This window comes from Falco peregrinus, chromosome 8 (genome assembly GCF_023634155.1).
Source record: "Falco peregrinus isolate bFalPer1 chromosome 8, bFalPer1.pri, whole genome shotgun sequence".
Classification (NCBI taxonomy): Eukaryota; Metazoa; Chordata; class Aves; order Falconiformes; family Falconidae; genus Falco; species Falco peregrinus.
This window is the reverse complement of record NC_073728.1, coordinates 42,639,398-42,879,438: the sequence shown is the minus strand read 5'-3', so window position 1 is coordinate 42,879,438 and position 240,041 is coordinate 42,639,398. Positions and strand designations below refer to the sequence as shown.

Here is a 240,041-nt window from a genome sequence, read left to right as displayed (position 1 = left end):
TCTTTCCCTTCCGTAGGCTAGATGTGGGCGAAGATTTCATGTTATTAATCACAGTATTACAGTTACAGAACTACAATGGTCTAAGGGGAGCTATTTCCTTCTAATTACTGAAATGAAAAACAAAATTAATTATTGATTGGGGGGGGCAGACACGATGTCACACAAGCAGATTGACAACATACTTGATCTGTCACCCATGGTGAGGTAAGGAAATAATGTAAGTGGAAAGGAAAATGATAGACATTTAAAAGAATGTCCTCCCTCATGTGAATGGTGTTGGTGACAAAAACACCCTGCTCTCAAGAAAGCACTGGAAAAAGTTACTTTTCCCCAGTCAGGAGCCCCAGACTGGTAGACATCCCTGCTGATTTCATTACACTGTAGCTGCAGGACAATGTGAGAAGACCCAGGAACCAACTGTGCCCTGACCTCTAATTCCTCCTGATGTCCGTGATGCTGTTCCCTCCATGCTCGCTTCTCGACTCAACCCAGATCTCAGCAGCTACAGAGTTAGGAAGGAAAAGCCCAGAACACACATTTCCCCATCCAAACCACAAGCCAATTTTTTTTTTCTCTGCAATTCAGTGGGCCGTTGATACAAAGAGTCCTGCCACCAGGATGGGAGGAGGCAACGATGCCTGGCAGTGCAATGAAATGTTTACTGGGATGCAAAGCCACTCAGGAAACCCATGTGGGGATTTCCAATTCAAATTCAAATTGAGATTCTGAATGTTCTTGGGTTGCAGAACAGAAAATTCCACCATGAATCATCAAATTAGTTCATAAGCAAATGTGTACCAAAATCAGAAACACAGCTAATGCTGCACGGTGGGCTGAATTTCTGCGTCCTGAGCGGCTACCTAGCTGCACCGGCTTCCATGTCCTGTTGTCATGTTGTATGGATGAGTCTGAAGGGGGCAAAAGCCCTCCCGTTGAGCCACGAGGGTCAGAAAGGACCCCCTTGCTTCCTAAACACCTTCTCAGAGAGGGGTCTCACTGTGGCTGGATCCAGTCCTAGTCCTAGACGTGGCCAGCGGTTCAGGTCTAAAGGACGACGTGTAGAGCCACTCACAGCGCTGCCGTTGGCCTCTTGGAGTCCTCGCATGGGCTTTCATTGAGACACCCACGCAAAGTTGAAAAGGAAAGATGATTTATTAAGGCAACAGATAGAAGAAAGTCAGAATTTCCGTTGATAAATGCACTCACTGCAAAAATCGAGCTCCGGTTAATAGTTCAGTGCTTTTGCTAAGAACACTTTCCCGGGTAAACTCTGATGTAGTCAGGGGTGTGAGTCCTGCCAAAGAGGCGTCCTTGCTTGGGGAGGAGAGAGCTCCTGCCCCCACCAACCTGAGCTCTCCTCCTCAAACTCAAGGGTTCTAAATGCCAGGTTTATGCTCGTGTCGAGGTGGGACTCAGTCCGTTACTGCGCCCACTGGCCATAGCAAGTGTTGTCAGTTCTGGAAGGCCCTTGGGGACTGGTGGTCCAGTGCAGGGCAGGGGATTCGGTGCACATGTATGGGGAGATCCCCACTGAAGCAACACGGGGCTGTGAGCCCCCCACCTCACCCTGGGCATCACTCAGTCCATTGGTGCCTGTTCTGCAAGATAAACATGTTGTCCAAGTCAAACCCCGCTACTCCCTGCTGACTCACAGTAACATCTGCATTGGGCATCCACAAGCCCGGTGTCACACACCCATGGCACTGGTCATGGAGAGTCCAGCGTCAGTTATCTCGGAGGTCAGCGCTGGTTACGTTACACTGCAGCAAGTGCCCTCTGCCTCCTGGTGCACTCCCTGCCACGGGAACAACCTTTAGCTCTTCCTCTAATCCTGAAAATGAAACTCACAAATACAAAAGCCTGCTAGCCACAGTGGGATGCCACCTGCAACAGATACATGGGACGTGGTCCCAGGCGCCCTGCTGCAGCAGTGGCATTTTGCATCAGTGCACTGAAGTAAGGGATTTGATTCCTTACTTCCTAAGGGATTTGCAGGAAGCACTGGGTAAATCTGGAGAAAAACCCACGCGGTGAGAAAGGATGTTAAATACAAGAACAAGTGTTATGAATTATTCTGGTGGCCTGCCTGAGAAGACCCTTCTGGACTGTAACGTTCAACTTAACCATATGAACATGATTGTACCATCCTGGCCATGGTCATCATCATCATCCTGGTCACAGTCCATCATCGTGGTGGAATCACCATCCCTGGAAGAGTTTAAAACACATGTAGATGTGGTGCTTAGGGGCATGGTTTAGTGGTGGGCTTGGCAGTGCTGGGTTAGCAGTTGGATGCAATGATCTTAAAGGTCTTTTCCAATCTCAGTGATTCTATGACTATCTGTTTAAACATCTGGTATATCTGAAGGCTCAGAAGGAAATCTGGAAGTGAAGCTCTGATGCTTTTGAAGTCCAAGGCCACTGACTGCAGCCAGGAAGGTTCAGCTGAAGCAGAAAAATGCAGGAGATGTGTGTTGCTGGGTCTTAGAGAGCTCTGGGAAGGGGCAGGATATTCCCCTCCCGCTGGCATCTCCAGCTGCCGCCCAGGGCCATGTTTCTGAGCCTTCTCCTCAGGACAGGCACTGCACTTCACATCTCACTTCTTCCCCATGAGGCAGAAAACTGCGGTAACAGCAGCATGACAGTAATTGAAACTGTTTTGCTTACAACGCCTTGTGACAGCAGAAATACGGCAAATGAACTCGTTTGCAGCAGTGCTCACAAACCAGCAGTGATGGCACAGCAAGTTCAATCAGCATCTCATCATCTAAAATACAAGTCACGTCTCACATTAATTCATTTATGCTACACGGCTCGTGTTGGAGGGGCCAGGAGTTATCCTCAGGAGCCCGGCAGGATCATGCTGCCCTGCTCCCCAGCCACCCAGACGGCTTTCAGGCACATCTAATTCTGCTGTCTTCAGAGGAGCTCCATCTCCATGATTTTTCTCCAACTAATGTGTAGCAACAACAGGCTTCAAAACTTTGAGCTGTCAAATGCAAATGGACACAAACACTGGTTTTTTTCTCCCCTGGTATTCTCAAGCTAACATCAGTTTATGGTTACTGGTAAAACTTGGCAAATTAATAATGCCTTGTAATCACTTTCCAAAATTAGAATATTTTTATCCAGTTTCTGCTGGGAGGAGAAGGCAAATGAAAGATTTTTCTGAAAATCACAGGTACCCTGCCAGAAGGATCATTGCCTCCTTTGCATCCCACACAGGTCTGGTTTACTCCTTGAATTTTCGGAAGGCAGGAGCAAACAGCTGGCCAATGGATGAGGCAGGGAGCCCAGCAGCAGCTGCAGGGCTGCAGAGCCGGGGAGGACTTTGCTGCGGCCACTGGAGAAAACCAAAGGTGTCCCACAGCTCTCACAGCAAACCCCCAGCTTGGCCCATGAACACATGTCGTCGTCCAGTGTTCTCTCCTCCCTCACTTCTAATACAAAAAAAAAAAAAAAAAAATAAAACCAACAACCTAAAAATTTGTCTTGACCAATATGGTAAAAATATTGGTCAAGTACAGTCTTGACCAAAACAGTACTTTTTCCAACGTGGAGGGTTTTTCTCCTCACTCATGCTGCTTTCAGGCTCTTTTTGCAGGTTTGAAATGAGCTGCTGGCTATGCCAAGGCTCCCCTCAGGTTTCCCCCATTACGAGGGCAGCGTTGTTTGGCTGGAGGAGGCATCAGGCTGCCCTGAGTAGATCGTCAGAGCGATTGATTTTATTGAAGTGTGTGCATTTGCATTGGCACTTGGGAACCTTTGCTTTAATGATCGATGTCCATTTGCCACTTGGTTCTCCTGAGGTCACACACAGACCAACATCCAAAGGGGGGAAAAAATAAAAAGGACGTGTTTCTTCACATGCTGCATATGCCAACCCTTGCTGCCCCATGGGACTCCTCACAGGGTACCAGGAAAGCTAAAAATATACCTGGGTTCGATAAGCAACGGGGGGAAACTGGGTGAAGATCTGTCCCAGAGGAGCGGGCACAGAGATGCCACCTCCAATCTCCAGCGAATGGGTTTATTTCACATTTTGAACTCAAAATAGTTCAGAGTAGAAGTGGTGCCAGAACAATGTCAACCAAGGAATAAGATGCAATTCCCCTGTGAGGATGCTGCACGGGACGTACATACACTAATTACCAGAAAGCATCCCCAGAACCATATTTCTTCCAGTGCACTGTGCTTAACTCTCCTCGTAAATCCAAATTATGATATCATCAATTGAATTTTTGACAGCCATCATGGTTTCTGAAATATTTTCTTTCCTGTAAAAAGTGCAGTGTGTTTTGTGCAAGTTCTTGAAAAGTTGCAGCTGGTGTCTGCCAAGATTTAGAGGCTCAGGGCTGGACTAGAAAGATTAATAACTGAGTATCTGCAGCAGCTCCTCTTGGTTCCAGGAGAAGCCATGGATGAAAAAGGTGTAAGCAGGGGTATTAAATTTACAAAACAATACCATACGTAGAGGCAGTACAAGAAGAATGAGGACAAAAGTAGTATTTAAAATGTTTTGACAAATTGAAATAATAATTTGGAATTAAAAAAAAAAAAAGTACAATTCAATAAAAAGAAATTCAAAGTACTAGACCTGGGGAGGAACCTTCAAACCACCACCCACAGTGAAAGAGCGACTACAACAGTCCCATAAAAGAAAGACAGTGTGGCATATACTTATAACTAACTCCAGTTTAGAGTAATGGTTCAGCAAAATGCACGGGTAAAGCTGGCAAGTTATAGAAAATTATGGCTGTGTTGATCAGAAAATCAATCTTCATTTCAGATAAACAGTTATGGCAGAAATGCAGCAAACAACTTTTTCTGCGGAGAATAAATGGCTATTAGCTGAAGACAAGCACTCAAGTAGTCTCTACATTTCCCATCTGTGCTATTAGCAAACGAGTATTTTCCCCATTTTTCCTATAAACCAAGTGCAAAACATGACAATAAAATGCTGTTGCTATCAGAAGTTGTTACTGGGGCCGGAAAACATTTTCTCTCCTGCGGTCGGATGGGCAAGCTGCCGCTCAGCAAAGAGCACCCACCTGGGGCCAGAAATGAACCCTGCCGCCCTGCCCATGGGCAAGGACAGCTGCCATGCTCCTGGAAATGCACCTGTGGGAACAGATAACCGGGAATCCCCTTTATTTTCTTGTTGCTCTCTCCCCTTTCCATCATAAAGAAGGTCCCAAAGGTGGGAACCTGCTGGACGGGGACCTGGAGCAGCCCCCTACCCTGCTGGTGCCAGCTTCCCCTGTTCCCCAGCCAGCCCCAGCTCCCTTTGCTGCCGGGCGAGTGGCCGACTCTTTCCTCAGTGATGGCTGGAAACATCCCTGCTTTCAGCTCTCTCTTCTCTCCTCATGGAGAAAAGTCCTGGTAGAGGCAGAAAAAACAGGGGAAGTAACCTAGTAAAGAAGTACCTGGATTTTCCTTGCGCAAAAAAAGCCCCCAGAAAGCAAAGAAAAAAGAAAAATAAAAACCAACCAAGCAACCAACGAATAAAAAACCCCAAAAGCCAACAAAAGCCCTCTGGAGGTGGTTCTTTCCCTGTTCCAAAGATGTGATGTTGAGCTAAAAAAAAAAAAAAAAAAAAGAACAAAAAAAAGAAATGAAGTAGTTTAGTATTTTGACATGAACTGCTCCGGCAGTTGGACTAGATGATTGTTGTAGGTCCCTTCTAACTGAACTATTCTATTCTATTCTATTCTATTCTATTCTAATTTAATCTAATTTGTTTTGTTCTGTTCTATTCTATTCTAATCTAATTCTGTTCTGTTCTATTGTAATCTAATCTAATTCATTCTGTTCTGTTCTGTTCTCTTCTCTTCTGTTCTGTTCTATTCTGCTCTGCTCTGCTCTGCTCTGCCCTGCCCTGCCCTGCCCTATTCCATTTTTGTGTTTTTTCATGGTTTCAGTTTCAGGGCAAAGACAAGGAACCCTGAGGAGCCCCAGGGATGCACACAGACAAGAGCTTGAGAGGCCCTTATGGGACCCCTGGGTACAAGAAGTTGTGTCAGCAAGTGGTAAAAGGATCTCTGCTCCTGGGGGAGGATGGGAGCCCCAAGCAGTGTGGCAGCGGTCACTGTGCTGTGTAGTTTTCTTCCAGTAAATTAGTCTTAATTAAAGAAACTAAAATGTGCTACTGTCTGCTTTGTATTGTACTCACCCCTGGGGCAAAGGAAAGATCTGCTCCATCGCAGCATTTCAGCTTGTCTTGTGTCCTTCCACCACCAAATCTTGAAAAAAATACTGTATTTAAATCAGCATACTGCAGTAAAGACAAGAGTGGAACAAATAACTTGTGCTAGTATTAGAGCAAAAGTTCTGGCAGTGAATCAAATGAAGGAGCAAAAGCTAAGATTAACTGTGCAGCATTAATACAGATTGGGAACTGCAGATTATACTTTTTTTTATTTTTTTAAAGTGTGATCCACTTTTGAAAAAATTTCTATCAGCAACACCAGCGCCAGCCTTCCCTTGTGCTGCTACCTTCTTTTCAGACAGTAAGGCTAATTTATATTCTGCTATTCACTGAATGTCCAGGAGACCTGGAAGGATCTGCTCTATTGTGAGGCTTTTGTTTTTCATGCTAGGTTGAGACGTCTCCAGCCTAGCAGTTAAAGATGCGATCACAAGTCTAACACAGAGACCTGTGCATTCCTCCAGAACCTCAGATCAAGTGGTACAGCATGGCACCGCTGGGTAATGAATTAGGGGATGCCAAAGCAGTACCGGCTTTTCTCCCACGGAAGAGCACAGCTGTGAGTGCTAAGGGCAGCCAGCACCTCGCACTACCCTGGGGTCTGACCCAGGTGCGGGGGTGCCGTGCTGGGATGGCTGGGGAGGCGGGCGGCCGCCCGAGTAGTAATTCACTATTATACCCCATCCACTAAATCAGATCAGGCAATGAAGAGCTGCTTGCAGGAAAAAGAAGGGGTATGTAGCCTCAATTTGCATAAGATTAAATATCATCGGACTATTTTAAAGCCATACTAAGCAGAGTGTATTACAAGAGCTTGTATTCCATTAAAGAAAGAAGGACTGCAAGTGACCTCCAACGAATATTACCAGTTTCTGCTGCAACATGCATAATACCTTTCAGCGGCTTCAGGCTAACACCCATTCGTGACAACTACATGAATGAGGAAAGCTGGATTTGTTCTGTTCTCCAGCAGCGTTTAAGGTACAAACCCAAACTACACACACACGTAAGTAACTGCCTATGAAATGCATGCCTCAGCAGGGTTTCTTCCAGCTCTCTGGTGCTGATCCCTGAACTGCGCCCATCCAGATGGTTTAGGGGCAGGGGTTTGCAGGGATGCTGCAGCGGCTGTGTGCACGCCTGCATGGGCCCTACAGACGTTTACATGGATGTGCTGAGGCAGAGGGATGGGAGAGTGGTTTTGAGGTTGGGATGGGCAAATAAGGGAGTCCTTCATGAAAAAGAAATGTTCCCATTTACGCACCACCAGCCCTCCATGCTGAGGACCCTACGGATGTGCCTATGTGCTACCCGCTATTATTCCCAGTCTGAGCTGCCTCGATTCCCGATACACCCACTCTTTAAATGAAAGGCTAAAATCTTTGTGCTCCACAGCAACAAAACCTGTCCGATATGTAACAGCAGCAGGTTATGATGACTTATTTTTGATCTACCTGCCATGCCTCCCGTTCCTGCGGCAGCTGTTGAACTCCTGCATCCCCTTTCAACCCTTCTGCCACTCATACTGAAGTTTGCAAGACACAGCAGCGACATTTGATAGAACAAAAAGATTCATGCAGTCTACAAAAAGGGAAAAAAGTTTTTTCCAGCTCTTTGACTTCCCTTATAAATGTTTTTTCAAAGTTACAGTGCCAGGGAGTCGACCCTAGGTCATTTGTTGGCTTTTATGAGCTCCCTATTTGAAGTCTCGAATCATTAATTCTTCCCCAAATAAACTCACACCTTGCAAAAATGTGCAGATAGTTCTGTTTCTGCTGGAATGTGTACCCAATTATTTCTGTTTGAAATGTCAGCACAGACAGGTCTGGAAATAATTCCCTTCCCATCACATCTTAAATAAACTAGCCTAGTTCTCCTCCGTGGAAGAAAGTTTTATTTGCTCCTGAAAGCTGAGAGAGAAGTGGATGTGAATCCTGGCACAGGGCAGGATACTTTGAAAAGCTTGCAGGGAGAAGGGAAAAAAAACCCCTGAGTTTTGTGGAGTAAGCTGGCCTCTGTCCTAAGTCAGATTTCTTGAACGTATGGATCAAAGGAGCTGTCTGGGCTGCAGCACCCCTGTGGATTGCAAGGACAGGTGGCAGCAAGAAAGGATGGGCTCCTTCCCAGGTGGGGGCAGGGACCCCTTGCTAGGTCAGCATCGGGCCACTCACACCCCACTCCTCACAGCCACAGCAAAAATCACACACACTAAACCCACCAAAACATTTATATATATATATTTATATATATGTATGTGTGTGTGTATACATATTTATTTTTTTTCTTCACAGGGAGAGCATGTGTGCTCTCTCCTGGGACTAAAACCACTGTGTGGGGTGGGGAAGAGGAGGAATCACCCTTTTTGCAGGAAAATCTCTTTTCTGCTTCTCTACATCTTTTCCAGCTGTAATGCGCCCCGGCTGTAACCCGCCTGCTCTGCTGCTGCCCCATCCTTGGTCCCGTGTACTCAGCTCTTAAGTCAGGATGAGGAACAGAATCCTAATATCAAGAAAAACCGGTCAGGCTAAATGCAGCTGCAAACCCCGTCTTAGAGCAGCTCGAGAAAGAGCACAGACGGTGCTGGCTGGTGGATATCTGCAAAAATCGTAGTGACTTAATTCGAGATGGAGAAGCTGCTCATTTACATTTTATCTGATTCAAGGCACTGGCTTTCCTCGGGATCATGCTCAGTTTAACATAATGGCAATGCTTCAACTTAAGCCTCCCATGTTTAATTTATATCGAATAGGCGTTTTTTAGCATTTCTCAGCCGGGCAGGCTCCTGGTGTAACACCCCTTTGGGATGCAATTGCTAAAGCCTGTAGAAGGCAGCGAACCTTCCACGCCGTGCCTCAGTTTACCTGTTGAAAAGTGAGTTTTATCAGCTGGTGGTCCAGTTCGCTGGCCATGGAAGAAATTGTATTGAAAGTGCCGCTCCCTGAGGCCGTTGCTGAGGGGATTCATTATTAATCTCAGCAAGCATTTCCTTATGACTGTGCAAAAGTCTGTCCCCTCCAGCGTACATTTTGGCTGCTCAAAATATTCCTGCAGACATTTCTCTTACAGCACCTCCCAGCTCCCCCTTTTCCTCACTCAGTACCTTCTGTTAGCATGCCTGAGGAGATAACATCACACTAATAGCTAATATCACATTTTATGGAAGATCTAAGGGTAAGTTTACAGTAAAACAGAGCCAAGTGGAAGCAGCAATGGCATTGCAGCCGAGCATCGGGGCAGCTGCAGCACTACGCAGCAGCACCCCAGCTGTTGTTTAAAGTGTCACTCTCAGAAAACCAGAAGTATCCACCAGAAAGATGAAAGTGTCCTTGTGCCTAATTTAAGAAAAAATACCCTAGAAAACAGCTCCCGCTGCACCTTCAATAAAAGGCTGCATCCCAGCCCTATCAAACCGCTTGCCCAGGGCATGCATCTCACAAGTTATCTGGGACCAGAGCTTCTGGCTTCCAGCTGCCCGGCACTGCTCGGTGCTGATCACTGCAGTTATCATCTCTGTGCTCAGTCCAGAGTTCCATTATTCAACCTGCCAGCTCATCCTGTCAACAGTTTTCAGCTGCTTCATCATTCAGACAATTCTAACTGCTATGATTAAAGATTGCCGACGCTAAGTGTCCGCTGGAAGTGATCCATTTAAAAAGAAAAGAAAAGAAATAAAGCCAAAGTGAAATATTTTCTAAAAAATATATTAAGAAAATATACAGTTTTGTACAATACATTCCTGGGAAGCATATGTATTTTACTTGCATAAATCCTTCATGCTGTTCATAGGCAGGGTTTGGCACAGGAACATGAGGACTGTGACTGCTTCTGCTGTGACATTGTGTTCAAACATCATCAAACACGGGAAAAGGAAAAAAATCCCAACCACAAAGAACAATTTGTGCCTGTTACTTAGATACTTACCCAGTGTTAATGGGGGAGCGTTTGCAGGTGCTTGCATATCGCAGCTTGCCCATGATGGGACAGGGGCTATGCCAACATAAACCAATAGAAGATGTGAGAAGTTGCTTGTCCAGAGTTCTGGTGGGATATGAGGGGTGCTGAGGGTGTGGGTGTGGGTGCCCACCCTGCTCTCACTGGGGGCGGTGGGAATCACATCCCCAGGGAGATGGGATCTGGCGCATAACCCCAATGCCATCATAAAATTATGCACTTAATTAGAAAATGCCAGAAATTAACATGTTTATGCAGCCTAAGTTTGCTCCCCCTCCTCTCTCTATAGCAGTACAATGTCATTTTTCATTATAAGACCCCGTGATGGTTTTTTCCCCACTCCTGGCTTTCTGTGCAGCAGTGCTTTTGTCCCTTCCTGTTCAATGTCTTGCCAGGCTTTATTTATTGCACATAACTCAAACTTTATTCCAGACAGAAAATTATAAATTTCCCCCCATGTTCCTCTGTCATGCCTGTCATTACGTTATCAGTGAACTTTGTAAAAGCTAATTGGTTTTCACCAAATCCCAGGAAGGCAAGCAGATTTTATCTTCCCCTAATTTTACAGGCTGGAGCTTAAGACAGAGGAATTGAGGTCGAAAATATTTTGAAAGCCCCATTTAAAATATCACAAGAGTTCTCTTTTGCACTTCTTTGCACTGTCCTGCATTTGATGTGGTCAGACAAGGGCTTCACCAAGGCCAGCTGCAGCACTTCAGCAAACAACACTTTAGTGCATCAACCCAAGCCCACAGAAACCAGGAGAAAAAAAGTCCATTTGACTAGAATATTAAAAATTTCTCCTGCAAGGAAGAAATCAGACTTCTAAAGCACTGAACTGGCGATACTTCTAAAAAAACTCAGGGTGTCCCAAAACCCACCCGATGCAGTGGGGCAAAGCCTGCCCAGGCAACCCCGAAACCTCCCTGGGCACACGCGAAAAGCACAGCAGCACCTAACTGGGCTTGGCATCCAGAAATTTGGGTAATAGAAGGGAAAAAAAAATGAATGGGTTTGTTTCTGGCATCAAAGAAATGAACCAGTCGTATTGCCACCAAATCAAATTCATCCCATGTAGAAAAACAGAAAGGACTTTTGAACGTTAAAATTATTCAAATTGTGTTGGAAGCCTTTATCACAGATTTGAACCCAAAATTCTATTTCAACCCTATATCCATTCAGTGGAGGTCTGCAACCACAATGCTGTGTCCCCTTCAGAAACCTATCTCAGAGCGCTTTGCCCATGTGGCACAACTTGCTGCGCTGCCTCGCACAGCTCCGTGTTGCTCAGGGTCAGAAGAGGTGCGACCTCTTCTGTTGACCATCGCCTGTTGGTGGGGTCAGCAGTGTCCGCTCCCCCAGGCTGTGCCCTGCGTCCCTTCACCACGGGGAACGAGCGGCTGGAGCTCTGTGGGTCAGTCGTGCCCGAGGCAGCTGGCCGGTTGGATGCCCGGCTCCCCACGATGCTCCCAGGGCTGCAGGCGGAGCTGCTGGAGGGGAACACACCCAGGCAATAGGTAACCCAGAAAGGACCCCAAAGTGCCTGGGGGAGCCCTAGCACTGACGCAAAAGCATAGAGGGACTCGCAGCCCTGCTTGAAGGAAGCAGTTGGTGTCCACTCGGGTCCTTCAAGACAGTGATTAATTATTGTTGCTGCTGTCTCTGGCAGAAGGAAGAGACTCAGCATTTTCATTCGCTTGAATATTTTTTAAAAGAAATATGCCTTACCTGGCAAGGAAGGGCTGGGCAAGCCACTTGGGACAGTAAAAGGGAATGCCGTGTACTGTGGGCTGCTCCTCGCCGCTCCCCGTTCTCATTTTAGCACCAGACACCATGAATCATGCTGCTGCATGCATATTTTATGACCACAACCATCAACGCAAAAGCACAGCCCCATAAAGCCAAGCGGGACTTGCAGAACATCCTCACCGCCTCCACGGATGGACCGAGGAGGGTGAAAACCCAGCCTGCTGAGCTACTGGGAGGACCGGGACTGCCTAAGCTGACTTTAAATCCATGGAATTGATATGCTCCATCCCTGGCAGTGCTCCAGGCCAGGCTGGATGGGGCTGGGAGCAGCCTGGGCTGGGGGGGTCCCTGCCCGGGGCAGGGGTGGGAACTGGGTGGGCTTTAAGGTCCCTTCCAGCCCAAACCGTTCTTTGATTCTATAATTCTCATTGAGTCTCAGCACTTCTGTGACAAAAGGAGGAACTTTTACCTATCTTGTATAACAGCACAATCACATGAAGGCTTGTAAGCTCTCAGAAGCAAGTGACCTGAGCAGGACATGGGGACTCAGGAGTCAGAGGCTTTTAGACCATCTCAAAATCACTTGCAAACACAATGGGAAGGAGAAAAGAGAAAGTGTTTCTTTGCACAGTCTCCACACAAATTTAAAATGTGCTGATCTCTTGCAAGAATAGTTTGGGACTATTATATGCTGAGACGGTACTTTTTGTAAGAAGCATTTAGAACGCTACTGCAGTGAACAAGCTCACCTGCAGGACTGAGGGCAATTCGCTCCTGGAACGATCTTCCCACCAAAGCTCCAAATCAAGAGCTGATGCCTTCTTAAAATGCATTTTACCCAAACACAGGAGAAGTGGGCTGATGCCCTCCAGCCTATGCCGTACTAGCTAGCCTGACCCTTACTCTAACGATCCCTGCTTGCCAAAAAATCTGTGAGTCTCTGGGGGGGGGGGGGCAGTGCTACCGTTTGCTTTTAACAGCTGGGTAAATGGCCAGAGACAGCAGGGTGCTGCTCAGGCTCTGCCTGGCAGCTGCGAGGGCAGACCCCGCGCGGAGGGTCCGTAGGGACAGCCTGGCTCCCACCCAGTGCCCGCCGCACTAATGCCAATCACTCCAGCGCCAAGAGCAATATTTAATGGGATTTGAGAGTTGGTGCCAAACCAAATACCTAATTGATTTTTCTTCACTAATACCACACTACAGGCCTAAGTAAACAGCTCAAAGGCAAACGTGGGAAAATGAGAGCGCACCATCAGCACCGCTGCGGGCTGCAGTCCTGCTGGCCTTCGCAATCCGACTTAGGCGAACTTAGTATGAGCCTTCACATCTTGACAGCTCTTTCCAAGGAAGGGAAAGCCCTGCTAGAGCATTGAATCATCACCTACTGGATCTGGATAGGAAAGCCCAGCTGGTGAGCAGCTTGTCCTCTGGGGAGGGATGCTCTGCTGTACCCCCTGCATCTGGGAGCTGCTGGGCTATGGCTGCAGGAGCACCATGACCAAGGGTCCTGTGCTGCTGAGCTTGGTTCCCATGTAAATAACACTGTTATTCTGCTAAACTCTGCTGTTTTTCAAAATTAAATCACTTAAAAGCCATTACTAGAGGTGTTTTCATGCAATATTCATAAGACCATTTATCTTAGAATATGCTGAAAGCAAAGCAAGTCACCTGCGACAGTAACATTAGCAGATTCCCTCAGCTTTAGTTTGACCTTCAAAACAAATTCCAGTGAATAGTGCCAGCATGTATAAAAACCCAAGATATGAATACAAAGCATAATTAATCCTCTGACCCCCATCAGGAAGAATTAAATGGCCCCAGACCCATAAAAGACTTTTCTATTTTCACCAGAGGTAAGGTGACACAAAAGACAAATTCAGTTCAAATTCACTTGACTCTTTCCACTTTTTTCCTTTTGTTTACATTATACTGACCTAATTGACTTTAATTACTGTGCACATTATACTGACCTAATTGACTTTAATTACTGTGCACATCCCCCCCCCCCTTTTTTTTTTTTTTTTTTTTAGGAAATAAGAGAGCATAATGTAACTAACAGAGGAAATACCACAGTCAGAACGGTGTGTTCACAGTTATTTCTGATCACCCAAATCAGAGGCTCTAAGTGATGTAGAAACCCCTCCAAGCCAGGGAGGGGGTGAATATGCAAACTGTCTGACAGCCCTCGGCAATATCGATCCCGAAGTCACTATTTCTCAAGGAGACCCCGAGAGAGGAAAGTAAATTAAAAACAGGTATTTTGTTGCATGGAAATACACCATGAATGAAGCAAGCCCTCGATGAATCCATACCTGGGTTTGGTCCAGTCTGCCCAGGGTTTGAGCAGGAGTGGCAGGACTCCATCCTGTGGATGAACCTGGAATTTAATTCATTTGCTCTCCAGAGACATATAATTCCTTTCTTTAATGTTCGGGCTGTTTTTGCAAAGAAATAAAACTTTTTTAATAGCCACTAGCTATTATGGCAAGGCAGGAATTAGGAATGCATAAACGGATTAGAGGATAACTTTGATGTGAAAACGAAATGCTACGTATCCCAGGCTAGCTGGTATTTCTGGGCACGGAGCAACGCACTTGCGTTTGGAAGAAGCAGATCTCCTCGTTTGCGTGGCTCAGAGCCGGGCTTAGTCTGGGAACTGCAGACTCATGTGTGCAACTTGGGCTCTTCCAGTTTTCTCACACAAATTTTCACCCTTTTCCTTTCAAAGTTATTGAGAAGTTGGGGGTTGGTTTGGGTTTTTTTTGGTTTGGTCTTGGTTTGGTTTTTTTGTGTTTTTTTTGTTTTGGTTTGTTTTTTTGTTTGTTTAACACAACTTGCTGAAATTTTTGCTTATCCACATCTATTCAAAACTTGTTGCCATGTTGAACTATTGACTCCACGGTGAAACACTCACCGGCTCAAGTGCTTTTGGTCTGCCTAGGAAGGAGGGCAAAAGACCACTGGTGGCCAGGACAACTCCGCGTTTTTTAAAAGCCAGGCAACTTTATACTTGAATGTACTTAGGATACTCTGCCACGTCATGGAGCCACAGCCCTCCCAGCAGGGGCTTGTGGCTCCTGGTGGCTTGTGGCACAGAACAGCAAAGGACATGTAGGGCAGGGAGACTATAGAGGAGATGCAATAAAGTAAAATAAAATAAACACAAACATAAAGTAAAATAAAACAATAAAAAATAGAAAATAAAATAAAATAAAGCAAACTGTTAAAACTACAAATATGAAAAATCCCCCATCACTTATCTTTGCTAATTAAACCCTCTGAGTCCAACTGGTTCCAGCACTGTTGCAATGTATGGTTGTTTAGGGAAACGCTTGTCCTTTGGTATTGATCTTTTCCAAGCCACTGCTGCAGTGCCCCATTTCCCCCACACCAAGCACACTGGTAACAGCTTCCTCACATGAAATTTAGTGTCATGGGGTTGTTCTGAACACCGTGGGCCAAAAGTCACCCTATAATTTCTGCAGAATTATGATGACAGCCAGTATTTTTAAGTCTCCTTGATGGATGCATGGATGTTGAACAGTGAGCAGCTTCCTACTGGTCAATAGGGAGAGCCGGGTTTTGCCGAAGGTGTCTCATCCCAACGGACATGGATTTGCTGGCACTTGTAGGCAGCAAACAAGACCAGGGCAATTTAAGGATGGCCAAGAGGGTGGTAAATAGGGTCTTACCTTACGTGAAGCCATGCTAGCACAAAGGGAAAGTCTTATCCTCACAGTTTTCCCACCAGATTAGTGGAAACTCTGTTTTTCCATCCAGTGTTGGGTTGAGCTGAGCTGAGCTGGGGCTGGCCGAGGAAGGGGAACAGGAGGAGGTGGCTGCCGAAGCCCAGGCAACACTGATGGGAATGATGGCAAATCAATGAAGCCACATTTTCCTGGGAAAAGAGGCTGTAAAGTAATTAATAAATACTCCTGTTAAACTCTGAACGATGTATACCTCCCAGCACTGACAGCTTACTTTATGGACAGCAAATGGTCTTCATTCTGTAACAGAAAGAAGTTTTTGGTATATCTTCACATCCTCACAAAAATCCCCTGTTGCTCATCTGAACCTATAAAACACCCATTGCAGGCATAGGGTGGGTATGCATCATTGCAAACACAGAGAATTGTCCCAGTGTCCCAGCTCCTGTGCCCTTTATTTCCAAATGTCACCCTTTAAGCTGCACCCTCCCGCCGTGCCTCCAGCACCTCTCGTGCCTGTGCCGCACGGCTGCCGCAGCCGCACGCTCCATCCTGGTTGGATGTGTCACCCCGGAGTGGCAGCAGGGTTTGAATTTAATCCTAAATTTTAAGCATATGCAAATTGTATATCCAGCTTTAGTAACACATTAAAAGGGCAATTTTGTCTCAGATGTTTCACAGTGCTGAAACGCAGATCTCATTAAATCCGACGATAAAATGATAAATCTTCCAGTGACTTCAGTAAGACCAGCGCTGGGCCAACAGACCTCATTGAACAGAAAACAAAAAGTAAAACCTACTTCTTTTTTTTCTTTTAACTACAGCTTTACATCCACAATTATGTGTAAATTGGAAGTAAATATATTAATTTGATCTTTTTCTTGGGAACGGCATGGGGAAAACAGCACTTCAGCTTGACAGGCTCACAAGCGGTGCCAGGATTACTGCTCTGCATCCTGCAAATTAAGAGTTATGCAATCAAGTAAGTTATTAAGCAATTTTCTCTCATGCTAATGCTCAGCCTGGGGAGGCATATTTCCTTTTGCATGCCTGGATTCATCAGCACTGCTTTCATGCGTGTGGAAGTCGCAGCACAAGCAGCAGTGACGGCAGCTCGTAACAGCAGAGGCTCCGGCAGCCTTGCCGTGGGCAGGGGACAAGATGCTGCTGCGTCAGTGCAGGCTGACACCAGCCTGTGCACTTCTCCTGCAGCAGCACACCGGGAGAGGGTTCCAGAGAACTTGGGAGTCTCCACGGCTGCATCCATGGAAATGTGCAGTATTTTGCTGCTGAAGATAGCCAGGCACGATTTTTTGTTACAGCCCCTGAGCAATTTGAAAGAGATGCACGGTTATTTACTGGGGAAATATTGATGTGAAATAATGACAGAAACAAGGGACTGACGCAGATGGGCTGGACAACACACCAAACTGAAGGGCACCGAATGTGCGCCAGCCTCCTTGAGGCTACCCAGAGATGGGAGGGCACCGGGCAGGGAAGGCTCCTATCATGGAAAGGCAAATCAGCGACACAGAAAGAGCATTTTACATCCACAACAAAGTCGAATTTGTGCAAAACATGCATGCCTCCCTGCTTGCATGTGATTCTAATCCTCCTTTTTATTCAAGAAGTTGCCTCTGCAGCAGCACCAATGGATTAGGCTCCACTTCTATTTTTAGGAGAGACAATAATAATGACATCATTAATAGCATATAAGGTCTTAATTTACCTAAGACATGCCTCTTTTATTTCCTTGCCCTACCACAAGCATGCTAGGCTCATGAAGAATTATCAGGGCCTAGCCAGTACACCATATTAAAAAAAAAAAAAAGAAAAAAAAAAGAAAAGATATTTAAATTATTTTTAAGGCTAGAAAGCTGGGGATGTGGGGTGGGGGGAAGGAAGAAAAAACAACCCCAGAATCAAAACCTGTCAACATTACAAAACTACACCTGTAATCTGGAGGGCTGCTGGCAAGCTTTAGCCCATGCAGACAAGGTGGGACTGTAAAAGCCCCGAGCAGCAGCTCCCAGGAAGGCAAACCCAGGCGGTGTGCATCGGCACACGTAAGTAGAAACATCTCAGGAGAAGGAAAATAAATGAAAAGTCTATTAGCATGTGGGAGCTTGCATGTTTTGCTGGCTTTGGGGACAGCATCTATTGCATTTAACATATGAGGGATCAAAAGAGACAAGTCACCTGCCAGGTTCTGCTGTGGATGTCCTCCCAGCACCCAGGGCAGCTCTCACTCATTGTTCCCTAAACTAATCCAGCCAGGTACCCAGAGAGCCTCCAGTCACATGCCTCCTTATAAATATTTCAGTTGCTTCTGCAACTCTTACTCCTTGATTTACCAGAGGTCACTGTATTTCCCTGCTGCCTGGGTGAGCAGGGGCAGCCCAAGGCTGTGGGGGCTTGGCTGGCGCACGGGGAGCCCCTCACCTTGGCCTCGGGCAGCTCACGGCGTGGCGAGCAGGACGTGATGGACGTATGGCTGGACATGCTGCTCGCACAGGAGTCACTCAAGGAGCAGACCAACTGCAAGGAAAGCCTGCGAGGTGCTGATCTGGCTGATCCCGTGGGAAGCTGGAGGATTTCTGACTGCTAATGACTTTTAATGTTGATGGTCACAGCAGGAGGGAGTGGAGCAGGGAGGAGGCACCAGCACCACGGAAACACAACCTGAAGGACACGTCAGTGTGAGCAGCATTTGGCAAACCTGGCACTTACCCAGAGTTCAGGATGGCACAGGCAAACAGCCACCGTGCCCCAGCAGTCATCTTGCACATAAAATGCTCTACAAAGCCAGTTTCTCCTAAGAGGGGGGGTTTGGCTGCCCTTGCTGCCAGTACATGCTTCCACACCATGATGCTCCCAAGGACTGCAGGACCATTTACAGCAGGTAACACCACCCTCCCCCAGCCATCCATGCCTGGCAGCCACGCAAGATGCTGTGGGGCTCCCATCAGTGTTGGGTTCCTGCCCAGCTGACAGCTCAGCAAAGACACCAGTGCTGGGGCTGGCAGTGTTAGAATCATACAATCACAGGATGGTTTGTGTTGGGAGGGACCTTAAAGCCCACCCAGTTCCCAGCCCTGCCCCAGGCAGGGACACCCCCCCCCCAGCCCAGGCTGCTCCCAGCCCCATCCAGCCTGGCCTGGAGCACTGCCAGGGATGGGGCACCCACAGCTGCTCTGGGCAGCCTGGCCCACCGCCTCGCCACTCTCATGGGGAGAACTTCTTCCTAATATCTAATTTAAATCTCCCCTTTCAGCTTAAAGCCATTCCCCCTTGCCCTGTCACTACAGGCAACACACGAGTATGTATCTGGTGTACCTGAGGATGGGTCTGAAGGGCCATGGTAACTCATGTACAATGACAAAGCAGGGGCACCTGCAGCCAGGGAGATGCTTATGAGCCAAGGTTATCCTTCCCAAATGGATAAAAACCAGCTAGATGACTGGCTTCAATTAATTAGTAGTTTACCAATGGTCCTAAGAGGACCTGGGCTAATAGTCACTGGCTGGTTGGACTTTCTAGGGTTTTCTACATTCATTGGAATTTATGTATACAATGGAATTCTACATACCTTTCTTCATACATTGGCCAACATCCAGCTGAGTTTCGGTTCCCCAGATCTCGGTGGTAGCTCTCTTACCATCACCCTTGCCTTGTGCCTTATCCCACTCTGGTCCAAATTTCTGTTCAAGGCATCTGTGGTTGCAAAGAGACCGGAATGGGTCTGAAACGAGCCCATGGCTTGAAGAGCAGCAGATGTGTGTGTGCATGTGTGTGTGTGTGCTGGGTGTTTGCTTTAGGACCAGTGCGCTTTGCCAAGGATATGGGCTGCAATGTACAAACCTGGGGAACAAATTTCCATTCAGCTGTGCCTGCAGGCTCACAGCAGTCAGCTGCCAGCATGGCATGCCCTCTCTGACTCCTGAAGCAGCACTGGTTTTTCACTCTCAAAAGCATTTACAGAGCTGGCAGAGGTTCAAAGAAGAGAGATAAAAGTGACCATCAGACTGGGAAACAGCTTACTTCCATTCTTATTCATTTGAGAAGTTTATTGGTATAATTACATACACTTAAACTGTTCCTATATCATTCCTTGCTTATTTTGGTATTTAAGACTGTTATCAATGAGAGCACATTAAGACTGGGGTGAAGCACTCAGCTTGTCCAAGTCTGGTGTGGGAGACTGCCACGAAACCCCAGCAACAACAGACTGCAACATACAAGAGGATGGAAAGATCTGGAGCAGACCCACAGCCTCTGAGGAGCTGACATACGAGACAGAAAGGGTAATTACCACCACCTACAAGCTTAAATGCAGGTGCACAATGAGACCAGTAAAGGCTAGTATCACCTTCCACAATAGATCTATAAATACATCTATTTCAAATAAATCTCTCTCTCTTTAGCATGTCCATTTTATCTCACAATAAATTATATTCCATATCCCCTAACTCAGGACAGAATGAAGAGCACAACCAGTGAAACAGAATTCATCAAGGTGAAAAAAAAATCTTGGCTCACAAGGATGATCAATGTTCATACGGATATCAAGAACATACAGCATTAAATGTAACATTGGTATCTTTTAGAAGAAACGCAATCTGTGTGCTAGGATGTGTGCTATGTGGAAGGCTGCTTTTCTTGCCTATGCCTAATGCAGGATTTCTGAGACATTGATGGGGTAAGTTCTTACACTCGTGGCAAGAGGGAAGAGTTCAAGTAGCAGTTTTCTTTTTCCTTTTAGTTTAAAATTAAGAGTAAGCACTGAAGTGCAAACGCACAAGGAAAGAAACACATGCCTCGTTAGCTCCTTTTGGTCCTCACAATTTCAGAGCTTTCAGAAACATTTGTCAGGTTGTTTTAAATGCACAGGATATAAATCCTTCCTTCCTTTCTGCTGCTGCATCTATGAAATGCCAAAATTTTTTACTGTACTTCAAAGGCGGATGATTTAAAATACGTTTTTCTTACATCTCAAATGTGTTCTGGAAGCGCGCAGTTCACATTACAGCTCCTGGGATTTCATCATCGCAATAAATTTTCACTCCTGCGTACACAGGTGTGACTGGAAGCAAGGAAGGCAGGACCGCCGGTTCCCTGGCTGGGGCAGCTGGGGAGCCAGCTGGCAGGGAGAGCAAGAACTGGTCCAGACCAGGTAGCAAACAACTTTCCAGGCCAGCTCTCTGCACCTTAAAGAATGAAAAGGAAAAAAACCCCAAGGTCATATTCTTTCTAGCTGCTCCTCGTGACAGACTCCATGAAGGGCTGGCAGGCTGCGGAACCGCAGCGGTTCAGAAAGCGCTTTGTGTTACGGGTGGTTTGAAGCAGCCCCCGGGAGCGGGCTGAGAGGAGATGCAGGCGTAGGTTTTGCCCTTCATTTTGAACTGAGTTCATCTGGGGTGGGAATGGCTTTGCCGCCCTTGCAAGCACTCAGCCTCTGTGTCTCACAGAACCGCAGCCCGGTGGGGGCTGCAGGGCAGGCGGAGCCCCCCCAGCCACCCCCCGGCTGCGGCAGCTCCCCTCGGGCAGGCTGCACAGAGCCTGGGCTGGGGGGGCTGGGCAGGAGGAGACTCGCTGCCCAGGGCTCTGTGGGTGACACACTAAAGAGTGTTTCACCTTGTCTCTCCCATTCCTCCCTCCCCGAGCTGCGTTGACACCAGCAGAGCAGTGTGCCCAGCAAAGCAGCTCCACCACCAGTCCCCACCACCAAGGCACGAGGTCCTCTCCAGAGCCTTTCCACCTGGGATGTGCTCAGCCAGCAGCACTGCTACTGCAGCCTGCGTCTGGCCTCTGGCAACGTGGGGTTAAGTGAGGTGGACAGTACCAGCACCCAGGTCTTTCTTCGGGTACCTGCTCACCCGTGGGGAGCTCACCACCTCACCACCGTACCAGAGAAACCTCTGCGACCACTCGCTCTTCTGCTGCCACCCCCACGCCGGACTCCAGCTCCATTTGATGTTTGTGCTTAAGCGATCAGAAGAAATTACAGCAAACTTCGAAGGCAAACCCAAATGGGTAGTGTTGGGTCTTGCTTGTTTTCCCCACGAGGAACCCCACACGGAGAGCAGCAGGGCAGTGCCAGCACTGGGGTCCCACTGCCCCCTGCTGCCCCGGGACCCCACAGACATCCCCCCCTTCATCCAAACCCCCCCATGCCCTGGGGCACAAGCTTTGTCAGGGGAGGGTTTGCTTAACGGATCAACACCACCATGCATTTAAAGCCAGGTGAACAGTTTAAAAAAAAAGGACATTTGTGGACAAATAGTCCCAGCCAGTCAGTAATTCATTTACTTTCTCACTCGAGAGGCTCTCAGGCTTGCTGGTCCAGGCTTTTGTGCTTCTCTCCTCAAGAGCTGGCTGTAACGCGGCTGAGGATGCACCCCCAGTGTTAAAGGCACTTTAGTGCACAGCGGCACGCTCTGCCCACTGGTGCTGTGGGAACAGCACTGAGCTGTTAAGAAACAACTGGCATCACCATGAAAGCTGACAAAAATGTATTGCTTTATCAATATATAAACTTACCTGTGCAGGGCAAGCTGCACTTGATCTGTTAGAGAGAGAGGTTTCATATTCATAGGGATTTCTTGTCTTTTGAGATTTCCTTTTGATACAGAAAAGATCCTTCATGGAGAGGAGCTCCATCCAGCCCAGCCGCGGTGGGTGAGGTTACAACCCTGATGCTGCTTTGCCAGACTGCTATTTTGCAGCCAAATCCTAGATGAAAGTCCTGTAGCAGCCCTCGCATGGGGAGATGGAGACTGAGAGCAGCACAGCATCGCACGAAGCACGATGAGCAGTTACTTGCAAAAGAGCAGCAAGGGTTCAGCAAGAGGTCCCCGCTTCTCACATCCCAGCCCTGAGCAGATGGGTTTACAATATGCTTATGACAAACACTGCTATTTGCATGTCTGAATTCTGTCTTCTCTTACATGGTGAAGAAACGCCAGGATATTACAAAAAACCCCACAGATTTTCTAAGATTAATTATACAATCCCTCTGAGAACAGGATTTCCCATTGAAAGTCACTTTCCAATATGATTTACATCCTACGGAACTGTAGTTTACTGGGATATAAATCTGGTAATAGTCTTCATTAAGCAATATTGTAAGAATTAAAAGAGGTTAATGAAAATGTTACTAATCCCTCTAAGTAGCTAGCCATCATAATCTCTTCTTTATACATGGCAGGTATAAAGAAAAGAGATTTCAGAAAATCTCAAAACAAACTCGCTAATCTGAACAACGTGAAATGCTTTGCCCTTTCTCCCTTTTGCTAACAAAAATGGAAAAGGTTACTTGTCGTAACTGTGTGAACAGCAGCCTGTTCTTTCCTGAACTGAAAATATCTTCAGTCAAACTTCAGCCTGGAGCAATATGCAGCAGGTCCATTAAAATCCTCTCAAAACCAACATCATTTAAATATAAAACAGATATGTGTATATACACACATATAAATATGTTTTTTATATATATACACATTTATTAGAGATGGAGAGCTCTATGAGGTTATTCAGTTCATCTACTTTACAAATTTAAAAGGTCCCTACAGTATATTTTTCCAACTCAGTTTTCAAAGCCTTTTTAGATTTTTTGCCAGAAGATGATGTCATTCTGCAAAACTCACCCGGCATTTTCCAACCTTAACATCTCCTTAATATTTTTTTTTCCTCTTATCTCAACGTTTTCTATATTTCTGTCTTTTTACATATGCCCGAACAGTGCAAAGAACTGCGTGAAGCACTTACCTAGTAAAATGGACTTGTGGGTTTCCCTGGAGACCTTCCGACCCCCCTGCTGCAGCCAAAGATGCGGTGGGATGCTTTCAGATACCCAAATCACCACACATCACCCCATGATCCAGGCCAGCAGCACTGCTGCTGCTTAGGGTTTTTTTCTGTGTCACAGAAAGATATTTCGGAACTGGGCAAGTGGTAGATCAAACGAAGCATCCTCTTATTCAACCAGGAGAGGCAGATACTGATCTTTTTTTTCTGGAGTAACACATAATGTGTGTGGGAGTAGAGGCAGGACTTACGAACGTAGTGAAACATGGCTGTGTGACGTCGGTTTTGTACATTTCTGATTCTTGCAGCCTCAGTTGTGTGACAGCAGGAATACCCTGTGCAGGCACGCTGCTACATCCTACCAGCCGCAGCTTTGCAGAGCACGTGAAAAGCAGAGTGAAACAATCTTCATTTCCAAAAGGAACAAAGTGATCTGGTACAAATAAGCCATGCCCCTCTTTCACAGCTAAGAATCTTACCAAGGTCCTGTTATTTTTAAGATCTTGCCTTAAGCGGGAGGAAGGGTGATGCTCTGGCATCTCCCCTAACGGCAGGCTGGGTCCTGGCTGGGGCTCGGCACGAGGCACCACAAGAAATTAAAAATATTGCAAATACGTAGGTTAATCTAAGACAACAATTTTCTATGACCTTTAATTACATGATGGTTTAACATACACTGTGGAGCATGTGGGGTCTGGAGGGACGATGCTGTAAGATCTTTCTGTCCTAAGTGCGAAGCTCAGCGAATGTGGAAAGCAGAAACCTCTGTCAGCGCTTCTCCCAGCCGGAGGTGGCCCCCGGGTGGGAGCGGGCAGGGTGGTGGTGGGCTGCTCCAGCTGCCCCCCCTCCCCAGACACCCTGCAGTACCTAAATGATGCCGCATAAGCCCACCCTGTGCAGGGAGGGAGATGGGCTGAGACCCCTGTTCGAGGTCCGCTCACCCACGCAGCCCTAAAAATATCCCTGCTAGTGGGGGAAATTGTGTCCATATTTCCAGATTTTAGGGAAAGAAATGCCGAATACCAGGATTTTGAAAATTCAGGGCTCAGGGTTAAAACTAAAGGCTGTTGCAGAAGAACTTGGTTGCCATTTACAGTCTGAAATCTGGATATTGGACCTCAAAGCTGCCTGGAAACTCTGGACAAGGGAGACACAAAACAGTTCTCAGAAGGTGCTGAACACATCTTCCTCCTGTGCCCATGGACAAAACCACCTCGTTGTCTCTTTGAAGAGCAACAAAGCAAAACACCACACTGAGCCAGGGGTCAGAAACACTCCTCTGCGGAAAAGAGAATCCAGCCTCTCTGTTTTGGAGAATAAGCTGCCACTACTCAACACCGTGTATTTCTAAAGATGCCACAGCTCTCAGGCAATACCACACACCCTACAGCATGATCCCTCCTTGCTGGTATCGCATCTTGAGCCTCCCACTCTGGTAACAAGGAGAAAAAGGCAGAAAATCAGCCAAGGCAGACACTCTCCTACAGACGTCCTGTTTCCCTACACATGTTAAACCTGTTTTTTAACAATGTTAAAACCTGGTTTTCTGTAGGAAAAAAAAAACCACCCCATACTCAAAACAACAAAAAAAAGGACCCGGGGGAAAAGCACTTTCGCCTGGATGAGTACATGAAGCCTGTGTTACGTTCAAGTAATAGGTGATCTCATGTGTTTGCAGAAACCCCCTTGTATCTGAAGCAGAAGAAAAGTCCCCCGAAGCCACCCTGCTGCCAAAAATACACCTGTGAGAAGTCGCTGCTGGAGCCGGTGGAGGATGTCAGCTTGCAGCCATCCCAGGAGAGCCAGCAGGACAGCCACCAGCACAGCCCGGGGTGAGCTCCCTGCCAGGGGGCTGCAGGATCCAGCCCCCAGCTGGGCTCTGTGCGGGTGCGGGGACCAGGCAGCTCGACCCCCTCCTGCAGTCCTCAGCCATGGGGTCATGGTTTCCATCACCAATGGAAAAGTAAAATTGAAAGATGGTAGATTTTAAACAAAAAAAGACAGATGCAGATCAGTTATCAGGAAGAACCTCTCCCCGTGAGGGCGGCGAGGCGGTGGGCCAGGCTGCCCAGAGCAGCTGTGGGTGCCCCATCCCTGGCAGTGCTCCAGGCCAGGCTGGATGGGGCTGGGAGCAGCCTGGGCTGGGGGGGTCCCTGCCTGGGGCAGGGCTGGGAACTAGGTGGGCTTTAAGGTCCCTTCCAGCCCAAACTGTCCTGTGAGTCTGTGATTCTTTGATTTAAAGAAATTTCACTGACAACATTGAGCAGTTGCAGTACGTAAGCTGCTAGCAAGAACAGCTTTTTGTAAAGAAAGAGCACAGGCAGTTGTTAAAATACCCTCCCTTGACACCACTTTTTGTAGCTTTTTTAACAGGCTTATACAATTCAAGTCAGATGGGACCTTGCGGGGTCACCAAGTCCAACATTCTGCTCACCCTGGATTTATTTCCCTCTAAATCTTTATACCTTAGGTGAGAAGATTTGTATCTTTAACAATACAAAATTTGGTATAATCCTTGCTAAACAGAAAAATTAAAACACTTTTCAATAATGCCATCCCATCAAAGAGACTTGACCCAATTTCCAGCTACTCGCAATTGCCAGCAAGCTTGGTTTCTGCCTGAAGCCCACAGGGCTGGCAGGCTGCTGTACTGTGTTGGGGGTGTGTGTGAAAACACTAGGAGTTTGTACAAGTCCAATTAAATATCGAGGCAGGATAGAAAAAAACCTGCTAGCAAACTTAGATGGATGTTCTTGTCAGAAACTAATATTATTATTGTGCTATTACACCCTCTCTCACTGGGGTGAGCCGGAGGGTCTGCAGGAGAGCATGGCCATGGGCATGGAGAGCAGAAAAGGGGTGAGATGGGGCGTGTGGGCTCGAGCGAGCTGAAATCCCCACCAGGGCCACAGTGTCCCCACTAGCCCGACACACCTCCTAAAGGTGCTGTGGATTCTGTCTCCAACTCATTGGCAGAAACAGGTGAAAGGTGCTGTGGCATCGTGCCATAAACGCTTTCGCAGCTCCTTACACGTGCCAGCCCCAAATCCACAGAAAGATCATAGAGATGGTATTTGCTCTTTAAACATGAGGGCTCCTACCAAAATTAGGATTTACCATGCACAGGGCAGGAGAAGTTACTCCATTTTTGGTCTATAACCGAAGCCGACAAGTTTGTCTCATTTGAAATGCAACGTTTCCCGGGGCTGGAAGCTGAATTCCACTTTTCCTGCCAGCACTTCCTGGGACAAAACACATAAAACTTACTTAAATAATTATTGTGGCAAGGGAGGAAGGGCTCAGAACAGTAAGAAATTTCCATTCACCTGGGAGTGGCTCTCTTGGCACTTGTCCCTGACCCATCACAGGTTTGTCTCTGGTGATGACCTGCTTACAGGAGTCTGCAGCGGCTCCTGGTGCGCCAGGGCTCACCTTGGATAAAAGCATCTCCTGCCAGCAGGACAACCCACGCAGGGCTGAGCCATGGGAAGCATGCTGGAAGGAGCGGCACAGCCAGTGGTTTGCTGCCTGTCTGGTTGCGCCGTCACCACAGCTCTACTGCCCACGCTGCCACAACGCCCCGCTGGAAGCATTACGTTGGAACTCGCACATTTACTCTGCAGCAGGCAGAACGCAGTATGTTATCCAGGGCTATTTACACAATGGAAGGATAATGGTTAAAGGGAAAAATTCTCTGTATTAATGAAAATTGAATTATAGTGCACCCATCTAACCCCTTCCTGTATGAGTCAAGCCTTGTGGCAGATTCAGCCCTGCAGGCCATGTGGGTGATGTTACCAGGGCAGCAGCAGAGGTGAACTGAATTGTTCCTGGTCAGTGCCTATGACCTTCAAGCAGATGAATTACATCAGATGTGCAGGACCAAACCTGCTACTCATGCGTTCCTAGCCAACAAAACAGCACCATCTGCAGCGCTGGTGGGCAGAAAGGGGGACATCCATATGGAACAGCCTCCTCCGCAGAACCTGAACTCCCTTTGCCTGCTGTGTCCATAGGTGCCCTTTCTCAGCAGGCTTCCACCCTTAGGAGAGCCTCGGCCATTGCAGGGGTAGCCAATGTGAGTAAGTTCTGCACCAGCGTACCCTCTTAACGATACAGCTTTGTGCCACCAACTTCACGCCAACAAGCCGCGTGACTTGGCTCGGCTTGAATGAACCCTGCTAGCCGAGGCGAGAGCAGGGACCCCTCCGCATCCCCTGGCACAGCACACCCTTGCTCTCCCTCAGCGGCTCGCTGGATTCCCCAGCAGAGGAAAGCCCAGCTGCCGATAAGGACCTTGCAGCAGTGCCGTCAGTGACCCCCACTGCTGTTTGCCCTCCAGGAAAAGGATCGCCTTTTCTCTGCTGGTTTCTTTGAAATTCAAAACCGGTTAAAATTTACAGAATTTTCCCGCTTTTAAAGCTCTGTTCCCTTTTCCAGCGATCCCCTCCCGTGGCTGGGACACAGCTGCATGCACACCAAGTGGTGCTTTCCCTCCGCTGCCTCCCCGGCCCCGCACCACCAAAGCTCCAGGGAGGAGCACGGGAAACCCAGGAGCGGCCCCAAACAAACCGACAGGCTGCGGTGCTGCCAGCACTGGTTAGTGCTCCCAGGGCTGAAGGTCCTAGGGCGAGGGACACAAAGACGCACGTTATGCGGGAATAATGGTAAACGGCATCTCCCACCTGCCAGCAGCCAGCTCTGCGACCGCCCGCCTCGTGTACTGCGGGATGCAGAGAGATCAGCGTCAATTAAAATGCACCGTAGTGGCAAAGCAAACACAGGACATTAAGATGCAGCCCATAAACATTTAATTCACAGGTAAACCTGGAAAATAATTAGTGTTATTCTTCTGAATGTACTGCAAGTGGGATGACCTGGAAACAAATAAAGAAAATAACTTTTTTTTGAAAAGTGAAATAAAATGTGGTCTTCAAATTGAGGTTTTTATACTGTTGAGATCAAAAATGTTTGCGTCAAGTAACAGGAAGAGATGCTTTGTAACCATTGAGGTTACACAGCCAACAGAGATTTAATCAGCTCAGAAATCTGAACGTTTGTGTCTGCTTGACTTCACATCCAAACGTTTCACGTCAGGTTTCCCCACCTGCCCACCCAATGACACAAGACATCGCCAGTAATAGCTCTGAAAAAAGCCAGTGTCATAATAAAATGATTAAGCCAATTACTTATAACCTGAATTTACAGAAACAGTCCCAAAACTTGTGATACCCAGTCCCACTGGCTGGCAAGCTGCCAGCACGTGGGTTTTAGGGCAGGTCCTACCACCTTTAGTCTGCAAAAATCCTTCCCAGTTCAGGCTTGAAATGCAAGCCTGAGCGGGTGGCAGCGGTGCCGAGGCACAGGGCTTGTCCTTAACCCCCAGCGGTACCTGGCGGGGCTTCATCCGTGGCTGGTGGCTCTGCAGAACCCTTAAACAGACCTCAAAAGAACCGATAAAATCACAGACAGGTTTTAAGCAAAACAAGATGTAGGTTGTTCCCCTCACTGTAATTTTAGCTCTATAATCAATCCTAATTATTAACATTTCTGAGAAATGCAAAAAAAACCAAACAACCCAAACCTCTATGTCTGCATTCATTACTCACAAATAGATTATTTTATGATTAATTTAAATGATTCACATACTATAATTAACATAAGCTCTACAGTTAATTGCTTCTGTGCAAATTTGTTTAATAATCAGAGTAGAAACTTGACAGTCATTTTTTTAATCGCACATATGCGACGAATGTTTTATATCAACTGCAGTTCATCAGAAACAAATACACAAACACCTATTTATCTGAAGACAACCTGAAGCAAATAAACTTTGATAAAAAGGTTTTAAGTTTATTTTTCTTTGTAGTTGCAGGAGCAAGGATGCTACTCTGGAAGGACATAATATTGTTAAATGAGATATTAACACGTAGTACTTTTGTGACTTAGTTGATCAAAGTACACTGGTGCACTGTAGAAAGATGAATTATAAAACTCATCTAAAATTGTTATTATAAAAAAGTTTATCATCTTTAATGTTATTTCTTTGTCAGTTACTCTAAGATAATGCAGCTGAAGGGTACATAACCTTCTATCGCTTCAAACACTCTCACCATTTTGCTGAACTTTTTGTACGCCTAGTAACAAAAAGGCTTGATTTTGTCCAGCAATTAACAGTAAAATCTGCGGTAGGTCAATATTGGCATACCGTTATTTCTGCTAACATTGCTCAGAATCACTTCCACTGCAGCGATGACATTACCTGGTCTCTCCCTCTCAGTCTCCTGAGGATTAATTCTCATTTATGTTTATAAATACACTGTTTTTCAAATATTCCCCCTCCTCCCTTCTTACCAGAACTTAACCAGCTGCCTCAGGCTTCAAGACATGACTTAAAAAACCAAAATCCTCTGAGCACCAAAATAAGACTAAAGCCCTGTTACTGGCATCACGTACTATCTGTAATATATAACCAGACACTTTCTTTTCCTTACAGCTCAACAGTCAGGCAGCATTGTGAGCCGAGGGATGTGCAGCATCGCAACCCAGCCGCAATACGCAGCCATCCAACCTGGCCCTTCTGTGCCCGCTGCAGGGGGAGCTGAAGCAGGATTTACACAGAGAACACACATTTCCCACTGAATTACTACTTTTTTCCCCGGAACATGGACAATTAACACAGCATTTGGACAATATCTAGCACAGCAGGGCAAAATCTAGGAGTCCAAGTGTGAGACGTGGATCCTGGCCTGCTCCCTCGGAGTCTATCCGATGCATGGCCGAGCTCAGCTTTCCTACATGACAGTGTTTTTCAGGGGATGTCCGGAAAATTGAGCCTTAAAGTCCAGCTGGGGAATAGCTGAGCACAGCTGTGCCAACCTGCCCAGCTGCAGTTCCCTACGCTCACCTCTCCATCACTCACACCACAGCTGGGACGGCTCCGCTGCCTATTCCTGACCTTGTATGTGCAAATAAAAGGTCTAAAAATACAGAGGTTTCATGGTTTGGGTTTTTTTAGCAGATAGCATCACTTTACCATCTAAAATATCAGAACATCTGGAAAAAGACAAACACACCAGAAGAAAACTAAACCAGTATATTTTAATTCTACAAAACTGTATAAATATTTAAATGTACAGCAAAGAGTACCAGTATGCCATTTCATAACCGTTACAACATTTAAAATGTGCAATTCTTTATCCACAATCTACTTTCATAACTCTAATTTAAATTTGTCTTCCCAGCACTTATTCAGGAGCTTTTGCAAGCACATCCTCCAAACTACCCACCTCAGTCTTTGGCTGCTTCGGTAAACACCTGAGCAGAATACCAACATTTTTCAAATAAACTGTGTATGATCTCAGGGTGCCGTGGGCTTTTGGCAAGGCACTGCTTTGCCGAGCTGTGCTGGATATGTGCTCGTGGAGAAAAAAATAATAATAAAAAAAAAATAAAAATACAAGGGGGGTGGCCACGTGTCGGAGCAATGAGTCTGGATGGACGTTATTACACGTTGGAGGGTAAGCATGGCCCATGGGAAGCCACAGAAGTGTTAAATCACATTGCTGGTGTTTGCTCAGTGCCGTCGGACCAGGTAGCGGCTCGTGGCGAGCAGCAGGTTACGCATGGTGTGGGCTCACCAGCTGTGCTCTGACCTTGCGAGGATCACCTGGCGCGAGGCTCTGCCCAGCACCCCCACGAGATGCAGCCCAAGGGCACAGGATCAGATGAGATCTCCCATTTCCAATAAAATAATAATAATAAAAAAAATCAGAACGTGGTTTTGCAGCTTTTCTTCAAAGCGCTATTTGTTCCTATCAGAGTGCAAGAACTCAATAAATCCTCCTGGCGACTGGGAAATAGGTATCGGCAGAGAAACCCATCTGGGTCGATTGATCCAACTGCCTATTTCAGTTCTGGGGTCGTACCTGGGTTCCCTGCCTCCATTCATCACCTGAAGGTACCAGGAGATCGAAAGGAACTTTTTACAGCATTTATGGTTCAACTTACTCTTCAAACCATTCGGTCTGCCAATGCCACCTAGCATTACAGCTCACTCCCATTTCATCCAAGCCAGTCTTAAAAAACAGGAGAACCAGCCACACTTTTACAGTGAAAACAACAAATACTCAGCACTTGTAGGAGTCTTTATATTTTAAACACATTTTGCAAATAGAAGTCAATCCTCCTGGCAACTTTCTGAGATATTGTATAAATGGGGAAACAAAGTCCAACCGATGCTTTTTGGCTGTGGTCTGTTTGTGGGTACTGAGCTTCAGACACTCACCAACAGAGGCAACCGAACGAGCTATTTTAAATTATTTTAGCCCAAATTGCTTGCCAAGGCAACACCTGAATTCAGCAGCAGGAGGAAGGGCAGGGACCCAAGCGCAGTAACTTACATTCATTTGCCAAACCCCATCATTTCCCACCTCTGATGCTGTATCTGCATTTAAGGCACCCTCACCATCACCACCGCACGCTCCACAGGTGAGGCTTCGTGTGAGATTCCTCTGCAATGAGACTCACGGGGCTTCTGTATCCTCACCGAGGGGGTAAATCCAGGATCCACCCTTCAAAGCCCATGGAAAAACTCACCATGACTGGAGTGAAACCGGTACTTCAGTGCTTTTTTTCTAGGTCTGAGCATAATTTCTAAATGGCGGGCCATCCTGCTAACACACAGAAGACCTAGAGCAATACTTCTGCTGCGGCTGTGAGGGATGCTTGCCCCTAAATAAGTACCATCCAACACAGGGCTCCTCCCTTCCTTCCCCCCCCAAGCAGGGACACAGCAGGGCAGGCACTAACCATACCCAAACACTGCAAGCTTCCTATCTTAGCCAAGGGATTACACACTTCATAGGAGTATTAACCTTTATAGTAATTCTAAAGAGAAATATCATTTTATTCATCTTTTTTTGAGATTGCACCTCAAAGCCCAGACAGCTGCATTTGCCATGACCCTCCAGCTGTGACGTCAAGAAGCCCCCGAACAGACGGCACCCCCAGCTACCCCCTCCTGAGGCTCCTGGATGCTGCAGGACCTTCCACAACACTCACTTCTGCAGGGACATGCAGAAGCCAAGTGCCTGCCCACACGACTTACCGGCACGAGTGGCTGTGCACGTGGTGAAAGCCTTTGCAAAGGAGAAGAAGAGACAATTTATTCATTTTTTTTCTGCATGGAGACTGGTGTCTAAATTTTTTCATGGTGTCTGCACGCTCTTTCTGTGAAGCAGCATTTCAGCCTTCTCCCGTTTCACCAGCTTCTAAGCCATGTTGTGTTCCTCTGTGGCAAGCTGAAGCTGAGAACTGGAAGTGTTTGACCCCACTGAGCAGGGAGGCTGGACTAGATGAGCTTCCAATGTGAGTTAATCCGTGATACTCTAGCTCCCATGCATGCACAGCAATCACTTTTCCAATTTAATATCCTTCTATTTTTCATTTAATGATGTGTATCAAGAAAATATGGATGATCTATAAATTTATAATACATACATATATGACACTATTAATCCGTAACAACCAGAGCATTATACAGAAAATACCATAATTTTTAATGACCTAGTGCATAAACAGACCTTTTGAGGAGCTGTGAGTGAAATAATGGGAAACCATTTCACCACTTACCCGTGCTGGAATTACGCTGCGGCTGCTGCCCTGTGATTTAGCCCCCGTGGCCCCTCTCGGCAACGGGACGTTACAGACTATTGCCAAAACCCCTGCCCAACCCATCGTGCAACAGATGCATTTTGGGGAGTGCATGCTGCTGGGGTCACCAAAGGAAATGTCACCAGTACATATAGGAAATGTCACCCTTACGTACAGGACCCTTCCCCACACCCCACCACAGGCCTCAGTTCCTGCAATACCTCCGACACGACTGCGTGTCATCAGCACGTTTTTCATAACCATGCTAACAAAATGATTAAGCCACAAAATTATTAAAAATAAAAATAAGCATCTCTCATTGCTATCGAAGCAAGAACATCTGGGCCCAGAAGGCAGAGTCGATGCAGTTTTATCCTCTGTGCATCGGGGATCCAGGGATGAAGCTCTGGGCTGTGTCCTGGGTGGGATGCAGCTATGCACTAATGCTTAAGGGTAGCAGCTATGGATCAAGTTCAGACTGACTCACGGTCTCCAGTGGTCTCAGAGGGCCAGTGTGTGGTGCCTCCACCTGCAACCCCCCCACAGCTGCCCCGGTGTCAGCCTCAGCCACTTCCCTTCCCACAGCCGAGGACAGTCTCGCCTGCGCTGGTCTGAGGTACCCACGTGCATCACTCCTGCTAAATGCTGCTGCTGTTTTTTGCTGTTGCCTCATTTGATTTAATTTCAATTTCTGAGTGCAGTCGTTGCTCAGTTTTGCTGCCTTTTCAAACAACAGGATCCTTTATGGTGGTTTTTTTTGCCTGGCACAAACCACTAAGCTTTCCCTCTGTCTGGCAACATTGCTGCTCAGTGTGGTTATCCACCGAGTCCCACTCGACACGGGAGAACAGCAAATATTCCCACCACGTTGCCAAGGAAGACCAGCACCAACACATCCAGCTCAGGAGATGCCTGCCAGGACGGTTCCCACTGCCAGTTAGCATCATAAGGCATTTTATATCGGGTTACTTCTCCGCTGTGGTGTGTGACACACAGAAAACACTCTCCATCCCAACCTCTTTGATGTAGGGTTTAGAGAGGTTTCTCTGGAACCATTTTTGAAGCACGTTTGTGTTGGTAACAGCACGTTTTGATTTATAGACTCAGATGAGCTTCTTCTGAACAGTCCCAGGTTTCAAAGGGGCACATGGAGACCTGCCACATCAAAGACCGCCCCACACACACACTGTGGCTTTGCTCCGACAGCCGGTGTTTGGAGAGGGCTTCAGCACCACTGTCCTCAGCAAGGAGGAGGGGAGGAGGAGGAGCAGGACATCCTGGCCGAGGCAGCGGGTCTGCGCCGACTTCAGGCACCCAGGGTCATGTTGCGCAGCAGCCACTGCTGGGAACGGCTGTCACCGCACTCCCTCATGGTGGGAACCATCTTGTCCTCCTCTGACGGCTCATCCAGACACTGGTTGCTGTTGATGTGCCTCAGGGTGAGCTTCTGCAACAGAGAAGCACAAAAGTTGCAGCAAGATAATTAAGGCTGAAAAACAGTAAGCGCATTTTCAGTCTTATTTCAGTGTTATTCTAGTCACTACACAAGACACGGGACAGGTGCTCATCCCTGGGTACCACTCACACAGCTCTACGGGATGGCTACCATGACACCGGCCACTGCACAGGGTGCCCAGCTCACCTTCTCACACCTGGCCAGGCAACCTGGGGAGGGAGCGCCTCTGCCGAGCCCAGCAACAAACCCGTGCAACAGAAAAGTACAAAATAAGTGCAAGGAAATATTATTGTAAAGCAACAGGATTAAGGAGCTTAGTCTCCAACAACCTGAACGCATGTGCATTTCCAAGCAGGGCACTGTTAGCTCAGAAATAACTGCTGATGGAAATAAATCTGCTAAGTATTACACAAACAATGGCAACACACAGATGAAAATTCTTTTGTTTCCAATACATTTTTTCTTCTTTGGGACATCTGTTCCTTTCTGTTCCTACCACATGACACCGTATGTCTGAGGAATGGGAGGGTAGAAGGGGACAATAGGAAATAAAACTTATTTTGAAGAAAGAAATCATCTACTGTTTGAAAGCATTGGGAGAACATGTTCATGAAGAGATCAAGGTTAGTTAAACATGAAGCTGGTACTTAGATAAAACAAGACAGGCACCTTTGCAGCTGAGCAGCAGGTGATCTCTCCATCACTCCTCCAGGGTTCATCGGGGGGGTGGGGGGGTTTACACCCAAAATCACAGCAACTGAGCACACACCTGAAATGCCTTTGCCATATATGAAGTGTTGCATTTACCAATATACTATTTCTGAAAAGGTCTGAAAAAGCAATGAAAACTGTATTATAGGCAAATCTGCCCGTGCACCTGTATACAGGTTAGGTCACCGCCGCGTGCCTGTGACGGTGGTGTAACGCACACGCTGAACCATGCGGGAGCCAGGGGAGCGCAGTGCTGCAGATCCCGCTACGGCGGTGGTCCCCGTAGAGCTGAGGATGCAGCTGGATCTGTGCTGGCAGGGCTGGGGCCCACGTCACTGGATGCCCCCCCCAGCCCAGCCCCCCTCGCTGCCTGGCCAGGGCTCCAGGCCTGGTGGGCAGTGGGGTTTGCTCCAGCCAAGCCCTGCCTGGCTCTGGCACGGCACGACGGCTACGCACCACGGCCAGCGATGGCTTTGCCCCTTCGATACCAGCTCAGCCCTTCCAAAGCAAACACCTGGGCTTGCTACAGCACCTACATCAGAAATTGATGATTTCAGCCTTTGTTTAGTTTGTCTCTCGGTGTTTTAAAGCTTGGCTCCTCTCCCCCACGGCTGTAAGGCCATGCCACAGGCTTGGCAGGGCAAACCCAGCATGAGCACCCATCTCCTACCGCAAGACCCAGAGCTCACAGGCTTCGGCTCCCTGCACAGACCCGCTCCTCTGTGTGCTGTTTGCTAAGGCAGAGAGAGGTCTGCTGCCTGCCGTGGGACACGTCCTGCGCCCGCCTCACCGCCCCATGGATCTCATGGACCCTCGCCTTCCATTCCTTTTAAAAACGGCCAACAAGCTACACAGGTTGGTTCATGATCCAGGTACAGCTGTCCCAGGAGGTCTGAGCTGCTGTACAGCAGCTCCACAGGGATTATAACCCTGTATTTTATATATATATATACACACACTATATACTACATATATAGTGCATATATAATATATACACTATACTACATATATTATATAATGTACATGTAATATATATACACACACTATATACTACATATATTATATAGTGTGTATATATAATATATATACACTACACTACATATATTATATAATGTATATAGAATATATACACACTATATACTACATATATTATATAGTGTGCATATATATAATATATAGTGTATATAGTATATATATAAGGGAATGGGTGATTTCTGGACTGAGCTCTTGTTTGCAGATCCTCCGGTGGAGCAGAGACTGATTTGATGCCAAACACCATGCAAAGGACCAAACCGGGGAACAAACGGGGGAACAAAAATCCCGCAGCCTCCCAGCGAAGGGAGAAAGGCAGACTCCAGCCTGCGCCAGCACAGCCCGACCCGCAGCCTTGGAGCAGCAGCACTGCAGAACTCTCCCAGCCAGACAGCGGGTACCAGGGCGGTGGAGGCTGCTCGCTCCACTGCGCACACCCATGACTACTGATACTACTATATCACCATATGAACAGCACTACTGTAATGCAAAGTTATGCAAATAAGGAGTCATTTTAGCAACTAATGCCTCTGATGCAGGCTCTGTGTACCTTCATATTAAAAAAAAAAAAAAAGGCAACTATTGTCTGGTGTTTCAATTAAACTGCTGGGAAATGTTCACATGGCCAACAGGCGACACAGTTTTACTACCCAAGCATATACCTGCACTATTGTGCTGCAGAATTTTACACCACAGTTCATACCCGATTGCCATTTCACATATTAACACTCCTAATTTGTATTATGAATATTCTTTCAACAGCTTGTCCCTAGAGATTTGCTCCTCAGTTTAAAACAAACTATTATGCAATTCTCGAAGAAAAGCCTGCAGATATTATAACAAATCACTGAGGGGCCATTTGATATGCATTCAATGATGAATATAAGGCATTTTTTCCTCTAATTATAAGAGGAAAGAATTAGTAGTGCTAACAGAAGTAGCTTGTTTACTAAATAGCACTGCTCAAAGCATCACTGATTCTTCACTTATATTGTTTTAAGTGCAATTAAGCTGCTATCATTTTCTACTATAACCAGAAATGCAAACAAGTCTATAAATGCTGCTGTTGCCTCCATCAGCTGTTCCCTTTTATTCAGTGTATAATTTTGTGCTAGATTACCATGTCATTGGGATTTTCAACCGTCTCATAATTTTTTTTTTTATTTCTGTGTGCTATCATTATTTATGCTATTATAAAAAAGGTCTCGTTTGCTTGGAAAACAATTAATTACTAGGCAATATGATATTCATACGAGCCAGCCTAAAATTTTTATTTTACTCAAACATGAGAACCCACGCATGAGTGCAGAGCTAGCTGCACAGACACACAGATGCATGGGAGCAAGCTCTGTCGTTTCCCCGCTCAACAAATGTATGCAAATAACAGCTCTGATGAGTGAAGACTCTGAACACATTATGGCAAAGTGATGGAGCACAGATCCTTTCCTCCAGCACTGCTTTACTCTAGCGGGCATTCTAGAGATTGGCAATACCAGCAAAAGTCCTCGGCTTTAAAAAGTGACTTTTGTGAATGAAAGACACAAAAAAAGAAAAACAGCAAAATGTTGTTTCTAGCAGAAGAGGTACTCAGAAAATAAAAAACGCTGTTTCTTGAAGTAGCGTCTGCAGGGAGGGTCTGAGCAGGGCAGGACATGGCCCCATGGCCGTGCTGCCCATCATCAGCGGCAATGCACTGGCTGAAACGCCACATCACCCCCAAGACCCTGCCAGTGGCCGTCACGAGGGGTCTGCCACTAACGAGAGTCTCCCAGTTTCAACAGGATGCGTTTGGACGGGAAGGTAACACCACTTGGCTGGGGAGCAGGTAAGAAATGAGAGCAACTCCAGCTTGCACCCCTGGGCAGGTGCTGCCCCATCACTATCCCTTATATTGCCCAGCAAAACTGCCCGGGAGAGAACGGGAGCTGGCACAAGGTTTTGATTCCTTCAGTGATTAATACCTCAAAAAACATCTGCTGATGCTTTGAAATTCTCCTTGACTAATACCTTTAGGGTTGAATTACTTAAAACAGAGAATTTTCAAAATGAAATTTCAAAATCCTGAAAAATAATCATGCAATTGGCATTACATATGTGTCTCGGAATAGGGACCAAATCTTCAGCTATGACAAACAGTAATGATCGCATTGACATCAATAGATCAAGGCAGCCGAATTAATCCTAAATTAGGCATAAATAATGATAGCTAACAATAACTAATATTAAATAACAATAATGAACATTAAACATATATACTACCATATATCCATATAATCATCTGAAAAAACAAGAAAGGAAATTCAGCTGAGTTTAATAGGCAGAAAATGGAAAAGCATTTTTCTGGGAATAGCTTGAACCGTTACATGCTGTATTTGCTTTTTAATACCAACCTCCAACTGTTTATTAAAGGAAATAGTCAGTGGGGCTGTAAAAAATCTTTCTAAAGACTTCCAGCCTGGTGTAGTTTCTTAGCATCCACATCTGCAAGGGGCTGCCATTGCAAACCTCCACAGTGGGACCATGGGTGCCATCCTCTATCCTGCTTAGTGTCAGGCAGGACTGCGTGATTATATGAAGAAATGTATGGGTCTGCGTGACAGAAAAACGGTAAAAGTAAATGAAACCAGCAAAGACAAAGACAAACAAAGGAAAAAGCAATAGACAGTTTGATTAAACAGCCACAGCAATGAACCAGATACAGCTAAGAGCACTCCTATGGGAATCACTAATGGCTAATTGCGCCTGTGAATGTTCTGGTGCCAAATTGTAGGCAAATTGTGCTAGCTTACACCCCCTTCCACGTACATAAATAGGCATAGTCATGAACTAAGCTTTAGCTTCACAAAAAATGTTCTCGCTGCTCTGCTCTGAGGGACTGGTCCACTTGAGACCTTTTGTGAATGAAAGACACCAGCAATGAGACCACATTGAGAAATGTAAATTCACTTTACATTTTGCAATTTAGACCCAAGTGTGCCTCTGAATCCTCCCCCTGCATTCATGCTGCCTAGTTGCAATCACCATTTCCCATTGCACAGCAAGGTTTGGGCAGGGACTGTGTTCCCACTGTAGTAACACCCTGTAATAATCATCCTGAAGCCTACTCTAGCATTACTAAATGAAAAATATAATGAATTAAACATTTCCCTATAAGAAGACAGGAATTTTTTGCCAACTATGATTTCAGACCTTCCTTTATCATGCCAATACCAGGCTGTCTGAGATGGAGGAGAGCTTTTATTTCCCTAAATTCTGCCTGAAGCTGCGGCAGCCAGCTGTTGGGATCACCGTGGGTGCCCAGGTCTGCTGCTGCCTGGGAGGCTGGGAATGCTCCGGCTGCTGCCCCCTCACCCTCTCCTGCTCTGTGGTTTTGGTTTCGTAAGGGAAAAAGTAACGTACATATAAAGAGGTCACTAAAAATATCAAAAATAAATGTCCTTATAATGTCACTTTGAGTAACCAGTGTGAGCATCAATGCTTGGGTTTGTTTCATTATGCATTATTGCTTCATGTTCACTTCTGTCTGCTATTCTTTTGAGGGAAAACAGAGGTACATAAATAAATTACTTTGAAATGTAACTATCTCTCTCTATTGCACATTTCTATTGTATTAAATGTCTAAATTTCTTTAGAATCTAAAGTAGATTCTTCACATGGGTATAAATAGTACTAAGCTGTGTAATTGGACCAGACTCTTTTCCCTGGCCCATGGGACAGCAAGTTTAACTTACAGCCACCAGCAAGGCTGCACTGACTTTGGAAATTCTATAGTAATGGAAGCAAGAGATCATTTGTCCCCTTCCCTCATTTTATTAAGCACCACTCTCTTAGAATTAATAAAAAACCCTGCAATATTTTCCCTACTCATTTTTTAAGATCCAGGTCCTTTCAAATACATAGTAACAAGGCTGCAATTTATCAGAATAGTCAGATTACCGGCCATATTTTTTTGTGGTAGAAGTTGGTAATAAGACTGCAATTTATAGGGATATTCAAAACTCAACCGTAAGCTCTTATGCTTTTAGTTCGACTATGCTAACTCCAGTTGGCCCCATAACTTTAAGAACAGCAACAGCCACAAAGCCTGCAATTGTTTGAAGGATGCAGACCAGCCAATGTGACGCTGATGATGCAATATGTGGTTACATCAGTGGTGAACAGAAATGGAAAGGGATGCTGAAGTACACCCAAGAAGCAAGCCAGCTGTTCACTTTCATTGTGTCCACGTGCTCATGAGCTTCTCCCCCACCATTTTTTACACCGTATCTTGGGGAACGTGGCTTTTCTCTATCGATGTCTGTATAAAACACTGGCAGCCTGACACCGTATAGCAGCTACCTGAACAAACAAGTTTGGCACGTTGCAGTAGTATCTAGGGAAAGGCACTAAGGCACGTCACTTTTACACAGCACTGCTAGAGGGGCGAGCGAGAGATGCGCTATGTGGGGGGTTGGTACAGCACCTTCGGTCCTTACCAAACTTACCTCGAAGCTATATTCCCATTTACCAGCGTACTGATGGAAGGGGGGGAAAAAGGGAAAATGGCGTCAAACAGCGACTCAAGAAACATGTGAAGACCCTCAACTCTTTGTGAATTCAGAGTCAACAGCTTTGCATCGACACTGTGTTTAGTGACAAATAACAGTAATTACGCAAGATCAAATCCTGACATCGTTATTCATGCATGGGGAAATGAAATATTTTCTATCAGATGTGATGTACTTACAGCATTATTTTTTTTCCTGTGCTCACTTGTGTGTGTTATATATTAGAAGAGTTCATCACGCTTTAGACACTGAGATTTGCCTGATGTCAGAGGGACACGGGAGGAGTCTCCAGGTGGGCCAGTCCGAACCTGGACGCGCTCCACACAGCTTTCAACCTCAACTTGATGGATTTATTTGGCAGCCAAACACCAGCTTTATGCAATCCCTGCACAAATAGGTCCACCAACAGCAGTGCCCCCAAACGAGGGCAAACCAAATGAATGACTATTTGGCAGAACTGGGAAAACAGGTTTCATTAGACAAGCAAGATTGGAGCAACTCCAGCTCCAGCCCATCATAATTCCCAGGTCTTTTTCTGCTGATCTGCCACCTTGTTTCCCACCACCATTCCAAAGCAAACAGCACTTCTGCATTATAAATACGTTATAAAACACTTGCTGATTGGAAGCCTTTGAAAGCTGGGAAATTCTAACGTGGCACATCCCATTGCCATGGCTGATTTATAGAGCTGCCCTTGCGAGGTAATGGGCGGCTTGAGAAAGGGCCAGGAATCTTAATGTGCTGCTCAAGAAATAGGAAAGAAAAGCATTACAATTCAATAATGGGAAAAAAAAAAAAAAAGAGGAAGGAATAAAAAAGAGAAGAAAAAAAGAGAAGGGAAAAAAAAGAGAAGGGAAAAAAAAGAGAAAGGAAAAAAAAGAGAAGGGAAAAAAAAGAGAAGGGAAAAAAGAAAGAGAAGGGGAAAAAAAAGAGAAGGGGAAAAAAAAGAGAAGAGAAAAAAGGATTTCCTGCCAAGATATACACACATTCAGAAAAAAATGTTTTCAAATGCTGTAAACTACTATTGCCTGAAGTATTAAAAGCCATTTTGCATTAGAAACAGAGAAAGCCACCCAGACTTGGGTACCCCTCCTAGAAACAGCTCCTTCGGCGATGGGCAGGCTGTAGCTCATTGCTGTTGTTGCTCCTGGTGACAGCAGGTTTCTTTATTTAGTGTTCCCTTAAACCCAGACTATACCATCAGCATGTTGTGCCTATAAGCGCTTCTTTTTTAAACTATATAAATATGAATATCAATATTGGGCTTCTTTTTTTCTTCTACAGGTATCATGAAAAGTAATTTATCCCACTGGGTTAAGGAAAAGACACAGCTCAGTGAAAACTGCCGTGCAGGAGGCAGCGATGGACTAAAAGGTTTAGGCGACCCTGTGGGGCCAGCCCTGGCAGCCCCAGAGCCGCAGCCGCTGTGTGTTACCTCTCAGTCAAGTTGAAAACCAGAATTGTGGAACAATCTCTTTGAACAACAACAAAAAAAATCACTTCTTGATTGCAAGTGGCTTTGGTTTAACACTGACTTCCATTTTATGTGGGTATTAAAAGAGAATGTGTTATCTGATTCTTTTAATTCAGGGCTTTGCAAAAAAAATATAAAAATTCTACTTGCTTTTTAAGCTTGATGTAAATATTGTCCATATGGCAGATTAAATAAGCAAGCAAAGCTCACACAAAGTGACTCGAAAAGCTTTTCTTCTTACACCGACTCTCCACTATTCTTTTCTACATTATTTTATAGCTGCACCCATCACTCAGGCTGGGCACCGCCACGCTGCTGCCACGGCACGTGCACCCTGCCCGCGGCTGGGACAGCTCACTTGAAATCTGCCGTGCCCCAACCGCCACGGCAGCCCAGCCCCCTCCTCCCAGCCAGACCGGTCGCGCTCCAGCTCTGTTCTCCCACTCAGCAGAGGGTTCACACCACTACATTTTAAGGGTTTTTTTTGGAGAAAGATGGAAGAATAGCACAGCACTCTGACGGTTCACCGAGGTATGTGACTTCCCAATAATCCCTGCAAATACCAACTTAAATGTTTGCTTTCTTCAAGGTAAGAGCATCAGTTGGAGCTGTAACGCTCCCTTCCGTGCTGGGTAATTTATCTACCTTTTCTAATTTTTAAAACCATGTCATTTTCCTCAGTGATACGAACTGTGGCAATCTGCTAATATATAGTATCTCCTTAGTCACAACTGCTTTTGCTCAATAAAAAAAGTATTTAAAGACATTTCTGTGGTGTTTTGTTTGGTTTTTCCAAAAGCTGTACAAACCCTGACAAGTACTACAGTATTTATATGACCTATCAAGACACCACCATCATTTTAACTCTACAGGACATGATGCAAACTACTCTGTTCCCACTCAATAACTTTGCTGACATGCAGTGACCAACTGATTTATCTCAGTTATCAGCTGATTTATCTCAGTTATCAACTGATTTATCTCAATTAGCAGTTATCCAACAGGTTCATGACAATTTTATGCCATACAATTCACACAAGTGTCCTTTTTTTATGATATTAGACACTTTGGAAAATCCAGCTACACACCCACCCATACGTCTGACTTACTCATCCCTAAGAGCAGATCCTCTGACCAAGGATAATACAAACCCACACTTCAGAGGGAAGAGCAAAACCCATGCTTCCAGCCGCCCGGGAGCCCAGGAATCCCGGTCACTGCTGGAAATGCTACTTCTCCCTCCAATGCTGAAAACCAGGTGAAGTTCAGCACAGAAGTGTAACACCTCTTGGCTGTGCCCATACCTCCTCCCATGGTTTTTGGGGGTTTTCTTTAGGAAAAAAAAAAAAAATTGAGATTAATCAAAAAAATTACTTTAGAATGGCTTCCCGCATATGAAAACCAGGTCTCTTCCTAGTTTATTTGACTCTTCCCAAGGTAAGGGTAGCCACAGGGCTACAGTGACCATCTCTGCAAACTCTTTTGTATTTCCCAGTATTTTAATCCTACTTCATTCCCCTCGGGATCTCTTCCTCGCCCTCTTTCTATTTGTGTCACTTGTTGCACTACAAGAGCTCAGGGCATCTAGCACCCCTGAAGGCAAAGGCCCAGGGCACAAGCTGGGGCTGATATCTAAACTCCCTCAGCTCGGCCACTGCAGCTCAGTTTTGGACCCAAAATGAAAAATGTCTTGTCCTCTCCTCCGGTAAACCGTTCGCTGCTCTGACAGACCGGCTGGTACCTTCTCATCGCCATTTACTTCCAGGGTTTCAAGTTAACTTGCACCTCAAGTGCAAGTAAAAACGTATTAATAATTGTAAGTGTTAAAAGCATTTCACACAAATTCAGAGAACTTGGGTATGATAAAATGGGAAAAGGGCCTTTCTGAATATCCTGCTTCAAACCAAACAGATCTCATACTCCCACAAATAAGTATGAAAGCATTTGAGTTACCTTTCTTATTGCCACCACAAAACCTCCTCAGCTCCTTGTTTATTATCGAAGAAAACATAGACGTTAGGAATATCTTAGAGAACTGTAATATTATTAAGGTGCGTATAAATTCTTGGAAAAGACTTTCTGTGGGTTTTAAATATATTATGTATTTAAATACTACAAATTAAACTGAACTAGAATATTACAGAAAATTTAATAACAGTATGTAAATCAAAGAAAATTGTTTGAAAATCTCTATTGAGAAACCCCTTTTTCTTGATTATTGACATCTCTCATTGTACCTCCAGATGTGGCCAAGGCACTGCTGTCCATTACCAAGTCTTAACTTCTAAATACCTTTAACAGGAGGAGGGATGTGCTCTGTAACCATGGTACAACAACCAGACATCACCTCTATTCTATTTCTGAATAAGTAAAGAAAGGTAAAGATGAGTGATATTTCCCTGGAAAAGCAAATGAATGGATAGAAATTATTCAGGCAATGTGTTGCAACTGTTTGTCTCGGGGGGGAAAAAAAGAATATATATCTATCTATCTCATCAAGCAGTTGTTTTCTTGGGAAAAAATAGTGCACATTTGGTATGTTTTAGCACACTGCATGTAGGTATGTATTTGGAGGCTTCCTGCAATAGTCTGAGATCACCAGGCAGTGAAACTAAGCCAAGTCTGCCCTTGGGTGAGTGAGGTGCCCTTCCCACCCTCCCATGCAGGGGAGATGGGACCAGGGCTCCACACCACTGCACACCGCCGCTAATACCAATGTATCATAAATACCAGTGCTGCCATCAAAAGGAAGTTTGCTTGCAAGCCGAAGCCTGAACGTTCACAGAGTAAAACTGGTAACAAAAATATTCCTGTCAATAAATCAAAAGGTACATAATGCAAGGGGCTGCCTTCTATCTGTAGAACAAACAGCAAAACCGTCCTCGGAGATCCTTTATGTAAAAAAATGGTGTATTTCTTTTTTATGAGCTCCATCTAATGGTTGATTCTGTTTTTACACAGCTGCTTAGAATTTCTCCGCTGTGGATATCTCATGCTAAACTTAAGACAAAAAACCAGGATGTTTCCAATGTTAAAAGTAAAGCAGAGCATATTTGGTTGAAAGAAATTTAGATTTCCATGCAGAAAAGTAAAAGCAACTCTTTCTATGAAATGTTGGAAATATTTAAAAGACTGCACATCTTTTAAATACATCAGTATTCTTCTAGCTTTGCAGCAGGTTTCTACCTTTGCAGTCATGGAAATACGCCCATACTACTTTGGCATTTCTAAACGGAGAGTAGCAGAGCCACATCAGCGCAGACCGTTGGGCATCCAGCATTAAAACTGCTCAACGGGGAATGTAATTTTCAGTAGTTTGTGTCCAAAATATTCAAAGGAAAGCGACTGGCAGTACACATACATGTTTTTATCAGGAAGGATTGCTCTCTGCACTTTTGGTAGCAAAAGAGTGTTTTGCAGTGCCTGGCACTGGGGAAAGGAGAGCTGGAGGGGGCACGGGAATGTCCCCTAGCGCGTGGAACCCAACGGGGAGCTGACATACAGGCCTGTGATTTTAATAATATTAAAAGTATTTTTTAAAATGAATATTTATTCAATAGTCAAAATTTATCCTTTAAGGTGTTGCTGAGATAAGCTTGAAATATTCCAATTTGAGAGTCTGAAAACTCAGTATTTTAAGCGTTACACTTTAAAAGTAAGCCACGCACGGCAGTGGGCAGAGGATGCTGATGCTGCGCTGTGAACAGGAGCGCACACTGCACCCACAGGCGTCACACCCAGCGAGACCTGCCCCATGATCTCTCCTAACACAACCAAAAAGCCAAAAGTTTCCTGTCTCACTGAAAAAGAAAAACTATTCGGCCATAAAATACTGAGATATTCACACATATTTTGTATTCATTTGGCAACCTCTCCGTAAGCCCCCCAGTTTGTTCAAACTGCCCTCCCTCTCAAAACCCAGAAAAATCCACCTCCTCTCCTGTGGTAGTGTCAAACCAGAGATGTGATTGGTATACGGAAAATAATTAAACACAATTTAAATGCAGAGTCAATAATCTTTAAGAGCCAGCAGAAAAAACTGGAAAAAAAACCTAAAAAAAAAAATAAATCTTGTTTTCTACTTCACTTATATAAAAAAATGCAGAATACTTCTTCAAGCTTGTAAGAATACAAGATGCCAGTTACTAGAAATGAGCTTTTTTAAATTATAATTGACTTTTTCACCTCTCTAAATGGAAAATTTTGTGGAAACACAATTTAAACCCAAGCCATTAGCTGAATTCCTTGGCACTCCCAAGCCTGCGCTATGACAGGAGGCACCATCGGCACACCATGTCACCGACCCCCCACGCCTGGCCAGCACGGGTGTGTCACTGAAGCCTCGGGTACCTCAGCATCGTACTCCCAGAGCTGGTTCCCTCTCATGTGGTGGCACTTCAGCATGATGACGGGACCGTTCAGCCTCGAGACATCCAGGCACAAGTCGTCCGTGCGGATCTCTTTGTCAGCGGTGTAGGAAAACACCTGCAAACAGAACATGACTGCAGTGAGAAAGAGTTAGCAGAAGTCCTAACTGACTGCCCATTCGGAATACAAGGAATTTTTACTCCAGCAGAGCAGAACTATTTTCTTCCCCAAACATGGAGGTGGTGCCTTGGATCTCACAAGAGTTTCATGCAAGTTGCTCAGCTGGTGAATGTCTGCTGCACATAAAAGAAGGAATATCATGTTAAGGAAAAGCAATTTTATGGGACCAAGTCCAGGAATCATCCAGGCATGCACTCAGTTTTACCTCCTGGGGATTCTACAGAAGTAATTGTGATCGGTGTCTTCAGGAGAAATTGCACAGATCTTTTAGTGCAACGGCTAAACCGAGTCATCGTTGGAAGAATCCAAACCTTCCTAAACTAAACCTTCCCCCTAGTACCTACCTTAACTTTGGGTACCAAGGATTACCTATGTCAAAGATTCATGTGCATGAATTTTTCAGAAATATCAAGTCACTTAATCAAATCAGGCAAAAAATCAAGGTATGAGAGAACACCCCCTCACCAAACTCCTGTCAAACCAGTTGTAAGTGTCAGAAGGCTTCTTTAACTGAACACCTTCAGTGAGGAGCCAATGGACAAAATCCAGGCGGCGACTGACTTTCTCCTGACCACGTGCACAAGGATTAGTTCATTTACAGTAATAAATCCTAATGCGTGGGACAGTCTTACTGCCTTGCAGGGTGATCAGGCAGCGCTGGCTGAGCTCTCGCAGCATCACCACTGAGGCTCTGCAGGGGGGTTCAGGCTGATGGGGAAGGATGCTCAGTTAGGTCTCGACACTTTGCAGGTGGGTCCGGAGCTGGAGGAGTGCTAAATAACTTTGACCGAAGGTCCCTGATAACTTTAACGTGCCGTTGGGGTCTCCAGCCATCCCTCCTGCACGCTCCTCACCAGCCACACAAGGAGCAAGGGCCACTGCCTGGAGAGGGGGGAAAATGTGGAGACCACAGGAGAAGGGGAAGGAAAGGAAGGAAGATGATAGAGAACTGTGAGCATTTACACTAAATTACGTGGCCTGGACACACAAGAAGCATCCCTCTGCTCCTAACCCACTGTTCACAACCTCCATCATGTTGCTGGCCCCAGCACAAAGGCTCCTGAAATGGCCTTTGGAAATGCCTCGGCTCTGTATTGCGTCATCCTTTCCTTGCAGAAAATTCTTTTCCTGGCAAAAAGTGAATTATTTCTGCCCTCCGGTCCCCTCTCATCAGCAGCAGGAGACCAGGGAGCGGAGCCTCAGCCTGCCCATGGTGATCTACCACCCCACTCGAAACAAACATCACACGGGCAGCTGCTGCTGGGGCGTGGGGCTGCAGTGCCACCATGGTGGCAACAGAACTAGGGGAATGTTTGCAGTTAATAAAATAATGTCAAGACCATGACAAAATATAGAATTATGATGTCCCATTCAGGTTTTGATGAGTTTCAATCTGTACACCTGCAATGGAGATACAATGCTGTCAAAAATACGCAAAATATTCACTCAGGTGCCAAGGCTTAAATTAACAGAGAAATATAATAAAAGCATGGATTAATATAGCATGTGGACATATACCACAATTACTTGGTGATTTCAGAGTTCCCATAAAACAATTGCTCTTGTAAAAGGACTACAGTAAAATTAAAAGAGCTGAAGCTGAGATCTGAACCGGAAATAACGCAGTGCCCCAGGGAACGTCTGTCCATTGAGACTTCCAGTGATACATTAAATTGTACTCAAGGAAGAAAAATCAATCAAGCAGTAAATGAAAACTTTTTCAGTGAATTAAGCAGAAGGCGGGAGATACCACATCACTCAGAAACATGACACTTGGTAGTGGTGCACTAGTAAAGGGAATTCTGCCCGTGTAACTCTCAAAACCTGTATACTGCAAAAAGCGGCCAAGGGAATAAAGGCAAGGATTTTCACAGAACCACAGAACAGTTTGGGCTGGAAGGGACCTTAAAGCCCACCCAGTTCCCAGCCCTGCCCCGGGCAGGGACCCCCCCCCCAGCCCAGGCTGCTCCCAGCCCCATCCAGCCTGGCCTGGAGCACTGCCAGGGATGGGGCACCCACAGCTGCTCTGGGCAGCCTGGCCCACCGCCTCGCCACCCTCACGGGGAGAGGTTCTTCCTGATCTCTGACCTGCATCTGCCCTCTCTGCACTCAAAGCCACCCCTGTGCCCTGTCACACATGCGAACCTCATGCACTTGGCTTTGATGAACTCCATGAGGTTTGCACGGGCTCACCTCTCAAACCTGTTAAGGTCCCTCTGGATGGCATCCCTTTCCTCCAGCCCATCGGCTGCTGGAAGATTGTTTTTTTTTAAGTTGGAGGTTCAGATAAATCTTTCAGAGCAATCACAGAATGGAGTCAGCATGCCAACGTGGCAGCGGAGCAGCCAGCTCCAAATCAAAGCCATGAGGCAGAGCAAGAGCTGCTAGGATCAGCCGTCTTTCCATTTTCCAAATTTCATATTCACTGATCACAACCCACTTGTCTGGGTGAAAATCTGGGATCCAAAGTTACAGCAAAGCACAAGTCGCCTTTTGCATTTATTCATCCAGTGATAAATCACCGAGATCAAATGTGAGGGTCTCAAAGCGTTGCTTTCACTGAAAAACACACTGGCCACAGGCAAATACTTGGGCTTTTCTCCAGTGGCAAGAGGCTCTGAAACACCAGCTTGTCAAGGCTCTGCTGAGACGGGGTGAAATGAGTCTGCATCACATCAAAAAATGCCACTTTGTTTTCAAATGGACATTTTCTGTGTTTCCTTGTGTGCAAAAGCAAGCCCCAAAGCCTTTAAAAAAAACCTTGTAACCTCAGCCAAGGTGCTGGAAACTCCGTCTAGGTACAGCTCACTTAATGACATTCTGGAAATATTACAGAATTCACAGCTGAGGGCTGACCAAGGAGGAGACACCGGCGTCATTCTGAACAGCAACTCTAACTGTGTCCATCTCTGGCAACTCTCAGTGAGAACTAAAGCATTCACAAGTACTCCTGTATGTTAAATGCATGGCAGCAGAAGCATTTTTTTCAAATTCTTAAATTCATACAAGCTGTCACATATGCCCTACTCAAGTTTTGGTTCGTATCCTGAATCTGTGTTGTTTCCAATTACTTTTTTTATAGTAAGATGTCTGCCTACACCTTGCCCCTGGCAAGTAAAACAGAAACACTGATGAAAAAGATCCACACTTGATCAGACTGATTACTGGTTTGGTTTGTAGAGGTCCGACAGATGTACATCCTCTTGATCAGATGAGCTGATATGAGCTCATCAGGCTAAGTTCACCGACGTGCATAAGGTTACGAAAAAAAAGAAAAATCAGGATCAGTTAGGAGATTTCTTCAAAAAGAAGTACAAGAACAGTCTATGTTCTGGACTGAAATGAAAAATGAAGATTTTAGAAACAAATATTCAACTGTTTATGACCTTCGCTCTCAATTATAGCAACATCTGAAAATTCTTCTCTAAACAAAACACTGTAACAACAAAAGCAGCCTTCTTCATCATTCATCCCTACTTCCGAAAATCCCCCTCCAGTACATTGTTTTGAAGTTGGGTTTGGAATAATAAGCACAGAACCCAAGAAAAAAACTAAAAAAATTGGTCCAAAAGACTATTGGTGCTATAACATTAAGCTGTGGTACCTATAAATATATAGAGAAATATATACGTATTTGCAAGAAAGATATATATGTATATCTATTCGTTGGGGAAGAGAAAGGTATCGTGCGGTTCAGGCACTGGGCTAAAACCACTCTTCAAAACCAGGTACCATAATAATGTTCGGCCACCAAGCTACCGTAATTAATGTCTGACAACACCTTCGGGAGGCTTTGATTTTTCTTTTGAACACTTTCACCCCAAAAATCTTACTGGGAGAATACTGGACTTGCTTGCTATCTTGTTCTAGATAACAAGAAATGTGGCCAAATAATCTAATAATCTGTAAATCACTGATATAATTTGCAGCACGAAGTATCTCTCACTCAAAGTAGCAGTTTGGGTTCAAGAATTACTCTATGATTATATCGTACAGATATTTCATCTTTTACTATGCTCATTATTAAGAGATTTACCCATTACTGTTAATTCTGAAGCAACTTCCAACTTTGATTTTTAACTAATTTTTTTTTTTTTACACTAAACATATTTGCATCAGGCATTTTTTTCTGGCCCCAGAGACGTGTTTTAGCCTCAGAGAGATGTTTTCTTCTGTGTTTTATGGAAATCAAATACTTATATTTTGAAATTTATTTCCATTTGCATATTTCTTTTTCCTCCCATCTTTGATAATTGCAACACACTGTTCCATTATATCTTTTGAAAGAGTAAGTGATGTCTGAATTGACAATTACAGAAGATGGGTTTGAAAAACATGCCTTCTGAAGAAAGAAAAATGAATGCTAATTAAGACTATGTAAAATTATCAGGCTAGCATTTTGCTACAATCCATATTAATTATAGATATAATTATATTAATGTCATATAAAAATAGAGGGTGAGGAGCATGTTGCATTTTATAGCTAATTAAATAGTATATTTCACGCCACACATTCCAGTGCAAGACAGGAAGGAACTTTCCACGCAGAGTCTGGTCTTCTGCTGCTGTCACCCCACACCTGGGGACATGATGGAGGTCAGCCCAGCTCCTCGGGGGGGCATGGGCCAACACGCCTGCTCCGAGAATCGGGCTGGCTGCCAAGCCTGTGGACCACAATGAACAGACATTGCAGGAGCTGCTCTGGGGGCCCACCAGCACATTGGGAGACACGATTTATTCCCCACTGCCCGCAGAGCCAGGAGCACACACCTACCGCATCTGTCCTGGGCTGCAACTGAGCTACCAGCACACGGGCTGCTGAGGGGTGAAAGTACAGTTCTTTCCAGTGTTCACAGACTCACAGGATGGTTTGGGCTGGAAGGGACCTTAAAGCCCCCCCAGTTCCCAGCCCTGCCCCGGGCAGGGACCCCCCCAGCCCAGGCTGCTCCCAGCCCCATCCAGCCTGGCCTGGAGCACTGCCAGGGATGGGGCACCCACAGCTGCTCTGGGCAGCCTGGCCCACCGCCTCGCCACCCTCACGGGGAGAGGTTCTTCCTGATCTCTGACCTGCATCTGCCCTCTCTGCGCTCAAAGCCACCCCCGTGCCCTGTCACACGTGCCCCTGTAAGAAGCCCCCCCCCAGCTTTCCTGCCGGCCCCTTCAGGCGCTGGGAGCTGCTCTAAGGCCCCCCCGGAGCCTGCTCTTCTCCAGGCTGAACAGCCCCAGCTCTCCCAGCCCGGCTTCCCAGGAGAGGGGCTCCAGCCCCTGCCCATCTCCGTGGCCCCCGCTGGGCTCGCTCCCACAGCTCCGTGCCCCCCTTATGCCGGGTCCCAGAGCTGGAGGCAGCGCTGCGGGGGGTCTCAGCAGAGCGGGGCAGAGGGGCAGAGCCCCCTCCCTCGCCCTGCCGGCCCTGCTGGGGGGGCAGCCCAGGCACGGCCGGGGCTCTGGCTGTGAGCACACATTGCTTTCCCTCGCTCTTCTGCTGCAGCTGTCCCCTTGGGCTGGTGGCACCCGCCATGGCCAGCCCCGGAGAGTGGTCCTGCCCGGCAGGCGAGGGGGATGCTCCATCACTGGGACAAAGGTTCCCAGGCAAGAGCCGCTACCCAAGAGCTGTGGCTGTTCACATGGTTCCATCATCCAAATCAGTTTTCCAAAAGAGGTTAAAATAAGTCCCTAATGCAGCTGAAGCAGACACTACTAAAGAAGACACTGCTAAAGTCTCCAGAATGACAAAATTACAAAATATTCTCACAAGTGACACAGCACTGATCTATAGAAACACAAAGGTACTTCCAGCCTCCTGCTTTTTGTGGAGCCGATTAACACTAAACAGGAACAGAAAGACACCTTGCCTTTCATAACACCTGCAGTCCTGACACAGACAGATTTATTGCCTATGCATGGTAGAGGTTTTTACAGGAGTTAATGTATTTTGTATTTATTTTTTTATAACATCCTTCATTAGTATATTTCCATACAGCAAGTTTTGAGGCAGCAGTAAAGCCCTGTGAAGCCAAAGCTCCATTAAGCTGATGCTTGGGATTCAGGCATCATCCGACTGAACTGGAGAGAGACGCCTCATGTATCACTGACAATTTCATTACTTCTTTCATGTTAAAAGGACCTAATGAAGTATTCCTCCTGATCAAAGTCTGAGAAACGAAGCAGTTTCTTCAACACCAATAAAATTTCAAGCAACATTGTTAACGGGAAACCAGTCGAGTGGTCAATACAAATCTGTAGCTATTTATATATACATATACACACACACACACACAAATACGAATCCATATATATTTATATATGTGTGTGTGTATATATACATATACATATGGACTGCAATAGCCCATAGCCAGAATTTTCCTTTCCCATTATTTGGTTGTCCTTTTCTTTGGAAAACAGTATTTTGTCAACTCATAAGAAGTCTAATACTAAGAATATTGTTCATAAACCCTTAATTTATACTTAATTATGTGGAACTAAATTTTGATGATGTAGCTATACAATTGAGGAAGAAGTGTGCCAACCAATAAAGACAGTAAAAAACTGGACATAACTAAGCACAGAAAAATCTAATTTATTTTGTCAACCACTGTCAAAGGTAAAGTTTGAATTCACCTTTTATAAATGATTTAAATATTCTCACAAAAGCTGCAAGGAAAGCACTTTTTCTCTCCTCCTGAAATTGTTTACACATTAGATGTTGAAAGTCACCTTAGGCAAAGCAGGGGAATTGAAGCCGATTCCCCTACCACCCAAAAAAAGATCCAGGACTCCCCATAAAATAGCCAGTTAAATCACTTTTAGGGGCAAGGACTTGGATATTTTGCCTCTTCACTGAAATCCTGTCTTTACCAAGGCCAGCCAACCACTTCAGCATTTTAGCACCTGAACAAATCCCAAACAGCCATGTGGAAAAGGCACCTCACACCTCAGGATCTCCATCAAAGAGGACTTTTTGGCAGCTTGGGTGTTCAACAAGCAACTCCATCCCATATCGGAGAACAACTGCACTGACTCTTCGAAGGAAAAAATACCCATTTCCAACACTCCACCACACAAAGAACAGCTCTTCAGGAAATGAAAAAAAAAAAAAAAAATTGGTTTTCATTCCTACTTGTGTAGTACACAATCTAATCATATGCAAAGACATGCATGCATGCTTCCCTCACCTCCCCAGAAGCTTCTGAAGTATCTGGCCACTGCTGGGAACTGGGTGCTCATTAGGCTGACGTGGGCAGAAAGCAGCAAGTTCTGTAGCAACAGCCCTCCAGAGACCCAGCCCTTTGTCCAGAGCCTTTGGGATTTGGCACATCCAACCCTTTTTTAGTTCCAGATGATTTACAGGACTGGTTTTAGTTTGTGCTACTCCAACAGTTTATTTTCACCCTGAAGGAAGATACATATACTAAAACCAACTAAACACACCAAGATGGTGCGTCCCACCAGAGGGATATTCAACCTGATCAAGGGTCAGCCCTTGGTTTATGGGATGACCTGAAGATGTGCCCGGCTCAGAGCCCCTGAACACCTCATAGGCTTCCCTGCGGCCACTCTAGAAGTAGGGACCAGATGTATTTCTAAAAAAAAGAGGTTATGCCAAGATCTTTAATGCCCCAAAAGCCACTCATCCCATCCCAGAGTCTGCAGTGAACAGCACAGGCACCGCCAAGCCAGAGCTGACTTCCATGTTTTGGAAGGTTCATGTAAAAATTGTTCTGTTGTTGCCTCAACCTTTAACCACCAGTGCCAAGAATTCATTTATCCTGGTGCTCAGCCCCAAGGAGAGATACACTGTCATGCAGAGCAATCCAGAGAAACACTGTAATTACCACCAGCTAGCACAGACTGAAGTCGATAGTTGGAGCTATACTAAATGATCAACGCAACAGAAATAAAATAGAAGAAAAGAAAACTGGTTGGCAGCATCTACTGGGAACATGTATGGTCGCAACAGTGGGATCTGCGGGAAAAACTTTGGTTTAGCAAGGTTTCCAACGGTTGCTAAGGAACTCAGTTTTATCAAAACAGCACTGGGAAACACTGGCATCACCCCCTTGTGCTGACGGCAAGCACACCTTCCCCATATTCAAACCTTTGTCCTCCACCATAGAATCCTTTGTCCTTTTCTAAACCACTGAGACCCTATAGGGATTTCAGGTGCATTCAGCATTTTGCACAGAAACTGAAAGAAAACCCTATTTTTGGCTCCACAGCAGTGGGGAGATTGTAGTTGGGTGGTTTTTTGTGTGTGTCTGTTTCGAGTTGGTGCTCTTGGGGATTTTTTTGTTAATTTTTTTGTGGTTTTTTCCAGCTAGCTGTCACTTTATAAAGGATGGCTACCAGCACATCGGCAACAAAAAGCCGTCGATGCTTCCAGGATCTGAGGGTGTTCATTATGCTGCGCCAGATTCACACCTCTTAGTAGGTACAGCAAACACTCACATTCTGCGTTTTATCTACCCAGGCTTCATTACTGCAATGTTACACATCTAATGCTCGTCCTCCTGCGTTCCCTTGCGACTATTTCTGCCAATTTAAGGAAGCATCAATTCAGTTTTCCCGCAGACTCTAAAAAGAAGGCATTATTCTCATTCTGATTGTACTAAATAAAAGATACTGTTATTTAACATGCAGACATGGCTCCTTTGTTCCCTATTAATCACAGTTATTATAATGGTGCTGAAGATCACCAAGGGCTTCATTGTGCAGCATCCTGAGCTAATCCAGAGTATTAGACAGTTCCTGCCCCAAAGGTTTATCACCTCAATCCATAAGAATGATGTAAAGTCTGCAAGGGGAATCATCCATCAGCAAAATGGACTAACAAAATATAAGCAATAACTAGTTTTGTTCATAATGGGTCTGTCTAGAAGACTAAAAGCTGCAAAGGAAGCCAAGTTAGGGAAAACAGGAGACTGGGAAAGGTGAAAAAGGCAGAAAGAACACAGAAGGGCTAAGTTACTTTCTGATAACACCTTATGAAATCTAGTATTTACCTAAGATATTACAATTGATAAAATCAAAGCACTAAACTCATAGTCTGTAATGAGTGTGGTGTTCCCTTACCCAGTGAGGTCTCCAAGGAGTCTCTGGTGTGAGGTCAGCTGCACAAGTGCTGCTCAATTCCCCTTCACATGCAGCACTTGTATCTGTTGCATGAATAAAAGTCTAATTGCCACTAAACTGCAGCTTTTGTTCCATCCGATCTTGTGCATAAATTGCTTTCCGATGACTTACTGAACAGCTGCGGTTGATAAATTAGCTAAGTGAAAATGTAAAAGGTGACTCCTGCATTAGTCGTCCGCAGCCGAAGTGCGAGCTGCCATCGGGTGGCTGTGCTGGTGTCAACAGCACATCCACCCTGCTTGCCATCGGGGTATCTATCACATACCTCTCCCTCCTTCTGACCTGGCAACAATAGTAACAGAGGAAAAATTACTCTTTATAACCTCCTGAGAACGGCGGCCTTCCTTTACAGAAACATCTCAGGAGTCAGACAGCTCACACATTTCTATCCATTCCCAGTAGTAAGCAAATTATCACACCACACCAATAAATTCTTACAAGAGTGAGAGATCATAAATTATTTTTTCTATGTACCACTACAGAGAAAGTGCTCATGTTTGAAAGGCGTTTGAAAATAAACACATTTACTGTGAATGGGGAAAAAATGGAAACTGTGAAACAGAACAGTTTCAGAAAGACCTATTACTTAGAGCTAACTGGGGAAAAAACAACCCCCTAACAACCCTTATTGTGTGTGTTGTTTTTTTCTTTGAACTGCCAGCGAGTACCCAGCCTGAACTTTCTGTATAAAACATTGCCAGAAGGGAGTCATGTTCCCCTTGCACATTTACCAAAACATATAAAACATTATGTTCATTCTGATCTCACCCTGCAACAGCCGCCCCAGGTAAGTTCATACCAAGCAAAATCCTGGCTGTTGCAATTCCTCATTGACTCAAAATGAATCCTGACAAAACACGCTCCATCCTGCAGGAACCACAATGTCCTTTCCAAAAAAGCCTGCTCCCACGCAGAGCTGCCATGCACACAAGACACTGTCAGCCTCGGCAGCCAGCAATCGAGGACAGGAGCCCTGAGACGCCTGGGAAAGGGTTTGCATGAAGCATCTTCCATTTGCCAGCTCAGCCCTCTGCGCTCAGGGAGCTGGTGCAGGCTGTAAACCAGTGAGAAATCCCCCAGACCATCCCCTCTGCCGGGGCTGCAGGAGCTGCAGGAGCTGCAGGCCTGCGGTGTGGCGGGATGCTGAGCAATGGCCACACGATCCCAGCCGCACTACTGCTTACACTTTGCTCTGACGGTGGTGGAATCACCATCCTGGAACTGTTCAAAAAACATGCAGATGCAGCGCTTGGGGACACAGGTCAGTGGTGGGCTGGGCAGTGCTGGGGTAGCGCTTGGGCTTGGTCACATCTAAGGTCTTTCCCAACCTAAATGATTCTATCCTTCTCACTATAGAAAAACCACCACAATATTTATCTCGAGGAAACATCTCCAAAGGAAAAGCATCCCCTTTCAGCTATCGCTTCCATTAGGCTTACAGTCAGCTCCGCAGCAGCCAGTCTCCTCGCCCTGGGATGCAGGGAGCATGCCCTGCAAGCTGCTCACAAAGCGCTCCCACCACTCTGGACCTTCCACGGCCGCTCTCTTGGGCACGATGAGACTGAGCTGCGAAGCAGATGGCAGCCTGTGATCAGGCACAGACCACCCACCCGGGGGGCACTGCGGGGCCGCAGCAGCGCAGGACCCTTCTCGGGAGTTTGTGACTGTGCAGCCACAATGAAGATGTGCTTAATCACATCCCCAGCGATTTTTATTCTTTTTCTGACAAAAAGCAGGTTCATTGCTATACACAAATGAAGCCTCAGCGTTAAACAGAAAAAAATAAGAGACTGCAATGTTGTTGTTTCATTATCTCTTCAGGAGAGGGGCTGCCAGCCCACACTCATGCACCTGCCGTGCAATTCCGAACCTGCATCACCCCCCAGCCCTGCTCCCTAATAATATCCCCCTCCCGCCTGTGTGGGATTGTATGATTTGCTTATTGTTATGAACAGAGCCCCGAGGCTCCTGAGAACCACAGTAACAGATGACATTCCCATGGTAACACAACAAAAGCCAAAACACTGTGCCCACCAGGATGACTGTAGGCAGGAAAACCAGACAACTGTTTCACCCTCCATCAGGCCACCAAAAGGAACAAATTTCCTCTAAAAGACACAAACCCAGAAGTCAGCTGTGGCAGGGAAAAAAACAGGTGTGAGGCTGATGGGCCATCCCCCTCTGCCTGAGGCTGGGAAGCAGAATAGTTTTTCCACGATTCACAGGTGGCCAGCGCTTCCTTTAATCAGGAGTCAACCTCAGGTACCCTCCTGAAAACCATCGCCCCTGAAGTACGATAACCCACTGCCCCCAGCCCAGGAGCTATACACACAAACCTGTATTCTAGCCCCCAGAGCCAGATCCCCACCACAGCCGATTTGAGGATAGGCTTTGCATTATTTTCACTCCATACAGAGCAAAGAAAAAAAAGTTTTGAAATTGCTTTTAACTGCATTAGGAGAGCCATAGTATTTATTTTAAAGATTATTAATCATCACCAGATCCTAGCTGAGATGGGATAAGCTGAAATACCCATGCCAACACAACAACGAATCCTCCGGTTTTATGCTCCAGAAACAATTCGCACACGAAGGGCCTCAGTTAACATATCTCATTTTTCTTAATTTGTTAAAGAAATTCATATTTTTAGAATCTCATTAAGTCCTGTAAAACACTTTGGTAGCTGTGAGATATTTGCCCCTGCCTCAAGCTGGATCGCGCCCATGCATCTTGCTCAGCTCTAATGAGCTAGGTATTATTCTTGCCTAATTTTCATTCTGAAGTAGTTTTGTTCCTCAGCTATTTCTGTAACCATACAAGCCCCCTCCACCACGCCCCCAGCATTTACACGTCTTAACTCAGTTCTAATTTTTCATTAGGACAGAATTTAATAAAGGTAACTTTTAACAGGAGCTGTGTATGAGCACTACAGGATGAATGATGCTCTGCGTGTAGGTCGGGTGCGCCTAGCGAGACCCCCACCCGATGACATACTGCTCTTTGTTCATGCAAAGGCAGGGGAGCAGAGAGTCTCTTCATCTTGCAGGTGCACGCAACAGATTTATCTGGCTGATGTGAGAGGTATAAAGGGGACTGGAGCCAAAATGTCTTTCGCTATGAAATATTTTGGCTTAGGAAGGATGAGGATGAATGGCTGTATCTACTAGTAATTAGGGTTTCTATAGGCTATATGGTCCGTACACACATTCACAACCCACCCGTCTTTATCTCAGAGCCTTACAGTCCTCCTAACCTCACAGCTGGTACTTCAGAGGAACTGAGGGTTTGGAGATGTGACAGTCGGTTCAGATTTTCTTCCTCTCTGAACAAAATGAGAGGGGTCTTCCCACCGTGTGCAGAAAGACAGGGAAACACAAGAAAATATTCAAACTTGATCATAAGCAGTCTTATCAAGATCCTAACACTTCCATCTCCTAAGTCATTTAGAAAGATAATGAAGTTTGGGATAAATATGACGGACAACCTTACCTCTGAAAGAAATACGGGAATTTGCTCTAAGGTCCTGCATCTTCTCATCTGTTTTTTAGCAGATGCGGCACTCAGAAAAGTCGCCCTCATCAAGCGTTACCCAGTAGGGACATGGTCAAAAGACCTTCCTGGGGTGGGACGCCAGCACAGACTTACAGTCCTACTGAGGGGTCTCTAGGGATTTTAATCACAGGGGGTGAAGGCAGGAGCAGCCCTCTGTTAGAAGCTGAACAAAGGGACCTGGGTTCTTTAATTTGAGAAAGCCATCAGAATTAGAGGGAAGAAGAGGAGAAATGTTTTCCAAAAGTAAAGCAAACCCAAAAAAGTAGAGAATCAGGGCTAAACCATGTTCAGAAAGGTACAAGTAAAAACAGGGGTTTGCAGCAAGTTCTGATGAACTTCCAGGTCAAATCAGTGATGGGGAAACAGCAGGAGCATCCCACCCGTTCCCACCGCGCGTGGGACAGGCGCAGGCAGGGGCCGTGCCAGGACAGCACGGCTGTACCAGGCTGGCACCGCTCCGCATGTCACCCCCCGTCCTGCAGCCCCACCTGACAGCCCCCCAGGGGAAAAGGCCTTGTTACAGGTTTACATTGCAAAACCCGACTAAACCCAAATGAATCAGCTCTGCTAATTTGAATCTGAGGCATTAGAATATGCAAAGTTCATGGGTATTTGTACAGAGAGCAGGTACAGTCATCCATCAGTGGTACAACGAGCTAAATGACTGTCGTTTGCCTTTTCACTCCTTTTCAAACATAGCCAAGGCACAAGTGAAACACCCCTGCGCCCCCGTTGTTTGAATTTCCACTAATGGAAAAAACTCAACTTGCATGAATATTCCGCACATGTATTTTTCAGGTTTTAGACAGGTGAACTCAGCCACAAGTCATGCAGATTCTTACCCATTTCAACTAAAAAAAAAGATTTTTCCCTCAACACCAAAAAATAAATTAAAATCCACCATAAAATTTTCTAATGTTAGTACCTGAAACTTTAAGTGCATTTCTCTGCACTCTAAACAGCAGGAATATATTCAATAGATTTACTGGGATACTTCACTGGACCTACAGTATATTCCCAAAAATTGCAGTTGTCACTCAAGAAAACGGCTGACTACTCCTAAAATTCCTAAGCTCAAAATCTCAAACGTTCTGGAACTTCCATTAATACATTTGCTAACTGCTGCTCTTGTTTTTTTATAGAGAACCAACACGCCTACAGGTGAGCCGCATTAATGGGGTATACGGAGGGGGTCCCATTCCTATCACGCGGAACTCAGGGGGTACCCAGGCAGGGCACCCTCGCCGTCCCCAACGCCCCCAAGACAAACCAACCCCCACTTCTGCAGCAGGGAAGAAACGCTGATGGGGGAAGCTGCAGCTCCACACAGCTCTGGGTGAATTCTAATCAGTTTTTCCTGATAGCTGTTGTGCCTGTGGTTACACAGCAGCAGACGTAAAGCAATTATTGTACAAATAATACCTTTTTTCTCTTTTTTTTTTTTTTTTTCTTTTACCTGATTTCCTCCCATGCCGTGGCAGTTGAAAATGCCCACTTTTTCATTTTCCTTGCGGCCCATGTTGTCTAGACACTGGTTGGTTTCAACGTTCCTGATCTGAAGAAAGGAAGAGATGAAACATTCCTTGAAAAAAATGCCTGCAGATGTCATATTTGTGCAGAAAAAAAAATACACCACTGTAGGAGAAAGTACATTACCCGTGCATTCAACTATATGAATATATTTTAACTTGCAATTTGTAAATACGTCACACTCCCAAAAGAAAATGAAAATGATTACAAAGAGTATAATGAGATTTTAAATTACATGTTAAGTGTAAGTATGAACAGCATTCAAGGAAAAATTAATTCAGTGCCCTGGGTTGCTTTGTTTAACAAATACAATGCGCTTTTACTTCTAAACAATGCAAAACTAATGGCTTGCCCAAGATATGCACTTTTCTTTTCTTCCAGCAGGGCTGACTCTACTCCAAGAAAGAAAAACAGAGTATGAACAGCATTTGACGTTCAGAGCAGAGGCTGCTGGACAGCTTCCTGACTAATTACATGCTTTTAAAAAGTTTATAAATAAAACGTTCCCCTCAGAATCTACCCATCCTCAGAGAGGAACAAAAACACTTTAGTGAACATTTCTGCTTAAACAAACCATTTTTACATCATTTGTGCACAATGCAGCTGGGAAGCAGGCAGGTTATGAGCACGGCGCCTGCGACACACTACATGATGTGATGAGGTCCTTCCAGCGATGCTCGGCTTAGGCGATCGCAACAAAAGCCATCAGAGCAAGAAGCGATAAGGAGCAGCAGAGTAAGTATCAGAGCATCACTCTCCAAAACATATTTTTAGAATACACATCTATTCAGGGAAACAGCTGAGTATAAAAGCAATCAACCAACTTCAGCTTCGTATGAGGGGAGAACAGGAGAAGCCACAGTCCCCTCCAATGCTCTCACACGTCACAGTCTCCATGACGGTGTGAGCGTTCAGCTGTATGTGCGTGGAATGCCTTTTTCTTAACCCACCTCATATACCTGTTAGCACAGGAGGACAAGCTCCTCCTGCTCTTCCTCACAGACTCACAGGACAGTTTGTGTTGGGAGGGACCTTAAAGCCCACCTAGTTCCCAGCCCTGCCCTGGGCAGGGACCCCCCCAGCCCAGGCTGCTCCCAGCCCCATCCAGCCTGGCCTGGAGCACTGCCAGGGATGGGGCACCCACAGCTGCTCTGGGCAGCCTGGCCCACCGCCTCGCCGCCCTCACGGGGAGAGGTTCTTCCTGATCTCTGACCTGCATCTGCCCTCTCTGCGCTCAAAGCCACCCCCGTGCCCTGTCACACGTGCCCCTGTAAAATGTCCCCAGCACCATGGGGTGATTTTCTTACTAACGTGTACAAGCAAACCCACCACTCTGTGTCCCTCATCCCTTTGGTAAAACTGTCGTGAAAAGCTGTATTTTGAAACAGTTCAATGGCACTTGGTACCCGGCCACCCGCACTGCCCATGCCACCTTCCGTGGCTCCGCAGCAGGGCAGCCAGCACAAACCAGTGCCACCGGACTGGGCTTGACACAGCGATGCCAGGAAAATGAGATCATGAAATCTGATTAACGACACCGGGAAAGAGTGGCTCAGGAAAGCTTCACGTGGTTGCTTTTTAATCTGCTCTAACGTTGCTAATCATGCAGGAAGAAATTGCAGCACCTTGTGCTGGTGGGTAATCTCTGAGGCTAATGCTCTTAATTGCTTAATCCTGCAAGAGCTGCCGAAGGCAGGAGAAAGGCTGCCGGCACTGACAGCCCGGTCACTGATGTGGGGGCTCAGACCTCAGGCGCCAGCTGATAACCAGCCTGCTGGTTTCCACCACTGTCCATTTGTTTTAAAAGCAGGTGGAAATTTTTTTTAGAGCCCAGTGAAGGTACATGACTTGCTGCAGCTTACATGGAAGTGGCTTTCCGGCGCAAGCTGCGGCACGTGCTGGGGACCAGCCGCAGCATCACCGAGCTGGCTCGCGGACCCCCTCTCCTCCTCGTCCTGCTCTCCTCGTGGCTGGCACGTGCCACTTGGCAGGCCACCGACAGAACCACAATCCCCAAACCATACCCTGGTGACTAGCTCCAATGATAACCCCAGCCTTTTTTCTTAAATCACCTTTATGCAGAAATAAGAGTTTCAAGTGTTTCCACGAGAAAGGTAATTTAATTTTGCAAGCCCTTGATTCATTAAAACAGAGGGCTAAAATAAAAAGTGACTCGAAAACTCACCTATGATCATTATGTCTCAGGTTTATAAAATAACTCCCGACTTGCATTTAGTTTGTATTCGCTTTCAAAAGACTATTCAGTATCCACCACATTTAGAACATTTTATGCCCATTCTGAGGCATATTTTTGTCCACCTAGGAAATTCAAATCTCATACAGTCACTTTATATAAGTTATGTTATAACTGAACAGAAAATTTACTTGCAAATAAAGAATTGGCAGTCTTTGGGATCTGCCTATTAAGTGTACAATGAATGCACTTCATAAACTACTCAAGAAATTCAGTTCTGCATAGCTCCACACTTCAGAAATTTCATTTGAAAAGTGTGCACTTTATTTATAAAAAGAACGGACGCATATCAACCAGTTGTGCAATAACCAAATGAAATTCAAATCAAAATGTCATGTAATACCAATTTTTATTTTTAAAACATAGGGTGGTTCAAGTGAACCATGCACAAATATTGTCCAATCTCAAGGCATGCCTGCAGGAGGTCATAAGTAAAGACGATTATCTCAAATGTGTCAAAATTATTCACTGTTTTTATCACTGTTTGTGCTACAAAAGAATGAAATATGCAGTCGCACAACGTAATTTGGGGCCCGACACTGAGCACTCATTACATTTAGATTGTACTGTACTAGAGAATAATCTTCTCAGATTTATTACCAAACCCAGTTCTTCACAGCCAGCAAATCCACGGCTCCCACCCAGGGCTGCTGAGCATCATTTCCTCCTGGATCTGAGCAGAGAAGCACGGTCACCCCCTGAACGGGCCACCCCAATGCACCACGCGTCTCGCTGAGCAGCCGGGTGCATTGCAGACCATTAGTGGGCTAATGATGCCAGCTGCACCGACAAGTCAGACGGTCTGTTCTACGAGACTACATCTCTGCTGAAAGGGAGGAAAATGACTGAGAAACGCACTTCTGATGTTTTTCAAATTGTCCATTACTGCTGATGAGGGTACCTGAGCTTTAGGTCTAAAAATCCACTTTACTGCTCAACTGGCAGTCAGCAGCTGTAATAGTCAGACATGAGTTTTAATTCATAGATCCTGCCTGAACTGCTGTTTCCATAGAAACTGAGGCAGTGTTGGTAAAAATAAGGTGTTTTAATAACTATTTTATTACTTTCTCATACTTTTATTTTCCATTCTGACAATATCGTACAAAACCTTATTATCTGACAGTTGTTACATGAGTTCCTTCCTTGCTGTAAAACCATGTTTCACTTTATTTTGTCATAGTTAAACTGATAAAACTACTGTGGCTTTTATTTTTCACTACAATTGCAAGTTTCAATAGTAAATTACTTTCCTGGATGTAAAAAGCTATGTGCTCGTTTGATTGCTATTCTATTCGTAGCTATCTTTAAATCAAACCATTCAAGAGTTATCAAAAGTCAGCATAGGTAAAACTCAACAGAATATTTCTAACAGTGAATTATTTGAATGTTAAAGTGATATCAGTTCTTGGTGGTACTAGAACCAGCAGATCATTAGGAATGTCTGTGTTACTCAGCTCCAGGCAGCCTTGCTGGAAAACACATCATCAAGGATCACACACATTTTTTTAAAAAGAAAAGGGAAGAAAACAAAAAAAAAGAAAAAGCTTTTTCTACTCTAAATGTAAGTGATAAGTGATGATGGAAAGTTCCCTTCAACTACTGCGCATTACTTAATTATTCCAAAAAATTACTCACAAACCTCACTTTTCCAATATGCTACTCAAAAGATAAATTTTGAATGGTGAACATATACGTTCAGAATAGCAATGCCCTATGGAAGATTTAGAGAAAATATAACCTGCTCCAAAGTAAAGATAAGTACAATACAGTGATTGCACACCAGCACTTTATTCCTTTCTCCAAACCCACTCACCTTCTCAGGGACCCCTCCATCTGCACAGGGTACTTACTGGTTTAATTTAGCCAGAGGAAATGGTTCATACCTCACCAAGCGAGTAATAGCGCCGTGGAATCTGGGAGTCGGGATAGATGTTTTCCAAGTACCACGAGAAGGGTTTACACTTCAGATTTTCTCTTAGTGCTTTTCTGACGGATACATCACCATAATCCACCTTAACAACACCTGAAATTGTTAAGAGAACAGATGATCAAAGCAGAGGTTTTGTAAACCTGCAAAGCATAAATCACAGATCCTTCTCTCGTTGTCATGATTTCCTTTTTATCAATATCCATTTGCCGGAATTATGGTACAGCAGTATGTGAATACGTGTGCAGCTGCTACACTGCAGCTCTTTACATGCATTACATAATTGATTTAACAAATTGGAAAGCTTGGAAAATTACATTTTTGCTTTTCAGATCATTTATCAACCCAGAAAGGCAGGACCACCGAACTCCTTGAGTTCTTCATATTGCAAAATAATAAAAGATCCATCTGTAATTTTCCAAAGCATCTTGCTGGTGTTTTCCAGCACCCTTCTGAGAGAAGTAGCTCGGACGAGGCACAGCTATTTTACTGATGCAATCTCAATCACGCCTCGGGGGATTTCACCAGAAAGGACACATTCCCCATCCTGAGGAACCTCGGTGCTCCCTCCCTCCTGCAGGCCCCAGGCTCAGCCCATGGCAGAACTCACCACATCCTCGTTAACGCTACTATAAAATTAAATGTCTCCTGCCATAGGGCAGGGAAGGGGCAGCAAGGTGGCAGGTTTCTGCAGAGACCAGGACCCATCTGCTGCCCCGGACCCACCGCCCCTACCGCAGGCAGGGCACAGAGGGCACCGTTTTCCGAAAGGGAGGTGTCATGATGTCATCTCACAGTTAAATTGTCACCATGCCCAGCGGTGCTGCTCCTACCGCAAACCTAAACACCAGAGACGTGAGCCAGAAGCATCCAGCTGGTCATCAGGAGTGGTGCATAGGCCACAAATCATAAATACAGGTCAGGAAGAAAAAAAAAAATAGAGACTAATAATCAAGGAGAAGGGAAATCAGTTAGAAATCCGCCCTGTACAGTGTATTCTGATTTAATTTAAAGGAATATATGGTGCTTTCAAGACTCAGGACAGTCGGTCAAGCGATTTATTTATCTGTTGATGGTAGAAGTAGGCACCAGAAGACATAAAAGTGGGAGGACACAGCCAGGGCTGCATGTCCCAGACACAGGGGACCAAGAGATCCGCAGTGACTGCGCATCGCACACGAACACGCATTGTACAGCTCACGACCCTGGCACATCTGCACCACTGGCACATTAAGTCCATGATACAGGTGACATAAAATCTACTTTGTAAGTGCATGAATAAAGACATTGCAGTCTTAAAAGTATTTTCAAATCTTTTGAGATGCAGCATTCACTCTCCAACCTGTCCACGTAATGCAGGGTGACACGCGACTTCACCACTGACAAGCGGCAGCAGGGGTGAGCATCGCTGGAAATTCTACCAGAGCACACCCAGCTCCGTGACTTTCAGAATCTAAAATAATATTGAACCAGTAACCTGGCAATGTCCTTCTCAATACCCACACACTCCAGGAATGGGGCAGCTCAGGAAGGAACCATTCATCACTGGAAGAAACATAAAGGCCAGCCTTAAGGTGCTTGGCCAACCTGAGCTACTAAGAAAGATAACCAAACACCAAAAAGCATGTCAAATACACTCTGCAGCCTGATTTAACCAAATTTTAGACATGAGGTATCATCCAAAGAACGAGCAGTAGGCAAAGCGGTAGTAACTGCCAGCAGTCAGCCAAAAGAGTTTGAAAGACAGTCCCAGATTTCTATCTGAAATCCATGCTGCGTTTCCATCATCCTCTGCTTTCCATTATTTATGGGATCTTATTTTGAAATTATCATAGAGGTGAAGCTCCTAGGGTATCAGCATATTCTGCTAGCAAATCACACCCTGAAGCACAAGATGCTATCAATTTTTAAAGAAATTCAGTACATAACTACAGCAAAACTATTCATTACTATAAAACAAAAGTTTAACTTGTTTTGGATAACCACTCTTACTCACGTTTCCAAATACTTACTGGTTACGTCTTGGACAAATTAGGTTTATGTATCATTATGCAATTGTAGGATATGATGTAGTTCTAGATAATTAACTAAAATACATGATATGCTACGAATTATTGCTACAGGTTAAAATCAAGGCAGGTGCTCCTGGGGAGCACTTCAGCCTGATCACAATGGCTGGGGGCGACCGATGCTTCATCAGCTCCAGATCAGAAAAACCCCTCGGAAACCAATTGTTCTTGGTTGGTGCCAATAAATTAAGTGGCACCTACCCAGGCATTAGGAAAGCATGAAATTTTAAACTTCAGTAAACAGAAGTATTCAAATAAAACCTTCTACTGTAACCCATATAGAGAAATTAAATCATAGTAACTTAAGGGACGGCGGAAAAGTGGAGAGAGATCAAATCCAGGTTAAATCCAGGCAGTGTTATCCTCTATAGCAGAGCTGGCTGAAGGTGAAAAACAGGATCTGCAGGGACTGCGGTGGAAATGCAAGAGCTCCAGGGAAAGCCGAGCTGAAGCGCCCTGGGAAAAGCCAAGCTTACGGCACAGGGCAACACAGGGGCCATACAGGACAGCTGTGGTGGACAGGAGGCTTCACCTGCGCTACAGCTCTCAGAACATCTTCTGGGCTAAAGCATGCTCAGTAAAGTATTTGGGGAGGTTTTATAAAATTCTTAAAGGACTCAACATTTTTTATTTTTTTTTCCCCCCAAGAAACAGAGCTCATCCATCAGCTGTTCTGCCATCAAGAGGATTGATCACAGAGTTTCCTTTGACTTTGTTTAGGGAAAGAAAAGCACCAAAAGGTCAGTATTACAGTTGTTATTTAATATTTTGCTTTTTCAAATGGCAACTTTTCTCTAAGGAGAACTCACATAGCCACTGTTTAACTCACAGCACTTAAACCACCTTGGCGTCTAACCCCTGTGCTTCCATTAAGCAGCAACTTGTGGCTGTTCCATCACCCTGTGCCTACCGTTACTCACCACAGAAGGAACAAATGAAGCAGTCACGGACGAGTCCAACAAGTCCTCTGGACCTGGTCAGGCATGGACAGGATTGTGACAAGACTTTGGCTGCAGAGTATTTTTCCTTTGTATGTACCAACGGTGGAAGATCAAGAACACTTGCCTGGTTTCAAAAGCTATCTGTGCAATGTGTGCTACACACAACTGCACTGAAAATATCTTTGCTTTCAGAAAAAAGACTTTATTTTTAAAAGAATGTTTTTGAGACAAGCTTTTACAGGCAAGGGGGAGTGGGGGTCTGTGGTTGCTGCCTTTTCCAGAGGAGGTGTGCACTGCTGCTCTTATTTGTGCTATTCAATCCTTGTCTATAATTAAGCTAATCTTCCTCATGGGAAGGCACTGGAAGTGTTACGAGAAAAGCAGTATCTGTGTTTTGTAGTGCTTTGTACTTGGGGATCTGATGAAGCTGAACATGAGGAAAAAGGATATTAACACAGCTATAGGCTGAGATCGCAAACCACCCAGCCTCCCCCACTGCACGCACACACGTGGGTATCTGAGTTACAAACCAAATCAGAAACACTACCTCCCAGTGAAAATACCCTGTGGATTCACCAAACACCTTGTTCCTATTTTACTTTACAATTCTTACAGCGATTTCTGTTTCCACATTTCGTTCAACCTTGCAATTGCCAGAATGGAAAACACAATAAACCTTTTCCCACTCAATCTGGCTCAACTTCATACTTGAGATTTCCGTAATTAAACAAACTCCAGCAAAATAAATTCTACTTTTACATTTTAATAAAGCTTAGCTGTAGTGATGGGGAGTCTTTGAAGGGTTTCGATGCTCACCTCACTGGGGTAGGTTTACCTTAAGGCTTTTCAGGACTTGGGATCCTACGACAGATGCAGATGGCTGGTTCCCCCGGCACGGTGGTGACCCAGGTCTCCAAGACACTGGCATCCACCCCCTCAACTCAAGCTGTCTCTTTCCTCACTCTCCGTACCTCCTAAGGCACGTTGGTAACACTCCCTGCTCAAAGCCTGACATGTTCTCCCTTCCCTAAGCTCCTCTATTCTCTATACTCCCCATCCTGCTGGAGCCGGCTGGCCCATGTCGGCAGCATTCACTTACACCGCACATTGCGATGCTAGCGCAACGCCCCTTTGTCTTCCAGCAAGGACCTCATTTGTATGGATCTCCAGTAAACCTTTATATTCCCTTCAGCTCAATTTAAAACCAAGCTGTTATGAATCAATACCTATTTATTGTCACTACTTGCTAAATAATCGATGGGACTCAGAGGAAATATAAAAATAATTAATGACTAATAAGGCTGCTTATGCTTAAATAAGAAAGCGTAAGTAAAATGTCCTCAGGTGCAAAAAAAAGGAACGAAACACCACAAGAAGCTACAGAAAGCGTAGCGTGCAAAAGAATGGATTAAAAATATCTCAGGAAAGAAGCAGATTGTTTTAACAGAGCAGCAGATGTGTTTCAAGTAGAACAAATTAAATGGCGGCAGCATTGCATTACATCTGCATTTTTTCTAACAGGCATGTCCTGCAGATTGGCTTACAAGGGCACAGTTTCAAAATCGGTGTAACGTACCATTTCTGCAGAACAAGACATTAATTCATGATGAAAAAGATGAAAAAAATATAATCTGGAATGAAATAGAGGTTGCAGAACTGGGAATAATTTTCTTTACGTAAGAATAACCCTTTGAAAACTTAATCCAAATTAGGCTTTTGCTATCTTTTGCTGTCTTGAAAACCGAAGAGGAAACCGTTGTTTCATTGAACCGATATTCTAGTGTATTCAAAGGTAGAGGAAGGTGACCAGAGAAGCCAGTCCATGCACTTCTGTCTGTAGTTCAGCTCTGAAAACCTGCATCGCGCTGCACGGTAGCCAGGCCAGTATCCAAGGTGCCCTTGTGAAACGCAAAAGCCAAGAACCGAGGTGGAGGCCACTGGGAACCTTCACAGATAGAGATGGTTGAGTCTGATTTTTGCTTTTTTTACTACCAAAGCAGCAGACAAAATGATGTTTCATAGGATTAAAGATGGCAAAGTGCTAAATTAAACATGAGTTTGCAACACCAGGGTGCCTGGTCTGGCACACATTACAGAGAAGCAAGAACACACGCCGATAATTTTGGAAAAATATTAGTTGCTGCATTAAGAGGATTTACCCAGTGCCTGGGAGGGTGCTGCTATCCAGCACGCTCCGCTCTTCTCCCTTCAAGGAGGCAGAGGGTGACTACTTGGGCAGCTGGCGGAATGGTAACCAGTGGCTTACAGCTCCCCTCGTCACTTTGCTGACACGAGAGGAGCGATCCATCGCGCCCAGGACGGGAGAGCTGCCAGGCACCAGGCAGGTCCTGCAGCGCTTCACCAGCTCCTTACAACACAATCCAGAAAATAAGACACATAATGCTGTATGCTTCTAAAATCCAGGGACTTTCATGCTGTATCCCTGTCAAAAGCAGACATATTAATTGGTAACACATGTGTTTTCTAATTAGCCAAAACATTAATTCTTGATGTGTCTTATTTATATTGCCAAAAAACCACGCGTAACTCATTAAAAAGCAAAACAAACCGAAAAACAACTAACCCACCACCCACCCTCCCCACTCTTCCTGAGAAGTCCTGATATCAATTCATGAGTGATTTAAGATAAATATAGGTAGTGGTTTCACAATATAAAATATGGTATGGAATGAAGACTGAGCTTTTAATGGGAAAATGTCAGCTATATATACTTTGAGAAAATATAATATCTAACTTTTAAAAAAAACCTTATAACTCAAGAAAATGAGTCAGTATTGTCAATGTTTCTGCAAATAAAGCGTTACACAATAGTGCGTTGCACTTTTAAAGCTGATTTACCGCAAAGGATTAAGACCTCAAATGTCATTTTGCCTTATAAACACACCTGTAATGTATGATACTTACACAGTAAGTATCTATTTTAGATAAAATACCTATTTTAGAATGACAGAGGTTAGTTAACTCTTACATTGCAAAATTTGTCCAGACACTGAAGAAAAAAATATTAATTTTACTGAAATAGATACCAATGGGAACATTATTATGAATAGAATTAATGCTGCATTAAGATGTTTCTTCCAGTTCGTATGTCAGGAAAGCTTTTAAGAGAGGCAGAGTTGAAAAGAAACCTCTGACTTCAGCTTTAACCACCCGGCACCAGAGAGTAAAAATTAAAGCAGTAAAATTATTGAGGTACTAGAAGAATTTTGGCAGTGAAAGCATTTTTGCTGTGAAAACCATAAGACCCTGCTACATTACAGCTCTTCTTTGTCATCAAAATATGGAAAATAAATGTTCCTGGGAAATTCTGTCATTCTTACTACACCTAAGAGCAGCAGGAGTGAAACTGGCACTACTGGGACTGTAGCAAGGCTAGAGCTGATTTAAGTATGGGTGTGCATGTAAAAAAATGTATTTTTGTAGCTGGAAAAATTACTAAATACCCTCATAAAAGACCATTATATTCATGCTGTTTTTCAAATTTAAACGCTTGTTTTCTATTGACATTTATTGTATTAAGACTAAACATGTAGGTCAGCCATCGATCTCTATTTTGTAGGCATCTTAAAATGAGTCTCATTTGGAATGTCCATGCAACCCTAACAGAACAGGATTATTTCCCAACTCAGAAATCTTAGAGACAAAATACAAAGCCAGCCTCTTTCCCCAGTGTATTCAAATGTATGTTTTGTATTACCTGGTATTTCAATATTGGGCATGGTATGTGTGAGTGTATTATTTCTCCTATGCCATTTGCATTACATGTAAAGTAATAAAGATTTTCTTTCTACTCTTCCCTACCAGCTGAAAAGCTGTGTTAACTCATTAGAGATTTGTAATATGCCCCACAAGGGATATCGTTAGGAAAAAAGTAATCTAAGGCTCTGGCTGGCTGGCAATGATCTGGCAACAATCTGCCAACCCACTCCTTACACTCCATTTTATTACAAATTTAATAAAATGTTCTTTGCAAGTATCAGTGCTATAAACGACACAAAAGATAAAGCACGAATTTGATCTGTCTCGATTCATCTATGTTAATTACACGGGAGCACTTCTGCGTTTGTTGATCTACAAAAGTCATCTTTCACCTCCAACAAAACCAAGGGCATATACAAAGGAGGGATCGCACCCAGGAGCAAAGGGTTTAAGCCCCCTTTTAGCTGCAGCTTTAGGTGAGGCCGTATTGACACATCAAGACCTCTGGATCAGCTACAAGGCAGGAAAACCCCGATTCTCGTACCTCCTCTCGTAAGTACCTTTGAACTAAATCAAGCTAGATGACCCCCCCAAATGAAGTCAAACAACAATAATTCTCAAGGCAGTTGCTGGTTTTAATAACACGGTATTCAGCTAAATACCGCGGTGTTGCAAGTCCTGCCCTTTCCTCCTACCACCAGCCCAGGTGGGAAGCATCCACAGAGCTTCACCGCCTTCTGCCATGGCGCCACTGCCGGGGGGAGGCTGGTACACGGGGGTGGCATCTGCGAGGGAGAGCTGGGGTAACCAACCTCGTTTCCAAAGCCAAGTTTAATAACGCCAGCCTAATATTGCACATGGCAACTGGCAAAGCAGAGCTGCTACAGGGCTTGGGGAGGGGAGAGGGGCTCAGGCCACAGCGCTGATGGGCACCGCGAGGACCTCCTGCCCCTTGAGAGTGGTCCAAGCACATCTTTGGGACTCAGGATCACCATCCAGGCGCTCTCCGAACCCTTTAATTTCCACTGTCACTACACACGAAGCCAATTTCTGTAGCTCAACTGGTTCACACTCAAATCCAAATGACTGTCTTGTATTTTATTTTGCATAAATCATCTCAGCTAACTGTTGGCACAGCAGTGAGGCAGGGCCACTTCTCTGGACACATCTGTAGAAGAGAAGGATTGTGGCTGGCAGACCAACAGCTCCTTGAAAGGGAAGAACTGGTGCTGGTGGGCATCAGCGCAGCCCTCCCACGCAGCTTCCCCACGACCAGTAGCTTCCCCACCACCAGCAGCCCCAACTGCTGCCTGCAGCCATGACTTTTATTACTGAGAAGAATAACAACCGATTCCAGTAAAGTAAAAGCAACCAGAAACAGGATCAGGGCAAACACTCAAATAAATAATGCGGTCAACTATTCACTTGTGTTCCTTTACAGCAGTTCCTTTACAGTTCCTTTACACTTAGTATTTTTGGTGATGCCTGACTATCAAGCGGTGCTTGAAGAGCGTTATTCATTTTTAGATTGTTGCCTTTGATTAATTACATTGGCTGGGTGAACCTGACCAGCCAAGCAGAGGCCGAGGGCTGAGTACCAATGTTGTTGTGGTGGGTTGACCCTGGTTGGAGGGTTTTTTCCCTTCTTAAATACGTTATCTCAGGGATGTTACCACCATTACTGATGGGCTCAGCTTTGGCCAGGTCAGGTTCATCTCGGAGCCAACTGGCATAGGCTCCATCAGATGTAGGGGAAGCTTCTAGAAGCCACCCCTGTAGCTCCCCCAACTACCAAAACCTTGCCACGCAAACCCAAAACAATTGTAGATGCACTTATTTCCCAAAACCCCATTGAGGGCACACTTAGGAGCTTTTGCTCCTGCAAGCAACACTGTCAATAAACCGATTTACAGAACTGCTGCGGCACATGGACCCACAAGGGGTGGCTTGGACCACCCAGGAGGAGCGGGGATGAGGTGGACAGGGACAGCACAACCTCCCTGGACTCACCATGAGCCAGTCCTGCCACCTTCACCTCCCCTCTCCTGCCACCACTGCGGCATGCCCCGTGCAGCACAGAGCCCTGCAGCCTCCAGATGGACCCCTGGTACGGGCACGGCTCTTCACCGCAGACACCTCCTCACCCACTTTCATGAAAATTGTATGTGTGTGTATATAGACACTTAATTTTTACTTGAAAAGTTAAGAACAGTGACTAACACTATAAAGATCTTGCAGCCCAATTGCTTTCATTCAATATTTCTTGGGTTTGGGGTTTTTTTCAGTCAGAGAATCTCAGCAAGTAGGGACTACCAATAGGTTCAGGTCTTCAATATCAGTGTCTTAAATATAAGCAGAGAAGCAACAGAAGAAAAGTATTTTTTTGACTCGGGAAGCAATAGCTCAGCTGTCCCAGCAAGACCCGTACGAGCAGTCTCTTGCGTACAGAGTCACAAGAGCATTCTGGCACGCAGGAGCGCCAGCACGGACGTGTTCACGTCTGTCTGGGGCAGGATTAGTGCCGAGCCTGAGACTGACTGGCCGTGACAGACTCCATCCCTTGTTCATGATGTGTTCAGCCCTAATGTTCAATTTGGTTGAGCAAGGAACCAAGAAAGGATCTTTGGAAACTATGATGCTGAAAAAGTTGTATTAAATTTTGTACTTCCTTTCTTTTTTCCTTCTCCCCCTTTTTTTTCCCTTTTTTTGTCCCTCTTTTCCTTGTTTTCTTTTTCCCCTTTTTTGTCCCTCTTTTCCTTATTTTCTTTTTCCTTTTTTTGTCCCTTTTTTCCTTCTTTTCTTTTTTCCCTTCCCCTTCCCTTTCCCCCTCCTTTTCCCTTCCCCTTCCTTTTCCCTTCCCCTTCCTTTCCCCTTTTCCTTCCCCTTCCTTTCCCCTTTTCCTTCCCCCTCTTTTGCCCTTTCCCTTCCTTTCCCCCCTTTCCTTCCTTTTCTCTTATCCCCCTTTTTTGTTTATTTATTTTCTTTTCTCCCTTTCTTTCCTTTCCCCCTTTCTCACCCCTAGCACACACATTTCCCACCGTGGCAGGCTATGGCAGGAGCAGCCCAGCCGGGCAGGGCAGTGCTTTGCTCCTGCAGAAAATCCTCACCCCAGGCGAGCGCTTTCCCAGCAGGATGCGTGCAGACTCAGCGGCCACGCACCAGGGGCACCAGCGTGGCCACACGCATTTCACTGTGGGATCACCACGCCGCAGATTAAATGAACTTATTTTGGAATTAGTGCACTCGCAGCTCTGGCAGTCCTCGAGCACTGAAATGCTAAATAGGTAAAGGAAGAGGGAAAATGTTTATCAAGAGCTCTTACTTCCTAAATTGATACAGTCATTATCAACCTAATTATATAATTACACTTGAAAGCGGGATTGCACATCGTCTGCTGAGTAAATCTAAGTAAAACACAAGCACTTATCTTGTAATCCCAAATTAAAACTACAAAGTACTATATTTAAATTCTCAATAATGCTTTAAATAAAGTGCTCAAAAAATAATGTAATTTTGCATTTTAGCCTTACTTTAATAGACTAGGTAGGACATGGGAATTGAATACTAACTGATTATTAAGAAGATAAAGTGGTTTAGCAATGCACAAAGTGTACAGAGAAACCGAACTATTATGGGCATTATCTTTTTCAGCTGACTGTGCAAATGCAGGCCTATCCTGAGCATGTAATTATTTCTATTCAATGATTAGATACGGTATTTTAATGCATAAATTGACATAACTGCCTGCATTTAGCAATGCACAGGTTGAGTGGAATGAGATACGCTGGAACAACTTGAAAAAGAAGTGACTGTGGCTGCCAGGAGCAGTGTGACTGCAGCAGACAGAGAAGGTGCATCCCCGCAGACCCACCAGGGCATACGCACACGTGCCCTGGAAACAATTAAGACGTGGTTTTGCACATAAGAAAAAGATGTTGGTGTAACAGCAAAGAACCACCCAGCGTCTAATCCTGCACTGTTGATTTACATCAATTACACTGTTAATTTAATGGATAATAGTGAAAATAACAGAAAGCTGACTGCTAAACATACTAACAGAGATTAGTTATTATTAAGCTTTTTTTTTTTTTTTATTACAGATGCCAATAAAAGACCAATACGGAGGGAAGGAGAGAGAATTGCTGATGCAGTTTGGCATTGCATTGGGCACATTTTGCCTCACTGGGATGAAACTGACCATCCCCCCTTTGGGTACTTTGCATTCCCAAGCAGTCAGAATAGAACACTTTATTGCAGTCAGAAAATTGCGAGGATTTTTACTGATTTAGGAGGAAAGTCTCCTGTCAGCTCAATTACCCGGCACCAGTTCAACCTGAGCATAAATGAGACTGGCTGCAGAGTGCCACTGACAGCAGCAGAACATGGGCAATACGCAGTAACTCCTCCATTTTTCAGAACAAATTCATATTTTTCTTTTCTAAGAAAGAGACTTACTTAAAACCCTTTTAAGTGTTTCCAGAATTTCTGAGATACATTTTTTCAAACTCTTCTGAATGACTTGGCTCCCACGGTTTCAGGCTGTAATCACACTGCAGACTCTCAGGCTCCTGCCAAGTAACATTCAAAACTCCTTGTCAAACGCAGTATTTATATTAAAACAAAAAGGTAAGTGTTCCTCCCTACAATTATATTTTGTGATCTTACTCTCAGTTTTCAAACCCATACCAGCCTCAGCAAACAGAGCTTTCACAGCCCTGGGGCCCCGCTCCAGACTGAGCAAAGCCACACTTCGCTCCAGAAGACACAGTAAAAATAAAACTGTGCTGTTCCCTCCCACCACCAACGCCAAAGGACAAAAATAGAGCACTTTTTTGTATGTTAATTGTTTCTCCCAGCGTTTCACCATGTGATAAATTAAGCTTTTTTTTAACTCAAAATATTTCGCAGAATTTAACCTGTACAGTTTTACTTTTTGTTGTTGTGGTTGTGGGTTTTGGTTTTTTTTGTTAATCTCTGTTGGATACATTAAAAATTTGGGTTCCTAACTCATCTGAGCATGTGACATGAACAGCCAACACACAGGATGGCCAAATTCAAGGGTAGCAGAAATAAAAGATTTTATTCTTATCTACACACTGCTTCCACAAAGATAGGGCAGCAATTTTAAATATGTCCAAGACCACCAAAAATTTCAGATGGGTTCTTCTTCAGCGGAGTTCTATTTTTACAAGCAGACAGCTTCAAGAAAACAATTCATAACTCAATTGATCCAGACTTTTACCTTGAAATAAAATTACTAGGTGTGCACCCTAATTATGCTGAGAGATATATTTAACACAACGCCTCTGTGAACAACCATTGGTTCCTCTTTCTCTTAGGACATCAGCTGAGAAATCAAATTAATCAGGTCCCAGAGGAGAACTGGGTACATGAGTGTGTGCTGATAGATAATAGCTTCAGAGACCTAATTACTAAAATGCAACTTCCTTTGTTCTCTAACAGAATTATCTTGAGATCTGTATTTTTCAGATTAATAAAGTAAGAGAAATGCATGCCAGACAAAAGGATAAAAACCCCCAGTTTAATAATATTGGGAACAATTTCTAACATTTAGAAATGGCCTATTAAAAAAACCAAACTACTAATTCTTTTATTGAGAAGGGGTTTTTTTAAGTTTAAATGTTATTAACTTTAATTTCTAAACCCCCTAATTACCTTTCTCCTCTATTTGATTCTTAATGCTGGGGAACATCATCATCACATTTTGATCGCCAACTGGTACAGCACATTCATAAACAACTTTAAAAAAGAGCAGAAAATATAAAGGAGCCCTATACCAAAATTCTTTCCAGCGACTGAAACAGCAACAGGCATTAAGTTTTGAATTAAACTGATCTTGTCCTGCCAGCATCACTGGCACTGACCTCATTTCAGCCTCTTTTTCAATAACATGTTCTCCATAGGTTCTGAATTGGAATTTTCTATCAAAATCTTGTGCAAATATGCCAACGTATAACTGTTTAAAGAAGACAGATCACATTTAGAAGCATTACTGACTATCTGTGTTCATTTCAGAAGCAAGTTACCGTTTTGTTCATAGAAAGGCAGGTGATAACTTAACCAGAAATACAAAAGGTGCAGTGGCGTTTCACCCTAATTTTTCCAATAAAAGGAAACAGTTTCATTAAATATTGTCATGACAAAACCTGAATCATTTTATCCCTCTTTGACTCCACAGTTGTACCTATAACTAACAACCGAGAGCAAATGACCTAGAAGTTCTTACCTTGCACGCCTGCCCGGGGGGCAGGGCGTAAGGGCAGCTGGAGCCAAGCCAGCAGGACCAACCCCACCGCTGGTGCGTGCCCAGTGCTGCCAGAAGCCCTCCGGGGCCAGCACCAGGCTGATGTGCCCGAAGGTGGGTCCCGTCCCACGGGGATGCTTATCACCAAGGGGCACACCAAGGCGTAGCAGAGATGAAAGAGTGAAGTCGGTCAGGTGGGATGGGGGGAACCGTGGTCGGGGCAGCACCGGTGGGGGGAGGGAACCCCCCCACCCCTACCCCAGCACAGCTGCCAAGGGTTCAGCAGGCAGGACGATCCCCCCCGCCCGGCTCGGGAGGCTGTGGGACAGCGCAGCGGGGCCATTCACAGCTTTGTGAGGGTCTCCCCATGCACAACGGCTCTTTCAAGGGGGGCCCTGGCATAACCTGACTGCTGTGCTATAACCCACCACAAACGTGCAGAGCAATTTAAATGGTTTGAAACACGGCTGCCTCCCTCCCCTCCCCAGGTAGTAGCATTAAAAACTGCAAGATAAGCCCCTTTTGCTTCATCTAATTGAGGTCTTATTTTTATCAGCGGTAGCCAAAGGCATACTCAAACCCAGACACCCAGGGGGTGCAGAGGGAATGTCCACCCATCCCATACGGTCCTGCATCTGAAATACTGCAGGGTGGTTTTGAATTCTACCTTATTATCTTGCCATCTTTTCAGATGGAGACTGCATTTTAAGAGCTGCCTTAGCATCATACTGGCATAAAAGAAAAGGCAGAAGGACCCCAGCCCTGTGTCAACCCTGGGGAAATTTTGATAGGGAAATTGATAACGTCCTCCCCAGGTGGAAAAAGGAAAAGGATGCCTCTGCTAGCAGCTTTTCCTTCCCACAGGAATCACCGTGGAAAGCGGTATTTGCAATGCATGATATCTCACTGGATGTCAGACTGCTGAAAAATGGTTTGTTAAAGATAGCCTTTCATTTGTATCTGTGCTTAGGAGCCGAAATTAAAATGGCCTACGGCAACAACTGGTCTTTTCCATAGCAGAAGGGATGTCTTCTCACCTCGGAAACCAGCTGATGAAATGCAGGCTGGAAAGCCTAATATTGGACATCCAAGCTAAAAAAAATGTCACTGACAAAATCCTCCCCCGCTGCTGCTGAAACCTAAGAAATTGTAAAGGCAGCCACAAAATGATTTCAGAAGCTGCTCTCTAATGCAACAGGAAATAATCTGTAATTCCTGTCCAAGACACAGGTGCTAATGAGGAGACATCAAAACGCGTGCTCATTTGACCTCTCACATGGCAGGTGCTCTTCCACACAGAGCTTCACAATGGCTTCTACTATCAAAAGCATCTGCACGTTTCCAAATGTCCAAATTGGGCATTTTCCGCCCAGCTGAACCGCAGGTACATGTCAGTACCCACCACTCCTCCAAACCTGGAGATCATCCATCCATCCATCCATCCATCCATGCATCCAACCACCCGCCTCCCTGATAGACGACAGCCACACCAAATAATGTCCTGTTACAGCAGCACCACACAGGCAGCTCCAGGCTGGAACCACCAGCAGAGAGGATTAAGGTTCTGATTTACCCATCCAATGTGCTCCTCATAGCCACTCTCAAAACCAAATCTCATATTTAAAATGCTTCGACCTGCAGAGGCATGACTGCATCACTCCATTCACATGGCATCCTGCAACGTGAGCACTCTGATAGATGGAGACAGGTATTTCCTACTGCCACTTTCTTGAGGTTTATTTTCTTTTAAATGGGTGGTTCCAAAGTAATCTATTTTGTTGGAGGTCTGATATCAAATTGTCAAAAGAGCAGAGCAGGGAAAACCATAGAATCATTTAGGATGGGAAAGATGTTTAAGACCACTGAGTGCAACCGTTAGCCCAGCGATGCCCAGACCATCACTAACCCATGTCCCTCAGCACCGCATCTATATGTTTTTAAATACCCCCAGGGACGTTGACCCCACCACCCCCTGGGCAGCCTGTCCCAGTGCCTGACCACCCTTTCCATGAAGAAATGTTCCCCAGTGCCCAGTCTGACCCTGCCCCGGTGCACTTGAGGCCGTTCCCTCTGGTCCTGTCGCTTGTTACTTGGGAGCAGAGCCCGACCCCCCTGGCTGCAGCCCCCTTCCAGGGAGCTGTAGGGAGCGATCAGGGCCCCCCTGAGCCCCCTCCTCTCCAGGCTGAACCCCCCCCCCAGCTCCCCCAGCTGCCCCCATCGGGCTCGTGCCCCAGCCCCTGCCCGGCTCTGGCCCCTCTGTGTCCCTGTGCCCCCCAGCAGCGGTGCGAGCACGGGGCACAGGGGGACGGCGGCTGCCCGCGCCCACAGTGAGGGGCTTGCTCTAGCTTTCGCAGATGTGCTGGAGAAAAGCCAAAGGCAGACTTAAATCGGATACATTTTTCCATGCCCTTTTTCTTTTATTTTCTATAGCCAAACATCACCTTTTGCTCAGTACTGAATTCCTCCCTACCACAACTCACAATATCTCAGTAGAAATTCTGGGTAAAAAAGGATTAAAAAAAAATATAAAAATCAAGCCCTGCTGTAACCAAAGGGACCTTTGCTTAGAAGGCTGTGACACAAAAAGAAAAGCAATGGTAGAGAGAAAAAGAGAGGGGAAAAAACCCCAGAAAGAGTTCTGATCCAGGATTTTGAGTGTCGCATTTAGGAATTTGAAAATTAGAACATAAGCGATTTGGAAGCATTTTTTTAAACTGAAACATTAACATGTTTTAGAAAACTACAGAGCAGCAATTTAATCTGGCACTCTTTCTGAAATTGGAATTTTTAAATTATTCTATCCTGTCGTGCACTATTCTAGTCACCTTTACATGCATTTTGCTAATATTTCATTTAAAATGTATTGTGTTTTCAATAGCCCTTAGTACAGTGCTTTTAGAGCTTCAGCTCACCTAAATGCTTTAAAGCAACTACCTCCTCATCAGCCTAGAAAAACTTGCTGTCAAAGCAGAATATAAAAGCACAGAGTGCAGTGTATTTGCCACATATGTTATGTGGTGAATATGCATTGTTAGTACTCGCACACTCTTAAGAAAATGTACGCTTTCAGGGTGAAATATTAGAAATGTATTTAGTTCAACACAAATGCAATGGGGAACTTGCTCTTACAAGACTGCACAAAAAGAGAACTTAAGGGAGAAGCAAATTAAACAATGGCTAATCCCATGTGATAAATTTATGGTTCGAACTTGACTGCCTCTTACATGGGTTGTGAATTCACTTGTACATCATATTAGACATTCATTTGTCAGCATTATATTTATTTTTTCCATTTTTTTCCCTTCCTCTTGCAGGGGAACAGAAACCAATTATGTCAGAAACAGTCAAGCAAATTTTCTGTCACATACCGTACTCCTCCAGCATTAATTGGGCAGATATAATTAGAAAGGGACAGAATCCTGAAGGGACACAACCCTGCCCATCTCACACAAAGTTCCATTTCCATATGTAAGAGGACTCTGTCAGTGGGGTTGTTCTGCACTCATGGTATGTTTACCCTCTGCATGCTGTTAAAGCCAGCACACGCAGAACCCATGCTGCACTTCCACCAGGTGTGACCCATGATGTCTGTTCAGTCAGCACTACGAGTGATGACAAACACCAGTAGCTTTAACAGCTGACCTGCTCCTCCAGACCAAGGCAGCAAGTAGCTCATCCTTGCACGACTCAGAAGAAACGCAGCAGAAGACAAACAGGACTTGAAGATACCAATGGCTTCTGGAGACCTCTGCCCTCCAGGAATCCCACTGCCACCCATACAGAACATGGCTGGAGAGGGATGGTGGTTCACCTCGTTGGCTGGTTTGGCTTTTGTTACCCACCCTGAAGTCAGCAACATTTTGTCTTCTTCCATGGTTTCATTCCTACTATTGGACCAAGAAACCTCTCCTCGTGGGCTGTTCCCCGAAGAGAACAGACTTACTTTTTCTCGAGACCAGGCATTCCTCCACCAGTGTTCCACTCAGAGCCCTGGGGCCAGAGCACCACGAGAAGATGCACCTGAGGAGGTATTTCACAAGGACAGAGGAAATCTACCGGCACCTCTCTCCCTTGCGATGCAATGGCCCTTCCTCCCAGCTGGAGGCAGAGCCCTGCTGGCGCTTCCCAAAAACGCTCGGGGCCACCCTAAACCTCTGACTCATGGGGATCATCAGCCTGGTGATGTTTTCTTAAAGATTTGTTTCATGCTTGCATCTTTTGGTTATATACACATTTTTACACATCTGTATTTAGTGTATATGTAAGATATAAATAAATAAATATCTTTTTTACGCCATTAACGGGGCACTTGAGGTGTGCATAGACTTTTTTTTTAATGGTGCCTTAGATTATTTGGCTTGATAAGGGTTTTCCAGGATGGACTCAGAATGTTTTATGAGCACATAGTGTGACAGCCACAGGACACATGCGACAACCCATGCAGAAATCAAGAGTTTTCCGACTTCACAGCTCATGATTGCAGGTTGGCACCTGATGATTGACCGAGATGTCTTGCACCCCTGAAAAAATCAAAGCACCAAAACAGCTTGTGGAAACAAGCAGGTTTGCAGTCAGAGTGAGCTGAGGTATAATAACAGTAAATTGCGCTGGAGATGAAACGCAGAACTCATACAGATAATTATATGGTCCCAGGTTTACTTCTCGGTGATAGTGAAAACGTAAACTGATTCTGTTGCTACAGAATTTAAATGGGAAGAAAGTTTAAAGATGGAAGAATTGGAAGATTATCCCAGAGCACACAAGAAAATAGGAACAATAGCTTACATAGTCTATGGTTACTCTCTACCACAGACATTTTAAGTAATTTATAAATAGTATGAAAAAATAACTGTTTTTCATACATATGACTATATATTCTGGCTTTTGAACTGAAGCAATTTACTTTTTACTACCTGTATAATTTTGTGGTATCGGTAAAACTGTTCGGAGTAAATACCCACCCAGAATAGTTTTCTATTTTGTATACAAATCTTTAAAAGGAAAATAACATTATAAAGTATATTAACCTTATTTTTTCATTTATTTCAGCTAAATCAAATTAAATAAAACTACTGGTCCTGATTTATAGAAAGAAAAGTCTAAGCTCAAAATGCCTGCTTTAAGAGGTCAGCTGTGACCAAAGGTCTACTTGAAATACAGGTGCAAGACAGTCTTTACTCAAAAACCAGCACTGCAGGTACACACTCTTTTTTTCCTGATCACAGCCACTCATTAAAGTTTTTGATTCTTGGGTTTCTTCAGGGGAAAAAAACCCCAAAATGTTTGTTTAAAACTCTAAGTCTGATAAAAACTGAATCACCTCCAAGTCTCATTTTTCAAGTGAACATGTACGTTTGAAATGATGAAAGTAAGAACATGAAAGAAAACTGCCCTGTCAGAGACTTGAGGGTAGCTACATTATTCTAAAGACCAAGATTTATTTAAGAGCTAGTTGCATAAAGTAAACTTATGCTTAATTAACGAGGAAAAAAAAGACAAACTGTGTTGTCACTTCATGGGCACAGGTTGACTGTCTACGCCAACCAAAGTGAGGGCTCTCCCAGCCAGGGAGTCCCTGGGTAGGCAGCTGTGTGCCAGGCTGAGTGGGACATGTCCTTTTTGGAGGGACACCTCAGCGCGTTGCACGGAGAGTGACGAAAGCCCCATGTCACGCTCCATTTTTAATGTACCTACTCCAATAAACTCACTCATATGGGGGCCCTGATTATATTTACATTAAACGTCCCCAGCTTTAACATAATGTTAGGTTATTTCATCAAAATATTTATGCACAATATAACCCTTAACCATTATAAGATCAAATAGGAATATGTTTTTTATCTCATGTATTTGTACCTTGTTTGTAATTTGTATCTGCTATGTGCTCTATACTGAAACCTAAATGAAAATCACCAATAAAAAGGAAGAGCAATCTGCATGTTTAGAAGAGAGCGTTTCTCCTGAGGAATGATACTTGGCGTTGGTGAGACAGAGGAACGTGATGAAGACACTTCATGGCACTGAGTCCTGTGCTCCGAAGGGCCCCTGCTGTCCACGCAGCCCCAGAGCACCTCTGCCAGGAGAGAATCACAGAACTGTTCTGGTTGGAAAAGACCTTTAATATCCAACTTTTAAGTACAACCCAGCACCACCAAACCCACCACTAAGCCATGTTCCTCTGCACTGCATTTATGTCTCTTAAATACCTCCAGTGACGGGGACTCCACTGTCTCTCTGGGCAACCTGCTGCCCTCCCATTGATGCCTTCTGAAGGCATCATTATGATCTTCATTATTATTATAAGAATATCATTATGATCTTCAGGGATCATAACGATAATCTGGCCAAATTCTACTTTTCCTGGACTAAATGTGTCAGAAGAACTTTCTTACTTGGTTGAAAACTAACGTTATGAGAATAACGTTCTGATGAAAACCTCATGGTCTTTGGGAAAGGAGGAGCCTTAACTAATATATTTTTACCTTGGGAACAGATTATAGAAGGTTTTAACAAATGGAAAGGATAGAATTTTGAAAGCACTTTTGCTGTTATGTCTCAACTTGTGCACACACATGTGGACATGTCTACACTTACCTTTATGTGCCTTACATTTACGCTTCCCTTTTTTTCAGACAGCTGTACAGAATATAATATGATCAGGATAGAATTTCTTACCTGGGGATATTATATAGAAGAAGTCTTTAAACTCATCCATCCAGACCTCTGCCAGTCTCCTGTTGTTCTTGTTGATGACATGTCCCGTGCCACCAGGGAAGGTGTAAGGTGTTGCCTTTCTGAAAACATGGCCAACATGCGAGCAGGTGACAATCTCAAGGGAGCCACCGCACTGCCAAATCTGAAATTAAAACATGCAGAAAAAATGTTGACTAAACCAAATACAAGCCACGCCGAGTTTATAGCAGTTGGGACTGCCAGGTTAGCAGCTACCTCCTGATTTATTTCCCCAGGTCACAATTCAAAGGGGAATCTCAAGAAAAAGTTTAAGGGAAACTCTTGATAGCGGTGAATGTGCACAGACTTTAACAACTGTCACAACGTGAATGCCTGTGTGGATGGTTCACTTGGTTCTGTGTCCTTACAACAAAAACACATGCAAAGCACCATTTGAGAAAAGCGTCATCCTATAATAGATTCAGTGTAGGGTATGGATGTTATTTGTTTGAATTTTCCAGGATTTCATAATATTTAAAGAAACAGAGAACTTTACTTGTGTGTGTGTATATAGATATATAGATATGGATATGTCTATGGACATATTTTTCAAAGCAGAATCATGCCCATGACCATCCCGAGCAAAGGTACAGCAGGGCTTGGTTACTATCACAGACAGCAATAGCAAGCAGCCAGCACAGGTACTCTGAGCACCACAGAACCACAGAAGTGAAATGCAGATGCAAAATGCATGTTCACATGGTGAGTACCATGATCAACTCCAAAAAAAACCCCAAAAAAGTTATAGACAAAGAAAAGAATTTGATGAATTTCTAGATGCAAACTGTCCCTTTCCGCTACTGGAATTTATACTCCGAGTAAGCTCAGTGGTTTCAATACAGCTGCATAAGTATAAAAAAATTATATAATCCTGGCCTTTAATACCCTGTTGTTAAATGAAGTAATGTATTTTTCTGCCAGATGACAAGAGTCTTGCTATGATACACATCAGCTTGTGTGTTAACTTCTGTTCTGCCATCTCCCATCTTTCTAGGCTCTGAAAACAAGTAGAGAGGAAACAGAAGGAGGCTGGAGGTCCAAGCCTGCAGAACTGGAGCACACCGCAGGCAGTCGGGTGAACAAGAGGGGCAAACAAAGATTTCCATCGGATGCTTATGGGGTTACAAAGCTTTGCTGTTCTGCCAGACAATATCAGTCCCTCGGGATTCACTCTTCACTAAGGTTCACTGACATTTTTGGCATCACCAAAGGTATCGCCAGCTGCCCGGTTCCTTACTTAGGCTCGTCCCACCCTTCGCTTTAGTCTCCTCCTAAGCAGCCAGCAGGACTAAAATTTACAATGCCTCCTGGTAATAAACCACAAGAGTTTAAGAACCATTGGATGTTTTAAACAGGAACCCTGGTGCAGTCTTGTAATTAGAGCTCCTCGACACAGACGTTAAGTTACCATAGTAACTTAATGCAGATTTTATTTAATTAGGGCTAAATCCTTTTATATAATTTAATTAGTATGCTAAGTGATGTACTCTGTTGGGATAAGCAACGACAACATCAAAATATTCTTGTGTTTAACATCTTGTGTTTTGCAGCTCAGTGACAACTAGTCACTTCAGGTGAAACGTCAAGCTGATGGATGCCGAGGAATACGCAGCCATACGGAAAGGGAGCAGGCACTACAACTGCCATACACACTGCTGGTGCACAGAGCAGCTTGCTGGGCAGGACAGCGATGGGCACGGGCAGTTTTAGGAGCACCTTAACCCGTGGTCCGTGCCCAAGGACCAGCATTCCCCCCCGGCTGCTGCTGCTCTCCCCCTCCGACTGCTCTCCCTGGCAGGAAATTCCTCCCACGCTGCCGCTTCTTAAAATGTGTGTTCCTGTACATTTTTTAAGCACATTTTTGGCTGTCCTCAGTACAATCTGCTATCTATTACAGTTGTCATAGGAATGTGGATGAACCTGCACCCCAGTCAGAAGCAAAGGACCTTTATCTTTTCAGTATTAGTTTAAAACCCCAAACAAACCAACCTTCCTGAATATTCCCTGGTCAAATGACTATTTCCAGAAGTTCATCTGATGCTTTAGGACTGTGGGATTCCAGAGATCTGTTCACTGTACAGACAAGACACGCTACAGTAATACATTGGATCACTTCTCATGGCAACTACAGTGAACACCGAAACTGTTCCCAACACTTTGCTACCGAAGAGCTCTTTGTAAACACCTCAAGTCAGGTATCCAGTACCTGCCAGCTGCTTTTTCCCAACGCTGGTGACTGCTCCATGTAATGCTCCAAAAATTACTGAGTAAAATTGCCATTAAATTTTATTATTATTTATTTTATTTTATTATTATTATTATTACTATTGTTGTTGCTATTGTTATTATTATTGTTTGTTATTGTTATTGCTGCTGCAGTCATTTTAACATTCACTCTATTTTTTAATCCAGCAAAATTTCCAGGGATAGAATTTACTTGATCCTACAGCTTGGGAATCAGGTATTTCCAATGAACCATATCCTTCCTCCAACATGCCGAGACTTTTCGGAACATGGCAATGATTTTATTAATTATTGCTTTGCCACAGTCCTTCTAGTCATCTTAGTGCTCCCTTCCTGGGAAAAGAATTACAAACAGCCGGTGTCTCACCCTGGACGGCTACAACGAGACTTTCTGCCCACCAAAGCCCACGCTCAGCAAAGCTCCGCGACCCCTGTGCCAGGCACCCACCGGCAGCGCTTGCTGCGGGGGCAGCGCAGGCAGGAGCCCAGCCCTTAGGGTCAGCAATATTCCACTGTACTGGCCGCCCACACATCGTCACAGGCAATAAGGGCCCTGACGGCGACTAAAAGCACTGAGGGACGAAAGGCAGCTGGTTTGCAAATATACTGGTATGAGATTGACGTATCTCATTTTAAAAAAAATATTAAAGTTACCTTTAATTTTCACACTGAATTATTCATAAACCAGTTATCGTCACACAGTACTTTTTGAGGTTGAAGGTGTCTTCCTTCCCTTCTCCTCTGAAGTTTAACCCTTCTCCTTCTACCCGAATACATTCCCCAAAATCAGGCGTCCTTCCAACCATGGTACTTTGTTCATACTTCAAGTACCTCCCTGAATTTTCCAACCCAGCATATTCCACGAGTTCATTCCTTGCTTTTTGTGAAAAGTTATTTAATGGGAAAAAACCCAACATCCAACTGCAACTTTACAGTTAAGAAACTCTAATAGTGACCCATCCCTACCTGACATCTCACACTTCACCACCACCCATTTTCCCACCCACCCGTTTATACTGGTCCCCATCGTCTCCTGACTCAGGAGATAATTTCCAGCGTGCCCCTTATTGAAATGTTTCAGTGAAGAACCATCCAGCAGATCTGCCACATTTCCTTGGTCTGGAAAATGACCTGTCAAATCCAGCATGCGATAATTTACCTTCTATAAACCCATGCAAGACTAACCCATTTTCTATTTATCTTTTTGCTTACAAATATTAATTCCTTCAAAGTTTGCAGTAAAACATTGCGCGCCATGGAATTAAAACGAAGGCTTGTATTTGCCTTACTTTATCCCTTTGTCATAATTTATCCCTTTTTAAATATAGGCATTAATTATTTAGAACTACCTTTGCTTTCACAGACATTTTAAAACCATTCCTATTATTGCACAGAGCGAGTGCATTAAACCCTGTCTGATCCCTGTCTGATTTTTTCCCCCACTCACTATAATTTTTGAGCACTGAGTCACAGTCAGTTCCCACAAATCTCAATGTACGACAATCACAAATATTTAAGGCTAATAATAATTTGTATGCAAATACAAATAAAATGACTGTGAGGCTTTACTCTGAATTTTAAAACAAGTAGAAAAATTACTCTGATGCTTGTTCATGCTTGGGTGGCAGGAGTACTTATCATCTACCTCATCCTAAAAGGAAACACACACGCCAACCTGCCATTCGCCGGCGAATCTCTCCAGCCCGCTTAAAAGCAAACCCCATCATAACTCAAGATTTAGATTAAAATAAAACTAAAATTTCAGGTTGCAGAGATACAAAACACCAAAAGCAAATGCTTTACATGTTAATAATCCCATTGACTTCAGTTTAGAAAAATATCTTTTTACATAAAGGGGCTCTTCTGGTTCAGGTGTGCGCTTATTGATGATGGTGTTAGATTAAACATCTCTCACATATACGCTCAGATCAAAGCTACGGTAAAATAATCCCCAGAGATTACTGCAGTAGGAACGTAAGTTAATACGTAAGCACAGTTAGTATTAAATAAGTTAAAATAGCTTGCTGGTATGCAGTGATGGGTAAGTAATGATTAGGAAAAAAAAAAAAAACAACTGAAAACTCTTAATACCAAATATGTCTCTAATGACACCAACTGAACTGCTGCATCCTGAATATTTTCCCTATAGAAAGATAAGAACCCTGACATAGGGGAAAACTAATGCAGTCCAAAGAAAGGGAAAAACGTTGTGTGAAAAATGCTTTAAATGTAAGCTCACAAACATATTTCGAGTACAATTTGTGGGCAAACTGTGCTCCTAAAATTAGTTAACAAACAGCTAAGGAATACTGAACAGCACCGAGATAGCTTTTTAATCTGTTTGCCAGGTGATTAGGGATTTATATATCCCAAATTCTACACACAAAATTAATTTCAATGTCACAGTGTACTTCTGAAAATAATCTTGCACGCACGCAACCTTTCCAGCCTCGCCAGGAGCTGCACACTGCTCTGCCTGTAATTACACAGCGCTGGTCTTCCAGTCACCCAAATCAACGGTTCTGCTAAAACCGTTTACTTAAGCGTGTTTAAATGCTCTCTTACACCTATAATTTTGCAGCTGAAAGTTGAGAGCTTACATACAGTCAGGCTGAAAAATTGCTGTTAATTACCCTTTGTGCATATCTGGAAAAGCTTCATCAATAGCATCCAGGCTCATCAGCAATTCCTTCCACAATGCAGCGACCATTGGGATGCAGCTCTGGGCTCCAGCAGCAGCGGCCGCAGCTGGGACGGAGCGAGGGGGCTGCTGTTTGCCCACGCCTGTTTCCTCGCACCGAAACAGCCCCTGGTACCATAAAATGGTTTGCTCATGCTTTAATAAGAGTATTTTTAAAGACTGGATGCTACACTAAGTTGGAAAAGAATTAAACATCCTCGCATCTTATTGATTCACTGTAAGAGTTCCTCCAACAGTCCAACCAGACATTTCAGAGACCAAGAGCGGCATGGAACTGTATCACACCGCTCAGGCAACACATGGAAACCCTTGTGTCCCTCTTCCACGCCTCCAACAGCTGCTGGAAAACCAAAAGTAAACAGCATTTTATTCCTGTTCAGAGTACGCATTTGCTTTTTCTAGCCTTGCTTTGGCCTACTTGGATTATTTTAAAGAATGATTTTTTATTTTTTTTTTCTGATGGACAGATTATTTTTAATACTCTTTCCAAAGCTACATGAGCTGCTTTCTGACTATCAAGTTTTCAGGACACTCTCTGACTGGGATAAAACACTTAGGGAACTTAACAGAAAAATTAAAAAGGTGAACGAATCCTATGAACGAAAATACGGCAAATGTTTAAGAATAAATGAGGTTTTCATTTACTAGAGCAGACCCTTACAGCTGTAGGACATTCCTGCCAGGATTATTTTTTTTCCCCATTATTAAAATACATCCTCCAAGAGGCATCATTAAAGACCGCTCAGCAACGAGCAGCGGCACAGCTCGAAGACGAAACATCGGTTCAGCCAGAAGCAAGGGAAGGGCACACAGCCGTGCACACTGCCACGCTGCACCCGGGATCTTATGGGAACCAAGGGGCTGTCGCAACACGACAGACCGATCGTGATGCCGTGCTGCGAGTCCTTGCCGGCACTCAGCCCCGGTGCTGCCCGGCCAAGCAGTGGGAGGCATGGGGACCCTCCGTCCCTGCGGGTGCTGCTCTGGCATGGGGACCCTCCATCCCTGCGCCCTCCCCAGGGCATCGCGTCCAGCCCAGAAATGCCTGTGTGCCTCTCTGAAACCAAAAATACCGCGAACCCTTTTAACCATTCCACTGGGGGTAACGCCGCTGCTGCCCACAGATCAGAGGGCGCAGACGTAAAGGCACAGGGACAGACAGCAAAGGCACTTACCACATTTTTTGAGGCTGCGGGGATTAACATGACAGGGCTTTTTGGTTTTCTTCTCTGAATAACAGACCAACACCCCTCTCCTACACGATGATAGAAACATCCAATATAGTGAGAGCTCCAGGAACATCCTGACTCCTGTTCCAGTCGTTTCCCAAACTAGGCCTTAGTCTCAGTGTGTTCCTGACCGCAACAAGATACTCCAGAAACCTGCTGAGTAATTGCAGGTTTGTCACGTGGCTGCCAGAGGAACCTCCCCAGCCCCTCGGCACTCTTTGCTACCAATTTTCTGCAGATGTTAAACATCAGATAGGTTTTTAAATGCAGAGGCCTTGGTATTTTATTGATCTGGTTGTCCTTGATGTACTTGACTCTCCGGCTGGTTTTCTTTACAGATGGAGGCTCTAAATACCAAGAAACAGCATCGCGTGGCGGCCTGGCATTTCCATGGTAATCCCTGGTGCTGGAAGCACGTAATTTTATTTCTATTCTTGACACCAGGCCCTTTTATTAAGTTGCTGCACACATTCCAGGCCGGTAGTGTTTCTTGAAGTTTAAGCAGGAAAATCTTCTGAAGACATAAAATCGTGTTCTCTAATATGATGCCCCAAAATTCATGTGATTCCTTCTCCCCTTGCTCCCTCCACCTCCATCTTAACGTATAAAATAAGAATCATGGCAAAGCTGCTTTCCTGCTTTTATCACTAGGGCTTTCTGTGGAGAGTGGCTGTCGTTGGTCTTTTGTCTTTCCACATATTTTTGACTGAGATTTTTAATTTAAAGCTGAAATTAATATCTCATGACAGTATTCTCACAAAATTTATACAAGTTAAGCCTATCGCCGGCTTGCTCAGCATTGAGATATCCAAGTCCAATTTGAAACAGCACTCAAGCAATGATTAATTAGGGATGGAAGATATATTATCTATATTATATAAATTACGGAAGTGCCCAGGGAGGAGAGCCAGAGGAACTGTACCAAAGGCAGAGGTAACGGCTCAACGTGCACTACACAGAACTGCAAACCCCAAATTATCCCGACCAGGAGCCGGCTGACCCGTGCCAGGAGCCCCACGGAGCTTCCCACGCAGCTGCCAAGAGCCAGAGCAGAACAGCACCAGATAAAGACAAAACACCACCACTAAATTGCTGAACTTCTCAGGAAAGGTTTTGCAAAATATATTAGCGTTATTCGAGCCAGACTATGCATTATGAATATCCTATTTAGAGCACTTCTCTACCATATGTTGGGAGCTGAACACAGGCTTGCACGCCGCTCTCAGCGGAAGATCAAATGCTTTTGGCTGAAATGAATCTATTATGCCAGGGAGCAGGAAAAGGCCATGGAATTGTAAATTGTTTTGTTCTGTTGCACTTACAAGGCCGGACAGAAAAACGATCAATATTTGTATCTTTGTTAACAAAGATAGCCACTGCCAAAAGGAGCCCACAGAGAAACAGCTTCCATGTACTCTCCAGTACGGACTCTTAACAAAAATCGCCTTGTTTGTCCCTCTGAGTTACAGTTGGGTTTTCAGGGATTATCATTTTCATGATGGAAAGCCAGTGTTCTTCCAAAATGAGAGTTAAGTATTTTAGACCCTTCACTAACGAGAATGGGACCTTCCCGCAGTAATGACCCAAAACGGGTCCTGCAAAAGGTTTTCTGTAAGCGATAACAAACGCCGGCAAGAGCCAACGGCTCCGAGGTTCCCTCTGCCAGTGCTCAATGCGCATCAGCAATTCTCATCTTAACATTTCAGTGGACTAGGTGACCCTCACCTTGCAGAAATCACACACTGATAGTCGGTGAAGAACAAACAGTAGTAACATGCGGGTTTGGCTGGAGAGAGGCACACATTTAACACTTTAAAGTGCTGCTAGTCACTCTGCTCCAGGGATCACTTCTAAAGACATGAAAAACAAGCCTGCTAACAGGCTGAAGTTAAAAATAAGCTCCTTTGTAGGGGCCTACATCCATCCAAGAGATATTTTTAGGGGTCTATACACCAAAAACTGTTGAAATCCACCAATTTAAAGTATTAATACTCAGAAGTAGTAACTCTACCCTTCTATTTTACCGGGAAGTGAACAACTACGGATTATAGAAAATGGGCTGAAAATGCTTTCAAATTCTCAGTTGATCTTCTCTAGAAATACCTGCTTCACAAAAATCTTCAAAGGAGTTTCTGTGAATAGAAAATAGTCCACCAGCCCTGGCTGAAGACAAAAAGACATAAAAAAAAAAAAAAAAAAAGAACAGAAGGATATCCCCATGATGTGCTACGTACCACATCGGTATACCAGGGTTTATTTTGCATACTTACTTAAAATGCATAAATTGTGACACATCAGAGATGTTCAAAGTAATTTTCAGCATCCTTTCTAACAATTACTTATTAAAGACTCAATTTTCCAATTTTCCTTTATATCTAAAGGACAATTACTAAATGCATTTCACTAAAAGGCATTTTATTCTTGTCATGGTCAATGTACCTATCTCCAGCAGAAACACAGTCACTTTTCTCCAAGATGTGAAATTTCTCTGTGAGCTCAGCTCTCACACAGAATAAAAATCCCAGACAGAGCTTGAAAGTTCACGATGACATAAACTTTCAAAAACTTCTGTTAAAACATATATTTGAATTTATTTATTTTTTTACACTGTATGAATTTGTAACTTGTTTATGTCAGCTAGGACTTGCACTAGCTGACAGAAAGTCTTATTTCTTTTACAAGGAAAGAAAGGTATTACTAAAATACATATTATTTTGAAAGTGTAAAAATTTCCAAACAGTAATACAATGTTTCATGCAGTAAAAAGGACCGAAATACTATAATGAGGCATTCCCAAATATCTTGAGAATTTAAATTAACCCATGACTTGCAAGACAGCTAAAGCAGAACTGCCCTGTCTGCAGTGTAGGAACCGTTACCGCACAACTGTGTGTGTTGACATAAAATGAAGGAAAACGGCAATTACCCTAAAAGACATTTCAAGATTCTCTCCACCCCAGATATCCATTCCTGCATCGTAAGTTCCTATCTCTTCAAAGTAGTTTCTGTCAATAGAAAATAGGCCACCAGCCATAGTAGGGGTCCTAGTTGAAAACAAACAGAAAAAAAAAAAAAAAAAAGGGAAAAAGAAAAGAAAAAATATCTTTTGAAAGACACTGTGGAATTTATTAAGTGACACTACTATACATTTCACTACCTCAGACATTTTGACTATAAATACACTCTATGCACAGCAACTTCAATACAAACTACTAACGACAATCACACGGTTTCGAGCGCGCGGGCTGTGTGCGCCTCTCGGGCAGCGCTCCCCCAAGCCGATGAGAGCACTGCCCGAGCGAGAACTGCAGCACTGCTTCCTACCCGCAAAATTACATTTCCATAGATTATTTCAAGAGTATTGTGATGGTAAAGTGGATGGAATTTTGGCCTTCTGCATCCAGAACAGTAGTTAAAATCCAGTCTGAAATGCTTAGTGAAGAGAGTTTAATGCCTCAGCTTTGCCTTAGAGGGAGACTAAATGTGCAGAAAATTACCAGGAATAATCTCTCTTAACAGGATTATAAATCCTTACAACAGGCAAATCCAGTCAGAGTGCAACTTCTCTTTGTGTAAAGATGTCCTATTTCCCTGTAAATATCTGCTCTGTGTTTTTTCAGCATTTAAAGTCTACATGAAATGAAAAATGCTCACCCCAGCTAGCAGGAACACAGCTCTGAGTTACTGCGCCTGTGTGTACCCTCCAAACCACAGCCCTCTCACAAGATGGATGGTGCCTACACACAAACTCAAGTGCACAGCTAAAGGGGATGCCCCAAGGACAGGGTTTAAGCCCAGATGTGTCCCTGCAGGTGCCCCAGCATCCGCTGTCAGGAGAGCTCAGGCAGGGTGTGGGGTGACAGCACCTATCACCAGTGACAGCTGTAAGGACGCCAAGCTCTCAGCATCCCCACAGCGACAGACGGGCTCTGGAGTAAGGACGCCGAGCTCTCAGCATCCCCACAGCGACAGACGGGCTCTGGAGTAAGGACGCCAAGCTCTCAGCATCCCCAAAGTGACAGATGAGCTCTGGAGTAAGGACGCCGAGCTCTCAGCATCCCCACAGTGACAGACGGGCTCTGGAGTAAGGACGCCGAGCTCTCAGCATCCCCACAGTGACAGACGGGCTCTGGAGTAAGGATGCCGATCTCTCAGCATCCCCACAGCGACAGACGGGCTCTGGTGTGAGGATGCTGAGCTCTCAGCATCCCCACAGCGACAGACGGGCTCTGGTGTGAGGATGCTGAGCTCTCAGCATCCCCACAGTGATGGGCTTTGCTGGTGAGGACTTCCAGGCACATTACTGTAGCTGCAGATCAAGCCTTTCTGGTCAAGTACCAGTCACGTTCCTGTCCTCAGCTTCAAAAACAACTGCAAAGTAGGCGAGACTGGATTTTGAAAACGTGTAACGTAAGGCAAGCTGAATGCATATGAGTACAATGATACAACCATGGCAGTAACTATGGCCTGTATGCAAGGGATTCAGTCACAAAACTGAACTCATTCTTTCAGTTATTTAATAAACTGCTTGTGCAGACCGCTAGGAATATCTGATATCCTATGGTCAGATCAGGCACCTGAATCTGTACAAGTGAAGCATTTCCAGCATCAGCACTTCTGCCCATCTGAAGCTCAGCTTCTCCAAGAGCTCCTGTGTTTGGAGACAGCCTTAGGCAAACGCAGAAATAAAACAAGCCTACAGAATTTTTCCAAAAAGCAACAGCAACAAAACTGCTCATGTGCAATGCAGGAAAAAGGTGGCAGAGGGGCTTCAAGGGTGCTCCAGCTCGTGGTGGAACCTGAATCGCTTGGGCATTTCTTAGATCTTTCTTTAGGAGTTTTCATACGCCCTACAGGTAAAAAGAATTACATAAAGCACCCCCCTATTTGCACACAGAATCGGGGTGTAAGGTGTGGGTTAGTGTGTGTGTTACACACGCACACACAGAGTACGTGGGGACTGCAGGGACGGGGCTGTGGTGCACAGATTCTTCTGCGGTGGCACTGGACACAGCCCAGGCAGTAAGAAGCCCTCACTTATTCTCAACAAAACCTGGTAATTTTCCTGCTGTGCAATTATTTCCCCTTCTGCACGAGCTGACTATCATTACTCCCCCCCCAAAAAACCCCACAAACCCACAAAACAAACAGCACAGTTTAGCAATGAAATAATGCTGGACCCTGAGTTTACCAACCCTTCATTTCTATTTTTCTCCCTCTTCTCTCAGCACTGAAAGCTCAGTTAATTAACTGTCTGTCATTCAGACGAGGCTAAACCTTCCCAGGTTTCCAAGCCGCTTTGCTGCCCTCTGCCTTGCTGGGTCTCTGCCCCACACAACCCTGCCACCCCCCGAGCTCCCCTGAGCCACGCGGCGAGTGGAGCTGGGGAGAGTGGCCAGCGGCGAGACCCTCCACCTGCTGCCAGCGTGGAAGCCAAACGCCGCCCAGCATGGGCAGCATAAAATAAAGCAGACTCTGAAGTCATTCTTAAGTGAGCCAGTTTTGTGGCGGATGATTACCAATGCAAAAATACTGTATTTAAAATAAATTTCTATTCCTGATTCCCTGACAACCCCGTAAGTCCAGGCAAAGCTACGTACCCCGATACCAAAAGCTGCGTCGGTACGTGGTGTACACACCTGCCTGACAAGGGGCCGCTTTCCCACAGGACTCACAGACATTTGGAGAGAGCCTGTTCCCAGCGCTGCATGCCCAGACCCCAGCTCCAGCCCACAACGATTTCCTACCCTCACCAACCTCACTGAAATTAGGAGTGCCACCGGTTTCGGACAACTAAAACCATCCCCACTCCTCTGTCTGCAACAGAAACCTCCTCTCCTCCCTCCTCCTCTCACTCCTTCCCCTGCAGGAGGTCAGCCTTTGCCCGAATGGTACAAAATTTCCCATTTTTGCAAAGATTTGGTCTTAAGCCATTTTTGAATGATGCAACTGAACTGCACACGCAGATCTGGATTCTTCTGAAATGTCATCAGCAACTGTTTATGAAAAACAGTGTTTCCCTAATAACTACTAACTGAAAGTGCTGAGTTTCATGCTGTAAAATGTAAGTAACTACACACCAACAAACACCACAGATTCTTAAATAACTGAAACGCAGCAGGCAGGACTATTCTTTGTTATGTAAATTTAATGTTACACAAACAGATCTGCAGAGCTCTCACTGTAAAGCCAGCTGAAACAGTACTAGGAGAAAGCGTAAGTGTTCCTACAGTTTTTGTCTAAGCTTTGTGCCTATGAGCTATATTTTGCCTACGTGGAGCCATACTAACTACTACACTAATGTGTTATGATTAACTCGAATCATCATGCAAACCCCCTTTTAATTTTATTTTGAAGATAACGTCTGCTACTCATTTCTGCAATTATTAGCGGCAAGCAGGATTCCCACCCCTGCGCCTGCACCTTTCACGTCCCGTAAGAGGAGCTGCACAACGTGAGGTACCGCAGCAATCCCCGGGCTGGCTGCATCCCACCGGTGCCTCACGCCATGCCGGGGAGGGAATCGAGGAGGGGGTGGCACGGAGCAGCCCCTGCTGTGGCCGGGGATGGTCAGCTCAGGTCCCCCAGGCTGGGAGCTCCCTAAAGCCACGTTAGGTCACTTCATCCTGCACCCTCCAAGCTCCCCATCGGGCGCATCCACTCCAAGGGCCCCAATGGTCACCACAGCCACACCACTAACGAATGAGACTATATGATTTATGTAGCTTGGAATAAGGTTTTCACACCAGTTTAAAATATGGCTGTACATCACCTAGGCAGTATTAACTGCAGCCAATAAGTTTAATCAGCCATAATAACAATAATAAGATAAATACAATATGCTCCTAATATTTGATGTTGTATTTTTCTTCTCAACAACCAATTTATACTTGAGAAAAGATTTTCCAGAAGAAAACATATATTTTTTATGATTTATAATACTAGCCTGGAGTGCCTTCAGCTTAACAAAAATTCAGGCAAGTATGGAAATATCCATAGAAATGTGCCGTGCAGAGGCTGTAAATGCCCAGCACAGAAACACTTTATGTTTTTAATACTGTAGATGTATAGAAGACAAGGTGTTTGTCAACTGATCTTGGTGCAGACCAGTTTTCTATTGCCACAGGCAAAAACAGAGGAGAAATGAGTTCACTTGAAGACAAAAGAAAATCTGCAAAGTACAAATACGGGGCAGATATTTTTCAGTGGAAAAAGAAGAAGGGAAGGTTTAGCAGGACCGCTGGCTTTATGGTACTGCCCAAGAATGCTTCCCATGGAGCCAGGCCACACCTGAGAGGGAGCTGCACTGCCCAGAGCTCTCAGGTTTCCTCATTCCCAGACCTACCCATCACCCCTGATACCTGCAGGAGGCTTTTTTTGCTTTAATCTCCACCTCTGCACAGGGCAACCATCTGGGTTTTGCTCCCAGGGAGCCCTCTGGGAACAGAAATGGGCTTTGCACTTACAATAACACATTTTGACAAGGGCTAATCATTTACAAGGTTCGCAAAGCCGGAGGTTACCCCAGTGACAGTGGAAGTTACAGCATTTACTCTACGGGGAAACAGCACAAAATCCAGAGGTGCATCAGAAAAGCACCGAATAGCCTTCACTATGCAGACAAAAAACCCCAAACATATATTACCCACTGACGTGGGTCCTTGGGGGTTGCTGTACCTTCAAAGTGTTGTACCCCTAAAGCAACACTGGGAAGCCCCTGCAAGCTCCACGGCTCAGGTGACATTTGTACTCAAAGCCACATTACATATTTGATTTCCGCAAATACACTTGAAAAAATCCATTTTGGCTGATCCTAACAAACCTCAGAGAATGAAACACTTGTCTTGAACAGCTCTGTCTCCAGGAACAATCTTTTCTTCAGGGATTATCTTCTAGTTGTCCCCTACCTCTTCTAACTTCATAGTTCTGGTCCTAGCAAAGACACCTCGTGAACTGAAAGCTTCCTGATGTCACTTCTGCTTCTGATCATTGTACGTGTAAACCAAAAATAATTCTAACTACGTTTAAAAAAAAAATCCCAAGAAATGCCAGTATCTGATGACCACCAACTTCCATCCTCCCTCTCCCCAGGTGGGGAGTGCTGATGGGGTAGGGGCAGAGATGGTCCGACCTGCTGCCCAGGACAGCTCCCCAGTGATAGTGCTGCCCACCCCCACCTACCGCCTTTAAACCAGGAGTGGTCGCCAACTGGGAAAGCTTTTGCTACCTTCACAAAACCTGTGATTCCTCGGGTAAGAATTACTGGTTTAGACTATTCTGGGAAGGTTACGCCATCACAGTGTTAGCTGACCTGAGAGTGAGCTAGGCAAGGGAAGAAGAAGAAAATGAGAATGAGAGAAGGGATGTTAGACCAGGGTTTAAGAACCAGAAAAAGAAAATAAGGGGCAAAAGCGGTAAGGACTAGCGCATGAAGAGCAGGAATAGCATCCACGTACAGATCTCTGATCAGAACCCGATCTGACCAAAGCAAAGCATCACTAATCAGTATGAGAGGCACCTATGAGTCCCCACCGTTCTGTTTGCTAAAAATATGACAACCAATCTAACTTTTCTAATGGTTGTCAGTAAGAAAGCTCTTCCGCAGCTGTACTGCATGACAATTAGTTGTAGGTCTTTAATATCGAGTCACTGAATTAATTAACCTTTTCCCACTAAATCTAGAGATTCCAAGAAAGGCGACTATTTGATTCAAATACATAACTTAGGAATTTAACAGTTCCTTGAACTCCCTAGGCAAACAAGCAAACAGCCTTTCACATACACGAACGGGAGAGAATTGGGCAGGCAACCTTTTGGGAGGGTACAGCACCTTCCATGGTAACTTCGTCAGGCTTAATGGCCACAGCGTACGTGACGGCTGAACCCTGTTCATACCAACTGGCAAGCTCTCAGCAGCAAGCTCTCCTAATCTTTTCCATAAAAATACTTATACAACAATACAAATTATACGTAAATAGTAAGTTGTATATAAAATAATTCACAGTTTGAAAACGCGTTATGATTTTAAATCAAAAAAGCAAAGGTAGGAATTTATCAATGTTATTATGGAAGATAAATACTTTGAGTAAAACTGTAAATTACGTGGATTTTAATGTAACAAAAAGCAGAATTTGAGTGCAATGGTAATGTTACGCAAACATGCACACAAACGTGTAATCCAATGATGTTTGCATTCTACACCTATTTCACTGATTATAAAGAAAAAACATGAGTAAAGACATAGTCAATCTACATGAGACTGAAATAATGTTACAGAATGGAGGAAGGAACATGGATTAAAGCATATGAACTCATCAATTTGTTTCTGAATTTTTGGTATGGGTTAGGCTTTGGCTTCTTTTTATTGCCTCATTTTTTGAATACTCAGTGGCAGCAGCTGCCAAGAACCATTCTTAGGTGAAGTATTATACATTTTCTCTTTGGATGCAGAATTTGTGATTGTGTTTCCTACACCTCAGGACTGATGGGCTGCCGCAGTCTCTCTGATTGCGTTTGATAAACATCTGGAAATACCAGCTAGCACTGAAAGCAGCCAATAACTTACTAAATGTTGTTTCCCATAGGAATGCTGTTATACTCGGGCAGTTCCACAGCTCGCTTGCTTTGCTGGTTCCCCTCCCATCAGGTAAAAAGGAAAATGAAACAGGGAGTACCTTCTTCTGACACCAAAGAGACTGGAATGCCTCCACTATGTGATCAGACAGGGCATCCATATGTCTAAAAGCTGACACTTTGGTCTTAAGCCAGCACAGTTACACACCCTCAGAGCCACCTCTTCACTCTAAAGCACTTGTGTAAGTGATAATTATGGGAATGTGGCACTTGGCATTAAACTCTGACTCCTTCACCCACGCTCTGCCCACTAACACCCATCTCACCAGGAGAATCCCCAAAGGACCAGGCAACCACCAGCTAAAAGCGGGGGGGGGGGGGGGGGGGGGGGGGGAAGTGCACTATTTCTTTGTTTTTATAATTTAAAGAATCAATTACATGTCTGATTATGGATTCACTTCAAATACTACTCCATTCCACGATAAGGAAACAAGAACTGGGATTTGCATGTCTCTGACAGCTCGCTGTCTCTGTGAATTGATGCCGTGCGGGAGAGGCAGGATAAACAGCGCACAGCCAGTGACACAGTGGGAGCAGCAGCCAGCACGGCATGCGGTTCTGCGGCTCGTTAGGATAATTAACTCTACAGATTTTAACGCATACCTCAGCTTTAGCGAAATAGCTGCTGGCAGACTTCACAGCTGAGTGATGATATTTGAGATCATGAGAAATGCAGTGCCCAGCTCAAACACGGGGTCATGCCCCCTTTGCTAGCGACAGGGTCTGCTCCTGGGCACCCGCTTGTGCTTCCTGAGAGCCCAACCTCAGAATCCCAGCCCTTCCCTGCCTCCAGGCTTTGAAGGACAAACAATGACAGATTTTGGCCACTTTCTGGCCTGTGTAATTTTGAAAGGCTTTTCTTTGTCCGCCCTGCCTTACCTGGAAGCGTTTCGCACAGCTGTGCTGTGACTGCTGCCCCCCCCCTCCCGCCAAGTTGGCTCTCCCTTTATCTGCCTGTTGCGGGGGTATGCAGGACTGGAATTCTGTCCACTTCATCATGTCTCTCACACAGGTTTGAAACCATTACATCCACTTGTGAAAGCTTTTTGCCTTTTTTTTTTTAAAAAAAAAAACTTTTCATGAAGACCACAGAAGCTATTAGAGCTGAGCAAATAACCCATTGTGAGTAATTTATCCAATTTGTCCTGTTTCAGCTTCATTTAAAATTTTTCTAGAGGTTTTGTTACAGTCCGTGGTTTGAGCAATTAAATGAAAGAGGTCAGGAATGATCACGGGAATTCAGGACATACTCTTAGATCATTTTTGACTCAGTGTGCACAGTCATCAATTTTATCCTCTAGGCAATGATGAAAGTACGCATTTTAAGTGCAAATCATCATAACCGAATACTTGTGTTCAGTGTTAAAAAATGTGTATTTCAGCAGTATGTTCTAATATTGGCCTAAAATTACAAAAAAATAGTAACACCTGTAAACAGAAGGTTCACAGGGCATTTACAGAAAAAAATCATAGGGTGAACTTACAAAGCAGATAAGATTTTGAATTATTGAATGTTGAAAAGAAGATATAAATGAGTTTTCTCAGCTCTGATACCTACACTGCAGCATTAAGGATAGGTCGATTTTGGTCTTCACTGCCCTGAACAGTGTGCCGCAACTGACACGTGTTCTCTGATACTGCAGCAAAATCTTAGGTATTAAGCACTATTAGCTACACAAACAAGTACATGGTAGACTCGAACAGCACAGTACTCTTGATTCCTCACCTGACAGGCAAGGTCCTGTCTCCTTTCCTCCTGTCCATCTCTCTCTGGGGAACTGGATACCAGCGAAAGTTCAGTTTCCAGTTGAACCCTCCATAAGTCATATCAGATCCAGCCATGTATTCAAATGTGTCATCGCTGATCACATCAATGATCGGGCAGACAACGGTCTTCCTGTAAGGATAAAATAGGCTATTTTTAAATAGAACACTTTTGTCATGTCAGTGTGCTGAATATTGCACTTAGTTTGAGGCTTCTCTACGTAAAACCCCATTTACATTTCCCCTTCTCTGCTGCCCGCAGCTTTTTGGAGACTCTGACCCCTTGCTGTGCTCCCAAGAGCTAAAAGCCACCGACACCCACCCCTCCAACAACCGACCCCGCAAAGGCAGCAGCAGCACGACCTACGCTGCGTTGGGCAGGTTTGCTCCTTGCATCTGTGCAGTTTCCCTCTACACCTCCCAAGATGGGCAGCAGCAGGACAAACAGGGTTATTTTTGCTTGTGGCTGCTGGGCTTGAGCAGGGCGGGTTTTACCGTGTGCGTCTCATGGAGCACCTGCGGCGCGGTTCATAAATGGGACCATGCACCGTGTGCAGCCGGGGCTGCTCGTCCATCGAGCAGAGCGAGGGCCTTGGTGGGGCAGGGGAAAAAAAGGGAGGGGAGGGGGCAAAAGGAGGGGGGGAAAAGATGGGGGGGGGGGGGGGGTAGGGAAAGACGGGCAAGAGGGGGCCAAGACGGGGGGAGGGGGGGCCAAGACAGGGGGAGGGGGGCAATAGAAGGGGAAGTGGTAAAAAAAGTAAAGGAAGAAAGAAGAGGAAAGAGGAAAGAAGAGAAAAAAGAAAATAGGAGAATATAGGAAAAAACAGGCCAAAAAAGGGGAAAAAAAAGAAACGAAAAGAGTGCAAATTTCAGAGATATTGGAGGTGTCACCGCTAAGACGTTGTGACTGGTGACAAGAAGGGGTGAAGACTGCCATCGGGTGGGGACACCCAGGACTCGTGAAAGTGAATGGCATCAGTTGCCATCCTGGCATTATTGGTCTTCCGTCAGTAACAGAGTCCTGCTGTAGGAATCAAAAGCTTATCACATATCTATTTAGAAATTAAGATTTCTCCAGTCTCTACTGATTAGATCCTAGACACAAATACTGGCGAACACCTTCCCGCTAGGTTTCAAACCCCCTCGATCTCCTTTTCTGACCAATGACCTTGTTCCCATTCCAGCTCTCCATGCACACGGTGCAGCGCTGCGCTCACCTGTCCTCCTTGATCCTGGCCAGCAGTGGCTCCAGCCAGCCCAGGGTGCACTCGCAGTGCGCGTCCAGGAACGTTATCACCTGCCCTCGGGAGGCTGCTGCCCCGCGGAGCCGCGCGCGGATCAGTCCCGACCTCTGCTCCATCCGGATGATCTTGATGGAGACTTCCAGGTTTTTCACGTAGTTCTCCAACGAGGCCTTCAAAAACTCTGCCAAAGATAATTGGGGGAGGGAAAAAAAAATAAAAATAGAAGAGAAACCTTATTTTTAGCTGGGTTCGGCAACTGCCAAGGACTCCAAATATAACCGCAGAGTTGATGCGTCACGCTCGGCCCTCCCAGGGGCATACCACACACGCTGCCCTGACACCGGGAACCACCCTGACACATCCTGGGTTTTTCTGAAGACTGAGGTGAGGTACCGAGGCACACGCTGGCACCCTGCGCCCCGCAGCCACGTGGCAAAGAGCGCGCACAGCGGCTAGAGCGTCCCGTGAAAATGCCACAGAAATTTTACAAAAGTCACAATCGGTTTTGCTCGAGATAAGCCAGCAATCAAGAGTGAGTGCAAAATGATTACGCTGCTGCTAATTTGTCAACAGTGAAATACAAATACGACTACTTTTGATGAAGGTCAGCATTTGAGCTCTTCAGGAACCCAAAACTTTGCTTTTTGGATAAACAGTAGTTACTTGGGATAAAGTCTTCCTCCACATCCTGGCCCAGAGGAACACGAACCCTACTTGTCCTCTGAAGCAGGGAAATCCAGGACAGTAATTAGAGTTCAGTTAATGCTACATGGGGCAGAACTAAAGGATGGCTCAGCCTGCATCCTCTGTCTGCTGGACCGTTGCAGCTGCACGGTGCATTTGCCATTATACGCATTTGGCTACTTGAGGAAAATTTATCATTCCATTGAGTACGTTTGCGGAATGAAATGCGATTCCTTTCCCAGGTAATATCAGTCTCACAGGCAGACAGTTTTGTTGCTAAACCCTGGGGTGGGAGGAAGAAAAAAAGAAGGAAAACAAAAAAAAAAAAAAAAAAAGAGAGAAAAAAGAAATAAAAAAGGGAAAAAAGGTGGGCGGGAAGGGGGGGGGGAAGCGGGAAAAAGGGGTAAAAAGTGGGGGGAAAGAGGGGGAAAAAGGAAAGGAGGGGAAAGAGGGGGGGAAGGGAGCAAGGCAAGGGAGAGAGAGAAGAAAGGTGGGGGGAAAGCAGGGAGAAGGAGAAAGAAAAAAGCCAGACCCAAAATAAATGACCCACACAGATGAGCAATATGAGGAAACCGGCTCAGTTTGGATATTCAGGAAAATCTGAAACACAGAACAGAGAGGGGTTGAGGGACAGCAAGAGACAGACAGAGAGAGATGTGAAAAAGGTCTGTCTTTTACAGATGCCACGATAAAGCACAGTGTAAAGAGTGCTGCTGGTGTGTGGGTAGAGCACCCCAGCCATGAGTTACTGCCCAATAACCCACCCCCCCGGGTTATCAAGTTTTTGATTTAACCGGGTTATTATGACAAATAACAGCCTGGCCACCAGCACAGGCACAGCTCTCCTGCCGGCTCCTCACACACCACGCTACACCACCACTGGGAACGCGATTCCTCTCTCCCAAAACCTACCTCTCTCGCTGGCGTCATCCACCAGGATGATTTCAGAAATCAGGCGGTGCGGCGAGCGGTTGATAACGCTGTACACGGTCCGAAGCAGGGTGCTCCAGGCTTCGTTGTGAAACACAATCACTACACTTGTGTTGGGGAGCTCATCGGGGTAGACCTTTGTCTTGCACCTGCCAAAAAATACAGAAATACAGAAAAAAAGGGAGGTTAATCTTTACAAAAATCCCTAAAGATCTCTACTGATGGGACAGCCTGGAAAAGGGGCTTCAAGCCCTGTTGAGCATATGTTCCAAAGTGGTCACCGATCTCTTCAAGCTCCCAAGCCAGAAGGCAGAGGGAACTTCAAATTCTGTTTTCTTGCTAAGAAAGCACAGCAGAGTATCCAAAGGAACGTGCACCGCTGCATTCACAGCTCCCTCAGGCTCCCAGTCCCCTCGCTCCCACTTGGTGTGCCAAGAAATTGGCATCCAGCAGGCTCAGCATCATCGTGTCCTGACACAGCTGCACACAGGACACGGGGCAATTAATACGAGGTGTATCAAGTGGTTACAGTTAGGTCAAGGGACTCTCATTGTCACAAATTCTAAATTCTACAGTTTGAAGTACACAGCCCTTCAAGACCTTCCCATCTTTGGTGGCTTCTCAAAAAGAAGAAAAAAAAAATCACTATTTTCTAGACCATTCTATATAGCCACTCAATGAGAGAATGAGAGGTCAGTAATTTCACCTGTTTTGGAAAATGTGGAAATTAAGGCAAAGTGAGCAACAGATAGCAACTCTTGCTGATTTTGCAGAAGCAAATTGAAGCTATTTGCTTATTACAAGAGACAACCCAAAATTCTGCATGTTTGTTCCACATCTTGGACACAATTCAAAAATACAAACACACCTACATCAGCCTGCCCAGCACAGGTCAAGTCATCACTTAAACATACCTAATATTGGATTCTTAACCACTGCGACTGGAAATAATTTGCACTTTTTTTTTTTTTTTTTTTTTCTCTATTTTGCTACCATATGGTTCTCTGGCCCTGAGATTCCTACTGTAACCCTGGTTCAGGAAAGCCCTTTCAGAAGGGACAGGGAGCATGTACATACTGTACAGCAGCAGCACACACACACTATGAATTAAACTGCACGTAAAGTGGGAAGAAATTAGGTATAGCTTTTTAGTTCATCTTCTCTGGAATACCACAAATTTGAAGCTTCCCCCCACAAAAAAAATCTAAATTAGTAAGTTACTCATTAGCATTTACATACCCTACACTCTGACTGTGACTCAGGCTCAGCATATCAGTTTTGTCTGTGTTATTTGAAAAATCAACCAGTCCCAATGAAAGAGTTGCTCAGGAGTAGCCTCCCCATCACAGAAACTGCTCTAATCAAGGGCCAAGAGAATGAATGAATGAGGTCCCTGAAGAAAAGTCAGCCTGTCCATATAGTTTCTTTCTTAAACATAACCGACCACAACAAAGCTCTTTTTAACCTTTTCTTCTGCCTCACCGACAGTTTAAAAAAAAAAAAAAAAAAAAAAAAAGATAAAACAACATCGTGAGCACAGCTTTCAAAGCAGAAGGTGAGAACAGAATACAGAAGAATACAACGTATCACTGATTGCTATGGTACAGATAAAAGGTTCACGTGTGTGTGTGTGTGTGTATACATATATATGTCATTGGTCAGTAGATCTTGACAACAGAAAGCTGTCATATATCCATATGTGTGTATATATATATATATATATGTACGCACACACACAACAGTCTTAAATTCATGTTGATGATGACCACCAAAGTTTGCTGGTAGCCATCCCACCGTCACCATTTCCGCAATCTAATTAACAATACAACCATCCATCAATTATGATTTAGATTCAGAGTTCAGACAAATAAAAGTCCTTCATTAATTATCATCCATGATGACACCTGGTGCTTACCCAGAGGTGTCTAAAGGAGTGTGAGCCCAGCAGGACACTGTATCCAAAGAAGGACATTTTGAATTTATTTGTTTCCGAGGCACAGTAGAAGTTTTCCTCACACATGTAATTGCCCTTGGAAGGTGTCTCGTGTCAACCCTGGCAGCTCACAGTCAGGTCTCAAAGACTGAAAAGCAGAAAGGCTGCAGCACAAAGCTCAGTATGTTTATGTTGAGAGTCGTTTTCCAGAGCTTAACATCATTCTTAGCTGGAATAAATGCTGTTTGTTCCATATTTCACAACAGTCGTTTTAATTTCATTTAAAATAGATACAATCTTGGAAACTGGAAAAGAACTACTACATCAGATTACATTTAAAAGTATTCAGAAACATACATCAGTAGTGAAAGGAGACAAGAAGATGGTTCCTTGTCTGCAGCTGAACACTAATTTTGTAGTGCAAACAGAACATTAAGGTACAGAATTTTTATCATCATGTAGTATTTGCCAGGATCTTCAGTATTTTAACTATCCTTTTTATTACTCTCCAAGGTACCTTATGGCACCCAGGGAAGCTAAGGGCTAGATGAGTGGAGGACACTCATGAAGAGGTCATGTATCCTATGCTTTGCAGCAGACAGACCAATCCAAATTGTCATAAATCAGGTCATAAAGATCCATGAATGGCATCCTGTGGTGCATCAAACAGCATAACCAGCCGGACAAAAGAGGGGACTGCCTCGCCGTACCCAGCAATGGGGCAGCCCCACCATGAGTGCTGTGCGTGGTGCTGGTGCCCACCCTTTGGGAAGGATGTGAAGGTCCTTGACGGCTCCCAGAGGAGGGCAACCACACTAGCGAAGGGCTGGGAACCATGTCCTCTGAGGGCAGCTGAGAACTTTGGGCTGATCTAGTTTGCAGAGAACAGAGGCTGAGGGGTGACCTCACTGCTCTCTCCAGCTTCCTGAGGGTGGGATGTGAAGAGGGAGATGCTGAGCTCTTCTCCCTGGGATCCAGGGATAGGATGCATGGGAATGGCTCAAAGCTGCTCCAGCAGAGGTTTAAACTGGACTTTTGGAAGCATTTCTTTAGCGAGAGGGTGGCCAAACACTGGGACCAGCTTCCTAGAGAGGTGGCCGATACCCCAAGCCTGTCAGGGTTTAAGAGGCATCTGGATGATGCCCTGAACAACGTGCTGGAGCTTGGTCAGGCAGTTGACTAGGTGGTCACTGTAGGTCGCTTCCAACCGAAACAGCATATTCTATTCTATTAAGGACCAGGTTTTTAAAATGCTCTGGAGCTGGCAAACTCTGCACAGACAAGAAGTCACTAGAGCTTGTTAATTGATGAATCTGTGTGTAACACCCGATTCCTGCACTGGTCATTGGGATGACCTGAGTCTGGAACCATCACTCCCACGGTGAAAACACTTACTCCTTGAATTAAACAAAAACATCCTTAGCTCATTGACACAACTCTTACACACCTAACACCAGAGAGCTGCCACTTCACTTCCCACTGATGAGGCACAGCACTCCACTTACACACTTACAGCTGCGTTGCTGTCCCAGATCCTCTTCACAGCACTTCCCAGCAAACGGCAATGGCACTGCTCCGCCAGTGACCTGCCATGGCCAGCCCTGTAGCTATAGATGACATAAGGAGGCAGGCAGGGGACAGAGAGACTGAAATACCAGGTGGCATGAGGCTGGGACGGCTCTGGGTGGGAAGGTTATACTCTCACCAACATGCCTCTGCTCTCTGCTGGAAGTGAGACATTGATTAGTTTTCACTAAGCTCACTCAAAACAATTTTCCTAAGTATTTGATTCACTTTAAAAGTTAAACAACAAAGATCGGTGATAATACAACCATACAGTGGGTGTATAATCACTGTTCTTCCTCTTAAAGTAATTCCCACTGCCATTTACAAGATGTGCAAGGGAAAACAATCACAATCCATACGGGTGTGACTGATTTGCACCCCCTTACCACCTCGTTCCTGCCTGTGTGTGGCCACACTCCGGACACGATGCTCATCACACCTCTTCGTGGGCTGATTCACCTCACGAAGATGTCCCCAAGCCCACCTCCTGGCCAGGCTGGGTTTTTTTGGATGGTCAGTAGATGAATGTGGCGCAGCGATGTCAGGGAGATGCTGGAGATGGGGCAAGACCAGCAGCAGAAGGGGACGGCAGGGAGAGACCTGGTGCACCAACACCTCCCTGTTCTGGCCACAACGAGCTGCTGTGTCCAATGGCCCTGCTTTCCCTCAACGACTGCAGCGACACATGGCACAGCTTTAGGTCAGCTCTCACATCCCCACCATGTCCACAAGAGCCCTCCCAGGGACTGTCTCTGGGCTGGGTACCTTGGTGGAGTGCATCCCGTGAGAGGGACAGTCTGGAGGGATGTGGAATCTGCAGTGTCCCATGTCCCCCCCCAGGGAAGGCTCAGCCTCTGCCAGTGTCCACTCTGCCCCTGGAGCACACCTCTAGGGGGGGTTCAGCCCCAGATACCCACCTAACGCTCTGCTCCCTTTAGAGCGCACAAAAGAGAAAAGCCTTTTGCGTCCCTTTTACTGCAATGACGACAGTGACTCATGCTGCTTGTTTTCCAATTCGAAAATCCACCATGCGCTGAAGAAATGATAAGTAAGTAATCTGCTACTCACGCAATCAAACACGAGGGCTCCCTCTCCGCCACCCCTGCACTATTTACAATGCGTCCTGATTGTTCACACACACTGACACTGGAAATACTTTCCCAGAAACACTGGGTCTTCTCATGCAGTCATCAGATGCTACTTTATGAATACACATTAAGTAAATACAGCTGCTTAAATATGAGAAAAACACATTTTCTGAGATCAGTAACATGGAAACAGAGTGAGATTCTACCTATTTACTATCCTTCCCATTGGCTGCATGAAAATTATGTGAGCGTGGAGGGTTACCCCGTGATTTTATGCCTTCCAGAACCGTGCTGAAGCTCTCAGGGAAGCAACTCAAGGCGAAAGATCATGCATGAAAGCAAAGTATTTGGAGGGAAAAAATGAGACTATTGCTATTATATACAATTTATTATGTAGTATATTTTTATATGATGCATTTGGGAACATATAGAACTGTGTTAAATACTTTTTGTTTATAAGACTTGAGGGATTTTCATGATTATTTAGTCATTACCTTTTATTGCTTTGCTATAGTGAAAATACCCATAAAGAAAAGGCTGGTAACACACATCACTGGTATGATGCCTCCAGGTGACCAAATTTACTGCACCCTCCAGTTACGTCAGGGCACTGGAAACCAGTCTGTTGCAGGACTGGTACTTTTGGTGCAGAGCAGTCACTGACGTGCATGCAAAGTTAGGGTAAAGGGAACACAAAACAGCCTGGGGAATTGAGCAAAACGGAGGAGCTGTTGGTCAGGATACTGAGAGGGGATCCCAAATTCCAGGCACAGACAGACTGAGAAACCAGTAACAGTGCACGCTGCAGTCTTCTGTGATGGAGGTGATGGAAGTGAAGGACAAGAGGTGGGAAGGGAAAGGGTGAATGCACCATCTCCCAGTGCCAAATTAATACTCTTGACTTGCTGCATGCTGCACCTCTGTCTCTGCTTTTAGTGCATATTTATGTTCTGATTAATATTGTTTGTGCAACAGTGGCAGCGTATTTATTCACCTATCTAATATATATAGGTTATATATATTTATATAAGCAGGTATGTACAGTTTTATTTATCTACACGTACACAAAAACCTACATATATGAACATATGAAACCTTAATTTATCTCTGTGGGTTCACAAGGTCTGTCTCCTCACAGAAGGGTATTTACTGTTTATGATGAACAGTATTCTTGAATACACCAGTTCCACACTAGACTGCACTGGAATCATGATTTCCAGCATTGTAAAGCATCTATGATTGCACAACACCATTAATATGTGCAGTAAGCAGATAACATCTGAAAGTAACATAAGCAACCTCCTCACTACTTCTTTGCCTTGCTGACATGTAATTTCTCTTTTTGCACTTGTTTTGCGTCTTAGTTCCTGTCTCTTTCCCCACTGAATTCTTGCATTTTAAAATCAGTCCAGTTTAAATACCTGCTATGCCGTATCACAACCTGCTGCTGTATCTCTCTCCAGCTAATATGATAGTCCTGAATGCTATCTCCTACCTCATTCATTCTCAGCTTTGAGCTGAATGCCACACCGGGAGGTGATTTGGGAAAGCTGCTGGACACCACAGAAGTTTTTCCATCAGCCCCAAAGGCAGTGCTGCTGGGGAGCGGGGCAGGCACCTACTTCTTCCTATTTGCAGCTCACCGCAGCAATGATCTCAGTACATCCCATTTCCGGGGCACCGATGACGAACACCAGCTAATGCAACCACAAACCACCCCTTGTCCAGCAGGACAAGCAGCTATCCCTCTTACCCGCACCCTGCCTCCATCACCATCGGTAGACAAGGTACAAGGGCATAGCTGAAAAACTGACAGCAGCGTCAAGACACGAGAAACTCACCCCTAATTTCATAGTAATGCACATAAAGACCCATACCAAAGAGTGATGAATGTATCACCATGCAGAAAGAGCCTCTGCAAAACTGCCTCTTAAAAATGATCGCACTGCATTTAAGCAAACTGCCAAAACATCAGAAGTCACAGAGTGAATTAAATCAATAAATTCATCTTTTCATAGGTGCAGTTACCGTCCACTGAACTTTATGCCTTGCAGTTGTTTTACCATCTTAATTTAGCGTCACGTCCACACACGTTATTTTTGAAGCATGACCAAGAATAATTTCACATAAAATGGAAGACGTCACCTTAAAACAGCTTATCATGCTTACAAAAACAACTCCGTGTATTTAAATGTGTTCTTATGTGGAATAACATCTTACATGCCAATTCTTAGGAAAACGTTTATCAGTTCACAAATGAGCTGAGGGAAACTCAAGTACCTATAGGACAACTTCAGTGCTGATGTGTTTAACACAGGGTGCTTGGTGGCCAGGGGCTGAGGCTGAGGAGGGCAGCAGTGAAGGCAGGCAGGTGCAGGAGCGCCTGTGCCAACAGAGGGAATCAAAGGCACCCTCAAGTGGAACGGGGAAGTGGTGGATGTTGGACAACCTTAACCATGCCTTGACGCCTCTGAATTCAGGGATTTCATTTTGAAAGCTGTCCCAGTAACAAAGCACTCCAGCTCAGCTATACAATACTGTCAAACGCCTTCCAAAAGTTCATGATTGTATATTGATTAGTGCAATAGAAGTGTTCTCTGAAAAGCAAGCGGAGGGATGACCTGACAGGACTGACAGTTCTGACAGACAGAGACTGGACAAGGGTAGACCCCGCCACACCATCGGTAATTGCCTGTCACCATCCTTCAGCCGCCTTCTCCCCCCAGCCCCTTCCCAATGAAAACAGATGGCAAGATGCACCCTGAAAAAGATTATGATACTGCTTACCATGGTAAGGCTACTACTAGTTATTTTGGTGTTTAAATCTCGCAGCTGGCAGCTGGTGTGGCTTGGCTGCTTTGTCAAGGTACATTTTCTGTAGGATACACTACAGAAATCAAGCAAATGCTTTATCAGGGGGTTGGACTGCGTTATCTCCAGAGGTCCCTTCCAAACCACACCATTCTGTGATCCTCTGATATTGCTCCCATCACAATGAAGCATTTAAAAAACCTAGACTGCCCATTCAAGAGAAGCACCTTTCCCTCCCTACAGGCTCCGCAGCATTCCGCAGCAGCGCTGGTTTTGCTGTATGAAGAACCAGAGGTCAAGGCTCTAAGGAGAAGCCATGCCCGGGACCTTGCAGTGCCCTGCCCCTGTGTCACCACATGCCCTCCTTGCCTCAGGAAGCACTTCAGCAGCCTGATAGCTCCTGATCCACAGTACGCCCTCAAGAAATGCTCAGTAACATCCTGAGATGTCCCCATCAGCACTGATCACCAATGCTGGCATCTTGGCCATCTACCCCTGTGTTCACTCACAGCATTTCTCCAACATCACCCCGTAGCTTTGTGGCGCACAACCTGAAATTGAGGCATACCTCTTGTTATGAAATGCAGAAAGCCTGAAATCTTGCCATTTCCCATCATCCCCCATGCCAGCACCCCCCGAGAGCACGTCAGCATGCACCATCTCCATGCTCAGGTGCTACTCGCCGCTGCAAAGATGAATGCACCACTGCATAGTGAAGCTGGCAGCCAGTTATATTTATCTCCCTCTAGACCTGGAACACGCCACCGCTGCGTTGATACCTCACAAGATGCCAAATCTTATCAGTGTGTATTGATTACGTGCCAGGGTGCTAATAGCACATAAGGAATGCTTTTTGTGCTCCGCTGTACCTGGCTTTCAGGAGCGCACTCATGGATTGTTATTCCTGTGGGACAGTGTTGGTATCCACAGAAATACTCCAAGTATTTCCACCTTCCTCTAATCTTGAACAGGATTTTAAAAAACATAAGGAAAGGTGCACTTAAATTAAAAGAATATATAAAATAAAATTCTGGCAAAACAACAGCTTCTTTGATGTCCAGCAGTACCAGCAGACCGTTTCTGGTCTCCCTCCACAAAGAACGGCAACCAAAACCCCCAGCTCTCCTTGCTAAAGTGGTTTTGAAGCAGCAAGTACGTGATGGGAAGCCAAATGCAGCACTGGCATGACTCCAGCCGCCAGAGCTGCTAAAACACCCTACAGCCCTCTCCAGAGCCAGGCCTCTGGCCAGCACCTTTACGGAAAACTTCAGGCAGCGAATGCTCCCCTACCACAAACCTTCCTGTCAAAACTGTTAATTGCGCCATGTGCAGATCACCAATGCTCCTTTTTGGTGTTTGGTTTTGCTTTCTGAAAATCACAAGTTGGACTGTAAGTTAAGTACCCCAGTAAGCAATAATTTATTTCTAGGGTGATAACTCTCCTACTATGAGAATCCTATCGCCTTAAATAGTCTCCGATCCACTTTAAACAAAACCTGCCAGCTACTCAAGGAAAGAGAAAGTGTGAAAATGAAATATATGGTTATCTCCAGAGGTCCCTTCCAACCCGCACCATTCTGTGATCCTCTGATATTGCTCCCATCACAATTTAAAAAACCTAGATTGCCCATTCAAGAGAAGCACCTTTCCCTCCCTACAGGCTCCGCAGCATCCCAGAAGACAACACTGTCCAAGGGTTCAAATTCCCTGCCAAAATGGCATTCATTTAAGCTTTATCTGTTGTGTCTCCTCTTGCCCACAGATACAGGTGGCGCACGAGGCCGTGCGAGCTCCACCAAGCACCAGCACTCCCGACCCAGAGGGTAACACGCCACCCTGTAACCCATCCTGTTGCAGCGTTTCAACACGCACAGCTGTAACCCTGCTTCAATGAACTTACTTCAAGTGCACCAGTTTGTATTTTAGACTGGAATTTATGCAATTGAAAGGTAAATAGAAAACAACTGAATAGGAACTTATTTCACTTAGAGGAAAGTAGAACTGTCCTGGAACTGTCGCTACGTTGTCTTACCAAATTTTATCGTACCGATGCACTCCAAAGCTAACCAACTTTTATATCCAGCAGATGATGAATGTGAAAATATCTTACAAGGATTTTTCTCTGTTGTTTCAGTAGAGTATCAATAGGTTTGCCACTTCTGGGAGCAAAGACCCTTCATTCACACCTTCAGCTACCACTGTTCATAAAGCTTTGGGTATAGCCTTGGATATCACCTCTTCCTTGGGGTTTTTCAGCTCCAAGCTCCATTTTAATATTTTTGAAGTTACTTTTACATCTGACGAAGAACACAGTAATACAGCACAGTATTGCCAATCATTGGAAGAGGCTTCCCAGGGAGGTGGTGGAGTCCCCATCCCTGGAGGGATTTAAAAGAAGCACAGATGAGGTGCTGAGGGACACGAGTTAGTGGTGGCTTTGGCAGCGCTGGGCTAACGGTTGGCCTTGATCTTAAGGGTCCTTTCTAACCTTAATCAAAGAATCAAAGAACAGTTTGGGTTGGAAGGGACCTTAAAGCCCACCCAGTTCCCACCCCTGCCCCGGGCAGGGACCCCCCCAGCCCAGGCTGCTCCCAGCCCCATCCAGCCTGGCCTGGAGCACTGCCAGGGATGGGGCACCCACAGCTGCTCTGGGCAGCCTGGCCCACCGCCTCGCCGCCCTCACGGGGAGAGGTTCTTCCTGATCTCTGACCTGCATCTGCCCTCTTTCCACTTAAAACAATGCAGTGTAGAGGTGACCATTTCTTTTTCAGAGGACTATACTAGAGGCCACTTTGGACTTTCTCTACCCTTTCCAACAAAAATCAAAAACCTATAATGGAAATTACAGATCAGATCAGGCTTTCTTGGATGGTTTTTGATCATTTCCAGTGCCATTTTTTGTTATATGATTGCTGAATCTTCTTTGAAGCTCATCAAGCCCACCTCAAACTTCCCCTTCATATTTTTCAAAATATTTTAGTAAGTATTAACTTTGAATCCTCAAATCTCTTATTCATATCTGCAATAAATGATGTAAGAAACAAAAAAATCATTTTCACACGCTTCTGCTTTCACACAGCTCTGGAGCCCCCAGCTAAGGGGTGAAATTCTGCACCACATGAAGTAAAGATGAGGGTGCTGGCATGCTTTCATGCTGCAAGCTTAGCTCTTCATTCAGCATTTGCCTGTAGTCAGAAGGTACATCTCCATGCTGTGCTCGGCAAAGCAGGTAAATGATGTGCTGGATTCAGAGGTTCCTCCCAAAACTGAACTGCTGGCAAGAAACCAACTGCAATAAATCAGCCAAAGGCTTGGTGACCCTATAGTCCTCTGTGAGCACCCAGCCAAATCCCTGCTCCTGTGCTGTCCTCCCCCCATGCTGTCCTCCCCACACATCCACGCACCGCCAGAAAGCTCATTTCATAAATCCACAAGGATTAGTACTGCACTATACAGCTGTCAGTCAGTACACTTCTGGAAGTCTCCAAATACCATTTTCAAAATTCAGAGTGCCTTTTCCAGTCTGTACACACCACCACATAAATTTCTGAGAAATTATTTTTCTTTTTATTTTGTTCTTACTTAAAATAATAATGCATAGATTTTTAAAGGAGTTTATGGGATAAGGTAGGAAGTAGCCGATTTCTCTGAATGAATGCACATAACCAAGCTGGAGGACAGCTTCCATCAGGGAGGAGATAAAACAGGAGCATGAATTACCCACACAGGCTTATTTCCTGGCATTCTTACAACTATTTCTGGCTACTCCCTTACAACAAAGTGAATTTTCTCTGCATGCCACAAGAGGTTTCAAAACACAAACCATCCTCTTAGTAGAGAGACACATGCCCCAAAAGAGAAGTTGCCCAGTGTTACATCCACCGCAGCCAGATACATCAGCACAGATGCCTACCTGGGTGGTGGCCAGCGCTACTGCAGGGCCAGGACTGCCTCAACTGGTCCTTATTTCTGCCTGGAGTTAAGAGGAGATGCCTTGCAATGCCAAAGCCATCCGCATACCTGTTGACAGAAGCTGAACCACGGATCTTTATTGCTTTGACTGTTTAGTGCTCAGAAATGAACTTATACTGATGATCTGCTTGTAGAAGCATCATCTAACAAGCTGCATGGCTGAGAAGGCATTTGCTTGTCTCAATGCCTATCCTCTTAAAAAAAAAAAAAAGTGTAGCCCCGGCCCCTCGCCCGTAAGGTCTCTGTGTGCCCCGACAAGGTCCCCTCTCCGCCTCCTCCTGCCCCGGCTGGGCAGCCCCCGCTCCCGCAGCCGCCCCGCACACGCCACCTGCTCTAGCCCCGCCGCACCTTCGTTTAATCATTAAGGATCTTCTTTTAGTAAAGAAGCTATGATTAGTTTTTCGTGCTGCTGAATACAATTTTGCAGGCTCTTCTCACTCGTCAGTCGTATCCAGAGGCTCATTCCCACATTCCCCTTCCAGGCACGTATAGAAGCTGAACTTTGTTCCTCGCAACAACTGGTTGGGCCAAGAGCAGCACTCACGGTAACCATCCGTTTCTGAGCCTTGACTTGCCAGGCAAAGGGACAGCTTTACACGAAGGAAGCAATTTCATGCTTGAAGAGCCTTGCACTATTAAGTCAGAAAATTGAGTTACAACTGCTTCGCAGGGTGGACCCTGCAGCCAGCGAGGGTCAGGATCAGCCCTGAGGTACATGGGGGGACTGTCCTGGGACGAGCTGCTGACAGAAAAGCAGAACTGAAATGAGATCGACCTACCTGAAATCCTTCTGTTTAAATACTACATATTTTCCTAAATCGCATACCACACAAGGACTAAACACCTACCAGTTCAACCTAGCACTGTTACATTATTTAGGGTATTTATGGGAAAACTAGGAACATGCTTATCCTTGCAATGTGGATAACCTTGACATACTTTAAAAATATGAAATAGCCACACATTTTAAAAACTAAACAGGCCATGCAAATCAAAATCTTCAATTAAGTACCCTCGATCCCCATTCTCAAAGGTCTGGGGGTAAAGCCGCATGTCAGCTGTCCTGATTATCTGGGAGAAGCTACGATGGGAAGGAGGTGAGGTCCCATCAGCACTGGCTTCCAAGGCAGCCTGCAAATTCTTTACTAGAAAAAAAAATAAAAATTAAACAATACCTGCCAAATAACACTGAAGTTATCCATTCTCTTATACAAACAGCTTAACCATTTACTACTATTCCAAGTCACTTGAAGCCATAAATAAAGAAAGTAAAAATACCTTGGTTAGATCAATTTTTCTACAAATAAAATCATTCTTTATGCTTAGAGTAGAGCGATATTTTGGGGGCCTCTCTAGTAAAGCCATTATCCCAGGCTGACTGCAGTGCTGCCAGGAACTGAAACCAGTTTTCAACTATTATAACACAAAGTAAGCAGCTGAATTCTTCTGGTTTACAATCAAATCTCCTCATGTTAACTGCCTTCCTCTAAAGCAGACTACGGACCACATGGAGCAGCGTGTCAACAAGAAGCAGGTTTATCTTTCTGGAAATCAAACTCTTTGCAAGTTCTTTGAACAAAGGACACCCTCAAAGATCCATGTGTACCATTGTCTACGAAAAAATGCCGCTTAGTGTAAGGAACTAACTAAGTCCACAGCCAAAACCGCTTCTGCAGCCTCCAGATGTAACCCCTTCTCCCTAGACACATTTCTGCTCCTTTGGTACATACACCTCCAGATGTAGAGAAATTTAATCTGTTTTCAGATTAACAAGAATAAGCCAATTCCATTCAAATGACTCGTACAGATTGACCTCTACTGAGCATTCGCATTTTCTTCTCTTCTTACACATGGGTGCTTCGCTGATGGTGTCTGAATCAAAAATCTTCCTTTTGTACCTGTGTCTGTTCTGTCACATACAGCTGTCCTCACGTGACACGCACATATATAGAGAGATAATATTCTTACCTGTGCAGGCCTCATTCCTAGTTAAAACAAAAACTGTCAATCTGATAAAGTCATTTGAAGAGCAGCATAAAGCAAAGCAAACTGCTGGTCTGTCTTGCAGGCAGCTCCTGGGAGCGATCTAAAGCCCACCTGTAAAGACACACTCCAACAGCTCCTGAGAGCTGGGCAGAGAGCAGGGGTTCCTTGCATCGCTTGCCCTCTGTCAGAGCTATGGCACCGGTGCATTTCTAATTTTAGGAGCAACCCTGTGGGTAAGAATCTCATGGCGGTTGCTGTTGCTTTGGCACTATGTGGAAATTGAGAGTGCAAACAATTAGTTAGTAAAATGGCAAGCTAGTAAAGAAAGGGCTACAAGCATTTCTTGAGTTACTGCTGCACCCTATTAGGCTTAAATTGTGTATAACCACAGTACAGGTAACGAATGAAAAACCTGGTACATTATTGTCGTTTGTTACACACCAGCTACCAAATGGTTAGAAAAGATACTCTACATGGAATCTCCCCAAGCATACCAAGATGCTCCACGGTGAGGACGTTTTGCAAATGCCAACTTAGGTTTATCTGGAAATGTGACCAAAAAAAAAAGATGTCCTCTCATTTCCTGAGCTTAGCCCAGCTGATTTGAGCTGAGGCGTGCTCTGCAGACAGGTCCTGCCCCTGCTCCAGCTGGCTGTGCCATGAGGGACATCACATTGCCACAGCCACCAAGGGGTAATGGCCACAGATTTTAACTGATCCTTTTGTTACGTGAAAGTACAGATGAAGGACTCACAAAACCAGATTAGAAGCCAGATGTTCACTTGTGAACATATTTTTCTCATTGCTGGAGAATTACTTTTATAATCTTAACACTCTTTAGCTAATTTATACATCGGGAATTGTCTTTAACCTTATACAGATTACTTGTATGTACTTTCTCTCCCTACTGGCAGCCAACCTGGGTGATTTTTTCCCCCTCAGACAAGGTGAAATAATTTCTAAACTGTCATTTCAAAGTAATTTCTAGCCCAAACTCATTGCCGAATTCTCCCCAAGCTTACTTGCTCATGAGTGGTTTATAGATTCTCTATGTGTAATGGTATATACACAGTAAAATCTTAAAAAATAAATAAGCTTTTAATTATACAAAGCTGTAAGCAGATAAGAGTTCCTTTGTTGCTGGGTTTATGTACTTTATCCACCACGACTTAGAGCCGGGAAAAACCCTAACACAACACTTTCTGGTGCAAGACAAATGGATTAGATGCAAGCATTACAAAATAAAACAATTTACCCTCCCTTATCAGGGCCAAATTGCAAGAACAAATAGCGGTATCACAGACAAATCTAATCAAAGCTTCCTGCCCTGTAACACGGAGTTCGAGGCACTAAGGGATTTTCACAGATGTTCCACAAAGGAAATTTCCACAAGCAGCGATCGCCATTTCTATACTACTTCCTCCAGAGCCTTTCCCTCCACCCTGGGACCACCCATCAAGGTTTTTGCTTCTAAGAAGCCAACCCAGAACTATGGCACCAAGTTTAAGCCGCAATTACAGTTTCAAAAATGGTAATGTGTGATTGTGTTTCTGATCAGAAATGTATGCGCATAAGCACAGACACACACACAAACACAATGGAAAACAGCTAACTTCAACCTAAACTTCAATAAGAAAATCCAATTAAAATGGTATGGGAATTTGTAGAACAGCACTCATCCAGAAAAGATTGACGATGGATTTCTTCCCTTGCTGGAGAAAATACTTTGAAATAAAACTAAACATTTCTATGATGAATTAAATTGGGTTTAAGGTTTAATCAATAGCTACTTCAAATTAGACCTGACACTGATTAAAAATCTTCAAGTTGGCCATTACCAACAGAACTTGGGCAATCGAGGGACATTCTTTGGTGGGCAGCACTAGATGTAACGGGGAGCAAGTTAACTGCCAGCATGAATGTCGTGTTCATGTGCTGGACTGACATCTCAGCGCAGGAGCAGAGATGCGCAGGACTCCGCCATACTGTCCCGTTACAGCACACAGGAGGTGCCTTTTGCGCTGTCCTGGTGAGAGAACTCATTCCTGCAGAAGTGTGAGCCAACTCATCGACTTTGTGGAGGTCAGGACTGCGCATCAGGCCAATTCACAAACATCCCCGTTTGGGAGAAGGGCAAGACAAGAGGCAGCCGCCTTATCACAAAACTGTAAAGGGAATTTCTCATTAGCCACCAACCAATCCAGCCTTCCTTTTCTTCCTACAATTCATAAAGTGAAACTTTTTTTTAGAAATCTAACATTTTTCCTTTGAAAAAAATATCTCCCTCATCTTACAAACACAAGTACTGTGGTTGCAGTGTAAATCCAGAATTAGCTCACAGTCATCGAACATTTAATCAGAGAGTCATAACAGGTTTCAAGAGCTCTTTCATCTGCTAATGTGAAAAAAATTAAGATTCCCTCAGATTATTTTTTTTTTTACTCTTAAATATGTGTTTCTTATTCAGACTCTTATGACATACACACACACCCCCCTCCGCTTTGATCGTTTGGAGGCACAACAGCAGCAATGATGACAAACAGTGACAGCCCAGGTACTATCTGCTGCTCTATATAAATACATACATACACATATAAATACATACACACACACACTCCCCAGTGAAAAAGCTACCTTGTCAGTGTACTACTACTAATTCACTGTCCTCTTCCCAATGACTTTGACAATAAACGTACCATAGCATAACTGAAGAATTAATTTCTAGAATAAGAAATTACAACAAGACTCTTCTTTTTTCTTTTTTTGGGGGGGCTCTTTGTTTCTTATCAGAATTCTCAAGTCTAGTTGTAGACATTAATTTGTGGCATGGACATCATATTATAATGCACAATTCTAAATAACTCTTGCAGAGATATAAAGGCAGTGGGAAACCTTTTCCCAGCAGACGACACTCTGCGTTTAGGGCTAAACCACAGCTGGAAATCATAAAACCTTCTAAACACAGGACTAATGGGTAAGCTGTGGGTTTATTTTCATTGAAGACAGGAGTGTGGGAAGTCAGACACATCATTTTCTGCTTTAAGCCTATACTTGACACCACCAGGAGCAGGAAGAGGACATCCCTGAGAAACAGGCATTCGGCTTTTCCAACATCTTAATCTTAAACCAGCCCAAGACAGAAAGTTGCTGCATCTGTCAGGGACATCTCATGCAAGACAGAGAAGAGGAGCAGTGCTTAGGACTGCTGCCAGTGGCTGTGACTCCCCTCCACCCCAGGGACCCCACACAACCCTGACGGCACATGAATCCTTAATTACTGGCGCAGGCAGCCAGAACGGAGACCGCGACTTAATGGCGTGGCACGCGATCTGAGCTATGTGAAAACGCCACTTACACACAGCGAAATGTTGACAGGCGAGAGGTACAATAAAAAGGTCAAGTCATGGCAAGAGTTAATTAGTCCTGTATAAATGCCCTTCATTCCTTTAATCCCCCAGCATCATTACCAAAATAGAGAGCCGCTTGGCCGCTTCCCGGCACGCACCCACGAAGACAGCGGTGGCAATGCCCTGCACGCCAGCCACTGCCTGCCCAGGCACAGCCACCCGCCTCCCGCGCCCCTGCGCCCACCGCCCCGCAGGCACCCACTGCCCGGCAGGTGCCCACCTTGCCCCCAGCCTCCCACAGAGCCTCCTCGCGCTGGCCCCGAGGCTTCTGCCACATTTAGCCAATACACCGACTTAACACATTTACACCTTGATAACATCCATCTTTGCAACAGCTCACGATTACTCAAAACGCAGCAGTATCCACAGCTCCACAGGTTATCACAGTTTTGTCACTAGACAGCACATGCAGCAAGAACATTTATTTATTTTACTTTTTTCTGTTCGTCTAATTTTGCTACAGAAAACTTCCTGGCCTCTGAAAGAGAAGCTTGCATTTATAACGTGAAAGGCACAGCGAGTTTGACACCCAGGGCAAATTGGATGCCTCTGTCCCCCACATCAATAAAAATACATCTTTCTGTTATACACTAAATATATTAACCATAAAATCATATTCTTCCTTAATAGCAAAGAATTATAAATTGGTTTTCAGAACAATTTAATACACCCTAAGGACAGAATATGTAAGGAAAGCACCTGTCTGAAGAGGAAAATGAGAAAATTATTTTTTTCCTAAGTCCCGTAATACTTCCTGTCCTTTTAACAAAGAATACGAAACATCTTTTCATCTAGAAAATGCATTTAGACAAGTTTCTCGCAGTATTAAAAAGCTCATCTCCCTTAGACTGAGCAGAACTATAAATTAAGCTGAACATTTCACTGGTTTCTTCTATCCACACTTTCTTTTCAACGAGTGCCACCAGGGAAAGAAGAAAGCCTTCCAAAACAGACCGAGAGACTTTGCAAGTGCCCCCCTTGTTCTCGTGTCTGCAGCACCCGGGTCTTCTCAGTCGGCTGCAAAGCCTGCAGGGAAGAGGAGCACACTCCACAGAACTGGGACAGCCTCGGCAGCCCAGTGCAAGCCGAGGCACCCACCAAGAGCATCGGGGTAAAAGAAAATAATTAGGAAGCAGCAGGAGAAACCCCAGCCCAGCATCGCAGCGCATCCTCCTCACTTCTCAGAAAGCTGCAAGATGCCCTGTGCCTGCTGCAACCATTGCAACACTGGAGCCAGCCCCACCAGCTTGTTGTGACCACTCTCCGCACTCTCACAAAGGGCAAGCAATAACGAACAAACAAGCCATAAAGCTTGCCCGATGCTTCCACTTTTTGTGAAATATATCTCTGCTAGCAATGATCTGAGCTGGTGTTTTACGGGGACTTGGCATCACCAAATTACAAATGATCATGTTGCAGAGAAGCATCACTCTGTTGTTTGTGGACAAGGTCTACCGTTAAAACCATGCTGCTCCTTCTATTATCTGCAGGCATTTACAAATAAAATCCAGGGAACAAAGCATTTCTTTTATTTTAGAGTTCACAGGAACCCAAAGGATTTAATTCCAAACAAAGCATAATAAGCAAGATTTCAGCTAAGTGACTTTCAATTTAAAAATCAAAAGTAATGGGAGATTTTAGAAGACATGACCACTTGTATATATTTAGCTATGTTTGTATTTATCTGATTTTTTTTTTGTATATAAGCTGCAGTACCTATAAATCAGACCATTTATGTAGGTGAAGGACAACAGGGAAAAAAACTGAATTGGAAAAGGTAAAATTCAATCAACACTAGCTTTCTATAAAAATTAAGCAGAAAAAAATACCCACCTCAAAAAATTTACTTCCAAAACTATGTAAGTTTGTATAACCCTCCACGCATGCAATTTCAGTTATAGATTTTTAGGAGAATGTCCTAATGCAAAAATTTCAAGATAAAATGGGCTTGACAGCATACTCTATCAGCTAGGCTAGCTTTAACACCGCTACTGGGAGACACAAGGAAATTCTCTTGACTACAGAAAAAAATGTATACAACAAATCTAGACTATTTATTTTCTTGTTAAGTACCATAATTTGCTGGATCTTTAGATAGTAATGGAATTCCCTATTTAAATGGAGATAAACACGCACCCTCACACTTTCACATCAAACACATGTGTAAACACAAGCCCCCCTTGTGACTGGAACAATTAATCCATAAATTCCATTAAAAATTATTCTGTAGACTTGGTGAAACACTCCCCCAAAGCTATTCCACCGTCTCAAAGTCATCACACAAACTTCAGGCTTCACTTAAAAATAAATTGTTACTAGACTTAAAAACAAAACAAAAACCCCAACCACAAAACCTCTTTCAGTTTTTATATTTTGAAAAATGTTCTGTAAAATTCTGATTGTTCTAGAATGAATACACTGAGAGCGGCCCTGCGGAGGAGGACCTGGGGGTGTCGGTGGGCGAGAAGCTCAGCGCAACCCAGCCATGGGCGCTCGCAGCCAGAGCCCCGGCCGTGCCTGGGCTGCCCCCCCAGCAGGGCCGGCAGGGCGAGGGAGGGGGCTCTGTCCCTCTGCCCCGCTCTGCTGAGACCCCCCGCAGCGCTGCCTCCAGCTCTGGGACCCAGCATAAGGGGGGCACGGAGCTGTGGGAGCGAGCCCAGCGGGGGCCACGGAGATGGGCAGGGGCTGGAGCCCCTCTCCTGGGAAGCCGGGCTGGGAGAGCTGGGGCTGTTCAGCCTGGAGAAGAGCAGGCTCCGGGGGGGCCTTAGAGCAGCTCCCAGCGCCTGAAGGGGCCGGCAGGAAAGCTGGGGGGGGGGCTTCTTACAGGAGCACGTGTGACAGGGCACGGGGGTGGCTTTGAGCGCAGAGAGGGCAGATGCAGGTCAGAGATCAGGTAGAACCTCTCCCCGTGAGGGCGGCGAGGCGGTGGGCCAGGCTGCCCAGAGCAGCTGTGGGTGCCCCATCCCTGGCAGTGCTCCAGGCCAGGCTGGATGGGGCTGGGAGCAGCCTGGGCTGGGGGGGTCCCTGCCCGGGGCAGGGCTGGGAACTGGGGGGGCTTTAAGGTCCCTTCCAGCCCAAACCGTCCTGTGAGTCTATGAAAACTAGAAGAAAACTCATCCTACAGGTAGTTTTTTGTATTGGTAGCATTTTTTTCTTTAGCAGCATTAAAATATCAATTTTTAAACGCTGAAAGATAGTTATGAAAATTTATAAAGTCAACATTGATGTTTTTATCATTTTAAAACCATAGAAATAATATTTTCCCTGAAGAAAAAAAATATTTAAATTATTCCAGGTGATAAGACACACCAGAGGGCATTTTGTTATGTGCCACAATGCAAACTGACTGCTAAGTTGACAATTTTTCAGCTGTTCACAAAATAAATTGCACAGGATAGTAACGTTTGTGATGCAGTAACTCTTCTCTTAAGACAGTTTGTACTAGAAGCCAAATCTAGAAAGAGTAAACCCTGGCATTTTCAAATGGCTTCCTTCGGCAACCACTGGTAATAACATCCATTAATTAACCTTGAGACGCTGCCATATCTCATGCCTTGAGAGGAGACTGGCGGTACCGCGGGGACTCACCCATCTAATCTCACGTCAGGCAAACTTCGGTTCAGGGCAATCAGGTCACTGGCCATAAGGTTAAACTGGTTGATTTTAAACAACTCTTTCATCTTCTCCTGGTCATCCTTGGGAATGAGCACAGCCTTTCCCATCTCTCCAGGTCCTTCTTGGCTTCGAGAAATAACAGCTGTAACACAAAACAGCAAAAGGCAACTTTTAGTATGCAGACATATGTTTTATTTTTCACCAACGGGGCTCCGCAAGTTTTGGTGTTCAACAAGGAACATTAAAAAATATATAACACACCACAGTTTTCTTTATGCTCCACTGTGAGGTTTTACCTCTATCTGGATCCTAATGTGGACTTAGCTCCTTTCTAAGATGAATAAAAAACCCAGATTTGTTCACTTGCAGCTTTTGGTTTAATCACAATGACAGCAAATGACTATTCTCAAGAGATTTACACCAGGATTACACAGCGCAACACCAGATTCTCTCTGAGACTGCAGACAGAAAAGATCTGGAGAGCACTTTCATAGCTATTGAAAATATTTGAAGAACATCATATTAAACTAACTCTAACCAACTTTTTTATTTAGTTTCAACCACCAGGCATGTGATAGCATAATCTCAACCCTTTAATAAATAAATCAATTAATTTTCAGTGACAAAAAAAAAAAATCTATCCTGAAAAGTACAGTATCCCACCCTGACAGAGTATCTTTTACATATTATTAGAGACTAGTTTTGAGAAATATTTGTATAGCCAATTTTGAATTTTGAGGAAAATCCTAGTATTGCTTTGTGCAAGCACACAAAAATAAACAAGATACAGACTACCTTTTTAGGAAACAATATCTTAAAAGAAAGGAAACATCCCACATATAGAAGTATTTATAATCATTATTCTAAAGCAAAACCTTTAGACAGAAGATGACAGAACCGCCATCAGTTTTCTTCTCCAGCCTCAATGTGCAGCTAAGCAAAGAGGGCAGTTCCCCTCCCAGCTACTTAATACCTTGATGCTGCACCAACCCACAGAACGAGAAACACCTGAATCTGTAACTAATTTTACATTCACGCTTCAAATCAGCCTCTTGACTGAGGCTGATTAATTAATACTGATTAATTTGTCTTCAGTGATGACTGTTATTTGCTACTGTCATGAATAAGCAAAGTCCAAGCCCTCCGTGTCCGCAGCCCTGGGAGGGCAGCTTGCACACTGTCCTGGGGACCTGGCTGGGCAGCAGCCGATGCTGACGGTGACCTTCAAGCTGTGAACTTCTGTGCCAGATCCCAACATCACCATTTGCAATCTTAACAAAGGGATCTTGGCTTTATTTTTCTGCCACCACATTCATTTCTCATCTTTACTGTCAAAATTACTTTGAAATATTTGATGCTTAATATCCTGACTGTTGCTTATGAAGGCTCCTCTACTCACTGAAACAAAATTAACACATTTATTTTTGCAACAACAACAACAAGAAGCTACGAGAATAAAGCTTTTTCTACCAAATGCACAGATAAGTGACTTTTAAGGAAAAATCCATCCATTATTTTTTCAAGCAATTCAGACATCAGGGCTTGCTAGAACAACCTACAGGAAATATACAGAAAAGGCTTTCTAAAAAAAAAATATTACAGACTCTGGGCACAGAAATTTTGTTTCTGCAGTTCCACTTTCTGCTTCAATTGAGCAAAGAACATTTTACAGCATTACTTGATATATTTTTTTATCCTTCCCCTTGATCAGAAGTAGCACTTTTAGATGCTGCAACAGGAAGAAATTATTAGCTTTTCCTGTGATTACATGCGAAGATGAAACTGCTATCAGATAGATGCTGAAACCTTAAACATGGTGACTCTGAAGTCCTCTGTGTCCAACGTGATTTCCCAGGGACGACAGGCTCAGTGGTTAATGTCTATTGGGGTCAGTAGCATCCTCCCAGCAGCTAAACAGGCTGTGGCACCAGTACCAGCACTGAATGCATGCTTGAGATGCGATGAGATACCCTTTTTCATGTCTGAGCAGAGCTGCCGATTCCTCTCACCTGGCTTTGGGAAAGGATTTCATAACTACACTGCTATCTACGTTCCCTAATAGGCAGAATTTTATCTCTGAGAATACGTCACGCAGCCAAAACCGTTCAGACGTACCACTGGAAAAAATAAAAGTATAAGAACATAGCTGTGCTGTGCTTTTAGCTGCCTCTTAGCGCATTGCTGCACCTCTCCGCAGATATGCCTCGCCCACAGAATTGCTTGGAAACCTGCATTGCACACGTCCACACACAATTATATATGCTACTAAACTCCTCTCGGAGCATTTCATAAGGTATATTTATGTAATGCGTAATAGGAACATAAAATATTTGGGATTAATGGCTGGTAATTAAACTCTGCTATATCATCACTTTCTGGAGGAACGGTGAGACTCCTCAGAGACTGCCATTTGAAGAGCTAGTCCCTCAAGCTGCAAATGCTGTTTATGGAAATAAATTCTGCCTTCTTTTTGCTGGAAGAGGCAGAGGGCACAAATTTATGTAAACAGCAGCAAGGAGCAGGCAGAAAGAGCCAGCCTGACTGCTGAAACCGTGGAAAAACAGGTAAGAAGCACAGAAGGGAGCTTGGTCAACGTCTTCGTCCCCGAGAGCCACCACATACATGGAAGGGAAGGAATCCCTCAAAAAGGGGCAAACCTCTCTGAGGAGGAGAAGGGAATGATGAGAAAGCAAAGGAAGCTTGTCCTTGTGGCATCCTTCACTCTGACAACGTTTTGGAGGAGACATTCTCTGTTTTGCTGCTATATTTAAGGGTTTGTACTAGCTCCAAGGGCCTCACAGACCCCACCCAGAAGCCCAGGACCACCTCTCTTTTATACTGCATCAGCACATACATCTCCTGCCTGTCCAGGCAAGGAGCCATACGGTTCATGGTCAGACAGACCCACTGCAGCCCTGGCATGGGCAGGCAGAGGGGACCCGGGCATCTCGTGCCATAAACTGCCTCGTGGCAATGAAGCTGGAGGAGCACCATGAGGCAGAGCACAGCGAGGCACCCAGCCTAAATAGCAAAATGTTTTTACTTTCTGATGAAATACTTTGGAGGTGGCTAGAAGTATCTTAGTGGCCCTTTTTTCCCCTAGAAAATGGAAACTTTTCACTAAAATAAATTATTTAAGGGGGAGAAAAAAACAACCCAAAGAATTTAGCAACCCATTATTAGCAGCCGTTATCACAACAGTAAATTTGCTGCCTCTTCTTGTAGTAAGCCAAATATCAAAACTGTATCTCCTTAAAATCTAATAAAATGTTGGTGGCATACCAACAGAGAAGGGATTCATCTCCTAAGCCTAAATAATAGGAAGACAGCTGCAGAGGATGTGTAAACCCACTGCAATTTCATTAGAAGTTCATTAGAAATCCCAACTCATTGCAGTGTACCATCACAGGACGCTGACTAAACTCAGCCTGGAAACTTTTGTTTATTCTGTTTGAAAGCACGAGTTATATATTCCTTCATCTGCAAAACTAATTTTCGTTACAAGACTCTGTATTCTTCTATTGTTTACTAAGGTCCATCAAGATAGAACTTCAAAGATACTTTCCTGCCCTGAAGTTTATTACAAAACCAATCAGAAATTTCCTCAACAGCCTTTCCACTCTCACAGTTTTATTCAAAGCAAAGTACTATCAGATTATATTTCAATCATAGCTTACATATCTCTGGATGAAGAAACACTTAATTCTTCTATGGTTAAAATGCAGCAACCTTGACTTACTGAATCTTTAGAGAAGATGCACACGTTTTATGAATTAACAACGACAAATATGCTAACATTTTCAGAGGTGTAACCTGAATCCATATCCAGGACCATCTCTTACTGTATTTTCTCCCTCATATTTAAATAAACAAGTTTTGATCCCAGAGAGTCTGTAAGAAACAGTCCTCAACTGTCTCAAATCCAGCAGACACGAAGCGCACAACAACCCAGACATACTCACGTTAGGAAAAATAACACTTTCCATTTTCCAAACAATATGTAAAACATTAAAATAAGAACCAATTTAACATCACAATGCCAGAAGTGGCAGGAATATTTAGCAAATTAGTTATTTTGAAAATATTAAATTTGACCAAACTTGTCATAGAAAATTGAATTTTTGCTAGTAATGAACAGATTTAAGAATCTAAAGACGATGTCCAAAGTTTTCTACCAGGTATACACCAAAATTGGCTCTTTAAATGCACAAAGCCACTATAAATATTTCTACTGAACGACCTGTTATTTATCAAAAGCAAACAAAACATTTTTTATTGTTTTTCCAAATATTGACCTTATCATTTTGCCTACTTTTTATGTTCTGCTTTGCCCTCTCTTTCAAGGAAGCACAGCATACTCTAATAGTACAGCATACATCAAATCAAATTGTTCAGAATATTTTATGAAATACCGAATTTGTATTCAAGTTTCCATATCAAAATCCATATGCAAAACATACACACACACTTCTTCAATCACAGAACATAAACATAACACAAAATCTCTTCATCTAGAGGATAAAAAAATATAAATTTGTTTCTTATGTATTCAGAATGTATGAATGGTAAAAGAGGCAATAATCAGTGAATGCACGCTGCTGATTATGAATTACTCCACCTGTACTGGTGTTTATAAGCTGAAATGAGCAGAGCAAGCTATTTCCTGGCAGAGTACATCTTCAAAAAATATCGCTTAGAATTTCCTGTCTAAAGCACCTTTTCTACATAGCTTTTATACTTCTTTTCGATAGCACTGTGAAGAGCATTGATTTTAAATGACTCAGCAGCAAGTAACTCCAGCCCTCTGCAGTGGTGATGGGAAGATGGGCTCGTCACTAACAGGGGCTGCCCAGATCTTGCCAAAAAAATTACACAAATAGCGCAAATAGGAGAGGGTTTTCCAACCCCTGCTGCCTCCAGGCTTTTTCCCTGATGGAAAGAGCTGACTCACCCCCTAGAAAGCTGCGTGTCTCCATCAGGAGCAGCCCTTCCCAGCCCAAACCCACCGGTAAGACACCGCTGTCACGGTTCAAAGCACTTGAACTGACCTCCAGGCTTGTGTTTTAAATAACTTGGAATTGTAATGGAGACCCGAGGGAGGACTCAGGGACAACCATGATCCTCAAAGCCAGTGTGGAAGAAGCTGAGAGATGTCATTTTTCTATGTATCAATTACGTGGCTGACTATCAATAAGCTTATTAGCATGTCTGATCCATAAATACTTTGAGAGTGCTTCTGCTGCTGGCAATTTGAAAGTTTTAGTGAGTAACAAAACCAAACAGGAAACAAAAAACTTTGACTTATCTGTTAATTTGCTTTTCCTTTGTGTGGAAAAACCCACCTCCCCCCTTACCGGGCATTCCTCTTGCTGGTACGTGTTAGTACAGTACTGTGGCGTCACACTGACCTGGCCTTGCTGATGGGTCTCCATGGGCTTGTGTTGGTCTCCCGCACCACTCCTCAGTAATTTGAGGTTTTTTATTTACTGTACAACACCTTCCTGAGCTCCAGGGACATAGGTGCCAGCACTTCTGTCTCATGCTGTACTTCATGCTGTTCCAAGGCACTGGGCGAGGCTGCAGGTTTGACCGTTTGTACAACAGCCTCCTGAACTCGTTTGCCTGCGACTTTCTTTGCATGAGACCTTACCCCGAACGCACTGTTCAAGGCTCTCATTCACCAGTATATCCCAGGGTGGAAGGGATCCCTCTGGGAGCCTGGCAGGACCTGCACACGGAAAGCCCACCTGTCCTGGCAGCAGACGGCATCCAGGAGAGCCCTGCCTGCCCGTTAAATTCACTGATACATTTTGGCACTAACAGTCTGCATAACATAAATAAGATTCACTCAGGCTTAGAAATCTTAAAATCACAAACTCTGCCCATATCCAGAAGAAAGAGGAGACCCTGTGTGTGTCGATGATGGGGGGATGCTGGAGATGAGGGGGTATCAGACAGCAGAACCGACAGCACAAGGATGTCGGGAGCTGGAAAGCATCCTCGCTCGCAGCATGGGCACCTGGAAACAAGTGTCCAGCACAAGCTTCAAGCCCTGCCCGCAGTGAGAGGGAGAGGACAGATGAAAAACCAATGAGGATTTCTAGGCTGAAATAACAGGGGAAATAATTTTTGCATACCAAATTAATTCACTTTTATGAGAACTTACATTAGAATACTGTATTTTGAGTCACATTCAAGATTCCTACCTTCCCTTGACCATACTCCCCTTCACAGAGTGAAATGAGTCTGTCTTAACAGCTTTTTGCCAGCTCTATAAACACAAATGTTTGCATCCCTAATATATTTTAGTGAATTTACAAATAATGTCTTAATCCTCAGCAACCATCAAAGCTCATTAAGCATCTTTCCTATATACAAGTTACATGAGATTATGCCATGTCAAAAAAGAAATTAGGTTTTAGATACCCGAAATACTTCAGGGAATAGTCCACTTCCAGGGAAGGCTGAAGAAACTGAAATATTTCAGAACTGTAAAATTTGTGTTTTAGATGGTTCTGTCCTTACCCAAAGATACCTTGGCTGAGAAGGAATGAGCAGAACCAACACCTGGAGGAGCTGCTGAGGTGTGATGCCGTCTCCTTGGTGTATCATACTACCCTTGGCAAGGCGTGGTGGCCTGTGCTTTACTAATCTGAGATCCTCTGTCGTGTGTGTCGAAGACAGAAACTATTTCCGTGATTATTTTTTTTTTAGGCTTTTTACATAAGCTACTTATAGCTTGAATAATTTGGTAAGAGCATCAGAAAGCCTTTCTGCTTTCAGTGGGGATGAGTTTTGGGCAACATCTACTGTGGATCTGACAGACAGCTGTCCATCCTGACACAGGAGGACAAGCTTCAGATGCACACCTCACTCCTGTAAAAGGACAAGAGACAAATACTTTCATACACTTACCACAGAACAGTTTGTGTGGGGAGGGACCTTAAAGCCCACCCAGTTCCCACCCCTGCCCCGGGCAGGGACCCCCATCCAGCCTGGCCTGGAGCACTGCCAGGGATGGGGCACCCACAGCTGCTCTGGGCAGCCTGGCCCACCGCCTCGCCGCCCTCACGGGGAGAGGTTCTTCCTGATCTCTGACCTGCATCTGCCCTCTCTGCGCTCAAAGCCACCCCCGTGCCCTGTCACACGTGCCCCTGTAAGAAGCCCCCCCCCAGCTTTCCTGCCGGCCCCTTCAGGCGCTGGGAGCTGCTCTAAGGCCCCCCCGGAGCCTGCTCTTCTCCAGGCTGAACAGCCCCAGCTCTCCCAGCCCGGCTTCCCAGGAGAGGGGCTCCAGCCCCTGCCCATCTCCGTGGCCCCCGCTGGGCCCGCTCCCACAGCTCCATGTCCTTCTTAAGCATACACATACCTATACACATATACAGATATACACATCTTAAACAGTAAACAAAACCCAGAGGAGGACGGCAGCGTCCAGCTTCTATCACATTAACCACATTACAGCTGCCAGATGCGTATGACACATACCTCATCTCTGTTTTCTACAAGGATTGTATTAGCGCCATCTTCTAATGCTACAAATTCACAGTGCGAAAAACCTTAAGAAAGCAGAGACCGAGTTTCTTCTCCTCTGTAGATCACACTGATTAATGAACTTGAAATTGCAGTCTACTTGTCATTGTTTAAATGTAAGATGAAAGAAAGGAAATGGGAGAGGAACAGGGATGGAAGTGGATCTCAGGTCACCTAAGCTTTCCCTACACCACAGGACACAATTAACTGGACCTAAACCATCCATGGCATATGTGGGTTGGTGTTTTAGGGTGTCTTTTTAAGTATTTGCTTTGAAACCTCTGAAGAAAAGAGTTTTTACAGCCTTTCAAGGCAACTTAGCAGCAAAACAGATTACTGAATTAGACTCATACCTTGATACATCTGAGGAAACAGAAATATTTTCATGAGCTAAACACATAACTGATGTGTTTTAATAATATTTAAGGGTTGAGCACAGGCAAAGTCAGAAGTAGGTGTGGAGGATCTCAGCTAAAGCCAGTGAATAAACAGCAGGGAGGAGCCTGACCAGAACCAAAGTCTGTGCTGAAGATTCAATGCGTAAAATAAGAAAAACTTCTTTGTCAAGTAACTTACAAGAGAACTATGAAAACCATAGGAATAAACAGTATCGGCAGCAGAACCAATTGGACGAAGCGTCTTCAGGCCTCTTGCCCTTTTAGTATTATAATTCCATAAACCAAATCCCTTTGTTTTGTATCCATTTGGGAAAGGCTTCCATTAAATCACAAGATGACAAATCCTTTCCTAGATCAGGACAAAGGTCTGTCTAGCTTAGTACACTGTCTCAGATCATGGCAGAAAAGGTAAGACACAGGTTTTAAAATAATTCTTCCAGAGATTTCCCTTTACTCAGATGGGGGCTGTACCCAGACCGTCATGTTCAATAGATTGCCATCAACTTGTGTACTCCCTTTTAAAATCCATTTATTTTTTAACTTAACTGAGCACTGCTGGCAAAAAAAAAAAAAAACACCAAACAACAAACCAACTATCCCTTTTATTTGTGGGTATTTCTCTCTGCATTTATTTGCTTTGGATTTGCTCTCTCACATTTTCATTGGTTTTTACCTTGGGAGACACAGTGAATCCCTGATCAACCTTCTCTGCCTATTTATGCCTTTACAAATCCTCAGTTTATCCTTCTTTGCTTACCGCTTTTCTAAGCAGTAGAATTATTTTATTTAGTCTCTCCCCACCAAGAGACCAAACAGTACCTGAAATCATCCTTGCCTGCCTTTTCTGAAGCGCTAGTTTCACTCAATAAAATTGAGCTTGGTTTGAATCAAGGACCAGGTAAAAAAAAAGAAAAGAAAATAAAAAAAAAAGCTTTTGTCCTTCAAGGGCATAAATTCATATGCTTCTAGCAAAGCAAATGGGTCTGCTTTAATTTGCAGCAGAAGTCTTCTTCTGTGATTATCTTTCAAGATCCTGAAACCAAAGTAATCTGCAGTTCTCTGCAGAGTTCTACACCTTGTCACACTTCTGTAATTTCAGAAGGAGCTGTATACACTTAACACTTTTCAAAGGAGCCATCTGCATGTGCCTCACAGTGCTTCAGTTAACTCTACTTAATAGTTGCAACTAAGAAGGAGCAATGATTCAGCAGTTTTGCTTGTTAACTTACTGAAGCTGATTTCAAATATATGTGAAGCGTGGGTTTTTTTAAAAAAAATACATCTATCAAAAATAGCTTTACCTCCAAGCACAAGAATTAACGGCTCACCTCTTCAATGACCATCTTGGTGCATGCAGGGATAATGGAACTGACATGAAGCATGCCCACAAAGAATAAAAATGCTATTTTTCCAGCATCCTGCCTGCGGACGTTTTTCATCATCTGTCAGTGGAGATAGGCCTCCTCTGGAAATGAAAACAACCCCTCCACAAGGGCTTATTACAAGTGCTGAGTTCTTTGGTGGAGTGGAGAAAAGAAAGCACAAAATTCAGGATAAAGAAAGGGGCGAAAAAAAGCAAACACCAAAAGGTTTCAAAGCATTCAATTTACTTAACAGTTCAGAAAAGGCACTGCTCAGGGGCTGTTGCACAAATAATCATGGCAACACTCAGAAGTTGTGAGAGGTCATCATCAATTCTTTTTTTTTTTTTTCCACCCCAAATGTTCATCTTCCTTCCATCTACTTGGGTCCCAGCACCTGCGCTTTGGTTTTGAGAACAACACTGCAAAGGTTCATGGTGGTGTTTTGCAGACAGAGCAGGAGCAGCAGGGTCCACCCCTAGAACTGCACCCCACCTCCCTGGAATGAGCTCGGGTGGGAATACCCCAAAACCATCTTGGTCTGTGATGCTGATGAGCAGAACTACAGCTTTTTGGTTTAACCACCAAGCACACTGCAAACACTCTGAAAAGCGAGGGCGCTCTGTGGCTACCCTGTACAAATGTAACCAATAGGCACTGCAAAAAATGAAAAATACCGGCGGCATCAAAAAGCATCTTCCGCTTTCAGAAACTGTCCAGTCACTAAGTTATTCTAACCTTATTCATGTATTATTAATTGGTTGAAATTTCTAAAAGAGGAAGTTGGAAATACCACTTTATAGTTTTCCACTGCAGATAAAACCTCAGTTTCCCCCAACGGCAACGATCCAACTGGACAGCTTCAAAACTACCAGTTCACTGCACCAGCTGCAAGCCACCCTCTGAAACCTGAAATCTCCCTTGACAGGGATGTGTTACACCCCCAGACACGGGGCTGCTGCCACCAGCGCAGGGAGGAACCATCCCACAGCCCCAAAGAGCGAGGATCCCGGATGGTGCCTTCTTGAACAACAGAGCAGAAAACTTTTTTATCCTGGGCTGCCCCCCCAGCAGGGCCGGCAGGGCGAGGGAGGGGGCTCTGCCCCTCTGCCCCACTCTGCTGAGACCCCCCCGCAGCGCTGCCTCCAGCTCTGGGACCCGGCATAAGGGGGGCACGGAGCTGTGGGAGCGAGCCCAGCGGGGGCCACGGAGATGGGCAGGGGCTGGAGCCCCTCTCCTGGGAAGCCGGGCTGGGAGAGCTGGGGCTGTTCAGCCTGGAGAAGAGCTGGCTCCGGGGGGCCTTAGAGCAGCTCCCAGCGCCTGAAGGGGCTGGCAGGAAAGCTGGGGGGGGGCTTCTTACAGGGGCACGTGTGACAGGGCACGGGGGTGGCTTTGAGCGCAGAGAGGGCAGATGCAGGTCAGAGATCAGGAAGAACCTCTCCCCGTGAGGGCGGCGAGGCGGTGGGCCAGGCTGCCCAGAGCAGCTGTGGGTGCCCCATCCCTGGCAGTGCTCCAGGCCAGGCTGGATGGGGCTGGGAGCAGCCTGGGCTGGGGGGGTCCCTGCCCGGGGCAGGGGTGGGACCCAACTATGGTTCCATTAAGGGTCTGACATCTGGCTGAACCTCACTCGTTCTGCAGCTGCCATGATCATAAGCAATTCGAAAGGGAAAATTCCCAACTTCGTGAGAAAGTGAGGAAATAATTATGCTATTGCTGTTTAGGAAGGTAAAGACAAGTAAATGAGGATAAAATTGATCTCAGTATAGAGACAAGGAAGAAAGTAGCTAAAGGGGTGTAAGCCACATGCAATTACTCTCTGCCAGAAACATGGTGTTCTCCGACAACCCCATACACATACAGCACACATGGAAGATACAATGTGAACAGCTTACTGGTAAATATATCTTAGGAAATTATAATTTGTCTCTGCTTACAATGAAAATTTGAAAAATGTATTTCATAAATAATCTTTCAATTGAAACAGGAATATATAAACACACAGCTGGGACCTAGACACCCAGCAGAGCTGGCTGCTGCCTAGCTGTTGCCTCCATCAGCGCACAGGTTACGCATTACAGTGGCCCTAATTATCACTGACATATTTTACTACAATACTAATATGAGGCATAAAATCAATGATTCCTGTCTCATTCTCAGAGGAATCTTATAAAAACCCATGCTTAGGTCTGTCTGATAATGCACGCGATCTTTCACCAGGCAAGCTGGATAAATAGAGCGCTACACACCGAGGAAGATGCTCCCAACTGCCAGGTACCCCGAGCACAGCCTCGCTCCGCCTCCCCAGGCACCCACCAGGGGATAAATTCACGCGTGCAAGCATTTCCTCCTTCCAGCAAGGAGGTGCCACAGCTATGTTACCTACAGTTTAACACCATTTTGCCAATTCTAGGAGCTTTCTCCTCCCGCAGTCTGCTGGCCCACGGCCACCAGCCCCTGCACTTCTTGGGAAAACCAGAAGCCTGGCCACGGACCTCAGTCACGCTGTGTTTTCACACGGATGGGACTGTCCTAGCCTGGCTAACTGCCCCAGGGGTCAGGGGCAACTGTCAACCAACAGCAGGTTAACTGGAAAAGAAATGATGGCACACCTGAAGATGAGTCTGTAGTAAGGAAAGAGCAAAAAATCCTTCACCTGCACCGTACCAGTCAGAGCAGCACCCGGACACAGACAGAAGTGACACCTAAAGGGCCAAGTCAGGAAAAGACTGAAATCCCATTGTTTAAAAAAACCAACTGGTTTGTACCTCCCTATCATATTTATCTATACGTGGTATACAATCTTATTTTTTAAACAAGAATGATTTGGTATTACTAAAAATACTTCTAGTGTAGTTTCACTGCAGGAGAACTGCAGGTTTTCAACTGTAAGAGGTAACTCACCATGAATGTGACAAAAGCATTAGTTTTGGGGGTTTGGTTGGTTGGTTTTTTTTAATAAAAGTTATCATACAGTATTGAATAACTTCCTTCGCATTTTTTCCTACTGTTAAACAACATCCAGAGGAAAAAGTTCACCTAAGCAGTTGTTCTGGGCCACACAGCGTTGCTCTTTGGTTACAGAGCAGCGCATGGTGAATCCTTGCTAGCAGGAGCTGCACTGGAGCTGGGCCACACGGCAGCCACTTCACATGGGCAACACTCCCAGTATCCTGTACCAAATCCAGTTCTGGTACTCCATGCTAGTTTGTTGTTACATTACTTGTACAACATTTCAGTTCTAAGCATTATTTTTATTGCTTATTTTATCTTCTTTCATATTTTTTATCCTTTTAATAAGGCAGCTGAAGCTAATAACTATCTTTCCAATGGTTTTGCTTGAGCAACCAATTAATAGCTCTGCAGTCTGATCCATACAGCCCTGCCTCCCAGCAAGGGTGATACAAACCAGCATTTATCCAAAATTCAGCAAAAGCCACCGCAACCTTCACTCTGACTTCAGAAAGAAAAGCACACTGAAGCTAAGGAATGTTCCTGCTCCATCACCCAAAACACACGTCCAGTCTCACAGTCATCAGGAGCAGTCCTGACATGCTGTGATACATCATAACCTCCATTGCTGCTATTTTGGATTTCTGGTGCACGACTACCCGAATTGCTGTAACCTTTTGGCAGCCAGCTACACAGAAGGCTGGGGTTGGGGGGGGGGGGGGTGGGGGGGGTGGTGTTGTTTGGCTGGTTTGTTTTTCTAAACCTGCATCCTGAATAAGTAATTCTTGGTTGCATCTCCATAGTGGATATTAGACATTTTAGCCCCAATAATTTGTTGCCATAAATTCCACAGAGAATCCAATAAACTAAAGGATCAATTCACAGTCCTTTGCCATTTACATGATGTATCTCTGCTGCTCAGAACTATACACAGACTTATCTTAATCCAGAACATAAAGAATTCTAGTTTTAATTATATGGTAGCGATAAATCCTGTAAAATTGTCATAAACATCATTAAATAGACCATTTACTTCGCAGTATTTCTCAACATAAGAGTTCCATGATTCTGGAAAAAAATGAATGTTGCTTTCTGATACTAAAAGCATCGGAACTCATTGTAACTTCTGCCATAAACACACTTTTTTTTAGCATTTCTGCTACACATGTTGTCTAGAGACATACCAGCCTACAATGACTCTGCAATGCCTAAAGAGGTATAAGGAGCTCTGCAGTGAGAGAATAAACTAAACATCAGATCTTTAAAACAAACAAACAAACATTTAGAAGGGACGTGAAATCTGCTTATGGATACTGGCTGCCATTCCTGAGAGAACACATGAAAAGAAGCATTTTCTTATCCAAAAAACACATCAACTCTCATGAACATTATTCATAAATTCATAAGAAACTTACATGCAGTTAAATTATGCAATCTAAAATTAAAAGGTCTCTACAATTACTAGCCTTGTTTATTACACCGCAGTTAATAGCTACTGCTAGATTTTGATACAAATTCAAAGCCTAATTACACATCACACGAGTTCAACACAGTTCAGAACTATAACCATTTTATTTATTTAATTAATTTTTAGCAAAGTAGCTGTAATGCAAAGTTAAGAAACCACAGATATTGGGCTGTGCAGGCAAACTGTTTTCAAGAGAATAAAAACAATTTAAGCACTCTAGCCCATCCCCTTCCATTCTTACCGTACAGTATCTAATCAATTAATAAACAATATCTTTATGAATGTGACAATGAAAGGCTCATATCTTTTTCAGAAAAGCACATCATCTCCAGGTATCGCTTGCTTTAATTTTCCACTATAATGGACTCCAAGACAAACTAGAGAATGAAGCAACATGAAAGCTCTGACATTGGGTAATCACTGCATCACTGAAAAAGTCTTTTAGTAGGCTGAGGAAAGGCATTGTGAAACCTCAGTCTCTGTAAAAATCTCGATAGTTGTATTATCAGCCCTGGAAAAAGGAAATGTAAATGTATTACTCCCAGTTACGTTGTCAAATGGTTTCGTTGCAATTCTGTTTCACAAGCAATCATCTTTTTTTTTTTTCCATCTCCACACAGGCCAACCAAAGATGCTGCTTCAGCAGCTGTGGGCTGTGTCGGGCACCCTTTCCCCCCAGGCTGCAGCGGCCAGCCACCCTCAGGGCACCCACAAGAACCAGGTAGGTTTTAAAAAGAAAAAAAAAAACCGCCTAGCTCTACCTTGCCTTCACTAACTCCTGGTTGTAACTGTCAATAGGCAGCATAGTCATCAGAGGAAAGAGCAGGGATTAGCTTTTCTTAAGAGCAACTCGGGGAGAAGCGCAAGGCACTCACCATGCAGAGAACAAAAATTCTAGTAAAGAGGAAAATTAAAGAGAAGTGGAGGGTGAAACGGCTACATCTGCCTGCAACTCGGAGACTCTGCCACACTTATGGCACCAGGCAGCAGCTCCCAGCTGAGAGTACCAGGTACGGCCATCTCATGCACTCACGAGCAACATTCAGAAGCCCTGAGCAGGCGTTACACACAGCACGGACGTGCATCAGGACAGGTCCAGGTTAATGAGAAGTGAAGGGGATCCTCGAGGCCTCCTTCCCCCCGGCAGCGCCAGAGAAGCACCAGCCTTCGGTGAGTCCTGCCCACAGCGCTTCGGGAATGCAGGCACAGCAGTGACGGCATCACCAGCACCGATCCGCCTCCTCTCCTGCTGTTAGGCACAGGCACTGGTTGTGTTTGTTCATCCAAAACTTCTGGGAAATTTTTCCTACTTTCATGTGAAGTAGAAAAGTCTACCGTACACAAAGATAAAATCAAAGATGCATAAAACAAGACTGAAAATATGGCAATTTCTAACTGAGATACAGCACCGCAGCCGGGTGGGGGCTGCAGGGCAGGCGGAGCCCCCCCAGCCGCCCCCCGGCTGCGGCAGCTCCCCTCGGGCAGGCTGCACAGAGCCTGGGCTGGGGGGGCTGGGCAGGAGGAGCCCCCCCAGGCTGCCCGGCACCCTCCCGGCACAGCAGCTCTCCCTCACGGGCAGCAGGAGCCGCCTGTGCCGCAGCGGGTGCCCGCTGGCCCCAGCCCTGGCGCTGGGCACCGCTGGGCAGAGCCCGGCCCCGGCCCCTCGCCACCCGCCCCTAAGGTCTCCGTGTGCCCCGACAAGGTCCCCTCCCCGCCTCCCCCTGCCCCGGCTGGGCAGCCCCCGCTCCCGCAGCCGCCCCGCACGCGCCGCCCGCTCCAGCACCTTCGTGGCCTCCGACCCGCCCTCCCACTAGCTCCGGGGGAACAGCTGAGCCGGGCAGCCCAGCCCTGGACCCAGCGCTCCAGTTGGGGCCCGACCTGGGCAGAGCACAGGGGGAGGACCCCCTCCTCGACCTGCTGCCCACGCTCCTCCTCATGCTCCCCAGGGTCCCACTGGCCGCCTTGGCCACCAGGGCACACTGCTGGCCCGTGGGCAGCTTGCTGCCCCCCAGCACTCCATCTTACAGAAAGTAAGAACAAAGGCTTCAAGATCAGCAAAGAACAGCAGCAAGGTTCAGCTCACTCATTTGCCTCCTGCATCATAGGAAAAAAATATCCCGGACAAAAATGCAAGAGAAGGAGAGGATCCACAGGGGCAGCATCTGTTTGGGAGCACTCTGGGGTCGCCCATCACTCCCTAAGCCAGCAGCACTTGGACGCAACAGCCACACACCAGCATGGCACACATTGCTTGTCCTGGTGGTCACACCATGCTCCTGGGGCCAAGGAGGCAGCTCCAAGGAGCCGTGATGCCGTCTTTGGGAGGGATGATCCCCGGCCTTCGAAGGAAAGGATGGGACGCATGTGAATCGCCTGCTCATCTATCACCTTTATGGCTGTGTTTTATAAATGACTCCTGGACTTGCACATACAATGAGATACGCATTACCTCTCTGAAAATAATTATAAGTGAGCAATAAGCCAGGAAAGATTTATTAGTATATCAATAATAATTTAACAGTAATGGAAATACCTAACTGATGCTAAGTGCTAAGCAAGCAAAAGCCAACGGAAAACAAACAGACCAAGGAGCGGCCTGCCACGCATTTTGGGCCACATTTCAGAAGGTCCTGCCACTCAGCAAGAGACTCCCTGGCTTGGGGGGGTCCTTCATGCGCCCCTCCTGCCCACCATGGACCACATGATGGACGCTCCTTTCAGAAATATTCCTACTGTTGTAATGGCACTACCTACACACTCTGTAACTACCGCTTGTAGTTCCACCAGCTTGTAAAGACCTGCATTGAACTGGTTTGTTTATGCAGGTTTGTGCCATTTTTTCCTGCAGCAGTAGTTCTTTATTTTGAAAAATTTCACCATTACAAACAAAGCCAAAAGTACTTAAGTAAAGGTAGAGAAACAAACATAAGATTAACAGTGACAGTCAAACCAATGTTCTGCAAAATAAAATTAAGCAAACAGTAATTGCACGGAATGAAAGTAAGAGGCATTTCATTTATTTTTGTTTTTTAAACCTTCCCTGATCCTGCCCTGTCTGCCAATCTAGTATTTTAGAATGTCTTACAAAGTCAAACCTTTACTGACATACGATTTTTATATCTGAGCATTTCATCTGCTTTCATTAACAGGCCTGCTTTTTCCAAATTTATGAAAAAATAAATGTTTGATAGCTACCTGAATTCATTTAGACATCTTCAGTAAATCTTTAAAGATTCTTCTTTTTGTTGCTGTGTATTTTTTTTCCCATAGGGCTGAACCATTCAATGTTTTTAGTCTACCATGCTATACTTCCAACAAGGCAAAAATCTGGGAAAAACATTCCTCGAATTTTCTTACTTGTTTTGTGAAAAGTTTTGCGGACAAGTCCGCCAGTCCCCTGCCCAAGCCAGGGGAGCTGCTGTCACCTGCTCGGATCCACACAGGAAAGAGGAGGGATGCTGAAAACAGCATCCTTCTCCCTCCCTACCTCCAACCAACAGCAAATTTTGCCACCCCAAATTCAGTCATCAGCAGGAACCTGCTGAGGATTCCCAAACGCAGTATATCCAACATCGGAGGGTTCAGGGAAGGGGAAAGAGGCAGGAGAGCTTCTGATGCCCATGGGACACCCCCCAGCGCCACGGGCTGAGGGCAGCAGGTTTCCTCCTCCATGTCCTTCAGGGCCTCACCTGAGCACCCATCTGCAGCTACCAAAAGCAGCCCTGAAGTGTGTCTGAGGAAGAGGAATTTGATGTGTAACCAACCATTTAGTTACGAACATCAGGATTAATTGCTTTCAGGAAAACACCACTTGAATCAACACACCATGAGCCCAGAGCCGGGATGCACACAGAGGATCGTACATTACCCTAATTGGTATTTGATACAAGGCTTGATGGCTAATACTGTCACATTGCAGCAGCACGCATCAATCACTTGTGCACAGCACTTTGCTACGTACTTTGGTAAATGTTATTTTAGTGAAAGAAAAAAGGAGCCAGCTTCTTTCTGAAGAGCCACTGCCTTGTGAACAAGCCTGAAGTTACTGGCTTAAGAAGCCTCCTTTCTCCTTGAAAAATTCATACTCCTTCATAACCCATTTATAGATGGGAATGGGTATTTGCAGGATTTTTTACTACTGAGAGTCTCCAGGCACCAGCACAGACGAGCTCCCCAGGGATCTCTGCAGGGAAGCTGCAACCTGCCACATCCTGCTGCCCTGGGGACAAGTCAGGACAGGGAGACTCAGAAGAGCAAAGAGATTCAAAACTAATAAATGGCAGCTTGTGAACTTCCCATTCCAAACCACCCACTCTTACAAAAGAAGGGCTGTGCATAGCCAGGTCCTTTTAGCAACAGCAGCACCCAGGCAGCGAAGCCTGTCTGTAAGATCTCCACCTCTGCAACAAGCATGTGGCATCTTGAAACGTTGCACTTCCATATGAACCATTGCTATGTTCCACTTACGGAATGGTTTTCTACAGCAAGAACAGTTTTAATGAGTATTTAATTATTGCAAAGAGGTCAGCTAAATTTGACATGGTTGTAAAAATTGATACGCCTCTCTAACAAATACTGTCCTTTATTAAGTGTAATGCAAATTAAATGCAAAAAAGAAATTTTTCTTCACCCAAAGAATCACAGTTCAATTTCCCTTACAAGAAAAGCTATAAAAAGTTTTACATTATGAAGAAAAACACTTCCCCGTCTATGCATGTTGACCTAAATCATGGTGTCTGCATGGTAATAAATCTTGGGTTTATGAATAGTTTAAACTTCCCAACTCGTACAGGACTTATTACAGCCTCCACCATTGTGTCACAAATTACTGCAACTCATGATTTACATAAAAGCAAAAAGGGAAGATTGCCAGTTCCCACAGAGAGTAAATCACACTGGTCTAGTGAGTGATACCTTTTGAATTGTAGGCTTAAGTTGGTCATTTCTGGACTTGCACCCCATAATTGAGAAAATAACTGTAAAATAATGAATAATATAACAAATATATACCTGATTCTTCATGCTACAGTCCGTGACTGTGTTCATCTAACAGAGAGTAAATGACACCTATTTCTGTTCATTTGCAGCGACATTGAGGCACAGGATAGTTCCTCCAGCAAACCACACTTAACAAAAGAGTAAATGAAGCAAGAAAAAGTATCCAGAGCAGCCCCTGGGGGAAAGAACTGTTGTGTGCAGACATTTAATTAGTGACTGGTGGTATGTGAGTACATTGTGTTACTGGCAGTGATGGTGAGTTACACATGCAAAAAGGGGCCTTTCCCATTCCGGTAATACCTCTGCTGCAAGGTGCCAGCAGGCACTGTCACTGTCCTGATCACACCAGCCAGCTGTCACTGGCCAGGCTGGTTGGGGCTGGGAGCAGCCTGGGCTGGGGGGGGGGGGTCCCTGCCCGGGGCAGGGGTGGGAACTGGGTGGGCTTTAAGGTCCCTTCCAGCCCAAAATGTCCTGTGATTCTATGACACCTTCACACTGTACATCACACTTGCCCATGGGCCAGTAGCATGCCCTCACAGCCAAGGTGGCCAGTGGGACCCTGGGGATCTCCTTCTGCCCAGCCCCCCCGGCCCAGGCTCTGTGCAGCCTGCCTGAGGGGAGCTGCCGCAGCCCAGGGAGGGGAGGGGGAGGCTGGGGGAGCTCCACCTGCCCTGCAGCTCCCACCGGGCTGTGATCCATGCACTGCACACCACCGCGAGGGTGAACACCAGCTCCCGTCCCTCAGAAGAAACCCCATTGCCCAGCACCATCAAGAATCACTGCGTGTCCTTACCACACTGAGGCACCTTCCTTGCAGGGATGATCTCTTAGCAATGCCCTAGAAAGAAACAATTCTTCAAAGCCTCCAAATGACTCAACACGTTTTTTTGAACATTGGTAAAGCCAAGTCCTGCACATCGCTCCAGGCTGCTGGCCAGGAGCTGGCTGCCTTTGTCCTGGTCAGAGGAGAGCAGCAGCAGGCACCCACCACGCCAGGAGCCCTGCAGATGCAGGCTGAGCAGGCAGCCACCAGGTTTGTGTGGGGGCTCCTCTCCTCTGGGGCTGTCTGTCATTGTAAATGCTGCTTAATCAGATGAGGATCAGCTGCTTTCACCCCCCTAGAGCTCTGCTGTTTTCCCTATTGAAGGGAGACGGAACTCCGGCAGAAGCAGTAAGCTAAGAGAACATGTGGATTCCACAGGGTCTACAGCCTCCAAGGACACACAGCTCTCCCCTACAGCCAGGTTATGCTCTATGCAATATTATACAATAGCCCAATTAGTCGCTTCCTAGCAAGAGGCAACGTGATCATGCACCAGGATTTGTTGAGTTGCAAGGAAAATACAAGAGTCAGATACTGAAAACAACTTCAAAAGAAATTATCTCATTTCTAATTAAAGGCAAGGAGAAATGAAAATGGAGCCACAGCTGTCAGAAATATATGGGGAAAAAACGAAAGACTCTAATATAAACAGCTACAGAATGTGCCATCGACTCCGTGCCTGCGCAATGGCCACCAAAGGGGTGCCAAGCAGAACAGGGATGGAACACTTCGTTCACAGTGGTACCACCAGGATACCTCTGTCAGAATTTCTGTAGTCAGAAAACATCACTGTCAATTCCCATTCATGAATTAACCATGAGGGTTAGGGCCTGATGGTGAAATCACATCTGATTTGGTCTAAAATGACAACAGGATGATCTGTAGCGTAATAGGTGCTTTTTTAACTTGCAGGCTTTAAATTCTTCAGGTTTTTATTATTTGCATCGAATTTTAAACATCAGCTTTCAGGCCACACACATCCATCTTAATCCTATTAGAAAAAGCTGTCTAAGGACAAAGAAAGGACCATTTATCCTTTCCATAACAGTAACACATCCCATCATTGACTGACCTAATCCAACATTTCCCATCTAAATACACCAAGTGGCCAGCCTATATACCAAAAGTGACAAGTAAAGTAAAGCCGATACAGATTACATCCTGAAGATGCACAGGGAAAATAAAAAACAAAAACAAAACAAAAAAAAGGAGGGGGAAAGAAAGAGAAAAAATGAGAAAAGGAGGGGGGAAAAGGGAGGAAAAAAGCAGGAGGAGGGGGTGGGAGAAAGAGAAGAAAAATAATGGAGGGGAAAAAAAAGGCAATCTGAGCTTAAACTGAAAAATCTCTTAACAGCAGAATAACTGGAAAATTCAAACTTGTGCCTGGAACACAGTTACGAGTTGCCTTTGCAAACCCAAAGCAACCTACACTTAGAGAAACACACATGTAATGCCTGTAGTAGAGGAAGTCTTAATTTATAGACAGGAGAAGAATCAGATTTAAAAAACATGCCCATCAGCCTCTCCATTAGTCTAATTTACTACATGCAAATCACCATCCCCATACATACCTCATTCAGTATAAAAACCTGTGTTAGTTGCATCCAATCAATGAACTACAATGCGCTGCTTACATGACTCTTACTTAGTCTGGAATTTCCTAAAATACGAATTTCACACATTTCCATGAGTTCTGCCCAGAACGTGTTAGCTGGGCTCTGCAATGAAGCCAGCAGGGAAGTGCCATCCCACCGCTAGGAATCCAAGCAGAGCAGCAGCAGGTTTTTGCCTCTGTCCTGCGCTGTGGATGATCAACGAGCAACACGCAGCACCAGGAATGAAAGGAACCTGTACCTGACTGCAAGGTGACAGCAATTAAAACTGGATGTCAATCGCTGATTCTGAAGCAGTTTTTAAAACAAGTTTTCAGTCACCCCATGCAAAATATGCTAACCATAAAATTAGAAAAAAAGATGATACTGAAGTGCCACATTAAAAATACCAGAACTGCAAATCTATGGGAGCACACATACATACTTTGCAAACACACACCCACATTATGTACTTATACAGCTGTATTGTGTTAAGCATATACATTTAAAACGTAAAATATTCAACACTGAGGGACAGAGACCCTAGGAATAAATCACAGCATAATGGCAATTTAGGAAAAATCACTCTAACAGAGGTATTTGGAAGGAACAGAAACACCTTTTGTAAAAGCAACCGATATTCCCTTTAAAGTCACTAAAATACCACAAGTGTACTGCAGAATTCCAGAAGTAATTCTTCAAGTGTTTCAGGAGAGTCTACACACCACTTTTATAAAGTTAAACTGTAAGATATTAAAAGGCATCAAATACATATATATATATATATATATATGAATGTGTAACTTAACTTTTATAAAATATATTTAGATTTACTATCACCAAATTATTTTTTCCTAATTTATTAGTTTTTCAAGATGGCAGCTGCTTTAGAACTTAAACCAGAATTTTTTTGCTCTTCCACTTCATGAAAACACGCCCTGGATGTATGGTACCTTCCGCCCAGACCACGAGGAGCCAGATGTTCTGCTTCACCACACCGACTGCTGATCACCCGTACCAAAGCAGTTTGTGGACAGAACTGATAATTCTTTCATGCACAAAACTAATAATTCTTCCAAGAAACTGCATCCTACATGCAAACATAGGTTGGTTTAATTAAAGCACTTCATGCATTTTTAATTGCATAAAACCATTTAAAAACTAATTTGTCATTAACAATGCCCTTCTAATACAGATATGTATTAAATTTTTCCTATGGTTTATATTGAAAGCTTGGTTTTCTATGGAATATAACCTCCCCCAAAAGATGTTCCTGGAGGAGAAAATAGCACAACTACAAATACATAGCTGTAAATGTACCAAGGCTTCTTGTTTAACTACAAACACTAAGAAAGAGACTTGCTTGAGTAATGAAAGTCAGAAGAACCATAAAGAAACAGCTCCAATTAAATCAGGACAGTATCATTGCTAATGTCTTCCAGCTTGCAATACATTTCAACGGAAAACAAGAACTGCAAAATGAAAAAAATAAATATATTCATATAATTAAATTAGGCAGCATTTGTCTTGCCACAATTTCCCAGCTGAACCTATATAAAATTTTGGTGAGAACCTTTTTTTTTTAACCTGGGAAACATCACTTTTTCCCAATTCCTGCCATATATTAATTGGTCTTACGGAATTTGCACACAATCTGTACTATGAAGTCAAGAAATTAATTACTCTAAGTGATAGCTAGGATGAATGCACTCACATTAAAAACACGATAATTCTAAAATTAGCTTGCATTTTACCCTCTCTTCCTTTGCTGGAAGAGCAAAGTAGCATGAGGACATCACTGCAAGTCAGGAATGTTGTAGTTTCTCATTTAAATTAATCCATGAGCTGTTTATCTCCTGCCAGTGAGGCTGGCAGCACAGCCCCACACCAGCAGGAAAGGGAGCAAAGAAAGGAAGGAAACTTGCACTAAGAGAGCAGGCTTACCTAATTGCTCTCGCCTTTATTTGTTCCCCTTTTTATTGCAATATGTCAACTGTCCCACTTTAAACGTGTTGATTAATTCTGATCAAAGCAGTAATTAAAAAAAGCAAAGGTAGGTAACGTGCCAGGCAAAGGGCACAGCAGTAATCCTGCCTGGTGCTCACATGGGCAAGGACAGTGGTGCGACCCACCTAAGGGACAAGCCATCACAAGGGACACAACGAGGTCCTGAAGGCTAGCGCCAGCTCAACCCCATGGGAAGTTAGGAATTTGGAAATACTGCCACATCCATTTTCATCTACTATGGCCCGGCTGGAAATATCTCCTCTAAAAATGGGGCAGGAGACACTATGTGCATGAGTTTCAAAAGAAGAGGGCCTTCCCATACCACCTGCAGAGTCTGAGTTTTCAGAATACAACTAATAGCTCCAGCAGGCATTAAATAAATAAATGAATGAATGAATGAATGAATGAATAAAATAATCTCCTACATTCCATCACTTTGCACTAATCTCTGCCCTTGAAGAACTGATCCCACATGGACAAAGTGCTTGACAGGGACAACGTCAAGGGACGTCGGGAGAAACAATTCTCACCTCAGCAGAGAGAAACACTAAGACTTGAGAGGTCCAGACACCAGCACTGAGGTCTTTGAACTCCCCATAGCACTTAATTTTAGGCAATTCACACTGTAATCACTCATTTAGATGCAGGAAGGACACAGAAGGGCTTGCTGTGAATTTGGCAAGTGCCCACTTTGTTACTTCAGCAGAACTACCCACTGAACAAAACTATCCCTGAACTCTAACTTATTTCTAAAGTAAAGACGAGAAGAATTTCAACTTTCCCATTAGCCGCAAAAATGGCTGAATAGCAGCCATGGCAAATGTCTGCTCTGGACTTTTGCCTAAATTTAACAGATTATGAATTCTGGGAAGAGAAACAGTCCCTTCCCAAGCCCTAGAACCCTCCTCATGTTGATATTAGATGAGCAGCGTCTTTTTTTAAAAACAATATTTTTTTTTGTATTTATGACGAAACATCTTCCAGTACTCCACTGAAACAAACCAAGCATGAAATTAAGCCTTACATTTGCACACATCTTCTGTGGCCAAATGTAACCAAGATTAACAATTTGGAACGGAGTAACATAGGTCACCCTCTCCTACGGCTGGAAGAAAGTACAAAACTGCCTCCTAAATTAAAAACTTTGAGATCTACACTTCCTCTCCATTTGGCATTTCATATCCAAGCAGGGAAAGAGCCTGCCCACACACCTGCGGAGTTCAGGGTTTTAGAATACAATTTACTATTAGTTCCAGCATGCACAAAGATACAAGTTTATCTACTGGCAAAACCAAAAATAAATGAAATCCAAGACTTCTTATTAGATCTTGCTAACATTAGACAGGAAAATAAAGTTTGGGTGGGATTAATGTAATTTAAATTTACCAGTCAAAGATTAAGAAAGCCTTCCTCTGATTGCTGGAGTGGGAAAGGCACGTCCTGCAGGCACCTACCTCTTGGTACAAAGGTGGCCAGGCAGCCAGCTCCAGTGAGCGCCTGTGATAGGCAATGATACTCCTTTGCTGTATTACAGTCCTTAAAAGGTCTCCCCGTGCTGACCTGCAGTTTAATTTGTGTCACCTTCCAGCACATGTTTGCTTGTTGGATACCACAGGAAAAAAAGACAGGGTATTTAGTGCCCCAGGGAAGAGGGTCACAGATGGCCCCAGCCAGCGGCCACCACTGTCTCTTGGATGGGCACAGGCGCCACGCATGCAGCATCAAAACTGGCCATGAAGTGGCACATACAAATTCCACAACATACAAACAGATCAGAGAAGATTTAAAAAAAAAAAAAAGGACCTCTAATGAGAAGCATTAAGATAACAAAGTTAAAATATTAACAATTCCACAGAAAATCAACCTAGTTTAGAAAAAGGTGAATATAAAGAATTTATTATATATATTATATATAAAATAAATATAATATGTATTATCTAGATAAAGAATATATATACACATAAAGAATAACCAAAGATTTGAAAGATTACAATGGCAAAAATTAATCAAGGCACACAGAGGATGGACAGGGAATGTGCTGTCAACAAAAACAAATTTGTAAAATGCAAAAATAGAAACCCAGCAGTCAAAGATGATCAGATCTCAAGACGAAATTAACTTGAAAGCAAAGAGGGATTCACAGTCAAGGAGTGAGGGCTAGCAAGCATGTGTGCAAGCAAGCAAAGAATAAGAAATTTCCACGCAAACTCAGTTTAATTCTGTTTTAAACATGTGCTTCTACAACTCAGTAAAATCTATTTTCAGCACAGCATGAAGTCTGCAGGAAAACAGACAGACTGCATTTAGCGGATACATCAATATATTTATTCTTCTGAAGAGGTTTTGTGGGGGTGTGACATCTTGTGTGTGTGTGTCAGCAGTTATGTATGGCTGCAACAGATGAGAAAATTGTCAATTTTGTAAAGCATTAGCTAAATTAATGGATGTGTTAGCATCATCATTATGGTAGCATGTAGTACAGGGTCTAAAGATTAAAAGACTTCAAACTTGTCAGCTCCACAAACTACAGGAACAAGTAACTAACACACAACAGTGAGAGTAATTACTTGTGTTGCCTGAAAAGAACTCATTTAAGAACAAACATTTTCAATACAAGGGAAGAAATACTGAGGAAAGCTGTGATATCCAGGGGACTTCCACACAGGCACAGTGAAAGAAAGCAAGCACAAAGCGGCTTGAATTCTTCCTGCAGCACAAAGCAGCTATGTGAATTTGTTTCAAAAGGTTTCAGAAAAGCAGTAAGGAAAAGTAAAATGCAAAGGTTGGAAACTAAATTAAAATGAATTTAGATACTATTTGTTTAATCAGAAGGTTAATGTTTTTCTCCTCACAAGAGACGATAACACTTCCAGGCATTAATAAGCCTCAGCCTACTCCTCTGTATCTGTAAAACACTGCTGTTGGCATCGCAGAGCTGGCTCCAGCCCCAGTTCAGGCTGTGCGTGCTCCGCACGCAGCACAGCAGCCAAGCAGAGCCGAGGCAACGCTGCGCACGGTGCTCCCAGACCCAGAGCCCCAGCCTTCCCACACGGCAGGCGGACACGACCACCCCCAGCCCACTGCCCTCAGGGGGCCGCAGCCACTGCTGCAGAACACTGCCCTTCCCCAGCGCCTCGCTGCCTCGCCTCGTGCCTCGCGAAGAGGTCTAGGGCACGAGCGAACTGCACCCAGTTCTGAGGACTCCTCTTGCAGTGCTCAACCCAAATCACAGGAACGTCAACATGCAGACCAGGGAGGTGTTCCCTGCATCAGTCCTTCTCAGCTGCAACCATGCACACAGCAGACATATCCTGCCTTTCCTTTGGGAGGAAAAAAAGGACAAATCAATCCCATTTGGCTAGACCTGATGGCCTCCTGTGTTTATTCAACCTGCCCAAGCTGGCCAGCCAGAACCACTTTCACCGCCTTCCCCTTTCATTACTTTGTTTCCCCTTACAAAGTTTCATGCATCTAGCACTAGTAAGGCCAATGCCTGCGAACAGTCCTAGCTGCTCTCCTAGTTAAGAAGCTGAAGACCTACATTTCAGTGTCTGAAGAAGGATGACTGTGTACTCAAGAAAACACCTTTCCATGAAATGAAAGATCTGACGCCACTTTGGGAAATAACTTCAGAATGAACCTGTGTCAGTTCTGTAGCAGCCAACGCGCCCATAAATAACTCGGTGCTAACATACAGCGAGGTCCAAACAGCATGATGAATGAGAGGAGAAGGACCCTCTGTCTTGTTTGGCAGCCCTGGGGAGAGAGGAGAGATCTGGACCTGAGCACAGCGCTCCTCTCCTCATACTGGCAAGCACTGCATCTAGAGAGCATCCTTTCCCGAGGATAATTAAGCGGTATACATGTCCTATCGTTTTGCTCTGAGAAAATGCTCATCATGTCATTACGCCTAGGAGGCTAGAGCTCTGGCTGGCTGCCAAGGAGGTGTTGCATGGGTTCATACAAAATATGGTGCTACCAGCACGGGCTCAGGAGCCCTGAGGAATGGGGGCTGCACAGTTACTGGGTGTGTTTCACCCTCTCCTCCTCACAAAGGCTTCTCCTGGGGTCCTGAGGTGCAGAACATCATGATTCAGTACCCTCTCAATCTTCTTACACACTAGAGGACAGGACAGGCAGAAGGATACAAGGCTCCAGAACTGCCAAGGTTAAAAAAAAAAAAAAAAAAAAAAAAAAAAAAAGACTCATTAATTTACAATCCTTTCCTCCTCTCTTCTAAAGTGCATTATGGTTCTGGGCTTTCACCCGCTTGTTTTTATACTGTGACACGAACACCAAGTAACACACATACATCAATCTGTTTGCCAGAAAGAAAATTTTTCCTAACAGACTGCCTTTTTTTTTTTTACCTTCTCCTCACATAACATGGTGACTACATTAGTTAAAATAATTAATCCCATAACAATTTAGCAAACACAAGGAGCACCTAATTGATCAACAGAAGGTCCATGTGCTGAAGAACTAGACTGTAAGCAGATCAAAAGAGAGCATGTCCCAAAACTAGCACATCCCCATCCATCTGTCCCCTCCTGCTCACAGAGCCACCTTGGCACGTAGCAGACCCGTGCTCCTGCTCTCCTCCACCTGCGCCTATCACAGATGGCCCCAGCAACAATAAGGAGGTGAGCAGCTGACAGCAGCCCTCTACCATGTGGAATTAATTATGAGATTATCATCAGGGAATTCCCAGGAGTACTTACCTAAGTCTCATTACCAGCCCCTCAGTTTGTGGGATAAACCACAAGTTTTACGTTTACAACCCAGCATTTTCAAGAGAGCAAACGCTGCATTTCCCACGACACACTGTGCCACGCACTCCTTGCTGTGTCGGAGGTGAAAGGGGCAGCACTTCTCCCAGCTGGTCTCATCAGCGGGCCTCATAGAAGGTGCAGACAGAGCAAATCAGCTAAAAAGAACACATTTATACCCCTCCTATTCACCCGGTTTAAAACCAAGCAAATAAAAACCCCTCCCCCCACCCTACCAACCAAAGAAATCTGAAATTCCATCCTCAAATGCACACCAAAGCACTGAGCTGGACAGGACAGTACCAGAACTACATGCTCAGTATTGTTCTAACGTAGAACTTGTGTTGTAATGCCGAGGGTTTCACGTAACCCAGCCTGTGTACCAATGTTGCCCTTAAATACGGAAAGCTCAAAGCAAAAACCGTTTTTAATAGAGTGTGTTTACAGCTATTTGTGAGCTAAAAGTAACACTTACACATGAAACTGATGGTAGCATTTATCTATTTACACTGTCTCAAGCAGTTGTTTTAACTGTACTCTGTGTGGCAATTTTGGAAGGTTTTTTCCTTCTTCCATATTTATGGTACAACAATTCTGACCACACGCAAGCAGTAGGAACCCAAAAATAGAGTTGGGAGATCCAAACTGTCATCAAATGCCCGATACTTTCCCTTATTGTAGGTCTCCCTGGTATAATAATTCACATTAGCAATTACACTTTCATTCTGGCAGCAGGTTTTAATTATACCTTACAATACTACAAAAGAAATAGGCTATTAACTTCTACTCCTAAAATTACTTCTTTTTAATTTTAGTTTAGAAATGATCATCTCTCCATTGTGTACAAAAAGCACCCAAATGTCTTCAGGAAAATAAGTCCTAACATCTTTGAAGCTTATTATTTTCTCATCATACCATTTTCGCATTTAGTTAACCTTTAAACTGTTCTTTTATCATTATTTTCCTCTTCCTTCTCCATTTTTCCCTCTGATATCAAAAGAATGCGGGAGTTGCAGAGAATTGCAAAGGGAAGACGAGTCACGATGCCATCAAGGGAAACGCATGAGCACAGACGGGGCAGCGCCTGCGCAGCAATCTTCCCTTTGGCTCAGCACCCTGGCGCAGGGCTGAGCTCAGCACCAGGCACCACACTGCTAACACCCAGCACACGGGAAAATGCAGGAGGAGAGCAAAGAGAACTGCCAGAGATAGAAAACAATCATGCAAGACCACAGGAACATGGTTGTCTCACCTAAAGACAGCACAACAGTCTTCAAATCACTACAAGACTGTCACAGGGGGCAAAGGCGCATGAGTTACCCAGCCTCTGCGAAAGAGCAATCCTGCATCTTCTTTTTGCAGCAGGAAAGGCTCAGCTGAAACAGTATCAAAAACCCAAACCTTTTGAAAAGGAGGGTAGCACACTGCTGGAATTGGTTACTTGAGGAGACGGCTGGCATTGCTCATCCCAAGCTGCCAAAGAACCGGACAGGAGACCCAGCCCCTCTGTGACTGCAGAACAAGCGCAGGCAGCGCCGGCAACAGAAAGGAGCAGCCGGGTTCCCTCTCTCCAACCTCACCAGCTCCCCCAGCTTTTCAAGCAAACCCCCCAGCCACCTCTGAGAGCCCAAAAGGCATGTTTGTGATGGGTTATGCTAGTGAATCCAACTAATGGATTTCTCTGAAAACTGCAAAGGCAAACAGGTTACCCTCTGCCCATGGTTCTAGATGTCTGCCCAGAAACGCAGAGATCAGACCTTCAAACCACAGCTTTAGGTAAAGGAACGGCAAAATTTCAAGTCCATCTACAAAGTTCATTTTACAAAATAACCAATATTCAATGTTTTATAAGATCAGTTTTCTACACTACTAACTGAAAGAATATACATTCATCACACTTACTGAATGAGTAATTTTAGGACATTTTAATGATTTTTGTATTATTTTGGGGTTTTACTCCTTGTACCATAGACTAGCGTTAACAAACAATAAGCCAAAGCCAATTTAGTTTAGAAGTCAGATTTGAGATGCACGACCTACTTGTGGGGAAGCAGTTCTTTCCTCTGAGACTTAGTCTGTCATCATGCCATAAAATGTAATACAAGATAAATAGCATTTACTATTGTAGCATCTGCCTTGTCTAATTTGTGGTTCACAACTCTGGCTTCTTCTTTTTTTAATTATTTTTCCTTTTTCTTTTCTTTTTCTTTTTTTCCAGTACACACTTCGAATGTCAGAGCAACATCTATATCTACAGCAAGTCACAAGCATTCCCAAAATAAAATTATTTCAAGCATAATCATTTAATTTAAGATGACATAACCAGCAGTTAAAAGAAAGTTGAAGAAATCCCCATTGTAATGACAGCATAATGCTTTCCTTTAATACTAGCATCTTCAAAACTGCAACAAAGCAACAAGTAACATATAGGAAAACTTTTGTGCATTTTCTACAAAGAAATATTTATCTACAGGTAGACTCAAGCTTCCTAGCAATTGTCAACATAAGAATGAAAAAATAATAATAATAATACTCCAACTACTCTGTCCTGGTTTCAGCTGGGATAGAGTTAATTTTCTTCTTAGTAGTTAGTACAGTGCTGTGTTTTGGCCATGATGTGAGAACAATGTCAATAGGACACTGATGTTTTTAGTTGTTTCTGGGTGATGTTTATACTAAGTCAAGGACTTCTCAGTTCCTTGGGCCCTGCCAGCGAGAGGGATGGAGGGGCACAGAAAATTGGGAGGGGACATGGCCAGGTCAGAGGACCCAAGCTACCCAAAGAGGTATTCCATACCATATGGCATCATGCTGAGTATATAAACTGGGGGAGGAAGAAGGAAGGGGGGGACATCTGGCATTGTGGCGTTTGTCTTCCCGAGTAACCGTGTGATGGAGCCCTGCTGCCCTGGGATGGCCGAACGCCTGCCTGCCCGTGGGAAGTGGGGAATGAATCCCTTGCTTTGCTGTGCTTGTGTGCGCGGCTTTTGCTTTACCTATTAAATTGTTCTTATCTCAGCCCTCGAGTTTGACATTCCTTTCTGATCCCCCTCCCCATCCCTCCGGGTGAGGGGGGGTGAGCGAGCTGCAGCATGGTACCTGGTTACCGGCTGGGGTTAAACCATGACATACTCATACAAAAGCAAACAAAAAATACATCCAAAACCCCAACCAAACAAAACCTATACCTCTACTTTCTTTTTGGATGTATGCAAGTGCCTCCAGCATCCATCTCCTCCCCTTCAGTAGGGTGCATAAGGAAAATGAACTGTTGCCGCTCGGCGTGCATAACAGAACAACCTAATTACTCATTCTTAAACAAAAGAACAAAGGGATTCTTGAAGTATAGGAAATATAAATATAAATGCTTTTTACACAGCATATATTTCAATTTCATTGTCTTGTCATGTCATATTAAATGGATTAAAGTATAAAACACTCAGTAATATACAGATACCTAAATAATGAATATCATTAGTTACAGTATCCTTGAGGAAATTAAATTAAATGTGTGAATGAATCGTTTATCAGCGATACAGATCTTTAACCTTCAAAACAGAAACAGATCTTTTAGTAGTCAAAACAACAACAACAAAAAGCCAACAAAAGCCACTTCCTAGCCCATTTTTTGCTCAACACAGCTACTTTTACGTTTCTCCTTGAAGGCGACAACCCCAACACTTCACCCTGGCCACCCCAAGGCTAACATCAGCCCAAGGAGAGCGACATGTCCCACTGACCCACCCTGCCTGCAATGGAACCGCAGCCGGGTGGGGGCTGCAGGGCAGGCGGAGCCCCCCCAGCCGCCCCCCGGCTGCGGCAGCTCCCCTCGGGCAGGCTGCGCAGAGCCTGGGCTGGGGGGGCTGGGCAGGAGGAGCCCCCCCAGGCTGCCCGGCACCCTCCCGGCACAGCAGCTCTCCCTCACGGGCAGCAGGAGCCGCCTGTGCCGCAGCGGGTGCCCGCTGGCCCCAGCCCTGGCGCTGGGCACCGCTGGGCAGAGCCCGGCCCCGGCCCCTCGCCACCCGCCCCTAAGGTCTCCGTGTGCCCCGACAAGGTCCCCTCCCCGCCTCCCCCTGCCCCGGCTGGGCAGCCCCCGCTCCCGCAGCCGCCCCGCACGCGCCGCCCGCTCCAGCACCTTCGTGGCCTCCGACCCGCCCTCCCACTAGCTCCGGGGGAACAGCTGAGCCGGGCAGCCCAGCCCTGGACCCAGCGCTCCAGTTGGGGCCCGACCTGGGCAGAGCACAGGGGGAGGACCCCCTCCTCGACCTGCTGCCCACGCTCCTCCTCATGCTCCCCAGGGTCCCACTGGCCGCCTTGGCCACCAGGGCACACTGCTGGCCCGTGGGCAGCCTGCTGCCCCCCAGCACTCCCAGGTCCATCTCCAGAACACGCGTGTCCCAGTGGGAAGGACCCACCCAGCTCACCCACAACACGGGACACTGGTGACAGAAACCACCCCAAGCCCCACAAACACTCAGTAGCGCTTCCCTCAAGCAGGTTACGAAAAGCAATTCAAGACTACCAGCATGCTCATACCAACCACTAAATCTGCCCGTATCAGAATCACGGCACATTCGACTCAGAATTATGACTTCCAGTGAATAGCAAAATGAGGCAAATTGACATTTTATGAAGTTTAAAATGGGATCATTTCATGCAGTTAAATTTTAGGACCATCAAAAGTGGAACCAACTGCTGAACCCGCCAGCACCAAGTCCCAATACGCCGTATTTAAACTTATGATTTCCACCGGCGTAGCAAATGAGGGAGATTGCTGCTATATAAAGTCTAAAACAAGAGAATTTAACACAGTTAAATTATTCCTAAACCATGAAAGACTGACAAGTTTTTTATTACAAAGGGCTCTTATCACTTAATGAAGGGAGTCTTTTATGATTAAAGTTTTATTTGGTTTTCAGATATCAACATTACACAAAGAACATTGTTCTTGTAACTCAACACATTCTGGAGAGCAGAATTATGTCAGTGCAAGAGCCTGTGATACTTACAGCTGAATTCACTAGAATAATTTTGCAGGGTGCTGTGGAGGTCCACATGGTTTTGGTTTGTGTTTTGGGTGGTTTTATGGGGGTGGTTCCTGGCGGGGTTTTATGGTTTGGGGATTCTATTCAAATGTTGCTTGTCACAGTCCCTACACACTTTTATGGACCTCAGCGGAACCATGACCTATCCCTAAGGACAGAGCCTGACCTCCGGCCTGGCTCCACAATACAAACTTGGACAAAACACTTTCATCGTTTTTGCCGAGATGGCACCACCTCCATGCAAGTCTCACAATGTTAAGCACTAAAAAGCACTTGAGGGCTTTAAAGGTTGTGTGGCTGGAAATTTGACATTTACTAAATAAAATTCTAGTACAATGCAAGCAACACACTGGTAAAGCTAAGCAGCAGCATCCCATTGACTTCTAAAGTTACATGCACTGAAAAACTGCAATTCAATAGAGACAGGCAATCACTACTGCAACGAAAAATCACCATACAAAGCAGAGATATCCACTGTAAATAAACTGGGTTCATTTATTTCATTACTACCTTTAAGCACTCCTTGCTCTTCATAAATATTCTCAATATTTGTTGCTCATAAATTCCTTGATTTCCCTCACCTACCAGACAGCTCACATATACATATAGCCAGAGCAAAACCTGACCTACTTCTAAAAAAATTTAAAAGACACTTCTGAGTATGTGGCTCCCGGGGAATACCTGGGGGCAGAAACCACCAGCTCATAGGTCCCATGCAAGCTTAGCTCTGCTGCCTCGGAGCACTTACCGATGCATTACCACCGAAGCCAGACACTCTTGCTGAAGTCCTCGCACGATAACCGAAGGCAAAGCAAGTGTAAAAATGCAAGCTCTAAATCATCCTTGCAGTGTGACAGGGCCACGGCACTTCTCAATGTTGGCCAACACACCAGTGGTCAGGTATTTTACTTACTTTATGCAAGGCATGACTCAGTATGCTGCTAGTTAAATGAGTTGAATCAACTGAATAGAAGCACAATAAAATAAATCAGAAAACATGAGCAAAGCTATATATTCCCCCAGTACCAGTTTGTGCAAATTAATGTGGTGTCCTGCACACATGAGGATCTCTGCATCCTATCTAATTCCACTTTGTCTTAAGAGGGATTCTGGATTTCAAAGGACTGATCCACAAAGAACTCGCTGCGTGATAATGGCATAATACTCCCAAAAGGTGCACAACATACATTTCATAATAAGCATTCAGTGGAATAGGCCTACATTTGCCATTTCCTATAGGAAAATATAAAGAAGCTAGAAATTATTTACTTTGCCTAAAGCTGGGAAGGAGAAGAAAAATAAATAAATCAAGTTTTATCATTACTTTTGGTGTATTAAAAAAGAATGCAATGAAATATTAATCTGATGCAGCCTTTCTACTATTGTAGTTCTTATACAAACTGTACACATGCTCATGTCTGCATGTTTTAAGTGCCCATTTAAAATATTTTTTAAAAATACACTGTAAGACAACGCACATACAAAAGGAAGTGAAATTCCAAAAGAAATGCATTAGAGATTTTGCAACAGGAAAAAAACAATAAACCTCCCAACGCATTACACACCTGTCCAGACGTACTCGCTAAAATGTACTCCAAACCCTATTAAGCTCAAAACACCGACCGAGCAACAGTTCTTTGAAAGAGAGACTCAATACAGATTTATATACCCTTTCTGAAAAAAAATCCAACATAGATTTTAAACTGAGGGTCCAAAAAGAAGTTCTCTGCGCAAACCTGTCTCACACTGTGCTTGGCAAATATTTGTAAACAGCAACTGTTAATTAGTTATGAAAAAAACCTGAGAACTCAGCACAGGTTTTCAACCATTTAATGACCGCCCAATGTCAAAGGAAGTTAAAAATTCTGTTTGAATAGAAGAAAAGAGAAGCTAAGCATCAACGTATCTTTACATTTCTGAAAGCAGAATGCTCCTTTAAAAAACAAAATACACACCCTTTAACTGTACACTAGTCTTTCTGATTTTAGAATATTCTGTAATATACTATAGTAAGTGTATTCTTTCAGCATAGCATATCAAAATGTGTTACTGAGCACTGCAGTTTCACAACACGTGATGAGCTGCTGTTTAAACTAATATAAATTATTTTCCATAAATTTTTTTTGTGTCTTAATAGTACTGTAGTCAAACCATAGAAGTAGGCATTCTGCATACCAAAAATATTCTCCAATGATTAGGTTTAAATTATCTAACATCTAAGAGCAAGCTGTGCAAACCACAGAAAAGGAAATTGCTGAAAAGCCAAGCCAAATTTTTCCAGGAATAATTCCACCAGTTTCAGGCAGCACATGGACAGCTTTCTAAAAATTCCTGCCTCTCATGGAAGAGAGGTGTAGAACACTGCAACATACTCTCTCTTCAGTAAGAAAATCCACACAGCACGCTAATTCCATTAACATAGCGCTAGCTTTATGTGTAAAGAAATGGAAAACATCAATATTGACTGAGAGAACCTTATTAAAAAGGGGAAAAAGTTGTGAATTAAAAATCGGCATACTTAGTTCTCCAAGCCTTTGAGCAAAGCTTTACTTATAACTGAATTTCATTTCTTAATTTGTACATTTGTACTAGACTTACCTACAAAATTTATATTGTAATTCCTCTTAAAAGGTTTCTTTGCTGGTCAAATATTTGTAAACTTTAAAGTGGATACTACTTCCTCTTCATGAAAGATGACTTTGTAGAGATGTTGCATCTCTGTGTGAAGATTAGTGAAAGTACTAACACAGAAACAAGGAACAGAACACATGTTGGAAGGTCTGGATGGTCACACTCCAAACAGTTGCGGTCAACGGCTCGATGCCCAAGTGGAGACCAGCGATGAGTGGCATTCCTCAGGGGTCGGTACGGGGAGCAGTGCTGTTTAACAACTTTGCTGGCAGCACGGATGCTGGGATGGAGCGTACCCTCAGCAAGTTTGCCAACAACACCAAGACACAACGAATGGGAGGGATGCCATCCAGAGAGACCTTGACAGGTGGGCCTGTGCAAACCTCATGAAGTTCAACAAAGCCAAGTGCAAGGTCCTGACCCTGAGTCAGGGCAATCCCAAGCACAAACACAGGCTGGGCAGAGAATGGACTGAGAGGAGCCCAAAGGAGAAAGACTGGGGGTGTTGGTTGACAATAAGCTCAACATGGCCCAACAATGTGTGCTTGTAGCCCAGGAAGCCAACCAAATCATGGGCTGTATCAAAAGTGTGGCTAGCAGATCAAAAAAGAGGATTGTCCCCCTTGTACTCGGCTCCTGTGAGACCTCCACTGCAGTACTGTATCCAGCTCGGGGGCACAGACCTGGTGAACTGAGCCCAGCGGGGGCCACGGAGATGGGCAGGGGCTGGAGCCCCTCTCCTGGGAAGCCGGGCTGGGAGAGCTGGGGCTGTTCAGCCTGGAGAAGAGCAGGCTCCAGGGGGGCCTTAGAGCAGCTCCCAGCGCCTGAAGGGGCCGGCAGGAAAGCTGGGGGGGGGGCTTCTTACAGGGGCACGTGTGACAGGGCACGGGGGTGGCTTTGAGAGCAGAGAGGGCAGATGCAGGTCAGAGATCAGGAAGAACCTCTCCCCGTGAGGGCGGCGAGGCGGTGGGCCAGGCTGCCCAGAGCAGCTGTGGGTGCCCCATCCCTGGCAGTGCTCCAGGCCAGGCTGGATGGGGCTGGGAGCAGCCTGGGCTGGGGGGGTCCCTGCCCGGGGCAGGGGTGGGAACTGGGTGGGCTTTAAGGTCCCTTCGAACCGAAACCATTCCATGGTTCTAAGATGTGTTGCACACAATGTGTGTGCAAAAGGAGAGTGTACAACGTTTCGCTTTGGGAAATGACTTCTGCGAGGGTCTAAAGCATGCATTCAGTTTTCAGTTACTCTGCCAAAATGCTTCCATTTCCAGAGCACTACTACAGATTTTTTTTGCACACAGATCAGCTATGGAGTGTGTAATTAATGTCGACTCAAGGGAGGAAAGGGCTATTTCTGTCACAGCTAATACCAGGCGTCCTCACAATAGGATTCGATCCTGCCACCGGGATACAAACACGCTCAAAACAGACATGAACCTACAGCACCTCAAGCACAGAGGGAGAGGTGGAACTGCAGATCAGAGAACAGAGCCCGTTACAATAATTCCAATTTAATTTCATGTAAAAAAATTTTAAAAGGGAAGAGAAAAAAATTAAATCTTGGGCAGATACACTCAGCATTATAAGGACAGAAGCAATTTAGGAGTTAAATGCTTCCAATTTATTTCCAACTCTAACCAAGCCCTAATAATAATATCATAAAACAGAACGCAAAAAGATGAATTTCCACATTAAAATATTGTAGGATTATATCATGCTTTAATTAAACCTGTACAATACTGAAAGTAAACAAAGTTTCAGACAAGTCAAGAAAAGCCAGTCAGGAAAGAGACCAATATGTGAGATCTAATTAGTGACAGCAGCTCATCGGAGCATGCGTAAAACAAACTTGAGCTCAGCCTGCACTCACTGATCCCCTCAACCTGGGCAGTTAAAAAAGGAAACAATATAAATCTTCAGTGTTGTAGGAGAACACTGAAAGCAGAGTGAGACGTACTGCTAGAGCACTCTGCTTTTTTTTTAAAAGGAAAAAAATCCAAAAACTAATAGAAAATGTGTAAAACTACTTTGAGGCATGAACTGGGGGTTATAGAGTATTTGCATTAACAGTTCTATGTGTAAGTATATCAACGAGTGAAAAACAAAATCTCTTTCTGTACATTTGCAGATAATTTTTAAACAGTTTGAGTACACTAATTAACTGATTTTATTTTGCTGTTTAGCCTAAGAAAAGCTGTTAGGTATTTAGAGTAAAATTCAGTATGGAGGTGTCATACCACGTTGATGCAGAAATTCTCTGTAATGCGCTATTACACCACTACCATACAACTTAAGTCTTGAAATGCTTCCTAGTTCCCTTCCCATTAAATGGCATGCCCTTTTTAGCCAAATACTAAAGGTAAATGACACCTTTCTGCCACTACTATTTCACATATCACAAAAGGCACAAAGTACCAGATGGTATTATTAATCTCATTTATAGGAACACATTTTCTGCATGGCAACCCAATGGTAAGAACCTGTTTTGGTTTTTGCTTATTTGTTTTAATAGAGTAGAATCCCAAGGACAAGAAGGATGACATTGGAATGGATTTCACTCTGATTCTTCAGTCTTTATTATGCAAATGAATGCTCACTTTAGCTTGTCAGATTTGGCAATCAAGGCCCTGGAGAACGTCTGTAGCTAAAAACTTCCATTACCGCACACAGGAATACTGTGCATGACATCTACTAAAAACAGCCTCAAAGGATGGTATTCAGATATATAAACAATCATGCCTTCACAATAGATATTATGATTTCTAATTATTATTCAAATTCCATACTGCACCAACAACACAATTTTAAAGTATTTCTTACTGATAAAACCAATTATTTTTATTTCAAAAGTTCCCCCAAAATTCCCTATCATCTTGCTTCAGAAAAAAAAAAATTGCAGTCAAAAATGGTGGCTTCAAGTTAGCATAAAACCCACTTCTCTTCCTTTGCAAAATAGAAAAGCTGCAGCACATGACAACTTAACTTGGTGTATCCCTTATTATTCTGATGCCTTCTCAATAACCCTGATTTCTTCACTGTTTTGTTGTATTGCTTAAACCCTATACAGAACTTGTTCAAGATTAAAAACTACTCACCTGTGCTGAAGTTTCAAACAGTAAGGAAGAGATTCAAATATACCATGTAATGTGTAGAACAATTTGAAGGTTATTTAAAACTGGGCTAAGAAGGGCTGATGGCAGTCAGAGCTTCACATTTTTAAGGCTCAATTCTTGCAGACTTGTGTACACCGACACTATCTGCAGAGCTTTCCTGAAATTCATTCACAGTTTGGAAGTGTAGTGTCAATAACAGGAAGAGAGTCATAATTTTTAGACAATATCCACTATAAGAGCGTCTGATGATAGAAGTACACGAGGTTTTCATGAATCCTTCTTAATTTTCATAAAACTATTTACTCCTGAGGTATCGACTGTCAATAAATTTTGTAAGCAAGTAGGTCTAAATGGTGACAGGTACTTTGCAAAAAGAAAAGATTGTGCCCAAGTAGGATTTCCAGTAATCTTATGATTCATCTGTTGAACATAAAAAGTAAACCAGAAAACCTAAAAATCTTCAAAGTGGCTGGAAACCATATTCTGCCATTGCCAAAGGAAAGTATCTCTTCTAAAATTCTGGGTTTCTGTTAATCCTCATAAGAATGACTTGAAGTTTCCCAACACAGCTAGAAAACTGGCTTCTTTCTCCTGCCTTACAACACAAACAATTCATATATCTTGCTATCAGAATAACTGTAACTGAGAAAAGTACTAGTTACAAAGCAAAAGCAAACCACTCTTATACTGCATACAGGCACATGTATATACAAGCATCCTCAGCCACTCATGATTTTAAACTGGCTGTCTCTGAAATAAAAAATTGTCAAGTGCAAAGCATCTATTTCTGGGAAGGATAATACATTTTCCTGCCTATCTTGCATATTCAACTAGCAGTAAGATCATTTCCCTTTAATTAAATTTTCAACTTTTTGCAGGTTCCTGTTTTTGAACTGAAGATTATATATTATACCTACACCACTAAAACCACTAATATTTATCAGTCTATCAGAGAGAGCCAATTGTTAGCATTTACATGAAAACTATTTTTCTCTTGTACCATTAAGACATAAAAATTTAAGCTGTTACTGGAAAAATACACACATTTATTAAATACATGCAGTCCTAACTAGCAAGACATGCCTATGTCCACACTTCATTCATGAGCTCTGCCTTAAAACTCCTGGTGCTGTGATGAAGCAATGAAACAACACCACAAAAAACTTAACTGAAAATGCAAAAGAACAGCAAGTTAAATTTAATTTAAAGGAATAACAAATGGTACAACCTGGTAAACTATACCCGCTAATGAAGTTCAGATGAGCTAGGGCAGTCCTCTTATACCCAGGGCACCGGTCCCCTGGAAAACTCTTAAACAGGCTTTATGAGGACAGCTGGAAAGTACTTGAATATCAGGGACAATGTTGTCAATGTGACATAGTTTTTAAACTTCAGAATGGTGTGGATTATTCAAGAGAAAATGCAAAAACAAACAAGGCAAAACCCCTAATTGTTTATACCCTTCTTACTTAAAAGTCTGAAGTGTTATGTAAAATTCACAGTATTTTGTTCATACCTTTAGGATACAGGATAGACCCATGCAATGCAAGCTTTTCACACCAACAATTTCTCTCCGAAACATCAAGCAAAAAGAATCATTATAAAACCCTTAATATATCGGGGGAAAAAAGAACGAAAGAAAAAAAAAAAAAAATCACATTTCAAAAAATAATCCAGGGACTGACAACTGCACGTTTCTAGACAGCTTTAAAATGCAGTCGTACCACATACTACACTAGAGTTATCCAACTTTTGGCAGCAAGGGAGAACATAAATCTCAATTTTGTCACTACCATGTCATTTTTCTGTCAGCTACTACAGATGGAAAGTACTTTTGACATCTTCCAATATTTCTATGTTTACTGTCAACAAGCTAAAAGTGCAGTTTTCAATATCTACTAAACAATTCCCCTAGATATTTGCACACTGAAACTAAAATCGCAATTCAGCTCAGAAGGCTGGACACAGTTAAGATACTACAGCAGGACTGTGTGATATACAAAAATGCCAAAACGTATTTTCATACTACAAACCTCATTTTTTTAAAATTTTATCAACTTATTTGAACAAATGCAGTATGCTTCACACATAAATAAGTCAGCAAGTTTTCCCACTAGCACTGAAGATTTCCACTTTGGTTTCTAACACAACACTCGTTTAGACAGATAAATGTTGAAGATAAGGAAGGTATTATGAATATCAGTAAAGTATAAAAAAAGGTAATATTTTTCATTTCTACCAACCTTTGATGGATAGATTTTTTTATTATTTGGAAAGGTATCATAGTTTTTACTTCAATTTAACCACAGAAGTACTAACAATATTTCAGAACACCACATACATAAGGAATGACATTTTTTCCCTGGCCAAATTTTCAGTAAATTCTTAAGCAGTATAAAAGCAATGAAAAAAAAATAATAAACCTTTCTGGTCATACAGAACCTTTCACTGGGCAGGAGGGAAGGATGAGTGAGAGGGCAGGACCTTCTCTGGCCTGAGCAACTCTTGTAGCTTAAGCATGCGTAAAGTGTAAGTATATGCACATGATACTGTGTATAGTGTATGATACATATAGATACACAGTATAGAAACACTGTACAAGTTAACTCTTTCATCATTATTCCTATTTTCTCATTAAGTATTTCTTGGGTTAAATACCTTCAACAATAAACCTTGAGGTAAACCTTATCCATACAAAAAGAATTAGGAAAGCAACACAAAACTGTGGAAATTATACCTTGTGCAACCAGACTTCCACGGGAGCGCAAAGACTTGGGAGAACACCGTTCCCTTCCTACTCTACTGTCATGGCAAAGTACTGTGCATAACCATCAACGCTTTCTGTACGTCAGGCTGATCACGTACAACAATTTGATCAAACAAGCCCACGTTTTGATTGGGGGGGGGCGGGAGGGGTGATGGTGGTGTTTGCTTTCTGGGGTTAGTGGTTTTGGTTTTTTAAGCTGGATCCCTTGAGGATGAGTCCGTGTATTTCTCAGTGTCAGAAACAGGAGCTGTTTCCCGGTTATGGCACTGAGAAACACACGTTCCTCTTTCTCCCATTACTTCTGGCCTTACCTAAAAGCAGTACAGACGGGAAGCATAACCCGCCTCCAGTACTGCAACCATCACCATCCATGTGGCATGGAGCAAGCTTGGGAATCACCCGTCCCATGCAGTAGCCAGGGGACCTGCAGAGCTGGGGGAGCAGTCAGAAGCTTCTGGTGGCAGAACTCTGGAAAAATGAGAAATTCCAGACCACGTGGCTGATTATTTGTTTTTCAGGAGATCAGGAATTACTGAGAAACAGCTGCTGCGGTGGGGATGGGGGAGTTCCCCTTCTTCTTCAAAGGAGGGAAGAGGTTATTCAGGGTCTGTCAACACTTTCACTTGTTCCATGCAATACCCACAGCTGCACAGACAGACTATGTATGTACCATTCAGTACACAAAAAGCGGTATAACAGAAATACCATTTCCAGGAGACACAAATCATAGTTGCAAAGATACTTATTTACCAAGACCCATTCCACAACAAACAAGTCCTTCGTTCTGCCAAAACAGCTTGGCAGTCATTCTTCTAACGTCTAGTATTTAAAATATCTAACAATAAAAGTTAACGGGAAGTTATGGAACAATAGGAAGAAATATCTGTCAATTCATCCTCAAATCGGAGTCCACAGTGTGCTAGAAAACATGACATTTTCTGGCTGAAGCTTGTAAGTTCAAACAAGACAGCAGCACATCTCTCAGTAAGACAGCCTCCATTTTTTTTATTTTTTTTTTTTAAGTTTGCAATCAGAAAAAGATGTCTGCTATGGCAGTTTTCCCTCAAGCTTTAGAAATGCTTTTTTCCTTGAACTGTGCGATGAAGATCTATAAATAAACTTAATGTGTTTTCACAATATCCAAATCAGCACTTTAAATTTTATTTGTCAACAAATTTGTGAAAAGATTTTAGTGCAATGTACATACTCATCCATCCATCTATTAAATCTTTATGGTATGCTATTAAAAATATTTGCTACCATTGTTATTGCAGAGAGTCCAATGCATACAGTAATCTGACAGATAAACATGTTACTATGGAAACTACCCAAATGAATGCCTTATTTTCTAAACTTGGCCAAAACCCCAAACTTTTATTGCAGCATCCAAATGTTTCATTCACTTGCTCTATATGATCATAACACAGACCTTTTCTTTTTTAAAAATACATAAATACATTATAGGATTTGAATAAATGAACCTTCCTCATACTGAGTTTTCTTCAAAATAACATTTCAATTATTTTTACAGATTTCATGACAAATCCATTTTGTAGCACTTGAGAACATAGTTAACACCACAAACAAAAATTTGCATAAAGGCATTAGACACCAAAATAATATTAAAGATTTGTCACCACTTTATGAAAATTTAAAACACACATTAACAATACAAAGCTGCATTAAAAGCATTATTCATGTAGCAAAGACAAGCACTCAAACTTACAATTTTGTCTCATTACTCATATACAGTCATTTTAATTAATCACACTTTCTTTGCAATTACTGTTTCAATCACAGCACATGCTCCCCATTTTATTATTTAGAGAGCAATATTTCACTTACCCCTAGCTCACTACACATTTTACTCTTAATCTGGACAGAAAAGTGCCAACAACAACTGTTTTCAAAGACAGCTTTCCAAACAGAAAACACTAAGTTTAACTAACATATTTGAAATTGAAATTAAAAATTAGAGGATTTTCTGCATTCAATTCCTTCTCCATTTCAAATTCCTTAACCATGAATGAAAGAAAAACACTAAAACAAATGCATGAAACCCTCTCTTTGCCTCCAGGACATGTTCTTCCTGACAAGATGCCTAGAAACGAACTAAGATCCCCCCTCTCTCAACTGCTGCACCAGGCACAACAAACCAAACGCCCTCCTGGCACAGCAGAAGCTTGTGGGGGTGTGATAGGATTCTCTAAGAGCATTTGAGATGATGGATGGAAGGCCATGCATCTAGCCAGACAGATCAAGAGAGATGAGGTCTTTCCATTTTCCAGTTACGTTCCTCCTCCTATCCACAGCAGCTTAACAAGAGACGCTGCACCTCAGAGTACAACCTCCCTGCTAACACACTTGCCCCCAGGTTGCAGTCAGGCTGGGGAACATCTCACGGCACCTACCCCGAAGGGATGATGGTCTCCATTCAGTTCATAGTAAGGAGCTGCAGTGAGGAGGAGGCTACAGCAACTGTGAAGCAAAGGTCTTGTGGGCATTCAGAATTACCCTAATTAGCAGAAAATTAAAATAAAGCTTAATTGATAAGATGCCAGGCTGTCAGATTGCCTTGGCTTAGAAACAGTCTGTAGCTTTTTCAATACAGCAGCAAGACCCAGCAGGCACAGTTTATCAGACAGTAACCCACACCTGCGTGCCACAGAATGCAGATGAGAAGCAGGGTCTTCTGGGACAGAGCTCTGCTAAGAGATCCTCACTGGTCACCTGCAGACACCTGCTCTTTTTTTTTCCTCCCACAAAAAAAGAGCACTGCCCTTGCAACATTTGGCCATCTTACTAGACAGGTTACAACGTCCTTGGTGGCAGCTGGCTTTATGATGATGTATGTAGGCAAATAACTACAGCTGCAGTAATATAGGCCATTTGTGGATTTATTCAAGACGCAAAACCCTTCTCTCAGCTTTTTAGGATTACACACTGAATATTTGTTCAAAAGCACTTCATTTGTGTGTTTGGAGACCAAGACTTCCAGAGTCAGTAAGAATGCATTTACAATCACAAAGTTGTGGAAGGCAACAGAAGCAGTACAGAGAAAACTCAAGCTATTATTTTTTAATTAAAAGCATCATGGCTTCAGCTTTTACTTACCGTACCTTCTTCATAAGATCCCTTTTCATGGTGCAGGTTGCAATTTTAATAGCATTCCAGTATTGTTTAAACGTTTCCTTCATTGTGAGCTCACTGTGCTGAGTAAACTGACTTCTAGACTGTGCATTAAAAAGGCTTCTGCCTTTAATAAAAGTGAGGCTGTTTCTTCAAGCAGACCTGAAAGCATCCTGTCCTGCCAGCTGTGAGTACTGTACATTTCAGAAGAACCATCTGCTAGGAATATTAGATTGAACATGATCAGTTCACAAGATGAGAAAGACTGCCTTCGCAGTCTCTTCCTTGGGTAGCCACCTTTCCACTTGGTGGTCATCATGCCCATTCATTGCCCCGGACTCTAAACAGGGCTAGATACAGTCCCACACAGACACAGCGGGAGAACCAGCTTTTCTGAAAGAACTAGACCTGTCCTTGAGAAAAGCTGCCATTAATACTAACGCTGAACATGACTGAGTTGGACAATTCTTCGCTGGAAGCCAAAGAAATACATACTGCACTGACATGGAGCAGAAGAGCCCGAGACAAGCAGAGACACCTGACAGACCAAGCACTATTTTCTCCCGTGTGATGGCTGAATCCACAACAGGCTCAGGTTGTGGTAAGGGTCCTCCAACAGGCAATACAATGCTGTGCCTCCCATCAGTTTACTCAGTGCCATGTTCCTGAAGTCCTCATGCACACATGCTACAGGGTAAACACTATGGACATCTGGCCTTTTTCGGACTTGCCAACTTGTTTCTTCCCTTCAAAGCCCTGCCTAAGCAAACTGCTGACTAGTGCACCTTGGCTCGCAATGTTTTAAATCCTTAATCAGCTCCGACTCCTGCCTGTGCAGGAAGAAAAGAGAGGAAGAGACACAAAGAGGAAAGAAAAGCGAGGAGGACCCTCTCCCCAGACTGCTCTCTCCTGCCAGGAGCACTACTAAGTGCTGCCCTGTCCCCTCTTCCACTAGACAACATGCATTTTATTTGCATTTGGGAAGAAGCCAGACCGAGTTTCTAACTAATGTGATGCTCTCCATAAAACCTGTACCTCTCATAGCTCTTCTGAAATGGCTTAGGCACAGTTAGACCTACCCTGAACCTCCTGAAATGCAAGGCAAAATCTCCATGCATCCCAGCAGGCTGCTGTAAGACGCCAGACGCCTCCGGGAACGGGAAGGGACTGCGATCCTGTTTCCAAGTTATTGACTGCTCTTCAAAGAGCTTCCCCGTAGCCTGTTTGACACGCATCCTGGGAACTTACTCCTCTGTCACCTCCAAGATTCATCAGACAACGCTGCCCAAATGACACCACATTAGGGGCTCCAAGGTGTGTTTGAAGACCTGCACTAAACATTAGGAGAAAGCGGCAGCAACAGAACTCTGCCCTTGGGGTGCAGGCCCTGAACCAAGGGGCAGCAGAACTGCTTACCGTCACTTTCAAAGTTTCTGCATGTGCCCCTGACAAACAGAGACTGCTGAGAGGCTGCCCAAGCCCAATCCTGATTTTCTTCTAAGGTAGGAAGTTTAAGAAATAAATGTTTTCTTTCAATAGTGGCACAAAAATAGATGCAAGTAAAGATGACTTGACTAAAAGCCAGCTCGGGGTTGATTAGGATAACACTTGCAAGTTGTTAAGCAATACCACTAACCCAGCTCAGTGACAGCTCATTTTTATAACACTCAGCTTTTATACTTGTCACTCGTGCGCTTAAAGGTGTACAGGGAGACATCAGAGGGGGATTTCTGACAGCTGTGTTCCAGTCCATGGACTGTCACTGCTTACAGTTCAACATCTACTGTAAAGTTGTCTTCATGAATCATTCAGAATGCAATAATTACGACTGAAAAAGGCACGGGAAGTTTACCTCTTTCACCTCTCCACACACCATTCTGCATAAACAGAATCCTTCTTCTCCAATTAATGACAAGGGTGATGGATTAAGTGACTTCAAATACTGGATTACCATGTCTAATTTAAATTTCTATTAGTATATTGATTCTTGTTGTGTCTTTTTTAATATCCTTGTGCAAATACTGTAATTATGTGGCCTTTTATGTCTATAGATAATCTGTGGTCTCAATTAGAGGTATTCAGAGACTGATAAATACACTATTAATAAGACAAAGGTGACGGTACCCATGCAGGTACTTTACAGCAAAAAAGCAGCACTACATTTCCATCAAAATAGCTGACAGCACTTAGTATAAGGAGGTTTTAGCAGTCTGCTGGATTGGGAGCTACAGAAGTTTAAAAAATATTTCTGATCACTCCACCAGAACACACATTGTTTGAGCAGAAATAAATGAAGACAATTTGTTAAATCTTCAGAACAAAGTGAAAAATTACTCCGGATTTTTTTTTATTTTCAAATATGCATACTGGCCTGGCAATACATATGACTATGTAATATAACAAGAAATACTTAAGGTACGGGAAAAACCCAAAAGTCAGACAAATTAACTTTGAATTTAGTGGACTGGAATAAGAGTTTCATTCAAGAACACCTAATACTTACTTGGAACAGTCTGTAGAGTGTTTCAGGTCTGTGGCTATACTAACACAAAACTCCACAAACTACATAAGAAGCTACCGAACCTTCTAATTGTAACAGCCAATGAGAAAACGTGGGTTCGTTGCAATTATTTATGCAAGTCATCGATTACTGAATTAACCGCCCTCATCTACTAAACAATGTTTTTCTAAAACCAGAATCTTTTAAACAAGAATATTCAGCTATTCCTGTTTCCTGGAATTGTTTTAAGTCTGTATGTCACCAAGCAGAGTAGAGATATCAGTGAAGGACACTGCTTTAGATTCTACAGTACTGGCTTTTTTTTTTTTTTCCCCTCTCTGCTCCATTGCTCACTGCCCCCTGCCCCCACCACCCCCACCCCGATCGAAAACTTAAGGATAAAGTAGATAAACTCTGCTTTTTTTTGGTTTGTTCCTTTTTTGGCAGAAGCCTTCTAGAATTTCAGTAATCTCACAAAAAAATGGCATGCAAGCAATTTCCAACAAACCTACACTAGCATCTGCAAACATTACATACACTTTCATGATTTTGTAAAAAGTATTACAATCAAATATTCTTCCAGGATCACGTAGAATATGCATAGCATATTAACAGACTCAATATTTATTTTGCCAGGCTTTAAGGTAGAAATAATGGCATATATGCAATGAATATCTATATACTTAGAGAAAGAAGAAGCAGTGTCGCTTTTAGAATTTCTGTACAGAAAGCTCACCTCTTTATAACAGGCACAGCATGTAGAATTCAATAAGTTGGATGTAAAAAAGTCATTTCAAGTAGTTAAATGCAACAGAGTACTTCAAAATAAAAGTCAAGTAATACATAGTATTGTGCTGACAAAAAAGAAGTGTCAAAAAGGTGAATTCATATGTGCAAATTCCAGACTTTTTCATTTAAGTCTGAGTGGTGGTGGCAGGGATGTGTTTATACATTTATTTTTTTTTTAGTCTAGATTGATTTAAAAGTTGTTAGTGTTCAAATAAATCCATTATTCTAATATTTAGTATTTTTCTTTACAAAATATCCGATTACACAGCAGAAAATGCAACCGATTAAACACATTTCATAAAATGTAATCAATTTTGAGAAAATTCCAATGAATACTTAAAAAAAAAAATCAATCTGTGATCACTTTCCTGCAGCTGACGATATAGGTAAAATGGGTTGTTTTATTCATGATATACCAAATTCTTGCCAAATGTTTGTTTAAAAAAAAAAAAAAGAGTAATTCAATTACACAGGGAAGAAAACCACTACGACAACAAGCAATATCCTTTTCATTTGGAAAAATAACTGATTTTTTTAATTATTTTTAATGTTATGTACCTACTCATATGATTGGAAGGTGAAAGTGAGGTCTTCCAAATACTTTTTGAGTACGGACTGCCACATGACAAACCCATCACTGAATGGTATTTTCATTTCAAATTACTGCAAAATTATCAACTCAACTGACCCGTAACTCCAAAGCACTTTTTAGAGGATGACAATGATTTATCCTATGGACAAAACTGAGGATCAGTAGTTTACCACAAGTACGTATTTATGAAGAAAGGAACAGCACTAGACACAATTTTTGTCTATTGTCAACAGTAAACATGTTACAAAAGCAGCTGCACTAGTTCTAATTAATGTTGTTTCAATCCTATTAGGGATTCAAAGTATCTTCCTTCTTCCATATGCTGAACCGAAACTGGCAAAGAATAGGATGTTAATTCACAAGGAAAAATAAACATGTACATTGCGTAAATTTCCACTCCCTCTTCTTCTTGTGCATTTCCCATAAATTTACAGCCTTAACTGCACTTGGGAGTCAATGTTACAGCTACTACAGGTTACTTTCTAGTTCACTGCAAGTACGAAGTGGGAAGTACTGCCCTGTAGACGACTGCTCTGGAAATCAGCCATTACGAACTTGAAAACGTGTAGCTTCTGCCAAGGTTCAGTTTTCATGAACTCCAGCTTAGTAAATGACATTGCTAAAAAATATTTGGAGACGAGAATCTCTGCTCCATCTGCATTTAAGACTTTATCCTAACGTTTTAATATGGTAGAGGGAATCAAGTGTCTTTTAAATCTATTGTTTCTGCCAGAGTTAAAGAGTTTAAAAGCAAGTTTACACCTTTCCCAAATGAAAAAAAGGATTACAGAGCATCAATTCCCTTGTAGGTCAAATAACTTTTGATAAAAAAACATTCTTAATATGTTCATTTCCATTTTCTCTTCTGCGTATCAAAGACATTTTGTATTAGTTTTGCTAAAGAAAACATGCAAGACTCAGCCTTCATTACAGCAAAGGTCAAACACTAAGATAACTTAAAACTAATTCAGAAACCAGTAAAGCACTACAGAAAGAAAGGACTTCAGTCTTGGCATTTTGCCTGTTTGAATCGGAACAATAATTTAGAAAGTACTGAGAAACATCTATGAGGCCAAATGCTTAAAAAAACCCCAAACCCAAAATCTATGACCCTCAAAGACAGTTTAGATTTGGCACTTACCCCTCAGAGCAGGCAGCAGAGACCTCTCTTTCTTGTCGTCACATTTATTACATTCACTAAAGTATAAAAGTAAAAAGACGTCCACAAGCACCCATATGAGAGAAGTGGCCAGAACCACCTTGCAGTAAACAAATCTCCTCATTGCTTTACTTGGTTTCTAGCTCAGTTTCTGAGGAAAGACGGCAGTTGCTGAGACGTATCAAACTTCCACAGTTAAAATCCCATATGGAAGCAAAGAAAAGCATCCCACTGCAAGCAAAAAGAAAAAATGTCTGAATTAGCTAACAAGTACACACAGTCTGAACTGAAAAACGTACAGGAAAGTGCAGTGTTGAGATGTTTATAGTATTTCTTTCCATATATGCAGGTACTTTCCATTTTCTACCACCCTTCTATGAATACCTTTTTGACCTGTATGTGTCATGGACAGTCTACATAACTTGCCTTCACTCAGAAACACATGCAATATATATACAGCTTTCATGCAATGTAACAAATTTTAATAAAGATTCCACAAAAAGACAACAAAGCAGTGCTAACAGACAGTTCTAACCAACAGTCACTATTTTATTGAACATCTGACATATATTAAGGAAGAAAACTGAAATTTTCATTTTCCTCAAATAACGTTTTTAAAAGGCTATTTTAGATACGGCCTCTGAACACTAAAAGCCAATTAATTTTTATCTTGCAGAAAAATTTTGAACACCACCTTACTATCACCAAAGATGTTTTGCAAAAGTACGCTGCAGTCAGTCACAAACATATTTAGGCTCTTGCCTGCAACAGAAAGTTTGGTCAACAAAAGCTAGGTGTGACAGCCTCCGTATCTACGCCCAGCACAGGGCTGTAAGTTAGACGACCATATTCAAGACTTACGGTTACCATTATAAGCTGCATTCAACGTCAGGACTGGGAGTTCTGCTGCGGCCATGCTCCCAAAGTACTATTGGAGCACTAACTGCTGGGTAACTGTCCAAGTGCCTATAAAAGAAAAGAGAAGAAATTCCTTATCACTTGACTGTCTTTTCTAGGACATAAAGAAGTTTCTTACAATTAAAAAAAGCTCTCATAAATTTTGTCCACGTTTTAACCTACCTACCTTAATTAAATGTGATTTCATACACAACACTTTTCTATCGTAGTTCCGAAAACCCCTCAGCTTTTCTATCTAGCAACATCACAGCTGGTAGCTTTCCTGGTTTAACTCACTCCTGGCCTGGCTTTCTTTACACATGGTCGCACTCTCGCCACACTACCTCATCCCGCTGCGTTACTTTCTAGTCAAACGAATTTCTGTCCCTCCCAAAGTGATCTCCCCAAGAAGCACAGCCACATCAACTCCCACAGCACACAGGGAGAAGAGAATCAGACAGCTAGGCCAGTTTACCTTCTGGTTTAAGCAGCATACCAGGTAGAACACAGTGCTGAGGGAGCTTTCGCAACCGGTTGCTTTCATTTTAAGTATTTCCAAAATATAAGAAACTTACATTACGTTTTAATTACAGCTCATTTGAACCAATGAGATAGAAGAGACTGAATTATTTATATACAGTTTTTCAAATTATTCTTGAAGTGCTATTTTACTATGTAATCATTAATACACTTTTCCATCTGTCTTAAATACAAACACAACCAATAGCTCTTTTTCTTGCTGAAGTGATCTACAGCCAGTTGATTTAAAATTTCAAGGCTCAGGACTACGTGTTTCAGGTTAGCACAATTCATTTTCATGCCAGGCAACAAGAACAGCTTAATTATACGAAGAAAATTACAAAGAAAAAACAAATTAACAGAGATCTTCATTAGAAAAAAAAGAGAGGAGAAAACAGCTGAAGTGTTAACCCTCCCCACGCAGTCTCTGTCACCATGGTGGCTGTAATTGGCTTTTGTAGTGTCGAGTAGAATAGTTATTTGTTCAGCACCAGCTGAGATACAAAGGCACTTCCTCCCCAAGCTCTTAATAATACAGAAGAATTTTTTTCTTCATCAGTTCCGAGGTTTACCCGCTTATATTAAAACAAGAAGTGTAGTAGTCATCAATGGGCGATTGGAAAAGAATTTTCTATTCCCAATTCTGTGCAGTATTTAAACAAATAGTCTGCACAGAAACCACTGCAGTCTGCTACGATGCGTTAGCTAGCCGCACAGCTTTCAGGTGTCTGAACAAAGGCAGTGCAACAGGCTATTACAAAGTTAGCAGCAATGACGGTGAGCTTCTTATTTTACAATAGTTAACATTTAGATTCAATATTCTCCTCCTTTCTTAAAAAAATAATAACACTCACTTTAATCTTTTAAAGTCCAGGTAAATCAGGGTACTTGCGCTCCTGTGTATGCAGTGTCTCACTGTGAGGGACAGGCAGTGCAGCCTGCTGCAAGATGCCTTTGGCCTCAAGCTCTAACCATTCATCTGGGTTGCTTTGTTACAAAATGAGGATTACTAGCAGCAAGGAACCAAGCCTTCTACTCTCCCTGTCCTACAAATACCACTTTTTTTCTTTTTTTTAAGGAAGAAATTAAAGTATTTCATTACCCAGAGAAAAACCACCAGCAGACACTGTAACTGAGCAGCCTCTACAGTTACACATCAATGCCTGTAGGAGGTCTGACCAGCAGGTAAGTGCCAGGCAGCTGGGGAGGAACTCAGTGGTTTTCTTCTTGGAATGCAAGTTTCAAAAACTCATGCTCTGTTTGGGGTGGGAAGGAGCTTTCAAAGGCATACAGTGGAGGCTCAGCCCCACCGCTGAATCCAGCAGTGCCCCACTGAGAAGATGGCTCGCTCTTCAGAGGTACCTGCTGGAACACCATGCTTTGTTCATGTGGGATGAGGAATTAAAGATCAAATGGCTGAAGAGGGACCACTTGTTGTCTGCATGGTCTCCTGGTGAAAGCCACCCTCCCTGTCCCAGCCACAGGCAGGCTGAGCAGCTCAGCCCTTTCTCTGGGCACATATGAAGCCTGGTGGACACCAGAACTGGGCACCATCTGTGACCATTCTGGCACTGCTCACTCTAAACTGCTCCCACATGTGCTCCAGACTTCCCACACTCCACCTCCCACCACCCAACTCCACCGCAAACAATCCTCAAATTAGCTTATATTTCAATTAAGGTTCATTTGAAAAAATAAAATATGCAAAAAATCCATGCATATTGAATTCCAAATGGGATAATTCACCACAGATCAAATAAATCACCAAGATGGGCTAACTGATCTTTTTTATTCAATCAAATTCCTTAGTTGAATTTGAAAAAATAATTTCAGATGAATTTTTTTTTTAATAAAAGTTTATAATTTGGAATATTTTTTGTAACCTAGCTCTGTTTCAAGATGGACATATCTCCCCTCTCCCTTTCTTTCCCTTGCCTTAACCTCACATTTGCACAAAAAAAAAAAAAAAAAAATCACGCTCATCTTGACTAGCCAACATTGCATTTTTCAGCAAATATTGGAAATAAAAAAAAAAATACCTGAAAAGCTAGGGCTAGGCAAATAGGAGCAAAGTTCTCCTTCTCCAATTTCAGATAACACAAAAATAGATAACAAAAAATTTCACTCATGGTCTGGACAACCTCACACCAATCTTGGGACACTTGTGCCAAAATCTCTATGTTTCTGCCAATATGTTTGTGGACTTTGAATACTCTTCTGTTCCCATAAATGCTTTATATTACAACTCCTTAGGAGATGATGTAAATAATATGTCTTAAAAAAATTTCAAATGCAAAGGTTTAAACCAAGAACTAGATACAACTGCCACTAACCCAAAACCCAATCAAAATTAAAACAGCAGCATGCTTTTGGCCGCCTTTTCAGGATTTCACAGCAGTAAATAAGAAACTTAAGCAAAGAGTTGTGGCTATGGTAAGAACCACACTAAACAGTTTCTCCATCTTCCTCCCAAACACAGGAACCACTGACCTGCTTACTCTGTACCTGGAGCGCAAGCATACGAAAGCATGGTTTGAACATGTACTACTCAATTTCTATCACACAACGAAAACACCAGCACTATGTAAGAGGACCACTGAAAAAGTTCAAGCACTCAAAACAAAGCAAAATAAACAAACAAAAACCCCCACAACTCACAAAGAGACAGAATTGGCCAGCATAAGGCAATCCCTGAAGCACATGTGCATTATGACCTCGTCACCCACATTTCCCACTCCAAGCGCTCAGCATTCGGCCACGCTCCCCGTCCAGCCTTGCCACCCATGCCCCCTGCTCTCAGCTTCCCAGCGGGGGCTCCTCTGCCCCTCTGCTGCTTCTTTCCCACCTTTCCTTCAGTCCACCTCCCAGCCTGCTCTGTCCCCAGCTCTCCCACCCCACCACTGCTGCAATGGAATGAGAGGTGGTCTTTTCTTGTCGAGCATCTCCTTCTCCTCTCACTTCCCAAGGTCCATTACTAGTTTTTAATGTTTCCTTATTCAGGTATTGCCAAACACCCAGTCAGGGTCCTCTACGCTCTTCCCCACCCATTTTCCCCCTCTTAATCCTACCCCCAGTCTCCTTTTCCAAGAAGTTGATTCTCTCTTTGCCTCCAAATACCTGTTTCTCTCCAAAGGCCAAGCTCTTCTGCTCAGCTCAGCCTTTCCCCTCCTAGCCTGGCTCTCCTCTTGCCCACGCTCAGCTGAAGGGGCTCGGCTCTCTCCCAGCTCACAGCAGCCCAGAGCGGTACCTGTGAAGGACAGCCAGCCAGCACCGCAGCCACACTGGGTGCCAGCAGCCAAGGTACTTTGGTCACCAACAACCACATGCAGAAGGAACCTCTCAATGCTGGCTACGTCAGCTACTCTTATAACCCAAAGTCCCTCCTCCAGACCTCACAAGAGGTGAAGAGGTTTGTTGGTTTTTTTCTAAAATATAGAGTAAAAGGTTTGCAGGAAGAGGAGGAAGGTAAAGATGCTGGGGTTTTGAGCTACCCACTCCTAAGAACAAAGTTAATTTAAAACAAGGATCTAGCAGCAACAAAGCCAGGGAAGTTCCTGCCCCCAAAACCTGCAGTTTGTCAGTGTTATAAGCAATAAAAACAGAGGTTTACAATGGAAAACAGAATACAAATTTAGAAATCATCTGCACTGCCAGCCTTTCCTGAAACCGCCACAATAAAATGCTGTGGTATGAGAATGTTATGGAGGTTGCAAATCCAAGCTCTGAAAAACTGGCAGAATTAAAGATAGCTGCAAAAACCTTGACTTGCCTTTCTCATGTACTAAAAAAAAAAAACATCTCCCTGCAGAGCCCACTTTCACTGACTGCACACAGCCGATCAGATTTGGTAAAACAAAGCCATTGTTCCATATTTCTTCTTGTAACTCACCACACAGCCCCGTGCCCTATTTATTTCATACCAGCCAAGCCATGCACAGAATGAACAATGTTTAATTTTCTCAGGGGCTCAAAGCCATGGCATTCATCACTACTCTATCCAGTTGCCTCAAAAGATTTAATTCACTTTCACAATATCTCTGTGAGATTAAAAAAAAAAATATTATTCCTCTGTAGGAACAATGGGAGCACAGACTGAGGCCAAGACTTCTGAAAATCATTTACCACTTCTACTCCCCTGGTGATGCTCCTGGAGTCACACTCTTCAAAGTTTGACATGTAGCCGACGTTAGTGCACTGATTCAACAAAAGCCCCAATTCTTGAGCCAGTATTTTTGTACCAGCGCTGAAAAGGGATCAGCCCCTAGGCCTCACTTGCCTGGATCCACACCCCTCAAAGCCATCCCTCCCTTCCAACCCCAGGATCAGCATCCACCCCACAAGAGGCAGCTCCAGCCTGTCCCTGGGCATGCTCATCAACACTTCCACTACAGAAAAAGAAAGATGAAAGCTGCCTAAGGGAGAGAGCAGTCTGTTAAGTGATGAGCATAATCTTCATGTCTTGTGAATTAATGGACTAGAAGTATTAAAACTGCAAATATGCTGCACATAAAAATTTCATCTAAGGTGTTAACTGAAAGCTTCTAGCCAGAATAACACCTTTTTGAAGCACTGAACATGGCTTTTTGTATCAACGTGCCTGTTGATCATCTTGATCTAAGCTCCTTTAAGGACCATCCACCTGTTTCACAGACCAAAGGTTTCCTCCAACTGCTTTTTGTCTTCACACTTCATTAGTGAAACCTGTGGCAATTTGAGGCTCTGTTGTGGACTCCCGATGTAAATAGCAGCAACATGGGGATGGGGGTAAGAGGAAGTCCAACACAGCAGTGCTTCAAGCACCACATGCAAAACCTGTATCCAGAAGAAACGTAATAGAATTTTATCTCCATGCATTTTCAAATGGCCCATTTTCATAAATCAGTATGAGCACATCCTTGAATGGCCCCTTAATCTGTTCCCACTCTTAAGACTCAACACGAATTAAGTGTCCTAATTCTTGACCAAGACAGAAATAAACCGTTTACAAAAGTTCTCTGAAGAAAATCAGAATCGCCTGATTTATCACTCAGCACTTTTACTGATTTAATACGGAAGCATAGAGTCCCAGAGTCCACCTATGTCCTAAAACTGTGATTACATCTTCCAAATTAATATCAAAACCACCCTGACTTCAACCTGATCTCCCAAACCTGTGAGACTGTAACCTGTGCAAAGCAACTTGAGTTAGCCATCTATACTCCTGGTAACACCATAACTGACTCAATGACAACTAGAGGCTTGGATAAGAAAGGATACAAACTGCAAATTATTTGTATGAAAGGACTGTTTCAAAACAGAACAGTTTCTAATGGAATGAAATCTGAAATAGAGCTGAGCATCACTTCTCAAGTCAACATTGATCTCAATGTTAGCCATAAAGGCTTCACGAAGTACCCACAGGAGCTAGGTCCTGATAAAACGGAGCTTAATCTACCATGTATTATAGGAACATGCACAGGAGGTGAGGATGAACACTACACCTCCTTCCTTTGCCAGATGTGGCCACATCTGCATGCATCTACAGCCTGCTGCAGCACAGCATCAGGCAGCAGTTGCCTAGCAACTGGGGGGGCTGCTCCCCCGGGTACCAGGCTCTGCCAAAAGCCCCCCCCAAGAGCTGCCCAGCTGCTCCCTGGTTCCCCACCAGTCACCAGATGCAGCACATGTAACTCACAGCACCAGCCTGGCTTTCCAGACTGCCAGGAGGTTTTGGGTCTGCTCTCAGGGAGGGGAAGGGATTTGGGTTTTTTCTGCTGCCAAGTGATTCCCAGGTCCTTCAGCCTCCCCAGAGCAGAGCCCACAGGGACCGGCGGCTAGGTGGGACAGGCTGGCAGCAGAGGGGACGTACTGGGCAGTACCTCGGAGGGTAACAAAACACCCGGGGATCCCACTAGCACCCTGAAGCCTGACTCGCAGGAGAAGGAAAAGGAGGCCTGCTCCTGCCTCCTGCTCAGTACACACTTACACAAGTTTTGCTGTATGCTGTAAGATAACCAAGAGGATGACGACAGCAGTAAAGGAACAGCAAAATACACCCCAGAGATACCTGCACTGCCACTACAGCAGCTTGATTTCTCAGAGGACAAGGAATTGAGCTGCATTTCCAGACAACATCACGGTTCTTACTGCAGTTAAGTAGCACATGTCATGGGTGCAACACTTCACAGATGAAAAGCGGGATCAAAAACGCCTATTCCTGATAATCTGTTATTTGTGTTAGTGTTTCATAGTATAGGTTTGATTAAATATCGCCGTACACAGCTACACGCTTCCACTGAGACTTTGCCCAATACCTCTGCATAGCAAACAGAACCCCTCCTTCTCCTCTCTTCCTTTATACCCCTCTAAACTAAGAGTACCGAGGAGAAAAAAAAATACGCTATTGGCAGGGGGACACACAGAAAACTGCCTTGGTTGACCTTTTGGGGTACATATCCATTACTGTACACAGCCTTCAGATGGCAAGCGCATTAGAAAGATGAGTAAGTGGATGGAGTTACATTACTGTTACGACTCCAGTGGTAATTTCCTGACTTTTCATTATTTAACTGAGGCATGCTGCATTTTCTAGCGAATCTGTTATTTGTCATGTAGACCATCCTTTTAATGTATGCAACTTAACACCTCAGTCAGCACTGAAATCTATCCTGTTTGACATCTCTGTATGTTAGCAAGCATCTCAATTCACAGCCTTTCAAGTGTTCCTCTCACACATACTTAAAAGAATTTAGGCTAAAGGCAAAGAAACAGAAACCTTAGGATGGCCACGGCTACTGTTACGGTATTGACCACAACAGTACTATATATGAGAATACCAGATCATTTTATGAAGCAGTTAATTCAGACATTAAATTACTGCTGTTGACAAATCCTTGTTATAATGCAACATTTGACACTCAAGTGATGTACATATTAATGAACACTGAGCTCGTGATAGCAGCAGAATACTTAATTTTTAAAAAATGAATGCAAGTCAGTAGTAAAAGCATCCACAAAGCCCTCCAGTAAAGTAGTGTTTCAACCCTTCAGAACTAATCTATAGTACACATCTGCTCTGTCAGAGCCATTCGGATCAGACTTCTGCAAAAGATGGGTAGGTCAGCTGAACAGTAATCAGAAAGAAGTTTGCTGGAAGAAATTCCCGAGCAGAAATAAGAGCAATCACATATGTCTTTTTCACACCTAAGGAAGGCAGACCAGAGTTCAGCTCAACTGAAATCTGAGATTTCCAGCCTTCACCTCTAATAAATCAAAGGATGAATGCGGCTGTTTCTCGTAGCTTTCCTGTGATTCACTGCAGCTGCCAGAGTAAAAACAGACAACAACAATATTTAAGTGTCAGTCACAGAAAGATTTGGCATTATTATTTTTGTCAATCTCTGCTGCAGAATCAGGGTCCAACGCAGGCAGTACTGCACCGAATGGCAATTAGCCAGCATGAACTGACAAAACTCTACTAAAACAGAACTGCATCCATGCACACTAGCACCATGATATCATGAGATATGATCTAACAAGCTAAAGTCCACTGCTTAAGCTTTGGGCAAAACATGCCACACTGCATTATAAATTAAATTTATCAGAGTTGCTACAAGAGTAATCATCATTAAAAAACTGAAGAGGCAAGCTTGCTTTAAGAACTATTAAGGTTTGCAACCCTATCTTTCTGAGGCATAACTTAATTTTAAAATAAAATTATTTAAAATATATTTTGCCTAAAAAAACCTTATGGCTAGATTTATCTAACCAAACCTTAATATACACTATACTCTCAAAAAGACATGAATCATCATTTAATACCATAAGCAGTTTATCAATTCACCTACAGCTATCTGAAGAACTTAAAATGCTGAAACTGCCCATCTCCAAGATCAATACAGGAAGCTCTTCCACATTTAGTAAGACAAGGGAAGGCGGGGGGTGTGTGGAAATCGGGTATCTCTAGTTAGAGCTATCCAGTGTTCTCTGTTTTAAGAATTAGTTTCTCCCCCTCTCTCCTTTCCTGAAATAGGCTGCTTGACATTTAATAATAGACCTATTCTTCATTTTAAAATGCATTTCCGTGACTCAGAAATTAAAGTGGAAAAGACTTATTAATTCATCTAACCAAACTTCTTTGTAATAAAAGCCTACCCTTTATTTTGCGTGGCTTTGTTCAGACTAGAGTCGGGCAATGACTAGCACCAGTTTCTCCCAGAATTCATACCTCAAAGCAGCATATCCCCGATATCCAGACAAGAAAAGCTTTTTCTGTTCAAAGCCACCTCACTGTAAGCCACCCACTTGCAAATGATGGCAAATTTGTGAAGAATTAATCTGGGTTTACTCCCTCCTTTAAAGTCCATGCCTTCAGATACTAACTTTGTACTAAAAACCAGGCTGTTTCTACTGGTGTGTTGGCACAAAGCACCAAAAACATAAAGCCAACTGAAAAAAAAAAAATCAACTAAAAGAATACAGCCACATTCTTCTCCCAAAGTGCAGCCCATCTAGTAACAGACATAAACACACCAGGGTACTTTGCTCACCAACCTCACAGGTTTCTTCTCATCTTGACTGTCAGAGCAGGCATCTCTCTAACCTACACCAACCACCCAACCAGGTGATAGGCAGGTATCCCCCTTGCAAGCTGCTGTACAACCTTGTCAAAGCTAATTAGCAGACTAAGCTGACTATATTTATTCTGTTTTCAGATGGTGGGTGCTCTCCCACATACCAGTGAAATTAAAAAGTAACAAGTACTTGAGTGGTATTGACGACTTGACAGATACCACCCAGGACCAGTTTTCTAGTCTTCAAACAAAAAGAAAATGCTGGAGCAAGCCAGGCAGTGACACGACAACCAGGAGAAAAGCTACAGGGCAAGTATCCATGGAAGAACATAGCCCGAGCAGCTATAGCCACTTACCAGAGGACTGCCCCACAAACCTTTCGACAACTGCATGGCTGGCCAGCCCTCACCAGCACAGACAACACACACTACGGAGACACAGGACTCTGCCCAACCACCCCAGCCATGCCAACACACTCATCTACGCTAACACCGAAAAATAACCGAACATTCACACTGCACCAGTCCTGCTGATCAAATGGATTTTTTGATATTTGCACATGAAGGTAATACTACAAACCCAAAACTTTAAACAGCTGGAACCAGAGCATCGCCAAAGAAACAACCACTGCCTTCTGTAACAGCCTCCTACCTAAGTCCTGTTTTAGGAGTGACTCCTTACCACTCCGCATTGCCAAAATGGCAGTGACCTTCTGGGTGCATTATGCCTGTGGGCATGCAGGTCAAGGCCATGGCATAAGCCCACCCTCAGCACCCTGCTGTCCTAGTGCAGAAAGGTCAAGCACAGCACTCATCAGGAGCTGACAACACAAACCTGAAGATCAGTCAAGCAAATAACGACTGTGAGGCGTTCCTGCACACATCAGCTGGCAGGGCATACCCACCAAGGAACACTAATCAATACAAAAACATGTATTTCACTTATTTTGTGAAGAGAAGGACCTGTTGATTCTTTTTTCTAAATACTAAGGCCAAAAGAACTCATTTATAACACCGGGAAATCAGAACTTGCTCACTTCTTCCAATCCAACAGAACAACAGTATTGAAAAAAGCAAAGTTTGTGAATATCAAAAAGGGCCATTTCTGACAATCAATAAGCTGTCACATCATACCTACTCAACTCAAAACTGATCATCACTAAAGTAGAATATGCACTGTCCAATCTTCTTCCCCCCCTCACCTCAAAGTCTTTGAAGAAAGCAGCTTTCTTAGAAGCGCACAGCTCTCACTATGTTGCATCTTTAAAAAAAACCATATTTTCCTATGTTCATAGAAATTATATACAGTTAAATGGAAGTCAATTCTCCCATGTTTCCAAGAAAATTATTCTCCTGAATTCACCTGCTAATGCATAAAACCCACTAGAATTGTGTCTCATGTAGAAAAATATTACAAGGTTTCCTAGTTTCTTATTTCCAAGTGATTCTGCTCTTCTTCTTCAGCCTTAATTTTCTTGTCATCTGACAGTGGGGTTAGGTAGTACTCTACTTATTTTGCCTCAAACCAAAACAACTGCACTTAACATTAGAAGGAAAGTAACTCAACGTGATTCTCCACATTCCCAAATATAAACTGGTCATAAGCTTTTGCTATGGCTGGTAAGGAACGTTTTTACAACTTATTCTCACCTAGGTTCCTGGGGGTACGAGTGATGGGAACAGATCCTCTTCTTCATGAAAGTTCAGGAGGAATCGTAGCTTTTCCCGGGGAAGGTGGGAGGCAGGTGTTAACAGTCATAAATCCTAGAACCATGTAGGCTTACATCCTCCCCTTCAGTCTTCATTTGTGCCTGAAAGGCACAGTTACTTAGACTTGTATTTTCTTAAAGCTCATCCGCAGACAAACAGAAGACTCTGAGTCTGGCTTCCCACTCTGTTCTACCAGCATCAGCATCTCCTGATAGTGCACACTCATCTTCGGGAACTTGCAAACACTAAACACTCATGTATGAGCACAAAAATTGGAAGATACCGCACATGCTTTGTTTCTTAGAATACTGCTTCAGCAAAGAAACCACTTCTAAACCCCAAAACCAAACCCCGTATGTAATATGCCATATTACACTCTTAGTTTAATGCCACCAATAACCACTCTATATATATTAAAAAAACCCAAACCTAATGCACTTAATAGTAACAGGCCCAGCTAAAAGATTATCAAAAGATAAAGTACTACTTTTCAAGTTACACCAGGTTTTTTAACTGTCTGCAGACTCAGCACTTTTGCACGGCTTTACCGATGGCGATGGACGCAGACCATCAAGATCGCTGGTAATCAGATCTGCTATCAACCCAGGGCACTACAGAGGAAAATTTAGAGAGACTACTTGAAAAACGATAAAATCTCTCAGGCCTCATCTCTTTCCTCCAAGTCCAGCCATCAGCCAGTTAAAATAATCTTTGCCCCTCGCTTTCCTCGGGTAATTCTGAGCACGGCTTAATCTCTCATTAATCTTTCCTCTTAACTATTTCCAGTCAGCCAGGAGCACCCAAATACTCAGCCCATTTTCATTCTGCAACGAAGAGGAAATAGTGGCATCTCTAGCAGCTCTGGGTTTTTCTTTACTATTCCAGACTGATAAAATACCTTAGCAGAACTGTAAAATAAACTTTATTTTCTCTCAGCTCGGAAGAAGTTTTTACCCAATTCTCGGGAAAACACTCGGCATCCTAACTTTATGACGTTCGGAGGAAAAACCTTAGCTACCAAAGAGCTGTGCCAAAACCTCAATTACACCCGGGCTGGCCCATTTACACCCCGGCGAAAGGGCCGCCGGCAGCCAGCCAGCCCCGCCGGCACAGCCCGGGCTGAGGGCGCCGAGGGGCTGCCGGGCAGCTCGGGAACCCGCCGCTCGGATCTACAGCGCAAACCCCTGTTCCCCCTCTGCCACCAGCACAGCCTACCTCGGGCTCTCCAGCGGTATTCCGACCTTCCCCCCAGCGCCGGCATCAGTTCGTCAGGGAGAGAGCTGCACGCCAGGACGCGGGTTTAAGCACAGTTTGCCATCGCCGACTAGAGCCGGCGCTTCAGGTCGGGCTTACCGCTGCTTAAAGCGCTCTCCCCGCCCCAAGCCGCACCCGGGAGCGCCAGGAGAGGCGGCGGAAACGGGGTAAGGGCAGCCCGCTCGCCTCGCCCGCAGCCCGGCCCCGCCGGCAGCCCCCGGCCCGCCGCGGGCGGCTCGCCCGCCGCCAGCGCCGCGCAAAGTTGACAAAGGCACCGGGGCTGAGGCGGGGATGGCGACCCCCGCTGCTGGCACTCGGTGCGGCCAGGACCCATCCCGCCCCGCCCGGCGCCCCCGCCGCCGCTCGCCGCTTACCTGAGGCGGGACGCCGAGCCCCACAGCCGCGCCCCCCGCGCTCAGCAGCGCCGCCGCCCGCCCGGGGCCAAGCGCGGCGCCGCCGCCCTCCTCCTCCTCATGGCCGCCGAGGCGGGACAGCGGCCCCGAGGCGCGGCCGAGGCTGCGCCGGGCTCGGCTCCGCACCGCTGCCTCGCCGGGTCGGGAGCCGCGCGTCAGCTGCCGCTGCCGCCGCCGCCGCCGCCGCCTCTCCTCCGGCGCGCCGCCCAATGGCTGCAGCGGCGGCGCCCGACTCCCGCGATACTTGGGGCTCGGCCCGGCGGAGCGGGGACGCGGCGAGGTGGGTGCCCCCGCAGCGGGGCGCGGAGCCTGCCCGGCCGGGGGGCGGGGCGGGCAGGTGCGGGGGCGGGCTGCTCGCCTGGCGGGGGGCGGCCCGGGAGGTGCTGAGGGGAGCGGGCGGTGCCGCCGAGGTCCCCGCCGGGAGGCGGTCGGTGTGCGACCGCCCCGGGACAGCGCTGTGTGCGGCTGCGAGCCTGCGGGCGGTGGGTGGCCGGCGGCCCCCCTCACCCCGGGCGCGCTGGGTCAGCGTGCGGCGCTCGGACCCGCGGCCGGGCCCCCGGTGCAGGCCGCCGCTGAGGGGGCGGGGGCGGTGGAGGGAGCCGACCTCAGCCCGGCCGTCCTCCCGCGGAGGCCCGCAGCGTCCCCCGGTAGCTTGTGCATTTGGGGGACCTGCTAGGAGCGGATGGTGGAGCGCGGCGGAACGGCGGGGGACACGAGCGCGGTCCCTCCGCTGAAGTGGCGCGGAGCGGGCGGGGCGGGGGGCGATAGCCGGCCGTGCCCCGGGAGCCCCTGGCGGGCCGCGCTGCCGGGCAGAGCCCTCGGCCCTCACCCGGGCCGGGCTGGTGGAAGCGGCACGTTAACGCGCTCAGCCCCCCGGGGAACCGCGCGTCGTGCCCGGGCGCCGGGCCGCGCTCCCCCCCTGGTGCCAGCCCCGGCTGCCAGACCCTTCAGGGGAAGCTCCTGTCAGTTACCGCTACGCATCGAAACGTTGTATTTCTCCATTTAAAAACAGCTCGGTTAATCGCTGTGGAGACGTGTGCCCTGGAGCAGACGTATCTCACCGTTCCTCAGGTAAAATCCCGGGGAAGCAGCCGCCGCCCGGCAGAGCCCTCGCACCCGGCGGGGCTGGGGGGTTTGGGGTCACCCCCGGCCCCAGCGGCCCTGCCGCCCCTCTCAGAACCAGCAGCACGTCCTCAGCACTGGCTGACATTCTGTTACTTTCGGGAGCTAAATCACACGCATTAGAAAAGGAAAGCAAAAGGATAAAGCTCTCCGTCCTGTTTACATGAGCAGCCAGGTGACGATGGCATGGACGCTGACTTTCTTCCCAGTGGGTAGCAGATAGAAAGTCCGGGACGTTTTGTTTTGTGACACGGTCCCCTCTCCTCCCAGCCTGTGACGAGCCTGGGCAGCGCCGAGGGAATGTGGAGAAAGTCCTGACTTACGACATTGCATTGTCAGTTGAATAATGTCTTTTTTGGCCCTGAGAGCTAACTGCATAAACTAGATGCTTTGATATAAGGATGAGGAACCTCTCGGCACTTTGTTTTTCTTTTTCCCCTTACGGAAGTGATTAATGAAAGCATTTTTCAGTATGTTCTAAAATAACATCTAAATAAATGAATGTTTATTTGTTAAATAAACAAACGGCCTCTGTTTCTCTCCTCAAACCATACCGAAAGCTTGCTCGGAATTTTTTGAGCTCTCTTTGGGGTACAAAGGCTGGTCAGTGTATATGATACATAGCCTGTAAAGTTTTTAATGATTCCTAAGGTAGGCTCATAAGAAGCAAAGCAGAGAACTCAGTATAGTGATAGAGCGCAAGACTGGAAATCCAGTTCCGTGCTTCTCTGAGGGTGAGCAAGTCAATTTCTCTGCATTGCAGCTTTCTTATCTCTAACCTCGCGCTGGAGTTGTAAGCACTAATTGCTTCCTGTAAAGTATGTTAAGATGCAGAAATGGATGTTGCCTGTGTAAGTGCAAAGTATTCTTTCTCTGTTAATTTTTAATACTAACAGGAAGATGTTTGCTCCAAGTAGGAAAATATCAGCTATTGTGTAGAAGAAAATAACAATCCACAGAGTTTGGCACTTTTAAAACAATCCTCTCCCTCAAAAGTAATAAATGCAAAAGAAACAGAAAAATTCAGTGGCTGCATTATTTGTTCAGTCCTAATGCTGTGTTAGATTCTGGGCAATGGCACCTGTTTGAAAGAACTGCGTAAAAATACTCCGGAGCAGTTTTTGTCTCCTGGAAGGACTTTTTTCACCACCTGACTAGTAACCATGCACTGTCATAGAGCAGAAACGTTCACTTCTCAATCTGATTTTCCTTTTAGTTCATATAATAGACAACTGCTATCTTTATTCATTAAAATAACAAACCTCCAAATGTTACTAGTATACTTACTTTCAAGAAGCTCCTGACAGTGCAGCCGCACAGATCTTTAACCTATTGTAGAAAAGATACGTTTTTGTATCCAAAAGATTTTATACTTCATTTTTCCCTAGTCATTTGGAAGTGGATTCCTCTGCAATAGAATCATTTAGGTTTGAAGAGACCTTCTAGATCATCAAACCCAACTGTTGACCCAGCACTGCCAAGCCCACCACTAAACCATGTCCCTAAGCACCGCATCTATGTGTCTTCTAAGTACCTCCAGGGATGGTGATGATTCCACCACCTCCCTGGGCAGCCTCTTCCAATGCTTGACCACCCTTTACGGTGAAGAGATAGCGACAGTTTCTTCTGTGTGTACCAAAACTTCTGTCTTTGGCATTGTCTATGTCCCAGTGTTAAATCATTCACAGTTCCAGATGATTTCAGTACAAGTGGGGTATATTAAGCAACTCTGCTTTGGTCACATCTGTGGTTCTGCAGTAACCGATCTAGTTTGTCTGGTATTATTTTCTGATTTTTTATCCTTTAACTTACTGTGGCCAGGTGATACATAAGGCAGAGGAAAGACTTCTTTCTCCACACTCACATGGTGTTACATAGTATTAATGTCCTTTTTAGAATAGTGCATTCCTGACAGTGGAAGAATGCAGTACATAGGTAGAGAGGTACAAGAATGAATACAAGGGTAGATACACAAACTTTAAATGTATGGCTGGTGTAACAGTGTGGTGTTTGCACAAAAGCATCTGTTTTACTACTTAACCGTGGGTGGGCCACATGCTGGTAACTATGTCAAAAAATCCCGTTCTTCAGAAAAGAATTCCCTAATACCTGGTGTATGATGGTAAAGGGCACATAGAGTGGACATATTTGATTGAATCAAAGGCAGTAATATGGTGTAGATGCTTGGAAAACAGTATAAGAAATAGCAAAAATATAAAATAATTCTTCTCCCAGCAGTCTGTGTTTCCAGCAATTAGCAGCATGGAGTTTCCAGCGTGGGGACTGCCTACAGACCATCGCATTTAACATCTATTTATAAATCTTCTATGAATTTCTCTTAACATCTATTTTATTCTGTTTTGTCTTTTGGTTTCAACAACAGCTTGAGCCATAGAGTTCCAAGATTAATTATACGTTTTCTGTAAAAGTACTTCAGCTTCACCACATTAGCCGTATACTTGATATTCTTACTGGGTGGTCTTCCATTCATGTATTCTGAGAAGCGGTGGACAGTCATTTTAAATACACTTTTTTATGACGTGATTTCACGGGTTTCAGTCGTTCTTCTCCCTTTGCCCTTGCAGGCAGAAGAAAAGTCCAGGCCACTTCAGTTTCCCCTATACAAAAGCCACTCCCCATCTCCACTCATCCTCATGTTTCCCTATGCTTTTTTGTGGTTTGTTTTTTTATTATTATTATTATTACTAGAACTTGTCTTTTCCCTCCCAGACAAAATGGGACTATAAAACATCCCTTTGCTTTCCAGATACGTAAGTGGTGTCACAGTCAGACTGGTTATCAGTCAGCTGATTGTGTGACCTGCATAAGTCCATGTCTGCTAGGCTTTTACAGGCTGGAATTGAATAGTGCTTATATAAAACCAGTGCTTTTTCTTGGCAAGTACTTTCAAATATTGTGTTGCATTATTTAAAATGTATATAGCGTTGTGCCAAAGAATGTATTCCTAGCTCTACTGGAATATCTACTGTGACCTTCTAACCAATCTGTCATGCCAGAAGGTAACCTTTTTTTTTTTTTCTGGCAGGTGAGGTTGGAGAAAAAAATAACGTGTATTTATTTCCTAAAACAGACCCTTTGACTTGTGTATGATCTTATACAGAAAGGAAAACAAAGCTGGGGGAAGAAGCCAATTCATTTTCATCTGCATTTTACATCAATAATTACACAAAATATAGAACTCTCTCCTACCACCTAATAGAAATAAAATGGGCTGATAGATAACAGACTGACAGTTATTGCATGTATACTGCCTTTCAGTGTAATTCATTTATTCTTTTTTAGGTAATAGCAGCCTATACCGTTCTACTTACTCAATTTTATTGCTTTGGCTATATTACCTTTTCAAACACAGAACCACAGGTAAACCAAATGTAACTATTCATCAAACCCATGAAGTATCATTTATAACATTAAAGCAATCACAGCTAATGCATCAGTTAATCCCATACCTCCTCTGATGGAGACTTCCTGTACGGCCACACAACCTGGTTTTACCATTTGAAAAGAAATGGGATAACCTTTGAGATAAATTTTCCTGCCCTTTATGGGAAGGTTGAAATACCCTTGCATTTAAATACTTTATGCCCTGTACTCCCTTTATGTCTTGAACACAAATCTTCGAGCTTTTTTAAAGCAGCGTATGACACTTAGTCCACTCATCTGATATAGTAGGTGTGCGTGATGATAAATTACATGCATTTGGCAGCAGTTCAGTTACTCCAGACTTTGGTTTCTTCAGGACTCTTAGACAAATGTCATCTGGGCTTTGTGATTTAATTTCCTTTTTTCTTGCACATCTTAGTAACTGCCTCTGTCTTGCCTTCCTTATTCATAAAGGGTAAACCTCAGGCTGCTTCTCGCTAGTCCTGTCTCTCTAGAATCATTTACCTCTGCTTCTGTTTACTTAATTAAAGAAGATAACATATTTCTCTGGTAATGGAAGTGAAATAAGGGCATTAGCATTAATACTGTTCCATGTTTTGTTTCTTATTTAAATGCACCAGTCTGCTTCGAATTTAAAAAGATGGGTAAGCTCAGTGGAGCTGGAAAACATACACAGAACGGAATCTAAACCTTTACACTGAATTTAAGTCTCTTTCTACAGCTACGGACCCAGAAAGAATCTCAAATCTCAGTGAACAGTGTTTCAGGCCCAGTGAGAAGTCAGTGTCAAACACCCTGAGGTCTGCATTTACTCAGTGAACCAGCCTGTGCTGGAGGTGGTAAAGAGCATTTCTTCTGATGGTTCCTCTGAATGCAATAGCCTGCTGTTCAGCTGTGTGTGTGGCAGAACCAGTGCTCAAGTCTCTGCTCAGTACCAGTTAGTGATGGTAAAAATAATATTCCAGAATTGTTTTCAGTCTGAGGATGAGGATGATCAAAAGGGCACAGGCATTTTTGGATGCAAAGCACTCATGATGCAAGAAAATACTGGGAAAATCCTTTTTGCTTTGAGTCAAAAGCACTGTTATATCCAGATGCATCTATATTTGGCATTACCAGAGTATTAATTTTGTCATCAACCTATTTCTTCATGTTTGATAAAATTTCATTTCAGAAATAAAGGATTTATAGCTTGCTTTCCCTCAATGCACATTATCATTTATATAACTGACAGCTTCAGTTGTTAAAAGCAGTACATGAGGTTTTTTCCAATAAAGGGCTCACATCTTTCTGACATTTATTACAAGTTTATTACTTCTTTACCCTTCTCAGTGAAGCTGTTTCATTCATTGTGGGAGTGTCTGAAGTACAGATTTTTCATTACCTGTGACTTACCATTAATTTAAGGCCAGAAGTGGTTTCATTTTGACTGGTTGTTAAAAACAGGAAAGGCGTAAAAACACATGAAGTCAGTTAAGCTAAGAAAACTCATTTGCAATGGAAGGGCAAAGTTAAGGTACATTTAGGGTTTTTTTTTTCCCCAGGTGATATGTCTACCTTCTCAGTGTAGAGAGAAGGTGAGTTAGTCATTCTTTCAATTTACTTTAAAATAAAAATCACTGTCTAGAAGATTGAGAGATCTGGTTGTGTGATACAGATTTTTTTTTACTTCTGTATCACCATCGTGGTGATTATATTAAGATAGCAGAGTCCTTAACTGAGTGCTTAATTGAGAAGCATCCTTCATCACAGATAAAATAGTAAATCAAATTCTAAAAGATGTTTCTGTGTCTGCACACGGACGTTAAAAATCGGATTGCATATTCACCTTTGGAGGAAGAGGCCATCCCAAGCCAGTTGCTCTCAGTGCCAGAGAATGGTCCCAGGGAAGTTTAACGTACTAATATAGATGAAGCCTTAAGGAGCTTTCCTCCAGGTCCTAAGTTCATGGTAAAGATCCTCAAAACTCAGTACATGTAACTGCTTCTGTTGGGGGACCACAGCTGCAATCCTAATCCCTTAGATCACAGAGCTGAGCTAGTTTAATGGTTTTTCTATTACACAGGGCAGGATCTGGTCCTCTGTCTAGAGATACATCAAATTTCCATATTTGTAATATTTGCTTTTGATTTTCAATGTTTTAGGTGTCAGATAAAGATCTGCCACCTTGCCAAACCTCAGTAAAATTTTGATCACGTCTAGTTTAATCATTTCTTCTAGCTTGTTCATAGTAAAACTTACATGATAAATGAAGACCTCATTTTAGTAAAACCCAGATTTCTTTGTCAATACGATTAATCTTTCCCCTTCAAATGATCTCCTTTTTTAAAATTAGAACTTCTGTTACTAGCATTATCGTATCAATTGGTTTTGGTTTTTTTCCTTTATCTCTGCTTCGATCTCTGTCTGCATGAAGGGCAAATTGTACTTCGAAATCTTATATAGAAACAATGCTTTATGAATATTGGAAGTCATATAGCTTTCTTATTAGGAATAAAAAGTGTCTTGAATTCACACCACAAAAATGCCTTTGGGATTTCAGCACATGTTCTCTTGGAAACCTCAGAGGCACTGATCAGAGAGATTACTGTCTTTTTGGTCTTGACTCAGAGGAAAAATAATGTTTTACAAACTCAATTAGAGTTCTCAAAAATAAAGTAAAAACCATTGGAAATGGCAATGTTGAATAGAAAACATGAAATGATAACAGGTGTTTGATCTAGCTACGTGCAGGTCACGCTTGAAACAACTCATAAGCCAAGAGTGAAATAATTCACACAGCGAAAAGGGAGGCTGGCAAACCCAGGCACATCTAAGTTACTCCTTTGGCAGTGAATGGAGAAGTTTATCTTCCTTTGAGAGGGCAATGGCTAAATGTAGTTATCTGTATTATTTTTCTCACTTTTGTTTCACTTATTTAATTGCATATCTGTAACTCGGAAGTAAAATGAGCATTCTTTTTAAAATCAAGATCACTCTTACAAAGAGTAAGAACCAAGTGTGAACCAAGTGGTGATGCTATAAATGCACTGGCTGCTTACAAAAACAAAAGGTATCAATAAATTACCACATTATAATTGGGTGGTGTTTCAGGCTGACACTGCCTAGGAGGTATCATTTTGTCTGGTCTAGTAGACTTTTCCTGAGCATCTCTTTTCAGTTGGACTTCACACAAAACTCAGAGGGCATGGCTGCCTGCTGTCTCCTTTCAACCCAGCAGGGCAGTGCATAAATCATTCATCAAGGGTGTGGATGATCTGTAAATAATTATCAACTCTGCTTGAGGAGTCCTGAATTTATATGTTTGGTCTCTCAGGTGTGAGCTGCATGCAGACAGTCTGCTTGGCAAGGAAGGTCTACAGGGCACTTTAGAGCTGAGCTTTTTCAAATATTCCTGCTTATACAGTTCCAGATTGTAGGATGTGGTATATTCCCAGGCTCAGGAGGTGCCAAGTTAGCTCTCCGCTGCAGGCAGAGGAATGCAAAGGTCTAGAAACCCTGCTTTTACATGCTGATGCTGCTGCATGCAGGGAGTGTTGCGCTGCATTACGGATTTGGTCAGTGTAAGGGTGGCAGTTGCTGTGGCGCAGCCCCCTGTGTCCCCAGACGTGCCAGCAGTGCATGGTAATTCCATACCACCTCAAGCGCGCAGGCCTGGGTCCAAATCCCTGCTCTAAAGGCTATTTAAGGGGAGAAAATTAAACATTGATTGGAGGCAGGCATAGGACCCAACTATCCATAGCATCACCCTACCTTCTTTCTGGCCCAATTAAATCTTAATGATTCTGTACAAAGTGATACGGCTTTAATAGGGTTTGTCCTGCCTCATTAGCCAGCAGTCTCCCAAGCTCTCACGGGAAATGGGAGCTGCAGGTTGAAGTTCTCTTAGGCAGAGGAGGAAATTAAATCCAAGTCCTCGCGTCCTGTGTGGGCACCGCAGCCACTGAGCTGGGACTGTGCCAGAGGCAGCGGTGGTACCTCCTCTCCCTGCCAAAGGCACACCAGCAGGTACTTCATGGAACTCGCGGCAAATGTGCCACTGTATCATGTAAAAGCATGTTAGTATGTGCTAAACATTGTATTCTTAATTTCCAGGCTAATATTCATGGAGTGTGATTTGAGAAAACTACAGCAATATTTTAATCAGAATTATTCACCTGAAGTAGCTGTTAGATATTTATGGCATTAATTCAGGCTTAATGGCTTTCTGCCTAGGGAAATCTTTCATTTTAATAACACATAGATCACATCCAAGGGTGACCTCATTCATATTTGGAAAACAGATATTCTATATACTGTGTGTTCTGGGGGTTAGTTTTGCTTCTGTCAGTAACGGCTGCCACATTTTAAATGAGATATCACATTTTCATATGTATAATAGTGGCCAACAATCTTTTTGGCTGAAAAATATACTGCAAATGTTCTTACTTACAAATAAATGAACAGTCATTACCCATTGTGGTGTAAACTCGGTGTCTCACAACACATTTGCATTTACTCCATTTAAATGCAGAGGGGTTTGGCCTTGGTATCTACAACAATAACAGAAATATTACTTGTAAAGAAATAAAGTGTGCTATAAAAGCAGAAACTAGATTTCCCTTTGTAAGTACTCTTTCCAAATGTTTTCCTGAGGCATTACCCAAATGTCATTTATACTGCTTGCAGAATTTCCCTTGTTAAAAAATGCATTAATTTGGTTTAATTTTGCAAGGCATTATATGAATCCATCTGAAACTGTGCAGTTCATTGAAGTCTTCCATGTGGTGGGAAGATGCCTCCCACACCTTGGGAGAGCATCTGCTGTGTTGTAGTCAGCCTCCAAGTGACATTCAAACCTGGAAGTGGCTTAATTGTCTCCTTCAATGCTGCTGTCAAAATTTCACGCATGACAGAATGTACAAGGTTGCTGTCAACCATTAACTTTTTCCTACCTCGATTAAGGTTTGCAACTCCACCAAAAGGAATAGCTGAGCTTTTTCCTGCACACAGTGAAAAGAACAATGTGTTGATGTGTGAGTTCACTCATACTGAAGCAGCACATAGCTAAGAATGAGTTAAATTTCAGGTATAGTGGTGTATCGTGGGGTAAAATACATCCTGAGTCTGCATAATAAAAGGATTTTAAAAAGTTGAATTCTGTGACAGTGCTAATTTGTGAACAGCTGCCCAATTCTAAGCTTATTTATTTCAGACTTTCTAATAGAATTATGAGTACTCTACTGCTGAAAGGGAAAACCTTTCTAATTAAGTTTGTACAAACCAGGGTGCATTATTTACAACTAAGAAGTGGTTAGTTTCAGACTTTTTCTTCCTATTCATCAATTAATTAGAGAACAGTTTCAACATAATGACATCATTTGAAATTGTTCTTTTTTATGTGAGCATAAAGCTGCATATAAATTGTTTACAAACTTCTCCTTGTAAGGAGTACTTCAGAGAATTTGAAACCACAGATTTAATACTTGCAGGATCCATAGCTGTATAGCTCGGGCTCTTCTAACTGCTCCCATTTCCCAATTTACGTCATTAAACCAATACAGAAGCAGCACGTAGGGTAAGCGCCAGGCTGTACTCAGCTAGCACCTCTTCACACCAGCAAAAGCTGCTGTCGCTCTCGCGAGTGCACTCGGGTAGAAGATGGGTGTACCGGGATGGAGTCAAGCCGAACTTTGTGTGTTTGTTGGTGAAACCATGCGCTCCTCTGCTGCTCTAATCCTCCAGTTCAGTCTTCTGCTGCTGGGACCTTACTCGAAGAAACTGAGGCCTTTCTTGGGTTTTTGATTCCAGTTGTTCGTTCCTTTTAAGATGACTCTTTCTGGTTTTCACTGACATTGCAGAATCTCAAGGTGATTTTTTCTTTCCTCTGCTATCAGCCCTATCAATATTTTCCTTCCTGCAGTCATTAGACTACCACTACAGCCAGTTAGTGCTGGCCGTGTTCATTTTGTTGGTCAGTTCTGATTTGAAAGAATGCTGTTTGCATCTGAACCCAAAATAGGATTTCCTACCGCAAAGCTGTAACATCGTTCGTTCATTTTTAATGCTTTTTTGACAATTTGTCTTTTTTGGAGGTGACAGCATAGACATTTATACATACAGAAGCAAAGTAACCCAATCTGATCTCATTATTCTGTGCTTACCAAAATGAAAATGCAAGTAAGGGAAATGCTCTCAAATGTCTCTGAATACGTAAAAGATAATTTAATATTTCATTCCCCATAATTTTTGCAAGCCATTTGCATCATATGCATCCTATTGTCAAATTCCTTCTCTCCCCAGATGTTGTCAATTACAAGAACACTGCACATTATGACAGAAATTTATGAAGACTCCTTCCACAAATACCATTCCTTATTTGATTTTTGAGATTAGCATTTCACACCACGTTCTTATAAACTTACTTTCTTTTTTTCTAGTCTTTGAAGGCTATTGATATTTTCTCTTTTTTTCTTAATACTCCTTTTTTTCATTTTGTAAAGGAAAAATATTAATATGATTTGTGGTACCTGTGATTTCCCTGTTTCATATCTCTGAAAAAGAATTATCACTTGGAAAAGGTATTGATTTGAAAGAAAATTATTCCAGTCCTCTCTGAAAGTCATTGTGATGTTTTCTTTCACTGGCCGACTTTTAAAGATTTTGTTTTAGTTTGCACACTGAAGTAGATAATTCGTTTTAACAAATACAACATCTTAGTTGTACCAAACAGCCGAGTTCCTGTCTTTGTCTTCTTTAGTCTTCCAGATGTAGTCTCCTTCGTGCCTGCACAGTGTGGCAAAAGCATCTAGAATTTATTTTACTATCCTTTTTTTATTCTACGAGTGCATGATTTCAACAAAAATCAATGCTAATTCGACCTCTGGTTAAACTCATCTTCTAATTGACAGAAGGTCTTCAGGTAGCAGTTACCCGGGTAAGCTTTTAACACACTGACTGTGGGAGGAATCTTAACCTCTACGCTCAGGGAGTTTGTGATGCTGTTCCTTCTTTCTTGTTGCAGGTTTTAGGCATATCACAGGAACCACGTCAAGACATGAACAAGATTGAATTTGTGAGACTGTGGCATTAACCCCCTGCTTCCCTCAAGACTTTAAAGAAGATTTTGTTGAAATTTTAGCTGTCAGCAGGTACAGAGTTAATGTTACTGCTTTTCTCTTGAGTTAGAAGTACAGAACAAGGTTCTAGCATTATACTCCCCTTCTCACACAGGAGTGACACTCGGTGTGGTACTGTTGCTCTAGATTATTTATATTGTTAAATTCTCACATTCTGTAAAAGCTGCTTGATGCTTCATGTTGTTCTAGAATAGCATATGTAGGCTGTTGGTCTTATTCCAATGAAACTGCCTTTGGGAGTTCATTGTAGCTGGTGACTCCAAAACCACCTTGAGCTAACATAACAGTGCAGAAGCGTATCTATCGCAACATGGCTTCAGTCCTTATTTTCAGTCACCTACCTAAGAGGATTGCAAACCTGCTCACCTCTGTATACAGAAAGATCACAAACAAAGCAGACTGACATCACCCTTACTTTGCAAGGAAGAGCAGGCTTCCTATCATTCAATAAAGACACTCTGGACACTAAATCTAGCAGAATCTACTTCCCTGCAGAGCTCCTGAAAATCTCTTCAGTGTGGTATCCCAGAACAAAAACAATCAAAGCTGATGGATGTCTAAAATGATAGGCTGGTGCAAGTTATTAATGAAATAAAAGCCTAACAATAAAGGACAAAACCAGTAGATGTCTGGTAGAAATATGTATAATTTACTCTGAGGCAAAGACATACTTAGATACATTCCACTGGGTGGATATCACCTGAGTATGACTTCGAAGAGGGAAAAAGAAAAAGATGCTTCACCATACCTTGCTGTCCAAGGAAGACATTTTAATCTGATTTCTCTGGTGCTTTACCAGACAGGAGTAAGGAGATAAAGTAGAATTAAAAATGTGTCTTTAAATGGTGCATTCTATTCACATTTTATAGATGTTTTCATTTTAAAAAGTAACATTATTAAACAAAATTATGCAAACATCAGCTGCAGGGTACATCTATCAAATGGCTCGATTTCTCTCTCATTTAATGCTTCAACCACAGCAGCAGTTAAGTGTAGTGTTCTGGACAAAGCTGAAGAAACCAGTCATTTATACAATACCTGTGGATTTATAGTGTTATAGCTTACCCAGGTTGAGTAATAACTTTGTAAGGCCTCTGTTACACAAGAATAATTCAGTCTGCATATCCTTAAGCATAAGGATAATAAGCATAAGCCATATCCTTATTTCAATATTCAAAGAAAAGACCGAAGAAATCAGCACATCGCTTCCAACCCAAGTAACCATATGAATAGCCAGCCCATGTGAAGCCTGTTCTTCTTTGTAAGATTACTAAAAGCACTTGTTTTGTTGTATGGCTGTAGTGCACAGCAGAGCACCTTTCCATTGTGCATCTCCACACACAACTCCTGACCAAAACGTGACCATTTTAGCTATTTGGAGCTACTGATGCCAACTCAGGAATTTCTGCGTCACACTACTGAAAAGCACACAGCCTTGCAGAAACCTATGCTGTCCTGAAATCAACGATTTAGGCTCCTAAGTCACTTAGTGGTTTTGTACTTAAGTGACTCCAATCCTACAAGTTGACCTTATGGGCCTGCTCATAAGTGTTCTGGGAAGATCACAAAGGAGAAAGGAGGGTGTTTTCTTGCCAAGATGGAACACAACAGGATGGAGACACGCGGTTGCTATTTGCTGTACTGCAGATAAAGCATGCTCCCTGTCACCAAAGGCTGGGCAGCTGTGTCACCAAAAGTTTCACAGATGCAGAATGGAGAAGTGATTAAAAAGCCAAGTGTTTCAAAAAGCCTATTGTAGCACATTGCGTAGAGAGCTCTTAAGTAGCCTGTATGTACGGGTTCACGAAAGCTAATAGTAGCCTGATGAGGTCAATACCCTTTGGCTCGCTCCACAGCCAGCAGAGCGGGTGCTCCTCAGCACGAAAATCAGGGCCGCTAGGGCTCCTGCTCCAGAGCCCTCTCTGGAGGAACCTTTCTCAACTGGCTTTACAGGGAGCTTTGGCAGATGTTTTGTGAGGTTGAGGCTGCCTTTAACCTTTAGCATATCCTCCTGGAAGCGTGGAGAATGCTCTGAAGATCATTGCAATGAAATCCTCAGACTACTTAACTGTGGAGTGGAAGGCGGCATCAGTGAAACTGGCCAAAATTATCAACATGCAGACACACAGTGGCACTCTGAGGACAGAAATAAGTAGATATGTAACTATTATTGTCAATGTACTGTACATTGACTAAATTTAAAGTGCTCTCTATGTATGCATTTTCCAAGCACAGAGGTCAAATGAAGTCAAATGACACAGATGTCTGATGAATTAAATTTTATGGTTATAAGAAAAAAAATGCTGTATTCATGTTTAGTATACCAACCAAAACAACAAAAAAGAAAACCCATATATATTTTAGTGGTTATTATATTTTGTGGTTTATGAATTAAGGAGGAGCAGTTGTAATGGGAAATGTATTACTGTGACATAAGCATGACTATCATTATAATGTGAGAAATGTTGCAGGTGGTTTTGTGTTATGCAGTAAGTGTTAACTTTTCACATGATTTATGTGGGTTAACTTGAAAAATAATTAATGCTAGAAAGGCAAGGTTACTGCTGTTTGCAGAGTTTTTCTTTTTCAGAAACAAATTTTACATTGGCAGTTGCTATAATATCAAGGGATTCGGTGTATGTTCTAAACAGGTCCATGCGTGTGCCCTGGTGGTTGGTTGGGGGGGGGGGGGGGGTTGGGGGGGTCGGGTGGGGGGTGGGGAGGAGTTCCATGAAGGAGGGAAACATCATGGGGATAAAACAGGGTAGGTAAGAAAGGTGTAATGCTATGTTATTGTGGATGCAAAGTGAGAGTAAGTGAATAAATATAAGAACCCGTTGCTGAAACAGCTCTGCTAATTTCCTTTTGATCTGGCAATTAAACATTTAATAGCACCCTGAATTATCCACAATAAATACTTTCCTTTCTATAACTTACTTTCCCATAATATGTTTCTGAGTTTTAACTGAAATTTTGTTTTCATTCCATTTTCTCATACGCACACCTATTGTAAAGCAAAATTCCTTTTCACTTTTCTTGACTCAGACTAAGTCCTGTTTTTCTCCTGAACTTCTTAACCCTTGCACTTTCTTGTGCAAAAAACCATAAAACTCACATGACTGAGAACAGTGTTTAGATTTGAGTGTCCATGCGGAGCACCCGGTAGGCACCATACCATATGTATATGGGAAGACACAAGCTGAAATTTCAGTGATGGAATTTCATGTATGAATAACAGTTTGTTCGCTCAAATATCTGGAGCAACCTTCACTTGAGATCATCATCCTCACAAAATATTTTGCTTAGCCGTTTGTGAAAATTTTTGTTAAATACTATAAAAATTGTGTATACGTCAGTTTCTAATGTCTACTTTCAGTTTTAAATTTCCACCCAGAAATAAGGTGGTTTTCTTAACTGAAGATGGAAAAAGTTGCAGAGATAGGCCAGTCATGCACAGTATTTTAGTAAAACACTAATTAAAGACTATACCAATTCTAGTTATTTAATATATAACCATTTTTCCAATACTATACTAAGTTTGTAATGGATTTTCACATCTTAAGATGTCTATTTAGCAGGAGACAGAAAAGCAACAGATTTATTTGTGGAAAGAAGCTATGCTGTCTTTACTAAGTCTATTGTAATGTTATAGTACTACAACAATTAACTTGCCAGTTTTGTTTCTGAAACTTTTCCAAGCGTTCAATGTTTAGACAATAGACCTCTGTAAAAACTATGCCATCTAAAAAAAACCCAAAACTTAACATTTTATTTAAAAAAGACAAACCATCAAGAAATACACAAAGTAGCAGGAGCATGAAAAATTTCTTTTGTTCTTTATGCTTTAAAATAGAGAGTGGAACTGCAGAGGTTAGAGGTTATCATGCCAACAGCACAAGAGATGTGGCACAGATATTTTTTTCTTTCAAAGCTATGTAAGTAAAACTGGTAGTTAAAACAAAGGATGTAACAGATGAGCTAAGAGAGAATGCAAAGATCAGACAGTCAAAGATATAAAAACTTTAATTATCTCAGAAACAGGCAAGTTGCAAGAGAGCTAGGGGATAGGCTTAGCCACAAGGGTATAAAGAAAGTAATTTTGTAGAATAAAGGCTCTCTTGAAAAGCTTAAGTATTTATCGGTACGTTTTTTTTATTATAGAAGAAACTGGAGAAATATCTTTAAATGTAACAAAGGTAGACAATCACAGTCAGAAAAACGTCAAAAGTAAAAAAGCAGAGGTCAGATCAAACCAGCCAAATTAAAGTGCTACGTTAACTTCATGGCCAACGAATGCTTTTCTAAGAGATCTGCAAGAACCTGGGGGATTACAGATAAGAAGCTGGTAGTATAGCCTGAAATATATAAAAAAAATAATGTTGTAAAACAACTAAGCTTTATACTTGAAAGCCACTGGCCAAATCATCTTCTTTACATCAAATACTTCTCTTTCAATTAAAACTTTTCTAGAACATCAGCAAAAGAGATGATAGTAAAGAATATCCAGATTAGCTTGGGTTTTTCAACAGATGCCAAAATTCTTCATAAGTGTGCAAGAGACTAATACAGGTAAAGACTGCCTCAGAGAGAAAGAGTAAAAAGTCTTTAGATATTTAAGTAAGCAAAGCAATTTTGGAGAATGGCAGACAAAATTCAGTTGATAGATACATGTTCTAGAAAGTAATAGCCTGAACACTGATGAAACCTTAAGTGTTACTCTCAGAAAAAAGACCTGGATGCCACTGTGCACAGATGTCTGACATATTCCATACTAATGCTCCATATTACCATGACACACAGTATAAAAATCTTTAAAAATACAACAGCTGTAGAGAATGGTCAGGGACAGAACGCACAGAAAAATGGCATGTGCAGACAAAATGAACTGTTTAGCCTAGAGCTCGTGTCGCCTCTAAGGAGACATGTTCAAAATGTATATATAAAAAAGCAGAGGCAGGCAGGTATCTTCCCTCGGGACCTTTGCTGTTTTCATCTCTTAAATGAAGACCAGCAATGTTCTGGAAGAAGGCACAGCATGTGAAAGCTGTTCTGCAGAACTGCCCAAAACGAACATGAACGAACATGTGTTTAACTGCTTTTCACCAATACTCATTTAAAATACCACATTTTGAAGTGTTCAGATAATACAAAACAAAAGTGTTGTCCAAATCTTGGGTCAAGTTTCAAAAACTGGTGTTACTAAGGACGATTAGTAATTAGCTGGGCTTGTCTCCAGCTATAAACAAACTCTCCACATTTGTGGCTTTCCTTGATATAAATATCAACCCAGTAGAAACTCTAGCATACCCAAAATTCAGTGAGAATCATCATCTACAAGCCAAACGAGAATTTGTTCCCTTCATCTGCATACTAAGGGTAATTTCCATCTGTTCTGTTTAACAATTAAAATAAAGCTTTCAAGAATATGATTATTGAGCATGGTAAAGATACTTCATATGAGATTGTCTTAGGTTGTAGAGAATGTGAACAAAGCCTAAGAAGAATGTTTACAGGAAGGACACTGAGTTCATGTACTTGGCTTACCCTTCATCTTGCAGAGAGGTTGATGGTTCCCAGATCGGTTCCCATACAACTGATGGACGTAATGGCCCTCCATCTGGGGACTCGCTGTTTACTGATCTCAGCTATATGGATGTATGCCAGAAACAAAAGGGTTTGAGATTAACTTAGGAGAGAAGCAGAGGGCTTTTTAGCTGTACAGTTTTAAATTTTAAAGATCTTTCCAATAACCTCTCTTGAGACAAACAGGGACGAAGTAGAATAGACCCACGATTACAGATGTTGATATTTAGATTCACATCAAAATGGCTGCACAGAAGAAATTTTAACCAACATGGTGCTCAAGACAAAGCAAAAAATCACTGATGGCTGGAAAAGTCAACTAAGAATAAAATACAGCAAGTTAATCTCTTCAACAATCATGCGGCATAAATGTTTTAGTTTTAAAATGTGTCTTCGGACCTCTACAGTGCATATTGCAATCCCTGATTGCAATATGCTTTCAGATCATTAATAGTAATCACAGAGTTGCATACTACAACTTCACACTGGCTGTTTACACAGCAAATGACCAATATCTGTTTCCAATTAAACGAAACATAAAAGCTGAACATTCAGATTTTCAGAATTGATGATACCACCATACATGCAGCTGCTTGGAGGTTTTTTCAGTCCTTATTCTCTTATTTGCCTCCAGGGCTGGGGGAAGTTACGCTGACTGCAGTTACCTTCCTTAAGAGATAAAGCCAGAAAACAACCAATTCTTTGAACACAAGCAACAATCATGCTTTTTTCCTCCGCGTACACCGGGTACGTACAGCCAGTCAGGATCTGACTCAGCCAAGGATTCAGTGGGAAGTGCAGTATGAGGGGCCTCTAGACCTGTGTCGATCTTTGACCACAGCCTCACCTCTTCCCTTAGACCACATCTCCCTGGATCTCTTCAATTCTTATTATAGTCCACCTTGGCTACAGCACTTCACACCCAAGCCTTCATTCAAAGCTCAGACCTAACCAATAAGCTTGGCACCGCTTGCCCTGGTCCTCATGGCCCTGTAGACCATGCAAGTTAAAGACAAGGTACAAAGCACAGGATAGCGTAAGCTTTTGTGTTTTCTGACCAATGATGTTAGAGTTTTCAGATTTCTTTTTTGCTAAAAGTAAATTTTCTCCAAATAGAATTCAGCCAAAAGTAAGGTTTGTATTTTCAACACCTTTATTCAGGAAGTGAAATATGGAAAAGAGTAGCTAAAAAACCCCCTACTACCAGTAATGACAAAGTGACAATAAAAATAACGACAGTCAAGGACACATTACTTTATTTCAATTCAGTGAAATTGCTGTTATTGCTGATCAGCATAGGAAGGACACGAGCTGTGGGAGCGAGCCCAGCGGGGGCCACGGAGATGGGCAGGGGCTGGAGCCCCTCTCCTGGGAAGCCGGGCTGGGAGAGCTGGGGCTGTTCAGCCTGGAGAAGAGCAGGCTCCGGGGGGGCCTTAGAGCAGCTCCCAGCACCTGAAGGGGCTGGCAGGAAAGCTGGGGGGGGGGGCCGCTTCTTACAGGGGCACGTGTGACAGGGCACGGGGGTGGCTTTGAGCGCAGAGAGGGCAGATGCAGGTCAGAGATCAGGAAGAACCTCTGCCCGTGAGGGCGGCGAGGCGGTGGGCCAGGCTGCCCAGAGCAGCTGTGGGTGCCCCATCCCTGGCAGTGCTCCAGGCCAGGCTGGATGGGGCTGGGAGCAGCCTGGGCTGGGGGGGTCCCTGCCCAGGGCAGGGCTGGGAACTGGGTGGGCTTTAAGGTCCCTCCCAACCCAGAATTGTAGGATGGTTTATGATTTTGACTGGTGCCTGCTTTCTGTGCATTTCTTGCTTGTTTGTTCAGCCTGTTATGTTTGTCTATGGTACTTGTGCTCCAGCACATTCTAGTGTCATGACTGCAGCGCCATGCTTATGGTTGAGAAGGTGTTTAATTCTAATTCTGTGTTTTCAGGAGCTTTACATCATCTAAACAAATTGCATTTTGGATGCAAATTTATGTGCCTGTTCTAAACCCAGAATGAACTACCTGTTATGTCCAAACTCTGCTATAACTGGGGTGGCTAAGATTTTTATTCCCCACAGTTTGAAAGTGTTTCTGGAAGTACTTTTGCCTGTCAGAATGCATCCTTTTTAATCACTTGAACCTAAAGCATGAGACTTTAATTTTCTGTGGCTACCTGTGTACACAATAACATACCTGGCTGCAAAGGACAGGGGATTTTGCAAAACTCAAAAGAGCAGCAGTGCAGGTGCCACTCTGCAGCTCCAGGCGCTGCAGTGAGCATGCAGGGGTGTGTGCCAGTAACTTGATGTTACTGCAAATTGCTGGTGGCATGATTCAGCTCAACTGCTTCAACAACTCTTCTTCCTCCCCTTAGCAAAACAAGGGCACTGAGGAAAGATTGAGCAAAAGTCAAGGGGCTGTGCAGGGGCCTCGCTGTGATTCCTCGCATTTCCATAGATCTCACATGCAACTCTGGCAAGCCATTTGGCAGCAGGCGAAAGGGTGGCCCACAAAGCTAAGGTTAGGAAATGGAGGAAAGAGAACTGTAGTAAAACATATTTCAGAGTATTTTACATTGTGTACAGAGTTTAGGAATATTAGTCCCTGTGGGCCATTAAATACTTTTCCCTTATCTGTAAAACAGAGGCAATAGCACTTACCCACAAATGCAAGAGTAAATAAATAAAGAAATTAAGTGGTCATTATACAGCCTTATGTACATACATGCTTTTCAGACATTGCCAGGACCTGCTGCCCACCAACGTTTCTATGCATTTGCAGATATATCAGAGGTGTAAAAACTTAATTTAGTCTCCATGCTGTGCCCATCCAGTCCCTGGGTTCATTTCCAACTCTGCCTACAGCTGAGATCTAATTTCACATTGGGTAGGATTAAAAAAAAAAACACCAAACAAATGTGCTGAATTATAAAAAAAAAGAGCCATAAATATACAAAGGATCTGTTCAAGGAAAATAGTTCTGTATGTGGAAACTTCTTGGGTAGCTAATGATGAAGTTAACTATAAAGCAGTGTAAGCAGAGAATCTAAGCAACAGGTATTTTAGGTAATGTACGGACTAGGTGCTACAGAGAATTAGTGGGCTAGTAATAGAAAATGGGAGAATGCAAAGCATCCTTTATTGCAGTGTATTTTGATAATGTGACAGTGGAGAGTAGGACAGCTTAGCAAAACTGTTATCGACTCTGACAGTGCCTTGCTGAATCATTCATCACTTCAAAAGAATATAGAATTTTCTGGGGAAATAAATATATTACATTCCCCTCATGTTTAACTAGATGGAACTGAAGCTGAATAGTGAACAATATGTAAACACTTCTTGCTCTGTTCAGTGGCCACTAGGTCTGACAAAAAAAGCTAAAAACCTTATAATATGCTGCAAAAACATGTTTGGAGACTGGTATTTCACTACTATCCTAGAAAGAGATAGCCAGTTGTTAGCCATTTTAAGCTAGATATTTCAGAAAGCCAAGTAGTGATAATTGTATGTCAGTTCTTTGTTTTCTTCTGTGCAAAGGTACTTAGAGAGACACTGGAAAGGTATTTTAATGGATGTAAAATAAACTAGACCGAGTCCCCAAATTAGGTATCTGAAATCCTTACGGGAAACAGAATGGAATAATAAAGAGGGAAATTTAATCATTTGAAACCTGTTTGCATGTGGCACAGACTACAGATATGTTACAGAGTCACAGCTGTAGAAATTACATGGAGGGTAGCTAGAAGTCAATAGGAGTTACTGTATTTAGTTACTAATTTTTTGTTAAATGTTAACTGTGGTGTTGAAAACCACACCTATTAAATTAAAACTTACCAGAAAATACAAGAAAAGCAATACTGCAGAAGTGAAATTTGATTTTCTTTAAGTATACAACATGTTAAAAAAAATCACCGCTAACTTAGTTTATTCCAGATAGCATAGCCAGTAAGCTGCTCTACATCCCTTTGTTCTTATTCTTGTTTCCTCCAATTCTGTAACAGTGTACGTGTCTTTACAGCTGTGGTGATGTGCTGGGCCTGGCAGAGCCCCACAGCATCCCCTCCCAGCGCTGTGCTTTGTGTCGGTAGCTAGAAGGGTGGTGATGACACCTGGCTGATGCTGAGCAGCGCTCGCACAGCACCAAGGCTGTTTCCAACCTTCTCACCACCACCACCAGGCTGGGAGTGGGCAAGAGCCTGGGGGCAGAGACAGCCAGGACAGCTGACCCAAAGTGTCCAACAGGATATTCCATACATGTGGCATCTGCTAAGAGAAAGGAGGAGGAAGGGAGGGCGTTTGTTATATACAGTATTTGTCTTCCCAAGCAATCTCTATGCATACTGAAGCCCCACTTACCGGGAAGTGGCCAAGCATCACCTGCTGATGGGAAGTGGAAGATCCCATCTTTTGTTTTCCTTTGCTTCTGTACTTGTGACCTTTGCTATTGCTTCATTAAAATGCCTTTATCTTGACCCACAAGGTTTTTTTCATCCTGTTTTCTGCCCCCACCCCCACCCCCCCGTTGTGCTGAGGAGGGGAGTGATAGAGCAGCTTGGTGACCAGCCATGGCATCCAGCCAAGGTCAACCATCGTAGGTGATAAACAGCATGGTAATTTTCATAAACATTTTCAAATAAGTCTCTGTCGTGATTTAATTAATCAGAAATTTCCAGAACGCCACAAGTATTTGGGGATACTGCTCACTCATGATTGTTTTCTAAAAGTAGATGGAGGGATCATGTGGTTTGGGGTCATCTTGGCATGTAGTAAACACGTATCATACAAGGTCTGCTCTCTACCATGGCAGTTCATGCAATCTCTCCACCACCACTGCAATGGTAATTGCTCCTGAAGATATTGTAATGACAATTGAAACACTCAGCCAAACTACATAACCATAAATTTATGCCTATGCAGAAGCCCATGAAGTATTTTCTTTGTGTCACTTAATAGCCCCAAGCCACATGAACAGAAAAAAACCTGTTTAAAGTTATCCATAACTAACAAGTACGTATATGCTCATATACACAGGTACAGGCATATGCCTGTATATGCTTATAAAATGATGACTTGTTATGAAATGGTAATGTAAAAATCAAGTTAAGAGCAGGAAAAAAGATAACCCAGAAATTTTCACTGAATTCCTGGATTTTTTCAACATTTTTGTCAAAGTATCAACTTTTGAACATGGCAATAAAGCTTTAAAACGGGAAGCTTTTTTACCAGCTTTTCTTGAGACCTCTTGATGGATGTTATCGCCACCCCTAATATTACAAGTTGTACAAATGGCATCTACCTGATACAGATCAGACTGCTGGAAATCACTCTCCAGATTTCCCTTTGCAGTTTTTCTGCAGCAGTTTGTAGGGACAGAGAGCAGGAGGTCACAGACCTTCCTGCCACCCCATGTGTGGTGCTCATTTTTTCCCCAGAATAACTGTAGGTACCTTCTATCTTCACGATACAAGGTAGTGTTGCTGAAAAATGGTCACGTTAGCCTATGGGTGGAGAGTCAGTGGATGGTAGTATCTCCAGCTGCTGAGCAATCACAGAGAAACCACGTTCAGTCAGTACCTGGAATGTCCTTGGAGCCGGTGGCGACACTGACTAACGGCTGTTCTGAAACAAAGAGGGCTTTTAGGGCTGTTGGACAAGAAAGCATAGAATATGAAGTTAAATTCATGCATACACACAAAAAAAAATCCGATTTGCTTTCACACCAAAATTACATGTCACCAAATTGTGAATGATCTTCTGTTTGAGATCATAGCTTATTCCGGGTATGTTTGTGACATAGTCCTGACTCATGAGGCCTTGTAAACCCAGTCGGTTCTACTTCTTTTAAGCCAAAGCAGAAAATTTTTACTTAACTTGAAATATGAGATATAAACAAAAGAGGAATAAAAGGTTGGACGAATGCAGGCTGAAGGGAAAAAGAAAAGTGGGAGTAAACATTTTCATAAAGATATGAGACAAATGGAACTGTAGATAATGGTGGTAGCAAGGAAAAGAAAATAGAAGGGAAAGAAAGGACAGACGTGCTCTCCGGAGAGGAAAAGATAACTGGCCAGTGGAAAGAAGCTACACTGGGGAAGAAGAAGGTAAAGACAAGTGAAAGGGAAAAAAATACCCCCACCCCCACCCCCCCACCTGATCTTCCAAAAACATGCTTTATCAGCCAGAGACAGAAAGGCTGTCTTTAGAGAAGAAACTCAGACATGAAGAAATCACAGCAGGAGATACAGAAATCCCCAGACACCTAACCTAGATAGGAAAATTGAAAATGAAGGAGTCAGAACAGAAGACAATAAAAATAAAGATGAGAAAAAATTCCACTGATCATTTCGTCTGGAATTTTCAGTGAATGCGTCTTATATTTGGGCTAGCATATGATGTTTGGTATATGTTCTAAACTCTATGGAACCTAGGGCAAAGTGTGTCTGGGTGGGAGGGGACAGGTGACAGCACATCTTGGAGACCCCTCGTTAGTCCAGATTGTCAAATAAAATTAAGTTCTCGAAACACGTTCAGACACACAGCATCCTTTTTGCTGGTAAATATGAATTTGCAACACCTTCTAACTATTTGTCCAGGATTCTATGCTATAGGTAAAGGTTTATCGGTCTGTATGAGCTTGGCCATCCCAAAGAAAAAGAGCTGGCCAGGTTCATATGTATAGACAGATTCCAGAGATCGTAGAATCATTGAGGTGGGAAAAGACCCTTAAGATGATTGGGTCCAACCTTAACAAACAATATTGTATCTTCTTGATGAAACGGGTAGTTTCATCAAGTGAAGCATATCAGTCGCTGAATCCTGAGGCTGATGCTGTGCATCACGCTCCGAGCAGTGCCGGCCGCGCCCCAGGAGTGCCTTCAGCTTTGTGCAGTGACCGAAACACATGGGCAGCACGCGGCGGCGAGGGGCAGCAGCCTGGCTGGGAAACGGCACAATGCCCATCACACCTCGAGGGGACACAGGAGCTCGGATTGCGGGCAGGGGAGTTCGGTGCCGCCCCTTACGCTCCTCAGCAATACACTTACAAACACAATCCCAAGGAGGATGACCGAAAACCAGCATAAATACTTCTTGCCTTCTTTCCCAAATACAACACGGGTGAAGCAGCACCGAGCCGGACCAGAAAGGATGAGTTAGTAAGCAGGAGTGAAACATCTGAATCAGGAAACATTTCATCAGGGAAGACACAGAGCCAGGCTGCGCCAAGGGCGAAGCAGCGACCGAGATGCCGGGGCCACCCAGTGAGCAGAGGATTGCTAAACTTGGTGGCTGATTAAAAGTAGCGCTGCAGTTTTCTTGGCAGCCGTGCCCTTTGGGATAGCTATCCCAGAGTTAGAGCCCAGCATTCAGGAAGGAGACCTTCCAGCAACTTAGGGGTTGAAAAACCATTTTCTTTGCCTGGATTTCAAACTGCAGTCCAGTTGGTGTCTGGTGTTTCAAGCAAGGGCTTAGGAACTGCAGCCACCACGCAGCATCCCCCTGGGGGGGGCGACCTGACCCCTGCACAGGGCTTTGGCACTAGCTGCCAGAAGGATAGACGGTGCAAATTAGCCACCATCATCTTTAAAAAAAATAGGTGTGTTAAAAGACATTTACTGTGGGCTTTGGGCTTATAGCAAGTTGGCAGTGTGAGTTCAGCTGGGGGAGTTTGGGGCATGTAAATCTGCAGTAAGTACTCGTGGGGGATGAGGATGCTTCCCAGCCCCGGGCGTTAGTGAGCAGCTTGGCCTCAACTCAACGGCACATCTGGACAAGACAAGCAGGATCTGGCCATGCTGCCTGCTTGCCTTTTCCCCAGCTGGGCAACACAGGAATGTCTGCAAGGAAATAAGAGAGCACACTTGGTCTAAACCCAATAGGTAGTACGTAAGGTATACTCTTCCTATGCATCCAAATACATATTTGTAACATAAGGCACCTTTCTTTCACATTCCTTGCCCTTTCTAAGCTCTAGCCAGTGGACTTGATTAAAATAACATTACTTTGCTTGGGAAATGGATACAACTATAAAAACGGATGGTTTGGAGAAGTTATAATGCAAATAAATTTTTTGCAGTGGCTTAGAAAAATCCATTAGCTAAATATTTCTACCGCTTCTATTTTATAACCCATAAGCCACATTCTTAGTAAAGAAACTATAAATTATTACATGAAATGCAATTACAGAACACAGTGTTTGTGATACTGATTTGTGATCAGTAGAACAGGGCAATTCATCCCTCTACAAGACAACCCAAACAATAATGGTAAAAGTCTAACAGCTTTCCACAATCGCATATTTCTCAGAGGAGTGAATAATGTTTGAGAGACTCTCCTGCAAGATCTACAGAGCCACTTAAATCAGACTGAATCGCTCATCTAGGGAAGCAGAAGTTCCCTCAAATCCCATCGCTTTTTACTGAAGTCAAAGGAGTTCTCTGAATATTGAGCGCTAAAGCCATAAAACTTTAAAGGTATACCTCTCCATGAACCCACATCTAGATGAAAATTTGAAACTATTCAGGTCTTGCTTTCAAATAGACGAGGGATTTGGCAAGGTGTGTTATAAAGTCAGCTACCGATGAGAGAATCTCGTAACGCAAAGATTTCAGGTAACTGGCGTTAACCGGCTCTTATGGGGAGGCTCCGGGGAAGGTTTTGCAGATTCCGAGCCGTGCCCACATGCATCAGCGAGGAGAGCATTTTAAGAAGTATGTCTAGAAAGCACTTGAAGTACTTGAAGTTATTTTTTATGAATGCTAGCACAAAGCATGTTTAGGATTAGTAACTTTGACTTGCTTGTTCACAAAGCTGTATGATAAAACAAGTATTTTCAAGAGAAATGCAAATTCTGGCAGAATTTACCTAAAAACAGATTATGCAGATTTTTTTCATTAAGCTAGAGCAAACCTGGTCAAGATTTAGCTTCAAAACTCTATGCGAGTCTTGCCATTAGTTTTTCTTAGAGAGAGAGGAAAAACCTTTTCAGGCAATGCTGTGCTATAGATTGCTTGACTAGATACATTGTGCCGCAATTAATTTTGAGCAAATAGGTCCATCCATGCCCTAGAAGGAGATCTGCATTTGCCAGACATGTTATTTCATTGTTTGACCCAGTTCAGCAGTACCTGGGAACCGCTCCTTGCACTTCCATGGTGGTAAGAAGTGTTTAAGTGCAAAGCTCAATCCACTGGACATTAACAAAAAAATAAACGGACCAGCTCCATGAAGTAGGTCAGTCTGTGAGATGTTCCTCTGCCGCAGGCATCCTCCTCCCCGAGAGTCTGAGCAAGGTGTTGGCCCATCGCTGTAGCTCAAGGCGGTGCCTCTTTTGACCTTGTCAGTACACAAAAGCTGCTCTGACTCTGCTATTTTTTGAGTCAAGCATCTCACCTGCTCCCCTGATAAAAGACCACTCGCCTTGTCAGGGACCCCTGGAAACCATCTTCTTTGAGACTGCTGGAGTCCAGTCCAGGGGAGGTTATGTCTGCCCTACCTGTTCTTCCTGGGTCACTGGGGACGAGGACCTGAAGTGCTCCTAAAGCTCCCTTGACCCTCTTTGCTGCCCCGGGTCTAATGCAGCTGTGGAAATGCTGGGTGCTGAGCCCCTGAGGCCACATCCTCCAGCTTCCCAAGGTGTCCCCAGTGCCGGGTCAGGCACCTCTGGCAGAGCATTGGAAGCCACCCGAGCAGCCATCTACAGCAACTAACGCCGGTGCTTTATTAACACGACCAAAAAGTTGGATTTATGTGAGCTGCTGAAATAACTGTCGCGTTAGTGTTAAGTTTCATTAATCTAGAAACAAAACTAGCTATAACAGTGTCTAAAATTCTTTTCTCTATCTTGGCAGGTTAGTTTTAACAAATTCTTTTTTAATGGAACATTTTTAAAAATGGTGGAGAGAGGCACTTAAAGTTGTATTTGGTAGCACGATTTATAAATGAAAGCATACATTATGTGTCATAGAAATGACTTTTTTCATTTACCCATCTACATAAAGCTAAGTGTTTGTTTTTATAATTGGCCTTCGCACAAAAAAGGCATTAAGTCAGCAGTGGTGAATTATTTATGAGACCTACTTTAATATGATTATTCTCAGAGGGCCTTAAAAAAAAAAGTTTTGGGCATGGCGCTGGTTTTCATTAATTGCTGAGATAGCCCAGGAGTCGAAGATCTGCAAGGCCATTTTTTCTTCTCATTTTTTTCCACAGGCATCAGTCTCCAGCCACACCAGTTTAGGGTGGTGCTGGGAAGGGGCTCCCCTCTGGTGGAGGGATGCATTTCATGCTGCCCACGAAAGCCTTGCATTAAACCATGGCTCAGTGGTTCTTCAGGAGAAGGATGAAGGCTTTTAAGATGATGGGAAGCCCCTCAGTCATGGCTGTAGGACTGCAACTTTGCTAGAAGATCCTGAGCGGGTGCTTAGGCTCCTCACCTAGCATCTTCACTGCTGCTGCTTTGTGGCAGCCAATACTTAAAATTAACTATCACTCCACAGTGAGCTTGTTCTCTGAGCCATAACCAAGTTGTAATTACTGTTGCCAAGCATAAATGCATCTGTAGAGCTACGCACAGGTCTTCTGCATCCAGATACCATACACAAAACAAAAAAAAAGCGACAGGCAAAGAAATCCAGCATAGGTATCACCTGAGAGACCAGAGGGTCCTTCGGTCCTGTCCCTTCTAAGGAAAGAAATTGGGATCTATGTCAGGAAAGCAGGGAGCAGGCGCAGGAGTAGTGCGGGGAAGAGGCGGAGGAAGGGAAAGCAGTGACTAAAATTTGTGAAATGAAGTATTTTTTCGTGGTGTTGGTTTATATCAGGCCAAGCAGCATTTTGGTGGGCAGTGATGCCATTTTCAGTGCCAGGCTGCCAATGGCCGCACACGGAGGTTGCAGAATGTGGGCCCTAAGTACAATTTGACCTTTTCTCTCTGGTTTTGAAAGCATACCGCTGCAGGGGTACGCAGCGCCTTCCCCAAGCTTCATCACAGCTGCACATCTCTGCAAAACTCCAAACAATCCCAGTACCGGACCATTAAAAAGGCGGAGGCAATCAACAGTGGTTTCACAGGCTCTGTTTTCTCATTGCTGGGTGCCTGGCTCTGCTCTCCAACTTCTTTTTTTTAAAAAAATAAAAAAAAATATTGACTTACTGTATTGTTGTGATTGTAGTTGTTTGGCTTTGTAGTGCTGTTTTCTCCCTGCTTTTATCCTTGGTTCTGCACCTGCAGCCAGTACTGCATGAGGATTTGGATAAAAAGCTGGAAAAGCTGGGAAACTACCTGTGCACTCAGGACATTGTTTGTTCCAAACAGATGTAAATATTCTTTTGGAGTACAAATGCACAATTAATTGTACTTATTACACTAGTTCCATACAGATAAAACTTAAACTACTCTCAGCTGTGGGTACAAATAAACCTAAGATAATTTTGAAAAATATAAACTAAAGATCAATGTTTTGCTGGGATTAGAAATTGCCAGGAAAGAGCAATAAAGCTTTAATGTGCCAAATACCTTCCCTTTTAACTTTTTTCAAGAAAATGCAATCTAACATTAGGAGCTGCCACACAAAGAACAACTGCTGGTAGCTTCAAAATATTTATTGAAAGTGACAATTGAATTAAGATGTACAACACCGTTAAACAATGGAATTTTTCATGTGCAAGCTGAAAGGGCTTGAGCTGCAGTTTTACCGTATCGGTTTGAAAAATGATAGCAAAGGGCAGAACCTATTTTAAAGTCAGCCTTTTAAGCAACTCTTAATAAAAATACATTTTTAATGTTAATTAGGAAGGTGAAATAACTCAGACTATTCATTCTCTGGCTCCAAATGCTTGTTCAGTGGACTCGTTAAAATTTAGGTAATGTTCTCTCAGGTGTGTCCTTCATATATGAATTTAAAATTAAAAACACCCATTCATTGCGTGAGTGCCTATATCCAAATAAATCACTTACCCCTCATTTTTTTTCAGGTAAGGGGGTTAAATGCAGAATCGGCTGATATTTACACCAAAAAGGGAGGGAGAACGTGAGAAGCAGCAGCGGGGGCAGAAAGCCTGGGTGTGCAGGGGCAGCCCCAAGCCCACGCGGTGGCTCGTAGGGCACCAGCACCACTAAAGCTGCCCACGGGCAGCAGATCCACCCCCAGCTGCACAAAGTGCCCTTGCGCTTGCTCCCCCACGGGATTTAACCCTTTTAAAGCGATTACAACCAAGCATGCCAAAGGACATACCTGTTTTTCAGAACATTTTCTTTCCGTTTTGAGAAATATTTCATCCCTTCCTACGTCGGGCTTCTTTTCCCCATTTTACTGAAGATGCCCTATCCCTGTTGCACTGTGCAGCAGAGCACGGGCATTCTGCAGGGGGGTTTAAATAACTCTTGTAGCCCAGCAGCTCTCTGGGCCTCTGACATTTCACACCTTGTTTTATGTAGCTCCCAAGCTAAAAACATGGGAAAAGATTTTTAAGATCTTCTTAAAGTTTTTCAGATCTTCAAGATCTGAAAGGAGCTGATCCAGCCTCACTAGGCTGGGAAGCTGTAATGGCTTGCAAACTTTTCTGCAAAGACATTTATTTTGCTTATTTATCATATACTAAAGATAACAGCCTTGAACCTTCACCAAGTTGTGTATGTTCTGCATCAATATTTTTCCCCTAAAAGAAACAATGGGAAAGCCTCACACCGTAGCTCTGCCTTACATGTAGCTGTACTTGACCTTGAGCTGGAAGCGTTCAAAAACAGTGGTCCTGCGGCAACAGGCGGAGCGAGCAAAGGCAGGGGCAGGGAGGTCAAGAAACCAGCTCTGACCCGAACTGCAGCTTGCCTACACGGGGCTGGAAAACACCGCTGGTCAGAAATGGGGACCAACACCAGACAGACCAAATTCCGCATTGCTGCCGGGCTTTACACGATCGTTACTTCACCCTACGAGTAGGATCCAACTCTGTGAAGAGCAGCCTCTCACAGGAGAGCTGTGTGAGACTCCACAGCCTGTTAAGCAGATGTCCAAAATGAGCGTAAACTCTAGCTGTAAAATTTTACCTCTCTTTATGGAAATCAGTGTACATATGGTTGAACATTATTAATACCCAGTTTTTCCAAGCTATAAGTTTTATTCCAGAGTTTTGCATTTCCAGGTCTCTGCTGCAATTCTGGAGCCCTGTTTTAAGTCCTCCTCAGCAGGGCTGGTTGTGAAGGGCTTGCACAGCTCCGTGTTTATCTCCTCAGAGCATAAGCGTAGTGTTTCTTCTCTCAGGGAAATTATCTATTTATGATTTATCATACAGAGAAGAAAAAAAGCAATTCAGTGCAACAGTGGCGACACATCAAAATAAGCCCCAGAGCTGAGAGCAGCTCTGTCAGACCAAACGGCTCTTTGCAAGAAAGCCTTAGAAGACCCCCGCGCTGCTGGAAGCGACAGCAGAGGCAGTAATGGGAAGGGATACACCGCAAGCAGCGTATTAAAGGATATTTCTACACTAAGTAGTAGAAGCAGCAACGCAGCTTGCAAGAGGGGAAAGAAGACTAGGGAAGGGACACGCTGTGCTACAGAAAAGCAGATGGAGGCTTTTTCAGCCCCCCGTCCCTCACTCTGCCTCGAGCAGCATCCCCAAACCTGTCCTGCGGCACAGAGCAGAGCAGCCCTCCGAGGAGCCCGGCCTCCCAGGGGCAGCGAAAGCCAGGGCCACATTCTGGTACCTGGGTGCCTGAAGGTACAGCGCAGTGTCCATACTCCTCCCTAACTTCCTGATTAAGCTCCCCGGTGAAAACCTGCCGGATCCTCAGCATTCAGGATCACAAAGCACCACCCTGCTGAACAGCAAAGCAGCTCCACAAGCTCCCTGAGTGGGCCCAAGAGATGCCCAGCCTAGCAATGTGACCACTTATGAATCAAAGCTCATATGCAAATGAAGGCATCAATTAATAAATACTTAAACACCATCCTTAAAGGATTTTTCCCAGTTAGGTCCTCTTGCAGTGCTGCCTGTTTCTTTGGGAAGGTGTTACAGCACAAAAAGTGTATTTATTTTACTGTGCTTTAACAGAAAGTACGAAAATGTCGGGGGAAAAGGTCTCTTACGTAGTTTTAGAATTCCCTTTAGAATAGAAAGCACATATTAAAACTTGAAGGCAAGCATATTTTTATCCCAGAGGTCACCGCTACATTAAAGGTTAACGAAACTACATTAAAGGTTTAACAAAACAAGACAGGCACCATGCCAGCGCAACTTCTATTTTTTAAGTCCTAAAAGCAGGCGCTTTCCCCGCAGCGGCTGAGCCTTTACCACTGCTGCTACGGGGACACATGTTGTCCAGGAGCAGCTTTTCTCGAGGAAGGCTCCAAGCCTGATCCCAGCCGAGCATAAGCCCTCCTGGTTTACCCTTAATGCCTCTCGTGACCCGCTTTAATGGATAAACCTTGCTGGGTGACGTCTCGCCCTGCTTTTCGGCGCCCATTGCCAGCCCAGCCCTTTGCAGCAGCATCCCTGTGGGTGCAGGCTGCACATCTCTACCATACCAGAGCCTGAGAGGATGGGGCTGCCTCCCCCTGACCTCTCCCAGCACACTCTGCCACTGGTTATGCTGGTTTGGGGTTTTGTTGCGTTTGGGGGAAATAACAGCCTGTCCTTGCTCACAGAGGAACGCTCTCGGCTGGGCACTAAGCAAGCCAGCTGCTGTGCAGCAGGGGTGACTGACAGAAATGCACAGGTTAAATTTTAAACATGCCGTTTAAACATTAAGACTTCCTTGATTTATTTTTTAAAGGTCCACCAGCACATAAGTGTTTGCAAATCCTGTGCTGTGGTCCTAGATTTTTTGTGTTTGTACTTAAGATTTTTTACCACATCTGAAGTTTTGCTTATTTGAGCATCTTCTGAATTTTTGTACCTCTTTCTTTATGGGAGCTGGTGACTCTGGAGCTTGAACTATTTCTACATATATTCTGAATTTACAAAGGCAATGAAGAAAAATGTGTTGTGGGAATAGTCTCCTTCAGAGATTATTTCTTAGGAAGATGCTTTAGTCTTTATGCCCATCTGGCACAGTGGGTGATCCCTGTGCGGTGCAGATGCTACTGATCTTGGTAAGCAGGTAGTAGTCGATATTTCAGTGTTTGAGGAGGAGAAGGGCCACCTCCACCGCCCTGATGCCAAAGGTGTTTCTGGGCATGCCAGAGCGCTCTGGGGGCTGGCTGCCAAGCTGCAGTGCCAGTTCCCGAAGCCAAGGTCCAGGCTGCTCCAGCACCACCAGAAGGCAGCCAGCACCCTTGCCCAAAGGCACTGGGTTACATTTTTTAACTCCAGGGTCCAATCCGTATTTTCTGGGGGAACACAGAGGGTCAGGGAAAGCACGTGGGACATGCACTACCCTGGAAGCCACTGCCACAGGCTAGGGCAATGCAGCAGCACGACACAGCTTCAGCTTCACAGCCTGAGGGGCAGCACGTGCAGCACCACAGCTACAGCTGGAGGGGACAGAGATGTTCTCATCCTGAATTAAGGACTGCTGCGCTCTCTGGTTGTTGCTGTGTCACCTCCTCAGGTCCCCAAGCAATCTCCATCATGCTGGGAGAGTCCACTCCAGCATCTCTGTCTCACATCCCCCTCCAAAGGCTCCTTTTCCCTGATGCTCCAGGAAGCCCACTCTGCCAAACCTAAAAAAATGAGGCTACAAATGAATATTGCCTAACATCGTTACATCAGCTTCTGCCCTGGTGAGTGCTCCTGCATATTAAAAATCCTTTTTTTTTTTTTTTTCCACATTTATTCTGGAGGGAAGCAACACAGGTAGTGGGGTTTTTGAAGTTAATTGTTTAAGTGTCAGCCCTGAGACCTGCTGTTCATCTGACTCCAGGCTCTCACGTGCCAGTCCCCAAAATAACCCATCTTCAGAACACAAGATGCATTTGTTTTCCAAATTACACCCTCTGCTGTGGGTGAAACCACTGCCAATCTGCAACTGAGCAAACCAGGATACATTTTTAAGAGGAAAGAATATGGTCAGCCCCTGGGGAAGATTTTTTTCTTCTTTTCTCCCCCAGAGGTAACGTTCCATCACAGCTGATGCACGCCATCAGTTACCAAAGCCTGCAAACAGAGCTCTGCACAGTGAGCCCATCTCAGCACCCTCTGCGCTAACCCCCCCAGGGGGTTCCACTGGTGTCAGCCACCAAGTTCTGGTTCCCAATGCATCGCTGCTAGAGTTGTGAGTATCCAGAGTGGGGCAAATGGGGTCAGAAACTGGGAACAGGACAGCTGTGTCACAGGACCTACAGTAATTAGCACTACTAAATTAAATGCTGAGGATTAACCCAGCTAATTAGCACAGGCACAGCATCATGCTGGTACAGACCTACTCCATCAGGGACCTGAATTAATACTTTTATACAAGGGTAAGTAATTCCTTGCACTCTGTGCTTCCAATCTCCTCATTCATACGTGCCCGGCCCAAGATTCTCATACAGTCACCTCTGCCGTTCGAATTTTTCTTGCTTTTCCAAATAGCAGTTATTTTAAGTTTCAAAAAGAAAATTTCTAGCAACCTCAAAGATCTCCAACTGCAAAGAAATGCCCTTAGACCAGCAAAATCAAACAAACACCAAGCAAGAGCGCTGACTCCTCTGCTTCAGCTCCGCATTCCCGTTACAGACCTCTGTGTGATTCCCACAAAAGCCGAAACAACTCAGTTTTATTGGAATAACAGCCACACAAAGTATGTCTCACATTTGCGCCGGGCATATATCCAGCTGACAGCAAGTACCAACCAGAGAGATGCTCTCACGTACATGGTAACATCTAGTTCGCAGAAAGAGAATTCGGTGTTATCAAACCAAACAGATTTATGCTCCTGCACATGTCTAGGGAGGAAAAAGCAGCAGCAGCACGAGATTGATCTGATCAGTCAAACAGCACAGCTCCTGTGTCAGATACCCACCATCACCGCTAAGTGTAAATAAAAATTATTTTTAAATAACAGTGAATAAGCTAAAGAAAATGCAATGAATTACTGTCACAAGGTGAGCTAACTCCACTGTCTGCTCAGCTTCCAGCAGATAAACAGGTCAAACCACGCACCAGGTCTCAGCACCCCCACACCAGCAGGGCTTTGTGGGAGCAAGGTCTCCAGCAAAACTGGATTTGATGGGAATTATTTATAAGCGTGCACCAGGGATCTGAGGTCTCCCATGCTGCCCAGCTCCAAAGGCCAGCAGGTCAGAAAGAAAGATTTAAAAAGCTGTTTCAGCTGGTTGGAAGAAAAGGATGGAAACTTGGTTTTATGACAACAGAAAATCACTTTGCATCCATGGCAAACAAAGAGTATTTGCAAGGTCCATTTGGGAACTGGTAGATCAGCAATTGATTGACTTTGTGCTTTTTCCTTCCCCCCCTGCAAATAGAGACAAGCAATAACCCACCACAGTTTCCAGCTTATGGATTCTGTAAAATATTATCCTCAGAAATGTAGTCTTTTTATGGGGTTAGTATTTCCTATCTTTTTGGAAAATGAATATCCTTAGTGTAAAATACCCCACAAATGTCTGATTTCTCAGTGTAGAACAATCAGACTTTTTGAACTAGGCAGTATTGTAGATGATTTTATTTTCTCCTTGGATCTGTTCCAACCAAGTAAAAGTCTTTTCCAGAATGTGTTATTTTCTGCTACAGGATATCCTTCATGGGCTATTGCAAGTGTAAAATCATAAATTTAAAATGGGGGGTTTATTACTTTCAAGAATACAACTGACAAAATGCTCTGAAAAAAAATAAATAATCCTGCAATATCCACAGGGCCACAGTTGCTGGTTCCTGATTTCAGGTCCCTGTTTCCCAGATCCAACAGAAATCATGGGAGATGCTCCAGAGGAGCACGAACAGCTCGACTCAGCCATGGCATCCATTTTATTTTTACATTTTTAAACACTGGCAATTACTGGGGCTCCTTCAACAGAAACTGGGCTTTCTGGTGTGCACCACAAATGATTTAACTAATTATTCATTGACTGCCTAATCAATCCTGATTGAATTAACTGATAGCTGCAGCTTGAAGGAAGGAAGATAAGCAGGGAGGACACAATACAGATTGTTAGAAGCATTGGCAAGATCAGTGACTGCAGCTTAATTCAGCTGTGAGCTTTGATTGGAACAGTGAGATACCAAGAGAAGATGCCCAAGAGAAGGTATTTTGCTATTCTTTACTGGCACATACCAGAAAAAGACATCCTCATCACGGAGAACAGGTAATTGTTACAAAAAGTGGGTGCATGCAAATCCAGAGCAAGTCAGGGCTGTGGTCCAGATGTCTCTGCAGCAATCCTGTACCCACTGGGCACAAAGGCGCACAGGACAGTTGGTGGGGCCAGGCTGTAGCAGGGCAAACCCCAGCTGCAGGTTTGGCAGCGCATGTTGAGCCATAAGGCAGCCAACTCGGGAACAGAGGGACAGGGAGGATGCAGGATCTCCATCCTCAGAGACATCCAAAACTGCCTGGACAAGAGCAGAGCTGCCTGATCCAGCTGTCCTGGTGCTGGGCAGAGGTGGGACCACTGGCCACCGAGGTACCCACAAACCTCAGCCCACCTGCATCAGCCATACAGCTCCGCACCGGCTGCAGGATGAGGTCCAGCAGTGCCGGCACCATCAGGCTCCACATCACCTGCGGCGGCACCCACACCATTCTGCATCCCACACCAGCCTTCCTAGACCTGGCAGGAGCTGGCTGCTGGCCCATTGCTCCCAATACTGTTCCCAACCATACTACCAGGAGCAGAGACGCAGACACTGCCTGAGCCCACAGCACGGCTTTCCAGCGCACCGGGACTTCTGGTGCCAAGGGGCATTTGGTTATTTCTGTTCAGTAAAGCAGGAGAACACTCCAGGTTAGAGTTGCGTGAGATTGCAGCTGCTGCACACGCAGGAGGAGGGTAGATGCTGGGGACAACCCTGCTTGTGTGAAACTGCCTCCATCCACATGGGGTTCAAGTTGTGCAATGCTTTACAGGTGTTCGAAAGAGCAAGTCTCCTGGACACACATGGCGTGTCTCCTTTCCTCATACATTTCTTCAGCCCCATCATACACAGCCTAAGCCTTTGGAGGATCATTTGCTGGCATCTCCTACTTCTGTTCCACATTTTTCTTGATCTTGACTTTTTCTTCACTGCTTTTGCAGTGTTCAGTGGACTAGCTTAAAAAAAAAAAAAATAACCTTGAGTAATTCATAAGGTGAATTGTGAATGCCTGAGAGCTGTAAAGACCTGGGGTCTCTGCAGCGAGCCGTGGCCTTGGCTGCAGCAGTGGGATGGGCAGCCCAGGGAAGAGGTGACATGCCTCCTGATGGCATTGGCAGGAGGAGGTTTAAAGCAAACCACCTGCCCCTGGGATTTAGCCTACTTCTTTTGTTATCTAGTTGCATAGTTCACCTAAGAATTTAAAGCAATTTCTAGCTAAGCAAATTTCTACAAGTAAAGGAAAAGCTGTGTAGCATAGCCAAAACCATGAGGGTGTTTCTGTGAAAAAAAAAAGTAATTGTGGGAATTTCCCCATTTTCTGGCTACCCCAGGATCCAGCATTGCTTTGATGGGTCATGCTGGAATGTGGTTGCCATCCTCCTCTGCAATCCCGGTACAAGAGCTCACTTTTGCAAGGGCTCATTTCAGCCTGGAGCAAGCAGCACTTCTGTACCCATCTGCCACACATAATTTAGTGCAATTAAGTGTGATTGACGATTTCTTTTCCTGAAAGACTGTGAACAAGGCAGGATAAGAGAATAGATAACTTTTGTCACCTAGCAAAGCCAGCTTCCCTGGGGCAGAGCAGCTCATTAGCAGGGCCAGGCATGGATGAAGGAGCAGAAGCAGGCTGCTGATGACAGACATCCCCACCCCTTCATCATCAGAAATGCAAATGTTCCCACATAATAGGGCAGGACAGGCACAGAAAAATCAGAATTTTCCATACATTTTAATTAAAGGAGATTCACCTCTAACTCCAGCCTGACACTCAGGCCCTCAACCAGCAGGTGATGGCAGGATCAATCCCCATTTGACCTGGTATGTGGCATCAAACCACTGAAAGATTTTCACACTGACCTGCCAAAATGGGATCTGCATGGCTGGTAAGCTCGACAAAAGCTGATAAATGCAACAAATTCTCTGATTGTCTGTGGGCTGGGTACATCTGGAATAACTTGAAAGGGTCTTTGTCTTCTAATGCTTTAATTACAGTTATCCTTCATTTTCGTTTGCCGCATTACTGTGCCACCATTCCAATGCTTTCCAATACAGCTATTTTATAACCCAAAAAACAGTAGATCCAAAATTAGTAACCTGTTAGGAGAGAAGAGCTATACCAAAAGTCTGTTTCCCATAATCATCCTAACACATCTCAGAAATCCCACGATCTTCTGAATGCATTTTGAACCTCAGTGAAAGTCAATGACAGTATTAGAATGACATAGGAATAATTCTTGCTTGAATATATTAAATTTGCATTTGATTCATTTGATTCACTCCTCTTACTCACATTCCTTTCCTCTCTGCTATCATGCTGTGAGCCACAGGAGCTAACAGGTATTCAGAAAGCCCAGATTTTCCATTCTGAGAAGATGGTGCTCAGCATCCCCGCTCCTCAGGCCAGGCTTTGCTGATGCCACCCCCAGGAAACCTTCCCTGTGCAGGCAGGAAAACAGCTTTATTACCTCCTGCAACTGTACAAGGTCTTCAGGGCTGAACAGGTCAGTCCAAGAATACGCTAAGGCATATCAAACTGAGGTTTTTCTCAACTTTAGTTCAATATACAAACAATTACTTCTGCAATAAGTCATCATCAGTCATAAGGTTTCACTTGTAGTCTTTAGAAGACCTTAGTATCTCTTAACTGAAACAGAGCAATTCCCTTCTCCCTCATTCCTGTTGTATTAAAAAAAAGTAGGTTCTATTTCCTCTTAAGCTATTTGCATATCCAAATATTTCCAGAATAGCTGATATGAAGCTATGCTTGCACAGTGTCACACCTTTGAGCTATGCTAAAACACCCGCTGTGTGCAGCCACAGTAGATGGGAATTCACAAGCTACTCATGCAAGGCAGACCATCACAGACTGATTGTAACATCCCTATAGATACCATGCCCACGAAGAACGAAACTTACACCAGAGCCATTGCAAAAGTCACTCTGCCTACGTACTTGCACACGCTGGAAAAGGAGTTTCCCCTGGGACTTGGGAAGTCTAATGTACCAGGCGCTTGGGACATCATCTGCTTCCCTTCAGCAATATTTTTAGAAAAGAACAGTGCTTTGCTTGACAAGTATTAATGATTACAGACTATCTCACGGTATTGCTTATGGAACTTGTTTTCTTATTCACTTTTTTTTTTTAAAAAATGCAATTTGGATTTAATATCTTCCCGCTCAGTATTTATTGTGCTCCTTGAGCACACCTGCCCAGGATGCCACCTGGGCAGCAGAGGCAGCCAGGACCCGTCCCAAGAGGGAGGGCTGAGCCCCATGCAGGGGCTGGCACCATGCAGAGCAGGGGGCTCACTCCTGGCCTCTTTGGTGAAGCCATCCCTTCCGCAAAGCACAAATGGGCTCAGGTGTTTCTGCCACCGGAGGCCAGAGGTGCCTGCAGGGACAGAGCTGCTGAGGAGGTGCCTGGATGGAGGCACGGGTGCAGAGGCAGCGGCTGACCATCCCCGTGGTGCCAACATCTCCCCCTCATTCTCAAACCCACCAGTTTCCCAGCTTTGCAGTATCACCAGGCTGCCATGGTCCAAACCACTGCCCAAACTGAGCACAACACTATCAGAAAGGTCGTGTATGTGTTATTTACCCTGATGTCCCCAGCCGTTCTGTAGTAAAGCACCAGCTACCTCCATTAGTATTTTCTACCTGACTACAAGAAACACAGAGTCCTTTTAACAAACGCATAACAGGAGAACAACGGCTAAAAAGCCCAGACAATCCACTTCAATTTCCTTCTTTCACGCTTTCAGAACAGCTTGAAAGTAAGGAAGATCACAAAATCCTTAACTGATTTCGGTTTAGGGCTAGTGCAACGTCAGCAAGATTAAATCCTCCTGGGCACAGCTTGGGAAGAAATCCCAAACAGCATGCAAGGTGTGAAAGATGGGTTATTAACTTCCCCTCTCCATGTAGCTCCTGTTCCCGCTGCAAACATGCTCGTGCCTTCAGTGCATGCAACAATGCAAATCGGGATGCGCATAGTAAAGAGCGCGGGGAATTGGGCATGGGAACGGCTGCTATTTTAATGGGCATTTTGTGCCTGGTCTCCTTCCCAGCATGTGGAAAGGTGGCTGTAAGAGGCAGCACACAACTGTTACCAGACATATATTGCCCCCCACCCTCTGTTTGGAAGAAACCCAGCACCGCTCCATTTTCCAGCCTGAGCTGCATCCCCAGAACCGAGCTCCAGAGCCTGGCACATGCTCATTCAATGAGATGATCAGAGAAAAAGCTTTCTCTTATGGGCTAACTAACAGACTCTATACATAAAAGGATCTAAGTCTGGCAGATTTTACATATCTAATATTTTACAGGAATTTTCCTTCGACACAGAAGACTGGTTGGGACTCTATAAAGCTTGCAGTAAAATAATTGAGTATACAGTGAAAACATCATTAAAATCTGCTTAGGATTCAGACAGAGAGATACAAAAATAGCAAGGCATCCTGTAAAAAGAAATGGAAAATGGTGGAGGAAAAAAAGTGGCAAATACAGAGTCCATCATTAGAAGATGCATCATGGGCAAGTAGCTGAAGTAGAATCATTTTGAGGAACTGGTAGCATTCCCAGTTGTCCTTGAGAGGAAAAAAGCATTTTTTTCTGACCTCGCTTGGCAATGGTAGGTAGCATCCACAAAAAGCCATCCTGAGATAAGTGCATAAAGCCTTGTGTCTTAGCCAAGAATGCTGATGTTAGAGACTTCCAGAACATGGAAAATCCATACCAGCAGCATCCCTAGAACACCCTACAGTGAGCAACACAGAACTTGGGGCAACACCTATATGAGGTACCAAAGATGTTACACAACAGCACGAAAAAGCAACTATATTATAAATTTCAAACTTTAAAGCATCTCGGCAATGCCTATGTGTGCTTTTATGGGGCTTGTATGAGCACCCCACCCCACCCGCTGTATGTACACCAGCAAACCTGCTTACTGAAGTCAGCCCTGCCAGAAACATTACACATTTCTCAATTTGCCTTAATTTAAAGCTAACAGGAATGGTTTTTCCGCAGTGAATTTTCCTTTGCAGGGAAGGACAAAAGGCAGCACCAGCCCTCACACCGTAAGTGCCTGAATATCTGCAGAAAAGGTCCCCCAGACAGCCAAACTGCCTACAGAAATATGAAGGGCTGGGGGGACACCACTGTAGGTGGTGTTATGTAGCTTTTTAAGTTTGTAATGGAGCAAATAGTGACTAGCAGAGGCACGGGAGGTGGTGGGGAGGCAGGCGCCTGGGGCACCAGCACTGCCAGGTGCTTGCAGTTTCTTCCATCCATCCCTTTTCCATACTAACTCAGAGTCGGGGAAAAGCAAGGGCTCCGAGTCATACGAAAACATAGAGCATAACTACTGTTTTTTCCCCACTTCCATCGATCTGGGATGAGGGATCCCTTCGGGGTGGTTGGGCGGTGTACAGCCCGGGGGGGGGGAGCCCTCTGGCTGCACTGCCACCAGCACAGCGCTGTCCATGATGTTACTGTTCTGCACTCGTACCCGTGCCACCTGCCTCACTGGACATGCTTTCATCAACCTTAGCTTATTTTACACTGAGGGAAAAAATGCATCAGAATACTACAGTGAAAAAAATCCTAGCAAAATTGTTCCCCTGCTCAGTCCAAACTTTTGTCTTCCTGGAAATCTCTCCAGTACCTATCATACGCAATTATGAAAGCTTTTTTTCCCTGATGACCAGATCGCTTCAGCATCAGATTTTAAATCCATAGCATTTGTGTTACTGATAATTAGATACTAAATATAATATAGTCCAAAAGACTTAAAGGTCAGGCATCAAATGCTATGTGATTAAGTAAATCAGAGAAACAGATTGCTCTTTTGTCTTACTCTATTGATTACAGAGCATTTTTATGGCATTTTTGTAGACTGGCACAATGTCTTCAGGGGAATGGGACAGAAGGTTTGTTAAGTATTTCTCCTATTAAAATACCTGAAAAAAGCAGTTTATGCTGCCACTAGACTACTGGGAAAAAAAAGTTTGTAACAAATAAATTGAGATAAGATGCAAGAGATAACTGCAATTGCACCAGCACAGGATTACTGTGAGCTCCATCGCTGGGTAATGGCATCGTGCAGACCCCGCTGCAGCTGGAACCACGCGGTAGGGAGGAACAGCAGTTCCGGCTGTGAGAGGGTGCTGAGCACCCAAAAGAGCAATGGGGCTGGGGACCACATGGGGCCAAGCAGGAGCATCCTCGCCATTCCCATCTGCAGCCTGCATGCCAGCAGCAGCCACGGGAAGGGCTTGGGCTGGGTGAGAGTCCAGCAAACAGCTGCCCTGAAGACATCAACCTACTGGTGTTGCCTTTGAACCCCCCTCACTGATGCACATGGTGTGCACCCCGATTGCCCCTGTGAGGTTTTGCCAGATCAAGGCTTCAACAGCGCAGTTAAAAAGGCTGTGAGCGTCACGACAGAAACCCGGGCTGCAGGCTGGCACACAGAGGAGCAGTGTTCTGAAAAGCGAGGGCTTCAAAAGCAAGCTATATTCCACTTATGCCTTTTGGCTGGTTATGACAAGAATAATAAATATTATTTGGGGACAAATCCGATAGGAGAATAATCCCCAAGAGATACACAGGCAAAATAAGAGAAATGCAAAGAACTTCACTATAGTTATATTCAGAAGCAGCTCTGGTCCCCATCTTGGTGCAATTCCTTTTTATAGCTATTTCTTATTTTATGTCAACAAATTTATTGTGAGAGCATGGAAAAAAACCATTGTTATGGTTTTATATTTCTTACACACACACAAATCAAAAATCCCTGTAGAAAGGCTTTTCTGTTGCATAGATATATTTTTCTGAGGTTCTTCATCAGGAAGAGCAGCTCAAGGACGCTGCAAAGCAGGAGCCTTATTTACAGGCAAGCCCAGCATCACACACCTCATTCCCAAATGCCACCAGGTTCCAAGCAGTTCAGAAGTGACACTTTGATCTAGTCTGCAGTCCAGTGGGAGCCAGCTCTGCTTCGTCGGCACTTGCGGGTTCCCCCACGCTGGAGGGCACCTGCTCCCAGCGCCGCACAAAGCAGCGGCCAGGGCCAATGCCAAAACCTCCTGCGGTGACAGGATGGCAAGTGCTGGTGGTGCCCGTGACCTGCAGCCCCCATGGGCTGGCTGGAGAGCACAGACTCAAATTCAGAGCTCCCCAGCATCCAGCAAGAAAAAAATTGAAAGGTTTTTTTTAGAGAAGAGGGAAGGTCAGCTCAGGCAGCTTAACTAGAGCCACGCTGAGGCAGAAGCCACTGGCTGTCACCGACTGCGGCAGACCCGCAGTGCCTGCAGGCTACCCTGACACGTGTTCGCCATGTAAGACCAGTGTGCAGATGCAATCCCCTTGCCGCTCATGTTGCCCAGGCAGACCACGCCGATGTTGATCCCACACATCACTTAACTCCTTTATCTCACCCAAGGCCCCCAGCCCAGCCCCTGGACAGGCAGCCTGCAGCAGGGCAAGGCTGCTCCTGCCCCAGGCAGGTAATGTCTGCCTTGCTGGGGTTACAGCAGAGCAGGAGCTGTGGGACTGGGCGCTCAGAGAGGGTGTCAAACAGCTCAGGAAGGGAGACAGATGCGCAAGCCTGCAGCAATGGCCAACCTACCCTTTTACACACAATAAAGGCATTAGAGTCTATACAGTGCAATTGAGTTACTGCTCTTCTGGGAACTGTAATCGCGAGTGCCAGTAATGCATTGCTGCGTTTGGCCCACAAATTCTATTCCTCTCACCGGCACTCTGCCAGGAACTGGGCTGTGTCCTGTGTGGCACCTGAAGGTGCTCTACCAGGTCTTCCTTCTCTGCAACTTCTTCAGGCTCATCTTCAGCCCCAGGCACCCATGCCAACCAGATGCCATGCAGCTTAACCATATTCTAGGAACCCAGACTGGGCAGAGGAGCAGCCAGCCAACATGTAAAGGTGTCTGCTTTTTCGCCGATTTCCCTTCTGCAGCCACTTGTTATTTCTTGTCTTCCAACCTGAGCTTTCGGGGAAAGGTTGCTTCCTTTGTACTTCCCCTTCAGGGTCTAGCCCAGTTGGATCTGCTCACCAGGACCTAGGCGTAGCAGTAACAGGAGTAACGCATTACACTCATACCAGGCTTATTTGTTCAGAGCATTAAATCATCGCAGATGGAGTCCCAAAGCACACAAGACACATGCCGTGCCCTGCAGCACAGAGGAGCTGAAGGCTTAGCCTCGCAGGGCTGTTGGAGCATCCCAGCTCTCCCGGCCATGCCTGAGGGGTGATGAGGGAGCCAGGCCCTGTGCCAGGCACTGGCAGGAGCATCCTGAACATGAGCACACCAGGTCTGCTCAGTCTGTCCCGTCATTTGGAGCAATGACCAGTAGGTTTCAAGGCAGACCAGTATCTGCAGGGACATCTGCAGTACAGGTGATGCGATCTGGTCTGAGCTATGTAGCTTATCGTTGCAGATGACAGAGGAGCAGCACCGCAGGACTGTTAGTAGCTCTGGGATGCAGCTCAGCATCAGCCTCTGTGTCTCAGATGCTCCATGGCAAAGCCACCCACCCTGCCACCCCACGAGGGGCTGTGCCAGGCCCAACCTGCCCCAAGGAAACACACAATTTATGTGTGAGCTTTAAAGCCTTAGGCAGTACTAATCCTGTTCACATGGCACTTGGGCAAATGTGGTTTTGCTCCACTGCAGAAAGCCTTACACAGGGTGGGCTTCTGCAGGAGGAGATCCCTTTATTTTGGCGGGGCTGCTGGCTGACAGCAGGAGCCAGACCCTGCTCCGCAGCACACAGCATCTCCCTCGCTGGTTCTCACCAACCATCACATGAAAAGCACTTTCAGGAGGGGAGGAAGCAGTCATGCTTTCCACCTCCACCCCAGTCACACAAGACCTTCACATGAATTTTTCATTCCCTAAGGTTAAACATGGCTCTGGAACACATCCTGGACCCAGGGCAGAAGTGCCCAGTGAAGCCAGCGCTGCTCCTGCAAACCCCAGGGCAGCGCAGCCACACCAGCACCTCCAGCAATCTCCATCCTGGAGTGATGTGCCATGGCCAGCTCTGGGTGGCAGCTGGAGGAGAGGGCAAGCCAGGAAATGGGTGCATATTCGCTCCTGGAGCAAGCACAAGAAAATCTAACTTTGTTCATGACCAGGACTGTGCTGTGCTACTAAAGTGAGAAAAATAAATGCCAGCTGGCTCCAGAGAAATTGAATTTTTTTTCCCTTTTTACATTTGGACATACTAAGAAACATTTTTATTGCCCTCTAAGCCTAATGAGATGGCATAAAGTGCTTTCTAAGGCTGCTTAAAAATCCAATTTTTTAAAATCAAGTATTAACAACAACTCATTAAGTTGTATTAAAGCACTCAGAAGCTGTGATCTTGCTCCTTGGATAATTGAACAGTTTGTCCATTGTGCTACTTTCCTTGGTGACGGTTTAATTTTTGCCTTGATCTAGCAGCAGGATGACGGCTGCTTGGCACATCCCCCACCACCAGCTGATCCGTGCAGCTACTGCAGCTCCCTGGCCCCTGCAGAGAGCTGTGGGGACCCAGCGCTGCAAGAAAGATGTTTTCTCTCAGAAAAAGTACATTTCCAGTCCTTCAAAAGATACTTCATGTTAAGCAATCAATAGCATTGAAGAACAGTCTCTGAATTTTTCCTTCTATACCTTGTGGAAAATCCCTACTCCCATCACAGAGCCGAGCTCGACTCCACAGCCAAGCACGGGAGAAGCTGGCATGGGGGAGGAGGAGGATGGTGCTGCCCCTTCCTCCCAAAACCAGCAGCATAGGAGGCAGGGGTCACAAGACCCTTTTGAACAAGTCCAGGTTTATTTTAACAACTTGCTGTCTCCTTTCATATTTTCCTTTGGCTTAATGCATATTCACAGGACTGTTTTTTACTTTCAGCAACTAAACCCCATCCCACGCAGAGCATCCCGGTGGGGCAGGACACCCTATGGTCCCTGGGGCTGCCGTAAAGGCCAGCTCTGAATTCTGGAGGGATGCATCTATTCCTCTACATCAGCTCCCAGAGGAGTATACGGAACATTTTTTTCTTCCTAAACCTAAATTCCTTCCACAATCTACCAACTGGAGGAAGCAGCTATACAGTTTAATAAAATATGAACTTTTTCTTATCCTTTTCCCATTTCAAGATTGCCAAGACATTGCTCATCTTTTTTAAATGCATAGTTTCTCTAATCAAAATATTGATACACTCTTCCAAGAAGGCTGAAATTTAGTCTAGTAACAATAGTCATTTTTATTAAAAACACAACCACAGAATCCATGCACAGAACTACTGTGAGCTGAATGAAAAGCAGATGTTAAAACTGTTATTTAAAAGGTGAAAATTTGCTTCCTTTCATCTCACTGCCTCCTTTGGGGCAGTGGAAATGAGCACAGTTTAAAAGGGTAAGTCTCTCTTTATGAGGCATTAAAAAAAAAAAAGGTGATGTAAAAACCAGCCCCCAGCTGGTGATAGAGCTGTGGCAGAGCCCTGCCGGGCACTCGCTTTTCCAGCAAAGCGCTGGGCACAGCCAGGCAGCGGAACCTGTTTTGACCACGTAATTTTTCATCCAAAGATGAACAGGACCCCGGTAAGAGACCTAACTTCAGCCAGCCCCTCTGGCCACGAGCTCCAGTTCTCTCACTTCCAGAAAGCAGCCATCCCTTTCCGCATCTCAACAAAACTCATTCACCGCCCGCCTGCAAAGCAGGGGCATATAGCACATGCATCGCTGATATCTGAACATTAGCAATCCAATACCATGCGTTTACCCAAACACTTTTTTTTTTTGCTGAACACTTGAACACTGTTGTGCTAGAACAGCACCAGCAGTCCATTTAACAAACCAACATGGGCTTTTGTTCATTTTTTTTTTTTTTACCCTGACTACAAGTTACACAGTTTATTTCTCCATATCTCTCCCCACATCATGTCCCAGGGTGCATCCCAGACTGCAGCAAGATTGGTTTGGGTCTCACAGCACCACCCAACACAATTAACACACTTAATTGCTTACTGCCCTTGATTTCAGGTGTTTCCTTGGAAACAGCTCTTCAGCTGCCACAGAAACATCCTGCAGAGCAAATATAGGATTTAAACCTGTACCCCTGAAAGCCAGTGGCCCTACGACTCTGGGCAATGCAAGGTCCTTGGAAGTTGCATCCGTCTTCATACAGGCCATAAACAGATGCAATGAATCCCTGGGGATTAACATCTGCAAGGGACACTGCAAAAGTCCCCCTTCATATTTCAAAATATAATTAGAATACAGCTGCAACTTTGTCAGCCAGGATGGTAGTTTTGGCTGAGCATTCTGGGTGTTCAGAAGTGCCCAGCATGACTTCTGACAAGCAGTTTCATCGCAAAATGGACTGAACAGATAAGGAGGACGCAGGAAAAGGTGCTGCTCATGCTTGCCATGACCTGCTGCTGCTGAATCCACCCCATGGCTTCAAGCAGCGATTTTCCAGACAGAAGAAAGATGGGCTTATGTGAGCTTCAGTGAAGCATTCTACCAATGCTAAAGAGGCATTAATTGTGGAAGATGGGAATTGGCACAAATGGCATGGCACTGGCCAAAATAATTAAATTGTTTACATCAACAGAGCAAGTACTGAGGAGCTGGAGGGAGGTTTTCCATTGGGATCTTTAAGGATGGATTTTGAACTGATCCCACGTAGCAGAAGCAGACTGATAGCACTGCAGGGAAATCAGAGGAGAATTAAAAGAGGTGTATCATACAGGAGCTGATAACACCAAATTTTACTTTTTCATTTTTAATTTTACATATCAGTCTGTACTCTCAGCCTATAAGATCATGCAATGAGGGTTTATTAGAAAGGTTTTGGATGGGTTTTTTTTTTGAGCTTTTAACAAACAGCTTGAAAAGGTAGTAAGAAGGGAACACCATTTCACAATAATTGTAAATAATTAGGTAAGTACTCTCAAGGAGGATGCTGAGCCTCCCCACGACAATTTTACTTCAATCCCTTTATCTGTTGTTGTACAGAGGAGTGTTCTACGCTGTCTAACGTGAACAGGTCTGACTCTGGCTTAGAGCAGCTGCTATCAGCAAGAGATAGGACTCTACTCTCCAGAGGTCCCTTCCCATCAGCTTTACACCAGTTTGACATGAAAGCACAGGCAGGTCAGGCAATATCTTCCATTTATAAACAAACCACCCCCAGTCTTTGCCCATATTCACAGTCAGCCTGTAACAACATTAAATAAGCAACAGATCATTTGGGCTGAGCAAAGGGCAGAGCCGAAGCACCACGCTGCAACTGCCCCAACAAACCCACTGTGCCACTCGGGCTCCCTGCCGACCCCCACTGCTGCCGACATCACCCCTGCTTCCCTGCAAGGATCCTTTGGGCTGGCCAAGGCATACTCCATACTATTTCTGAGTATCAGTTTAAAGCATAGATTTTTTAAAAATATGATCTGGTTTACAGTCAATGCTCTGTTGCTCACTAAAACAAGCAGTTGGCGTATTGATGGAGGGGTGAGACTGTGCAAAGCAGGCGTGCCGCATCATCTGCGGCCAGCAGAACAGGACAGGCTGCTCAGAGGGAGAGCAGAGCCCCCGCCCCCACCCCTCCCCATCGGGTCTGCGGGCAGGTGAAGAAAAGAGGGTCCAGGGTCTATTCTCAGCCTCCAGTAAGTCCACCTCAGAGGAGGATGGATCAGCATGTCTAATGTACACACAGCCAGGTGGCTGAGCAGAACGCACAAAGAAAAGCCTGGGAGCAAAACCTTAGGCTGCCAAATTGGCAAATACTCATTGCAGCAGCACAGGGCACCGTACGGGCGAGCTGTGCTTGGAGAAGCGGTGCTCCAGCTTGATGGGCAGCTGGCGCAGTAAGTACAGCAAAACAAGCAGCCAGTCACCTGAGCTGGCAAGGCTGTTATCCTTAAAGGCACCTTTCCATCCATGCCACAGCTGGAAGGGACATGGGAGATGCTCCTGGGCTGCCCCACCACGCATGTCACACAGCAGGGCAGGGCTCCTCTCCAGTGCTGAGCCTAGTTCTGAAGAGCCCCAAAACCACATGCTGTGCTGCAGATACAATACACCCTTGTTACAGTTCGTGGTGCCTCTCTAAAGCCCAGCTGAATGGCGGAAACACCGTGGAAATGAATCCGGTTTATCTCTGCATGCAGCTGGAGACATCACAGCAGACATCAAGTGAGGGAAGGTCTGCGGGGGGTGGTGAGAGACAGCACAACGGCAGTTGCTGATGGAAGTAGGATTTGTGCTTCTATTCCCCTCTATGGGGGGGAGAGGTAATAGACATTTTTTTCCTTACTGATTTACCATTCTGGGTAAAAAACCACTGCCCAAGAGTAAAAACTTATTTACAGGCTCCTTATATTTTGATTTGACTTGAAATTACTTGTGCAGCCAAACAAATACACAAGCACAGGAGCACACGCACAAATCTTTTCTTACCAGCTAATACCCATCTTCTCTCCAAAACACAAGCACCTGCTGGGCTGTTCTGAGCTGTGGAAGTATACTTAAGATGCTTGTTCTGCAATGGTTTACCTGAATGGTGAAAGCATCTCGATAGCAAATGAATGCTGTGTGCCTTTGCACTCTGCAGTGATGAGTGCTTGGTAAGTGATTTTTCTTCTGCTCCAAGTTAAAACAAGGGCAGAGGAGTTTGATCTTACAGGGAGGTGACGTGCCCACAGACTCAGGCCCTGGCACTAAGCCCAGCTCTTTTACAAGGCTGAGAGCGTGGTAGCAGAGATGCACAGAAACTAGACTCCGTTTGAAGCAGCCTGCAGAAGAAAAGAGGTAGCACATATGCGCCACTAGCACCAGCATCACCAGTAAGGCACCACCGCATCCACAGACTCACACCACTGTTGTCCCCATGGGGAGTAGGAAGAGCCCAAAGGGGATGCTTCTCCAGAAAAGCCACTAATTATGGTGTAATTAAGGTTCAGAGCAGCAGCTGGGAGGGAAGCCATAACTACCTGCTCCCCAGTACCACTGAGCCACATCAAGTCCTGCCATGCCAGCCACAACCCTCCACAGGGCATGACAGCATCAATTGCATCAACATCTGTCCAAGTTGGAAATAGTTTCCCCACAGGCAGGTGTATCTTCCACTAAGATTTCAAATTAGCTTTCCAAGTAGCTCTGCTCTATAGGGCTGGGGGTCCAGCCCCACATAGAGAACTCCCCAGCCCACAGACCTACCCTGGGCACAGCCACAGCCAGACACACCACAGCCGGTCTGCCTGCTGGAGCAAGGGAGTTACTACCATGGTCCAGCTTCAGCAAGTTACATAAATTCCTTAAAAAAACCTCTCTATAAATATAAGCTATCACTGCAAATTGTAGGACTGAATTGTGCATTTCAGAAATTAAGGCAATCAAAAAATATATTGCAGTTGCAAATTCCCTAGAGCTGTCTCGGTGAGCAACAAATTCATGCAGAGATACTTGGATCAGGCAAACGAAGCCCTGGAACTATGACAGCTTTGCAGAGCATCTTCCCTTCTGAGCAGAAGGGCCTAAGGAGCTCAAAACTGAACTTGGGGTTAGGAAAAATAATCTTTACATTGACTGTCCCCTTGTATCACAAAGCCCCTGCTGACATGCCACTGAGTAGAGCTTCAGCCTCTCCATGAGTAGGCGTGAGTATAGTTCAGCTTAGAGCTACACAGTCACCAACAGATCTAGTTGTGGTTCACGAATCAAGAAGGGTCTAATTTTAAGATAATTTTTAAAGTGTCTGAGATACTTAGAGTTAACTGTTTCCACAGAATCCACTCCCAGCCCTTGTGAAGGTATGAGGAGCAGGTACAGCCGGTGGGGTTGCCATCATAGGTAGCTGCTGGAGCAGTGCTGCTGTGAGACAAAACAAACCTGTGGGTACTCCTTCACCACATGGAAGGTCCTGAGCTCCAGCAAGAGAAGCACTGAGCAGATAAAACAATTACAGGTGTGGTTCTTTAAAAAAAAAAACACTTGAGTTTTAAAGCAGATAAGCCTGTATCTCACATAAATCTCATGTGCAATGTTTTAAGGTAAGCTGTAACAATTTTTCATTTCATACTTAAATACTTCAGTTGTTTCACATGGATATAATGGTCATGAGCAAAACCTGTACAAAACCACTTTTTTCTTGCTGAAATGCACAGAAAGCTTCCTTTTTTCTGGAGTGCTGACTTGGTGTTTATATGACAGCATTTCAAATGAAGTTAAAGACAAGTACTTTTCTTTATAGAAGACATATAACTTATCATTTGCACATTATTACACTTCGTTAAAAAGCACAAGATGCACGTGTGTGTGGAGAACGGAGTGGGAAAGAGAGGCAAAGCCACAGATCCAGGCTTGCATCAGTGATACAGTGAAGTTAAGAGGTTTCTGCAAGCCCTAATTTCCATATGTCAGTCACCATAAAATGCTTATTCCATGTTACTAGAAGTGGCATTTAAACCCAGAGGGTGCAAACCAGGACCACAGGAATCAGTAAAACACCCTCCCCTCCTGAAAATGCTGAGTTACACCCACTGTAGAAAACGTACTGCCAATCAAAAAGCTCAGCACTTCACTTTCTACTTTGTTTCCTACTTTTTTTCTGGCTCTTAAAAAAAAATGACATTATTCCTGACACCAATGCCAGCAGATGGGCAGCTCCCCCATGCAGCTGGTCAGCCCCCAGCACCCACACAAGCCCAGTGCACAGCTCCCCAGGGGAGACACTTTTGTGGCCCACAGCATCAGCATCCACCACCCCATTTGCCCAAGGGCACCAGCACAGACCCAAGCAGTAGCAGTCACGGGGGGTCCAGCACAGTTTACACTTTTTGCTGCCAATTCACATTTTGCAG

General features: G+C 44.2%; 2 protein-coding genes across 7 annotated transcripts; one reads left to right on the top strand and one right to left on the bottom strand.

Annotated features, from left to right (window-relative positions):
• Positions 1-30,506: 30,506 nt before the first annotated feature.
• GALNT13 (polypeptide N-acetylgalactosaminyltransferase 13) lies at positions 30,507-188,992 on the bottom strand. Of its 6 annotated transcripts, none has more exons than XR_008748587.1 (16): positions 188,686-188,992; positions 176,242-176,346; positions 175,363-175,611; positions 125,740-125,908; positions 105,371-105,537; positions 103,748-103,955; positions 102,493-102,663; positions 94,060-94,177; positions 84,903-85,083; positions 65,189-65,328; positions 60,978-61,076; positions 46,643-46,777; positions 40,756-40,785; positions 38,662-38,860; positions 34,715-34,754; positions 34,407-34,519 (listed from the first exon to the last, which is right to left on the bottom strand). XR_008748587.1 is itself a non-coding variant. In XM_055813015.1 (15 exons), the coding sequence occupies exons 3-14, from the start codon at positions 175,502-175,504 to the stop codon at positions 38,675-38,677; spliced, it is 1,746 nt and encodes a 581-aa protein (XP_055668990.1). In that variant the 5' UTR covers positions 175,505-175,611; positions 176,248-176,346; positions 188,686-188,991; the 3' UTR covers positions 34,407-34,519; positions 38,662-38,674. The 6 variants fall into 6 exon arrangements, 2 of the variants coding, with proteins under 2 accessions (XP_055668991.1, XP_055668990.1); XR_008748585.1 differs by having other exon boundaries at positions 176,248-176,346; positions 188,686-188,991; XR_003552159.2 differs by lacking the exon at positions 188,686-188,992 and adding an exon at positions 188,273-188,664 and having other exon boundaries at positions 176,248-176,346.
• LOC129785011 (sterile alpha motif domain-containing protein 1-like) lies at positions 187,608-190,332 on the top strand. Its single transcript, XM_055812138.1, has 4 exons — positions 187,608-187,639; positions 188,441-188,478; positions 188,639-189,004; positions 189,737-190,332. The coding sequence occupies exons 1-4, from the start codon at positions 187,608-187,610 to the stop codon at positions 189,967-189,969; spliced, it is 669 nt and encodes a 222-aa protein (XP_055668113.1). The 3' UTR covers positions 189,970-190,332.
• The last annotated feature ends 49,709 nt before the right edge of the window (positions 190,333-240,041 follow it).

What these genes read in the sequence shown, in the direction of transcription:
- GALNT13 (XM_055813015.1), bottom strand. Translation starts at nt 175,504, where the DNA reads ATGAGGAGATTTGTTTACTGCAAGGTGGTTCTGGCCACTTCTCTCATA. An exon ending in ACGGCATGGGAGGAAATCAG is followed by an intron (nt 46,778 to 60,977) that starts GTAAAAGAAAAA and finishes TTCTGTTTGCAG; the next exon opens with GTGTTTTCCTACACCGCTGA. An exon ending in TCTGGGAGTACGATGCTGAG is followed by an intron (nt 40,786 to 46,642) that starts GTACCCGAGGCT and finishes CCCTTCCATCAG; the next exon opens with TACGCTGGTAAATGGGAATA.
- LOC129785011 (XM_055812138.1), top strand. Translation starts at nt 187,608, where the DNA reads ATGGCGATGGACGCAGACCATCAAGATCGCTG. An exon ending in GGAGAGGCGGCGGAAACGGG is followed by an intron (nt 188,479 to 188,638) that starts GTAAGGGCAGCC and finishes CGGTGCGGCCAG; the next exon opens with GACCCATCCCGCCCCGCCCG. An exon ending in CGGAGCGGGGACGCGGCGAG is followed by an intron (nt 189,005 to 189,736) that starts GTGGGTGCCCCC and finishes ATTTAAAAACAG; the next exon opens with CTCGGTTAATCGCTGTGGAG.